This window comes from Falco cherrug, chromosome 19 (assembly GCF_023634085.1).
Source record: "Falco cherrug isolate bFalChe1 chromosome 19, bFalChe1.pri, whole genome shotgun sequence".
Lineage (NCBI taxonomy): Eukaryota > Metazoa > Chordata > Aves > Falconiformes > Falconidae > Falco > Falco cherrug.
In genome coordinates this window covers 4355314-4559582 of record NC_073715.1, presented here as the reverse complement: position 1 = coordinate 4559582, position 204269 = coordinate 4355314, and the positions used below count along the sequence as shown (strand labels likewise).

Genomic DNA, 204269 nt, shown 5'->3' with positions numbered 1-204269 from the left:
TCAGAAGGGGCAGGGGCGTACCCACCCCGAGCCCCCGACCCATCTCACGGGCTCAGCCCGGAGGGTTGGGGGTTGGGGGCAGCAGGACTGAGCTCCCAGCGTGCCGCCACGAGGACAGCACCACCTCCCAGCGCCCAGAGGGTCCCACCCTGCTCTCCCAGCTGCCCGGGGGACCCCCTCCCCTTCCCAGTCCCCCAGGCCGGGGTGGAAATACTGGGCACAGCCCCCCACCGCCCCGGCTGCGCCCCAGGACGTACCTGCCTGGCCAAGCCCCTGGGCAGCTCGCCGCGGGGGCTGGCTGCGGGGCTGCACGGCGGCTCGCAGCGAGGGGCTCGGTGGAGGAGGTAGCGAGGGGGGCTCGGTCATCGCAGGGCAGCCGGGGCAGCAGGTTAAACCAGGGCCCCCGCTTTCCCGCGGGCCTCTGGGGCACTCTCCTCCTCCTCCTCCTCCTCCGCGGGGTCCGACGGGGGCCTCGAGCGGCGGGAGCCCCCCCATGTCCCCCTGGCCGGGGCTGCTGTCCGGCGTGAGGACGGAGTCCTTGAGCAGGGACGACTGCGTCTGGCCTCAGCCAGGAGAGGAAGGCGGACTGGCTGAGGTCGTGCTGGCTCTGCCCCAGGGGCACCGGCTCCTCCAGGACCCCGTTGACCGGGGTGGGCCTGGGTCCGCAGTGCTGCAGCAGCTCCTCTTTGCTCTTTCGGGGCCGGCCACGGGAGCGTGAGGCCGTGCAGTTCGTCCGGCTGGGAATGGGCACATCCACCGCTCCTCCTTCACTGGGGGGACTGGGGGGGATGCCTTCTCCTCCGGGGGCTCCTGGGGTGCCGGCTCAGCCGCTGCAAGGGCAGGAGGAGGAGGTGAGATGCGGGGTCCTCCCCTGGCTGGGAGATGCGCCCCCCTGGAGCCCCTTCCCAGCTCACCCTCTGCGCCCTCCACGAAGATGCCGCCCAGGTGGGGCAGGACCCAGTACCGCCGCCGGTACCGGTCCTGGCCCAGAGAAGCCGCCCGCAGCGTCTGCGAGGAATGGAGCAGCTTCTTGCGGAAGAACATCTGCCTCTGTGGGGAGAGCGCGGGGCGGTGACGGGCTCTGCAGCCCCGCAGGTGGGGGGCGAGCCCCCAGCCCTCCACCGCCCGCTCACCTTGGCCAGCTTCTCAATCTGCCTCTCGAGCTCGGGGATGCTGGATGCGGATGTTTCGGCCTGGGAAAAAGGGACAGGACCTGTCGGGGAAGGGCTGGAGGGGAGCAGACCCCCAAGGGCAGCATCCCCACCTCCGTCCCCACAGCAAGCCGCCCACCCCGCAGCCACCCACCTCCTCCTCCCTGCGGGATTTCCGCCCGCGGGTCTCCTCCTCCTCCTCCATCTCCAGGCCCGTCTCCTCTGTCAGGCGGGAGGCTGCGTCGGCGACGTCCGTCCTCGAGGCCCGTGATCTCCGACTCCGGGACGGCCCGTCTTCTTTGGCCAGGGCCACCTTCAACCTGCCGGGGACACAGCAGGGGTGTCTGCTGCGGCCCCCACGCACACCCCCGCTCCCCAGGGGTCACAAGCAGGACATGGCACGTGGTGCTGCCCACCCACCCACCCACCCACCTGCGCAGCCGGCCCTCGATGATCCACTTGTTCTTCCTGTAGTTGGACATGTTCTCCAGGGTCTTGTCGATCTCACTGCAAGGAGACGGGGGGGTGGCCTGCGGGGAGAGGGGCCCACCCTGGGCACCGACATGCCCGCAGGCAGGAGGGGGCTGGGATCAGAGGACGCCTTTGCCCCCCACCCACGCTCACTTGATGATGAGAGCGCTGCTGTTCAGCTCGTTCACCAGGAAGGCCAGGATGGCGGCTTTCTTCTCCGGAGGCAGCGCCTGGAAGGGCTTGGTCCGCAGCCCGTCGCACAGGTCCTCCGCCCGCCCGTACGCCGTCAGGAAGCAGCGCAGGATCTCGGAGACGGTGTCGCGGTTCAGGCTGATCTCCGACACCTTTTCCCCCAGGATCTTCAGGGACTGGGCAGAGCAGAGGTGGGGGGTTCAGGGACTCCTGTTCCTGCCCCATGGGGGGCACAGTGCAGCGCAGGGCGGGGGACAAGCGCAGTGCAAGGAGGGTGCAGGCACAGCGCAAGTGGGGGGCGCAGGGGTGTCCCAGGGAGGTGGGGAGAGCCAGGCAGGGCTGCTGGCCGGGCACAGGGAGAGGGTGCAGCAAGAGCAGCACTTCCAGCCTGGGCCCCCTGTCCTGAGCCTGCAGCAGCTGAGGCCTCGCAGGCGCTGTCACTGATGGCCGGGGCAGGGGGGCAGGCAGTGGGGCCAGGGATGGGGCAGGGGGTATGGGGATGGGGTAGGGGCAGGGGGCAGGGGCAGGGGGGTGGGGTGGGGTGGGGGCAGGGGACGGGGCAGGGGGGCGGGGGATGGGGCGGCAGGGGGCGGGGACGGGGCTGGGGCAGGGCACGGGGCTGGGGCAGGGCACGGGGCAGGGGACGGGGACGGGGGCAGGGGACGGGGACGGGGCAGGGGACGGGGCAGGGGACGGGGCAGGGGACGGGGCAGGGGACGGGGCAGGGGACGGGGATGGGGACGGGGCAGGGGACGGGGATGGGGACGGGGCAGGGGACGGGGCAGGGGACGGGGCAGGGGACGGGGCAGGGGACGGGGCAGGGGACGGGGCAGGGGACGGGGATGGGGACGGGGATGGGGACGGGGGGGGCCGGCTCACCTGGCAGTACGGTGGCAGGCCGGGGTCGTAGAGCGCAGCCTGCAGCAGCCGCACCAGCAGGTCCTGCACCTCCCCCGCGCTGTCGCCCACCCCCAGCAGCCCCTCCTGCAGCGCGCACAGGCTGGGCACGTCCTTGGCCGGGTCGAAACCCAGGACCTTGCCGTAGCTCTGCAGGAACTCCACCACTGTCAGGCAGTTGGAGAAGGCGCGGCTGGGCAGGATGAGGCCCGGGATGCGGGAGAAGGCTGGCAGGGGCTGCAGGGGAAGGAGAGGGGGAGGTCAGGGCTGGCAGGGGCACCGGGCAGGCTCGGCCCAGCGGAGCCCCCTGCGCCCCAGCCCACCTGGTGATCCCCCAGGCACATGTCCTCCGTGGGCTTCTTCATCTCCTCCAGGATGAGCTGCTGCCGCCGCCGTTCCTCCAGGCGCCGCTGGGCCAGCAGCCCCTTGTCCGCCTTGCGAGCCCCTTTGCCCTTCTTCTCCTTGGGCCGCGCTTTGTCCTTGCCCTTCTCCGGTTTGCCCTTCTTCTCCTTGGCCTGGGGACAGCCCCCACGACATGTGGCCGGAGCGGCTCCATCTCCCCCCCCTTCCCAGCCCCCTCGTACCCGCAGACTCACCTTGGACTTCTTCTTGGCCTCCTTCGCTCTGGGGGCTTTGGCCTCCTGCTTCTGCTTGTTCTTGGCCTGGGAGGGACGAGAGCAGCTCAGGGACCCGGGGGCTGCCCGCACCGGGGAAGCCCCCACCCCAGACCTGGATGGGCCTCAGAGCCCCCGCATGGCTGCTCGTACCTTCCGCCTCATTTTCTTCTTGATTTTGCTCATTTTCAGCTTGTCCTCGTCGCTGAGCACCTCTACGGGAGCGGAGAGGGAGGGTGGCAATGGAACAGCCCCTGGGGGTCCCAGCGGAGCCAGGCTGCGAGGGCGGGGGGTGGGGAGGGGGGTACCTTGGGCTTCCAGCCTCTTCAGCAGCCGTGCGTCCGTCTTGCTCAGCAAGTCGACCATCTTGACCTTGGGGGGCCGGCCCCGACCGCGTTTCGCAGCCGGCGGCTCCTTGGGCTTGGCCTTCTCGGCATTGCGGGGCCGCCCGCGCTTGCCCGTGATGGCCTGGATGCGCGAGGGGATCTCCTCGGGGCTCAGCTGCACCCACTGCAGACCCTGCGGCACAAACCCGCGTCACGGCCCGCAGCGCAGCGCTGGGGCAGGGGACACAGGGCAGCTCAGCCGCCCCCAGACCCACCTCCGGCGTGTCCCGCTCCTCGTAGAAGTCTCCCACCGGCATGCGGGGGCTGAAGCTGAAGTGCTCGCGTCGGACGTCCTGCACCACGTTCCTGCTCAGATACTAGGAGGAGGAGGAGGAGGAGGAAGGCCGTGAGGCGGGGGGTCAGCGCTCCGGGCCCCATGGCTCCCAGCTCACACCAGCACCCACCTGCTGCAAGCGGTGGCTCTGGCACAGCTTGGGGGGTGCCATGGTGGGGACCAGGACCCTGGGCTGGCCCCCACCCCACTCTCCCCAGGGACCCTACCTTGATCACCTCCGGGAACTGCTTCATCCTCTTCCCACAGGGCCCGTAGTACCAGGTCTCACCCTGCCAGCGATGGTTCCCCTTCTTGATCCGCACCTCCCGCCTCCACCTGGGCACAAGGAGCTTCAGCCCGGAGCCGCGGGGGCCACGGGATGGGATGGAGGGGGGGGATGGCACCACGTACCCGTGCTGCAGGGGAAGAAGCGCACCTCCTCCTGCGTGGCGATGCGCCGGCGGGGGACATCACCTGCGGGAGAGGGGATGGGACGGTGGGCTCGGGCGCGCTGCTGGGAGGGGGGGGCACCCACAGGGGCTCCCGGCCTCACCTGCTGCCGAGGTGCTCAGTGGGGCGGTCTCCTCGCTCCCTCCTTCTGGTGCGGCCACCGAAGTAGTCTCCGGACAGCTGTCGGCGGTTTCTTCCTCCTCCTCCTCCTCCTCTGCAGAGGGGGCCGGGGACTCAGGCTCCAGCGGAGGGTTGAGCTCCAGGGACCCGAGTCCTCCAGCGCCCGCGTGGCCGCTGCTGTTCAGGTCGACGCTGCTGTCTGCGGAGCCAAGGTCAGGGACGTCACCACCGAGCACGGCCGCCTCCTGCTCCGCCCAGGGCGCCAGACAGCCCCCGCCTGTCCCCGGGGGGGACCTGGCTGTGCATCCCCTCCCCGAGCTGGCTGGGGGCACCCACAGGATGGACACCCCACACCCCCCCCACGGGGGTTCATGCCCAGCGAGGGGCAGGTGCCGCACCAGCACCCCGTCCATCCCCCGTGGGGGTCCCCACCGGCACCAGTCACCCGCACACACGGGACCCCCACCTCTGCCCGGACACAATGATGCTGCAGCAGCTGTGGAGGCAGAGCAAGGCCAGCAGGGTGCCCCCCCCCATCCCCCGCCCCAAACCGGTGTGGGGGGCACCGTCCCGTCCCGGTGTGGCACATACCGTGCAGGGCGGGCGGCGAGCCGGGCGCGGTGAGCAGCGGGGCAGGCGGGGGGCTGGCGGGCAGCAGGCTGAAGGGGCCGGCGGCGTGGAGGGGGGGGCTGGCGGTGCAGCGCAGGCCGGCCAGGTCGGGGGGGCTCCTCCAGGGGGGACTTGTCGCTCACCAGCTGCGAGTCGTCCATCGCGTAGAGGTCGCCGGTGCCGGGGTCTGGGGGAGGGGGGGGATAAGCAGCAGGATGGGGGCTGGGGGCACGCAGACCCACATCTCCGCTGCCGAGGGGTGGCCGAGCACGGGGGGCGGCAGGGCCCCCCGAAGTGAAAAGGTGCCGGCAGAGGAGGGGTTAAGGGGTTTCGGCGCCCCCAGCCACGCCCCCTCCTCTGGGAAGCCGAGGAGCCCAAAATGGCGTGGTGGTGGTGGTGGTGGTGGTGGCGGCGGCGATGTTCACCAGCGCGAGAAGTTCAGGCGCTGAGTAACAGCCTCGTCACGGAGCTGGGAAGGAAGGGAAGCAAGGGAGCGCGGAGGAGGCTGGCGCGGGAGGGACGCAGGCCCGCCCCTGCCTGCCAGGGCTGCCTGCCCGCCGAGGCCGCCGCCACCGCCCATCGCCACCACCGCCATCGCCATCACCATCGCCACCACCGCCCGCTGCCCCGGCGAGGAGCCGAGCAGCGCTCCCCCGGGTACCGGCAGCTGCCCCTCCTGCCCACCACAGCCCCCACGTGCCCCCCCCCCCTGCCCCCCAAGCCCAGCGGGGCAGCAGCCGCCCTACCTCTGGCCAGGGACTCGAAGGGCTCCAGGGGGTCTTCGCTGAGGATGTGGGCATCCTCCAGCCGCGGGGCGATGGGCGACGTGTCCCCCATGCTGGCGCCAGGGGCCAGGACAGGCCCCTCCTGCCCGAGCGGCACCGCACCAGGGGCAGACCCGTTGTAGCTGCAGATCTTCAAGTCTAAAGGGAACAACCAACCGAAAACAGACCCTGTGGCAGCGGGACGCGACGGTGACAAGAGCCCAGGGCCAAGCCACCCCCACCCGGGGCATCACCTGGCACGGGAGCCACTGCCCGCCGCACCCGGCCCCCCGATGGCACCCGGCCCCCCCCCCGGCACTCGTGCACACACCCGCGCAGGGTGAACACTGCTCTGCCGGCAGCAACGCCGCGGGCTGTGCCGTGCCCGGCCCAGTTTAACAAGATCCCAGCACCGACTCCAAGCCCTGACAGGCCAAACCCTGCCAGGACCTGGGGCAAGTGGGGCAAGTGGGGCAGAGAGGCTGGGACACCCCCCCCCCCCGGGGAGCGCAATGTGCAACTCCACTGTCCCAGCTCGGGACCCAGCACCCGCCTCACCGGGCCAACGGTGCCACAGCCCGGAGTTCTGCCCCCCCCGCACCGGCAGCACCGGGCTCCTACCTGGCTGCGCCTCCTCCAGCTCCATGCTGCCCACCAGCCCACCCCCGTTCTCTGCGATGGCAGCGGGGATCTCTTTGGCTGCGGCATCGACGTCTCCCTCGCCGGTGACCGGCTCCTCCGGGGGACCCGGCGGCAGCGAGAAGGGCTGGGTGCTCGGAGCCCAGCATGGGGACGGCTGGGTGGCCGTTGTGTAGAAGCCAGCCGGCCCGTTCTGTATCAGCTCGAAGCTCTGGTCATGGAAGGAGTCGTACAGCTCCTGCGAGTCGAAGTTCAGCCCCATGGGGCCGGGGGTGCCGTTGCCCCAGAACTCCTGCCCAGCCCCTCTCAGGTTAGTGCCGTGCCCCGGGGATGCCGGCCGGGACCCTCCGGTGACACCATTGAGCGGGAACTGTCCGAGGCCGGAGAGGGGGGGGCCGGGGGGGCTGCCGTCCTTGAGGCCACCGGCGGGTGGGTTACGGCGCGTAGTCCCAGAGGCAGTCGTAGGCGCGGAGGGGCTGTGTGCCAGCGGGCGGTGAGCTGGGGGTGAAGGTCCCTGAAGTACTGGGGTGAGATACAGTAGAGAAGCCATTGACATTCATGCCCCCGTTCAGACCTGCAAGGGAGCCAGAGGAGAGGCAGACGGGTCAGCGGCGCGGCGGGGGCACTTCACACCCGGCCCCGCCACCAACGGACAAGAGGGTTTGTAGGGCAGACGGACGACCCTGCGCCGGCAGCTGCTGAGCCCCCTGCCCGGCTGGTGCCCCCCCTGCCAGCATGGCTGCTGCCTGCACCTGCCGAGCCGGGGCGGTCGCATCCCCCACCCCCCCCCACCCTGAGAGCCCCTGGCACAGCTCCCCGCTCGGCGAAACCGGCTTTGCCACGGGGCCTCGCCGGCACTGGGCTGAGAGCCGCAGGATGCCGGGGATTAGCCGAGCGCTTGGCAGGGCTGTGCCGGATCAGCTGACCGGCCAAATCCACAGCGAGACCGCTCCGGCGTGGCCGTTTTCTAGGCCAAGGCGACGGTGGGCAAACGACAGACCCCCGGCCCCAGCCCTGCATGCGGGGGGCTGCCGCCGGCCACGGCCCCTCTATCTCCAGGAGCCCAGGCTGTGCCGGCCCCGCCGGGGCACTTACTTTTCCCTTGCGGGGGGAAGCCGAGCGGGGAGCCGTGGGCGAAGGGGCTGTCCCCTGAGGCAGGCGTGGGTTTCGGTCCTGAGGCAGCGGGTGCAGAGGAAAGGCCAGTGAGTTAAAATGGTTGTTTGTTTCCATTTCTGCAAAGGGGAGAAGAGGCACCAGGGTCAACCACTGATGGGGATGGGGGCTGCAAGCCCCCGGCCCTGCCACCCACTGCCAGTGCCCACCACAGGGACGGTGGGGATGCTCTGGCTCCCGTGCCAGGCTGCTCTGTGCCAGGCAGTGCCAGCAGGGAGCCCGGGGGAAGCGCGGGGGTCCCCAGCCCAGACAAGGGCGAGCCACCGACCTGGAGCTCAAGGGAAACGTGGCGGGGCCGGGGAGGGCGAGGAGCGACGGTGAAAGCCCCCCGGGACTGCAATGCCCCTCGCCGGGCCCCTAGCGCAGCCGCTGCCGCCTCTGCCATGAGCTGGCCCGGGCCCAGCAGGACGAGCTGCCACCTGCGCGCGCACAGCGCATCCCCGCGCTCCGCGTCCCCAGGGACGGCCATCGCAGAGCACCCCGCTCGCCCGCCCCGCCCGCGCTTCCTCCCGCATCCAGCTCAAGCGCTTGGCTCCCCGGCGAAGCCATGCCGAGGGGCTGGCACAGGGTGAGACCGCGGGAGCTCCGGCGGACCCCGGGGGCCATTTCCCAGCGAAGCACCGACACCACCCCCACCCCCCCCCCCCAGCAGCTCTGTGACCCCACGGGGCCCTGGCACAGCCCGGTGCTCCCTGGGGAACGCCACACTCCTGGCACAGGAACGCCTCTGCGGTGACAGCTAGTGCCCCCCCCGCAACTGCGACCCCCCCTCAGGCCAGAGGGGACCCCCGAGCCCTGTCCCTCCCCAGGCACAGCCCCAGGGATGCTCTGCGCAGCCGCCCGAGGCAGGATCCTCACAGCTGGGAACAAGCAGGAGCCGGAGCCCCAGCGCTGGCTCGGCACAGCCCGGGGATGGGCAGAGCTGCCGGTGACCTTCACCGCCCTGGAGCCCCCCCGCGCCCCCCCAAACCAGGGAACTGTGAGGAGGGCTCCTGGTGGGGGCCACCCCCGGGACAGGACCCTGCCTGGCCGCCCAAGGGGGTCCTGGCACATGGGGTAGGGGAGGAGACGGCGCGGGGGAGCCGAAGCCCAGGAGCTGAGGTGGGAACCCCGGTGCCGGTGGGGACCCCCAGGGACCCCCCACGGTGCTGCTGCAGCTGGTGCCCCCCCGATCCCACCGTGCAAGCCGAACCCACCATGGCCGAGGTGGCGCTGGCTCCACCGGCCTCTCCAGAAGGGCCAACGCTGCCGCTCCAGCAGCGGCTCATGGCACGGCTGGTGTCGAAACCCAGGCGGGGATTTCATCACACCCTCACCCAGCTCGGCCGGTGCCCCAGTGGGGGCTGGAGGGGCCGGGGCCACCGATTCTGCTCCCAGCTGCCGGGGCCACCGGTGATTCATCCGCCAGAGAAACCCGTATGGGCGGTGACGCGGGCTGCCACACACATGTCACTCCCGGAGGTCCTGGAGTGGCCCTGCAGCCACCCCCACCCCCCAGGGGCTGCCACAGCCCTCCGACCCCTGCCAGGAGCCCCCGGCCAGGGGTGGGGACACCAGCCATGGGGGGGCTGAAATAAGAAACCCCCTTTCTGGGCCCCCCAGCCAGCGATGCGCCGGACGGGAACGCTGCTGCCCGGCTTTTGGAGGTCAGAGGAGGCGGCAAAGGGATGTGCCAGAACCAGACAGGTGGCGGCCACAGGTCAGTGCCGCAGACTGGGATGGACTGGGAGTGTGCCAGGCACGGGGAGGGGGCCGGGAGCTGCGGGAGCGCAGCCAGGAGGGAAAGGAAAATCAAAGCTGGGAAGGTGGGAATTAAGCAGAGCGAGGGCAGGGGGCTGGGAGAGGGGAGATGAGCCGGGGGGCTGGGGGCTGCGCTCCAGCCGTGGCTGCCCCAGGATGGGGACCGGGGGCTGCGGCACCGCCACTCACCCTTGCTCTGGGGCCAAACGGGGCCCAGCCCCGGTGTGGGGTCACCCCGGGCCCCACGGGTGCCGGAGCCGCCCTCAGCATCGGCGGGCACACGGCCAGCGCTGGGTGCGGTGCGGGCAGAGGCCATCGCCTCCTGCCCAGGGCTGGGGCTCCTGCCCGCCGCGGCCCCGCTCCCCCCGCCGGCAGCACGTGATGGAGCGCGGAGCCGCAAACTGGGCCACGGCGCGTAACCGGAGCTGGCGGCGAGCGGGCGAGGTGAGGAGGACGAGGGCCGCCGGCAGAACGGGAGCCTTGAGGTGCTGGCACCGCCGGGGTCTGGCACCGCTGGGGTCTCACCGGCGGTGACGAGGCAGGTGCGTGGGGGCTGCTCCCACCGGAGCGGGCAGAGCCGACGTGGCAGCTCCCGTTTGCTGCGGCAGTAGAGCCCACCGGTGGCGGCACCCCCCGGCACCCCTCACCGTGCTCCCGGTGGCGGCGGTGGGTGCCAGGCAGGGACATGGGGCACTTGAGACAGGGACGAGCCCCCACAGCTGGGGGGGGTCGAGGGGCTCCAGGCCTGGGGGGGGGCTGTCAGTGCCGGTCAGCCGGTGCTGGCCCCGGCAGGGAGCTAGGCCCCCCCGGCCCGGGAGCACCGGGCGGCCCCGGGAGCGAGACGCGAATTAAAAAGGACGTTTTCAAAAACAACGAGACGCAACAACCGGCTGCCATTTCCCGGCTGCTTCCTGCGGGGGGGGGGGGGGTACGGACGGACACGGGGGGGGGGGGGGCACGGCCTCAGCCCCACCACCGGGAACCCCCCCCGGGCCCTGCGGCAAGGACAGGCCACCCCCTCCCCCCGCGCTCCCCCCCCCGCCCCCGCCGGGTCTCGCGTGGATGGGGGAGCGCCCCGCCCCCCCCCCGCCGCGGGGGGGTCCCGGGTCGGGAGGGGGCGGGGAACGAACGGGGCCGGGGAACGACACGACGCTGCAGGGGGGGGCTCCGTCCTGCGGGCGGGACGGGACCGGGAGGAACCGCACCGGGCACCGGGCCCGGGGCTCCCCGACAGGGCGGGGGGGCGGACGCCTCACCGCGGGGGGGGGGGGGGGGGGGGAGGGGGGGCGAAGGTTCGGCGGCGGCCGGTCAGGGGAGGGGGCACAGAACAACAACGCCTCACCGAGATGGGGAAACGGGAGCAGGTCCCGCCGAGGCCGCCCCCCCCCCCGCCCCAACACCCACCCCCCCCGCCCCGGACCGTTACCCCCGGTCCCGACCCCGCACCTGGCAGCGGCGGCGCGGGCCCGGCGGGCGGCCGGGGCCCCGGCTCAGGCGGCGCGGGGGCGGGAGGCGGCTCGGCATGGCGCGGCCCCTCCGCACGGACCGGGCCGGGCCGGGCCGGGCCGCAGCGCGCCGGGCCCGCGGAGCCCAGCAGCGGCGCAGGGCAGGAAGCGCCTCGCGCCGCCGGGCGGGTCCCAGCCCCCGCCCCCCGGCGCCGACGTCACCGCCGCCGCGATGGCGTCACCGGGAGCGGCGCCGCGCGTCATCGGGGGGTGGGCCCAGCGCCCACGTGGGAGGGGATCCCCGCCCCCGTAGGGGTCAGGGCGGGGGGAATCCCCACGCGAGGGCCGCTCCCCCCCCCCCCCCCATCCCCTCACCCCCCACCCCCAGCGGCGCGCGGCCCGTCACCCTCCCGGGTTCCCCGGGTCCCCCCGCCCCAGGTCCCCGGGGGACCGCCCTCCCCCCCGCCCGGTTTACCCGGGGCAACCCCCCCGCCCAGCGGCGGCGGCGGCGTCCTCACGGTTCCCACAGATCCCCCCTCCCCGGTTCCTCCGGGACCACCCCCTCGCCCCAGTGCCCCCCCCCCCCCCAAGTACTGCCCCCTCATCCCCGTCACCCTCACCCCCGGGACCACCCCCCCTCCCCGCTGCCCCCGGCATTCTCCCCCCGCAGCCCCGCCTCGCACCGGGACCGGGACCCCGGCATCGCCCGGCTCAGCGCGGCCGCAGGGACCCCCTCACCCCCCAGGATCCCCGGTGACGCCACGAGCAGGGTCCGGGGGCGCCTCCGGGGACGGCGGTGGGAGCAGGGGGTCCCGGAGGGCTGGGGGGGGGGGGGCTGTCCCGGTGCGGCCTCGGGGGACCAATCCCTACCCGGGGCGGGGGTCCCCTTCCCGGTGGCGAGGGGGTGCCGGCACGAAGCCGGGGCTGCCGGTACAACCGGCCGGGCTCAGCGGGGGTCCCGGTGCTCGAAGGGGAGGGGGGAGGGGGGGGGCTGTCCCCGTGCCCGGCCGCGTGGTGCGTACCTGGGGGCGGCGGGGCCGGCCCGGTGCCGGTGCCCGCTGGTGGAGCCGGGCGGCGGCGCAGGTGCTCCCGGCCCCGCGTGATGTCAGCGGCCGCCGCCGCCCCCTCCGCCACGCGGGACGCGCCGCCCATTTAAAGGGACCGCAGCCCTTCGTGGCATGGCGGGGGGGGGGGCGCAGGGAACGGCAAGGGGTACCCCCCACCACGGCCCCTCGGGCTGTAGCCCGTACGGGGACCCCCCCGCAGTACCCCCTCCCCCCCCCTCCGTGAGCCCTCGCTGTAGGGCCTGGCCCACCCCCACTGGGGTGGGGGGGGCTTTGGTGCCCCGGGGGGGAGGGCGCAGCCCCGCACCGAGGAGGGCCGGGCCGTGCGCGGCCCCCCGGGACCCCCCGGACAAAGCTGCAGCTGGCGGGGCGGGGGCGGCCCTTTGTGCTGCAAAACGGTGGAGCTGCAATCGGAGGGAGGGGGGGGGGTTACGACGGACACACACCAGCCCCTGCCCGTGGGAGGGGAGATCCCTCCCAGTTTCCGGGGACACCCTCGGCCGAGGGTCCCTTTGCTGTGCAGACCCCCCCCCCCAGTACAGCCCCTTGTCCCCCTCCTTTGGTGGAGGAGCCCCGCGGGGGGGCGGGGGGGGGCAGGGGAGAGCCCCCGGAACAGCCTGGCCTTGCCAGTCCCGTGGGCAGGGGGCTCATGGGACCCCCGGGGGCAGAGGAGAGCCCCCCCCGGAACAGCCTGGCCTTGCCAGTCCCATGGGCGGGGGGCTCCCAGGACCCCCAAGCCCCCAGGACCGGGAGCCGCAGCACACAAGGCACCGGGACGTTTTCACCGATGTTTTATTGGAAACGTTAAATACTGGGGGTCCGGCCCCAGGCAGAGCCGGTGGGGGGGCGCAGGGGGGCCAGGCTCAGGCGTGCTCTTCAGCCAGCTTCTCCGCCTTGGCCACCGCCTCCTCGATGGGCCCCACCATGTAGAAGGCCTGCTCTGGGAGGTGGTCGTACTCGCCTGGGGGGGAGACGCCTTGTCAGTGGGGGGAGCGGGGCGCCCAGCCCTGCCCAGCCCCTCTGGGCCCCCAGCTCCCCCCCGCCCAGGGGGCCACCTCACCTGCCAGGATCTGCTTGAAGCCCTTGATGGTCTCCTTCAGTGGCACCAGCTTGCCCATGTGGCCGGTGAAGACCTCGGCCACCTGGAAAGGCTGTGACAAGAAGCGCTGGATCTTGCGAGCCCGGGCCACCGTCAGCTTGTCCTCTTCGGAGAGCTCGTCCATGCCCAGGATGGCGATGATGTCCTGCAAAGACTTGTAGTCCTGCGCGGAGAGATGTGGGGTGAGCGGCCAGTGCCGGGCTTCAACCCCCTCCCAGCACCCCTGCGGGGGGCTGCCCTGGCCCCCTCACCTGCAGGATCTTCTGCACCCCCCGAGCCACGTCGTAGTGCTCAGGCCCCACGATGTTGGGGTCCATGATGCGGGAGGTGGAGTCCAGGGGGTCCACGGCCGGGTAGATGCCCAGCTCAGCGATGGCACGGGACAGCACCGTGGTGGCGTCCAAGTGGGCGAAGGTGGTGGCTGGGGCAGGGTCGGTCAAGTCGTCAGCCGGCACGTAGATGGCCTGGGGAGGCGGGAGGGGACGGTGGGCCCGAGGTGGGTGCCAGGCAGGAGGGGACGGTGGGCCCGAGGTGGGTGCCGCGGCTCACCCGGCGCGGCGGGGCCGGCCCTGCCCTCACCTGCACTGAAGTGATGGAGCCCTTGCGCGTGGTGGTGATCCTCTCCTGCATGGTACCCATGTCGGTGGCCAGCGTGGGCTGGTAGCCCACAGCGGAGGGGATTCTCCCCAGCAGGGCTGACACCTGGGAGGGAGCAGGGCCTGTGAGAGGCTGCCCGGGGCCTGGCCACCGCTGCGCTCAGCACCAGGAGCCAGCACGCCAGCAGCCCCGCACCGAGCACAGACCTCGGAGCCAGCCTGGGTGAAGCGGAAGATGTTGTCGATGAAGAGCAGCACGTCCTGACCCTCCTGGTCCCTGAAGTATTCGGCCACCGTCAAGCCTGTCAGAGCCACTCTGGCGCGGGCGCCCGGGGGCTCATTCATCTGTCCATACACCAGGGCGACCTGCGGGCAGGACCCAGGTGTCAGCACCGCACCGCTCTGCCACCCACGCCCCTGGTGCTGCCGGGACCCCACCCGGCCACTCGGGAGACCCAGCCCACCTTAGAAGTGGCATCTTTCAGGTTGATGACCCCAGACTCAATCATCTCATGGTACAAATCGTTGCCTTCACGGGTTCGCTCCCCCACGCCGGCAAACACCGAGTAACCGCCGTGGGCTTTTGCCACGTTGTTGATCAGCTCCATGATCAGCACAGTCTTGCCAACGCCAGCACCTCCAAACAAACCTGGGAGGGAAGAGGAGTTGTGCTCAACACCAAGCTGATCTGGCGGCTCCCAGTGTCTCCCTTCCCCCATTTCCTCCTCAGATCAATAAACGTGGCTTCAGCAAGCTCAGGAGAACGAAAGTCAAGTTGTTACTCATCAGTGAAGGAAATAACTGCTGCAGAGGGACTGGTCCTGAGCCTCAGTGGGGCTGGCAGGGTGCCCCCTCCCCAGACAACCCCCTTTTCCTCTAGGGGCAACGTACCGATCTTGCCGCCCTTGGCGTAGGGAGCCAGCAGGTCCACCACCTTGATCCCCGTCACCAGGATCTCCTGTTCAACACTCATCTCCACAAACTCGGGGGCTTCAGCGTGGATAGCAGCAAACCTGCAGCAGAACAGAAACGGAGCTGAGCAACTGAACCAAGACCCTCAGTCGGGGTGCTGGCAGGAGGCTGCGCAAGTGCAATCCCTGCTCATGACCCAGGAGAAAGGGAGCGTGGCAGGGACGCGCCACGTCCCTGTTCACACATGTGTCTCCTACTCCAGAACCCGTGCCCCCACCTCCAAGCCCCATGTGATGCTGGCTCCAGGTCCCTGGCATCACTCACTGTTTCGTCGTGATGGGGCCCCTCTCATCGATGGGTTCCCCAATGACGTTCATGATCCTGCCCAGGGTCTCGGGGCCAACGGGGATGCGGATGGGCGCGCCAGAGTCCAGCACCTTCTGTCCCCTCACCAGGCCTTCTGTCCCGTCCATTGCGATTGTGCGCACAGTGTTCTCCCCTGCCAAAGCCCAAGGACAGCATCAGAGCAGTGCCCTCAAGCTGACCCTGGGGACAGCTGCTGGTGGCTTCCCCAGTTCCTGCCAAAGGAACAGTTTGCTGGGAGGAGGACCAAGAGGAGCAGCAAAATCCAGGAAAAAAATAGCACAGAGCAAAATCGAGCCCAGGCCACGCTCACACTGCAGCCCTGCAGCCCAGAGCCCTCTGGCAGCCATTTTCCTCCTCCTCAGATTGAAATCCATGGCTTCAGCAAGCTCAGGAGAACGAAAGTCAAGACACATCATCACAGGAGGACCCCTCCCACCCTCTGCAGCCCTTCTGCGGCAGATGCTCACCCAGGTGCTGAGCCACCTCCAGCACCAACCGGGTCTCCCTGCCCTGCACCTCAAGGGCGTTGAGGATGGGGGGCAGCCCCTCATCGAACTGCACGTCCACCACTGCACCGATGACGGCCACGATGCGGCCGGTGGTCGAGCCGGCCTTGGCAGCAGCGGCGGGCTGGGCTGCATAGTCCCGTCCTGGGGGGAAGCAGAGTGACGAGTCAAGGTCAGCTGGGGAACGGGCAGCTCCCGGTTCCCGTGTGCGCTGGGGGTGCAGAGCTGGGGGTGCAGAGCTGGGGCTCCCCTGCATGCCCTGGCATGTGCCCAAGACCCCGGCACCCCGCCCCGTGCACCCAGGGCCCCCTGCAGCCCTCGATCTGCCCAGGACGCCCTGATTGCCTCTCGGTGCACCCAAGGCCCCTGCACCCTTCTCGGTGCACCCAGGACCCCCTGACTGGCCCTCTGTGCATCCCAGAGCCCCTGCTGCCCTCGATCTGCCCAAGCCCCCCTGAACACCCCTCGGTGCACCCGGGACGCCCTGAACACCCCTCGGTGCTCCCAGGACCGAGGTGCACCCCCCTGCATCCCCTCTGCGCACCCCAGACCCCTGCACCCTCCCCGGTGCAAGCAGGACCCCCGTACACCCCCGATGCGTCCATGGGACGCTGCCCCCCGTCCCCTCGCCCTGACGGCCCGGCCCACCGTGCCCCGGTAACGGGCCGGCGCAGGCCCCAAGGTGACCCCGCGGCCGCCCCGCACTCACGCGCCCCGGCGGCGGCGGCTGGGCCGGCCCCGCGGCTGAGGAGCAGCGGCAAGAGGTCGCGGCCCGGCCCGGCCCGGCGGCGCAGCAGCGGCCGAACGGCGGCGGCGGCGGCGGCCGAGCAACGACCCGCGAGCCCCAACATGGCGGCGCCGACTGAGCCCCGCGCCCCGCCCGCCCCACACGGCTCCCGAGGGGCGGGGCCGCCTCTGCGTCACGCCCTGCCGCACGAGCCGATTGGGCGCGGCCCGCATCCGCTCTCCCATTGGCCAAACCTACCTCGTTGCTTGCTTTCCGCCTCCTCGCCATTGGGTCCTAGCGCTATCCGTCAAGCAGCGCGATGAATTGATTGGCTAAGGTTGGCGGAAAGGGCGGGCACACGCGGAAGGGCACCGGAAGCACCGCGGCACGTGTCCCGCGCTTGTCCTTGGGGCGGTCGCCGTGACCGACGGCCCAGGCCCCGCCACCGGCCAAGCTCAGCCTCGAGGGGCCGCCCGCCCCCCACCGCGGGCCCAGCTCAGTCCCGAGGGGCCGTCCGTCCCCCCCAGCACCAGGCCAACCCGTTCCACCGCGCCCCAACCCCCCACCCCCACCGTAGGGGAGCCCACCCTAGGCACAGCAATGCACAGGCCCCAGGCAGAAGGAGAGCCAGGGAGTCTTCAACAGTTTATTAGAAAGAATGCAGACATTAAAAAAATCCCAGCTGCTCTGAACATAAATTGAGGTTTTTCAGCCCGGTTATGAGGCGCCCGCGCGCCCCCACGGTCTGTCACTCGCTTCCATGCCCACAGTGCAAATACGATTTGGTCTAAACGAACAGATTGACAAGCAACAACGTACAGCCACTCGCACCCCGGACTAGGAGATGTAAAGCTTTAGGGTCAAACGGTACCAGGGGACAGGCTCCAGCCACCTGCGCTGGGTGGGGAGCACGTGATGGGACTGAACACCAAAGGAGGAGAATTTTGTTTCCTTTTCAATACAAACTTTAGTGGAACAGACCTGAAGACACCACAGGGGTACTGCGCCTCGCCAGCCAAATTTTGTGAGCCAATGACAACACCCTTGTTTCAGCCAGTTTTGATCCCGGTACAAACATACAATTTCAGGCGGCAGAGAGGGGGGTGGGGGAAATTGCTCATTTACCACTTGGTGTAAATTCAGGATTCTCCCATTGTAATTACATCTGCTACGAGGCAAGGAGGCTCCGTAAACTTTATTGCAACTGTTCTCTATGGATTGCCTACACCTCAATTGGGTTTTTTTGGAAGTCTGGAAAACGGTTCACACATAACGTTATTGCCTCTCGTGGCTTAAGACCGCCCCGTGCCATAGTACACACCTACCATCGGTGAAGCCATTTAAAATGGACTGAAAATGGGTTAAAAGATGCAGGATCTCCCTTTAGGGCTATCAACTCAGGAATTCTTATCTCGATTATGAAATGTTGTAATGAACTTCTTTCCCCAAACCCTGAAGACGACAGTTTTCCTTACTCCAGATCCGGCATTTCTAGAAAGAAAAACAGAGCATTAGCAGGTTTGGGTTGGTTGGTGGTTTTTTTTGTTGTTTTAAAAAAAAAAAGAAGCTACCAGGAGCCCCCATTATCACAAGGGACACAAGCACAAAGATCCAGCCTCAATCACGAAGGGCACAGCACCTTCCAAGGCCTCTGACCCCACCCTTGGTTCTTCACAAGGAAGATCCACATGCAGCCACTGCTGCAAGCGCAGAAGTCACACAAGTAGAGCCAGTACCAGGCACTGATGCCCCCCCGCCCCAAGCATGTGCCTGCTGCTCTTAAGGCCAAAGCCTCCCCAGGACCACAGCTGGCTGGGAAGGTCAAACTCGTGTTTCCTGCTTGTGTGGAAAGGCTTTTGCTAGATTATATAGTGTCACACTGCTCAGGCAGGGCACTGGCATTAGCTCCCAGCTGGGATTCAGTGAGACTAAAAGGACAGAGAATCTCCTGGCTCTGCTCAAGGCTCTCGCTCAGCAAGGAGTGTTCAGCACGCACTTGCACCGTTGCACAGTGTGCAGAAAGAAACAAGAACACCGACTTACTTTCATCATCACTGTCTGGCGAGTCCTGGAAAGAAGAAGAAACATTAACTGGAGCAGACTGTGCGTGAAGGCACTCTTCCCTCTATCACCACTAACACAGCAATTGAGCTGCTGCTTCCAAAGCCCAGCAGCAAGCGTGCGCTCTGCCAGAGCGTATACCCCGAGGAACCCCACAGGTTCCACAGGACATGCTTCACTTGGCCTCACCGGCCAGGCCCACAGTAACCAGCGGTCACTGTGGAGGGGGCAGACACCAAGCTGTCCAGACACTGCAAGCACTGGCAGCACTGCCCTCACCACTGCTGCTGGAGGGAAGGAAGATGACTTTCACAAGTGCCATCATTCATCCAGACAAGGTCTGGTGCTATTTAAGCCTTTGACAGCACTGAATGAGTGCAAGTTTGACTTCAGCAAGCAGCATCGAATGCACAGGGTGCTGAACCAGCCCTGCACGTATTTACTGCAAACAAAGTACTTACATCATCTGCCCCATCTACTTCTGGCAAGTCTACGTCGTCATCTCCGCCCATGTTATTCATCATCTGTTCCAGAGACATAATAGCCACATTACAGGGGTGAAGCCAACCACACTCTACCTCAACTAGGGGAGCACTGTAAAAATCTAAAAATAACTTAAAATTGTCATAGTCAACAGCTGCCAGGCCTTTGGACAGATCAGCTGCACCTATGTAGGGATTACAAGGTGAGCATCTGAAAAAAATAATCTGAAGTTAATGGCTTGGCAAACCAACTGGTGCAGAAAGTCAGCACTGTTGTCTACCACAGGATGTATGTTCGCTTCCTATTTAATAGCCAACACAAATGGTCAACTTGGCTGTGGCATGGACAGCCCACAGCACTGGTTAAAGCTGGCAACAGCTGTGCCTCGGCAAACCGGCAGAGCCTGCACCGGGACCAGCAGCCAGGAATGCGCCAGGAGGAGGAATGTGACTCTTCCTACAGCGGTCTGTCCCTGCTTGCCAAGACACAGCCCAGAAGGGAACCCCAAACTTCCAGGGACCCATCTTCGCATACCTCAGAAAAGCGATCGAAGTTGGACATGTCTTCATCTGAATCATCTTCCCAATCTTTCCAGTTGTTGAAGTCCACACTGAGCCAGTTGAGCTGCACATCAACACAAGAAGTTATTTAAGGACAAGCGAGTAGCAAGCTGTTACTGACAGAAGGTTAATAAGAAGTGCCAATCTGATCAGAAGCAAAGTAAGTGACCCATTAACTGCTACATCATTTAAACATGACCCAAATATTAAACAAAACTAAAACCCAGGGGAGGCAGCAGGCAGTGCTGCCCTGGCCACCACGGAGCCCACACCCACCTTTGCCCTCTCTTTTGTTAACCTCGGCCATGCCTGACCAGATTCTCCTTTTCGTAAACAACACAAGATAGATCTGTCTGTTCTTTTATGCTTTGATTCCTGAAAAAGAGCAAATACACATCAGTACAATCATCACAAACTTCATCAGGAACTGCTTCTATTACTCCTTTTGTCTTAAGCTAGCAACTTATTCTCGGTCCTGAAAAACACCATCCAGAGATGCTTCCGTGGATCTGAGTTTAAGCACATTCTTACAGTCTAAGAAACGATGTGCCCACAATACCAGAAGCAGCCGGAAGAATGGATGGTATTTTTCAGGATACAGCACTAAGAACAAAACAAGATGAGAGTCAAGAGGATACTTACATTTGGATCAATATTATTAAAAAGGTCAATTTCGTTTAAATGTTTAAAGTTATCACTTCCTCCAAGACAACTGTTAAAAGGAAAAAAAAAGTTTGCATTTAGCACAAGACACCTTATAAAATAAATATAGCTCATTAACAGAATTCTATACTTTGTCAAGTTGTTCTGAAAAACCATCTGATCACCATCAGCACAGCCTTTATGTATCTCCCTGTACCTTTCAGCTTCGTCAAGGTCCAAATCACTTACCTGAACGTAAGTTTGGATTTTTCAAAATTTACATTAACATCTTTACTGTCTTCAACGCAAAATTCAATAAAGACATAGTCCCTCCGGTCGTACCACTTCGCAGAAGCGGGCTGCCTGTGAACAGACCATTTAAGAAAAGTTCAAATCAAGTTTTGTACCTTTCATCAAAATACCTGAAAAATATTTTCAAACTCACCCTTCCATGCTACCAGTAAACTTAACACTGGCTTTCCTTTTGTTTCTCCCCAAAAGGCAACTCGAGCAGTTTGATTTTTTTTTTATTACAGTTCAGGAAGTTCAACTAAAAGACTCCTTCCTGTTCTTAAAAGCTGCATTATTAGCTTATTATTAATAATCTTTAAAAGGCACTTAAGGCTGAAAAAAGCTTTAATAATAAAGAGATACAACACATTTAGTGCCTAATGCCCCTAAAAAGCTCATGCCAACATTCCTTGGAGAAGCCATCAGAGCCTGTGAGACTACAGTAAGCGCTACAGCACACCAAAATTATGACAAACTTTTCAAGATGAGCTACCACAGATTATGACACAATTTCAGTCACCTTTAACAGCTACACAGGCAGACTTCATGATGCTTTTTATTATCCAGAGTTAAAAGCCCAAAGCCATTGAAAATCCTACTTTTTTGGACATTGTTACTATTTAAAAAAAATGGATCCTTCCAACAACCTTGCTGTAAGACCCAGCTGAAGTCAGTACAGGTACCGGACTTGAAAAAAAAAAATCACTTTTTTTCTGTTCTGACTTCTTGCTACAACCTTCTATGTACAGACTTTTAACTCCTACGCTCTCAAGGATCTTCCTGGTTTTGCACAAGTATCACAGGCAGCAACAGCCTGTCCAGGGCACCAGAAAACGTGCCAGGGCTCCTGACCGACTGTTGCGTGTTTGCAATTCTACAGCCAGAACTCACCTGCAAAGCTCAAGTGCGGCCATACCCGATCGGCGGGTGAAAGTGACCCAGACCCAGCTCCCCACGCCTGGGACTCCCTCCCCCTGGTTTCAGTTATTCTCCTGGCAACTCAGGCCAAGCCCACAACCAAATGTCTGCATTCCAGGAAAAAGCAAACAGCCACCCAGTGGGAGCTGCTGTTGCTAAGGCACAGAAGACAACGACGGGTGCTTCTCACACTTCAGCTATCTTCCAGAGGTGCAAGACTGAAGCTGGGATTTCACAGCTAACGCCCCTACAGAGAAGACCTCAAAAGACCTACCTGTGAGTCCGACTGAAGTGAAATGTTCTGGTCACTTACCGTGATGGTTACTGTGACTACACAAAGCTAAACCACACAAGGACACAAAGAAAGCTGGTGTTCCGCCCTGTATGTGACTGAGCAGCTTCCCCTTCGCGCACCAAGGAGTGACACTGGGTCTCAGCATTGCACTCTTCGCATTACAGCACAGTAACCTGACAAACTATAATTACCTTTTCAGAATACGTATTAAGGTGACCATTGCCAAGCCTTCAGAACAGATTGTGACTCACCTGATCATCAATCAATTCAATTCTTGGTGTCAAACTGACATAACTAGCAAAATTACTTACCAAGTGCTGCACCACTCCCCAAAGCAGCCCCACTCCCCCACCCCAGGGCTGGCTCCTGTCCTGCTCTGTACACCTGCCTGCAGGATGAACTGAACCAGGACCCAGCCCAGAGCCACCAGCACCAGCTTTGAGCTCCATCAGTGCTACCCGTACAAGCACCAGTGCCAGCTCACTGAGAGGCTGGTACAGCAGCAGAAGCAGCCGTGACTGCCTCCTCCAGCACTAGCACCTGTTTTAAGTGCAGAAAGCATCTGATCAGAGGCCAGTAACAGAGCATTTAACTTCTGAGAGCACAAAACCTACCTTGTTTCTGAATGCAACCTTTAGTTTCTAGCAGGATACTGTCCCCCCGAGTGAAAACCTAATGCTTTCCCTTGTAGCAGCATTTTTGGGAAATGTTAAGGCATCTCCTTATTCAGGTAAAGCACAGCAATAGCAGAGTAGCAAATTTCTTACTACAGTATTTTTAATTCCTTACTGGACATAGTTTTCCTCTTCTAAAAGGGAATGAAAGACTCTGAGGAAAAAAGGGGATGAGAAACGACCTGCTCTGCTCCCTCTGTGCACGCCTCTGCATTTGGGAACTGAGCAGCAGCCATTTCTCACGCTGCTGGAAGACAAAAATCCCCTCTGCGTGGAACTGGTACATGCTCAAGCACACTGTTATCAGAACAGAAATCTCAGTGTCCCTGCCCACGATGATGCAGGGGCTCCTGCTGAATAGCTTTAACACTTCACAAACATTTTCAATGTCAATGGAGATATCTCCAGCCTCCCCAGGGAGCTGCAGGCATTCCTCAGTTTTGCAGCTTTGGTTTGGCCTTGACCTCGGTATCTTTGCCAAGATCAGGGGTCAGAGGCACCAAAAGCCTGTTCACAGCACTTCCAAAAGTCTCACCGAGCTGTCCTAGAGCTGAAGGAAACTCACATACGTCCAAGCTACAAAAGGGAATGAAAGATCAAAGAAAATGCACTAGAACATCATTCATGTTTCTAACACTAAACGCATGCCGCCTCCCCAGATATTTAGTACTTACCACTCTGAACGTGCCTACTGTAATTAAAGCTAGGATGGGGTTGCCTCTTATCCTTTTTATCTGTTTTTCTAATCTCTCATCCTCCCAAAGGGAGGATGGAAACCTTCCTTTGCCTGTCCGTGAAGCGCTTTAGTCAGGACTTACCATTCAAACCAGTAATGCAGGATACATTGGAACTACTAACCAAAGTTACAGATGAGACGGAAGTCGCAGCTCATTTGCGTTGCCTGCCTACACCAAGATTCCTAGGAGACAACCCTTGTGGAAGCCAAGGGTAAGGCGTGCACGTGCTCCGAGTGCTTCAGGGGGATGGTTCCCCTACGCCCACAGAAAGTCTTCTGTTTTCTTACAGGCACCAAGAAACACTGCCAGGACTTCTGAGCAGAGTCACTTGTTACACGGAAAGCCTCACGTCTCCTTCTTGCTCAAGCAAACTAATCCCAGGGGACCTCAGCCTTATGCCAACAGCGCCAACCTGAGTACAGGCTTTGGTTATGTATCATCCCCATGTCCTAATGGGATTTAGATTTCTCTGAAACAGAGAAGTTAATTTAAACATGCTTTTACCCATGCAGCAATAAACCACAGCAGACTTGGAGCAGCATACAGCCCAGGGAACCCATCACTAGGGTTCCACATTCAGCAAGGATTTCTTCTGTCAAATCTACACTTGCTGCCACCTGTGCATTTTGGTGACTTCCTAAACAGACACAGCTGCCATGCATCTCCATCCAACTGCCTCTTCTAGTCATCATATTCAGAAGACAATCATGACAACAGCACCACAGAACAGCTTCTAGAAGCTTCACAGCAGAAATTTCCTGCTACTGGGCAATGTGTGGGCTCAGCTTCACCCAAGCGACCTCCCTGCTTCGCCTGATCCACAGGGGCTCTGTGGTTGGCTGCCCACAATGCCAAGAGCCACCATTTGGCCACAGGCACCCTGGTCTCCAGCATAACCACAGGCGCAGAAGCTGCTCCTTGCACACCATACTCACGAGCTGAATCTTCAGTTCTTAAATGTTTGTAGCTCGGTGCGATTCAAGAAGTTTCCAAACCTGTCCTTGCGCTTCCTCGGCCACTCTGCAGACTGTGCCTACTGGAAGCCTGTCTTTGTCTCCTGGAAAGCATCCCAACAATACCTACAATTTGAGAACACTGGAAAAGCTGTCTGCTGAACAAGACTTTTACCCCCAGACAGCAGTAAGAAATCTGTTCTACAGAAGTAGTTTTGCTTTCATTTATATACTCTGGAAAGGCGCCTTTTTTTTAATTAAAAAATTAGTTTCAGACCATAGGCAATTGTAAGTGGGATGCAGTAGCATTTTAGTTTCAAGATTATGCATTCTACAGACATTAAACATGAAAAACTCCCAACTTTTTTAATGTGCTTCTCGCTTTCAGTCACACTAAGCTGAAGCAGCCGCACATTTCAGAGTTTCAGAAGAGCTGCACTGAAGTAAATGCCTCTCTGGGGACAAGGGGGCAAAAAGCAACAAGTGACATCGGCTTTTCCACCGAGTGGTAATGCTTTCCTCAGCACCTGTGGCAGACCAACCTTTCTGACAAAAAAAAGCCTCAGAAAAATACTACCCCCTCCAGTCACTGAAGCCAAATACGGGGAAATCCAGACTGTCAGTGGGCAACGCTGCCATCAGGTTCAGGGGCAGCGCACCCCTTCCTTAACCGCCTGGTTTTGCTCTCAGAACCCCCCCTCCGCAAAGTTTGGCTCCTCTTTCACTTGCACGGCTAGAGAACACTCACGTTGGCTGGAGCTCTGTCACGAGCAGCAGACGCTGGTTTTGGGTCACTGAAGCAGCTTCAGTAGAATTACAATGAAGCCAGCTAATTAGGACTCCCCAGCATGGCACGAGCATTGCCTCGGAGCCCGGGTTTCCACTCGGGATATACCGGAGGCCGCACGAGCCACTCTCGGAGAAGGAATCCAGCCGCTCGGCTCCGCTTCCCTCCCGAGCACCCGGGGCTCTGCCCGCTCCCCCGCAGCCGGGAAGCTTCCCGAGCAGGCTCCGGCACCTGCACATGCACCACGGAGGCATCTTTTCACTTTTTTTTTTTACGTGGAGAGCTAAGAGCTTACAGACAGACCAGCATGCCCGTAGGTAGCGGGCAGCACCGCGGATTTATTACTTACCGGGAAATGTTCTCAATTTTAGCTACTACCGCGTGCTGGAGGTCAGCGCTGAGCGACCCCTCCAGCCACGCTCAACACCCCCGTTCCGGGCGGCCCCTACACCGGCCGAGGGCCGGGCCCCGGCGAGCCCGCTCCGCCCCGGACCCATTCATTCCACACGCCCGGGCCCCGCAGCGCGGGGGCGGCAGATCCGTGCCCCGTTCGCTTTAACCGGGGGCAGACACGGGCCGGGCCGGAGCGCACAGCGACCGCCGGGCCCACCCCTACGGCGGGCGGACACCGGAGCGAGCCCCACGGAGGGGGGAACCCCCCGACCGCGTCGAGCTCCCCCGGGCCGCGGGGACACGCGGGCCGGCCAAGGTCACCACGCGTGCTGGCGGGACCCCACGCCCCACTCCCCTCCCGCCTCCCGGCGCGGGGCCGCGCCCCCCGGCGGCCCGGGCCCGCTGAGACCGGGCCGGCCTGGGCCGCCCCGCGCGCCCTCGCCTCTCCCCAGCCCTAGGCCTCACATGGCGAATGGCGGCGGCTCCGGCTGGCGCTCCTGGCGGGGGACGGGGAGAGGGGTGGCCAGGCTCCGGGTCCGGCTCTGAGTGGCGGCGGACGGCAGCGGCGAGCGGGCGGGCAGGCAGGCAGGGCCGTGACTCCGGCGGCGGCGGCGCTGCGGCGGACTCGGGGCTCGGCTCGGCGCGGCCTCGTTCCCACAATGCCCCGCGCACTCGGCCCTCGGCGGCGCCCAGCGCTGGTGACGCAGCAAAATACCCGCCGCGCCGCCTCCCGCCGCTGCCCTGCGCATGCGCGGCCCCCGCGCGCGGCCCCTGGCGCGCCCCGCCGCCCGCCCCGCCCCGCCCCGCCCGCGCGCCCGCTCCCTCCTCCCTTCTAGCAGCTTCTCGCCGCGCAGGCGCAGTGCGGCCCGGCGGCCCGGGGCGGGGCCCGCCGTTGCCGTGGCGACGGGGCAGCCCGCCCCCTGCCTTCCCCCGAGGGCTGCCGGGGACGGGGGTCTCCCTTCGGGCCCCCGCTATGGCTGGGGGTCTCTCTGCAGGTTCCCCACCGGTGTTGGGGGTCTCCCCACGGACCCCTGCCCACAGGGCCCTGCCAGGGCCGGGGATCTCTCCAGGGGTCCCCCCCCGTGGCTGAGGGTCTCACCATGGGCCCCTGCTAGGAACAGGGGTCTCTCTGCAGGGCTGGGAGTCTCCCCCTGGGTCCCCCATCATGGCCGGGGGTTCTCTACAGGCCCTTGCTAGGACCAGGGGTCTCTGTGGGTCCCCACCAGGGCCAGGGGTCTCTCCTCAGGGCATTTCCAGGCCCCGCCTCGCCACGGCTGGGGGTCTCCCTGCGGGCCCCTGCCAGGGCTGGCTGTCTCTCCACAGGGCCCTGCTGGCACCAGGGGTCTCTCCATGGGTCCCCACCAGAATTGGGGGTCTCTCCACAGGGCCCTGCTGTGGCTGGGGGTCTCTCCAGGGGTCCCTCACTGTGGCCAGGGGTCTCTCCATGGGCCCCTGCCAAGAGCAGGGGTCTCTCTGCAGGGCTGGAAGTCTCCCTGCCGGTCCCCCACCATGGCCAAGGGTCTCTCCATAGGCCCCTGCTGGGACCAGGGGTCTCTGCACGGTCAGGAGTCTCTCTGCAGGTCCCCCACGGTGGCTGAGGGTCTCCCCATGGGGCACTGCCAGGGGTGGGGGTCTCTCCGCAGGGCCGGGGGTCTCCCTGTGTGCTCCACCATGGCTGGGGGTCTTTCTGTGTGCCACCATGGCTGGGGGTCTCCCCACCATTGTAAAACACCAGAGCTCTCTTACATACCCATTTTCTTACTCCAGACAAAGAAATATTTATTACCTAACGAATAAAGAGGGAATAAATTTTGGTAATGTAGCTATTTTCAAGTGCCGTTGGCTAAATTTAGCTACCTACAGGTCTAATAAAGCATCTTAAGAAATACTTTTTTTTTTTTTTTTTTTTAGTTTTGAGAACTCACCTGTTCCTAGATTCTTTTCTGTAAGTATTTCTTTTGGATCCTAATACAGGCTTCACAATTCTTGAATTTTATTTCACCCAAGTCAGAACTTTGGGGCTGAAATTATTTAGATATTGTACTGAAGAATGACAAATGCACAGAACAGATTAAGTTGTGGCAGAATATTAGAATGTCGCAAAGCCTACCCTTTTCTTTCAGTTGACAACTTCATTAACAAAATGCATTCTCACTGCCTTTCTGTTACCATTATATTTAACAGGTCAACATCCCATGGGTTCAATGTTTTCCAAGACGGCAGGTCACCTAAGCTAGAGTTTTTCAGAAACAACACGTTGCTGCTCACCCTTTCGACACACCGTAACTCTACTTCCATTCCTAGCAGTAACGTCTTAGTCAAACCTGCTCCACAAATTCACTCTTACCTGACAGCCACCATGTTCTTAAAGCACTGAACCCGCAGTTCCTAAAGGCCATTAAAAGTTGTTCTCTTAACGTTTGAAGACCCAGGCTACAACAATGAAAACCTCTTATTTTTTCCTAAGTTGACCTACAACTTGGTTCTCTGGTTAGTTCATGGTAGCTGTTCCAAGTACTCAAGTGTATGAAGAAAACCCAAGGCACAGGATTTACAATTTTTCACGATTTAACAGGGCAGACATGAACAACCGGTGCCATCTCATTCCCCCCCATCGGACACTCCTGCTGGCACATCCTCAGTGATGGGCAGCCGTGGCCACTGCAGGTGCCGAGGTGGCCGTGCTGAGGTGGCCATCCTTGGGGAGGTGGCCACGCCGAGATGGCCGTGCTGAGGTGGCTGTGCCGAGGTGGCTGTGCAGAGGTGGCCGTGCCGAGGTGGCCGTGCTGAGGTGGCCGTGCTGATGTGGCCATGCTGAGGTGGCCGTGCTGAGGTGGCCATCCTTGGGGAGGTGGCCATGCCAAGGTGGCCATTGCTGAGGTGGCCGTGCCGAGGTGGCCGTGCCAAGGTGGCCATCCTTGCAGAGGTGGCTGTGCCGAGGTGGCCATGCTGAGGTGGCTGTGCTGAGGTGGCCATGCCAAGGTGGCCGTGCCGAGGTGGCCATGCTGAGGTGGCTGTGCTGAGGTGGCCGTGCCGAGGTGGCCGTGCTGAGGTGGCTGTGCTGAGGTGGCCGTGCTGAGGTGGCCGTGCTGAGGTGGCTGTGCTGAGGTGGCCATCCTTGGGGAGGTGGCATGCTACCTCCCAAAGCCAGAGAAGGAGAGAACGGCCGCCCCAAACAGGCCTTTCAATGCCAGGTCATCTGTCTTTGTGGCCCATCCCAAAGAATCCTTCCTGAAAGGGACAATGCAGAGCAGGGAATCGGGGAAGGTCACTGTCCAGACTGAAGGTAGAGGTGAGCGAAAGGCCTCAGGGTCCCGCAGCCCAGTCCTCGCACAGGGCCCATCACTGGCCTGTCCATGGCTGGACACTGCCCCTGGGCCCATTCCTGGCTGGATACTGTCCCCAGGCCTGTTCCTGGCTGGGTACCATCCCCGGGCCCATTCCTGGATGGATGCTGCCCCTGGGCCCATTCCTGGCTGGGCCCCATCCCTGGGCCTGTTCCCTGCTGGACACCATCCCTGGGCCCATTCCCGGTTGGGCCCCATACCCAGGCCTGTTCCTGGCTGGATGCTGCCCCGGGCCCGTTCCTGGCTGGGCCCCATCCCTGGGCCTGTTCCCACCTGGGCCCCATCCCCAGGCCCGTTCCCAGCTGGGCTCCGGCCCCAGGCCCATTCCTGGCTTGGCTCCATCCCCTGGCCTGTTGTCCCAGCTGGGCCCTGTCCCCAGGCCTGTTCCCTGCTCAGCCCTGTTCCCGGACCCGTTCCTGGCTGAGCCTCATCCCTGGGCCCAGACCTGGCTGGCCCCATCCCTGGGCCTGTTCCCAGCTGGGCCCTGTCCACACACCCATTTCCAGCTGAGCCCCCTCCCCACGCCCGTTCCTGGCCTGGCCCCATCGCTGAGCCTGTTCCCAGCTTGGCCCTGTCCCCAGCTGGTCACCATCCCCGGACCTGTTCCCTGCTCAGCCCTGTCTCCAGGCCCATTCCTGGGTGGGCCTCATCCCTGGGCCTGTTCCCAGCCCCATGGGCCATGGGGCCCTGGCTGCTCCCACCGAGCCTGTGCCCGGCAGAACCCTTCTCCAGCCCACCCTGGGGTCATTTTTACCCTCCCCAGCTGCCCCGAGCCGGCAGGTTTGGGCCCACACCCCTGTGCATGGCAGCACGTGCTGCCCGCTGGGCCTTCATCCTGCACTGCTGCAGGGCCTGCGCTGTGCCGCCATACCAGCGCCGAGCCCCCGGCACCGCTGCAGAGGGGGACGCTCGTGCTGGGCCTTTCCCAGAGCACATGTCTTACCAAAAAAAAAAAAAAAAAAAAGGCAGCTTCCCCTGGGAGATGCAGTGATTCACGCCAAAGGCATCCCAGCTCATCACGAGGAGCACAGACCAGGACCAGGCTCGGGAGCGAGCAGCAGCATTTGGGAACTGGGAACGCGAAATGCCCGCCTGCCAGCTGAGCAACTGGATAGTGAAACCCTGGGCCAAATCAAAAGCCAATTCCTGCTCCAGCGGGCAGTCAGGGAACAGCACAGGGAATCGAGCACGGTACTAATGAAAACTCAACTCCGCACCGAGCAGATGGGGCCTCTCCAGGCCTCGTTCCTGCCTGTGGCCTCCGAATTCAACCTCTCAGAGCTGGAAGCTGCTCTGAAATCCCATCGCTGCTCCCTGGGCCAGCAGCTTTCCAGTTTCTTAATTAAAACTGTCAAACACCGCTGCACAAGCCTCCCACTCAATCCCCCCCACCCGGGCTTGCCCATGGCCACCCTCCCTTGCAGCCCCTTGCGCTGCTGCCTCCCGGCAGGTGGGAGCTCTGCCCACCTGCATGGGTGGGCTGCAGGGTAACGGAGGGCTCCCAGCTGGCATCGCCATTATTTCCTCTTGGGCTTCTCGCTGGCTGCCTGTGCTGCCATGTCACTCATCAGCTTTAATGAGCTGTTCCGAAACCCAGCATTCATGGCACAGGGGAGAAAATTCTGCTAAACGGCAGCAAGATGCCCATTTTCGCAGCTCCAGCCTCTGCATTTCGTGAGACTCAGGGCCGTGGGAGGGTAGACGTCAGCTCACTCCCCTGCGAGTGGGGGGGGAAGATTCCCTCTGCCTGCAAGGAGCGGCTTTCTGGATGAGCAGAGGCTTCCCGAGCGCAGTGCCTTCCACTGCTCAGCCCTGCTGTGCCGCCCCATCCAGCAAAGCAGCAGGTTGCAACAGCGGACCCGAAGCTGGACGAGCCTCAGCCTCCCTTCGGCTCAGGCTGGAAGGTGTGCGATGCCCCAGTCCATCCCCACCCCACAGCTGCAGGGAAGTGAGAAGCTCATGGTCACCAAAGGAACGTCGGGGGGGGATGAAGGTGACACCCTGCAGCGGGCTCCTCGCCTCCCATCTGGGACCTCCCGCTGTCTATTGAAGGAGATGGCCTGGGCTGGACCCAGTGTCCCAGGCATGGTGGTGACACTGGGGCTCATGGCCAGCCGACCTCCAGGACAGGAAGGAAATGAGGGAACGGGCAGGTGTTCTTCCGCTGCAGCGGGACGGGACAGGGTATCGGTGCTGAGATCTTCCCGGGAGGAAGGCTCCACCCTGGGACCTTGGCTACCAGGGAGGGGAAGGTAGCAAAGCCAACATGGAGCAGAAAGTGTTTCACCAACAATAAGCCACAACTTTTATTAATTGATAGAAATAGTACAAATTTTAAATTTAGTTGCATTTTACTTTTCTCTGAAACACCAAAAAACGCTCCTCCCTCTGGCAGCTACATCGTCAACTCCTGCAGAGAGAGAAAGGCACGTTAGGAGCCAGCCTTGCCGGCAGCACGGAGCCCTACAGCCCGGCCCCTGACACGCAGAGGAATCCAGCACCACGGCTGCAGGCGGGAGGCACATCCCGTCCCTCAGCTCATGCCCTACGTGCGGCAGCAGCCGCATGGGAACTACGTGCTGCACATCTCCCCCCAGGGACATCCCACCGGGAATGGTTCTCCCTCCTCCCCGGGCGCCAGGCCCACCTGGCCAGGCACTCACCATTATAGCGTTTACAATATCGTTACTGTTGTTCTTCAGGGCACGGACTGCCTTTGCTCGGGACACGTTCGCCTGTGACATCACCAGCTCAATGTCTTTCACCTCGACGCCAGTTTCGTCAACCTAAAGGAGACAGAACAGGGTTCACGCCAGCCCGACCACGGTTTGTTCCGTGCCTGGCAGAGGGAAATGGGATTGTCTGGACTGGGGCAGCTCCTGCTCAGGCCACGCAGACAGAAGCTGGGAGGCAAGGCCGGGTACTGCCCAGGCCTGGGGACAGTCCCCTGGCAGTGCCTGGGACCAGATCCCCCCAGGGAAGGACCCTGTGCTCTCCTTTTCCCATCATGGTGAAGACACGGATGGAGGAAAGAAAACCATGGGTCTTAACACAAACTCTGGAGGCTTTGCAGCCGGCTCAGCCCCACGGTGAAGTGCCCAGCCCTGCAGAACCAGGCTGGGGAAGGCGTACCTCCTCTTCCTCGCTCTCCTCCTGCACGGTGGGAGTCTGTGTGTTTTCTTGGATGTTTGAAACAGTTTCTCCTTGCACTTTGAACTTTTCGGCAGCTGCCAGCTGGGCTTGCTGGGACAGGTCTTCGATCTGGAGGAGGAAAAGGTGTGAGTGAGGCTGGCCTCGTGCAAAGCAGGATGCCAGCATGCAGGCTCGGCGTGCCGCAGCTGTGCTCCCCACCCTGCAGCAGTGCCAGCACATCAAACAGCTCTGCCGAACAACGCAGCTGGGAAGCTGGCCCTCAACGCGCACCCCCGGTCTGCCCACATCCCTCTGGAGTGGCACAGAGCAGCTGCTGCAAACACGGATTAATGCAGCTGCCAGACACTCTGCAGTCAGCTCACCTTCGCTTCACCAAAGACTATGTAGGTGTCTGATGCTGGGCTCTTGTATACGTCTGGCTTTGTGATGACGAAGAGGATGTTCTTAGATTTCCGGATGGTGACTCTGGTTACTCCTGTCACCTGGCGAAGGCCCAGTTTAGACATTGCCTGAAAAACATGAGAGAAAAGTAAGCGAGGGAAAGAAGTTACTGAGACAGCCCAGCCTGTGTAAAGATGCATCCACTCATCTGCTCTCCAGAGACCCGGGTCCAACGATCGGTGTGCTCTTGCAAATGAAAATGTGCATTTTACTGCTGTGGAGGAGAAGCAATCCCAGGCTTTTAGCCTGACAATGCAGTGGGAGCCCGGGAGGGAACTCTCCCAGGACTGGCAGGATCTGTAGCACAGCCCTGAGCCCCTCCAGACACGGAATTTTGCCCACAGATGGGGTGTCCCCCTGCCCAGGGGCCTGATGAGGGCAGAAAGTCATACAAAGCTCTTGGCTCCCCAACGCCCAGCTGCTATTGTACGGGGCGGGAGGGGAGGAGCAGCAGGTGGGGCAAAGGCCCCAGCACTCGAGGATACCGTGCCAGACCCTGAGGCAAACCCCAGCCACCCACGGGCAGGCTGTTCACCATGTACAGGTTTGGTCCAGCCACCACCCCACCTCACCTTCCGTGCTTTCTTTTCGCTCCGGCTCTGTTTTGCTTTGCTGACAGGTTCTTCATCTATTTCAGCTGCTGCTGCAAGCTGCAAGGATAGAAAACAAGAGGAATCCGTGACAACCCCGAGGTGGTGATGGACAGCACCAGCAGGGATCCTGCTCTGCTGCTGCTGCTGGGTGCAGGGACGTGGCCAGCGTGTGCCGCCTGCCCTACCTGTGCCTGCTGCGTCGTGGCCTGTGTAGAGTCTTGCTCTTCGAGCTCTGGTACGGATTCATCACTGTCAGACTCTGTTCCAGACCCTACAGAAACAAACACACGTGTCTCTTTCCAGCTCAGGTAGGTCCAGGGGACACAGCAAGATCAAAGAACTGCACTGCTCCAGTGCAGCCCTTGTTGCTGGGGGTTCTGAGTGCTGACACCATTTCCAGCCCGCACGGTCAAGCAGGATCAGGTGGAAGGAGTGCTCTCTGCAACCCCAAACACCATCAGCAGCAGGGAGCACAAAAGCCTGTTCTGAGCATGCTCACCATGGTGGAAGGGCTGCCAGAGCACCGCAGATGCCTGGACGCTGCCTCCGGAATGCTGAGGCCCCAGGAGACAGCCCCAGCTGCTCCCCCCAGTTTGAGGCACCGTGGTGGCCGGCGTGGCAGCGCGGCTGGAGGAGGAGCACAGGGCAGCGCTCCTCAGGCCTGGCACTGACTGGGACTCCCTCGGTTTCCCTCTGTTCAGGCAGTGGTGAAGCTGGAGTTACAGGAGCTCAGACACACAGCATGGAACTGAGACTCGAATCCCCGAGTCCTTGGGGCTTCTGCACCTTTCCGTGACTTTGCTACACGAGGCGATTTGCAATTACCTCGAAAATCCCCACCAGGGAACAGCATCTTTGGACGCTCAGGTTGGCCTCTGTGCCAGGTCCTGAACGCTGCTGGAGCCGGGGAGGCTCAGAGGGCTGCCAGCTCCTGTGCCACTGCCGCAGTGCCACCATTAGCTTGTGAACCATCGTACAGCCGTGTCCGACCACGCAGGAGTGAACAAAGCACAGCCGGGTGTCTCCAGCCTTAGAGGAGGCCAGAGGGTGACCACGATGTCCTCTCATGCAGCTGTTACCTGAATTCAGTCCTGTTTCCTTCTCTGGAAAGGGCCTCTGTGCCCATGGCCGTGCAGAGCACGCAGGAGCCCCCGACAAAGCTCTCTGCAGACTGTCGGTGTGTGCCTGGGGGCCCCCAACAGTTCAGCCAGGCGAAGGACTTTCCCCAGTGTGTGGGGACAGGCCCATTTTGGCACTGGCAGTGCCCGTAGCTCCCCTTTGCTAGCAGACAGACACAGGGAACACCACGGTGGATGGCAGACAGCCCCCCCAGGGTACAGGCACGTGGCAGCTCTTCCCAGAGCCTCCGTGTGAAGCCAGCTCAGGCAACAATCGCAGCACCCATGCCTCAAGCCACACCGTGCTCCGTGCCTGAAAACACGCATTAGTGACACTGACTCGCTGGCACTGGACCATGCCGAGCCCTGACCTGCCCGATCCCGCGGCCACGGGGCATCTCCCTTCCCCATTCCCCGGCTCACCGGCTGCTCGGGCAGGTTCAGCCCGGTCTGGCACGGTTCAGGCCTGCCTCCACCGCGGCACCTCCACAGACTATTCGTCTAGAGCAACACGCCAAGCGCCCCATCTACGGGTTAGTATCTGGTGGGCAGCCAGTGACACTCCATGCACACGGCAAACCGAGGTGGCAAATACCCTTGTCATTCCTCAGGACAGGCTGCTTAGCCGGAGGAGCAGGGGCCTCAGCGGGGGCCACGGCTGCTCGGGGAGAGAAGTCCACCAGGATGGGCTGCACCGGCGGCTTGGCAGCGGGCAGCTCGGGGGGGATCAGAGGCGGCAGGTCATCGTCATCGACGGCAGAGCTGACAGGGGCTGGGGCCTTCGAGGGGGGCTTGGATGGGGGTGGGCGGGGGGATGGCTTGGTGACTTTCCCAGGAGGGGTCTGCTTCTTTGCAGGGGGAGCGCTCGGCGCAGAAGAGGCAGGCGAGGGAAGGTTACCTGCCGGGGCAGAGCCAGGAGGGCTGCCCTCTGGCTTCTGGGGAGCAGGGCCTGCACAACTGGCTGATGGCTTTGGGGGGGCACCAGGAAGCCCTGGGGCTGGGGCAGCCGTGCCTGGAGTGGGAGCTGGCATGCTGGGTGCCAGGGCTGCTGGGGGGGCAGCTGGAGCTGGTGGGGCTGCAGGAGATGATGGGGCTGCAGCAGGGCGCTTGGGAGGCGCTTTGGCTGCAGCTGGGGCTGGTGGAGCCGCTGGCACTGGAGCAGCAGGGGCAGAGGGAGCATGTGGAGCAGGGCCAGGGCTGCTCTTCAGAGGCTTTTTAGCTGCAGGGGGAGCAGCTGGAGATGCAGGAGCTGGTGTGGCAGGGGCCGAGGGAGCAGCAACAGGGCTCTTGGGAGCTGCTTTGGCTGCAGGAGGAGCAGCTGGAGCTGGTGGAGATGCAGGAGCTGGTGTGGCAGGGGCCGAGGGAGCAGCAACAGGGCTCTTGGGAGCCACACCAGAGCTCTTGGGAGGCTTTTTGGCTGCAGGGGGGGCACCTGGAGCTGGTGGAGAAGCAGAAGCTGGTGTGGCAGGGGCCGAGGGAGCAGCAACAGGGCCCTTGGGAGCCGCTTTGGCTGTGGAGGGCACAGCTGGAGCTGGTGGAGATGCAGGAGCTGAGGGAGCAGCAACAGGGCTCTTGGGAGCTGCTTTGGCTGCAGGAGGGGCAGCTGGAGCTGGGGGAGATGCAGGAGCTGGTGTGGCAGGGGCCGAGGGAGCAGCAACAGGGCTCTTGGGAGCTGCTTTGGCTGCAGGAGGGGCAGCTGGAGCTGGGGGAGATGCAGGAGCTGGTGTGGCAGGGGCCGAGGGAGCAGCAACTGGGCTCTTGGGAGCTGCTTTGGCTGCAGGAGGGGCAGCTGGAGCTGGGGGAGATGCAGGAGCTGGTGTGGCAGGGGCCGAGGGAGCAGCAACAGGGCTCTTGGGAGCTGCTTTGGCTGCAGGAGGGGCAGCTGGAGCTGGGGGAGATGCAGGAGCTGGTGTGGCAGGGGCCGAGGGAGCAGCAACAGGGCTCTTGGGAGCTGCTTTGGCTGCAGGAGGGGCAGCTGGAGCTGGGGGAGATGCAGGAGCTGGTGTGGCAGGGGCCGAGGGAGCAGCAACAGGGCTCTTGGGAGCTGCTTTGGCTGCAGGAGCAGCTGGAGCTGGTGGAGAAGCAGAAGCTGGTGTGGCAGGAGCTGAGGGAGCAGCAACTGGGCTCTTGGGAGCCGCTTTGGCTGCAGGAACAGCTGGTGGAGATGCAGGAGCTGAGGGAGCAGCAACAGGGCTCTTGGGAGCCACTTTGGCTGCAGGAGCAGCTGGTGGAGATGCAGGAGCTGGTGTGGCAGGGGCCGAAGGAGCAGCAACAGGGCTCTTGGGAGCTGCTTTGGCTGCAGGAGGAGCAGCTGGAGCTGGTGGAGATGCAGGAGCTGGTGTGGCAGGGGCCGAGGGAGCAGCAACAGGGCTCTTGGGAGCTGCTTTGGCTGTGGGAGGGGTGGCAGGAGCTGCTAGGGCTGCCACTGCTGGGGTGACAGGTGGGGAGCTGGCAGGGACAGAAGGAGCAGAAGGGGCAGTGACCGGGCTCAGAGAAGCCACTTTGACTGCAGGAAGAATGGATGGAGCTTCCACCACCGGTGTGACAGGCAGGGAGCTGGCAGAGGGGGCAGGTGCGGTGGGAGGTGACCTCGCTGCAGGAGGGGCAGCTGAAGTTGGCATAGCAGGGACAGAAGGTGTAGATGGGGAAGCAACCAGGCTCACGGGAGCCACTTTGGCTGCAGGAGGGGTGGATGGAGCTGCCACCACCGGTGTGACAGGCAGGGAGCTGGCAGAGGGGTCAGATGTGGCAGTGACAGGGCTCACAGGTGGCAATTTGGCCGCAGAAGGGGCAGCCGGAGCTGGTGGAGCTGGTGTGGCAGGGGCAGAAGGAGCTGACAGGGCAGTGACTGGGCTCATGGGAGCCACTCTGGTTGCAGGAGGGGTGGCCAGAGCTGCCATCGCTGGTGTGACAGGTGGGGAGCTGGAAGGGGCTGAGGGGGCAGCAGGCACAGGAGCTACCGGTGGGGAGACAGGACTCACTGGAGCTGCTTTAGCCAAAGCAGCCATGGCTGCTGCCACTGGTGGCCCTGGGGGAGATGGGGCAGCTCCCAGAGAGGGTTTTGACAGGGCAGGAGCGATGGGAACGGCCACAGCGGCAGGCGCTGCCTGAGGGTCCGGGCCCTCAGGAGGTGTCCTGGCCATGGAGGGAGGGACTGGCTCTCCCAGAGCTGCAGGGGCAGCAGCCGGGGCCACTGGGACAGGGTCCACAGGACAGGTCTGGGCAAGAGAAGGAGCAACTGGAACCAGTGGAGAGACTGGAGCACCAGGGGTCAGGCCCTGCGGGGCAATAGCATTACTCCCAGGAGACATCACAGCTGGCACAAGAGGGGCAGCAGGTGACAACGGGGCCAGGGCCACGGGGGCAGCCAGGAAGCCAGGAGGAGAGATGGCACTGGTCAGGGCTTGGCACTGGGGAGGAGCTGGGGGGGACAGGGGAGAGCTGGGGGCTGGGGCTCGGGGAGAGGCCGAGGCAGAAGCCAGCAGGGTGGAGGCAGGGCTGCCAGGAGACACTGGTACTGCTGGGGCAGCCAAGACAGGGCACGGAGGGGCTGCTGTGGGAAGAGGGGGAGAGCCCGGGCTCTGGGGACAAGCTGCAGCCTCGGGAGGCGCGGCAGGAGCAGGCAGGAAAGTGGGGGACGCTGGTGGGGGAGATGGTGTCAGGGGAAGGGAAGGGGGCAGGAGGAGAGCAGCCGGGGCTGCCCCGGGGGCCAGGGAAGCGGCGGGGGCTGCGGAGGCTGCTGTGGGGGCAGGCAGAGGGGCCTGGGCTGCAGCTCCCGTGGGGCTCATGGGGACGGCAGCTTTCACAGGAGAAGTGAGAGCTGTGGGGGGAGAGCCAGGGCTCATGGCAGGGGCGAGGGGGGCCACCGTCACTGCGGCAGGAGCAGCGGCCAGAGCAGGCAACACTGGGGCTGGGAGTCCCGGAGACACTGGGCTAACTGGGGCAGGCCCTGGAGATCCTGGGGCTGCAAAACCCATTGGGGACTGCGGAGCTGGAGGAGGGGAGGTGGTAACTGGGACCTGCAGAGCTGGGACAGGGAGCTGGGGGGGAAGAGAAAACACGGGGATCGCTGCTGCTGGGACCACAGGTGGGGAAACGGGGGCCGGGGGCCCAGCAGGGACAGGCAGAGTCGCGGCAGGGCTGGGCGGCTCCGCTGGGAGAGCCTGGCCAGCGGGGCCCGGAGATGGAGTCAGAGGTGGGGAATGAGCAGCATGAAGAACAGCTAAAGGAGAGAAACAGAGTGAACCCGTGAGAGCAGGGAGAGAGGGAGGGGAGGCCAGCAGAAGGCAGCGTGCCCAGCACAGCCGGCCCCGTCCTGGCCCTGGCCTACCCCAGCCTTCGTGCCTGGCCTCTAGGGCAGCAGAGGAACGTCTGCCCGACCCACCAACCCAGTGCAGACCGGGGCGTTCATCCACTTCTAGAAACCGGCACCAATTCTAGAGAGCGCCGTGCCAGCATAAGCCAGCTGATGGGCACAAGTGACAAATGAAAAAAACCCGCTGCTGGGATCAGCACTGCCACCCCAGGCTTCCCTCTTTAGAGGGAACCCTGGCACGGCACGGGGTGGCACCTGAAACGCCAGGAAGCCCCAGCAGGCCAGGGGCCAGGCTTTGCTGCCAGCTCTACCCTTGGCTCTTCCCTACCCAAAGGGGCTGCCACCACCTCCATGCAGCTCCGGAGGCCTGGCCAGAGCCCCAGCGCTGCTCCCGAGTCTGGGAAATGGCATCCCGGGCTGGCAGGAGCAGGGAGGGCAACAAGGACCCACCCGAGGATAGGAAGGAAAAGTCAAATTGAACACACTGGCATGCATAACTGCTCCAGGAGCGCACTGGCAGCAGGCAGCCCCCTCCCTCCAGCCCCAGTGGGACACAGGCAGCCCCTCCTGGCAGGCACACGCCCTTCAGGGACGAGGACACCAAGACACAGGGGAGCGGCGTGGCTCAACCGCACTGAGGGGACAGGACCCCGAGTCCTGACTCCCACGCAGTGACCTGCGCTCCCCTGTGCAAGCTGTTAGGGTTAATGTAACTGCAACCACCCAGAACAGCAAACTCTGGTTAATGTGGCACACGAGGTGTTAACGAGGAGGGTCCTGAGTACCTGGTGCTGTGACAGGAGCAGTAACAGGGGCTGCGGGAGGAAGGGCAGCTGGAGCTGAGGTGAGAACAACAGTTTGTTAAGACAAGTCCCACTGAGGGAGGGCACTTGCCATCCAGCTCCCCCAGCACGTGCCTGCCTCCAGCCAGCACTGGGAGCCCGGCGAGAGCCCGGCGTTCCCGAACGCCAGCTCAGGATCAGAGGGAACCGCTCAGGGGAAAGGGCTGTGAGAGCCAGGGAGAGCAGCGCTTGTCCGACCAGCGTAACCGGCACCACTGCCAGTCGGGAGAGCAGAACCGGCCCAGCCACACACCCGCCCCTCAGCAGCTCCAGCCCCGTGCACGGCACCAACCCCGAACACGAAGGCAGCGTGTCCCGGCAGGTCCGCTGGCAGGGACAGCGAGGGGAGCGCTGCCAGGCCAGCTGCCAAGGAGAAGCCACCGACAGCTGCGGAGCCCAAACCACAGTCAGGTTTGCAGAGACCTCAGCACATCGAGGGAACGACAGATCTCCTCCTGCTTCCGCACGGGGCACCGGCTCACCGCTGCAGCCGCATCCAGCTCTGCACAGGTCACCCGCTGACCTGCGACAGGGGTTCTGCCAGCGATTCCATTCCCCCACCTCTCCCATGCTGCAATTAGGGCTAATCACAGACTCAAGTCCTTGCCTCCCTACCGTGCAAAGCAGCAACATGTGCGTGGAACTCACAGCAGCCTCCTCTGTGGGCAACATCCCTTTCTCTGTCCAAGAACAGCGGCCTGGCCCTGAAAGATGATTCCAACGCCCCATTTCCCCCGCCTACCCTGAAATGTGGGATGGTGGGAGGAGGCGGGAACCTGCCTGGAGCTGAGCAGCTACTCAATGAGTGCCAGACATCAGTGCCTCGTGCCAACGGGTGCCAGGACACTTCCTGCTCCAGAGAACTTACTGGCGCCTCAAAAAGGAGAAACAAAACCTGCCAAGAGCTGAGCTGGTCCCAAGACCTTTACAGAACAGGCTACTCAGACAACACCCTTTTCTGGAAAGCTCATTTATCCCTGCCAGCTCCTCCTGTTCCTTTTCCAACTCCACCAACACCTCACCAGCACCGTTTGAGGACATTCCTGTGATAAGCACAATATTTCAATTCACCACTTCTGCACTGACAGCCCTGCCTCACAGGATTGTCAAGAAGCACATATAATTTTTAAGGGATGCTTCAAACAAGCAGGCTGCAGAGCCTTCCGCGGTCTGGCTGCCCACATCCCAAAGCCAAACCCCCTCTACTGCTGGATTAGAGACTGCTGCACCCAATCTCACAAGCTTTCCATGGAGCAGCCAACCTCCAAAGAATAAGACTAATGTCAAAGGAAACTGCTTGCGACTCCCACCCACGGGGTGATCTGCGCCAGCACCCCCAGCTCCTCTTGTGCTGCCGGATCTCAGAACAGCCGGCTGAGTAGAGGCAAGGCAGATGTGACAGCCGTCGCACCCACACCCCCCCTCCACCTGCAGACCTACCTAACGGTCCCCCCGCAGCTGCTCCAGCCTCTGCAGCTGCCCGTGTTGCTGCCCCAGGGCCGGAGAACAGGTCCTGCATTTCCTGCTCAGCACAAGCTGCCCACTGCTGGCTTCTACTGACCTCTGTCTCCTCCATGAAGCTGTCAGTCACTCAAGGGTAGCAGTGCTCAAGAGGAGAAAACATGCCAGTTGTTGCCTGAGACCATGAGAAAAGCCATTCCGGGAAGGGGGGACACGCTGCTAAGTGCCCCCACGCAAGAATCCCAGCTACGCCTGGAGAGAGACCAAAAGTACAGCAGCTCCCCAGGACCCGAAACCGCAGCTGTCACACTGACAGCTGTCATTCAGCCGCACTGGGCATGGGGGGCCGTCTCCTCCCAGGGGCCTTTCTGCCAGCACCTCCCGACCGGAGGGAAGGTCCCACTTCCCTCGTGTTCCCCAAATCCAAGGCGCCCTTTGGACAGACTCCATCCACCACCGTGCCCCACCTGGTTCCCCCAAGCTGGGTGACAACGCCTGGTCACATATTCCCGTGGCCTGGAGCAGACGCAGGAAACCTGGGCAGAGCATTTGCACCGCAGCACCTGGGACACCATCAAGGCAGCTGGGCAGCACAACAGGCAGCGCAGGCTGGGCACCACCTCCTGCCCCACGGTGGGCACAGGAGCCCGCGCTCCCCCGCCTGCGTGTTTCTGAGCTGCCCCAAATCCCTGGGCCGCCCCCCGCCACCAGCACAGCAACACTCCCCAGCCGCACTGTGATTCCAACATGGAGCCATGCATCACCTTCCCAGACCCGACCGGTTCCAGTGTGCAAAGGGATTATTAACGTTTGTAGGCATCTCTGAACGTCCCAGTCACCACGCGGCTGCACCTCAACCCAGCTCCGGCCGCCCTCCTCCCACTTGCACTGCTCCAACACCCAAATCCGTATGGGAACATACGAGCAAGGTACAGAGCGTGCCGATACAGCGCTCTCCCTGATAGTTTGGGACACGAGGGCCCACAAATAACGTGACTTTAGCAATACCGATGTGTTTTGGGGTAAGAAGCTACAGAAGGAACACCATTTCCTTCGGCCCACGGCACAACGATGCAGAAGCTGAGAAAGACCCTCAGGCCTTGGTGCAGCCCCCAGCACCCCTGGGGTAACACGGAGCAGAGCACCTGCTGCCACCAGGTCCTCGCCCCCCGAGGACCCCCAGCCCTGGCTCCGCCGCTCCCGTGTCACCCAAGAACCCACCGGGCAGGGGTGAAACACACCAGCGTCCGACCTTCCCCTTTAAAAGCGACTGGGGGCCCGGGGGCCCAGGGGCCGCAGGGCCGTTCCCCCCCCGTAGCACGTTTCGCCCCCTCCCCGAAGTCGCGACACCCCCCGCCCCCGCCTCACCTGTCTCAGCCTGCGGCTGCGGCAGCTCCTGCTCCGTGGCCGGGACGGTTTCTGTAGCTTCGCCAGGCATTTCTGGGGAGAGGGAGAACGCACCAGGCCCGGGCTCGCCGGGGCTCCGGACAGCCCCAGGGCGGCCGCCGGTCCCTGGCCCTTCCCACAGCCACCCGCCAGCCGCTGCCTGGGGCACTGAACGCCTCCCGGTACCGGCAGGTCAGGAGGGACGGCTCAGCTGCCCGCTCGGTCCCGGACACCCCGGGCCCAACGGGCCCCGAGCGCCGAACAGCACGGGCCGAGCCCGGTCCCACCCGGGGCTGCCAACGGTGCTTCCCCCGCCGGGCTGCGGAGCCGGTCTCCCCCGGGGGCCCGGCCCGCCACCCCGGCCGCCTCTCCCCTCTCCCCAGAGCGGGCGGCTCCTTCCCGGTGCGCGGCGCCGTCCCCGCCGGCCTTCCCGGCGCGACCACGGCCCCAGCGGCGGCTTCGGCCGGGCCCGCCGCCGCCCTCCCGCCCCCCTCCCGGCCCGGCCGCGGCCCGCGAGCAGCAGGCAGCCCCGGCAGCAGCCCCGACCCCGGGTGGCGGCGGATGGCGGCGGATAACAGCGGCGGGACTCACTGTGCGGGGAGCAGGGCCCAAGATGGCGGCGGAAAGAGACAGAGCGGCTGGAGGCACCACTTCCGGGAGGACGAGCACTTCCGGGGCAAGGGGCAGCGGCCCAGCAGCCCGCCCCGCCCGGAAGGCCGCGCTCCACCGTTCCGGGCCCTGGCCGGGCCGGGCCCTGGGGGTGTGGGACTGGAACCTCCCGGATGCTGACAGGGAACCCCCGGGTGCCAGCAAGGACCCCTGACTGTGGGGCAGGGACCCTGTGGGTGCCAGCAAGGACCCCCGGTTGTAGGGCAGGGACCCCCCGGGTGCCAGCCGAATCCCCCCCGCTGTGGGGCAGGGACCCCGGCCCCCTCCCACCTGGGCGCGTCCCGGGCGCAGGCACGCGGGTGACCACAGACATTTAATGGTCTTTGCGTAGAAAAGGTACAAAAGGTGGGAAGGGCCCGCGTGGGACTGGGGGGGAGGGGATCAGGGAGCTGGCGCCCCAGCTCCGAGGCACCAGGACCCCTGGCAGCTGGCGGTGGAGGTGATGACACAGGAATTGGTGATGGCAGTTGGTCCCATGGCAGCCTGGAGGCCTCAGAAATCTCCTTGTAGGTCTGCAGAGAGGAGAAATGGGAATTTTTACAGAAAAAGAGCAGTTTCTCAGAGCCATGGGGGTCCCCTTTGGGGTCCCCTTGAGGGTCCCCCTGCCAGCTGCATCCCTGCCTGGCACTTACCGCTCCTGCGGAGCAGCTCTCCTCTCCGGGCGTGCTCCATCTCCTCCACGAACTGCTCGAAGACCCGCACGTAGGGCGCCAGGCTCGTCTTCTTATAGTCTGGGAGGATTCAGGGGGTTGAGTGGGAACAAGAGTGGGCAGTGGGGACCCCCAGTGCCCCAGCCCCGGCCCCACTCACCCCGCACACGGCGCTTTGGCTCCGTTTCCTCACCATCCTGCTCCCCGTCTTGGCCAGCTGTGTCCAGCTCGTGGCACAGGGAACTGTGGGAGACGGTGGGATGTGTGTGGGGGGCTGCCGGTACAGCCGGGACCCCCTGTGACGCCTGCCCTGCTCACGTACCTGATGGTGGGGACAGCAAATGGGTCAAACTGGTCCAGCCTCTGCAGATCCAGCGGCACCGAAATACGACCTGCACGAGAGGGGAGTCACTGCTGGGGGTCCCGGCCCCGGGGGTCCCCAGGGGTCCCCGTCCCCACAGACCACCAGAGCCACCTGTTTTGGGGTGGACGCTGAAAGGGCTCTTCAGCAGGTGCCCGATGCTTTTGCTGACGTTGATGTCGAGGCGGGGAAAGCAGTACTGCAGCATGATCTCCCAGTCTGCATAGCACGGCGCGTTCTTCCCGGCCCCCGGCCCCCGCTGTGGGGATAGGTGGGTCAGGGGGCAGCGGGGCAGGTAGCAGCACCTGGCCCCCTGCCTGGGGCAGCTCCACAGCCACTTACCCGCGTCCGCTCCATCCTGCTCTTCAGCAGCTCCCAGCGCTGCACCGAGTCCCGCTTCTTGGGGAACTCGCCCTGCAGCAGCTCACGGTGCTGTGGCCGGTGGTCAAGGCTGATCACGGACACGGCCGACCCCGCTCCACCCGCAGGGACCCTCCCTCCAGACCCGGGATGGTAGGGCCGCTCTGGGAAGGATATCCTCCGGGACAAGTGCCAGCACCTTCTCCCAGCTCTCCGGGCTGCCCAGGATGTCCTGGCTCACCAGTGCGAACGCCTCGAAGTACTTCTCCACCACGCTGACCGACCGCCTGCGGAGCAGTGGGGAGAGGCTCAGCACCCCACGGCTGGGGGCTGTAGGGGCTGGGCAAGGGTGTCCCCACCAACCTGATGAAGGGGTGGATGGGCTCAGAGAGGTTCACCTTCTTCACGGTCTCTGCTCCGCCCTGGGGGGACAGCAGTGGTCAACCTTGGGGAGTGGGCAGGGGCTGCCTGGCCCTGCGCGCACCCACCTTCACCAGGCTCAGGTACTCCACGGTGGCCGCCCGCAGCGCCGGGGACCACTTCCGCACCGCGTCGTCGCACACCCAGCAGTGGACACCCCGCCGGCCCGAGTACACCCACAGACGATGCTTCATGCCCAGGTCCTCTGCGCAGGGAACAGCCAGGCTGCAGGAGCGCGCTGGGATGGGCTGCAGCGTCTGCCTAAGCCTGGCAGCGCTGCCAACCCGCCGGGCACCAGCGCATCCTCTGCTCCCCCCAGCCCCACGAGAGCGCTGCCCCGCTCCCTGCTTTGGGGTCCTGGTGTCTCTATGGGGCAAAGCATGGTCTGGGCGCATCCTCAGTGCATGAGGACGGGGCCACATAGGTCCCCGAGACCCTCACCCACAAGCGCGCGGTCAATGACGCGGATGGCGATGGTCATCAGGGTCCAGCACTTGGAGCAGATGTCAGCTGAGCTGGAGGCAGAGCGTGGTGGGTCAGAGGGCTGCCCCGTGCCCGTTCACACCCCCCCCCAACACCCACCAGCTATTCCAGCTTGTGCTGTGAACACCCCCAGGAACCTGCAGCATGTCCGCACGTCGTCGTAGTCCGTCATGTCGATGTCAAAGACCAGCTCCTTCTCCTGAGGCTGGAAGGCCCCCCCCAGGTGCACCGTGTTGTGCTGGTTGGGCTGTGGGACAGGATGAGCTCAGCGCTGGCTGGGGACCCCATGAGCTTGGGGCTGTGTCCCCCTGGGGCCAGCTGGCACCAGGGCTCCCGGTTGGGGTGCCAGAGCTCCTGCTGGGGGTCCCAGTCAGGGTGCCATGGCTACTGGTCAGGGTGCCGGATCTCCCAGTCGGGGTGCCAGGGCTACTGGACAGGGTGCCGGGGCTCCCAGTCAGGGTGCCATGGCTACTGGACAGGGTGCTGGGGCTCCCAGTCGGGGTGCCATGGCTACTGGACAGGGTGCCGGATCTCCCAGTCAGGGTGCCATGGCTACTGGACAGGGTGCCGGGGCTCCCAGTCGGGGTGCCAGGGCTACTGGTCCGGGCTCCCAGTCGGGGTGCCAGGGCTACTGGTCCAGGCTCCCAGTCGGGGTGCCAGGGCACTGGGGCTCCTGGTCAGGATGCCAGAGCGCCCGGTCAGGGCTCCTGGTGAGGGTGCCAGGGCTCCCAGTTGGAGTGCCAGGGCTACTGGTCAGGGTGCCGGGGCTAGAGGACAGGGTGCCGGGGCTACTGGTCAGGGCTCCCAGTTGGGATGCCATGGTGCTGGGGCTCCTGGTCATGGTGCTGGAGGCTTCTGGTCAGGGTGCCGTAGCTCCCAGTCGGGGCTCCTGGCGAGAGTGCCAGGGTTCCCAGTTGGGGTGCCAGGGCTCCTGGTCGGGGTGCCATGATGCTGAGGCTCCCAGTTGGGGTGCCAGAGCTCCCAGTTGGGGTGCTATGGCTACTGGTTGGGATGCCATGGCTACTGGTGGGGCTCCTGGTCAGGGTGCCAGGGCTCCCAGTTCGGGTGCCACGCTGCTGGGGCTCCCAGTTGGGGTGCCAGAGCTCCCAGTTGGGATGCCATGGCTACTGGTGGGGCTCCTGGTGAGGGTGCCGGGGCTCCCGGTCGCGGTGCCGGGGGGGCGCAGGACTCACCCGGTGGGAGTAGATGGCCCCGATATCGATCTTGTAGGGGTTGGTCCTCTGCAGCTCCCGCTCCAGCTCCTGGGGGCTGCCGAAGGACTGGAACCGCACGTAGACATCGTCCCGCAGCGTGAAGGAGAATTCCCGCAGCTGGAAGTAGTTCTTCACCACTGCGGGGGCGCGGGCGGGTTGGGGGGGGCCCTCACTGCCTCCCCCCCAGCTCCCCCCCGCCCTGCTCCCCCCGGTGCCCCAGAGCCCGGTCAGGGCACCCACCCGCCGGCACCCCCAGCGCCCCCGGGACCCCCGCGCTGCCCCCCGCCCCGCTCACCGCCGCCGTAGCCGAGCCAGCGGCCGTAGGCGCCGTACGGGAAGAGCCGCCGGTAGAAGACTGGGAGCAGCTCGGGCAGCGCCTCCGGCTCGAACGGCGCCATGGCGGGTGGCGGCGGGAAGCGGCGGGGGCGGGCACCGGGGGCGGGCACCGGGGGCCGCCGGGAGCTGTAGTCCGGCCCCGGGGCGGGGGCAGCGCGGGGCGCGCCAAGCACCGAGGGGTCCCGGGGGGCAGCGCGGGGGTGCGGGAACCCGCAGGCGCTGCCCCGCTCCCGGTTTAACGGGTCCTCGGCGGACGCACGGCTGCGACCGGACCCGACCCGGCTGCTGCCAGAGGGAAGCGCCAGGACCGGAGCAGACCCCCGAGCAGCCCCCGCAGCCCCGGGACCGGAGCCGACCCCCGGGACCCGAGCAGACCCCCGCGCACAGCCCGCAGCACCGGGACCCGAGCAGACCCCCGGGCAGCCCGAGGACCGGAGCAGACCCCCGCGCAGAGCCCGCAGCCCCGGGACCGGCCGCCCACCGGGCTTGAAGTGGCAGCACCGCGACGCCACCGAGCCCCGGGGGGGCGGGCGGCGGGGGAGGGGACTGGACCGGATCGGGAGGGGGACGGCCGCCCCCGCGCTCTCCCGCCGCCGTTGCACCGGGGCCCTTCCCCCGCTCCTGGCCGCGTTAATTAATCATTGACAGCCGCGCGGGCACGGCCAAGGTCCGGCCTGAGCCGCCCAGTCCCGCGTCCGCAGCACTCCCGGTTCGGCTCCCGCGTCCGCTGCCGGTTCGGCTCCGGCGTCCGCTGCCGGTTCGGCTCCGGCGTCCGCTGCCGGTTCGGCTCCGGCGTCCGCTGCCGGTTCGGCTCCCGCGTCCGCTCCCGGGTCGGCTCCCGCGTCCGCTCCCGGGTCGGCTCCCGGGTCCGCTCCCGGGTCGGCTCCGGCGTCCGCTGCCGGGTCGGCTCCCAGTCTCTTCCCGGTGCTGGTGCGCGAGGATGTGGCTGTACCTGGCAGCGGTGCTGGTGGGGCTGTTCCTGCTGCGGCGATGGCACCGGGAGCGGCAGATGGTGCCGGGGCTCTCCGAGAAGTACGTGCTGATCACGGGCTGCGACAGCGGCTTCGGGCACCTGCTGGCCCAGCAGCTGGACGCGCGTGGGCTGCGGGTGCTGGCCGCCTGCCTGACCGAGGCCGGGGCTGCGCGGCTGCGGGCGGCCACCTCGCCGCGCCTGCAGACCCTCCTGCTGGACGTCACCTCCAGCCAGAGCATCGCCACCGCCGCCGCCTGGGTCCGGGAGCGTGTGGGTGACCAAGGTAGGACGGGGCGGCCACCCCCATCGTCACCCCTGCCAGCCCTCCTGCTACCTCGCCGACCCGTGCCGGCACAGCCGGGGCTGGCACGGGACCGTGGGCAGGGCAGCAGCCTCGGCTCAACCCGTCCCCTCTCCCCAGGGCTCTGGGGGCTGGTGAACAATGCAGGCATCGCCATCCCCATCGCCCCGAATGAGTGGCTGACCAAGGACGACTTCGTCAGGGTGCTGGATGTCAACCTGGTTGGCCTCATCGAGGTGACGCTGAGCCTCCTGCCCCTGGTGCGGCGGGCGCGGGGCCGGGTGGTCAACGTGGCCAGCATCCTGGGCCGTATCTCCTGTTTCGGTGGGGGGTACTGCATCTCCAAGTTTGGTGTGGAGGCCTTCTCCGACAGTCTCCGGTAAGTCTGGCACGGCTGTCCCCTGCTCTGCTTTCCCAGTTTGCTTTTCCAGGCTCTGGCCAGCAGAGCCTACATCTCTCCAGCCCCTTCCTCTTGCGACCACGAGCGCAGGTGGAGTTTGTTTTAGGGGCTGTGGGGATGCTTAACACACAGAGGGGGGGGCAGAGCGCCCTGTGCCACCGCTGCGGGCCTTGGGTCCGTGGGAGCGATCCCCCGCTGGGAGGGACCCTTGCCTGCTGCTGGCGGCCTCTGCTCCACGTTCAGCCAAGTTCATGCAGAGGCAGCCCAGGGTACAGGAGTACAAAGGACCGGGCAGAGCTTTGATTTCATTCCCCCACCCAATGGCTTCCCAGTGGCAGGGAGGCTGTGGCCACACCAGCTGGCGCTGCCTGCCCCGGCGCTGAGCCTCCCCCATCGGCCATCGCCCCCATGCCGGATCCTGCGGGCAATGGCCCCGCGGTGCTGAGGTTTGCTTTGGCCCCATCCCATCCAGACTCAGCAGATGTTTGCTCACGCACCACCTTGGACACATGCTGGGGCTGGCAGGGGGTCTGCTGGGGTGGTCGGGCTCCCCCCGCCGGACCTCTGGCATGAGGCTGCCGTGCGTCCTGCGCCAGAGCCGGTGCCCACCACAGCCCATGCCGGCGGGTGGCAGATGCGCCCGGGTGCTGGTCCCACGTCCCATGGGGCGTGATCCCTTCCAGGCTTGAGATGCACAACTTCGGGGTGAAGGTCAGCATAATTGAGCCAGGCTACTTCAAGACGATGATCACCAACGTCGAGAACCTGGAGAAGAGTTTTATTTCTACCTGGGAGAAGCTCCCAGAGGAAATGAAAGCGAGTTATGGGGAGAATTACTTGAAGAAGTGTAAGTACCTCACCTAAAGGTGAAGCGATGCTGTTTCTCTCCTGACACAAGGCACATCCCTGGGGCCACGGGGTGTCCCACCGCCCTGTCGTGCCCCTGAGCCCTTCAGCTGCGCTTGGCTCAAGGGTCCGAGCCCGGCAGGCTGAGCAGCGCTTTCTGCCTCTGCAGTTTCAGTAGCGCTCAGGAACATACAGAAGAAATACAGCTCCAACCTGAGGCTGGTCACGGACTGCATGGAGCACGCGCTGACCAGCTGCCACCCTCGCACCCGCTACTCGGCAGGCTGGGACGCTAAGCTGCTCTACATCCCCCTCAGCTACCTGCCCTCCGCCCTCACCGACGTTGTCCTCACCTGGTCCTACCCCAGGCCTGCCCGGGATGCCTGAGGCAGGGATGCGGGGCAGGCAGCCGACAGGCAGCGGCAGCCGGGGCCGGCAGCGCAGGATGGGACCCAGCACCGCCGCAGCCGAGACTGTGCCGATAGTTTCCTGAATTTCGAACTCAGTGTACACCTCACAGCCCGCTGTCCTCTGCTAGCAGAGCCGTTTGCTTCTGAATAAAGACAATTCCTCCTCCCCACCTGGCTGGCTTCGTTTCAGCCTTGGCAGGGGCTGCGGCACCGGGGCTGTGTCCCTGCTCTTCTGACATCACCGGTGCTGCTGCTGGCTGTGCCATGCCACGCTGTGCTGTGCCGTGACATGCCATGGGAGCTCCCAGGGTCTCTGGCTGTTCCCCCAAGCGCCTGCTCCGTGCAGGGTCTAGCCCTCACTGGAGTGTGAGAGCTGCACTCACCCAAGCCAGTGCTCCAGAAGTTAACACACACGAATAAAAAGCAGCCCAGCACAATCCTGGGCAGGTTTCCCCCTGGGCAGGGCTGGCCAGCCTCTGGTCGAGTCCTGCTCCTCCTCCTCCTCCTCGTTGCCCCTCGGACATCCCGAGCAGCCCCTGCCTCTGTGCGCGGCTCTGCGGACCCGCAGCACCCGGTCAGCAACGGCTGCCCTGCTCCAGCAAACGGTGCCTGGGCATGGTGGGGCTGGGGACACCCCTTCTGTCCTGGGTCACCCCAGCAGCTTTGCCACCTCCTCACGCAGGGCCCATCCTGGGGTGAGGGGACAAAGCCACCACCCCCACCCAGACCGAAGCCAGGCGAGCACAGCGCAGCCAGCAAAGGGAGAACTCGGCAACCGGGTGCTGCCGTCGGTGTTTGGAGGTCAGCCAAGCCCGGCTCCGTGGGGCAGCTGGATCCACCCTGCCGGCACAAACAGCCATCAGAGGCCACACCAGAGCTCCAGGCTCGCGGATCTGTGCAACATGAAGCCATGGATTACAGCTGCGAGACGCAAAACTTTCTCCAGCTGCTGCTGCAATCCTGCCCACGCTCCAGCATGCACCAGAGCACCACTGGCACCCGGCTCTCCCACCAGCACTGCCCAACGCGCCAGCTGGGGCCGGGCATCCTCACCGGCCTCTATATATACAGCACAAACGCGGGCTGTGAGAAGGCTGTCCCTGAGCCAGTGCTGGTGCGCGAGGATGTGGCTGTACCTGGCAGCGGTGCTGGTGGGGCTGTTCCTGCTGCGGCGATGGCACCGGGAGCGGCAGATGGTGCCGGGGCTCTCCGAGAAGTACGTGCTGATCACGGGCTGCGACAGCGGCTTCGGGCACCTGCTGGCCCAGCAGCTGGACGCGCGTGGGCTGCGGGTGCTGGCCGCCTGCCTGACCGAGACTGGGGCTGCGCGGCTGCGGGCGGCCACCTCGCCGCGCCTGCAGACCCTCCTGCTGGACGTCACCTCCAGCCAGAGCATCGCCACCGCCGCCGCCTGGGTCCGGGAGCGTGTGGGTGACCAAGGTAGGACGGGGCGGCCACCCCCATCGTCACCCCTGCCAGCCCTCCTGCTACCTCGCCGACCCGTGCCGGCACAGCCGGGGCTGGCACAGGACCGTGGGCAGGGCAGCAGCCTCGGCTCAACCCGTCCCCTCTCCCCAGGGCTCTGGGGGCTGGTGAACAACGCAGGCATCAGCAACCCTACTGCCCCGAATGAGTGGCTGACCAAGGACGACTTCGTCAGGGTGCTGGATGTCAACCTGGTTGGCCTCATCGAGGTGACGCTGAGCCTCCTGCCCCTGGTGCGGCGGGCGCGGGGCCGGGTGGTCAACGTGGCCAGCATCCTGGGCCGTATCTCCTGTTTCGGTGGGGGGTACTGCATCTCCAAGTTTGGTGTGGAGGCCTTCTCCGACAGTCTCCGGTAAGTCTGGCACGGCTGTCCCCTGCTCTGCTTTCCCAGTTTGCTTTTCCAGGCTCTGGCCAGCAGAGCCTACATCTCTCCAGCCCCTTCCTCTTGCGACCACGAGCGCAGGTGGAGTTTGTTTTAGGGGCTGTGGGGATGCTTAACACACAGAGTGGGGGGCAGAGCGCCCTGTGCCACAGCTGCGGGCCTTGGGTCCCGTGGGAGCGATCCCCCGCTGGGAGGGACCCTTGCCTGCTGCTGGCGGCCTCTGCTCCACGTTCAGCCAAGTTCATGCAGAGGCAGCCCAGGGTACAGGAGTACAAAGGACCGGGCAGAGCTTTGATTTCATTCCCCCGCCCAATGGCTTCCCAGTGGCAGGGAGGCTGTGGCCACACCAGCTGGCGCTGCCCGCCCCGGCGCTGAGCCACCCCCATCGGCCATCGCCCCCATGCCGGATCCTGCGGGCAATGGCCCCGCGGTGCTGAGGTTTGCTTTGGCCCCATCCCATCCAGACTCAGCAGATGTTTGCTCACGCACCACCTTGGACACATGCTGGGGCTGGCAGGGGGTCTGCTGGGGTGGTCGGGCTCCCCCCGCCGGACCTCTGGCATGAGGCTGCCGTGCGTCCTGCGCCAGAGCCGGTGCCCACCACAGCCCATGCCGGCGGGTGGCAGATGCGCCCGGGTGCTGGTCCCACGTCCCATGGGGCGTGATCCCTTCCAGGCTTGAGATGCACAACTTCGGGGTGAAGGTCAGCATAATTGAGCCAGGCTACTTCAAGACGATGATCACCAACGTCGAGAACCTGGAGAAGAGTTTTATTTCTACCTGGGAGAAGCTCCCAGAGGAAATGAAAGCGAGTTATGGGGAGAATTACTTGAAGAAGTGTAAGTACCTCACCTAAAGGTGAAGCGATGCTGTTTCTCTCCTGACACAAGGCACATCCCTGGGGCCACGGGGTGTCCCACCGCCCTGTCGTGCCCCTGAGCCCTTCAGCTGCGCTTGGCTCAAGGGTCCGAGCCCGGCAGGCTGAGCAGCGCTTTCTGCCTCTGCAGTTTCAGTAGCGCTCAGGAACATACAGAAGAAATACAGCTCCAACCTGAGGCTGGTCACGGACTGCATGGAGCACGCGCTGACCAGCTGCCACCCTCGCACCCGCTACTCGGCAGGCTGGGACGCTAAGCTGCTCTACATCCCCCTCAGCTACCTGCCCTCCGCCCTCACCGACGTTGTCCTCACCTGGTCCTACCCCAGGCCTGCCCGGGATGCCTGAGGCAGGGATGCGGGGCAGGCAGCCGACAGGCAGCGGCAGCCGGGGCCGGCAGCGCAGGATGGGACCCAGCACCGCCGCAGCCGAGACTGTGCCGATAGTTTCCTGAATTTCGAACTCAGTGTACACCTCACAGCCCGCTGTCCTCTGCTAGCAGAGCCGTTTGCTTCTGAATAAAGACAATTCCTCCTCCCCACCTGGCTGGCTTCGTTTCAGCCTTGGCAGGGGCTGCGGCACCGGGGCTGTGTCCCTGCTCTTCTGACATCACCGGTGCTGCTGCTGGCTGTGCCATGCCACGCTGTGCTGTGCCGTGACATGCCATGGGAGCTCCCAGGGTCTCTGGCTGTTCCCCCAAGCGCCTGCTCCGTGCAGGGTCTAGCCCTCACTGGAGTGTGAGAGCTGCACTCACCCAAGCCAGTGCTCCAGAAGTTAACACACACGAATAAAAAGCAGCCCAGCACAATCCTGGGCAGGTTTCCCCCTGGGCAGGGCTGGCCAGCCTCTGGTCGAGTCCTGCTCCTCCTCCTCCTCCTCGTTGCCCCTCGGACATCCCGAGCAGCCCCTGCCTCTGTGCGCGGCTCTGCGGACCCGCAGCACCCGGTCAGCAACGGCTGCCCTGCTCCAGCAAACGGTGCCTGGGCATGGTGGGGCTGGGGACACCCCTTCTGTCCTGGGTCACCCCAGCAGCTTTGCCACCTCCTCACGCAGGGCCCATCCTGGGGTGAGGGGACAAAGCCACCACCCCCACCCAGACCGAAGCCAGGCGAGCACAGCGCAGCCAGCAAAGGGAGAACTCGGCAACCGGGTGCTGCCGTCGGTGTTTGGAGGTCAGCCAAGCCCGGCTCCGTGGGGCAGCTGGATCCACCCTGCCGGCACAAACAGCCATCAGAGGCCACACCAGAGCTCCAGGCTCGCGGATCTGTGCGACATGAAGCCATGGATTACAGCTGCGAGACGCAAAACTTTCTCCAGCTGCTGCTGCAATCCTGCCCACGCTCCGGCGTGCACCAGAGCACCACTGGCACCCGGCTCTCCCACCAGCACTGCCCAACGCGCCAGCTGGGGCCGGGCATCCTCACCGGCCTCTATATATACAGCACAAACGCGGGCTGTGAGAAGGCTGTCCCTGAGCCAGTGCTGGTGCGCGAGGATGTGGCTGTACCTGGCAGCGGTGCTGGTGGGGCTGTTCCTGCTGCGGCGATGGCACCGGGAGCGGCAGATGGTGCCGGGGCTCTCCGAGAAGTACGTGCTGATCACGGGCTGCGACAGCGGCTTCGGGCACCTGCTGGCCCAGCAGCTGGACGCGCGTGGGCTGCGGGTGCTGGCCGCCTGCCTGACCGAGGCCGGGGCTGCGCGGCTGCGGGCGGCCACCTCGCCGCGCCTGCAGACCCTCCTGCTGGACGTCACCTCCAGCCAGAGCATCGCCACCGCCGCCGCCTGGGTCCGGGAGCGTGTGGGTGACCAAGGTAGGACGGGGCGGCCACCCCCATCGTCACCCCTGCCAGCCCTCCTGCTACCTCACCGACCCGTGCCGGCACAGCCGGGGCTGGCACGGGACCGTGGGCAGGGCAGCAGCCTCGGCTCAACCCGTCCCCTCTCCCCAGGGCTCTGGGGGCTGGTGAACAACGCAGGCATCAGCAACCCTACTGCCCCGAATGAGTGGCTGACCAAGGACGACTTCGTCAGGGTGCTGGATGTCAACCTGGTTGGCCTCATCGAGGTGACGCTGAGCCTCCTGCCCCTGGTGCGGCGGGCGCGGGGCCGGGTGGTCAACGTGGCCAGCATCCTGGGCCGTATCTCCTGTTTCGGTGGGGGGTACTGCATCTCCAAGTTTGGTGTGGAGGCCTTCTCCGACAGTCTCCGGTATGATGGTGGTGGTGTTCGGTGGCCCCTGGTGTGCCCCTGTGCCGGGGCTTGTCCAGCGGCTGGGTGTGTGCTGGCAGGTGTAGGCGTGCCGGGTGCCTCTGCCCCACCTTCCCCATGTAAGGTTTTATGTTGCACCCAGTTACGTCCTTCCCCACCGAGCAAAGCAGCAGCGAGGCAAGATGGGGGCTTGTGAAACACCAACACTGTCACCCCCGGGTTGGGAAATGGTGGCACAGCCGGAGCAACAGCTCTGCAATCAGAGAGAAAGTTCTGGGAAACTCTTGAGCAAGGAGAGGGCTCTCCCACGCCCACCCAAGGGATGGCAGGGGGGGTCACAGTTCCCCCTCACCCTGCATAGCTCGGTGCCCCCAAAGCCCCTGCCCGGCTTGGGGTGGTGGCTCCCTCCGTGGGGCTGACGGTCCCTCCCCACCCAGGCGTGAGATGCGACCCTTCGGGGTGCAGGTCTCCATCATCGAACCCGGCGCCTTCCGGACAGAGATAGTCAACCCCACCACTCTGGTCAACGGCTTCAAGCACGTCTGGGGGCAGCTCCCGGCAGAAACCCAGGCAGCCTACGGCCACCATTACCTGGAGACCTGTGAGTACATCCCCGCGTGGTCCCAGCACTCCCCGGTAACCCCAGCACTGCCAGTGTGCCGGGCTGGGCTGACCCCCCCGCCTTGCCCACCCAGATGCCAGGAGGACCATCCTGCTGCACCGCCTGAGCAGCTCCTGCCTGTCCCCTGTCACCGATGCCATGGCACACGCGCTGCTCGCCCGCTTCCCCCGCAGCCGCTACACGGCGGGCTGGGACGCCCGGCTCGTCTTCCTGCCGCTCAGCTACTGCCCAGCCTGGCTCAGCGACACCATCATCAGCTTCTTCTTGCCCGTCCTGGCCGGGGGGACGGCTGGGCACCCCTGAGGGTGGCCACCAGACTGGGGATGCGGACACAGTGCACACGGGCACCTGCTCACCTCCAGCCCCTGTTAATGTGCTCAATAAAGCTGGTGCAAAGCAAGGGGCTGCCCGCGGTGAACCCCAGCCTTGGAGGTGTCTGAGAGCTGCCTGGCCGCGGCGCCGGGCCATCACCCTGCCGGGGCATGTGGTGCTGGTGGGTCCCCACTAGCCGGTGGCAGGACCCTGGGTGCTGGCTGTGCCCAGAGCAGCCGCACGGCCGGGGATGCCCAAGCTGCGGCACAGGATCGTATCCGCAGCCCTTTGAGGGGGTGGTGGCGGCACTGGGGGATCCAGCTTCTCCTTGCAGCTGGATTCAGGGGCCAGTCCACACCATGGGCATGGCTGATGGCAGCTGTGGGACCGTCGCAGGTGCCGGCGGTGCTCTGGCTCCCTATCGCTGGCTCATGCCGGAGGGATGCTGCTGCCCTGGGAGATGGTTAAAGATGTTTTCCCCTTCACACCTAGTGCTTTCTGCAGCACCAGCCTTGGCATCCTCCAGGCTCACTGCTCCCTCTCTGGGGAGAACTGAGAGAATTGCTCCTTGCAAAGATCCCCAAAGCTGTTGTGCTTCACTCCAGCTCTTCTGGGACCTCCCCATTCTGCCATATCCCAGCTTTTCCATGTGTTTGTCCAGGTCAGACTGCAGGGGCTTTGTCCCTCAGCTCCCCATCTCCTCCCTTGCACAGGTAAACCCAAGAGCTGGCTGGGAACGGCTCCATCCTCTCTTGCTGCTCTGGGGTCCTTCAGTGCCACCGTAGCCTCCCAGCTCCCCCATGGGTGACCTCGGGCTCAGCCCTGGCAGCCGGTGCTCCCTTCCCGGCACAACACCCGCAACCACGCGGCCCGTTGTCCCTGGTCTGCTCTGGTAGCAGGTGGTCAGGTCCGGCACGGAGGAAGCTGCCCCGGTAGGGACAAACTCGCAGCGTGGCTGGGGATGCAGCTCAGCTGCCAGAGGATGGGCTGGAAAAGGTGCCACCGTTACCCATAACACTGCCAGCACAGCACGGGGAGCCTGGCGTGTGGCCGGTGACTCACACATCCTTCATACTTCTAATTAAGGGCTGATTAGTGGTGACTAGCTGGGGGTTAGGTCCCTGAAGACTATGCACTTGCCTTCAGGACAAGAGCAGCTTTAGCAGCAGCCCCGCTCCCACCCACGCCGTGCTACTCCTGTGCGTGCGGGACTGAGCCCACGTGAGCCCAAGGCCCCCCCCCGGGCTGTGACCGAGGGCAGGGGGACAAGAAGCTGCAGCAGGATGGGAGGCAGCACGTAGGGCTCTTGTGCAAGCTGTGTTACAACTCGCTGAGCTGTTTCCCCAGCCAAGAAAGCTTTCCTAAACGCTTTGCTCGGCTTACTAAACCAGTAAGACGTCCCCAGCAGTCCCCACATGTCACGTTTCAGGCCCGCGTGTCCCCAAGGTGCCAGGCTTTCACGTGCACTGCGGCCTTGGCTGCAACTGCCCTGGGACCCTTGTGCCTGCATCCCTCCAGCAGCATCCCCGGCTGCCCAGGGAGGGAAGGGCAGGAGGATGGCAGATCCCTGGCGCTGCCACTGCCTGCAGCCCACCTTGCTCTGGGTCTGTGCTGCCCCCCACTCCCCAGGGGGCTGGCAGCGGCTGGGGGGGACCCGATGCCCGTATCGCACCCCACAGTGAAGTGCTGGCAGGTGGAGCAGGAACCGGCCAGGCTCAGCAGGGCCATTACCAGCCCCCCCTCTGCGCCTTCCTGCGCACCATCCGCCCGAGCCCTGATCCGCTGGGCTCCAAAGGACCCGCTCGGATTGAAGCGGTCACTTTCTGCAGAGGAAACGGCCTTTTCCCACTTATCTCCAGACAAAGGGGAGAACCAGACCCTTAGGGAGGCCGGGGGCTCCTGGGCACACATTTGGGTGCCAATAGCCTTGGGGGTCCCTGAGAATTGTGGCAGGGACGGGGAGATGGGCTGAGCTGCCTGTTCCGCTCCCCACAGCTTGGAAATACAACTGGCTCCCGGACCTCGCTGCCCCCGCCGGGATCAGCAGCCCCCCACTCACACCCCCACGGCACCCAGGTTGCTCTCGATCGGAGAGTTTGGCATGGAAATTTCCTGACCTGTTAAGCAGAAGCAGTACAGCATCCCTGCCTCCCAGGGAGGCAAAGCCCCTCCAGCACATCGGGCGGCAGAGCAGCCCCTCGCAGCCCCCCACGGCCCCCAGCCCCCGGCCGAGGTGAAACGTGCCCCGTGGTGCTCAGGGCGAGCACAAAGCCACCGAGTTCCTGTTTGCAACCCAGGGCCTTGGTCCTGCTGGGGCTGGGTACCTGCGCTCTGGGTCATCGGCGCCGGGCTTGTTGTTGTGAGACCCGACTTATCAGTGCCCTCGTGCTTCCCCGCTCCGGCCGTGCCTTCCTTCCGAGCCGATTGTTGATCACAAAGTCTTGTCTGCACTCGAAAAGGAGATTTCCTGCAATTGTTTTGCAGGACTTGCAGCTTGTTGCAAAATTTTCTGCCTATCAGCCCCCTCCCCAGTGCCAGGGCAAGGCTCAAGCCCCCTCCCTTCCCCTGTAAAACCGCCAGGCAATCATGGCTCGATGATTAATTGCTGCCGGGCCAGAAGTGTTTCTGTGGCGATAGCCATCTACCATCAGGTCCTAAGACAGCTGGGAGCGATGGGCCGTGCTGACCTGGCAGAGATGCTCCACTTTCAGCCCTTTTCCCCCAAAAACAAACCCTGAGCTCGCCCCGGTATCGCGTGAGCATCAGGGACAGTTGGCAGCACGTTCGCCTTCACCCATCCTAACGCCTTGGGACTCCATGGCCGCGGGAAGACCTGGCCCAGCTGGGTCCATCCCTGAGGATGTATTTTCCCCTCCTGCCCACAGTCAGAATGGGACCTGCGTGGGATCCAGCCACGGAGACCACGGGGCCACGGCAGCCAGGTCCAGCGGGGGTGACGGTGGAGGAGAGTGGCCCAGGGAGCCTCAGGGAGCCCTGCTCCATCCCCAGGCACCTGCAGCTTCCACATGAACACCTGCCCGGGGCCTCCCCGCGCTCATCCCCAGCCCTGCAGCAAAATCAAACGGGAGCTGAGCCCCGGGGCTGGAAATCAAGTCAAATGTCACCCACACTGGGCTGTCTCAGGATGTCGGACCACGACGGTCATTTCCTGCCGGGAAGCAGCCAACAAGCCCACCCTGAGCTCCGCGCCGCCGCGGCTTGGCTCTGCCAGAGGCACGTGAGCTGCCGAGCTGAGAGGATCGCCACGCTCCCCGAGCAGCCCTTCTGCGCAGCCCTTCAGCTCTGCCGCCGGTGAGCCACCGCCTCTCCCCCCCTGCCCGCACCCGTCTGCCCCCTCTCCCACCCGCCTCTCTCAGGACCCGCAGCCTGGTGAGGGTGGGAGGCTGAGCAGCCATGGGGACAGGGGTCTCCAGCCCCGGGGGGCTCGCTCTCCTCTCCTCCTTGGTTTCAGGAGCGGGTGGGTGGGTGCCGTTTGCCACAGGGCTGATGCTCTTCTGGGGGATCCCCGGCTCGCTGGGCACCGAGTGCCACGGAACGCCCCAGCGACATGGCACGCTCCTCCGGCTCTCCCAGGGGAACGGCTGGTCTTATGAGCTCTTCTAGCAGCACGAGGCTGGATGGGCTCCACGGTGTCTTCACCGTGCGGATGCAGCTGTGCTGGCATCAGAGCTCTTACCCTTGGGGCAATAAAAGGATGTTAAGGTCAACTGCATTTCCCCTAAGTTTATAATTTTGTCACCTACCTGGAAGTCCCGACGGCTCCCAGAAACGCAGCTGTGAGACCGGCAGAGCAAGGGCTGGGTTTATGAAGCGACTGCACAGCAAGGGCTCAGGTGGGGGACGAGGGCTTCCCTGCTAGTGCTGGGTCCAGCAGCCATGGTCACCGGCGCATTTAATGGTCCGGTGCCTGCCCATGCCCCGGCCACCTCGCAGCCATTTGCTGGGGGTCAGGGGTCCCACAGGCTCGGTGGCAGCAGGACCTGAGCTCCGGAGCACGAGCTTTGATGGGGGCAGCTCCCCCCTGAACGTTGCTGCACTCCTGGGTTGTCAGCTCCGTTCCTGCAGTGACCGACGTTGCTGCAGGCATCTCACTTGTCCTTCGTCCCTCCCCTCCGTTGGTCCCCAGCACTGCCTGGCCCTGGCCCTGGCTGGGGGACAGGGGACAGCCACCACCTGGGAGCACGTGTGGGTGCACGGGCGGCTGGTGTTTGTGGCTTGCATGTTGTCTGGGACGTCAGGTTATTACCTGATGGGGATACGGCACCTTTTGAGGGTTGATGTAAGAAGTCACCATAGAAGTAAAAACTGGATTAAAAAAATATGCATTGGGGTATTTTCAGAGCCTCCTGCGAGGGCTCAGTGCTTTCCCTTTCCTTGCAGCTACCAGGATGGCTGAGGTGACCACTGCCCTCATCGAGACGCACACTCTCCTGAACGAGTACAGGGACTACCACAACTGGACCGAGCTGTTCCACCTCCTGAACTACACCTACACCTTCTGCGAGTTCAGCCTGGATGAGAATGTCAAGAGGGTGGTCCTCTTCATTCTTTACCTGGTCATCTTTGTGGTGGGCTTGGTGGAGAACCTCCTTGTTATCTGGGTCAACTGGCAGACACGGGGCAACAAGAGCTTGGTCAACCTCTACATCATCAACATGGCCATTGCTGACCTCGGAGTGCTGCTCTCGCTGCCCATCTGGATGCTGGAGGTGATGCTGGATTACACCTGGCTCTGGGGCAGCTTCCTCTGCCGCTTCACGCACTACTTCTACTTTGCCAACATGTATGCCAGCATCTTCTTCCTCACCTGCCTGAGCGTGGATCGCTACGTGTCTCTGACCAGCTCCTCCCTCTTCTGGCGTAAGCACCAGCACCGCGCACGCCGCATCATCTGCGCCTGCAGCTGGGTCTTGGCAGCAGCGATCCCATTCCTGGAGGTTGCTCACATGCAGCTGGTCAATACCGGAGAGCCCATCTGCATCTTCATGGCCCCCTTCGAGACCTATGACGAGTGGGCGCTGGCAGTTAGCTTGGCCACCACCACCATTGGCTTCCTCATCCCCTTCCCCATCATCACTGTTTTCAACATCCTGACAGCCATGTTCATCAAGAGCGCCAAGCCAGAGAGCAAGAAGCACTGTCTGCTCATCTACGCCTATATCATCGTGTTCCTCATCAGCTGGCTGCCCTTCCACATCATGCTCACCCTGCTCACCCTCGACGGCAATCACATCATCCTCCACTGCACCTTTGCCCACTTCCTCTACTTCTTCTACGACATCATAGACTGCTTCACCCTGCTCCACTGCGTGATTAACCCAATCCTCTACAACTTCTTGAGCAAAAACTTCCGCAGCAAGCTCATCTCCGCCGTGGTCAAGTACATCCCCAAAGACCAAGGCAGCCAGAAGGGCGCAGGCAATTCCTCCTCCACCACACAGCACTCCATAGTCATCGCAAAGGACAACAACCCTCCCAACTAAGGGGGATCGGACTCTCCCACTCATCACTGGCGAGTGGTTGTGGGGCAGGGGCAGCTCCCTGCGCTCACTGAGGTCAGTGAGATTGTTTTTCCTGGTGATGAGCAGACACTTTGCTTTTAAACAAGACTTCTCGGCGGGCCACCTCCTGTGCTCTGAAGGCAGGGCTGGGTGCCAAACGTGAAACGAGGCGGTGTGGGGAGCTACAGGCACCTTGCCTCTGATGTCCTGCCGTAGCGGATCTATTTAGCTAAAGAAAGAATAAGAGAAAGAGATATTTCCTGTTTTCCAAGAGAAACGCTTGCAGTAATAAAGCGCGTTGCTTGGAGGTCTGAACACAAACCTGGCCCCTGGGACCCAACCCCCCTACCACCCCTGAGCTGTGGGGCTGGGGGCATGCAAATCTTTCCCTGGACAGGATTTTCTGCACCCCCTGACTGTCACACACAAGCCCCGTCGCTGCAGAGGTGCCCGGCAAATGCTGCCCCTCTGCTGCGATGCCACCCCGAGCAGGAGAGGGGAAATCCATCCCTTTGGAACACAAACCGCTCCTCCCCGTGCCTGGCAAACGGCTGGAAGCCTGATTTTAGTGAAATGAAGGCAACGTGAGCCCGAGAGGCATGACACACACCTGAGCTTTAGGGAGGGGAGGATCGATTCGAAATTAGCGACTCATTGAGAGCAATTTTGCAAACCCAGTGGTAAATGAGCGTTGGTGAAAACTGGGTTTGACTGGGCACGGCTGCTTCCAAACGTGACCGGTGGCAACAGAGGTGGGGTTCCCAGCTTGTGTTTTGCGGCGGGAGACCCATCCCATCAATCCCAGCCTCCTTTAGAGCATCTCCTGGTGGGTTTCTAAGGACACTGGTTGTGTTTCTAAACGTCGGCAGCCTCCGGCAGCCCTTCACGCCCACTCTCTTTCAATCAAAGTCATGCTGAAGCGTGCCCCGTGGGAACACGTAGGTGTGCAGAAACCCTCGGAGCCGGAGCACGGGCTGGACTTGTGGCGGTGTAAGAAACTGGAGCATCCGGAGAAAGTTCATCGTTGTCTGGATTCTGCTAAGTCATGTGCTGCAGGTCAAGCCTTCAGCGGGGGAAGGTGAAAGAGCGACAGTCACTGGGAGCCCATAAATCTACCAGTGGCCTTGAGCTGCTCAAGAAACACATTTTTGAAAAAGCAAAGCATAAGCAAATCTCGGGACAGGATGCTTGCAGCACCGAGCAGTGGGAGGGGAGCAGGATGTCCTGGGCTGCGGGAGAAGCCGGGGCTGACACGGACCCTCGGTTATCGTGGGACTGGCTGGGGACAGCGCTGCTATTTACAGGGGTCCTGTGAGGGGTAAATCACTAAATGCCTCAGGGCTCCTTGTGCACAGAGATGCTCCTCCTCCCTACCAGGGGATACCAGCCTTGGCAGAACAAGCTGAACCTGTCCCTTACACAGAAATACTTTGTGCCGCAGCTGGGGAGGAGGCCAGTCCCCTCGGACCTGTCCAGGGCAGCAACTCATGGCTCTTCTCAGTTGCTACTTACAGATTCACAACTCGTAGAGCTGCTCCGACTGTAAGCCCTCCAGGGCGAAGGCTGTGTCACCCTCCCGGGCACGCGTGCACAGTGAAGCCGCGCAGCCCCAACGCCGGCCGGTGAACGCAAAGGCGGCCTCGCACCGCACGACCCCCGATCCCCGATCTGCCCCAGGGCTTCCTCTTGCCCACACCCTGCCATTTGCTATGAAAAAATGGAAGATAATGCACTGCAACAAGACACTCGATGTGTGACATAACCAGGGCAACAACATATTAAATGTCAAGTTACTGAAACATGTAAAACTTGGTATTTGGCTTAATAAATTTTTTTTTTTTTCTAATGTATCTGCAACTTTGTTCATAGACCTCAGGGCCAGAGTGGCCTCAAATAAACCCTTACAGAGCCCCACGCAGCAACCTGGGTGTGAAACCCAGCAAGTCCTTTAGCTGGGGCTCTCAGCCCCCCTGTGAAGCCCTCGCCACCCAAGGGTGGCCTGGCCCAGCCATGGGCTCCTTTAGCAATTACTGGCCCCATACCGCTGGACCATCTACCCAGTGTGACTTTCCAGTGCCCGCTGCTGGTCGCCAGCTCAGCGACGGTGACCTGCCCCACCAGGTAAGCTCTGCCCAAGCTGCTCCAGCGGTGACCGAGACCAGTGGCCCCGGCTGATGGCCAACCCAGCAGGCAGGTCACCCCAACCCCAGAGGACACCTCGCTGCTGGAGAACAGGTAAAGCGGCTTTTGAAAACGCCAGCAGCGTTTGCCCGCTGATCTGGCTTGCCAGCCAACAGTGAAACACGGCGCTGGCAGCATGGAAAGGGCTTATCAAGGAACATAGACCCCGAGAATTTCCTAAACGGTTTCTAACAAGGGCTCTGCTCCCAACCTGCTGTGGGAACAGCCTGCAGAAATGCCCGAGACCGTTCTCCCTGCGCTGCTCCGGGTGCCGGAGGAGGCGGCGAGGAAGAGGCCCCGGCTGCCTGGACTCGTGCCACAAATCCTGCAGAGCGCAGCACAGGAGCAGGATACCAGGAATGGCTCACGTGCTTTTCCAGGCGCTCCTGAGGAGACAGAAATGCCAATCTGCACATTTAAAGAAACAAGTTCTTTTATAAAGAAGCAAGGTACAAGAGGTCAACATTTTCCATTTTATTATTCTAAATAAAAACCACACTTTGTGCTGAACAATGGAGTATAAAAGAACCCGATGTACAACGATTTTAGACATCTACTATTTGGGGGGAAAGTTTACAAAATATACAAAACTTTACAGCAAATAGATAGTAAACACTTAAATATCAGGAGGTCAGTACCTACTATTAACTTAACAGAAAGGTTAGACAGCAATTCAACTCATTTTTCTTTCTTCTGCTTAATTATTCTGATAAGAGACCTGGATCCTTTGAGAAAGGGGAGAATCAAACTGAACTTCGTGTTTTAGAAACTGGAATAAGACCACTCTCGAAGCACTGCCTTTTAGAGGGGGATTTTATGTCAGGGTTTCCCGTGAGGACCAACGACCCGGTCGCTCTCTGCAAACGCCACCGGCGCAGCTCCCAGCAAAGCATTTTCCCTCTGTGTTCCCCCCTGCACCCCGAGGGTCTCAAAGCACTTTGCAAACACGAGTTAAACCTCACGGCTGCCCCAGGCGAGGTAGGTAAGTGTAGTCCCCACAGGTCGGTCTGAGCTACGGCTCCTCGGGGCAACGCAGCCTGTGGGGGACCCGGGACGAGCCCGTCGCTCCGGCCGATCCCACCTTCCCCAGCCACACAGCTTTCTGGTGGAACACCGGAGCTCCCAGCCAGGCTGGCGGGACTCGGGGACAGCCATGCCACAAGGGCACAGGGACAACAGAGCCCTGGCACTGGCTGGGGGCTTGGAGAGGCCCAGGACCCTCCCAGGGGAGGGAGCTCAGGTCTCTGACCCCTCTTGGGAAAACCCCGAGGAGGAGGAGCAGGGAGTGCTGCAGGTCCAGAGCTGTCCCTGCACCCCCTCCACAGACAAGACTCGCTGCAGATCTCAGGATGTTTCAAGTGGGAATGATTCGCTATAACACAGGAAAGAATCCAAGACACAGAAACACCAGGACCCGAGTGCTCTCCCCATCCCACAACTAAAAACAACAGGCAGAAGGCGCAGTAGGCTTTTGCTTTCCCAGACCTGTGTCCAGAAGGGTGGGTTTGCTTTGCCCGTTAGTGTTTCAGTGTAAAAGCTTCTCTTTTTGGTTTATGTGCACAAAAGGCTTTTGCTTCACAGCTTAGCTAGGTACGGGGCTGCAGGCGCTGCGGTGGGCCAGCGCTCCAAGCCATCCAAAAGCTCATCGCAGCTTCTGGGACATTTTAGGAGGGTCTCGAGGCTTTAAGGACTTGGCTCTCCCAAGCCTCGCCTGCCCCCCTCGCATCCTTCATAGCAATCTCCGGAGCAGAGCCGGCCGCATCCGTCCCTGTCTACCAGCCCGTCTTGCCACCACCAGGACAATGGAAGAAACCTCATAACTCCAAGAGCTCCTGGAGGAGCCTCCAGTGAACCGTCGTCAAATCCCATGCTTTCCCTAGGGCGCCATGCATTCTCAAAATGATTTTTTTGTTTGGTTGTTAAACTCAACACTAAGCTAAGCATGGCTCCGCAGAGCAGCTAGAGAACACCGACCGCAGCCTGGCAGCTGACCGGTACCGCAAGACCAGAGTTGGGAAACGAGAGCTCCAGCAGCAGACACGGTACAGCCTGGCCAGCCCCAGCGTTGGCCATCACTTTGGTGCCTCCCTTCCTCCGAAAACAGGCTCCAGGCACCAAAATCAGGACAAGTCCAGTTTAACACCCCCCCAGGGCGATCTCAGCTGGCCCCAAACTTCTCTGGTATTGCAGGGACTGGGGAAAGGACACAAGCTCCCTGTGGCCCCTCGTTTCTCCTCAGCAAGGTCCATTCCTCCCACCCCACCTCCGTGCAGTGGGGTCGGACTCGGGTACTGCAGGTCCAGGGGGTGACTGAGGGTGACACAAGCTCAGGATGAAGGAGCTGCCTGGGAAGGGTCATTAGGTCGAGCCAGGGCTCAGCACTGACGGCGGGGACATGGCTCAACACCAGCTCTCGTCTCTTGCCCCGTCACAGCGGGGCCGGACCTGGAGCTGCCATGGTGGAAACGCAGCTTTAGAGGCAAACGGCAGGGATGGCCGGGCGGCTGGGGCTGAGGGGCAGGGGCTTGCAGCAGCTGCACACCTCTGCACCCTCCGGCTCCTCTCTCCCCAGGATTACCAGCTCCTCCTGCTCCCGACAGCGATGCGCCCAGCTGACACGGAGATGCGCTCTGCAAAGTCCAGGAGATGTCACAGCACCACTGCCCCCAGCACACACATTCCTGCTTCCCCAGTGCCGCCGCCCCCAGCCCCTCCGCAGACACGGTGGTGCTGAGCCACCCCCCACTCCTTATATTGCTACAGAGCTTGTCTCGCAGGACCACAAGGAGGACGGGGCTAAAGGGAAATTATCATTCGATGGGGAAGGCTGGTAACAGGAGTAAAGCGACCCGGCCAGGTCCAGGAACTGGTACAGGATGAGAAACAACGGAGGCTGCCATTTCCCTAGGATGCTAAGCACCATTATGCACTAGATGCTTTGCATCCCCCACACGCTTCGCAGGTACGAGCCAGCAAACTTCACCGCGCTCCTGGGAGGTAGGTAGGTACCACAAGTGTAACCACCCTCATTTTACAGATGAGGAAACTGAGGCAAAGAGGTGAAGTGACTTGCCCAAGGCCACAGCGGAGCGGGGGGAGCGACCCCCAGGAATTCCCAGCTCACCAACCATGCGCCCAGCCCATGCCGCTCCTCTGCCGTGGGTTGTCCCTTCGAGAGGAGGGGAAAGCGGGATGAGTTTACAGGGTTTGCAAATCACTAGTTTCTTTTTGTAACAGCATATCTTTACAGAAGCGCGGGAGCCAATTTACTATGACTGTGGCTTGACAGCCCTGAGCGCTTCCTGTTTGTGAGGTAGAATGAGTTACCTAAGGGCAGCCACAACTCAAGCTGCGGCATCGGAAATATTTGTTCCTCTCCACCTCTGCCCCACAGCAGGATAACATGGGAAAAAGCCAATCCCCACCCTTCCTGGTGTAAGCACTGCCAGCACAGGGCTGACCTCGCCAGCGCAGCTGGGAGAGCCCACCGCGCCGAGGAGCCCCCAGCCCGCACCCGACGCATGTCTGGGAGAGGCTGAGCTGAGGTTCACGGCAGCTGCTGCTGCCGCCGGCCCCCAGAGCTGCTCTGCTGCAGCCCCAGCCAGCACCTGCTGAACTTAACAGCACGATTTGACACAAGATGTACGAACTCACATCGCACCAACAGCATCCTGCAACGCACGTTTGCCACGAGACATGTCCGGGATGCAGCGATCCACGACGGGCAGCCACGGGAGGGGGCCACCCCCAGAGCAGAGAGGAGTCCTCAAAGGTACCTTCCTGGGGGTTAAGGCAACAGCTTCGTCATGTCTTGTCTGCTGGCATCCATGCAGCCGCAGCGATGCTGCGCTCTGGCATCCAGCGCTTCCAGCGCCTGGCAGCCCTGGGACACACCGCGCCGGCAGAGCACGATGTGCACGGCTGCTGTCGGCAGAGGAGAGCATTGGCACACTCTCAATGGCCAGATGCAGGCTGGCAGAAATTAGGCGTGACCATGCCACCACAAAGTATCTCCCAAGGACCAGTAGACCCCACCACACGAACCTGCTTCCCCTGCTCTCTCCAGTTCAGCAACTCCTCTGAGAGATCCCTCTGCTCATGCACCTGCCTCTTCCCTTCCACGCGGCCGCCCGGCTGCTCGGGCTCCTCAGAGAGGTGGTGTCACTCCTTCATCTCCTCCTTCAGAGATGGGGTCCGGGGGAACGAGTGAGCGGTGTGTCACAGGCACGGCAGAGGAACTGCCGGCCACGCTCCCGGCTCGGGCACGGCTCCTGCAGACCAGCGCTGCTGCCTGGGAACTGGGAACTGCCCTCGCCAGCGACAATCACCCTCCTACTTGTTTACCACCAGGTATCCCTCCTCACCTGCACACACACACTCAGGTGCTTGCTCATCTCCCCTGCAACGAAGCAACGACGTCAAGCTGATTCTGTGACATGGACTTTGCTTATCTCCTCGCAATAGCAGCAGAACCCCAGTGATGCCCAGAATGAGTCTTTTTTTCCTTTTTTCTTTTTTTTTTTTTTTTAATTCCTTTTTCCTTTTCTTCAAGTCCAGCACTATCCTGCTCTGGCTCTGTCCCTCTCTACTGAGGTCAGATATGAAAAATCTTAGCAGCATCAGTTTGTGGACAAGGTCAAACTGAGGGTTAGCCTAGTCAAGTGGGCTAAAAGGTTAAAAAAAATAATAATATAATCTAGATTCCAAACCTAGTGAGAAATGCTAAGAACACAGAACTCGATGGCCTCTAACAGGACCAGAGGTAAGTAAACACGACAGACTTCTTGGAAACAGTGATGTAGCTTACGTGCTGTTAATTTGTACAATGCCACCAATCTAAAATGCCCTAGCAAGGCCAAAAAAAAAAATATTTAAAAAAATAAAAAGGAGGGTTCCATTCATGATGCCTGACCATTAAATAACATAAATGACTTTTTTCTTTTTTTTTTTTTTCCACAGCTTCTGTTATTAGCATTTGCTCCTTTGCTGGCTCTGCCCTGCCTCGCCCCATCAGCTGTCCGTGTTTTTCTCCGCATCTTTGGAATGGATGATATACATGAAAGTCTGTTCGATGGTGAAGTCTGGGGGCAGGCTGCCTTTATGCACACCTATGTGCTTGCTCATAAGGTTGAGCGTGGAGCTGTAATGCCCGCACACAGTACAGCGGTACATGAGGGCTCCCGAGTGCGTCCGCAGGTGGCACTTGATGGTGGAGCGGCCGCGGAAGAACTTGTGGCACACCTTGCACTGGTAGGGCTTTTCTCCGGTGTGGATCCTCCGGTGATAGTTGAACTCACTGGTGTGGGCAAACCTCTTTCCGCAGACCTTGCAGCTGTACTTGCTGTTGCCTGGCTGGTTTTGCAGCGCCAGGTCTTCACTCAGGAACTCCTCCGGCAGCTTCCTCTTCTGCAGGCCCTGCTGCTGGAGACGGTCTCCAAAGCTGGGTCGGATGTCCAGGCTGCCCCCGCACTTGTGCTGGCTGACGTGGTAACGATACGCCGCTTCCAGCTTGAAGCTCTGGCCGCAGAAGTGGCATCGGAAAAGAGCCTCCTCCATGTTCTGGTGAACGGCCAAGTGCTTCTCCAGGAGGTGCCGATCCACAAAGCTGTTGGCACAAACGGAGCAGGAGAAGACCGAGATGCCCAGGTGAGACAGGGTGTGCCACATCAGGCTGCAGAGGCTGAGGTGCCTCTGGTCACACACGACACACGTCTGGCTTTTCAAGTTCACGTGGTCCAGGATATGGTTGCGGACGTTGTGGAAATCTTTGGCCAAAGGCTTCCCGCAGGCGGCGCACGCCAGCTCTGAGCCAGGCCCCCCCCCAAACATGGGGATCTTCCCCGGCAGCGGGTCACTGGGATGGACGATAACGTTGTTGTCGAAGACCCCTTCTCGTCGGTGGAGGGTCAGCTGCCACTGGGTGAAGAACTTGGTCTCGCACATGTCACAGGAGAAGAGAAAGATGCCGATGTGGGACAAAACATGGGTCACCCTGGAGTTCCGGTCCTGGAAGTGGGTTTCACAGACCTTGCAGTTCCCGGTGAGCAGATCGACATGGTCCCGCGCGTGCTGGCGGATCAGCTGGATGTTGGGCTCCAGGACCTTCTTGCACACCTGGCAGGGCATGGCCTTGCTGTCCCGGCTGTCGTTCTCAAAGGCCAGCTCTTCTTCGCTGTCGTCGCTCAGCTCAATAACTTCTTCTGAGGGGCCCAGCTCTTCACTGGCATCTTCGAAATGCAGCTCGTCCTCGCCCAAATCCTCCAGCTGAAGCTCATCCATCTGCCCGAAACCTTGCTCTTTGGAGTGGTCACTGTTGCTGGGACAGGAGTTGCTCCCCATGGAGACGTCCAGGGAAGGATCAGCGGTAAAGAAGCTGCCCTTGCCGTAGTCACCGTTGCTCTGGACCTTATACTGCTGGCAGGAGCTCGCAGTGGTTTGAACAATGATGTTCACACTGCCCAAGCTGGGCTGGGTCGCCATCCCTGCGGTGGGAGCGAACTGCCCTTGGTCTGATTCCTGCTCTGTCTTGGGAGGCTGCTGGGGATGCATCAGGGGAAGCATCTGACTGGCTTCGCTCACGGTATTCTTGTCGTCCTCTTTGTAGCTGCCTGACACCTCCCCATGCAAGACGTAACTCCGTTCGGGGCCAAAATGTTCCCCGCCGCTCCGGATTTCCCCCAATGAATGGCTCTGCTCCGAGGAGGTGCTGCTCAGAGGACCTGACCGGCCTTCGCTCATGGACAGGGAGGGTTGCTTCGTGATGGCTGAGCTCTCCAGGTCGGGGAAGGTCGAGTGGCAGGCCTTCAGCAGATCTTCCATGCCCAGCCGCTCTGCCACCTCATAAATGACGCCTACATTGATCAGGTCTGTGAAGAGCTCTGAGGTGTACACAAAGCTGAGGATCTTCTCGAAGTTGGCTGGCGTGATGAAATCCACTACGTAGGTCCTAGCAGCATCCAGCCCCGTGTTCAGAAAGAGGTTCTGGAAGTAGCCTGCGGCACAGGCCAGAACAGCCTTATGTGCAGCAAAGGAGCGGGTGCCCACCAAAATGGTGACGTCGCACATGGTCTCGGAGAGCCTGCACTTGTTGAGTTCCTTCAGCAGGTTGTTGGGGTGATTGGTGCTGTGCAACTTGATCCTCATGCCCATCTTAGCAGCTGCTTAAGAGTCCCTCTCCTGGTCAGCTTCTTCTTCACGCATTCATCAGCTGCTTGAGCAGGAGGTGCTTGGCATCCAGAAACTGGCAGGGCAAGCGGCTCTAGAGAGAGGAAAATGCAAAAAACGTTAATACCTTAACAGCCAAAGGACACCGTTCTAGTCATACTCAAGTTTTCCACCTTCCTGACGAGCAACAGAGAAGCAGCAGCACAGCTGCTTAGACAGAGCTTGACTAAAACCTCCCCGGGAACTTCAACGGCTGACTCTTCAGGAAGCGAAGGGAAGGACGTACAAAGCGGAAGGTGCGAGGTGACAAAATAAAAAGCCATTTACTCTGCCAGTGGCAGCCTTAAGATCCTGCTTCTATTTGGGCATGGGCAGAGGTCCCCCTGCCTTGCAGCCCCACTCAGCTCTGCAACAGCCCCAACTGGTGCCTGCGACATGGAGATCCTCCTCTCCCCCAGGGATAACGCTTCTCCTGGAGGGCTGGAATCCTGGATTCTCCCCCAGGTTCTCTGGGTCCCCTGGGATTTCTCTTCTGCGACACCGGCACTTGCAGCACCTTTCGGTACTCTTTGCTGGGCGGTTTGTGCCATGTTCCCTGGCACTTCCCACCCGAGCTCATCCTCACAGCTTGTCCCACTGCTTTTGTCCCCCTGTCCCACTCATGGGTGCTCGGCCAGCTCTTGGGCCACCCGGGGCAGACATACCCAGGGGGCTCTGTCCCCAACCCCCTGCCTGCTGCTCCCCGTGACATGGACCCCAGAAGCTGTCAGAACGCGGGAGTTTGTGGGAGAGGGAAGGAGACGGGGCTGCCTCGGGACCCAGCACCAGGGGAAGGTTAAAGGGGGCTGAGGGGGCTCGTCCTGCCCCCGGGATGCCCCAGGACTTAGGCAGGGATGGAGGCAGGGATGGAGGCAGGGTCGGAGGCAGGGATGGAGGCAGGGACGGAGGCAGGGATGGAGGCAGGGACCGAGGCAGGGTCGGAGGCAGGGATGGAGGCAGGGACGGAGGCAGGGTCGGAGGCAGGGACGGAGGCAGGGATGGAGGCAGGGACGGAGGCAGGGATGGAGGCAGGGATGGAGGCAGGGACGGAGGCAGGGATGGGGGCAGGGATGGAAGCAGGGACGGCCCCTGGAATACCACGCACAGCTAGGGAGGATGAGGATGGCTGGGGAAGGCTCTGGAGGGGGAAGTGCTCACCAGCCCAGAAAAAACCCTGGATGTGGGCAGCTCCTGCAGCCTGGGGGTCCCGGCCTGGGGACGGAGAAGGGAAGGGGGGGCCCGGGGGGCTGCGGGAAGCCGGGGGAAGCCCCGGGCGGGGAGAGGCTCCCCTCCCCGGGGGACAGGGAATCCCGAACCTGCCGCAGGGGAAAAGGGAGCAGTTGGGGAGGGGGGGGGGGGGGCAGAGACCCCCGGGGGCTGCAGGAGCACGGGGCTGGGGGGCCCACGGGAGCGGGCAACGAGAGGCCGACGGGGGCGGGGGGATGGGACCCCCGGGGGGGTGGGCAGGAAAGGCCCCGCGTGGGGAGCCCCGGGGGGGGGGGGGGGGAAGGGCGGCGAGAGGCCCCGTCGGGGGGGAGGGGGAGGCCCCCGGGGGGGGGGGGGGGCGGCGCGGGGCCGCCGGGGCTCCGAGCGGGGCTCCGGGGGGGGCAGCCGGGGGCCGGCGGGGCTGCGGGCCGGCAGCGCTCCTTACCCGCCCGGCGCCCCGCACCATCCCGGCTCGGCTCACACAAAGGCGCCGACCCGCCCTCCGTCCGCCCCGGCCGCCGCCGGAGCCGCCTTCCGCCCGCCGAGCGCGCCGCGGGGCCACAGCGCCCCCCGCGGCCCGGAGGGGAGCTGCGCGGGACGGGGCACGGGGACGGGCGGCGACGCGGGGAACGGGACACGGGCAGGGACACGGGGCACGGGCAGGGACACGGGGCACGGGACACGGGGGGACGGGGAACGGGACACGAGACACGGGGCACGGGGACGGGCGGGGACACGGGGGACGGGGAACGGGACACGGACAGGGACACGGGGAACGGGGAACGGTCGGGGGGACGGGGCACGGGACACGGCGCCGTGTGGCTGGGGCAGGGGCGGGTGGCTGTAGCCCGCGAGCACGCGGTCCCCCCGCCCCCACGGACCCCCCCACCCCCCCACCCCCGTGGGCTGTCCCGGGTGGGTCCGAGCGTGGCGCAGCCAAGACACAGAGACGGGTGGGGCGCGTGTCCCGCACAGGCGCGGGTGGGTGTATACAGGGGGGATACACACGGTGCGCACGGGCGGGTGTGCAAGGGCGGGTGTGCACGGGTGCGTGTGCACGGGTGGGTGTGCAAGGGCGGGCGTGCACGGGCTGGTGTGCAAGGGTGAGTGTGCACCGGCGGGCACGGCCGCGGGTGCAAGGACACGCGCGCGTGGGTCGGACCAGCTCCAAGCGCGGCTCCGGCCCCGGTGGATCCCACGACGGGTCGGTGGGTGCCGGCGCGCCCGGGCCGCCCCCCGCCCCCCCCCCAGCCGGTGCCTCGCCTCGGCGGCCCAGAGCGCGGCCCACGCCGGTGCCCCGTGGGTGGGGGCCGCGAGGCGCGTCCCGTCCAGCCCCGCGGCTCAGGCCGCCCGCAGCGGGGTCCCGCCGGCCGCGGGGGGGCCCGAGGAGCACCGGGGGGACGGGCCGCCGCTCCCCCGCCCCGCCGGCCGCCCGGGCTCTGCCGCCCGCTTCCCCATGAGCCCCACGAAGAAGTCGTGCATGTCCCCTGCGGAGAGACCCGCTGTCAGCGCCGCGGGGACCGGCACCGGCACCAGGACCTAGCACCGGCTCAGCACCGGCACCGGCACCGGGACCCAGCACAGGCACCGGCACCGGGACCGGCACCGGGACCCAGCACAGGCACAGGCAACAGGCACCGGTACCGGTACCGGCACCAGCACCCGGCACCGGCACTTACGCTTCTGCGGAGCCGTGGGGGGACCTGGAAGAGACCGAGGCCGGTGAGCGACGCCGGCGGGGCGGGGGCCGGGCCGGACGGCACCGGCTGGACCACCCCCACCTCCGGCCCCCCCCCAGCCCCCCCGCAGCCCCCCCCCCGGCGCTCACCGGCGTCCTCCTCCCGCAGCAGCTGCCACAGGGCGCGTAGGCGGCCCCGGGGCTGCCGCGGGCTCCCCAGGGCACCGGCTCCGGGACGGGCATCCCCTGCGGGAAGCGAAGCGGGTGAGCAGGGGCCGGGGGGGGGCCGGGGTCCGCCCGTCGCTCCCTCCCACCGACGGTCTTACCTGCGCGGACCCCGGCGGGGCGGGGGGGGGGCGGCGGGCGAGGGCGAGCGACAACGCCAGGACCAGCAGCGCTGCCAGCACCGGGCGGCTCCTCATCCTCGTGGGGAAGGGGGGGCGGGGGGCGGCGGTCAGCCGTGGGACGAGCCCGGGACCGGGCCAAGCGCTGGGGAGGGAAAGCAGCGACACGGGAGACGGGGGGGCTGAGGGTGGTGGGACCCCCACCCGTTATCTGCGGCCGGAGGGACCGCATCGCTTCCCCGGGGTGGTGGGGAGGGGGGTGGTGGTAAATCCGCTTCCCCCCCTCCCCGCGAGCTGTGGCTGGTAGCACCCTGCCAGCACCTTGGGGGGACACGTTACCAGGGCGCATGGCAGAGTCGCGGGGGGGACACGGCTCTGCTGCGGCCCCGGGGGTCCCGTGCCACCAGCCATGCCCGTGGTGCCACCAGCCATGCCCGCGGTGCTGGACACGCACACGCTGCAGGCACACAGGGATCGCAAACATGGGCTCAGGCTCAGCCAACACACGCGTGTCCCCTGGCACACGCACGCACTGCCACGCACATGCTGACAGCCACATCCCAGACCCAGACCTGCTTCCTGAGCCCCCCCGAAGCCCTCCCCAAATTCAAGCAGCATCTTCACCCCATCTCTCCCCCCGGCCCGTGCCCTCCCCAGCACCTCCACCAACTCCCCCCTCTCCCTTCTGCTTTCTCCCAGCTGAGCTGGGTGAGGATGGGGTGCAGCAGCCCCCCAGGAACCCCGGGAAGCCCCCAGGGCCGCGTGCCGCAGAGGCACAGACCTGCTGAGCCCTCAGGTGTCGGCTGGCGTGGGGCTGGGGGCAGTGTGACCCTCGCTGCCGGCAGCTGTGGAGCAGGAGATGTGGCGAGGTGAGGTGGGCAGCGGCGAGGCAAGGTGGGCAGCGGCGAGGCAAGGTGGGCAGCGGGCAGCAGGCTGTGCCAACGGCTCTCCCGGCACGGGTTCAGCCAGGAGGCAAAGTACCGGGGTGCTGGCTGCCGTGCGGTGTTAAATAAGGGGCTCTGCCCATGGCACAGCGTGGGTGGGTGAGAGGAGAGCCGCCAATGGGGGCTGGGGGGGAGTGGTACCCTCACCCTGCAGCTTCACGCCCACGCAGGCACCATGTCACCGACAGGCACCGCTTACACACGCAGAGTCACACCACGACACAAGCGTGCCCAAGCAGGCACACCAGCGTCCCACCGCACCCTGTGGTAGGGGGCCAGCCACACAGGCGCGGTGCCCATGCAGCCCCCAGCCCCTCCTCGCGCTGCAGGCGTGGGGGGACATGCACACCCCAGCACGACGCAGTCATTGGCACACGCGTGGTGGGAGCGGTTGTGTCTGTCGCTCCACAGTGGGGTTTTGGGAGGTCTCACGCCGCAGCGGGGGTCAGTCGAGCTCCACCACATGGACACGATACACATGCGTGCAGATGATCACATCTGCACGCGCATACAACTTGCCTGCGCACACACGTGTGCTCACACACATGCATACTCTGTGCCACGCACCCTGCCCATCTCCCAGGTCCCGTTCAGGGGGTCCCAGCCTGCCTGGTCCTGTGCTGCCCACAGGGAGCACTCCTGGCTCTGACAGGCTGTGGCAGCCCCACATCTGGCCCCACAGGGGGCTGCCTGTCCCCAGCCCCTCCTGTCACCCAGACAGGGCCAGCACCAGCCCCCCAGCACCAGCCCAACTCGGCCTCCAGGGAGCTGGGGTTGTCCTGCATCCTGACCCCCATCCCCAGCATCCCCACGGCCCCCGCGGCCCGGCCAGGGGGCTGGGGTGTGCAGAGGGGAAAGATGGGGAGGAAAAGTCGGGGCGGCAGCGGAGGGATTCATGGGGGGAACACAAGTGAGAGCCACCGAATTCAGCCTGAGCAACAGGTGGCTGCACCGGGGGCTGCGGCGGACCCCCGGGAAGGCGGCCTGGCAGCGGTGGCTCACGTGGCAGCACAGCCCGGGGCAGGGCAGCATCTGCAGTGCTGGGGACGTTAATTAATCGGAGCCTGGCCAGAGACGGCCTAATTAATTAATAACACCTACCTTTTGTGGTGCCAAGTGCGATGCAGCTGCGAAGAGCCGCGGTGCCCTGGGCTGCGGGCGGGCTTGTTTATGGCTTTCGCCCCTCGCCGCAGACAGGGCGGAAGGTCCCTGGGCTGGGATGTGACACAGCCGACGGCGGGAAGCGGGGGGAGCCCTCGCAGCTGGGGTACATCCCTGCCGTCAAGTGCCCCCGCACGCACACACGTGCCCGCCCCACGTGCAGTCGCTGCCCAAGCGCCCTGGCACGCGTGCCCACACATGCCCCCCGTGCACGACAAGCCACGTCGATGCTGCAGGCCCACCTGGGAGCTGGTGCTGATGCTGACGTGACGGGGAGATGTCAGCTCCTGAAGGTAACGCGGGTGACATGTGGGGACAGGATAAAAGAAAAACCTCTCCGAGAGCTTGATGAGCGATGAGGAGAGAAAAGGCAGCAAGCGGGGCGGGGAGGGGGGGCTGCCACAGGAGCTGCGTGGAGACCCTGGCTCCTGGGGGCTGCAGGACTGGTGGGACCTGGTGGTGGAGGTCCTGCAGGAGCTGGGCTGCAGCGGTGGCACTGGGGCTGAGCGGCGGCTCATCTCTGTCGTCCCCCCCCCCCATCCCTGGTCCCCAAATGCAGCCGCAGCGCCAGCCCAGGAACCACGGTGCCAGCGTGGCGAGGGGGTGCGCAGCAGGGAGCACCCTGCCCGGCGGGTCCTGCAGCAGGGTGGGGGACCCTGGGCAGGGGGAGATGGGGACGGCCAGCGCAGGCGGGCGGGCGCTGCCGACCTCACGTGCCAGCCACCTGCGGCCGCCCAGAAATTGCCTCTGCAGCAGAGCGAGCTGCTTTCCCACTTAATGGGAAAAGTGGCCGCAATTTGGGGCCTTTCCAATCACCGCCGAGCCGAGCCGAGCCAAGCCAGCCGCAATCAGGCAGCGGAAAAGGCAGGGGGTCCAGGGGGGGGTGGGTTGTCTGTACCCTCGGGGCTGGGCTCTGCCCCTGTCCTGCTCCATCCCCCTGGCACCGTGTCCCGGGGCTCCGGCACAACTGGGTGCCCCTCCCCCACCTGTAATGAGGGGCACCCACTGCAGCAGCGCCCAGGGACGGACACCAGAGCATCTGTTTAATGGTTTTGCAGCAATTCCTGGGTGGTGCAAGGACCCAGTGGGGCAGGGGGATGACACAAGGTGGGTGGGTGGGGGATGCTAGTGTGTGGGTGGGGGTCCTGGTCGGGGACAGGGGTCTCCTCAGTGGACCAGGACCACCATCTTGTTGCTGCCCCGCTTCTTGCAGACGGGGCCGTTGCTGTCCGCCTTGGCTGACTCCACCACGGTGATGGCCACGTCACCCTTCTGAAACCGGGTGGAGAACCTGGGGGGGGGTGGGCAGGATGGAGGGGTGGAGTGGGGACACGCCCAGCCCCACCCCACCTCCTGCCCAATGAGCTGCCTTCGTTACACCCACCTCTCAGGGGCTGCCTGCTGCAGCCAATCAGGGCCCTCTGGTTGGTGCCCCACCCCATGACCCCGCCCTGCCAGCCCCGCCCTTGGCAGCCCCGCCCTGCCCCGCCCATACTGGTCAGTGATGTGCAGGCCCAGGCCCTGGGCCGTGGTGTCCATCAGGGTCTGGTGCAGGCGGGTGATGAGCTCAATGAGGTGGTTGCTGATGAGCAAGAAGTCGCCCTTGGGCCCCCCCGTGGAGGTCTGCGGAGAGATGGGGTGGGGGGTCAGTCCCGCCACGGACCCCCTGACCCCCCCAGGGACCCCCCTGGTACCTCCTTGACGTGCAGGGCCAGGAGGCCGTCAGAGAAGCGGGGTGACAGAGACGCTGCGGATGTCGCTCAGGCTGAGCACGGTCTTGGGCTGGGCGGTCTTGGGGTCGGCCAGGACCAGGTGCTCGGTGGTGAGCAGCAGCAGGCGTGGGACCGTCTGTGGGGGGGGGTGTCAGCGCAGCCCCGCACGCCCTCCCACCGCGGTGGGGACGGGGAGGGGGCTCACCTTGCCGCTGGCTCTGTTCACCTTCCTCACGGTGTCGGCCATCACCAGCTTGTCCTTGGTCATGGCGTGAAGCTTCTGGTACTTGGGGTTCTGCGTCAGCCCCAGGTACTCGCCCTGGAAGGGCTGCTGCAGGCTGGGGGTGGGGGCTGTCAGCCTGTGCTGCCCTGTGCAGCCCCCCCAACCCCCCGCAGCCCCCAGCCCTGGCACCTTTTGGAGTAGAGCATCTTCTTGTCCTTGAAGAGCTCGCTGGCGCAGAGCTTGGCTTGCAGCAGGGCCCTGCGCTGCGGCGTCAGCTGCTCCCGGTACTTCTTGCACTGCCGAGGGACGGAGCAATTTGGTGTCACCGAAGACAACCACTGCGGAGGCACTCAAGGTCCCAACCGGAGCCCCCCCAGCCTTCCCATCCCCCACCTGCTCCCACCTTCCAGTGGTAGAAGATGCTCCGCAGCTCCTGGTTGGCGTTGGCCAAGAACTTGTATGGTGCGGGGGGCCAGGTCCGCTCCATCACCGACAGCGGCGGGAGGTTATTCCCCAGCCCAACCAGGAACTTCTGCACCTGGTGGCGGCAACGTGGTGGGGGGTCAGGGAGGTCCCCGGTCCAGCCCCAGGGGTGGGGGGTGGGGAGGTGCTGTGCCCCCTCTCCCCCCGGCCCCGCTCACCAGCCGCCGGTAGATGAAGTTGGCCAGGCGGGCACTGGCCTCGGAGCGGAAATATCGCCGGTACGCCCTGCGGACCTGCCGGAGACGGCCATCAGCGGCGGGGACACAGGGCCTCCTGCCACCAGCCCCCATGGGACACGGGTGTCCCTTCCCCTGTCCCCATTTGACCCCAGTGGAGAGGACAGCTGCTCCGGCCCAAGAGGGTGGGCAGGAGGCAGGGTGGGCAGACAGACAGACAGTCCTGGACACAGCGGTGTGGACAGCAGGACAGAGGCAGCGGGCAGGGCACGCAGCCCCGCGGCGGGGCTGGCCCCGTTACCTGGTACCCTCTCCAGTAAGCGGCGATGGTGGCAGCGGCTGCGTGACGGTGGCGCTGGCACTTCAGCTCCCGGAGGAGCCAGCGAGACTGCGGGAGGCGAAAGCCCAGGGAGCCCGAGGCAGGGGGAGACCCACACAGATACGGAGCGAGAGGGAGCAAGGCAGGAGAGAAGGATGGAAGAGGGGGAGGGGAGATGACTCTGGTCCCAACATGGGGCACATTGAGTCCCTGGCCCCTCCTTGCCCCACACCCCCCACCCCACTGCCCACGCTGCCTGTGCTGCCCATGCTGCCCGCGCTTGGAGACCTGCTGGCCGCAGCCAGTGGCCTCGGGGTGCCCAGCCCTCACCTTCCAGCCCCGTGTGTATGCCTGGATGATCAGTATCGATCGCTTCATCTGCTTGTACTTGTTCTTTTGCTGCAGTGGGGAGAGGTGGGGTAAGCCAGGGGGCTCAGGAGAGCCAGGGGACCCTGCCCAGGGGGTGAGGAGCGGGCAGGGGAAGCATGGCCAGGACCCCCATTCCTTACCCTGTGGCCCCGGAACCAGGCGGAGATGATGATCTGGCTCTTGCGCATCAGCTGGTACTGAGTCCGGCACCGCCAGCCCCGAAACGTCTTCTGGATGAGGGCGGCAAGCTGGGACACGCGCTCCTGGCGCCGCCTCTCCAGGTCGAAGAGCTGGGGACAGCCAGGGCGAGTGCTGAGGCACCGAGCGGGGACAGGAACCCCCAGCCAGGAGCCGCAGCATCACCCAGGAGCCCCCAGGACAGGCTTGGGGCCACCAGTGGGGCTCAGGGACCGGTAGGGCTTCCCCCCCGGCAGCACAACTGCCCCATTCCCAGACTCACGGTGTGCGGTGAGCGGATGAAGATCTTGGTGTGGCCATACGCCAGCTCCTCAGGGGGGAACGCCAGCTCCGCCAGCAGCACCTCAGCCCCCTCCCTGTGCAGGTGGGAGACGAGGCAGCTCAGAGCCCCGCGGCCCCCGGCCCGGGGGGGCCACCAGATGCACCCACAGCCTGGCTCGGCCTCGTACCTGTCGCTGCGGGCCCAGCGGGGCCAGGTCTGGGGGCTGAGCATCTTGTAGCGTTGCAGGAAGGGGCCGTAGAGCTGGCGGAAGGCATAGCCTGCCCGCCGCACCCGCACGTTCTCCATCAGCCCCAGGTACCGGATCTGTGCCAGCACCAGCTCCGGCGTGAAGAGCATGGCTGCTTTGGTCTCATTGGGCTTGATGCACCTGGGGAGGGCAGTGGTGGGCTGGGGGGGGTCCTGCTGGTGCTAGAGCCGGGGCTGGGGCTCCCTCCAGGGCCAATACCTGATGTAGTTGGGGTTCTTGGAGTAGAGATTCTTCATCAGCATCGCCACCGAGGACTTGAACTGGAAGCCTGCAGTGGGGGGCAGCTTGAGGGAGACTTTCTGGGGGTCTCCCTCGGGGAAGAGGGAGCGCAGCAGCTCATGCCGGGCAGCCCACATTGCCTGTGAGAGGTCGCGGAAGAGCAGGTCATTGTTCTTCTCGATGAAGCCCGTCACGTTGTAGGTCACCTGGGTGTGGGAGCAGGGTCAGCACTTGGTGGGGTGTGCAGTGGCTGCGCTCAGGGAGGGAGGAGGGAGCAGGCTGTGGTTCAGCATCTCCATGCCCATTCCCAGGCCAGTGCCTCATCTTCCAAGCAAAGGTGGGAAGAGGACCTGGGGATGCCGGCAGGGCCGGGGCTGAGGGCGCCCGTGGCTGCTGGCAGACCTTGCCGGCATAGTGGTGGATGCGGAAGCTCTGCGGTGGCAGGCTGGTGTCCATGATGTGCCGGGCGTTCTGGGTCTCCCTGCTTTCATAGTGCTTGTGGGTGGTGAAGAGCTGGTTCAGTTTGGTGAGGAAGGTGTCCTCGTTGACCACGCCGGGCCGCAGGCACTCCTCGTCCAGCATGGCCAGGATCCCGCACTTGCTCTGCGCCATGACGGACACCATCATCCCAAACCAGCCCCAGCCCCGAGCAGCGGCTCCATCAACCTGGGGCTGCTCTGGGCTCTGCTCAGCCCGAACTTGCGCTGGGGGGAGCCAGGACCCCACCCCAGGACCTTGGCACTGGGTGCAACTCACGTTCTCGATCAAGTTGCAGATGATGGTGTTGTCGAAAAACTCTACTGGGGTCCACTGGATGCCCTGGGAGCAGACGGGGGTCAGACACCCAGACTCCCTGACATGTGGCACATGGATTGCCCAGACCCTGCCCCATGGACACCCCCCAGCTGATGTGGTGCAGGAACCGGACGTCCGGCCATGGGGACGAGGATCCCGAATCCCTCCCTACCTTCCTGCTATTGAACCTACTCCCAGCAGGGAGCGGGGGGAGGGAGGGACGAGGGACGTGCTGCAGAGCCGTCTCCAGCACTTCCCCCTCCTTGGGGCCGTGCTCCAGCACAGGCAGAGGGGCCACATCCAGCCCGACTGGCACAGGCCGGGGGTACCTCTCGGACATATTCCTCCTGCTCCTCCTTCAGGGTCATCAGGATGAAGATCTGCTGCAGCTTCTCATTGCAGTAGTTGATGATGAACTGCTCGAAGCCGTTGTCCTGTAAGAGAAAGGTCCTGCATGGCAGGTCGTGCCCAAGCCCCCAGCCCTGCCCCATGTCCCACCCACTTCCCCCAGCCCCCCCCCAGCAGCAGGATTGCTCCAGGTGGGCCCTGCACTCACCTGGAAGATCTCGAAGCCGTAGATGTCCAGGACGCCCATCACCTTCCTCTGCTTGCCCGGCTTCACCTGGGGAGACAGCAGGGTGCTGAGCTGTGTCCTGGCCCCATGTGGGGTGGGGGTCCAGGGCCCTGTCCAAGATGGGGGGCCGGTGCCAGTCATCCTGGGCGCTTACCTGGATGCTGGTGTTGATGCGGTTTACCAGCCAGTCAAAGAGGCGACTGTAGATGTTCTTGGCCAGTGCATCCCGGCCGTAGTAGCCCTGGGGAGAGGGAAGAGGGGCTCGTGCCGGCGCCTCGGGGACATTGACCCCACATCAGGGGATGGTCTCGCTCACCTGGGGGACACTGAGGGTGGTGAGCACCATCTCATCCCGTGCCTTCACTGTGCGGGAGCACAGCGCCCGCTCCAGCACGCTGGGGTCCAGCCCGATCAGCTTGCAGATCTCCTGCAGCTCTGTGCGGGGAGGCAGCAGTGCCGGGACTGAGCCGGGGGGCTGAGGAGGGGACCCCCCAACCTGCCCCAGGCCTGTCCCCACCCCTGGCCCTACCCTGAGGCTCAGCGATGCTGCAAGCCTCCATCCCGCTGGCCTGGTAGCTGCTGCTCAGCTGCACGTTGCCCAGCTTGAGCACCACGGCCGTCACCTCCAGCAGCGCCGTCACCTCGGCAGGTGAGAAGCCGATGACCCTCATGGCATCCTGGGGACAGATGAAGGCAGCTCAGGGTGACAGGGTTGGCCTCAGGCTGTTTGGGGGGGGGGTAGAAGGGGGAGTCTCGCAGCATCCCAGCCACCAGTACCTGTACGGCGTGGAAGTTGGCTGCGTCGTCCATGCCGGGCAGGCTGGAGCTCTCCGGGTTCAGGTAGCCGTAGTGCCGGCAGTCCTGGCGGAGCTTCAGCTGCTCTGGCAGGGGCGAGGAGGTGGCTCAGCCATGGCCCCCCCCCAGCCCCCTCCAACCCCCTGTGCTGGGGAGCCTGGACCTACGGAGCAGCTGCACTGAGCCCCCAGCCAGGAGCTGGTAGAAGATGTGGAAGTTCCTCTCGCCCTTCACGTGCCGGACGATGCGGGATTTCTCCAGCAGGTCTGTGAGCAGGGGTCAGCATCACAGGGTGCACGAGGTGGGACCCCCTGCACGGGCGATCGGTACTCACAGTTGCTAATGACCCCTCCCAGGGGCTCCCCCTTGAAGTCGAACTCCACGTCCATGTACTTGCCCTGAGGGATGGGGCTGGGGTCAGGGCAGGGGGGCACAGTGAGGGGGCAGCAGCTCTGCGCCCCACGTCCACATCCCCGTCTCCTGCGGTGCCTCCAGTCCCATCAGGGTCTGCATGGCTCCGGCAGGGTCCGGCCCCACTCCCCACGGGATGTGGCTCCACCGCCCCAGTTCCCCGGTCACTCACGAATCGGGAGGAATTGTCATTGCGGACGGTCTTGGCGTTTCCAAAGGCTGTGGCGGGAGGACGGGTTACAGCGTGGTGCGGGGGCTGCGCCGAGCCCTGGGGTGGGTGTGGGACGTGGGGCGCGGGACACTTACCCTCCAGCACGGGGTTGGACTGCAGGAGCTGCTCCTTCACCTTGTCCACCTCCGCGCCTTTGCTGCACACAGCCGCCACGTAGGACATCACCAGCTTGCTGGCCTCTGCAAGCAAGGGGCCATGGGTGCCGGGGCCGTGGGTGCTGGGGCTGTGCCCACCCATCCCACGAGCCCCTCGCAGCCCTGCGAGCCCCCGGCGGCACCCCCGCCTCTTACCTGTCTTGCCAGCCCCACTCTCGCCAGTGATGAGGATGCACTGGTCCCTGTCCCGGTCCCGCAGCGAGCGGTAGGCATCATCAGCAATGGCGTAGCTGGGGGTGAGAAGGGGGCTGGAGCAGTCTGGGGGCTTCAGGAAACACCGAGAGCCCCCATTATGGCTGTAGGCTGCCCCGAGCAGAATCCCCCAGACCCTGAAGCTTCGGGGTCGCCCATGGCTGAGGCCCTGGGCAGGACCTGGGGGCACCGAGGGTCCCCACGGGGCTGCCGGGGTCCCCGTGCTCACATGTGGGGCTTCACAGCGAAGAAGTTGCAGTTGTGGTACTCCTGCACCTTCTCGGGGGTGTAGATGGGCAGGGGCCGGTACGGGTTCACCGAGATCACCACGTTCCCAATGTACGTCTGCGGGCGAGCAGGGCGGCGTGGGTGCGGGGCCGGGGCGACCCAGCCCAGATCCCGGTGCTCCCCACTCCGGAGCCCGTATACTGGTCCCCATGGACCCCATGTCCTGCTCTGCACCCCAGACCCTGTGCCCCCACTGGTCCCCACCCCAGACCTTGTGCCCCACCCCAGTCCCCCCCCAAGACCCCATGTCCTGCTCCCTCCCAACCGCATATCCTGCTCCTCCCCAGACCCCATGCTCTCCCATCCCCCCCCAGATCCTCTGTCATGCTTCCCCCCAGACCCCATGTCCTGCTCCCCTCAGACCCCATGCCCTCCTGATCCCATGTCCTGCTCCCCCCCAGACCCCATATCCTGCTCCCCCTAGACCCCATGCCCTCCCATCCCCCCCAGACCCCATGTCCTGCTCCCCCCAGATTCCATGTCCTCCTGTGTCCCCCCCCAGATCCCACGTCTGGGTCCCCCCAGACCCCATGCACTCTGACCCCCTGACCCCATGTCCTGCTCCCCCCCAACCCCATATCCTGCTCCCCCCAGCCCCCCTGCCCTCCCATCACTCCCCAGACCCCATGTCCTGCTCCCCCCCATACTCCCTGCCACTCCCACCCCCCCGACCGCATATCCTGCTCCCCCCAGCCCCCCTGCCCTCCCCCCCAGCCCCCTGCCCCAGTGCCCACGTAGATGTCGCTGCGGTGGAAGCGTTCCTGCAGCGTGTGGAGCAGTGACTCCTCGGTCAGTGGGTCCAGCAGCACCAGGTCCCCGACTGCCGCCGCGTCCAGCAGCGAGGTGGTGGCTTCCATGGCTGGGTGGCTCCGGGGCAGCTGGGGCAGAGCAGAGAGGGGGCTGCAGCCACTGACACACAGCCCCTTCCTCAAAACACCCCCCAGTCCTCAGCAGCCCCTGCCCCCCACCCTTAGAAGCTCAGAAGGGCCCCAGCATGGAGCAGGGTGCCCCAGCCCCCAGGGGCACAGACCCACTGAGGTGCGCAGCAAGGCTTGAAGCACCGGCTGAGCCTGGCACTGGGCAGGGCAGGATGCGGCCCTTGGCCAGCTGCTCCCTGAGCCTGCCGTGCCCAGCTCCCCCAGGCACCCTGCCTGGGTGCAGACCCCGGTGGCAGGGGACAAGGCAGCCGCACACCCGCAGCGGCACAGAGGGCTCCTTCCCGGGGCTCCCAGGACCCCGTGGTGGGGATGGGGGCTTGGGTGGGAGTGGGGCAGGATGCCGAGCTCCTGCCCACCGCTGCGAGGGAAGCGGGGGCCCGGCCAGGAAACGTGGACACCTGGATCCTGTTCTTGGGGCAGGGATGAATTCAGCCTCCGCTTCCTCCCTCCTTCCTGGCAGGGGGAAGCTGGAGTGGGGAACGGGCAGGCTGAGAGGGCTGGGGGAGCCCAGACCCCCCGACAGCCCTGCAGCACCCGAGGGCTCCCACGAGGGACCATGCTGCTTTCCCCCCCACGTTCGATCTGTCCTTCACCTGTCCTTTACGTTCCAGCCTTGTTCCCCGGGGTGACCTTCACCCTCGCTTTACAACCCCGGGCACAGGGCTGTAAACCCAGCCCCGCTTATCGGAGCCCGGGGAAAGTTCACGAGAGAGGAGGTGGGGAAGGATGGGGTGAACGGGGCGATGGAGATGGCTCCATCAGGAGCTGCAGCCACTGGAGAAGGTGGCAGAGCCTCCCTCTGCACAGGGCACTGGCCCCAAGACCCCCGTCCTGCTGGGTGCAGGACCCCAGGGTGAGCACCCATGAGTGGGAGCCAGAGCAAGAGCCCCCCCGCAGGGCTCCAGGGCAGCCCTGGGCTCACCCCAGTCTTCCCTGCGGTGCCAGGGTGCCCCCGGCCAGCCCCAGGGTGCAGGGGTGCTCAGGTGCTTCAGGCTGGGAGCAGAGGGGTCCGCAACTCACCTCCCAGTCGCACAGCAGCAGTTCCTGGAGTGGCTTCAACTGGGGCTGCCTGGGAGCCGGCGGTGCTCAGCCCAGCCCAGCACCCAGCACTGGCCCGGTGCAGCCCACGGGGGGGCGGGGGGCTGGAGGGCCCTCCCTCAGGGCACCGCGCCCATCGCGGACGGGGAAACTGAGGCACGAAGCAGCCAGCCAGCTGGGAAACAGCCTCAGGCTCCGGCAGCCCCCAGCCCGTGCCCAGCCCAGCCGCACCGCCGCCACCACCGCGCTCCCCTGCCCGGCCCAGCAGCTGGGAGCAGGAACAAGCGGAGAAATTCACTTGCAGCCGAGCAAACAACGCGAGCTTCCTCCCAGGGCTGCGGGAAAGCGGGGTGACGTGCAGGGCCCGGCGGAGCTGGGAGCGCCGAGGGAAGAAGACACCAGGGCCAGAGATCCATGGCCATGGTCCTGCCTTTGCTCCGGGGCTGCCGCAGGGAGCCCAGCACCCAGGGGCCCATTCTGTGCCCACCCCCCCCACCCCCCGGCTCCAGCAGCATCCCTGGCAGAGCAAGAGCTCCCACGGGCAGGTGAGAGAGCCGAGGATGGAGCCCTAGGGGCTGGACAAATGAGACTCATTACCTACAAAATACATCTTTATTAAAAAATATAATCAATCATTGAAACATGCAGAGGGGATGCAGTAACAGAGGCTGCTCACACCAGAGCAGGCAGGGAAGCACAGCAAGAGCAGGGCAGTAAACCTGGAACAGAAACAAACCAACGGCAAAAGCTCTGGCAGGGGCAGGGGCGAGGTGGGGGCTAGCCGCAGGGACCCCGGCCCCCGGGACAGCGAGGCTGCCCGAGGGCAGCTTTATTGCTTGGAAAGTTGCATAGATCGGGGCATCCCCTCCCCAGGACCTGTGAGGGGGGAGTGGGAACGCTGGCAGGGACCCCCCCCCCCTCCCCTGCCCGCACCAGCGCGGAAGGGAGCGCGGTGCATCCCCATGTAACAGCAGGGTAGAGGCAGAGTGTAGCAACTCCAAAGGGACTGGGAGGTGCCAGCAAAGCGGGGAGGAAGGAGCACATCCACACTCATCCTCAGCCCAGGGAGCGCCCGGCAGGCAGAAGCAGGGGAAGAGGGAGGCTGGGCACAGCCCCTGCCAGGACACAGCAGCCGGGGGGAGCGGGGCGAGCGCGCGGGGCACCGAACGGACTTCCAAGCTGCCTTCTCCCGAGCTCCATGACACACACACGGTAGGGCCAGCTGAGCCCCAGCCCCACCACGAGGGATGTGCTGGGGTTTTTGGTATCCAAGGCAAAGGCACAGTCCAACCAGCTGTGCCCTTTGGCATCTTTGGTAACAGCAGGAGGAAGAGCAGGTCGTCTGCTGCCTGCTCCCTCCCCACGGCAGCCTGGCAGCGGGCAGATGCTGAGCACGCAGGTCCAAAGTTCCTCTTGTGCATGTCACCCTTGCAGGCATCTGCATGCAAGACAGACCTTTCGCTCCGTCCCCACCTCGGCAGGCAGAGACGCTCCTGGCAGAACTGGGGTGCCCCGCAGCCCAGAGGCAGCAGGTGGGGAAGAGGGGCTCCCATCTGCTGGCCACAATAGCCGTGCTGAGGGACAAGGCAGGGTGCTTCCAGCAGCCAGATCAGCACCCAGGCCTGCAAAGGAGGTCCTTGCCCCTACAATTCGTGCACTGGGAGCTCACAAGCACCCACGCCAAAAGCCAAGGTGGCTCCAGTCCACCTTCAAGAGAGGACCAGCATCCCACATCTTGTCAGCAGCCCAGTCCTCACCTGCCCTGTGGTCCCCAGCCCAGCCCGACTCCCTGCATCTCCTCTGCACCACTCAGGGCTGTGCTGACAAAAGCTTTCGTGCCTTAGCCTGGCAGGAGCTGCCTGGGGAAGATGAGGGTGTCAACCCCCCTTGTCCTCCCACCAGGCTCTGCTGCAGCCAGCTCGGGGCGAGATCGGGGGTGCTGGCAGGCAGACGCACCAGCTCTCCCCAGAAAACGGGGCTTTGTACTCTGCAGGTGTCAGGGCAGCGGGGAAGCAGCAGCGGTTCTGCCCCTCGCCTCCCTGGGCCTGTGGCAGCTGACCTCAATCAGCATCCAGGTGGTTGTGGGTCAAGGAGTAACTGACATCGTTCCCATCAAAGGAGTTGTCATCATCCTCCTCAAAGAGCTGGTCCTCAAGGAACATGCTGCTCAGGCCGTACTCCTGCTCGTGGGCACAGACCTCGTTGGGGGTGATGTGACAGGCGCCCCCCACAAAGTCAGCAAACCTGGGAAGAAGCCACAAAGAAGCCGGTTGTGCACACACGTGCCCGGCAGCCTCCGGTGAGGCCCTGGCACACAGGGAGCTGGGGAGAAGCGTTTCAGCGCCAGGACTGGGTGTTCTCTGTCCTTCCCCCGTGGCACACCCTGCTTCCGCGCACCACGGAGCTTCTGTGCCTCCACTTCCCTAACTCTAAAGCCCGATGCGACAGCACAGAGCGACCCCCGGCTTTCAGAAGCGCAGAGATGCAGGCCGGCCACCCTGAGCGCGCTGCCAGGGGACATTACCTCTTGGGAGACTGGATGCGGGAGACTGCAGTCCAGGCGGAAAAATCTGGGCTCCTGCAGTAGCTTCGAAGCTCCTCGAGGGCCCTGCGTGTCTCCACCTCACCCTGCACCCGGTACTCCTCCTCCGTCAGCAGGCGAGGGGGGCTCGGCCCCAGCCTGGCACTCTGCAGTCTCCTGCCAGCGGAGCGGCACCAGTTACTGCCCACCCAGCTGGGGCAGGACCTTGGCGCAGGCCCAGCACCGCGGGCAGCTGGGTCAGAGCTGGCAGCAGGAGGAGCGAAGCACGTCCCTCCGGCCTCAGGAGCGAGGTTCCCAGCCACAAGGAGCAGCAGGGCACTCCCCTGCACCAACCCCAGGGAAAGAGGGACACCACTCCCCCCGGGTATATCCCCCCAGGCCCAAACCCCAGCAAAAATGCCCTGGTTCTGCACCACAGACTCCATCTAGCAGCTCATCCAGGCCCAACAACGGCTGGAAATCAGGAACAAGCCAGGGTGCTTGCAGTCCTCACCTGTAGGCAGCAAAGGCCCACTGCATGGGGTAGTCCAGGTTCTTGGTGCAGATGGCGATGATCACCAAGGCCAAGGCGATGGGATAGATCTGGATGCCCGTGTACATCAGCAACAGGCCCAGGAACTGCAGGGCCCAGGAGAGGAGGTTGATGCTGCGCTCGTTCTCCAGCGGGCCGTACCTGTAGCACACGCTGAAGCTCACGAAGCCCACGAGCAGCAGGTAGCCTGCAGGAGAGCAGACACAGACTAGTGGGCTCAGCCTGGCTGACAGGAGCTGGCTGAGCAGCATCTGCCACGCTGGAGCCCCCCTCTCTCAGGAGCACAAGGGCAGTGTCTGCAGCAATGAGGGGGGAAGAAAGCCTCAGCATTTTCCACCAGCACGTTGCAGCGCCAGTAGGAGACACACAGACTGGTGAACTGGTGAGTCTGAAGGGCTCACACCTACCTAGGAGGTACTGCCAGTAGGACTTGCAGATCTCCTGTAGGTTCTTGAAGATCAGCTGAAGAAGATACAGGGAAAAGGACCAGCCTCCTGCCAGCAGCAAGTAAATATGGCTTTTCTAGGAGAGGAGATGGGAAACTCAAAGAGAGGCAGCAGGCAGCCACGGCTACCTCCTGCATTTTGCTCCACGCAAAGCCAGACCCACAACCCGGTACCCCAGGGCCATGTAGCCCAGCACTCTCACCAGAATAACTGTACAGGTGTAGAAAGGGCTACGGCTGCAAGGTCTCTCGCTCCGAGACAGCCTGACACTCACCTTGGGCATGACCTTGGACATCACATAGACAAGGATAAGCAGCGAGGTCAGCAAGCCGAAACTAATCCCAGCCGAGTAGTAGAAGAGTTGGCTCCTGCAAAGATCACACGCGTTTACAAGGTGTTTTACAGCTCATGGATGCCTGTGCACAAACACACCTGCTGGGAGCAACCCCCTGAGAGCCCGCAGAGCCAACCAGGCACAGCCCACCCAACCCTCCTCGTCCCCAGCTCACAGGGGAAAGGAGGCGACTTACCTGCTCAGCACGTCCCCGCAGAAGAACAAGAACAGGCCCAGGAAGAAAACCAGGAATAGCTTAGGGTCAAAGCCTGGGAAGAGAGTGAGTCCAGGTTGAGATGAACACTGGCACGGGGCTCTCCAGGTTGAGCTCCAGCCTGCCACATAGTCACAAGGACAGGGAAGGGGCAGCATCCCAGGGAAACCTCCGACAAGTGACCTAAATTCCCCCCTTACATCCCACAGACAAAGACACGCTTCCCTTTGCAAGCCCATTTTCCTTCCCCAGGAAGGAGTTTGCGCGCAGACCACGAGCTCCCTCGGCCACATTCTTGCTGCCCCCCGACAGTGCTGGTGCAGCCAGAACCACCTCCCACCCCAGGAGCCCCCGCCACGGAGGAGACGTACGTCGAAAGAGGGTGACGCAGTACGTGGTGCCAGCCTCCAGCAGCTCGACTTTCAGGCAGGTTTTGTTGCTGTAGAGATCCACATCGATGCTAGTGTCATTCAGCTTCTCCTTCAGGAAGGAGAAAACAATGTTCCACATGTTGAATTGCTTCAGCTTCTCCTCGCTGTCCACCTGAGTGACTTGGATCATCCGGCTGCTGTTGATCCGGATCTGTGCAGGGGAGGGGAGCAAACGGGGGCATGGCCGCAGCCGCCGGAGGGGCTCAGCCCAGCCCCCAGGACCAGGACCCAGAGAAGACTGGGTCTCTGGGACAGGGACTGGAGAGGACCTGCCTTCTCCTCTCACCTGTGTCCTTGTCCATATGTCGTGCCATTGCGGGACACGCGTGTTGGTGTAGCAGAAGTGGTGAGGAGCTGCACGATGGTAAGCTTGGCCCTCGCGGAGCGGGATGACAGACTCCTCGGCATCTGCGCGACACAGAGCAAAGGGATTCCGTAACGCAGACGGAATGAGAGGCCCCTGCTCCCAGCTGCTTCACCCACCACAACACACGGGTCCACTTTCCCATCCCGGAGGCCCCCAGTTAAGCGTGCTCCAGACACAAGCCCTTCCTCTGCCTTGTTCTTTCCTGGATAACGCTGCTCCTGGCACTGTCGCGGCAGCACCAGCTCCCCCCCTGCTCCCTTTCCAGCGTCACCCCTCGTTCTAGAGCCGGCTCCATCTCAGGGAAACCTGCATTCCCGTACGGCTCCCGCATCCCACGGCGGGCCCGGCTGCTCCGGCAGGTCCGCCCGGCAACACGCTGGAAGCCCGGTCCCCAGCACCCTGCGCGCAGCACCGGGCCGCAGCTGCCCACGGCCACCGTGCTGTGCCGTGCCCCGGCGGTGCCGTGTGCTCCCCCTAGACCGGCGGGTGGGCACCGAGCCCCGAGCCGCGGCCCCTCGCCCGGGGATGCAGAGGAAACACCCGGCGGCTTCCCGGGAGGGGCTGGCCGGGGCGGGGGGCTGCGCTTGGACCGGAGATGCGTGGGGCGGGAGGGAGGGAGGGAGGGAAGGCCCTCGGCTGCACCGGGCAGCTCCCCCTGTGCGAGCCCCGGCTCCCCGACCCCCGGAGGGGCCACCGGAGCCCCCTCGGGCCGCTGCCCGGGCCCGGCTGGGTCAGTGCCGCCGCCAGCTGTCCCGCTCCCGGCCGGGGTCGGCCCTCTGCCGCCGCGGGAACGTCGCGGGAGGCAACGACCCCAGGCTGGAGCCCCTTGCTCCCGGTCCCGGTTCCAGCCCCAGCCCCCCCTCCCCTCGCACCGCCATGTGACACGTGACGCCCTCGCCCCGCCCGGTGCCGTCGCCCCGCCCGGTGCCGCCGCCCCGCCCGGTGCCGCCGCCGCTCCGCACACCTGCGCCGCTCCGCACACCTGCGCCGCGCAGCGGCAGCGGCAGGAGCAGCAGCACCAGCGCCGCCAAGAGCCGTTGCCGCCCCGGAGCCGGTTTCATCCCTCCCGCCGCGGCCGCACCAGCCACTTCCGTTTCCGCCCGCTCGGCAACGGCCGCTGAGGCGGCGGCGGAGCCGACGAGAACGGCGCGTGCGCGTGGCGTCATCGCCGAGCGACGGCCGAGCTGACCAATCGGAAGGACTGTCGCGGCCCCCGCCGTGTTGACTGACAGGGCCTGCAGCCTATCAACGTAGCGCGGGCAGGAACCAGCCATGGTTCCGCCTTTGGTTCTACGATGACCGACGGGCGCGCCATTCAAACCGGAGGGCCGCCCAGCCCGTGGCAACCTCGAGCCCAGCCTTAGTAACGGCCCTGATAGGCACGGCCCTCAGCCTATCAGAGAACAGGCCCGGCCCGCCACGCCCTCCTAAGTCCCCTCGGACTCCGCCTGATTGACAAGCGCCTCCTCCTATCAGGGAGCGGTCTCACGTTGTTTTTATGCAGGGGCCACGCGTGGGGGAGCGGCAGGTCCCGCCCCCGGCCCCGCTCCCCGCCGGCTGTGTGGCCGCGCCGGGTCGGGGCTCCGCGGGGCCGGGCCCGGGACAAGGGGCCCCGCCTGGGGCCAGGGGCAGCCCAGGGTGTCGCGTGGGGCCGGGGCGACCCCCGGCAGAGGGGGGATGGGGGGAATTCTGCATCCCACGGGCGAAGGCTCAGCTCGGTCGCGGGGGGGCACCGTGCCCGCCCTGCGTCCCCCCGTTTCTCCCCGGTACGGGCCGCGTCCCTTCCCCCAGCGTGGGGGAGCAGCGGGGAGGCGCGGGGCGCCGCCATCCCCGGGAAAGGGGGGGTGACCTCCCCCCCGGGCGGGTCCCTCCCCGTGGGGCGGCGGGCGCCAGGACGCCGGGTGCGCCGGCCGCCCGTGGGCGGGGAGCGGGCTCGGGCAGCCCCCCCCCCCGGCCGTGGGCGGCGGAGCCGGGAAGCGGCGGGGCCGTGGGCGGAGGATGTGCGTCAGCCGGGGGCAGCGCCGGGCCTGGGAACGGCCCCGCCGCGCTGGACGCCTGGTCGCGGGGGGGGTGGGGGGCGTGGGAGGGGCGGCCGGGCGGGGATCAAGTTGGGGGGAGCGGGACCCCCGCGTCGGGGACCGTGCTCGTGGGGGAGCCCCTGCTGTCCCCTGCCAGCGCCGGAGACGTGCCATGTCCCCCCCGCTCCATCCCCGCCATGTCCCCCCCCCAGCCCCGGGCAGGATCGCGCGGGGGCGGCTGCATCCACGCCAGGCGCCCGGTCTCACCAGCCGCAGTATAAATAGCGCTGAGCCCCGCAGGGCCGGCGGGGGGGCCGTGACCCTCCCGCGGGGGCGGGGTGCTGCGGGCGGGGGGCTTCGGCGTGGCCCCCCGACAGCACCTGAGAAACCTTGTCCCTCCGCTCCCCTTCTCGCTGCTCTGGGCCAAGGCCTGCGCCGTGGGGGTGGGGGTGTTCGTTCTGGAGCCCATCGATGGCAGCCGCTGCCCGCCGGTGACCGGCGGGGGGGAACGGAACTGAGGCCGCAGCGGGCTCTGGCACCCGGGGCCGAGGGGGAAATCCCGGGAGAGCGGCGGGGTAACGGAGCCGGGATGCTACGGGAGCCGGAGATGCTGCAAGCGCGGCCGGCTGGACCCCGGGGAGGGGGGGCGGGAGGGTCCCGCGTGCACGGCCCCGTGTGCCCCAGCCTGGGGTGCTGGGAGCCCCCGCGATGGCCGGGCACCTGCAGGGCCGGCGGCGGGACCCCCGGCCCCGCGTCCCCTCCTCCTCCGGGAGTGTGCTGCCTCCCCCCCCCCGGCGCCTCGCGTGTCCCCCCCGCCCCCTTTCCCGCTGCCCCCCCCCCCCCCCCCCGGCAGAAGCTGCCCGCGCTGCGGGACCCCCGGTGCCGCCGTAGCGGGGCGCCGGTCCCCGCTCCCCCCGCTGCCGCTGCGCCTCCCGGCCGGTGGGGGGGAGGGGGGGGGGGCCGGTGCCACCGCCCCCGCCCGCTGCCCCCCGCCCGCCGCGGCCGCCCGCGCTGCGCTCGGCGGGGGCGGCAGCCGCGGGATCCGCCCACGGGGCCTCCCACGCCGCGGCGCAGCCGGGGCCGCTGCTATTTCACGGTACCGCCCGTGTGGGCGGCCCGCAGAAGCGGCGCGGCGCGGCGGAGCGAGCGCGCCCGGCCCGGCCGTGGGACCCCCGAGCCCCGGGACCCCCCCACCCCCACCGGACCCAGCGCCCGGCGCTGTCCCCGGAGCCCCCGCCGCCCCCCCGGAGCGCACGGCGGCCGCGCACGGGGCGGGCGTAGCGGCCGGAGGCGGCTCCAGCCGGCGGTGAGCGGCCGGGAGGGGATGGGGGGGGAGTCGGGGAGACCGCGGCACCGGGATGGGTCCGGGGCACGGGTGGGGGGGGCACCGAGCAGGGCGGGGGGACCGGGGATGGATGGCCCCGGCGGAACCGGGACAGCGGCACATCGCCGGCTCCGCGCCGTCGGGGATGGGGAGGGGCTGGGGCAGCCCCGGACGCGTCCGGCCCCACTCGGGGGCCCTGGGGGGTCAGGGGGATGGGCACGGCACCGGGAGGGGGGGGGCATTCGAGTCTGTGCCGTGTCCGAGGGAGCTGTGGCTGTGGGGTCCATCCCACCCCGGGGAGCACGAGTGGGCCTGGGCGCCCCGTGGGGTTTGCACCCCGTGTCACCCTGGGGTGCTGCCCCCCCCCCTCCCCACCACCCCGTATCCCCGGGCCAGAGAGTGGGGAGGGGGCTTCTCCTGCGTGTCCGTCTGTCCCCCGTGTCGTGACCCATCCGTCCGTCCCGCAGGCTCGCCATGGCCCTGCCCCGCACGCTGGGTGAGCTGCAGCTGTACCGGGTGCTGCAGCGCGCCAACCTGCTGGGCTACTACGAGACCTTCATCCAGCAAGGGGGGGACGACGTGCAGCAGCTCTGCGAGGCGGGCGAGGAGGAGTTCCTGGAGATCATGGCGCTGGTGGGCATGGCCACCAAGCCCCTGCACGTCCGCCGCCTCCAGAAGGCCCTGCGCGAGTGGGCCTCCAACCCCGGGCTCTTCAGCCAGCCGGTCTCGGCCGTGCCCGTCAGCAGCATCCCCCTCTTCAAGCTCTCCGAGGCCGGTGGGCGCAAGGCACTCAGCAACGGGCACACCAGCCCCAGCGAGGCTGTGGGCAAGGGGGGCGGCAGCACCGGGACGCCCCCGGCACGGAGCCCCACGGAGCCGGGGGAGAAGCTGTCACCGTCGGCGGCCCCGCCGTGGCCGGGGAGGAGCACCCCTGAGTCGGAGGGAGGCGGGGATGAGGAGCCGGGGGGTCCCCCCTTTTCCCCGGGCGGGAGCGGTGGCGAGCAGCCGGTGGGCACGGAGGTGCTGGAGCCGGAGCTGGCGCGGACGGTGGCGGAGAGTGTGGAGCGGCTGCTGCAGAGCTGCCCCCGGGGCGGCGAGGCTGAGCTGCGGGCGCTGATGAAGCTCAACAAGAAGCTGGCCAAGGCCGTGGGGCACATCTTCCAGCTGGAGGATGGCGACCGGCACAAGGAGGAGGAGATCCGCCGGCACAGCGCAATCTACGGCCGTGGCGAGGCCCGGCGCCGCGAGGGCAAGCAGCTCACTCTGCACGAGGTGGGCGGCACGGTGGGGTCCACGCTGGAAGGTCCTGGGGGTGCGGCGGCTCTGGAGGTGGTGGGGGGTGTCAGGCTCTGATCTGGGGAGGAGGCTGCGGTGGGGGCTCCCGCATGGAGCGGGTGGGAGCCGGGTTCTGCTCCTGCCCAGGTGGCACCAGACCCAAGCATCACCTTTGCCGTGGGGTCGCGTGGGTGCTGCCGTCCCTGCTCACGCTTCATCTCTGCCCCCAGCTCATCATCAACGAGGCGGCCGCCCAGTTCTGCCTACGGGACAACTCGCTGCTGCTGCGGCGCGTCGAGCTCTTCTCGCTCTCGCGGCAGGTTGCACGGGAGAGCACCTACCTGTCCTCGCTCAAGGTCGCCAGGTGAGCCTGGACCAGGCAAACCCCCTCCTCACCGGGCAGGGGGGCCTGGCCGTCACCCCCTCTGCGCCCCTGGGTGCTGTACCACAACCCAGCGCTTCTGGACGGGGATGGGACCCCACGGGGCCAAGTTCTCCTTCCCGTCTTGTCAGGTGTTTTCTGCCTGACCTCGGGGTGTGGGAGGCAGAGGATGGCTGGGATGCCTGGCGCTAGGGGGAGGGGGATGCTGCTGGGTGGGGGCGCCCCATCCCTTGCCCCCTTCCCCAAAGCCCCTGCCCGCCGCGTGCCGTGGCCAGGCTGCCTTTTCCCTTCGCTCTCCAGCTGCTCCCCCCTTTTTGCCACCCCCGGCTTGATCTGCGCCAAAGCCCCGATCCGCGCTGTCCCATGGCACCGCCCTGCCCGGGCAGCCGCCCACGCTTGCCACCGTGGCTGGCACTGCCCGCAGCGTGGCGGGAGCCCGGGCGGCCCTGCCTCTCGTGGGGCCCCTGCACCGCCGCCCCCACACCTGACACAGCCCCTTCTCCCCCCGCCTCGCAGGGCACATCCCGAGGAGAGCGGAGCCACCGCGGCCAAGCGGCTCAAGCAGGAGGTGGGTGCCCACCCAGGGGTGCCAGGGGACACGCGCCCACACCCGCGTGCGTGGGGGTGCAGGCACGTGGGGTGCGCATGCACATGCAGGTGTGCACACCTGTGAGCGTGGGCGGGAGCTCGCCCACGCGTGGGTGGGACGGCGCGGCGTGCCCGGGGCTGCCCACGCTGCCTCTGGCAGGTGGCGAGGGGCTGCGGGGCGGTGGCCGTGGGGCTGGTGCTGCCTGTGCAGCCGCGGGCACCCTGGGGTGGGTGGCACAGAGCCCCCGGGCAGGATGGGACCCTTCTGTGGTGCCCTGTGCTTACCTGTGCACTCTTGGCAGGCGGGAGAGCAGAGCCGCCCTGAGCTGCTGCCGCTGCCGGTGGGGCCGGAGCCCCCCGGGGCTGGGTACCGAGCCAGCCTGGAGGAGGACGCGGGCAGCCTCTCTGGGGAGAGCCTCGATGGCCACTTGCAGGGTGAGTGGGGGTCCCTTCCCCTCCCCAGGGTGCCTGTGGGCTGGTGGTGGCCGCCCCCCCCCTTGGCACTGACTCTTGCCCTTCTGTCCCCAGCGGCGGGGGCCTGTCCCCGGCTGACACCGCCGCCCGGCATGGCCCCCGACGTGCCCCTCGGTCTCCCCCCCCACGGGCTCTGGAGTCGCCACATCCTCCAGCAGACGCTGATGGACGAGGGGCTGCGCCTGGCCCGGCTGGTCTCGCACGAGCGTGTGGGGCGGCTCAGCCCCTGTCTGCCAGGGAAGCCCCCGGGACCAGGTGAGCCCCCACCGGGCCGGGGTGGGGGTTTGCCGTGGGGTGGGGGTTTGCCGGGGGGCTGGGGGGCCGGGCTGTCTTCTCCCTACGGTAGCCCTGACGCCGTCTCCCCCCTCTCCCCGCAGAGTTCGAGGACGGGCTGGCGGAACGGGGTCCTCCAGCCCCGCCTGAGCCCCCCCGCGGCGCCATCAAGGTGGAGCAGGAGACCAGCCGGCAGTGAGGCCCCCGCAGCCCCCCGCCACCATTAACGAAGCAATAACGTGCTGGGGGACGGGTGCTGGTGGCGCGGCGGCAGCGCTCCGGGCGCAGGGAGCCGGCGAGGACTTGGCCACAGCCCCCCCAGGGCCCCCATCCCCTCCCGCACCGACGCTCTGGTTACCTCAGCCGCGGCGGGACGTGCCCCCCCCCGCAGCAGCAATACCCTTGTCCCTGCCAGGCTCTGGGCCCCCGCCGCCCCCCCCGGGGCTGGGAAGCCGTCGATGGACTCGAACCCACTGTACAGCCCCTCCTGCCCGCGCCGGGGCTGCCTGGCCCCCGCCGTCACCCCTCGTGCTAACCGTGTCAACCCCCCCCCGCCCCCCGCCCAGGCCACTTCGGGCAGGCGAGCCGTGTCCCCCGGCCCCGTCACTGCGTAGGGACAAGCGTTTCACCACCAGCACGTGAGCCGCATGCAGCACCGCGTGCTCCCGCGTCAGCGCTGCCGCCCACGCCGGGCACACGGTGCTGGCGCGCAACAGCCCCGCGCGCGCCCCCGCAGCACCCACGCTCCAGCCGCCAGCCCCCCTCCCCGCAGCACGCACGTGCCGGCGCACCGTGCACACGCGTTGCGACGCCCCCCCCCCCCCACCCCCAACGGCACCGCATCGCTCACGTTCAGCGTTACCCCTGTAAATACCCCCACCCCCACCCCCCCCGCAGCAACCACAGCTCAGTGCCAGCGCGCACCCCCCTGCCCCGCACGCCTCCCCGCAGCACACCTCCGCCCCCCCCCCCTCCCCCCCCTCCCCGATTACCTGCGTGCACTGCCATGCATGGTCCCTGTGCCATGGGGTGTCACACATGCAGTGGGGTGTCACACGTGTGCACCCCCTCCCAGCACGAAGCAGGCGGTGTTCGACGGGCACCGGGGTGGTGCTGCCACCCCCCTCCCCCCGTTTCTGCAAGCCGTGCCCAGCCCCGGGCCCCTCCCCCCCTCCCCTCTTAGGACTGTGTGGTGTCTTTTTAGAGCATTAGCAATTCTTCCTTTGTAACGTGTACAGTAGATTATTTATTTTGTTATTTTGGAATAAAACTTTATTTTATGGCTTATCTTCCTGCCCCCAGGCTCCCTTCTCCCTGCTATAGCCCCGCTCCAGGCTGGGTTGGGGGAGGGGGGTGGGGTGTCACAGCTCACAGACCCCCCCGGGTGTGCAAGGTGTCTGCCCCCCTTCCCAGGCCGCTGCAGGGGGTCTCGGTGCCCCCCGACACGCAGCGGGCTGGTACCTCTGCGCCGGTGTGTTTCCCGCAGCCGCCTGCCACCCCCGCAGCTGACTCATCGCGGCCCCCGCGGGGCTGAGCCTGGCGGCGTGGGTGGGGGGCACCCACGCAGGTCAGGGCTCCTGTGCCTGCCCCCCCTCACCCGGCACCTCCCAGGCCCGCGGACCCCAGCCTGGCGTGGGCGGCAGCGGCTCCGTACTCCGAAGTGCAGCATATACACAAGGGGGGGGACAGGGTGTTACCCAAAGTGCTGCCCCCCCCCGCTGGAAAATCCCCCCCTCCCCTGCCAGAGTTCCCACCCTGGCACAAGTGATATTGAGTCCAGGAACCCAAACAAGGCTGGGGAGGGGGTGTCACAGCCCAACATCCCCCCCAGCAGCCCTCTCACACGTGCCCTGGCCGGATACTGTCGTCCCACCGAGACTCCCCCAGACCCCAGCAAGAGGCGTTGGGGCTGGGGTACCCGCCGCGTGGCAGGGGGGGTGGGAAGGGGGGGCACAGTGCAGGGCCCTCCAGGGACATCTCCTGCAGGAGGAACTGGTCCAAGTCCGAGCTGGGCGGCAGGTCCATGCTGGGTGGCATCCTGGGGGGAGAGGTGACAGGGTGACTTGGGGCAGCTCGCCCTGGCCCCCTGCGGACCCCCCCACGCTTACCACCTTGGGGAGCTCTGCAGTGGCTGGTCAACCATCGGCGGGAATGGGCCCAGCTCGGGCATCTCCTCGTCCTGGGGCTCCGGTGAGGGGCCCCCCGACAGCAACTGTGAGGCCTCCCCCGTTATGTACTGGTTGGGCATGAAGGGCCTGGGGGGCAAAAACCGGAGGGGGGGCTGATGCAGGCCATGGGATACCCCCCCACGCCCAGGCGTGTGTGCCGGCCCCAAGGCATAGCGGGGGGGAAGTGCTTGGTTTGGGGGGGACGGGATGGGGGGTCTTGCAGGGAGCACTGGTCAGCTGGGGAAGGTCACCCCAGGTGTGCCTGTCCCGGGGCTGCGCCGCGGTGGGGAGAAGTGGGGGGGCAGATGGGGCTGCCCCCTCTCTGGCCGCGTGCTGGGTCTTACAAGGGGTTCCTGAAGGCAAGGTCCTGGCAGCGGGGCAGCGCGGGGTCCACAACCAGGGGCGGCGAGAGCATGGGTGATGTGCTATGGGGAGGAACAGCGGGAGCACTGAGGGGTGGGGGGAAACGGCACCTGGCCCCTGCCCGAGGGCGGGGGGGGGGGGGGGCTCACCCTGCCCCCCACCCAGCACCAGCACCGTTCCTACCTGGGGAAGGAGGACCTGAGGCTGTCTGAGGCCATGATGTTGATGTTGCTCTCAGCTGTGGGGTAGCCCGTGGGGATGGGCTGGGGGCAGAAGGGAGCAGGGGGGCTGCAGGCGCAGACACAGAGGGGTTGGCATCTGAGGGGCTTCCCTGCCACAGCCCCCTGCACCCCAGCACGTGCGAGGAGGGCAGGTCTGCCTCCGCCCGGGCATCGCCGGGCACTCACCAGATGGGGCTGAGCACCGACTGCAGGCTCTCTGGGGGCAGCTCGGGCTGCAGCACGGGCAGGCTGAACATCTGAGCCTGGGGGGCGTCGGGGGGGGCCCCGGCAGCGCTCTGGGGCTGCTGGTCCCTGCAAAAGTGCATCATCCCCATCATCCCAGGCAGGGCTTGCACGCCACAAGGTCCAGCCTCTGAAGAGGTGCACGTGCGAGCCAGCGCTCGCTCGCAGGCGTGCTCCGCCGCAGCTCGGGACACCCACGGCAGGTTCCTCGCTCCCAAATGCCCCCCTGTTTCGCCCGGCCAGAACGCCCCGGCCCAGCAGCGATGCTCGGGCCGGCTGGTGAGGTCCTTGCACGCACACCCACCTTTCGCTTTCCACCGTCATCTTGATGGCGGTGGAGACGTAGCCCCGGCCATCCTTGCCTGTCTGCTCTTCTGCTCAGAGAGGAGAAGCATCCATGAACCCCCACCCCAGCACAGGGCCGTGCCACGTCAACCCCCTCTGCCAGCACTGGCTGCCCCTGCAAGCTCTGGGGCCAGAGGGGACCTGGGGGAGACCCCAACCCCCTCCGCCCTCCCAAGCCCTTCGGCTTCTCCCCACAGCACTGCTGGGGAGGCAGAGGCGAAGCCCAGGGCCCATCTCTGCCCCGCCCCCACTCACTGTTGTAGTGACTCCCAAATGCCTGGTCCTTGGGGGTGTTGGGGTAGAGGTTGCGGAGCTGCCCCAGGTCCCGGATTCGGTCACCGAGGGACCGGATGGACAGGTCCTTGGCGGAGAAGGGCTGGATGTTCTCCACCTGGCTGGAGCCTGCGGGGAGATGCAGCACGGGGCTCCACTGCCTGGTCCCCGTAACGCCCAACATCTCCAGGTCACAATGACACCCCCCTTTCGCGGTGCTGAGCGCAGCCCCTGTCTCCCCATCTCACCATCCTTGCCCCGGATGACGTGAGCGATAGTGACGCCCCCGATCTCCGAGTCACTGAAGCGGAGCAGGAAGGTCCCGTCAGGCTCAGTGCTCAGGAGCTTGCAGACGTACTGCTTGCTGATGAAGCCGATGATGAGCCTAGAGGGACGGGCAGATGGGGGAGTGGGCCAGGGCCAGGGGGGAGGGGAGGGACCGGGATTCCCCAGCTCTGGCCCCGGGGCAGACGTGAAGCCCCGCTCTGCCCCTGGGCACCCACCTGTCTGACCAGTAGCTTTTGAGGCATCTCTTGGTGAGGTCAAGGACTCCATCAAACCACTGCCAGAAGGTGAATCCTCGACCAGGCAGGATCTCCTGGGGCAGAGAGGGTGTGAGGCTCCCCAGGGCCACGCCAGCGCCTGCCCACCCTGGCCAGCCCTCCCAGTAACCTTGTTGAACTGGGCCCAGGAGACGCTGCGGCTCTGGAAGTCCTCGAGGCTGGCGCTGTGGTCGTTGAAGATCTTCTGGGCCAGGAAGAAATAGTGCTCCTTGAGAAGCCCCTTGGTGGTCTGCACCTCTGCCATGAACTTCAGGTTCAGTGTATCACACATCTTCTCCCAGGGCACCCGCTCGGCCACCATGAAGGGCACCCGGTCCTGCAGCAGGGTGGGATGGCATCAGGCCCCGCCGCCCCAGCCCAGCCCACCGCATCCCACCCATGTGCTGTGGCTCCTGCTTCAGCCCACCAGACCCAAGCCCAGCGTCCCGGCCGCTCCTTCCCCCACCCCCTGCCCTTCCCTTGGGCTCGCGGCACTCACAATCTCGGAGAAGGCGTTATCCCACAGCACGGTCGCTTTGGCATTATTGTCCTGGTTCCCGTGGACGATGACCACGATGGGCAGAGACAGGACCTGGGGCAGAGCGCAGCCCCCTCAGCCCTGAGGGCACGCCAAGGGAAGCGGGGCTGGCTGCCCTGGGACCCTCCCAGCCCAGCACGGGGCTCCGCTCCCAGCTGTCCAGGACAGCTCGTCCCATGGGGGACAGCTCAGCACCATCCAGACCCATCCTGCAGGAGAGGGGCAGGCACCTGGAGGTGGATGGAGAGGTTGCTGGGGGTCAGGGTCACGGTGGTGCTGAACAGCATGGCACACTTCTCCTCCGTCACTGACTCAGAGCCCTTCCGCTCGCAGCGCTTGATCTTCTTCAGCAGCTGGGGAGGGAGAGCGGAGCGTCACCCCTGGGCAAGCACCGGCCTTGGGGCCCCCCAGCCCACCCCCCACCAGTGGCTCTGTCACGGGGCCTCCCAGCCCCCCAGCCGAGCCGCCAGCCCATCCCGCAGCCCCTGCACGGCCCCTCGCTGGTGGCACTCACCACGTTCTTGAAGTTAGCACAGCAGGTCCCACTGGTGGGGTTGGTCTCCAGCGCCACCACGTTATGCATGATGTCTCCCGTGCTCTCGCTGGGCAGAGGAGGGGGTCAGGGGGGGAGTGGCAGCACGGCAGCCCCCCCGCCCCCACGCTGGCCGTCTGGCTGCTCACCTGAGGGCATTGCTGTAGGCGCTGAGCGCCTGCTCCCGTGCCTGCTTCTCCGTCACCATGTCAGCCCGCACCATGTAGGGCTTGGACGATGCCTTCAGCAGCTGGGGGCCCAGCAGGAACCGGACGCTCGCCTGGAACTTGGTCTGGGTCTTCAGCACCTGCGGGGGCTGCTTCTCCACCAGGAAGGAGCTGGGGGACAAGGGGAGACAATGGTGCCCAGCACAGCACCCCCGCCAGCTCTGCCACCAGCCCCTGCAGACCCACCTCACCCCTCTGCCCCCCCCAGCCTGTTACCTCTTGACCAGGCTGGATAACACCTCACTGAAGCGCTCCAGAATCCGGGGCAGCAGCTCAGCCCCCAGCTCCGTGCTCGCCGCCATCACCTGCTGGTGCAGCTGGAAGTAAACCTCGACCAGGTTCTCGCACCTGCCGAGGGGATGACGGAGAAAGGGGCACCCTCAGCCAAGGCAGAGCTGGACCACCCCCACCCCCACCCAGAGCCCCTCAGGCCAGTGGGCTCCCCATTCCCGGGGGAGCAGAGCAGAGGGAGCAGGAAGGTTGCTCTGGGTTCCCCAGCCCTGCCCCGCACCACCTCACCTCTTCTGCAGTGGAGATAAGTTCTCCTCGAAGAGCGCCCCATTCCCAGCCAGCTGCTGCTGCCTCTTCCAGATCTGGATCCTCTTCAGCACCTGCTGCTTGGCTGCCTCCAGCTCTTTCACGGCCTCCAGGATCAGGGTGGGCAGCTCCTGGGGGGCAGCACCGGCCACGGGGCTCTGCATCGCACCGCCGCCCCCCCCCAAGACCCACAGCCCTACAACCATCCCCGCAGGGCACCAAGACCCCCAGAGCCCTGCGCTGCCCTCCCTGCCCCAGAGCTGGTCTGCACCTTCCCTGGCAGGCAGGGCTGCTGGGCTCCCCCCGGGTGCCCCGGACCCCCACTCACACTCTCGGGAGGTTTCGCTTCCATCTTCAGCTGCAGCGAGGCTGTGGGGGAAGGATGGGGCTGGTGTCTGCACTGCGCCGCCCAGCACCCCGGGGAGGGTGGCATGCCGCCTTTGCTGCGCGCCACGGCAGCCCCACGCCGAGCAGGGACCCATCCTGCCCCAACCCCTCACCTGCAGCACCATCCCGCAGCGCCTGGATCTCGCGGACGCGGTGCTGCAGCCGCTGTAGCCCCAGGCTGAACTTCAGCTCCTCCTGGCGCCGGTGGAAGCTGAGGGGCAGGTGACGGTCCTGGGGCAGAGCAAAGGGGGTGAGCAAGGTCCTGAGCCGGCCCCGTGCCTCGGGGTGCTCCAGGAGGGGGACGGGGACCTCGGGGTGCCCCAGGAGGGGGACGGGGACCACGCACCCTCTTGAGCACAGCGGCCTTCTCGCCCTCCAGGATCGCCTTCAGGACGGCCACCAGCCGCAGTGGGTCCCGCCGGTAGGTGTTCTGCAGGGGGCCAAGCCCAGGGCGTCAGGGGGACAGGACGCACACCCAGCCCCAGCCCCCTCCCCACCCCGTTCACACGTTTCGAGCCCCCTTCCCACAGTGAACCACGCTAAGGCAGACTCCGAAGTTTCATGACCCAAAACACAGGACAGACCACAACTTGCTGCTGTTCTGACGGAGCTAATTTCCAGCTTTAAAACCACTTTAAACTGTGCATTAAAAAAATATATGAGTCAACTTCCAATTAAAAAAAAAAAACAACAAAACATCGAACCAAAGCAATTTCTCTGTTTCTGCAAGCATCTCCCTGAGACTCACCAGCCTGACACCTGGTGAAGGTTCTCCCAGCTGCCCTGGCCCGGGTGGGTCGATGCTTTCCACCGAAAACAGAGAGGAATTTCCCTGCTGGCTCCGGCTCCCTGCGCCCTGCGCCAGCTCCTCCAGCCTTTGTGCATTTCCCAAATTAGCTGCTTCCCAAAACAGCAGCAGAGCGCACGGGTGAAGTGCCGGACTGACTGCCGGACTGCCAACGTGCTCGACAGCTTCCCGTGCCGGCCGGGAGGCAGCTCTGTGCCCGACCCCCCCAGCCCCCCCACACCTGCCCCCCATCCTGATGCAGCACCAGCGGTGCTGGGCTGGCACGGGGGCTCTGCCAGGGCAAACCCTGCCAGACCCCGGGGGTTGGGGGGACAAAATCCGGGGGTTTGGCTTCCCACCAGCCGGTTTCCCACCCCACTCACCCCGGCTGCTTCCCTGGCCCTGCGTTCACCCATCTGGTGGGCGAGCACCCAGCCCCCACCCCCACGCGGCAGCACCCACGGCCAGCGCGTCCCCTCCTCTCTGCGGGGCCAGGTCGGGACTGGCAGCGAGCTTGGGAGAAAGGAGGGTTTGCTGGTTTTCTCTTGTGGGATGAGGGACGGTCCGAGGAGGGAACATGGGAGGGTGGCTCTTCTTGAGCATTTAAAATAATAATAAAAAAAAAATAAACACCCTAAGCTGAAACATCTGTGTGTTTTCCTACAATTGCAAAAAGCAAAGCAACAATCTGGTTTTGGACAATTACCCTGTTCCCCAGAAGCTATGACTAAAGCTGACCCCTTCCCAAGTGGTGAATATTAAAAATGTCTGTTACCAAAAAAGCAGGGCTTTCAACCAGAACGGGGCTCTGGGAGCGAGCACCACTCAGCCCTTACGCAGGAGAGAGAGTACAGGGGTTAAATCTGCAATCACAGAAGGTGGAAGAGAGACAGAAAGCAATTCAAACAGACCTTGATAAACAGAAACGGCCCAGAAAAAGAACCCCGGCGTACACACGCACACCCGGCAGGAGGAAACGCAGCAGAACACACGGCACAGAGGAAGGAAAAAAAATCAAACGCTCAAGCAGAAAATGGGGAACATCTGGTGAGGCAGCCAGCCGGGTGCTGGCAGCTGGGGGGAGCGGGGCTGGGGGGGCTTCCCCGTGGGGACAGGGGCCGGCACAGCGCCTGGGAGGATGTGGCCGTGGGGGGCAGCCCCCCGGGGAGCTGCGGAACCGTGGTGGCGAGGGCAAACCGGACAGCCCAGCGGGCAGGGTGGTGTGGGGAGCCGAGGGGAACCGCAGCTGCGGCCGTGACAGCCCCAGTGCCGCGGCGAGCTGGGGGTCAGCCCCTGGATGCAAACAAACCCCCTTCTGCCCCCCTGAAGTGCCCCAAAACCCCCAGTCGCTGAGACCGCACAAGCTCGTTGCGCACAGATGGCGCCGGCCTTGAAGCAGACGCCGAGGGGGAGCAGCCCCCGGCCCCTTCGAGCAGCGCTTGAACCAGCAAACGTGAAATACCACAAAATAACCCCATCTTCCTGGGCAGCCAGCCACGACCCCAGCGCCACACAGCCCCGAGGGTCCCGTGCCCGACCCCCACGCACCTCAACGCCGCTGACTTGCTGGAGGATCTGGCACTGCTGCCTGTCGCTGCTGGCAGTGCTGCGGAGCTTCTCCAGCATGGCCGAGAGCATCCCGCCGGCCACGCTGGTGCAGAAGGCGTCTGAGCCATTGAGGAACTCCCTGGAGAGAGGAAAGCGGTTTGGTGGACGGGCAGGAATCCTCCACCCTCCCCTGTGCGACCCCGACCCCCATGCTCGCTCCGGGGAGGAAGGGGACACCCGCCTTCCTGGTGCGTAACCCGGTGCTGCTGGATTTTTAGGGGAAATTTGCTGCATGGACGGGGTGAACTGCGCACTGAGCAGGGCAGGGCAGTTCCCTGGAGAGGACACGACCTCCCGAAACCTCCCCCACATGTTCACCCAGCTGCTGCACGTCTGCCCACCCGCCCCCACTGTGCCTCATCCCTGCAGCGTGACGCCCACCGAGCGACGTGCTGTGGGTCCCGGAGCCACACACCACGGACCAGCCCCCCTCGCCCACTGCTGCACCACAGCCTTCTGCACCGCTCCTCTGGCCGGAGAGCATCGGCACCGCGCACGGCGGCATGGCCGTGGCCCCACAAGGCAGGAGGATGGGCCGGGGGGGCCTTTCCCGCAACGACCGCACAAAGGAGAAGCTCCCCAGAAAGCCTGGCCGAGCCCGGCACGGGGCCAAGCAGTGGTGGCCGTTACGGGGGCTGGGACCAGGCTGCACCCACGGCTGCTGCCACCCCCAACACAGAGCGACACAGCGCAGACGCCGCGGGCACTGGCGACCCCGAGCAGCCCCACCTGGACGGCTGCACTCTCTGCCCATGGGTCCAGGAACTCCACTGGTGTCCAGTCTGGGGTCCTGAGACCCTTCCTGGGCTACGCTGCAAACACGCCTGCCTCCACCCCTGTCCTGCCCTGCAGCCCCGACCCCCGGACAGGACCCTCAGACCAACACCGTGGTCCTGCCACTGGCCCCGACACCCCCTGCAGACCCCAACCCCCTCACCCACCTCGCCTGGGCCCATGGATGGGGCCCGTCACCAGCACCCACCTCCACCAGTGCGTGCAGACCTGATGGGTGAGGCACTGCCCAGGCTGGGGACCCCCCCCAGCTCAGCTCACCGACGCTGACCCGGGGCGCGTGGGGGGCCGTGCCGGGGCAGGACAGAGCCCGCAGGCACCGGGGGACTCACCAGGGCTGGTTCTCCAGCCAGTCGGCCAGGAGACAGCGCAGGCTGCGGGGAAACTCTGTGAAGAGGCCGCTGAAGTCCTCCGGCGGCATCTGGGAGACGATGCTCCAGAGGGACATCTTGGGAAGAGTCACCTGCGGAGAAACAGGAGAGGGAAGGTGAGCGGGGTGACTCGGGCGCCGTGGGTGGCTGCTACACCCAGCCACTGCCCATCCCTCGTCCCTCTGCTGTCTGAACCTGCCGCTCAGCCGGGTCTGGGCTGCTGGGGTGGAAGAGGAGGAGGAGGAAGCCCCAACCCAGGATCAGCCTCTTGGGCAATCCTGGGCAGGCAGGCAGCCCACTCGCGCCTCAGTTTCCCACATTTCCAGAGAATCCTGCGGTCCCGCCACAGGTGATGCCCAAGGACGGGCGCTGCCAGTCCTGCAGCAGGAGACGGGAGAGCCGCCAGGAGCAGGAACAGCACAAGACCCCAGCGCTCGGCGAGGCTGCTCTGCTGGGGTGGTCTCACCGGAGTGGCCTGGCTGCTCCTCAACGCCCCCCCAGCTGCCCTCCCCCCCGAGGAAGGCACCTTCCCCAGGCCCCAGACGCCCCCCAGGAGCGGGAGCTCTGAGCTGGTGGAAGGCACGAGGACTGGAACGAGGCGCTAGGTAGAAACCCCCCAGGGAAGGCCTGGGCTGGGGGGTCACGTCCCAGCCTGGACCACGGGTGTTGTTCCCCCCCGCGCCCTGAGCCGAGCATCACAACCCTGACGGTCCCTCCCCCTGCCCAGCACCGGCCCCCCAGCACCACTGGCAGCCTGCCCCATCCTGCCCACGCTGTGCCTCTTCCCGACAGCTCCCTCCCTCCCCGCATGCTCACACCCCCCGGCCCCGCACCTCTGGGCCCCCCCGGGGGTCCGGCAGGCGACGGGGGCCACCGCACCCCCGGCCCCAACGCACCTGGCTGCCGCTTCCCCCAGACCCGGCCGGGGCAGGGGCCAGATCCTGCGGCAGGGCACGAGGCACCGGCAGCTCACCGCCCAGCCGCGGCGCCTCCGGGACCCCCGCCCCCCCACCCGCCCAGGGTTGGCTCCTCGTCCCCCAAAGCCAAGAGCGAGCGGGAGCCACGTCACGCGCCCTGGCGAGCAGCACGTTCCCCACGGCCTGGCCACGCTGCCCGAGCCCAGAGCCGAGGCGCAGGGCGGAGGTGGAGCTGCCGGAGACTTTGAGAAACATGCGAGGGGAAGGAAGCCAACATCACTAGGGCAACATGGCGGGGTGTGCAAAACAACCGCGACGCAGGCCCGCGCCCGGCCCCCAGCCCCGCGAGGGACCCTGGGGACAGGGGTGCGCCCCGGGCCGGTGGTGCGGAGCATCCCTCCCGCGGGGCCTGGGCACATGGGGGGATCAGCCGCGCCAGGTGGTCCCGCAAAGCCCCACGAGGGCGGAAGAACCGCAGCGGATGGAGACCCAACCCCGGGGCACCCGTCCCACCCCCGGGCACCCCTCCCACCCCCCAGCGCGGCGCTTCGGGGGTGGCCAGAGCAACCAGCCCCCCATGCACAAAGCCCCCCGGGGGGGTCAACATGGGAAACACGCTCAGCGCTGCCCGCGCCCCTCAGGGCCCCGGTGATGGTCGGTGGCGGCAGGCAGAGGAGTGGGGCAGGAGGGAGCAGCAGCGTCCCGCTCTGTGACCCCAGAGCCACCACCCCTGTCGTGTCCCCCCCCAAAAAAACCCTGTATTTCTGCCCAGCCCCGGGTGGCAGCTGCTGGCGGGTGGGGGGCAGCCCAAAAGCCGGAGCTGTCCCCAGCCCCCCGCTGGCCCAGGGGACACCAGCTCAGGGGACACCAGCTCGGGGGAGTCCGGGGGGGACCGGCCCATCCCCCGCTGGCACCAGTCAGGGCAGCGCCCTCAGCCCGGCCGTGCCCTGCCCCCCTCCCGTCCCCATCGCCACCTTTGCCGGCTCTGCTCCTCCTGCGCCCGCCCCAGCTCCCGTCACGTCCCCCCAGTTCCCGTCACTGCACCGGGCTTCCTGGAGAGGAAACCCAGGATCGGGCCCCGGGGGTCTGCTCCGCCGGGACCCCACCGGCGCTGGGCAGCGGCAGGGACCGATGTCCCGCTGGGGGGACAGGCAGCCGCCGGCCCCACAGCCCGCGGCGCACCCACGCGTGCCCCACCGCAGATGCCCCCGCGTGTTCCGTGGCCCCAGGACGGGGGTCCCGCTCCGGGGGGCACCACCTGGGGAGACCCCGCGGCTGCCAGGTGCCCCCGGCCCGGCGCTGGGGCAGGATCGGGCACCGGGCGGGGGGGGGGGGAAGCAGCCACCTCGGGTGGCCCCAAGCCCCCCCCCCCCCCCCCCCGCCACCTTGCCGAGCCCCCCCGGAGCAATGCCTTTCACTTCCTCCTCCTCCACAGGGGCTGCTGCACCTCGGGGGTCCCCCGGGCTGGCAGGTGGGGCGGGGGGAGCCCAGGTGCGGGGGGGGGCTGGGTGACCCCCACACCCCCAGCGCGGGTTTCTGCTTACTCACCGCCCCGCCCCGCGCGCCCGTTACTCATTAACCACCGGCACTTCCCGGCACGGACCGCAGCCCCCCCCTCCCCCACGCCTGGGGGTCCGGGGCTGCCCAGGGACCCCCCTCCAGGCTGGCGCCCCCCGGCCCCGGGCGATTTCCCATCCCTGCGCCCGAGGCTGAGCTGGGGCTGCAGCACGGGGGTCCGCGCGTCCCTCCGCGCCCCCCGCCCCCCCCGGTGCAGGGGTTTCCCGGGGGTTTCCCAGGACGCTCGGAGGGTCCCAGCGCCCCCCGCCCAGGACACCCGGGCTCGGCGCTCGCTTTGCCCCGCGGGGTCGCAGCCGGGGGGACCCCTCGCTGCCTCTCGGCGACCCCGTTTCCTCAGCATGGGGGGGGGGGGGCGCCCAGGCCAGGGACCCCCGATCCAGGCAGCGGGACGCGGGGTCCGGGCTGCCCACCCTCGGCACCGGGAGGAGGAGCGGGACCGTCCCCGCCCCGGGGGATCCAGGCTGGATGCGGCCCAGGCGCCACCACGGGCCCGTCCGCGGGGTCGGGGGACTCAGGACCCCCCCCCAGCCCCGCCAGGGGCTCCTGCTCTGCCCCACGCACCCGCCACCGCGGCACTGCGGGGCCCCGCGCCGAGCGCCCCCCTGCCCGGCCAAGGGGAGACCCCCGCAGCCCCCCTGCCCACAGCCCGCCCCCCCCCCCCCCCCGCCCCCCAGCGAGGACACGGCCCCGCTCCGCTGCCCGGGAAGACCCCCGTGCCCCCGCGGGGGCCGTGCCGCGCTGCGCAGCCCCCTGCCCCGGCCGCAGGAACGTGCTGGCTGGGCAGCGCCCCCCGCCCCGAGCAGCCCCTGCCAGCCCCAGGGACAGCGGGGCTGGGCGGAGGGTACCGGGGAAGCCCCCTGGCCCACCGGCACGGCCGCAGCACCGGGCCCCCTCCTGCCCCGGGCGGGATAAGGATGGCCCGCACCGAGCCAGCGAAGCTCCCCCCCCGCCCGCAGCAGCCCGGGCCGCCCCACTGCCACCGCGCTCCCCCCGCCCTCAGGGATCGGGCCCCCGCGCCCCCTCCCCGCGCAGGGCAGGGAGCCGCGCGCCCGCCCGGGCCCTCCCGCGGCCGGGACCCCCCCCCGGCCCCGCCGGTACCTGCGGGAGGCGCCGCTGCGGGGCGGCCGGGCCGGGCCGCGCGGTCCCTCAGTCCATGGCGGCGGCTCCGCTCGGGCGGGAAGTGCCGGCGCCAGGAAGGGGGAGGGGACGCGGGGGCGCGGGGGGGCTCCGGGACCGGCACCGGGACCCCAGAGCTGCTCCGCAGCCACCCTGGGCCTGCCCCACATCAGCCCATCGATCCCCTTGCCCCACATCAGCCCATCTATCCACCGCCCCACGCCCGCCCCACATCAGCCCCATCTATCCTATGCCCCACGCCCGCCCCACATCAGCCCCAATCTATCCCAAACCTGCCCCACATCAGCCCCATCTATCCCACACCTGCCCCACATCAGCCCCATGTATCCCCTGCCCCACGCCTGCCCCACATCAGCCCCATCTATCCCACGCCTGCCCCACGTCAGCCCCAATCTATCCACTGCCCCGTGCCTGCCCCACGTCAGGCCCATCTATCTAGTGCCCCACATCAGCCCCCGTCCATCACCTGCCCCACACCAGCCCCCATTACCTACTGCCCCACACCTGCCCTGTATTGCCCCCCCCGCCCCACATCTGACACCCACCCACGGTCCCGCTCCTGCCCCACATCAGAGCCCCCAGCCCCCTGGCCGGGCTCCCCTGCCCCCCCACCTGTTCCAGGGCAGCCGAGGGGGTGAGCGCTCCAGGTCGTGCCCACCCCGTGCCCGGGGGCCTTTGCTGGGGACGCCCCCCTCCGCGGAGCCGGGCCGTGGTCCCCCCCTGCCCCCCACGGCTTGACTGCGTCCCCGGGCTGGGTCTGCCCCACAGCTGCCCCCGGGCTCTGCCCCCCTCCCTGCCTGTGTCTGCTGCTGCCGGGACATGGGGGGGGTCCCGGGAGGGTGCACGGGGCTTAAGGGGTGCGCGCTGCGCGGGGGGGATGTTGTGTATGGGGGGGTCACGTTGCACGCGGGGGGTCGCTGCACGGGGGGGTCCCCGCGAGGGGCCGGACCAGCCCGTCCCCCGCCCCGGGGGCTCCTGAAGGCCGCCCCACCACCCCCCACCGGCGCGGAGGGGCCGCCCCGCGCAGCGCCACCCGGGGCCGCCAGGGGGCGCTGCCGCACCGCCGGTGCCGGGTCCCCCCGTTCCCCCCATCGCCCCTCGCGCCGCTGCGCCCGTGGCCCCGTTACGGGCATCACGCGGGGGCGCGGCCCCCCCGCCCGGGGGTGCCCCCCCCTCGCTTGCCCCTTCCTGCAGCGCCGGGGTCCCCTGGGAGGCCGGCCCCCGCCGTGGCGCGGGAGAGCCCTGGTTCGGGGCTGAGCAGCATCCCCGGAGGAGCTGGGGAGCCTGGGAAGGGGCTTCCCGGCCCTGCCCAGCCCCCCGGGTCCTTGTGAACCCCCCCGGGCCCCCTCCGGCTGCGGGGCCTGGGACCCCTGGGGGCTTGGCCCCTGTGCTGCTTCTGGCCCCCCCCCCCATGCCCTGCCAGCACTGCTGCCTCACTGGGTGGGGGGAGGTGTGTGACGTCATTGTTTTAACAGGTGACATCACTCGGGGGGGACATACAGGCTGAGGGGTGCCTGCACTGCTCTCCATCTCCCCCTGCCTCGGCACTGGGGTCCCCCGGCAGGCTGGACCCCCGCTGTGGGGCGGCCCTGATGCCGATCACCATCCCCGGGGGGCTGGGGAGGGTCGTCCTGGCCTTGCCCAGCCCCCCCCGCCGTCCCCATGGCCCCATCCCGGGCATCCCTCCTCCCGTTGCTCTGGCTGGGACTGAGACCGGACAAGGTCTGGCACCGGTTTTTTCGCCCCGGGGGGGGGCGCTTCACAGCAGGACCCTCAGTACCAGGAGGGGCAGCTGCTGTGAGCATTCCCCCGCCCCCCCAGCCGCTCACATCTGCAGCGAGACCCCCTGCAAGGCCCCTGCGGGGGGGTGAGGGGTAGCAATGGCCTTCATTCTGCCAGCTTTGGGGGGGCTACGGGGCTGCCCTGTCCTGGGGGGCAGCAGCACCCATGGGGAGGGGGCTGTGTGGAGCTACGTGGGCGCAGGCCGGGGGCCACACGCAGGGGGAACCCTGGTGAGCACCCGCCGTCCCGGCCATGCCGGCTGCACGGGGCTTGTGCAACCTCTGGGGCGGGGGCACAGAGCCACCCTTTGGACCCCCCCGTACCCCCCCCCAGCACCCCTGCCTCCGGCCCTTCTGCAGGGCTGGCTTCCCACGAACATCTGGACCTTCTTCTCCAACATCTGGTGCAGTAGAAGCCGGAACCAACCCCCCCCCCCCCCGCCCCTGGGCTGGTCCCCCCTCCCCCCCGCCCCCCATGCTCTGACAGCGCTGCTGCCTCACCAGAGTGGGGGCAGGTGTGTGACATCACTGTTTAAACAGGTGACATCACCCGAGGGGTGGGGGTGGTAATGGACAGGCAGCTGCCCGGTGAGGGGGTGCCTGCGCTGCCCCCAACTCCCCCCGCCTCAGCACCCTGCCCAGCGCCCTGCTGGCAGCGCCGTGGCAGGATGCGGTGGCAGCCAAATGACAAGTGACGTCACGGCCCCGGCTCTGATGTCAGGGCTCTGAGCTCATTCCCACTGCTGTGGTGGCCGGGACGGGACCAGGGGGGCTCGGTGGGGGGGAGGCAGGAGGGAACCAGCCCCACGGGGACCCACAGCTGGCGAAGGGACAGGGTGGGCTGGCAGTGGGCTCGGCCTGGGGAGGGGTCCAGGCTGCCAGCCCCCCTGCCCGGGCAGCAGCCCCCCCGCAGCTCTGGCCGTGCCTGGGCCCTGCAGCCAGCTGGATCCCCAGGGCCTTTTGGAATGTTGCAATTATTGGCAGCGTGGCCCCAGCCCCCACCAGCCAAACCCACGCATTTTGGTGATGGAGCCTCGTCACCAACCCTCTGCGGCAGGATGCGACCCTGTCGGTGGAGGGACGGGTGTTCTAGTGAGACGCCAGAACCCAGGTTGTTTTTTGGGGATGAAGCCACCGGCCCTTGGCGTGGCTGTCGCAGCCCCGTGGTGGCCTGGCCCGGTGTGGGTGACCAGCTCTGCCGCGCTCGGGAGCTGGAGGTGGGCGAGCGACCCCCAGCCCTGCGGCCTGGCCAGTGGTGGGACCCCACTGGCATGGGGGTCTGCTGCCCCGTCCCCGAGCCCTGTGCCCACCCGCGGGGATGTGGTGAGGGTCCTGCTGGGCCCCTTCGTCTGCAAAAGACCCCCCAGGTGCTGCCCGGGGGTCACACCTGCTCCCCGTGGGGTCCCTGGGTGCTGAGAGGGGCTGCCGGGTTGGCCGCGCCGCCCGTGGATGCCAGCTGCTGCCCGGCTCTGCCGTCTGTCCTGGGAGCTGGTCACCCTCCATCCCATGTGTGGAGGGGGGTGGGCCTCCCCTGCGGCCCCCAGCTTGGGGGGCATCGGCAGGGGCTGGGCACCACGGCGCTGCAGGCAGACCCTGCTGCTGCCATCCCCAGGCCTGCTCTGCCCTTGCCAACACTGTGCCCACACTGTGCCCACACCGTGCCCATGCCGTGCCCATACCCATGCCTTATCCATGCCATGCCTACATCCATCCCATCTCCATGCCATACCCATACCATGCCATACCCATGCCTTACCCACACCATACCCATGCCTTACCCACACCATACCCATGCTTTACCCACACCATACCCATGCCTTACCCACACCATACCCATGCCTTACCCACACCATACCCATGCCTTACCCACACCATACCCATGCCTTACCCACACCATACCCATGCCTTACCCACACCATACCCATGCCTTACCCACACCATACCCATGCCTTACCCACACCATACCCATGCTTTACCCACACCCTACCCATGCTTTACCCACACCCTACCCATGCCTTACCCACACCATACCCATGCCTTACCCACACCCTACCCATGCCTTACCCACACCATACCCATGCCTTACTCACACCATACCCATGCCTTACCCACACCATACCCATGCTTTACCCACACCATACCCATGCCTTACTCACACCCTACCCATGCCTTACCCACACCATACCCATGCTTTACTCACACTATACCCATGCCTTACCCACACCATACCCATGCTTTACTCACACCCTACCCATGCCTTACCCACACCATACCCATGCCTTACCCACACCATACCCATGCCTTACCCACACCATACCCATGCCTTACCCACACCCTACCCATGCCTTACCCACACCCTACCCATGCCTTACCCACACCCTACCCATGCTTTACTCACACTCTACCCATGCCTTACCCACACCATACCTATATCCACACCGTACCCCCGCCTTACCCGTGCCATGCGCATACCATGCCTAAACCCATGCCATGCCCGAGCCATACGCACATCATGCCCATACCATACCCCCGCCATACATATACAACGCCTATATTCATACCACCTGGTGCCCACCCGCACTGACACCGTGCCCATGCCATACCCGCGCTGTGCCCACACCGCACCGTACCCGTACCCATGGGCACTCACGTCATACCTGTACCCATGTCATACCTGTGCTCCCACCATGCCCACACCGACACCACGCCCACACCATCCCCATCCCCCCACCCCCCCCCCATCCCCATCCCCCCCCCATGCCCATCCCCCCCCATCCCCATCCCCATCCCCATCCCCCCCCATGCCCACGCCATACCCGCCCCCGGGCCCGGCCGGGGGGCACAGCCCCGGCACCACACGCGCATGCGCGCTGCGGTGCCGCCGCGTAGGACCCCCCCCCCCCCCCCCCCAACGCGCCCCCCCCCCCCACGCGCGGCGGCGGCAGCGGCGGCAGCTCGAGCCCGGTGACGTCAGGCGGGCGGCGGCGCGCGCTCCATCCATCCCTCCGCGGCGGCGGCGGCGCGCGCAGCCCCCCCCCCCCCCCCCCCCATTCCCGGCCCGCCCCCGCCCCGCCGCCCCCGGCGCCGCCGCCGCCGCCGCTGCCGCCCAGCCCGGAGGGGCCGCCCGCCCCGCCCCGCCCCGCCCGCGCCCCTTCCCCCTCCCCCTCCCTCCGCGGATGTCGGTGCGCGGGCCCGGGACGCGCCGCCCCGCGGGCAGCACGGCGTGAGGAGCCGCCGCCGCGCCGCCGACCGCCGGCATGGGGCCGCTGCTGGCCCTGGCCGGGTGCCTGCTGGCCCTGCTGGCCGCGCCCGCCGCCCGCGCCCTCGAGGGTGAGTCCGGGGCCGCGGGGGCCGGTGCCCCCCGGGGGAGCGGCGGCAGGGCTGGGGGGGGGGGGGGAAGCGCTGCAGCTGCGCGGCCCCGCGGCCGGTGTCGGGGGCGCGGGGCCGGGGGCGGCCGGGGCTCGGCTGGGCGGCAGCGCCGGGTCGGGCCGGGGAGGGGGGGCGGGAGGCGCCGCTCGGTCCCCCCGTGCCCCCCACCCCCGCGCCGCCGTGACAAAGCAGAGCGGGCGCAGCCCGGCCCCGCCGCGCCACGGGGGACACTGGGGGGGGGGGGATACGCACACCGCGGGGGGTCACACTGTGGGGGGGGACACGACACACCGCGGGGGGGGCACCGGGAGCGGGCTTGGGCGGCGCGTCCTTCCCCGCGCGGCAGGGATGCGGCCCCGGCCCCCCGCCCCACCTCGCTCCCCCCGGGCTGCTCTCCCCGTTTTCTGCCTCCGTGCCAGCCCCGGTGCCTGCACCCGCCATCCCGTTTTCCTCTGGAATCCAAAGTTTCTCCCACAGCCGAGCAGGAAAGTTGGAAACCGGCGCCGCAGCGGGGGCCGGGGGTCCCCCCACTGCCAGGGCCACCCGTGACAGCCCGGCCTCACCCCATGCTCCCGCTCTTGCATAACCGGGGCCACTGCTCCGGCGCAGCCCGGCCGCCCAGTTTGGCCATGGCCGGACTGGTGCCACTGGGAAAATGTTTACCCAGCTCTGGGGCCGGCTGGCTGTCCCACCGCCCAGCCGCCGCGTTTGTCCAAGCTGCGCACGTCGCCTTCCCTGCCCGTACTGATCTATTCAGTAAAGACTGGAGCGAGCCCGGCGGCTCCGTGGCCGGGCTGCTCGGTGTGCGAGGGGCTGCTCGGTGTGCGAGGGGCTGCTCGGTGTGCGAGGGGCTGCTCTTGGCAGCGCAGGAGCTGGCAGCCCAGCGCGCTGGGAGCCGGCGGTGAAGTTCCTCGCGACGCCCGGACACGCGGGGTGCGAGGCTGGTGCTCCCTTTAAAAGCGGAGGGACGGGGGCTCCGCGTTGGCTCTCCTCTTACGGATTCCCTCTGTCCAGCTGGGAATGGCCTGGCAAAGGCGAGTGGCTGGAGCAATGGATGGGCGAGGGTTGGTGGTGGGTTTTTTTTTGGGGGGGCGAAGTTTTTTCTGTCCCTTTCCTTGCCCACCTTGGAGCAAACTAGGCGAAGCCGCTGGCATTTGGTGTCGTGGCAGTGGCAGCGCCTGACCCATCGCCAGGTCGGAGGGATGGAAGAGGAGGAGGAGGAGGTTTGGGCAAATGCCAGATCCCTGCCCCAGATCAGTGTCTGGGGCTGCAGGAGGCTGGAGCCTGTGGTTTCCATCCCTCCAGCCCCTCCTCGCCTCGCTGGAGGTCTGGGTGCTCAATTAGCGTCCCCTGGAGTGAGGTGGCAGGAGGCCATGGCACCCCACAGCCACCCCTCAGCTGACACCCATGTCAGCTTGTCATTAGTCAGTCGTACAGTCGTTAGTACAGGCTTGATTGACCCGCTGGCACCCGCTCGGCCGGTCAGGGGTGCAGGTGATGGTGGAGGGCTGAGCCCACCGGGGTCACCTGCTCCTGGGACCCCACATCCTGGAGGCATCGTCCTCGCTCCGTGGTGGCTTGGAGCAGCCGGTGGATCCAGAAGTTCGTGGGGGCGGGAGGGACAGGCATCACTCGTTGCATAAGCCGCGTTGCCTTTGGAAACAAGGCTGCAGAATGATGATGTGCTGGAGGGAAGTTCCTCCATCCTCTTCTCTACCCCAGGAGCTGGAGCAGGGCAAAAGCCAGCGCAGAGGAGACACCCCCACCTTCCAGCAGCGTGTCCCCCGCCTGGGGGGCCGCCCTTGGGCGTGAGGTTGGGGATGAGGTGCCATTCCGCCCTGTGGAGCCTTGGGTGGTGCAGCAGGGCGAGGGGGGCCTTGGAGAGCTGGGGAAGGAGCTCTGTGAGTCTGAGGGTGGGAGGATGCAGGGGGGGCTCTCAACGCCCCCCGCACTGGCAGGTCTGCGGCTGGGCTGACGGGGAAGCAGGAGGTGGCACCTTGGTGGCACCTGAGCTGGTGCCTTGGCCCTGGCTGGGCTCTGCTTTCCCTGACTGCCGGTCTGCAGGGGGGCCGGCTCGGTGCAGCGGGGCCCTGGGGGAACCGTGGCGGAGCTGGTGCTGCCCAGCTGCCACCGACAGCGGAGTGCAGGGTCCCCGTCCTTGTCCAGAGACCCACCGACCCACACCCACTGCCTCGGTTTGCACCCCAAGCCACTGCCTTGGTCTGCAGCTCTGGAAGCTGTTCGCTTGTTCCTGGCTTTGGCTGCAGGAGAAGGAGGCAAAGTCCAGCTGGTGGGGTGGAGGGTGGCGGAGGACGTGGGACAAAGGGCACCGGTGTGCGGCTCCTGTCTGCCGGAGCTCCGCGGCTCACCAGGGCGGCGTGGAGCTTCCCTGGGTCGCGCTGCCGGAGCTGGGCAGCCCTCGGGAGGGGAGCGAGGGCAGGCAGGGATCGCCCCATTTCTGTTTTGGAAATACCTGTGGTTAAGGGTGGCGGTGGTGGTTCGGCGCAGCGCTTCCCTCTCACCGCCTTGGTGGTCTGGTGCATCTCGTGCGTGCGAGGGGAGCGCGTGTGCCTGCGTGTGCACGTGTGTGCGCTGCTTCCCTGGGCATGCGTGGACGTGCCTAGAGCGGTGATGGGTTCAGCGGAGGTGAAGAGAGGAGTGTTTGGGGGCTGCTGGGAGGAGAAGGCAGGAGCTGTCGGAGGGGCTGCCACTGGGTGGTGGCTGCTCTGTGCAATGGTGAGGGCTCTGGTGTCCTGTGTGTCTGGCATCCCCGCATGTCCCGGGAGCCCCGTGGGGCGCTGCCCCCACACGGGAGGTGCTGTGCCGTGGGATGCCAGTGCTCCCGGGTGCTGCCGCAGTGTCCGGAGGAGAGGGCTGGGCTCCAGCCCCTGTCCCACCTGCTCCCTGCCCCGTGATGTGCGCTGACGTACAGACGATGGGGCAGCATCCCTGGCAAAGCGTGGCGGCGCTGCCTGTTTTGGGGTGACACTGAGGCACTGCCTTCTCACTGCTTCCCAGGCTGTTTCGAGGCATTGTGGGTGGTGTGGAGGTGGGAACAGCTGTGCCATCCCCCTCATCTTTGGTGTCTCAGCCCCACCGCTCGCCCCTCATCTTCTCTCCGTGCTGGTTCCATGTGTTCCACAGGAGCCGGGAAGGAGCGGGGGCTGCTCAAGCCCTCCAGCTGGTGATGCTTTTCCTCCGGTGTCAAGTACCAGTCAGGCAGATGGGAGCAAAACCACCCTGGTCCTCAAAGGTGCTGGCCCCCAGAGACCCCCCCGGAGCTGACTCTGTTTTGGCAATCACTGGTTCCTCTTTGCCAGCAGCCGGTACTCGATCCGGTGCGGCTGGCTCCCGGCGGGGCAGGGCTGGTTGCCTGCCCGGTACACTAGCCAGCACGGGCTGCACTCTGCTGTGCAGGGCATTCCCGTTTCCTTGCAGAAACAGCAGGATCAGAATGGAAAAGCAGAGACAGGGACAAGCTGCATAAAACAGCTGCTGGGTGGGATCCCCAGAAGTGCAGCATCGAGTCCACTGTGGGGTGGCAGGAGAGTTGGCCCCAAACCCCCCCCCCCCGGTGTCTGGGACGAGGGTGTTTGGGAAGGGACCACAGGCAGGTTGAGCTCAGCCCCCCTCCATCCCCCTCTGGAGGGTGTGGGGGGGACTCGAAAACGTCCTGGTTAGCCCACAGTCACCATGGCAAGCACCAGGAGATGAGACTGGGGAGGGTGGTTGAGTACCGGGCAGAGTGAGGGCATGGAGCCCTTTGCGCAGAACGCAGGAGCGTTGTTACCATTCATCGAGGTGGCTTTGGGGGCCGGGTGGGGACGTCGGGCACGCGGGGGTCCCACACATGTGCGCCGTGGGCTGCTGGTGCCACAGCTCATCCCTGCGTGGCGGCAGCATGAGCAGCCGGTGGTGGAGGGGAGGCAGCTGCTCTCGCCGTCAGGTGGGTCCTGCTGCCACAGCCTTGCCACCATCTCGCAGGCACTGGGGGGGGGCTTCGTGGGGAGTGGGGCCCCCGCTCGAGGTGCTTTCTGCCGGGGGTGGGTGCCCGCGGCTGGGGGGTTTTGCTGCCCGGCATGGCCCCGATGCCCCAGGGGGCAGGAGGAGCTGAGCCCACATCTGTGACCACCCACGGCCCTTGGGGGTTTTGGCTTTGCCTTTGGGGTGACTTCCCGAGCCCTGTGGTGCCCTTCCAGCAGGGACGTGGTGCCGGGAGCACGTGCCGCCGCGAGTGCCCTTTGCCCTGGGCCGGGGGTGCACGGGGGGGGGGCGGGGGGGCAGCCTGGGGCAGGGCTGGGCCTGGGAGCTGTGGAGCACCCAGGATGGGACGTGGAGCACCCAGGATGGGACGGGCTGGCCGCCATCCTGCCGAGTCAGCGTGATTAGCCCATGGTGACCAGCGGGTGAGACCGCGGCTTTGTGGCGGTGCGGGAGGTTCCTTTTCCCGGCACTGAAATTATTTCACTTCCCAGATCTGTGTCAAGCAACTTATTTGGGTCAGGTAAAACCCTTGCTCTCTGCCCCTGAGACCCCCCGGCTGACCCACAGCCCGGCTCGGGGGCTGTGCCTCTCCGACAGCCGCCTGCCTGCTTGCGGTGCCTTGGCCGAGCACGGAGTCGTCCTGCTCCTTCTGCTCCCAGCTCATCCCCATGAGCCACAGGGCTCAGCCGAAATGCCCGGGATGAATCCAGCAGCCCGCAGGCTGGGAAATGGGCTCCCCGGAGATGGTGCTGGCTCCCGGTCAGGGCAGCTGACTCAGCCGGTGACCAGTGGATGTGTCAGCCCGTTGCCTTCCTGTGCTCCCTGCTTTGCCAGGTAGACAGGACTCGCCTTCTTGCTCGGACTGAATTCTAGCTCTGTCACCTCCCAGGGCGCACGTCTTTGCCGTGTTCCCGTGGGTGTCCCGCGTGGGATGCTTGGCCCTGCACCGGGGGCTGTGGGCAGGGTCCCTCCGGCAGCCTGTGCCCCTGTGCCGTGGGTGTGCTGCTCCCCAGGATCCTGCTGCATCCTCCGAGCCAAGCAGCCGCTCCTACCTGGGGAGGGGGAGCATTTATGGGCACCGCTTGCCCCACAGCCGGGCAGAGGAGCCGGCGGAGGCCACCGAGCCCTGTTTTACACTGGGGGAGCAGCTGGTGCCGTTGGTGCTGCACTGAGTGCTGTGTGCTGGGGGGTTGGTCCTAGCTCGGGGGGTGTGGAGCATGCCTGCTGCACCCTGCTTGGGTCCCTGGGGTGGCTGGCGGTCCCTGGGGTGACCAGTGGTCCCTGGGCTGCAGGTGGCACGTGCCGGGGCCTCGCCGGGTGCTTGGGGTTTTTTTTGCATCCGGCACCGTCTTCCGCTGGCTCTCCCAAAGAGCGCGTCAGCTCCGGCTGCGCTGCAGCTTGTTGTCGAGGGGATGCGTTTTCCTCTCCTTCAGATTCCGCCAGCCGGTGCAGGACTGACTCAAGCTATTTACAGACCAGGTTTTGCTGTTGACTTAACTTTTCAGTCACTTCCATTTAATGTACCTTGGCAGGCTGACCTGCCAGTGGCAAGCAGCAGCGAATATTTCCAGCGTTTTCTAATTCGTCTCAAACTTCTTGTTTTCTTCACTTGGTGCCTCTTATTTTAAGAAGGAAAACTGGGTGGGCCGTGAGCACTGTTTCGCTGGATGTTTTTCTGTTGTGCGAGCTCGCTTTCCCCAACGCAGTCCAGCCATTTCTAGGGCTAAATATAGACTCACAATGTCCTTCCTTAGCCAGGGGAACGGAGCAGGCTGGAGCTGCGATCATGCAGATGCTTTGCAGGATCAGAGACAGTCCCAGCACTGCTTGAAGCAAAGGGCTTGTGGGGTTGGCGACCCAAATGTTGGATAATGACCTTGCTGGCAGCTCGGAGCTTCTCCGGTGGGAGCGTGCTCACCGTGCCGCTGAGGGGAGGGATGAGAAGAGCAGCCTCGGCTCCAGGGAGTGTCAGCCTGCGGGGAAGGTGAGAGCAGGTCTGTAATGTCCAAAACACGTGGACTGAGGCATCGGTGGGAATTGCGGATGTCTGGGAGGGCGTCTAATTGAGTTGGAAGTTGCATCTTTAATTGAGTGGACTAATTAGCCTCTTGCGAGATGCTGCTTCTCCAATTGAGACCGTAGCAAGGATGGGCAGGTGCTGACGGTCGCATCTGGCGTGTGAGGCGGTGACAGGCAGGTGAAGGGTGAGGTGAATTGCGAGCGAGCGGTTCGCTTGGTAAATAACGGGGGGCTGCTGGTGGTGGGAGGCGAGGGCAGTAATCGCTGCTTTTAGACTTACTGCTGGACGTGGGGCTCTGGTGTCCATCACTTGGCCGCCAAATTCAGGAGGAGGGTTTCGGCTGGGGGATGGGGGTCACAAAGGCTTTCTGAGCCATCACGCCGCTGCCCCCCGCCCCGGCCTTGCTGGGGGTGGCTGGGTTTTGTTTGCTGTGGGCTGCCAGGCAAATTGTTATTTTAATCTGCCAAGAGCTTTGAAACGCATCAATCTAGTCCATTTACTTAATATGGTGCAGCTCTTTGTTTGCAGGCGCTGCTGCAGCCGTCTGAGCGCAGGGACCGAGCGCTCACTGGGTCCCGGATTCACACAGCGGTTCATTGTAGCCGATGAACAGTCAAGTGTCTCCGCTGCTTGTGCTGCTGGTGAGATGGGCTGCGCCAGGCTGCCCGCACCTCGTGCCGCTGCGTTAGGCTCCTTGGGGCCAAGTCCCCTCCCGGTGTCCCCTCTCTCTGCTTTCCTGCACCCTGGGGGGCAGAGCCCCTCCGTGCCGCAGCGGCATGGCACCCTGCAGACGTGCCGGGTGTTTTTTCTGTTCATGCTGTGCTCGGGATGTGACTGTCGTGGCCTAAAGGACTGCGTGGGGCCGCAAGCGCTCCTGCTGTGCGTGTGATGCTGCGGTGCTGAGGAGCAGCAGGTCCCCTGCCCACGCTGCCCCTCTCTGCTCTGCAGGCACCCATCTGGCTTGCTGACGGTGGGGCTGCCGGCACGTGCCCGCTCGGAGCAGCCCTGTCTGGGGACAAGTGTGTTGCCCGTCCCCAGCTGCCGGCACCGATGCCCCTTGGCCGTACCCAGTTGGTTGGCAGCTGGGAGAGTGGCTCCAGCTGGTGCACGATGCTCCAAAGGTGGCTCTGACCCGGTGGGCAGCAGCATCCCAAAGCATGGCGCTTGCAGCAGCCCCGTCATCCCTTGGGCGCACGTGCTGGCTTGGTGCCGGACCCCGTCCCTCCAGTCGGCCGGTGCGCGGCTGGGGGCTGGGAGAAGGCTGCGAAGGGTTTCCTCCCGGCGCTCGGCGCCGCCGGGTGTCGTGGTGCCTTTTTATTGTTTGGAAAAGGAAGCACTTGGGTTTAATACTTCCCGCGACGATCGCCTTCCAGCAGGCCAGGCGGATGCTGTGGGGCACCAGGGGCAGATGCCGCGTGGAGAGCGGTGCTGTGCCTGCGCCTTTGCCCCTGAGCCGGGACCTGTGCTTCCTGGGTTATTTCCAAAGAGGGAAATTTCCTTCCCCTGTCCTCCAAGCAGCAGCTGAATTGTCTGTGAGCCCCTGGCCTCATCCGCGCTGCGGGACACGGCCCCTGCCTGCTGCTTGGGGGCTGCTCCTGGGGCCGTGAGCCGGCTCAGCATCCCTGGGCTGGTGCCCGTGCCGTGGCCCTGCTTCCTGCCGCAGCCCCCGGCTGCTGCCGGCCCTTCCAGATGGGTTCGCTCAGCGTCTCCTCTCACGGCCTGGAGGCCTGGAGCGTGCTTTCCCCACCGAAGGGCGGATTTGGAGCCTAGCACTGTGCTTTACTCACCAGCTTGGTCATCTCCTCTGCAGCTGCTCTGATGCCATCGCCCCTCAAAACGTGCCCAGCCCAGCCCCGCGCCTTTTTGGCTGCGTAAAATCTTAAAGTTTCTTTTTCTGCAACTTGCAGAAGGTAAAACCAGGCAGACCAGAATCCCAGACCCACTGGAACCACTGGAGCATCCAGGCTGCCGCAGGCGAGTGGTTCTTTGCTGGCATAGCCGAGCCACGCTGGTGGAGATGCTGAGTGGCGGGGTGGCGTCTGGGATGCAGCACTGGAGCAGACATAACTGTACTGGGTTCCTCTTTAATCGTTCATGCTGGTTATAAACAGATGGGATGCTTTGCCATGCTGAGGATTTTTTACCCCTTTACATCTTAAAATACAACTGAGCAGGAGTCGGGGAGCAGAGCGCTGCTGAGCAAACCTGCCCCGGTCCCTTGGCCCTGCGTGCGGGGACATGGCTGGGTGGTTCTGCAGTTTGTACAGCGGATCTGGGCAGCAGCAGCAGCGACAAGCCCGGGCGTTGCATGATGGCCCCGTGCATGGCTTTAGGGTTCACTCTGTTGTTGTTGGATCCCCCCTCCCACCGCTCTGGTTCGGAGCTCGGCGTTTGGGTGGTGGCTGTGGCTGGTGGGCACTGCTGGGCTCTGAGGAGCTCTTGGCACCGGGCTTGGCTGCCTGCCTGCTGCCAGTATCTGGGGCTGGAGCTGTGGCAGGAGGGACGGTGCTGGGCTGGCGTGGTACCTGGTGGAGTAGAGCGGGGACGAGCTCCAGCGTGGGCCCCTCGAGCCGCAGGGCTGTGCAGCGCTGTCTGAGGATGCTGAGATGCCGCGGGCTGCAGCTCTGCAAAGCCACTTCGAAGCCGCTGCAGGACGTGATTTACGGGGGCGCGCTGCTGAGGAGACCCCACACCTCTGCCTGCCCCACGCTGGCACCTTGCCGGCAAGCACATGCGTGCCACAGGAGCTGCCACATGGCCGGTGCCTGGAAAATGCCAGTGCAGGTGTGACGTCCGTCGGGGGAAGGATCTTCCCCACCGGGCTGGGAGGCAGCGGTTTGCTGGGGCTGTGTCCTTGCGGGCCGGTCCCGTTTGCTTTTGGGGACCGGGACGGGAGCGGGTGACAGCCAAAAGCCCGGTGTGGGCAGGGAGCTCTGGCAGAGCAGGGCAGGGCCGCGGTGCTGCTGTGGCTTGTTTTCTCCTGGGGAGACCTTGAAATAGCAGGAGATGGTGCTGTGCAACGGGTGGCACCGTGGCTCCGTGACCTTGTCCTCCCCAGAGCCGGGAGATGCTCCCCACGATGCGCGGTCCCCAGAGGACCTCAGGAGGGGACCCGGTGGCTGGAGATAGGGTCTTCAGGTCCTTGTCCTCCTGGAGCTCCCTGTGTCTCCTGTGGGCAGGACGAGGGGGCGGCTTCTCCCTGCCTGGGCCGGGGTGGGACCCCCCGTGTGCACCCTGGTGGGGACCCACAGGGGTGGTCACCCCAAGGTGGCTGAGCTGGGGCTGGCCAGGTCGTCCCTGGTGTGCAGGCTGCGTTCACACGGGCAGGTGGACCAGAATCCAGAGCAGCTCCCCACGCGGATGCGCTGCTCGGGAATAAAAGTCCCTTTATGCCAGAATAATTAGTGTACTCAGAGCATGCTAATTATTCTGGGATAAAAGTGACTTTTATTCCGGCAGAGTGTCCTCTCAAAGGGCCCTTTCTGCCCGCTCCCAGGGCACAATAGCTGCTCTGCTCCGTTTCCCCATCTCAGACAAAGTCCTTATTTGCGAAGCCAGCGAAATTGAGTTGACTAATGAATTAAGGCCAATGGTTTTGGCCTGGCTCCAGAGCTTTGAAAGCCTCGGCGAGCTGATGCCCATCCCGGGCAGGAGGAAGCGCAGCACCATCCTGCCCCAGCCAAGCCCCCGTGAGCTGCCTTCAGCCCCGGGCTCTGCTGCGGAGCTCCGGCAGCGTCCTGCCCCCTGATTCAGCTGTCCAGATGAAATGCCTATTAATCTATAATGTGCAATTGCTTTATTGCACAATGCAGGCAGGTCTCTGGAGGAAGCGTTATCAGCTTTAGCCACAAGCCATAAATAACTGCCTCCAGTGCAGAACACTATATTCTGTTTGGGTTCCCAACTGCTGAGGGTATAAACATCCCACTTCTTATTGCTAGAATAAATAAAGGGAATAAAACCTTCTGAGCAGGTAGAGGATGGGGGGGGCGGCTCTGCAGTAGCCCCCTTGGCTGGCAGGGTCTCCTGCCTGCAGCAGCTGCCCCCTCCCCATCCCTTGCTGGGGAAGAAGATGGGTAGGGGGGAGCGGGGCATCCCCCCCCCCCCCCGGGTAGGGATGGCCGCTGGCCAGGGACGGCTGCAGCCCATCCAACTGCACCAAGAGGACTTGAGCCTCTTTCTCTTGGCTGCAAATGCTTTTTTCTTTTTCTTTTCTTTTTTTTTTTTTTCATTTAAATTGCAGATAAGCTGCAAAACGAGAAAGAAATCAAAAAAGCGTGGTTCTTCTTTGAAACACCCTCCACTGCATGGCTGCAGCCTGCCCCTTCTGCCCCTCCCCACCACATTTTGTATGATCAAGATTTTTTTTTTCTTTTCTTATTTTTTCTTTTTCTTTCCCCCGTTCTGAAAATGCTGTGGGTTTGTTTCATCTGGTTCCATCTCCTGCCATTTTTCAGCTCATTCTTCTGCAGACCTCTCCGTGGGGCTGGAGGCAGGAGGGGGACGAGGGGGTTGCACTCCAGCGCAGATCCCTCAGCTTCTGAATTTGGTTTAAAATGCAAATCTTACCCCCCCCTCCTTTTTTTTTTTTTTTTTTTTTAATGCAATTCATCTGAAGGTGGCGGAGCTGCCGGAGCCCGGGAAGCAGGAGGGGAAGGGGCTGGGCGGGTGGGGGGAATGCATTCCTCCCAGCGCGTCCAGATTTCCTGATGCGTGTTCGCATTTAAATCATCTCCTGGATCTGTTTGAAGTCAGGTGACCGCGGTGCTGTCGGGGATGAAAGCAGCCCTTGGGAGCCACAAGATGATTTTAGTCCCCTTCCCCCTCCCCGCTGAGGATGGATGCTCTTGGGCAGCCTCCATCTTCTGTCCTCCCTTAGGGGCACGGTCTCTGTCGTCCTTCTTTCCTTCTTCTCCTGGTCTTCCCTCCCCTCTTGTCCTTTGTCTGAGTTTGGGTGGCAGCGATGGCAGGTCCTGCGGCTGGTGGAGATCCCGTCCCCATGGAGATCCCATCCCAGTGCACACGGTGGAGGCGTTGGGGGCAGATCTGGGGTGCTGGGGCTTCTCCCTTGCGCCCTGGGGTTGTGTCACCTCCCCCTGCGCTGGCCACAGGGATTCATGCCTGGAGGGAGCTGGGGTTGTCCCCGGAGCAGAGGGGGACATCGGGGGTCCCGGGCTCACCCTCCCTAACTCACCCTGGGGTACCCAGTGCGGGGACCTGGTTGCTCCCGGTCTTTGCTCCTGTGCTTGTGGGGCAGGATGGGTGCCCATTCTGTCGGGAGAGCCTGGGTGGGTGATGGGGGGGTGCGCGGAGCCTGCCCCGCGTGGGAAGGGGCCGTGGGGGCGCATGGCCAGCCCCTGGGGACGGCTGGGTCAAGGGCCAGGCTGTCCCCAGCGGGATGACAGCTCCTCGCTTAGATGCTCACTTGGGTGGCCTTGAGGGGGGATCTGGCAGCTGGGGGGCAGCGGCTGGAGCCCATCCTGCTTGTACCCCCCCCGGCAGTGGGCCCTGCTGGCCCCCACTGGGCCGGGGATGGGGGCAGACGGGGTGGGGGCTGCCGCTTGGTTCTGGAGAGCATCCCTGGGTTGAGCTGGGGGAGAGCAAAAGCTGGGGCTGAAGAACCGGGGAAGGTGCCGGCACGCTGCGGCGTGCGCCGCGTCAGCGCCCAGAGCTGCAGGTGATGGTTCCATCGCTTTGGCTGGGTTTGGGGTGGTGTTTTCAATTTGCCACCTCGGGGTCCCTAAAAATCAGGTGAGTCGCAGCAAAACCTGCACGGGAGCCCTTCCGCTCGCCTCGGCCGGAGCACGCTTGGTCACGGAGCCTTCCCTAGGGATGGCTGCCATGCAAGCGTCGCTGGCCAAGCCGCAGCGGGCTTTTCTTCTCAAAATTGTCTTTTTTAATGTATTTTGGTTTCTTAAAGAAGGTTAACGCCTCGTGATTTAGTTGCAATAGGCAGACTTGAAAGGAAAAGCCGGGGGGGGGGGTTGGAGGGGGTGAAAATATGTATTTTAAAGTCAATATTTACTTAACGATTGCAGGGCCCCCTCCCCCAGCCCAGCCACGCATACCTGCGGCTTCGCTGGCAGGACTGGCCGGGAGCACACAGCGACGTCAGTCATGGAAGCGGCTGGGATGGAGCAGTGGGTCTGGTTTGAATCTTCCCGTTGGAGGGGGCCGGGTGGAAGAATTGCAAAAATGCATTTGAACTGTTTAGGGATCTTGTATTTAAACGCAAAGCAAACAAATAGGCCTGCCTTTCCCCTGCTCCTTGGAAAAAAATGGGCCCACAAACTTAAGGTTTTGGGTTTTTTAAATGTCTCTATTACCCTGTCCAGCTCTTCGGAGCCGAAGGACCTGGCAAATTTGCATTCCTTGTCAGCTTGCAAATTTGGCACAAACTCCTGCGCCGCGCTGTGCCCCTGTGGTGGTTTGGGGTTTTGGCATCAGCGGCGTGGCTCCCGTACCAAACCCCAGCCCGCAGGAGCCGGGCGGCGCGGGCGAGGGGCACGCGACCCTCCCTGCTTCATCCCTTCCTGGTGCCTGGAGAGTCCTGAGAGCAGAGAAAACAGGAACAAACCGTGGGGTTTCGGAAATTCAGCGGCAAAGGATGGATGACGTGGGGGAGAAAAATGAAGTATGAGGTGACTCCTGCTTTTTGTTCATTGGGCGACTTGGAGGTTCTTCCCACTTGGTGCCGTGGGACCACATGCCAGGGCTTTGGGGGGTCCTGGGGGGGGGGGCACTGGCTCGGCTGTTACTGGGGAGAGTGGCCCTGGGGTTGTGGTGAGCTGCGGCCAAGTGATGTCTTGAGGGCCGAGTTGACAGGGACGGATGGTGAAGAGGAGGGACGGTGGGACGAAGCTGTGATGTTCGGCTGGCTGATGGGGACAGGCTCTCCCCGCAGAAAGGCAGTCGGCCAAAAGTGGCCAAAATTGGGCGAAATGGTAACTGGGAGCAGAGCAGATCGTAGCAGTAGTTCCCCTGCGCCTTGGCGTGCGTTGAGCCTTCGAGGCACGCACCGGCACAGCCGTTGTGCCCACGTGCTTGCGGTGGCGGTGAGCCCCACGGGGCCGCTGCTCGGCTGATGCCACCTTTGCTCGCTGGGGCTTCGCTGTGCCCCGCTCCGGGGTCCCATGGCTCCCTCCAGAACAACCTGGCAGATTTTTGTGTCGTTGAGGCGAAGCGCGCCTGTGCGGCGTTGGGAGCATCTGGCCGGCTGTGCCATCCACGTTGCCGCGCCCGGCGGGGGCACGCAGGGTGCCTGGCTGGGGTACCACAGACCACCAGCTCCGTGCTGCCCCTCGGACCCAGCTGCTGCATCCATCCTGGTGGGCGCAGGGCGAGCTGCTGGGGCTGAGCCCGCGTGCTGGGCGGGTTTGCGGCTCCCTGGTGCGGGAGGTGTAAGTGGGGTTTGCAAGCGTGGAGGGGAGCGGGGACGGAGACCTGGAAGGAATGCGGAGTGGGTTTATTTTTCTCCTTCTCACGCTTTCTTCTACGCCCCCCGCCCCCCCCCCCCCCCCCCGAACATCTGTTTTGCAAATCATGCTCATTCCAGTCCGTATTTATGGCCAGCGCTGTTTCCTTTGCAAAGTAGCGGCTGGCCACCCCCTCCCGAGGCGAGGAGGAGGAGTTGGGCTGAAGAGGAAAGCACAGCTTGCTCAGGGAAGGAGTTCTTTAATATTTTTGTGGTTTGCTTCCAGCCTATCTAGGTTTTTGTGCCGTACTCGTCTGTGCACTGAAGGTAATTTGGCGGCTGCTCAAGGTGAAGACCTCCTGCTCGCCAGCCTCCCAAAATAGTCCCTTTAAAAGGAAGTGTTGATTTCTTGCTTTAGGCAAAAATGAAATGTGTTTTGTTGTGTTTCTTTAACAGCCCTTTTTCCCCAGCCCACTGCACTCCTAACACAGAGCCTCGGGCTGCTGGCATCCATGGGGTGCTGGGGGGCACAGCAAGGCTCTCCTTGGGGTGCTGGGGGGCACAGCCAGGCTCTCCTTGGGGGGGATGGTGGGGGGCACAGCCAGGCTCTTGGTCCCCATCCCGCCTGGGAAGCCCCCAGCTGCTGCTCTGGGGCATCTGCTCCCACCCCGTGCAGGAGAAGAAGGATCCCTGTTCTTGCACCCAAATAGCCATTTTTGGGGCCGTTTTTTCAGTAGAGTTCCCCCCCCCAGTCCCCTTTGCGTTACTTCTGAGCAGGGATCTCTCCACTCGCTGCCAAAGAGGGACGTGTTTTCCGCGGCCGGCGCTCGCAGCTGTCCTGGCCATGCTCTGAGCCGGCCATTGTGCGCAGCATGAAGGCGCCTTTATTCTCCAAGCCGGAGCTGGAGCTCCGCTCTCCGCTGCCATTGCTGCTTCTGCTGGTGCGGCCGCTTGGCTTTTGGAAAGAAATTTGGCTCCCGGTGAAGGATGCATTAATAGATACCTTCTTTAATTGTCCACCTGGCACTGAGGCATCTCGACACTTACTCTGGGGCCATTGAACTCGCTGGGAACACACTGTGCGAGGACAGAAAGTGCGTGGGGTTGCTGAGAGCCGGCGGCCGAGGGGGAAGCGATCTCCTTCTCTCCCCTGCACGGAGCCGCAGTGGCGGCCGCGTGTGGGAAAACGGGGCCTCGTGCTGCCGAAGCCATCCCGATGTTTGGGGGTGGTGGAGGGGGCACAGCCAGGGATGGGAGATGGGATCGGGGGTGGCTTCGTGGTGGCTTGACATGCCCTGTGGTGCGAGGGGTCCAGGACTGCTCCCCAGGGTCCGCCTGCACCGTGGGAGGGACGGAGCTGGAGCATCGCCACCTGTGAGCAGGGTGTCCTCGTGGCACGTGTGCAGCCTGGTGAAGCGTGTGCGAGCCACGTTTCGGTGCTTGGAAGAAATCCCGCATGTCCCGCTGCTGCGGGGGGGAGCTGGCGGTGGGGGAACATGCTCTGCTCTGGTCCAGGCGCAGCTGGGGATGGGGCTGCTCTGCAAGGGGTACGTGCTGCTATTAGAGGTGACTCCTTCAGGCAAGGGACAACCTTCCACGCTGCTGGTTGAGCATCTCGGCTCCAGGATCGGCGTCTCCAGTGCAAAACGAGATCCTGTCCTGGCTCTGGTTTCTCCTCCTGTGTAGACGCAGCCCTGCGGGGCTGTGAGCAGCTGGGATGGGGCAGGAGGCTGGGAACCACTTTAGGGGGGGTTCGCCCTAATCCTGTGGGTCACCTGCTCCCCTCGGGGGCAGGTGAGAGGCCGGGAGCTGTGCTCAGCGCTGGGGGAGGCGGTGGCTGCTGTTGGCCCGCTGGGTTCCTGGGCGCTGGCTGCGGTCGGCTGGGCGGTTGCGGCAGCCGTAGGTCACTTTGTGGCTGCTGGAGACCTGGGAGGATGAGGGAGAGCAGGGAATCCGAGGGAGAGCAGGGAATCCAAGGGAGTGTCGGTTCTTTGCTGTGGTTTTCTTAATGAATCTTGCATTCGGTACGCTTGTGGCTGGGAGACGGAGGTGGAAGATGAGCTCCTCCGGGAAGAGGGGGCGGTGGCGGAGCCGGCTGCGGAGCTGAGCCGGTTGCAGGAGGGGGCTGTCCCCGAGCCCCCAGCCCTGCGCGGCCACATCCCGCTGAAGGAGGGGGACAGGCTTGGTCTCCAAGTCATCTCCCACCTAAAGAAGGTGTGTGTGGGGGGTCGAGGGGCGGCATCGGCTCATAACCAGGGATGTTTCATCCATTTTGATACGTCCAGTCTCCATCTTGATTGCACTGAGCTCCCTGTTGTGGTGTCGAGCCTTTCCCTGGAAGCAACAGCTCCGACACTACTGGTGCTGGTGCTTTGAAGACTGAAGCGATGCAAGGTTTGCAGGAGGTGGTACTGTTCAGTCAAACCAAATGACATCAAACAAAGCCCTTTTGCAGGTCTGAAGAATAATTAGCATCGTTACACGGTGGGGAGAGTTTCCTCCCACCCTTTAGGGACTGGGACTGGGGACCGTGCTGTCTGCGTCCCCTTCCCTCGCAGCATCCCTGCTGCAAAACGGGAGCTGCCGGGACCTGGCTGCAGCGTGTCCGTGGCAGGGCAGGAGCTGGAGAGAAACCGCGGCACCATCCCCGCCTGGTGTGCGCCGCCGGGTGAGCCGGGTCATGAAACGCATGAAACGAGCTGCAGCGGTGGCAGCGGCTCCCGCCCGTGGTGCTGCTTGCTGCGGCTGCGGAAGACCAGGGATGACACAAGATAAATGTTGAGGGAATTGCGCCTGTGTGGCTGCTTTTTGCGTTTAACAAACAGCCACGGTGGCGTTCCGGTAGGCTTTCGCGATTCCCTGCCTTCCCCAGGGCTTGGGCTCGCGGTGTAGAGCAGAAGCTGCAGTCGCTGTGGACGCGTTCACCACAGCGGCTCGCCGGGAGGAAAGTGAGATGCTGAGCGAATGGTGAGCAGATGCCCGAGCCAGCCGGGGCCTCGCCGGGGAGCCGCTGGTGCGGTGCATTGGGCTCGAAGCTGGCGCGGCTTCATGGTGCTTCGCCCCTTCCCCACTGCAGCTCCTGCCTGGGCCTGTGCTGCTGGCAGTGCCGCGGGGCTGCTGGCCCTGGGTGCATCGCGGGCGCAGTGACGGATGCGGTGACCAGTGGTGGATGCGTTTCCCCGCGCTTGGCGCTGCCCCCGCTGCTGCACGTTGGCCGCAGGAGACCCCGGTGTGGGGCCGGCCGCTGACAGCCGGGGGTCTCTGCCTCACCGCAGCCCTGATGCTTTGGCAAAGGGGGAGTCACATAGCCTGGGCTTGGGGGTGCAGTGACCCCCCCTCCCCACATTGCAGCCTGTGCTGGGGGCACAGTGACCCCCCATTGCACCCTCCCTCTCCAAGGTGCCAGGCTTGGCAGGGCGAGCACCCCAGTCCGGAGCTGCGGGGGGCACCGGGGCTCATCCCAGCTCCGCTCCTGTCCCGTCCTCGTAGTTTTGTGCTCTGCGCTTTTGGTTTTCCTGCTGTTTTTTGTTACGATTTTGTTTTATTTCTGCGTGTCCCAGGGTGGGAGTGCTGGGGTTGCTGCCACCCCCCTCCCCCGCGGGAGCATCCTGGCTGCACACGTGTGTTTCCTGGGCACAGGATGGATGGAAAACCCGTCTTGCTGCTCCTGGCGCTGCTGTCTTTGTGATTTAAAAATGTTACTTTTTAATTTGTTCTCATTTGGGTTTTCTTATTTTTTCCCCTGTCTTTTTTACTGTCTAGCATAGAAAATAAACTGCCTTTGGCTCCCAGGAGCTAATTCATCCAAGTTAAATGATCTTTAAAATCTGTTAGCGCATCATGGATCTCAGTTCCTGTTTTCTCGCAGTGTAATTAATGCTTCAGTTTAAATTTTCTCCTTTCCTTAGGGGCAAGGTTGATGGATCTGATGCCAGGCTAAAACTTTTGCTGAGCCATTAGAAAGAAATCAAACTAAAAGCAATCTAGTCCTTAATTTAAAATTATATATTTTTTTAAATAACTTGTCTTTGGGAAGAAACTGATCTTGTTTATTATCATTATTTCTTTTCTCATCCAGCACCGAAGACATGTAGCCCTAAACAGTTTGCATGCAAAGATCAGATTACGTGCATATCTAAGGGCTGGCGCTGTGACGGGGAAAAGGATTGTCCGGATGGCTCGGATGAATCACCCGATATATGTATGTATGCCTTTCCTTCCTAATAATGTTCTTTTGGTTTTATTTCATCCATTCTCTCATTGCATGGTCGTTCCAGGGTCCCGAACAGGCGGCATCGCACAACTGCTCTACCTCAGCTCCTGTTTCTCCCATAGCACCAGGAGCCCACAGCACCGCGGGGGGTGGGTACCACTCGGGGCAGGAGCCCAAGCCGTCCATCTGTCCGTCCTCCCTTTATCTCCCCAGCCGCTGCTCCAGGGGCCTCTGCCTCTGGGGCCATGATCCATCATAACAAAACAGCCTCCTGGGAACGGTGTATCACTGATTTTATTTTTGTTTTGGGTTTGTTTGTTTGTTTGTTTTGTTTCCATCCAAATTGGCTTACACGAGGAAGGCAGAGTCCTGGAGGCGAGCATGCAGCGAGCTGGGGCGCTGGGCAGGGGCTGCGTGGGGTCGGCAGCATCCCTCCCTCGGGTGGCTCTGACTCTGGTGCCTGGTGTTTAACAGGCGCTTGGGCTGAGGCTGGGCAGAAGGGAAGGAGCAGATCTCTGGGAGTCCTGGGGAACAGCTGGAAAAGCGACGCCACTTTCCCCAGATGTGTTTGGTGTAGGATGCTGTGTTGGTTTTACGCTTTTTGTGCTGGGCTGTTGGGAGCCATGCTACTGCAGCAGTGCCGGCATCCCCAGCGCTGGGGATGCTCCTGCCTCACATGGACAGTTGGGTCCCTCCGGAAGCAAATGGGGAACTGGGCTGGGTTAGATGGGGCACAAGGGCTGGAGATGGAGCAGGTGGGTGGGTGTCTGCGCGGGGGAGTGAGCCAGAGCCAAGCTGGGTACGGTGGGTGTGCTGGTCCCGCCGCACCACGCAGTGCCGGGGGCTCTGCTCCGGCTGGGCTGGAGCAAGAAACCACCTGGTTTTGTCCCGGTTTCTCCTCCATCTGACGAGGGAGGCTGTGCTGCCCTTGTTGCCTTGCAGGAGCAGCCTCATTAGGTTGTTTTACCGTGTCAGGAAAGCAGCTTCAGGATGCCGGGCTGGCAGGGCAACCGCACCAGCTTCATCCCTGCTGCTGCTCACCAGTGCCCAGCAAAATCCTCTCATCCTCTGGCCCAGGGATCCTTCCCAGAGTCCTGCTCCACGCTGTACTTGGCGTAAAGGTCTCCTCCAAAGCAGTTTCTGGTTCGGCACCGGGGTTATTTATTTCTTAAGGCAAAATGATGCAACCGTCCCCTCCTTGGGAGGGATGAGGGGGCTGGGATGGGCTGTCTGGCTCCAGTCAATCAGCAGCCCTGGAAAATTACTGCGGGAGGACTCAGAGGCCCTTCCCTGGCTGGAAGAAATCCGTCCTGATTGACGTATTCACTTGCCGTGCATGTCTGCGCTCGCTTTGCCGCCCCCCATCCCTAGGACAGGTGAACAGAAAATGGGCCCCTTGGATGCTTTTCCCTCTTCCCCTTCTTCCTCTTTCTTCACTGCGAAGGCACCGCTGGTGGGGGCTGGTAAAGTCTCCCCTCAGGATGGGGAAGGCAGCGCCGCACCTGCCTGCTCCGGCTGCTGCTGGCCCTCCGTGAGCCACTCCATTGGTGCCCTCCGCAGTGGGGTGAGCATCGCGATCCCTGCTCCAGCACCCCACGGGCCGGTGAGGTGCCTGGTGCTGGGAGCAGTGTCCGGCCGCTCTGCAGATGCACCTCATGCCCATCGGTGCAGCAGTTGTGGTCTCGAGGGGTGGAGGCAGGAGGATGCTCTCTGGTTTGCTCAGAGTCCCCCGAGGGCTCGGGCACCCACAGCTCCCACAGGAGGAGGGAGGCTCATTCCTTGGGGAGTGCGGGACCCCCGCTCACCGTGCACCCCTCGCTAGATGCTTCCAGGACAGGCGAGTGAGAGCCTCTTGTAAGGCACAGACTGAAGCCCAGCAGCCTGTTCTCTCTGCTCACCCTGCCAGCACCTGTGGGACAGAGCCCACAGGTTCCATCACCACCGCAGACCCTATGCTTTGGAAACACCTTCCTCCTGGGGAGTGGTTCCTTCAGCGCTGAGGTTTGGGGACCTGGAGGGGCTTGACCTTTCTGAGGGACTCCACTCACTTGCCCCAAGTTGCAGTTTTGAAGCCCCAAGACCTCGTTAGCCCAGGGAGCGCCAGGAGGACACCTGTGCCCTCAGGTCAGGGGCAGCATCGCTGCTGGTTCCTCTGTGCCGGTGGCTGGGCAGCGCTCGGCACGGTGCTGGTGCCCACCTGGGCTGGTGCTCAACTGCACCCACCTTTCCCATGGGCAGGGGGTAGGAGGGGAGGTTCCTGCCTGCTCCTGCCTGCTCCTGCCTGCTCCTGCCTGCTCCTGCCTGCTCCTGCCCAGGCTTGCACAAGCGGAGTCCAACCTGTCAGCACGTGCGTCACGGAGCCCCATATCTCCGGGATTGCCAGGCAAGCTTTTCTCACGCCACTCCGGCACCGGGGCTTCCAGCAGGCTCTCATCCTTCTTATCTTTTTGGCAGGGAGAGAATGACTTTTATTACTATTATTTAATCTCTTTCTAAGCTCAGGCTGCAAACGTGGCTCTTGCACGCTGCTTGGCGCACCCTTTCACGCCCTGGCAGCGCAGCAGGGTTATTTACATTGCACTAATGTACTCATGTCAGAGTCTCTTGAAACGCCGTCTATTATGTGTGAGGTTTTCCTCCCTGGGGAATCCTTTTAAGTATTTGCTGGCTTTGCTCACGTGTTAGCGGAGCATAGGAAGAGTTCCCTTCCTGATCTCGGTGCTGTGCTTGTGGCTGTGCGAGCGGCTCATACCCGGTTCTTGCCCAGTCGGTCGGGTTTTCAGTCCATGGAGCTTTCCTGGGGGAAAAAAACTTGGACAAGAGCCTCCCTCCTGTTGAAAATCAAAGGAGGTGAGGGGCTCTGAGAAATGAATTTGCTGCGGCTGAGCTACAGCCGTCATCTGGCCGCTGCATCCCGGCTGGCCTCATGCCTGGAGCTCTCCCGGCTCAGCTGGGTGCCCTGGCCAGGCTGGGGCTGTGCCTGCGAGCGGGACGGCCGAGCTGCCGGCGTGCGTTTCTCTGGCCGCGCAGCAGCGGCACCATTTGCTTCACCACAGACGTGTCTGCGGGTCCGTGGCCTTTGGTCGCTTGGCTGTTTGCGAGGATTCAGCATCGAACGGCCCATCGGTCCAAGGATTCAGGTCTCAAATCCCTTGTCTCACTGGGCTGGCCTGGGGCTGGACCTGTCGGTGGTGTGCCTCTGCTTGGGTCTGGACGTGCCTCGTGAGCCTGTTGTCTGCAGAGCCTTTGCTCTCCTCTTTGTGCGGCGCTGGCACCGGGCGCAGCAGGGAAGCAGCAGCAGGACCTTCCCTGCCTGAGCTCTGCCGATGCTCGGCTGCATCCCGGCGGGGCGAGTGGGACCATCCCGCTCCCAGCGCCTCCTGCCTGTTCCTCCTGTTCCCCCAAATCTCTGCCTGTTTGGGCTGTTGCCAAATCAACTACAGGCTGCATTTACAGGAGGAAGAATTGCTGCTGTTCTTTTTTTTTTTTTTTTCTTTCCATGTGGTTTTTAGAGGTTAAAAATTCCTGTCTAATTCAGCTCCTTGGGGTGTACCACAAGCTTGTCACATGTAATAAATTGGCTCATTTATTAGTGCGCCAACACAGTCAAAAGCAAACAAAGTGGTTTGTAGATTAATCCTGCCCTGTTTGTGATAAGTAGTTTGATCCAGGCTCTTTGCGGGGGAATAATGGACACGGCAGATCAGTTTTGACTGATGAACTGTGCACTTTATTTCAGTGCCTTCATTCTTTTGGCCCGTATATTGATACTACTTAATTAACCCTTAATTTGCAATTACTTGGTGCCTGGACCTGTTGTTCAGCCCCCCGTGAAAAATAAAAGCTGTGAGGTGGCACCTGCTAAGAAATTCTCCTGGGAATTGCCTGCCGGATGCCCTGGATTGGGGCAGGGAAGGAGGAGAAACCCATCGTGGCTGTGACGAAGCCCAGGAGCCCTGAGCTCCGTGTCTGCATCCTGGAGGAGCCTGTCGCCCCAGTGCCAAGCCAGTTGGCTAACTGGAAACATACTGGAATGTGCTTGATGCACAGCCCGTGTGCAGGGGAGCGATCTGGCGTCTGGAGCCCGTTAGGTTTCCGTTCCCCAGGCGCTTCTTATGCAAGAAGGGGCAGGCGTGTGCCAGCGGCCCCGAGTTAGTCACTTTGTGCAAAAGTGGCAATCGAAAGGGGAAACGGTGGCAGGCTGGGGAACGCTCCTGCAGCGCGCGGTGGTTGTGTGCTCAGCGGGGGCTTTCATGCACTGCCCCTGCTGTGGGAACCTCCTGCCCGTCTCTGCGGCAGCAGCGGCGTGCTGGGCTGCGGGGCGGCTTCTTGGAAGGTTTCATGCTGGACTTTAGTCCTGCGGAGGTTTTGGTGCGTTTGGTAAGGGCAGAGGAGGAACCCAGCCTGCTCCGTCGGCTCCTGGAGTAGCTACTTGCTGTTCCGTAGAGGGTTGGGTGTGCAGAAGCGCCTGCCCGGGATGAGCTGAGGGCTCTTGTGCAGGGCCAGAAGAACCCTGCGGTCTCAGCCAGTGGGTCCCACCTGTCCCTCATCCACATTCCCCTCCGTCCTTGCCCGGTGGAGTGAGATGGGCTGTTCCGCCCGCGCTCTCCTGGCTGCAGGCAGCACAGGCAGTGCAGGCAGCGCAAGCCCTGCCTGTCCTTGGGGCAGTGCCCCTGCAGCTGCCTCTGCAGAAGGGGCTCAGGCTACACTGGAGCAGGAGAGGAGCCACCCCCGGCTCTAACCTGGGTCTCCCGTTGGTGTGGCCAGCTCTGTGCTGCAGGCTGGGTGCCGGGGCGGCACTGGGTCATGGGGGGCGAGTCTGGGGGAGAAGCACCAGTGGAGCCCTGCAACAGGGTTGAGCTGTTGGGCTGGAGGCAGGAGCCAGGGCTGCCTGCGCCTGCCTGGGATGTTCGCGGTCCCGATGTTCTTCCCTGGGCTTTGTGGTGCCCCGCGGGAGCAGCACCTGCCGGCAGCCTGAGGACCGAGGTTAAAAGCAGGTCTGGTGTAGCTGGGCAGAGCGCGCCGGGAGGACACGGAGCCCTTGCTGGCCGGGGCAGGAGCGATGCTGGATGAGGCTGTGCTGGCACGCGGAGTGCTGGGCTGGACCCTGCAAGCTGCGCGTGATGCAACGCTCCCTCTCCAAGGAGAGTTTCAGCTTATTTAGGACAAGCTCCACCGGTGGAGTCTTAGATGAAGGTGACTGCTGGTCTCAATAAGCTGTCTAAAACGGGACCGTGCCTGGACAAAGCGCTCGGCGTATGATGTGCTGCCGGTGCCCTTCTCTGTGATCACCTGGCGCTTTGCCTGCCGTGAAGGAGGGGGTGGTCCGTGGGGAGCTTGGGGAGCTATTTCTGCCACCGTCTCAGTGATGTGCTGCCTGCCCTGCCAAAGCGAGGGCCAGGCACAACCGGCCCCTGCCTCCCCGTAAAACGGGATTTCAGTACTTCGCTTGCGTGCCGCCGTTGACTCAGCAAGGCGTGGTGTTGGCTCCGGCGAGAGCTGGCAAAACGCGTATTCAGCCCTAAAGCAGAACTTGGGTTTGGGGCCAGGGAGGAGAGGGAGAGACTGTGGAGGGGACTCAGGCTTTGCAGGGCTTCTGGTCCGCGTGCCGTGCCGGTGGGCTGCTGGCCCCGAGCCGGCACTGTGCCGTGGGTCACCCATCGGTGCGGCACCCCCAGGCAGCTGCCAAACTGTTAGAGCCAAGATGGTGGTGGAGCTTCTAACGGGGTTTCAGGTTGTTAATCGATTTACGGTGTGTTTTGTTGTTTGTCTCAGTGCCATGCTTCTTTTCAGAGAAGCTTAAAAATAAAGCCTTGCTTCCTTTGTAATTTTTCTAGTTTAATAACGGAGATTAAGTCTCCCTGGGTCGCGTAGCCCTGGCTCTTACTGGCCCCCCTCAAGCCGGCCTTACAGTGGCCCCCGAGCGGGGAGCGGGCTGGTACCTGAGCAGGGGGGTGCTTGGCACGGGGGGAGCCGGGGGGCTGGCTGTGCTCGGGGGGCTCAGCCTGACCCTGTGTGCTCCCTCCCCCCAGCAGCCAGGGGTGCCCAGACCCGTGTGTCCAGGCAGCCCGCAGTGGATGTCACCCATGGGAGCTTGAAATGGGGACTCTGGGGCTGCGGAGGTCTGGGGTCACCTTCCTCCTGGGATCCCGGCCCGTCAACCCGGCTGTTCCCGAGGGTGGGCACATGTCTCCTGACGGCGGTTGGTGGGGCAGGCCAAAGGTCCCTGTTCCCCCCCACCCCGGGTCTCCTCGCTTTTTGCACGATGCTCCTGCTCAGGCTGCTGCGGGGGCGATGGAAGAGGCAAAGTTCACACCAGATGGGTCGTGCCTGTCCTCCCCACGGAGCGGTGCGGGCAGCGGTCCCACCTGCTCTGAAAGGGGAATCCAGTGGCTGTTAATGAGCTTCCCCCAGTGAGGGCTGGGGGTGCGGGAGTGGGCAGAGCCCCCTGGTTTGAGCCTTTTCTGGTGACCTTTTCTGGCCTTGAGCTGCCGTGGCAGCCAAGGGGATTTGGGACTGGCCTTGCTGGGTGGGAGCTGCTTTTGCTCTGGGGCACGTGCCAGGCAGGGGAATCCAAACCAAGGAGGATCTAATGTATGTCTGGGCAGAGGGAATCAAAGGGTGTTCACACGTTTGCCACCGGCGTGGTGCTTGCCTGCTGCAGAAACGTTCCTATGAACATCCCGGGGAACGTTCCTGAACCCCTGCATCTGCCCTAGGAGCTTTTACCCAAAATCTTGCTGTGCAAGGCCACGTCCAGCAGGTGATGGTCCCTGCTGGAGAGCCACGGCACAGTGACGTGGGGGGCTGAGAGTTCCCTCAAGTTTTGGGTGTTTCCTCTGGGCGATGGGGTTACAGAGCCCTCATACTCTCCCTTTGGTGACACTTCTGCCTTCTGCTGTCTTGCAGGTCCTCAGAGCAAGGTGTCTCGATGCCAGCCCAACGAGCACAACTGCCTGGGCACGGAGCTGTGCATTCACATGAGCAAACTGTGCAACGGGCTCCACGACTGCTTCGACGGCTCCGATGAGGGGCCGCACTGTCGGGGTAGGTGTCTGGGGGGTGGTGGTCAGAGAGGGGCTGCGGGCAGGCGGGCTGCCCCACGAGATACCGCCCTTACCTTTCCCTGCCCCCACGGGAAGTCGTGAGAGCCCTGTTTGTCCCTGGTTTCTGGTTGTACGGTGTGAGCCGTGTGTTGGTTTTGTTCAATGGCTTCACACCCGTGCCACCACCGCGCTCGAGCTCCCCTCTCGGTGCCACCACCGCGCTCGAGCTCCCCTCTCGGTGCCACCACCGCGCTCGTGCTCCCCTCTCGGTGCCACCACCGCGCTCGTGCTCCCCTCTCGGGGCTGGGCACAGCCGGTAGCAGACCCTGAGATCAGCCAGAGCCGCTTGCAAGCGAAATGCCCGTCATTCCTGAGCCTGCAGGCCATTAAATAGCTGCATTGTCTCCTGGGCTTAAAAGCTCGGAGGGCTGGGGTTCTGCATCAGATAGGAGAGACCAGTATGGTTTTTTCCTAATTTCCAAGAGCTTTGTTCCCCCTCCTGGCCTGTCCCTGGTTGCTAATCCTGCTGGAAAACTCTCCCTAAACCAGTGGGCTGGCTTGCTGGGGCGCAGATTAGTCGCTCAGAAACGCGTGTCCTGGGCTGACCCCCGGGGCTCGGCAGCTCTGGGTGAGCAGCAGCCAATTCTTCTCCCCAGCCCTTCCCCCGCCTGGGGCTGCTGCCCTGCCCAGCCTGAACCAGGTGCGGACACCCTGCCCCAAGGGCTCCCTCCGGGGCTGGGATGGGGCTCCCGGGGAGCCCAGGGCGGCTTCTGCAGCTGTGCCTGAGCTGACAATTAATATTTTGCTAATAGTTCTCATTACTGAAGCGGGGTCTGATTTTTCACAGCTGGGCAGCACGTGACCCGCGCGCACGAGGCGAGAGCTGGCCCCGTGTCGGGACAGTTGCTGCTCGCAGGTTTGGGCACGCGGGGGATGTCAGCCCCGGTGTCAGATGCTGGGGTCCTCCCTGCCCGCCGGCTGGCTGCCCCGGGGTGCCATTTCCCCACAGCTGGTCGCCAGCCCCTGCCTGCCGCTGCCCCGGGCTTGGGGAGGTGACTTGTCCCCCCGCTCCGTGGTCCGGCTGCTGGACCACCTTGCCGCCCTGCCCCGCTCCGCTCGCTGCTCCTCCCGCCCGGGGCCGCTCGCTCCCTCTGTGTGGGCAGGTTTGTCCCTCATGTCGAGGTGCCAGGGAGCCACCGCAGCCGACATCTGCCAAAACTCCCCCCATCGTCCTCCTCCTGCAGACCCGGCATTCTCAGGGGGGGTTTCTTTTTTGGGGATGCATGTGGTGCTTTAGCTGAGAGATAAGAATCTGAAATGAATATCTGGGTCTGCCAAAGCTGATAAACAACTCAGCTGGGCCCTGCCTGGCTTATTAAATATGGTTCCATGTGCGAGGAGCAGGATTTGCGCCGTGCCTGGGTGCTGCTCCCCCGTCAGCCCCAGCTGCAGAGGGGCACATGGAAAGTGCTGGAAGGTTTTGGTTTGGAGAGGCTGGTGGCCGCGCAGCTGCCGTTGCCCCTCTGCCGGCAGATTTGCTGGGACCCAGTTCGATGCCCTCCGAGCACCCAAATGACTGGGTTGGGCAGGGTGAGGAGGGGATGGGAGAAAATAAAACCCAACATAAACCAACCCCCCACCAAAGGGCTGACAGCGTGTCCTTCAGCAGGCTGAGGAGGCCAGTTGCTAAATGGCCTCGGTGAAGTTGGGGGCTGCTGCTGTGTACCAGCAGAGCGAGGCGGGCAGCCCTGGCCTCCCCCCGCGCAGGTGGGGGCTTTATTGGTGCTTTTTACGACCGCAAATGGAGATGAAGGTGCAGGAGGTGCTGAGCCAGGAGACCACATCTCTGGTCCCAGCTTCGCCCTGGGCTAGCCAACCCTGACCTTGACCTTGACCCTGACCCTGGGGCTGGGGCTGTGCCCCCTCTGCGGGGGGATGGGCGGCTGCGAGCATGGGGCTCTCCTGTGTGCTTGGCAGCTGGCTGCCTGCCCGAGTGCTCCTCCGCTGCCTGCACCACAGCATCTCTGGCGCAGAGTGGTCCCCGGGCAAGTAACACGGAGAGAACGTGGCCGAGAAGCTCACCCTGAAGTCTGTCTGGGATCCGTGTCCATTACGGCCCCCCCTTCCTCCTCTGAGGGTCTCCATCCTTCCCTCCCCACCACGGAGCAGGGGACAGCGTGGAGACCCCCAGCAAAGCCTGCTGGGGTGCCTGGGGGTCCCCGTCACCCAGTGCTGGGGCTCAGGCATCCACCCTGTTCTTCACCCGAGCGTCCCTGCTCACACGTCAGTGATGGCCTTTCTCCTTGGTCTTCCCTGTCCCTTCAGAACAATTAGCAAACTGCACGGCCCTGGCCTGCCAGCACCACTGCGTGCCGACGCTGAGCGGACCAGCCTGCTACTGCAACAACTCCTTCCAGCTGGCCCAGGACAGGAGGAGCTGCAAAGGTCGGTACCGGTACGGAGCGCAGCGGGCAGAGCCGTCGTGGTGCCCTGCAGCCAGAGGGACCTGGGGGCTCGGCAGACCCTGACCTTCAGGGGGGAACACGGGGGGCTGAGGGGATGGGATGGGGCTCTGCCTCCCTGCTGCTGGCGTGGATGCAGCTCCTGAAAGCCCGAGCAAGGAATATCGGGCGGGAGTAAAGGGCTTTGCCTTTGTGCGCGGAGTCGGGGGCCATTGCCGGGCTTGTACGTGCTCCCAGTGCCTGTGCCCCAGCGAGGATGCTGGAAAATGGGAGAGGGTCGGTGAGCAGCGATCAGATCGGTGCCATGCCTGGGAACAAGTCTGGAAGTGAGAGATTGCGGCGGCTCCGGCTCTTTCATTTATCTGAGCAGAGGTGAAAGGCGCCTTTATCAGCTCCTGCACGCACCTCTGGGGGCAAGAGCTCCCCAGCGGAGACTGCTCTCTCATCTGGCAGAAGAAAGAGCAGCGTGCAAGGCAGGGGTTTGGGAGCGAAAGATTAGAGAAATTCAGACTGGAAATTTAGGCGCAGATTTTGCAGAGAGCGGGGGAGGGCAGTGGATAATTAGGCCTTGAAAAGGCTCAGCTGGGAGGCAGGGATTGTCCCTTTGCTGCCTCGCTGCTGATGCTGGAGCAGAACGCGGGGGGCTACCCGCAGGTGTTGTGGGGTGACGCTGGCCAGATATTCCTCTGGGGGCTGGGGATAGTCTCCTCCCCTGCAGCTCTGCCTTGGAACGAAGGCTCCCCCCTTTTCTCCCTCTTAAGGCAGCGAAGGAGAGATGCTGGCTGGTCCAAACCCTGGGGTTTGCCTTCTTTTCCAGACTTTGATGAATGCACCATCTACGGGACCTGCAGCCAGACGTGCACCAACACGGAGGGCTCCTACACGTGCAGCTGCGTAGAGGGATACCTCCTGCAGCCTGATAACAGATCCTGCAAAGCCAAGAATGGTGAGATCCTTGGCAGGACGAGCATATGGCTTCTGGGCAGCTCTGCAAACCGTGGCCTCCTGCCCTATGTGTAGCCTTGCCCCTGGGTCTTCCCATCAGGGTGCTCTCCCCTGGGGACTGTCTTACCTCCTTGCCCATGCTGGGCTGCACGTCACGGTCTTGTTCTCGCTGGAGCAGGAGGGCTGGGCCGCAGGCTGACACAGCATCGCCGCCACGAGCGTTGGGTGCTGTGCCATGACCACCCTTCTCCCCTCCTTCCCCCGCCAGAGCCTGTGGACCGCCCTCCCGTGCTGCTCATCGCCAACTCCCAGAACATCCTGGCCACCTACCTGAGCGGAGCCCCTGTGCCCAACATCACCCCCACCAGTGCCAAGCAGACCACAGCCATGGACTTCAACTACATTGAAGACACGGTGTGCTGGGTTCACGTGGGCGACAGCCCCGCACAGACCATCCTCAAGTGTGCCAAGATTCCCAACCTGAAGGGCTTCGTGGAAGAGCGCTCCATCAACATCTCCCTTAGCCTACACCGTGAGTGCATACTCCCCTTCGGACCTTGCCCTCACTTAAATGGTTCCTCCTCCTGGTTCTTGCTCCCCCCAGTCCCCATTTTCCCTGCGACAGCCTGAGCATCCCCAGCCAGCGGTGGGTGAAGCAGGGGTGTATTTTGGCAGGAGGTGGCTTTCCACGGGGCCAGGCACCAAGGCTTCAGCGCAAACATAGCTTTTGGCTTTCCTTTTCCTTCCCTCCTATTATTTCCTGCCAGTTTCATGATTTCTTTGCACATGAGGAAAAACAATCCAGCGAGGAGCGGAGAGGGTACCTGCGTAGCGTGTTGGGGGACAGCAGTTCTTGTTGCTTCCTCGTGGTTTTCGCCCGCTGCTCCTCTGGCCAAGCCAAACGTTGGTCCCCACCCCAAGCAGTGACTGAGAACAAAACCCCCCGACCAAAAAGTGCCTCCTGTGGGGCGGCTGCCTGAGTCACCGGCGTGAGTGGCAGATGTTGGTTTTATTCTGCTTGTGTCTTCCCAGCCGTAATGAGTGTGGTTACAGCTCTGCCTCCTGTACGGGCTTGCTGGTCCCAGTTCAGCAGTCAGAACAGGGAGGAGAGTTACTTGCTGGGATTTCGGTGCTCTTTGACTCGAGCCCGTGCCCATGCCTGCTCTCCTGAGAGCCTCTGCCCGGTGAGGGGTCCCGGCAGAAGCCGTGGGCTTCCAGGCACCTTTCTTGGGTGCTGCTGCAGGTGCAGGGCGGTGGGGTTGGTGAGATCCCCCTGAGAGGGGAGGTGGGGGGGTGCCGTAGCCGTACAGCCAGGATGTGGGAAACCTCTCCCAGTGTTGTCGCTGATCTGCAACCTTGAAACCAGAGACCCAGTCAGTCGGGGTGGGACTGGGGGCACCTGGGATTTGCAGTGCGTTTCCGTCAGGTTTTGCAACCTTCTGCTTCCCTGGCATCATCCTCCTGCTGCCTTTCGCCACCTGAAGTTGGGGGTGCTCCCAGGAGAGACTCTGCGGTGCCTGATGCCAGAGGGATCCCCTCCTTTCCCGGCGACGCGGGTGTTATGGGATGAGCAACAGCTAACCTAGCGAATTAGATGAACATGTATGAACTGATCTTTGCAAATGAGCAAAGGTCTCGGGTGGATTGTGGCGCCGAGGGCGTTTCTCTGCCGAGGGCGATGTCACGGTGCCCAGCTGCCGAGGGGGACCCGGCTGAAGCACGGGGTGCAAGCGGGGGACCCGCAGGCCCCTGCCGCCCCTCGGGCTGCGCTGGCGCTGGGGCTCGGCAGGCTCTGGCCACTGTGCCCTGCCGAGGGTGTGTGCAGCGTGGTTAATTTGAGCTTGCAATGTGTATTTTTAGGGCAGTGTGTATTTTTAGGGAGAGGCCTCACCCTTTGCTCTTGCAGGCGATAGCCTGAAATTAGGCAGGACGGGGCTCGGCTCTGCTCTCCCCTCCCCCCCGCGATGGTTTAAGGGGGTCCCTGCTTCTATGTGCTCCTTCTGGCTCCTCTCCTGAGGCTTCCTTGGGCTGAGTTTGGCCTCCCGGTGGCTCACCGGGGGGCAGACCCCAGCATCGTGTAAAAAGCTCAGGCTGCGCACTTGTCACCAGCGCAGGTTTAATGTGATTTCCACCGCCGAGGCTGTGGGTCACATGTGGCGCGTGAGCCGAGAGCTGCAGGACGGCCCGGGGGGCTGTGGAACCGCTGGGTCTGGGGGAGGCTTCAGGCTGTTCCCGAGGTCAGCCCGGCCGCCTTTCCGCAGGGGGTCCCCACACTGTGGGGGTCCCCAGCTCTCCGGGTGCCCTCGGCCAGCTGCGGCTGCAGCAGCGGCAGGGCTCGGCGACCCGGCTCTGGCGCGGCGGTGGCTGTGGCAGGAGCAACCGTGGTGATGGGGAATCCGAGCAGGGTCAGGACCTGCAGCACTGACCGCGGCCCCGCGGCGGTACCCGGATGAGGTTGTCAGCCTGGCCGGCTTTTGGGGTGGTGCCTTGGGCTGCTCCAGTTCCAGGAAGTTAATCTGAGACAGGACCTTTTAATTGTGTTCAGGACAGGAAAGGAACCCGTAATAAAGAGCATGTTCGAGTTCAGACAAGAAAAAGGTGCCTTGCCTTGCTCAGCCTCCTGATGGGTTGCGATAGCTCCGAGTGGGAAGAAGGGAATCCAGCTGACCTGGGTGGGAAAGCACCTGCCCTTGCCCCGGGATGAGGGAGCAGCCGCATCCCCAGGGAGGGGGGGACCGGCGGCTCCTGCGTGCTCCCCGCTGCTGCTGGGTGCTGGCTGCTTGCAAGGGAGCTGCGGTGGGGTCCCACCTCCATCGGCGGGGTCCCTCCTCCTGTGTGGAGCACGAAACAGCCTTGGGTGTGGGCTGCGGAGCACAAGCGCATGCTCGGCTCTGATTTTCAGCTCCAGAGGTGGGCTGGTGGTGTGGATGTGCCATCAGCCTCCTGGCCTGCGGACTGCGCCCTGGTGGGTACGTGCTGCCTGGACAGCTGCGCGTCGCCTGCAAGCGCTGCATTAGTAATAACAATGCAGTGCACCTCGGAAGGAGCGAGAACATGGCTCCTGCATCTCTCCCAGCAGATCTTCCTCCTGGCCAGGGAGGGTGTGATGAAGGACCTCCATTAACCCCCTCCGTTAACCGGCTCTGAGCTGCCGCTTCTGCCCTCCCTTGGGTTAGATGGTGGAGACTTGCGGTAGGGCACATCTCAGCAGCGCTGCAGGTGCTGTTCGGGGCAGGCTGGGGGGCAGAGGGGGTGGGAGCAGGGCTGCCCCAAGCTGCTCGTTGGCTGTGTGGCGCCGGTTGCTTTTTATTCCCGTTTGCCCAGGGAATGGTCCTTACCCAGCTTTGCTGCACGCTCCCGGCAGGCTGTGTGCGCCATATTTGACAGGCGGCTGCCGGTGCGGGCTGCGTGCCTTCCCCTGGTCACCGTGGGTTGGTGACACGCGGGGAAATGTCCTCGCAGGGTTTGTCCGTGAGCACAAACGAGTTGGAGACATGAGTTTCCTCCCGCCCGGGATCTGGTGCTGGGGGTTGTGATGACGAGATAATGTCACTCCCTCGCTTCTCTCTGTCAGGACACTGGAGAGACCTGTGAATCCAATTAGTGGTTTCCCTCTTTATTTGCTTCTTTATGGCATTATCTGCTAACAGCAGGAGTCAGGCTTCCCTGGTGCCTGCTGCTAATGGGGCTTGAGTTGGCATCTGATGGGGGAAGACTGATGCTGAAGAGCTGGAAATTAGCAGCCCCCAGCTGTCAGGGGTAGGTCTGGGCTGGTGAGATGTCACAGCCCAGCTCTGATAGCAGCTCTGCTTCCCTGCCTTTCTGTCCCCACTCCCTTCCTGCAGAGAGATTAGTGTCACTTGTGTTGTGGGAGATGTGTTAAATGAATGCTATTAACAGGGCTTGGCAAGACCCACGGTACCCTGAAGCTTTGCTTTTCCCCTGGTCCTTGCACTACTAAACCCTTTTCTCTACCCTCAGCCTTGAGTACCGATGCACTTTTTTGATGGTGCCTGTCCCTTGGTTCCCAAACAACGTGCTGCCCATGGACATTTTTCACAGGCAGTGATTTTCTCCGTTGATCTGAGCTGGCCGGTCCCCCACCCCCAGGTCTTTTTCCAGGGACACACTAAAAAGCAGAGGCTGGTGAAGTCTTCCATCTATTTCTGTTATAAAAATCCACCTCATGTTGGAATTGAATTATTTCTCTCTGCCATCAGTCGGAGCCAGCTGCGGTGGCTGGGAAGCCCTGGGCACCTCTCTGGCACAGAGGTGACGGGGGGACGCGTGGGGCACGGTGCCGGTGGCCGTGGCAGCTCCTGGCTAGTGCTGGGGACGGGGGACTCGGAGGTGGCACCTTCCCACCCAGCCCCTGGAGCTCGGCTTCCCTTGGGACGGCTCCCTGGCTGCTGAGCGTCTGCTGGAGCGCCCACCGGGCTCAGCCCCGTCAGGAGGACAGGACACGAGCATGCGTGCGGCGGTGCCGGGGGGGGCTCGTCCTTCCTGCCAACACTGAATTGCAACAAGGGGAACTTGTCCTTCCTCCCTTCCCGCTCTCCCTCTCCTCTGCTCCGTGTGAAAATCCAGCGCTGTTTCTGACCGGGGAGGATCCTGGCAGGCATCGCACATCCGCTCGTGCTCAAGGACAGACAGGCGTGTGCCTGCGTGGGGGGAGAGCCGTGCTCCGGAGTGCGCCCAGGCTTGGCTCCCCCGGCGCCTGCTCCGGAGCAGCTGAGCATCGCTCAGGCGGGTTCCCCGGGAGCCCCCCAGCCCCTGTCAGCCCAGACCCCTCCAGCCCCAGCCTTGCCACCCGCGAGGGGCTGGGGACAGCTGGTGCCCAGGGCAGGTTTTGCTCTGAAGTGACAGCGCTCACGTGCAGGCGTGAAGGAGGGGGGAGCCCTGCCGGTGCCTGGCAGGGGGCTGCTGCCGGTCCCTGCGGACCCACCTTGCTCAGCCGCTAATCCCTGACCTCCGGGGATTTCTGATCCCGTGGGTTTTCTCAACCAGATTCCAACCGCCACGTGTTTCCCCGAGACAATGTCCTCATTTGTTTGGAGTTGGGCTTCCAAAGAATTCCAAAGCAAAACAACACACCAAAAAAAATAATAATTTTTTTTTTTTTTTTTTTTAAATCTGCTTCCAGGGCCTTGTGCTGCTCAGCCTTCCCGGCTGGGCAGCTCATGGCTTGGCACTGCCCGGCCAAAGGGGCGGGGGTGGGGGTACGGTGCAGGTCCTGCCAGGATGCAGCCGCTCCCTGTGCCGGGTCCTGGCTGGGGTGGCAGTTGTCTTGATTATACCTGTCCTGCCGCCATCTCTGCTAAGATGGTGTGTGCAAAAAGCTTGCTGCATCCCAGGGCCCACCCGGAGACCTCCGTCCCCCAGCTCTGCTGGCCACCCAGCTCGACCTGCTGCCCGTGCCCCCTCGTCCCGGGGCTGCTGCTGGGGGGGCGCGTGGCCGGCTGCAGCTCCTTGGGCGAGCCCCTGCACCCTGCCTCCCACCCCAGGGCTGGGACAGGGAAGGGCGAGGGAAGAAACGGTCAGATCTGTGTGACCTTCAAGAGGATTTGTGCCCCTCTCCTCCCCCAGGTGACACGCAGGGTGGTGACACTCCCCCGCAGCGTGCACAGGGGGCTCGGGGGGTGAGGGCGGCTCCGTGTGCAGCCCTGCCAGGAGCCCTCCTTAAGAGGACACCGTTAATTGGCAGCAGGTTGACCCCTCGCCAGCTGCTTCTCGGCCTCCCCGGCATTTGTGCAAGCGCTGCGGTGGCAGCTCCGGTGCCGTGTCACCCGGTGATACTCGGCTTTCAGGAAAGGGCAGGAGCTCTTTGCTTTTACTATGGAAAAATACCGGAGAACATGTGTCAGGAGACCGAGCCCTGGGTTTCTCGGTGGGTCTCCTGCCCTGTTCCCCTTCTCTTTCTCTTTCTTTTTCCCCCTTTTTCAGCCGACTCGTGACTTTTTGCACAGTCAGAACCAGCAGCTCCACTGTGCCAGGGTTTGTTTTGCTGAATGCGTTTATTGTGCTGGAAGGTCACTGGTGCCAGTACTGCTAATTCCTGGCCCCAGCAGCCCAGGTGCCCGGAGCGCTGGTGTTCTCCTGGCACAGGGCGATGGCTGCAGGTTTGGCGATGTCCCCCTGGCAGTGCCGGAGCCAGGGCTGCTGGTGTGGGGACTGTGGCCGGCTCCCAGGCGGAGCGGGCAGGAATGTCAGCTGCGCGGCGGGACGTGTGCAGGGCTGCTGGGAAAGGGCTGTGGAGGTTCCTTGATTTATTATTTCTTGTTTTAAGGTTTGTTGTTTTCTTTTTCTTTTATAAAACAAGCCCCCAGGAAGGGGTTTGAAGTATCAGGACATTTGATCCCGAGTGCATTATAAACCCTAAACGATAGCAATCTGGCCATTATTAAAATACCTTGCTGGGCAGCATCTATCTAAACAAGCATGTCTAGGAGGTTGTTTTCATTGACTCCATTTCAGCCCTGTTACTCGTAATGACCTGTCCTGCTGCCAATAAGCAGAGGAGCTGTAGGGTTTGGGACAAATGGATTTCAGGGAGACGTTGCTCTGCAGAGGAATCCAAGTACATTTCTTTCCCCACTTTGCATGGAAAGCTATTTTTCTTCCTTGCTGCCTCACCCTAGCCAAGAAAGAGGCTCCAATGTGAACTTACTTGGCAAGAAAGCAGGATGATTGGTAATTTCATCTGCTGATTCCTTTCTTTTTTTTTTTTTGGCTTTTTTTTTTTTTTAACTGTTTACGACTGTTCTTGTAGCAGTGACGCATGAGAGCAAGGGATGGGTGCAGCGCGTCTGGGGCCAGTGTGCTCACACCAGCTCATCAGCCCTTTGTGTTGGAGGAGACTACGGCTGTGATGATTTTAATCGGGCTGTTAATGAAGTGCCTGCTGGTCTTTGTTCAGCCTGGAGGCAGATCTGCTGCAGACGCTGGGGAAAATGCTCAGGACCATTCTGGCTCTGCCCAGCCCCTCTGGCTTTAGTTCCCCCTTGGTGTTTCCCCACATGTAGGACAGGGATAAAGCCCCTAAGGGGGACTGAGACCCCCCTGGAGCGGAGTGAGCCAGCCTGGGATGGTTTTGCTGAGTGGTCCAAGGGCGGCAGCATCCCCGTGCCGGGAGGGGATGTGCCGGGAGGGGATGGCTCTGCGGTGCTTGGGCTTGGCCAGACCTGCTGCCCGAGCTGCCATCTCCCTTCCTTGTGGCCACCCCAACCCCCCAGGCTGCGATGGCGAGTGGGGAAGGGTCTTCTCTGCTTCTCCCTTCCCAGGACGGAGAAGCCCTGTGCACTCCCCCCATCCGCGGCAGGAGCTGGTCCCCTCTGTCTCCCTCTGGCCAGCCCCGAGGCATCGAGCGTGGGGGGAGCCTGGAGCGTGGGGCAAGCTGCTTCCCGTCTTGCTGGGGACAAAAGGGTGAAGTTAACGTCCTGAGTAACTGGGATCCTCCTGTGCGCAGGGCTGGGTTTGATTTCGGATGGACAGGAGCGTGTTTATCCCTGCACGTATCTGTCCGTCTCTCCCGCGCCGCCTCCTGTGCTTGTGCCGGGTTCACTTCGCTGCGGCTGAGCCCTGCTAGGATCCTTTCTGCCCCGACCGGCCCCATTTTCACTTTCTTGTCCCCTCGCCCCTCAAAATCATCCCAACAACTGTTCTCTGGGTTCCTGTTGAGCCTGTGTCTCTCTCCTCTCACCCAGAAGGAAGCCAAGCGCCCTGTCCCTCTGTCGGCCTCTGCTGAATATTTTTGCCCGTGGAATGGTCTCATTAAGGCAGAGTAATTAGCGGTCCCTTGGCTGCCCTCCACGCAGCTGAGATGGAGCTCGTTCCATCTCTGTTCCTGCTCTTCCCACCTCCGGTGCTGCAGCTGGGCTTGCGTGGGGTTGCTGTGGGGCTGAGCCTGGCCGTGGGGAGGGGGCGCGTTTGGGACCGCGGGGGGAGGCACAAGCTGTCTGGCAGGAGGGTGACAAAATGCTGCCCAGTGCGTCCCCCCTCCCCGGGGGGCTGGGGGCCGAGCCAGTCTGGGCTGTGCCCGGGGCCGGAGCGGTGCCGGTGGTCCCTGAGCGTTTCCCTTAGATCGTGGCTGTGCTGCGGGGGGCAGGGGGTGAGGGGTGGGCCCCTGGGGGTCCGGGCAGCCCAGGGCTCCCTGAGGAAGGGCGATGCTCTGGCATCTTTTCCATTAACTGCCAGTCGCTCTGCCTGTCCCCAGGGATGGCCAGGCTGGGGCTTCCCTCCCACAGCAGCCCAGCGGCCGGGGGGGGCTGCGCAGCCCCGGGGGGGTGGTTTTACCTCCCAGGGAGTCCCTGGCTTGTGCGGACGTGGGTGTGCGTGTGTGTGTGGAGGCCACAAGGATCCTTCCCAGCACCGAGTCAGGCGTCCTGGACGTGGGCCACCGGCTTCCGCCCAGTGGTTCCCTCCTCTGAGCTGAGCGGCTTGACAGAGGGGGGTTTTAAATTTATTTTATTTTTTAACCTGGTTTTCTAAGGAAACAAGGCTGACGTGATGGTGGTGGCTGTGCCTGCCGCTGTCTGTCCTGTCCACAGCCCCCTGCTCACCATCTCGGAGCCAGCAGCGAGGCTGGAGGTGGTGGCTCCTGGCACAAGGAGGGGTCTGTCCTGGGAGCGGGGCAGGGGGGGCTGCGGCGGACCCTGGAGGGGCACAGGGTGCCTCTCTGTCCCACGGCTGCCACCCTTCAGGGCTGGAGTTTGTCTTCCTGCCTGTCCTGTTAACATACTTCTAATTAAGGAAAATTGTCCCCAGGAGCAGTGTTTATCCATGGAGCATGTTGCCATTACAGAGACGGTCTTGTTCTCCGGGGGAGAGGATGTCTGCGGAGGGAAGAGACAGAAATTCCTCCAGATTATGGTATTATGTAAATGTATCAAACGGATCATTCCCTATAAAAAGGAAAGTAGGAAACCAATGTATTTGAGAAGCCCTGGGGACTGCATTCCTGACGAGCCTCTGTTCCTCTTCTGGAGGCGTTTTAGAACCGAAACATTCGGCAACTTTTCCAAGTGTTTTTTTCCGCAGGAGCCGCGTGTCGTTGGCTCTCCTGGTGCTGCAGGACATGCAGTGTGGCTGCCCACCTGGGCTTCTGGCTGGGTGGCAAGTCGGGCACGGCCCCCCTCGCCCCCCAGGCTCTGACTCGCAGGGGTTTTGCAGGGAGCAGGAGGATGCGGCGCTGACTGCCTCGGGAGGTGGCTCTCCGGGTGGCTTCTCTGCATCCAATGTGATGCCGACAAGCAATTTCGGTGCTTGGGCCGTGGGCTGCAGAGTTGCCCGTGTGTGTTTCTCTGAAGCCCATCACTGCGGCCCAAATGTCTGCTGGCTGGGGTTTGTTTCAGTTTGATCTGCTGTAGCTGCAGCAAAATATGTGGGCTGTTCTTAGTAGGTGCACGTGGACATAAATATACTTTATTGAGAAACAACACGCAAGTGTCAGCAGCAGAGCTCAGTCCAGCTCTTTTATCTCTTCCATGTGCTGGGGCAAGGGTGAAGATGCACCTCAGCAGAACAGGGGGTAGGGACCCCTGGTGAGGGAGCTCTGCGCCTGCTGTTGGAGGTGGGGATGTTTTCAGCTGCTTCAAAGGGGGCAGTCCTGCAAGGAGCATTCCCGGGACCTCTCCTGACCAGTCCTGCTCCGGACACCCCACAGGGAGCGTTCCCTTTAGGAGCAGTTGAGAGGTGGGGTTTCTTCCAGACTGCTGCAGTGTAGAGGGCTTCTTTCCAGGCTCTTTGCACCTTCACCACTACAGGTGGTTTCTCTTCTTCCACGCGTAACTGTGGAGGAGTCAGGGTGAGCTGCTGAGCTGCACACATCTTCATTGCAGCTGTTTCAGAACTGTGTCGAAATCCGTGTTTTAGTCTGAGAGAAGATTGCGCGTTTCCTTCCTCCTTGTGTCAGGCCACAATTGATGTATTCGCAGACTGCACAACAACTGATTCATGCAGAGGAAAGTTATGTGCTGGGTCAGCAAAGCTCGTTCCCCAAAAATCCCACAGCCTTGCGGTGCTTGACTGGTCGTGGGGTAAATCAGACGCTCCACGGCTCGGGTTAAGGGAGGGAGAACCTCTGGCCGGTGGACACCCGTTGAGTTGATGACCCACTTGCGTCAAGGAGCAATTTGCACGGGACAAGATGCTCCCGGCCCCATTGAGCGCAGGATGCGATTGGAACTGGGGAGGGGGAAGGTTATTGCTGACAGTGCCTGGGAAAGGCTTGTGAGAGTTGACGGGGCTAAGAACTTCTTGAGTGGAGGCTAGATGCTTCTGCTGCCCCTTGGGGCAGTTGCTTTCCCCGGGTGTGCCCTGGTAGCGCCGTGACAGGTCTCAGCCCTGTGTCGGGGGAGTCTGGGCTGGAAGGGACACATTGGAACCTTCTCCAGCCAGCTGGCGCCAGCAGTGGCTCCTCATGGCCCCGGAGGTTCTTCAGCCTCTGCCGCTGGAGCCCATGAGGAGGAGAAGGGAAACCCCAAGCACAGTGCTACATAGATGATTTTGTGGCAGGGACTTCAGCAAGAGCTTGGTTCTCGGTTTGCTCTGTTCGTGTTGAGCGTGAAACCAGGAAACATCTGTGCGGGGTGGGTTTCGGAGTTTGCTGAAGTTGCCAGCCTGCCTTTGTTGAGCAACATGTCACTTGCACGCTGATGAACTTCTTGGTGCTCCCTCTCCCCTCTGTCCTCCCTTCGCCTGCTCTCTCCCCACGCGGGTGGCAGTGGCCGCAGCCCATGCAGCCAGCGCTCTTTGTGGGCAGTGCCTCTGAGAGGGCCGGCTGGCACGGACCACGGCTCGCCAGCCTGCCGGGGTCGGTTGGCTTCTTCCAGGAAGAGCCTTTCAAGTTGACATTCCCTGTCCTCTGGCCCCACAAGCTCGTGTTCAAACACTAGCAAACAAATAAATCTTGGGAAATGAGCGCTGCATGTTGCAATTGCTTGCAACGCCCAGCCATGGTTGAGCAAGGAGGAAGGCTTGGGATGGGAATCGGTGGGAAGGGTGCGCTCGCCAGCCGGCCCCCCTCCCCCGCTGGGAGCTGTGGGCAGGAGGGGGGTGGTCGCTGCCCCCCGGCTTCTTCCTTCCGTGCGAGTAGTTCACAGGACCCGTGTGTGCCTGGGGATGGGCTGGACCCTGCTGTGTCCTTATGTGTGTCTTGTTGGTCATGGGTGGCCATGGCCCACCTTCCCCAGGCTGGGGGGCCGCCTGCGCCCGGCGGGGGAGAGGCTGCGTCCCTCACTCCTCACCTCTCCCAAAGTCAAATGGTGAGCGGGGGGAGAGCTCTCTGCGAGCTTGTGCGAGGGGTTAAAAATAGACATTTGCTAAATTAGCTTCCACTGAAAGTTCAAGAGGAAATCCAGGTTTAGCTGGGGCTACAAGAAAGAGCTGAAAATAATAATAATAATAATCATCATAATAAAAACTGATTCCTGTGAAGGAGGGGGGGAGGATGGCGAGCAGGGAGAGAAGGAGCAAGCTGAAAAACAAAAGCCTTTGAGGAGGGTAATGCTTTCCAGCTGCAAAAATACAGCCTGGGAGAAGAGCAAGTGCTTGCGTCACCCCCAGCTCCCCGGCCCAGCACTGCCCCGCTTGGAGCTGGGGCCTGGCCAGGAGACACCCGGAGGATGGGGACCCTCCGACAGGGAGAGGTGACGGTCACGGAGCCGGCGTGAGGCAAGCTGCGGGCCCCAGGAGGCGAGCGCTGGGAACCTGTAGCTTGTTTTGGCAGTTTTCCCTTTTGATTCCTATGTAGCCCTCAAGTGCCATGTTGGGGAGCATCCTCCCCATCAGAGCTGCTGGCCGCAGCTTTGGCTCAGCGGGATGTGGCCAGTGAGGTGGCAGCGGCCCCGTGACGCTGGGGGTTTTGGTGGAGAGTGACGGGAAAGGAGGACCAAGGTGTGGGCGAGTGCCAGTGATGGGCGATGGCTGGGACCCTTCGGGAGGGAGGCAGCGAGGAAAAGCCGAAGCCCATGGCCGGGGGTCTGCACCCCAGTGCGGGGTCGAGGGCCTCCACGCCGTCCCGCTGGGTGCTCCCCGTCCGCCCCTGCTTGGATCGTTCCTCTGGTCCTGTGACTCTGACTCAGCCACGCAGGCGCCAGCCAAGACCTGCTTTTTTGGGGAATTCTTGCACATCTCTGTGCTGAAGCATTTCTCGCCCAGGCAGGGCTGCGCGCATGTGCGTGGCTCTGCCGCCCCCTCCCCTTGTCGGGGGGGGGGGGGGGGCGGGAATTGGGGCCGGGGGGTGCAGCAGGGAGGGAGGATGGGCACTGGTCCAGGCACCGTGACTCAGGCAGCCCCATCTCGGAGGCAGAGCATGGCCCTCGCCTGCCCCCCGCCACCCCCATGCACCTTTTTAGGTGCTTTCTGCTCAGCACAAAAACCTTTCTCCAGCAGGCACCCTTGGGGGGCACGGGGGTCTGGGTAGGACCAGGAGCCCCGACTTTGCCCTGGCCCCACCGCCAGCTCTGGCACGTTGGGCAGCACAGCGGGACCCCTGCGCGGGCCTTCAGCATCAGCCAGTTTGGTGCTAATTCCTTGGCTCTGGCAATTTCCACTTGTTTTTAGGAGATGCATCGCCCTGGGTGGTGGCTGCAGGCGCCGCGGCATCGCCCTTCTGGAGGGGGGGGCCGCTGGTCACCAGCTGGCCATCACCGCCGGCAGGACATCCCTGTCGCTGGGGCCACGTGTGAGCGAGCTGGCCTGGGTGACCGGGGGACGCTTGGGCTTCGGGTCTGTGCTCGGACAGGGCACCCCCAAGCCACCGAGTGCTCATCATGGGGTCCCATCAAAACCCAGGCAGCGCTTCGTGGTGCTGCAGCAGGGAAGAGCTTGATACCATCAGGCCGAATCCTGCGAGCAGGGGGAGCGCGGGGCGTGCAAAATGTCCTGGCTTGATTCATGTTTTCCCTCCCTCTGCGCTCCTGAGTTTCTGCGCTGGTTAATAATTCAGTGGTGTCTGGCCCTGCTCCGCCAGGGCTGTCTGGGTCCCGGTGTCCTCAGGGTGGTCGGGCTGCGGGGCTGCTGCTGCTCCCGTCCCTGCTCTCCTGCTCTGCCTTGCCCATGCTGGCCATGACGCTGGGCCGTGGTGCCGGCACTGCAGTGCTGCCGTGTCGGTGTGGGGGTGGTGCGGGGTCCCGGGGGCACTCGCCAAAAGGACAGACCTCCAGAGCACTTGGCATCTCCCCGAACCCGTGGGTGCTGCAGCCCCTCACCCCGGCCTTTGGCCTGGGGCTGGCAGGCGAGGGGCAGCTGGGCAGTGCTGTGTGCTGACCTGGTTGCAAGGAAAGAATTCGGGTGCATTGGGTTTATCCGATTTAACGGGCTTTCACTGGTTTAATTAAATACTTCAACGCTGCGTGCCGGATGCTGTCTCTCACCTGCTCCAGGGCTCGGGGTGGCCCTGCAGCTCTGCATTAGCGCTGCCCGGGCTGCCTTGCCCTAGCTGGGCTCTGCTGCAGCCCTCGGCTGCTGCGGTCCCTCCTGGTGCTGCCATGATGGGGGCTTTGTGGACCTTTGCCATCCTGACGCTGCAGTTTGAGCCCCTTCCATGCTGCTGGGCTCCCCAGGTGCTGGCTTTGCCACCTCCAGTGCCCACCTCGCAGAGCCGTCCCTCTGCTTGGGCTGGTGTTCCCATGGGATGCTTTCCCGGCTGTGCGTGATGTCTCCAGCACCACCCTCCTGCAGCTGGGCTGCCTGGGAGGTGGCGGGTCCCCTCTCCCTCGGGAGGAGAGGATGGGGTGCAGCGTCGATGGGTGCTGGGTGACCAGGGCCAGGTCCCCGGTGCGGTGCAGGTGGCAGCTCCTTCGTGGCTCACGTGGCCTTCCTCACTCCCCAGCTACGTTTGTGCTTGAGATGCCCGGTGGGCTGGGACGTGGCCGGAGAACCCATGCACAGGCACACAAAGGGCTGTGGCTCCCTCCCTCCCTGCCTAACCTCTCCTACCTCCCTCTCCCACGGCCTAGATGTGGAGCAAATGGCTATTGACTGGCTCACGGGCAACTTCTACTTCGTGGATGACATCGATGACAGGATCTTTGTCTGCAATAAGAATGGAGTCACCTGTGTCACGCTGCTGGACCTGGAGCTGTACAACCCCAAGGGCATAGCGCTGGACCCAGCCATGGGGTAAGAGTCCTGCCTGGGGGTGGGAGGGCTCAGCATCGCTGCCTGGACCTGCGACACCGGCGTGGGGAGGTGGAACAAGCCAGGAGGGTCCAGGTCGGGTGCTGCGGCAGGGATGCTGCTGGAGAAGCGACTCGCCTGCCCGCAAAGGGCCCCCTCAGCGATGAGTGAATCACAGCATTTTCTCTCCCTCAGCGGAGGCTGGGGCCATGTGCTGCAGGGCAGTCGTGGCAGCAGCATTTTAAGCAGCCCGCTGGTACAGGCCCCTTTTGGAGGCGATGAAGGTTTGGTCCTCGGGCATGAGTCAGGGCAGCCCGAGCCTCTGCTCACCTGCACGGCGCTGGGGTGGGAGCAGAGCCGGACCGGTGCAGCGCTGGGGAGCATCAGCGTCTGAACCTGGGTCTTCTAACAAACTGTTCTTGGTGACAGCTGGCAAGCATGTGGCCGTGGGTCTGGTGGGGTCTCCTGTGCCTGCGTGCCCATGTCCAGGAGCCGCTCTGCAGGGGCCCATCCTGCTCCGCCTGCCCTGGGCAGCAGCTTTGCTGGCGCTCGGTCCTGTGGGACAGGCCTGGCCAGGCTCAGGACAAGCTGCTGCTTCCAGCTTGTGGCTGCACGGTTGCAGCTTTGCACTGGATTTTGGGAACTGAAACAGTCAGATACTTGCACGGATTGAGCAGGTCCCCTTGTGCCTATTTTTACGGGGTGCTGCAGTCAGATGGGCGACTCTCAGACCCTCATCAGGCCTTTTGCAAAATCCTGCGCATGGGGAAGCTGGGATGGTGACTCATCGGAACAGCTCGGAGTGTGTGTGGGTGGCAGCTGCTGGATCCTGGGCATGGGGAGCCGGTGTGGCTGAGGCTGCAGCGGGCAGAGCAGAGCGGCGTGGCAGATCCCACTGGGCACGTTCTGCAAGCGCGGTCCGGCCACAGGGCACGCGTGCAAGGAAGGTCCTGCTGCCTGGTGGGGCAGTCAGTCAGCGTGTGAGCACAGTCTACCTAACCCGACGGTGCACTCCGTCCAAGGGTGCTCACCTGAGCGTGCTGTAGAGTCCCAGTGAAACCAGTAAAAGGGACGTCTCCCCCCTCACCTGCTGCTTTTCAGATGGGTGCTTTTTTCCTTGCCCGAATGAAGAGAGCTGATGTTACTGAGCAGAAGATCTGAAATATTTCTTATATAAAAATAAATACTGCATAGCAGCCTGGAGGGGGACTCCGGCCTCCAAAAGGGAAGGTGCAGATAGGCCCCATGGGCGACTGAGTTAAGTTCTCTTGGGCACCGCAGCAGAGACCCAGCACAGCCCAGGTGCTCGGGGCAGCGGTGCTGAGCCCCAGCTCTGGGCTGTGCCTTGTGGGATGTGCTGTGCCAGGAGCTGCTGCCGCAGGCAGGACAGCTGTCAGGCACATGGCACGCGGGCAGGTGCGTCAGGTTGTGTCTTAACATGTCAGCTGGTGGAGGGCCCTGGACCTCTTCCTGGTGACACCAGCAAATCTGGGTTCAAGCTTTTGTCAGCCTGATTCATGCCAGGGTTGCTGCGGCTCCTCTGAGCTCCCGTTGTGGCCGTGCCGGGCAGCAGGTGCAGGCAGGTGCTGCCAGCTCTTGGCACAGCTGGGCCGTGCAGGCAAGCAAGGCTGCGGTGGACCCCAGCCACCCCCGTGCCCGCAGGGGCAAGCCCGTGTCTGCAGGCGTGAGCACGCACCCTCTGCCCACCTGCGTCCTCCCTCTCTCCGGGCTGGATGTGACCTCCAGGCTCTGAGCTCCTGCATTTGCCCTTCTCACGCAGCAAAGTGTTCTTCACCGACTACGGGCAGATCCCCAAGGTGGAGCGCTGCGACATGGATGGGCAGAACCGCACCAAGCTGGTGGACAGCAAGATCGTCTTCCCCCATGGCATCACCTTGGACTTGGTGAACCGGCTGGTGTACTGGGCTGATGCCTACCTGGACTATATTGAGGTGGTGGACTACGAAGGCAAGAACAGACATACCATCATCCAGGGCATCCTGGTGAGTGGGTCCAGAGGGAGGTCAGGGTCGGGGGGGCCTTAACGGCAGTGTGCTCGAGGCATGTCTGAGCTTGGTCTGCTGGGGGGCACTGGTCCGCGGGCTTGGCTTTGCCAGTCCAGCAAAGGAAAGGTGCGAGCTGCTGAGCACCAGCCGGTCCTGCAGCACCAAGCCCGATCTCGTGCCCTAAATGAAGTGGGGGTGGGATGAGGGGCCGGGAGCGGGGGCTTCGCACGCCTCGGAACCAAGGGTTTCGTGTGTCTCCTCCTAAATTCCTTGTGGACGCCTGCATGGTGCCTTCCAGATTGAACACCTCTACGGGCTAACCGTCTTCGAGAACTACCTCTATGCCACCAACTCTGACAACGCCAACGCTCAGCAGAAAACCAGCGTCATCCGGGTCAACCGCTTCAACAGCACCGAGTACCAGGTGGTGACGCGGGTGGACAAGGGAGGAGCGCTGCACATCTACCACCAACGGCGCCAGCCCACAGGTGGGACCCCGGCCTGGGAAAAGCAGCTTCTTGCATCCCAACGGCTGGGTGGGGGTGGGGACAGGCTGCACCTTCTGAATTCCCTCCCCTAATGGGGCCAGACGCCCAGCACAGCACGTGCCCTGGAGCCTCCTGCAGCCCCGAGGAGCCGTGCTCAACCCGATTGCCCCTGGTTCACCCCCTCCCCGTGAGCTCCGTGCCCCTGGCAGGGGGGCAGTAGCAGAGCTGGTGGCGTTGCCGGAGCCAGCCCAGGGGTGCCGAGTGCTGGGCAGGCCAAAATGTGCCGGCCCAGGGACAGGGACAGATGAGCAGCTGCCCAGCTGTGGTCCGCAGGGACTCCTGCAGCTGCTGCCCTGCTGGCAGTGCTCCTTGGCTGGGGGCTTGGGTGGGATTCCTGCTCCCCCAGCAGTGGGGAGCTGGCCTCTCCGGGCTGCTGAGCACCCTGGGGTGCCCCGGCCCCTGCTCTCACTCCGTCTCCTCCTGGAAGAGCTGTGGCAGCTGTCCCCGTGAGCCGGGCAGCTGCGCCACGTGGCTGATCGATCACGTCTCGCCAGCAAGTGCAAGGACGTTGGAGCAGATGTGGCATCTTGAAATATTAATGGATCCCTCTTGCGGTGCCCACGCGCTCTCAGTCCCTGCTGCCTGTGTGTTCCCCCTTCAGCTGGGGCTGCGTGCTCCCGGGCACCAAGGGATTTCAAAGGAGTTGAAAGGCTTCAGAGCTGAGCGGTCCCCTCCCCACGTCTGTCCCTGTCTGCCTGCTCCACCCCCAGCACCTTCCTGCAGTTAATCAATTTACTCGTTTAAAATCCTCTTAGTGTCTGCAGCCTGCTTGGCATTTTCCAGAATGTAAAATTAATGAGGAGTTTTCTAAGGGGTGCGATTAAGGGGGCTCATCCTGCCGGCGCTGTCAGCGCAGTGGCCGGGCAGTCCCGCTCTCACCGTGGCTTGGGAGGGGTGGGCTGCCAGGACAGAGGCAGCGTGGCCCAGTGACCGTGGCGGTGGGCTGGTTTCTGCTCCACAGTGATCCTTCGTTCCGTGCAGGTCCTTTCCCATCTCTGTGTTGTCCGTCCCGTGCAGTGCTCAGCCCCTGGCCGACTGGCTGAGATCCCGGGGGAAGGGCCCCCCCTAAACCCCGGAGAGCCGTGGCCAGGCCGGCAGCACCCATGAGACCGTCTCCGCATCCCTGTGGTTGCAGTTAGTGCCCTGCCTGTGCTGCCTGGTGGACATGGAGCTGTGGCCGGGCAGGACATCCCCGTGCTGCCCTGGGTGCCTGCGGCCGCTGGAGCTCCTGCTCTCTGTTGCAGTGAGGAGCCATGCCTGCGAGTCAGACCAGTTCGGCAAGCCGGGAGGCTGCTCGGATATCTGCCTCCTCGGGAACAGCCACAAGACCCGAACCTGCCGGTGCCGCTCCGGGTTCAGCCTGGGCAGCGATGGGAAGTCCTGCAAAAGTGAGTCCTGCCCCCCCACCCCGGAGAGATGTGGGAGGGGGCGTTCTGGATCAGAGGGACCGGGGTGAGCAGCGGCACTTGTGCCGGCCGGGGGGGCACACACGGGCAGGGGGGAGCAGAGCGGTTCAGTTCCTTCCCTCCTGGGTGCAGACCCCCTGTTCCTCCCCGGCCGAAGCTGCGGGCTGCCCACTGGGCTCTGCGTCCCCGCGGACCTGTGGGGTGCGGGGACAGGTTGCTGCCTCCTCCTGGCCTCTGGGTCGTAGCTGTGCCCCCACGAAAGCCCCAGTGACACGTGTGTTGGGCTGCCCACCCCCAGCGCTGCCCTGTGCTGGTGGTGATGGCTCTTGCCGTCTCCCTGCAGAGCCCGAGCACGAGCTGTTCCTGGTGTACGGGAAGGGGCGTCCGGGCATCATCCGCGGCATGGACATGGGGGCCAAGGTGCCAGATGAGCACATGATCCCCATCGAGAACCTCATGAACCCCCGAGCACTGGACTTCCACGCTGAGACTGGCTTCATCTACTTTGCTGACACCACCAGCTACCTCATCGGGCGCCAGAAGATCGATGGCACGGAGCGAGAGACCATCCTGAAGGACGGTGCGTGGCCGAGAGGCCCAGCCTGGTCCCTCCCCAGTGCCCCCAGTTAGCCCCCAGGAGCCAGCAGCAAGGGCCATCAGTGCTTCTGTCCTCTCCCCTGCAGCTTTGACCCTTAAAACTCAGGTTTTAAGCTGCTGTTTGGGTTTATCTGTAGACCGCTATTGAGATGGGCACAGAGCTCGTGCCCCAGCGGAGGTGGGAGATGGACCCCTGTCCCCCTCCTGCCCGAGCTGGCCCACCCCGATCTGTCAGGTGGGAGGAGGAAGGAAGGATGGGGAATCCTCAGTCAGGGTCCCTGGGGCTCAGTGCCGCGGCCAGTGCATCCCCACGCTGCCAGCGAGGATGTTTGTGCTGCCTCAGGCTGAACCAGCCAAGGATGCTCCAGAATTTGGCTTTTTCCAGCCCAGACTCCCTGTGGCTGCCTGCGCAGGGGCTGGGGGGGTCCGTCATCCCTGTCGGTTTGAGTGGGGATCGGGTGGTGCTGAATGTGCTGTGGATCGTATGGGGCTGTCGCTTCCACTTCTCATCTTCCCGCTGCCGCGCAGCCCTGGTGACGAGCTCCCGCTCCTGCTTTTCCCCAAAGGCATCCACAACGTGGAAGGGATCGCTGTGGACTGGATGGGGAACAACCTATACTGGACAGATGACGGCCCCAAAAAGACCATCAGCGTGGCTCGGCTGGAGAAGGCCGCCCAGACGCGAAAGACGCTGATCGAGGGGAAGATGACCCACCCGCGTGCGATCGTGGTGGACCCCCTGAACGGGTGCGGGGGCTGAGCGCGGGGGGCTGGCTTGTGGGAGGGCATGGTTGGGTCTCCAGCTCTGTGTGGTGGTTGCTGCATCACTGAGCGTTCGTGGTGGATCACGGGCTGTGACAGCGGGGCCAGGCAGCGGCTCCAGCTGCAGTGACGCACCAGCTCTGTGCGGCCGTTTCAGCCTGGGTTCGGTGGCCGGGGTGGCCGTCAGGCTGCTGCCTTGGGCTGGGACCACGGTGCAGGGCAGCAGGACCGGCCGCTGCTTTGTGTCCACCGCTCTGCGGGCAGCTGGAGAGCTCACGCCTGGGCTGGTGGAGGCTCCGAGCCCACCTTGTCTGTGTCTGTAACAGCTTCTCCTCTGTGGCAGGTGGATGTACTGGACGGACTGGGAGGAGGATCCCAAGGACAGCAAGAGGGGCAAGATCGAGAGAGCCTGGATGGACGGTTCCAACCGCAATGTCTTCATCACCTCCAAGACTGTCCTGTGGCCCAACGGGTTGAGCCTGGACATCCCGGCCAAGATCCTTTACTGGGTGGATGCTTTCTATGACCGCATTGAGATGGTCTATCTCAACGGCACCGAGCGGAAGGCAAGTGGAGGCCCCGCGGGCTCTCGGGCACTGATCACCCCACAGCCTCAGCTGGCTGTGTCCACTGCGGGTCTGCTCGGTGGGTGGCTGGCCACGTTCAGCCATGCTCCCCTGCCGCCTGTCCCCTCCTCTCCCCTTCCAATGTCCCTCGCCACGTCCCACCACGCGGGGTTTCCCTGGGCGCCAGTCCCAGCTAACGACGAGCCTCTCCTCCTCCCCGTGCCCACAGATCGTGTACGAGGGGCCTGAGCTGAATCACGCCTTCGGGCTGTGCCACTACAGCAACTTTCTCTTCTGGACCGAGTACCGCAGCGGCAGCATCTACCGCCTGGACCAGGCCTCCAAGGTGGTGAGCCTGCTGCGGAACGAGCGCCCGCCCATCTTCGAGATCCGGATGTACGACGCGCAGCAGCAGCAAGGTGCTGGGGCTGCCCCCGCAGGGGGACCTGCCATGCCTGAGGGGACGGGGGGCTGGATGAGGGATGGGACAGGGGGCTGGGGGCTGAGGAAGCGCCCTGCCTAAGCAGCCCCCCCCGCCTCTTTTTGCTTTGTTTTGGCCGTATCCCTGCCCATCTCTCCATCCCCATGCACCCTGCCTTTCTCTTGTTAAACCCTGCTGTCACTCACCCCTGCCCTTCCTCCAAACTTTCCTCCCTTTCTTTCCCTCCCTCCCTGCCTGCCAGGCTTTATGTCTCCTGAGGGGTCCCCACTGCCTTCTGTAGCCTGATGAACTGGGGTCTCCAGCTGGGTTCCAGCTGTGGAGCCCGCTGAGGGAGCCCAGGGAGCTGGGGGAAGCCAGCAGCCCCCCCGTGGGTCACCTGTGTTCCCTGAGTGCTGAAGCCCCCTCCTCACCCCTGCCCTGCCTCCGCAGTGGGCTCCAACAAGTGCCGTGTAAACAACGGCGGCTGCAGCAGCTTGTGCCTGGCCACCCCCCGGGGCCGTCAGTGCGCCTGTGCCGAGGACCAGATCCTGGGAACGGACTCCGTCACCTGCCAGGGTAGGCTGCCTTGGGTGAGCCCCCAGTGGGACCCCCCTTTTCCCAAGGGATGGGTGGGGACACGGCGTCTGCGGCCCCACACTGGCACAGTAGCAGTGATGCCTCACATGGTGGGGGGCTGCTCTGAGGAGGTGGGTGCTCCCTGCGCCTGTGGGACCCTGCAGTCAGGTGATGTTACTGGCTTTGGTTCCTCCTCTTGCGTGGTGGCAGCAGGACAGCTGCTGGCCCGAGGAAGCGGGTCGGAATCCCTGGTGGGCATCGCTGTGTGTCTGCAGCCGTGGCTGATGCTGCCCACGCAGCCAGGGCAGGTTCACGCTGCTGCCAGGTGGGGAGAACCCCATTTGTGTGGGGACCTGGCCGGTACCGTGCTTCGCCAGTTAAATGAGAGAGGTGAAGCTCTGCCAGCACAGCCTGTGCCTGCAGGCTGAGCCAGGGTCTTTCCCCTCGATCGTGGGCTGCACCTTCTTTTTTTGGGCTCAGGACCTGGTGCACGTGGGCACAAGTGTCTCTGTACGCTCTCAGGGCTGCTGGGCAGCCGCGTAGACATCCTGCCAGCCTGGGGACACAGGACCGTCCTCACCACTGCCCTGTGCTTGGTCACTTGGTTAAAATCATCCCCTCCCTTTGCTTTTCCCTTGCCAGCCAACCCGTCCTACATCCCCCCTCCGCAGTGCCAGCCCGGGGAGTTCGCCTGCAAGAACAACCGCTGCATCCAGGAGCGCTGGAAATGCGACGGGGACAACGACTGCCTGGACAACAGTGACGAAGCCCCTGAGCTCTGCCGTGCGTAGCTGCCTCCTGCGTGGTGGGATGGGGGTTTACGTGTTCCTGGGGCAGGATCTGGGCTTCCCTGAGATGTGGGGCCAGTGGCTGGGCAGCTGGGAGCCCTGTGTGCCCTCCCCAGCTCTAGGAGGGGAGCAGGCTCAAGCAGCTGAGGAGGGAAACAGGGATTAGGATCCTGGGTCCCCAGTTTGTCCGAGGCTCCCTGCCCTTTTCTGTCTCAGGTTTTCTCTCCACCAGTCGTTGAGGAAGAATGGGGGTGGGATGGAGAGGGGCAGGTCCTGAGCATGTGTCTCCCCTCCAGACCAGCACACCTGCCCCTCAGACCGTTTCAAGTGCAAGAACAACCGCTGCATCCCCAACCGCTGGCTCTGCGATGGGGACAACGACTGCGGGAACAATGAGGACGAGTCCAACTCCACCTGCTCGGGTGAGGAGCCTGCCTTGTCCCTGCGGGAACAGAGGGAGAGCTCGCCCTGCTGTGCTTAGCTGCAGCCTTCACTCTTCCCTGTGCGCTGCGGGGCTGAGGCCAAGGTTTCGGGGCCTCGCGCATCCCTGCTGCCCACCTTGCAGCCAGCTCTGCACCTGTGCCTCCCAGTAGCCCCGGGGGTTTGTTCCCTGCCTTCCCCCCAGCAAAGCGAGGCACTGCCCGCTACTAATGCTCTGTCTGTCTCTCCTGGGTCAGCTCGGACCTGCTCCCCCAACCAGTTCTCCTGTGCCAGTGGGCGCTGCATCCCCATCTCCTGGACGTGTGACCTGGACGATGACTGCGGGGACCGCTCCGACGAGTCTGCCTCGTGCGGTGAGCTGGGGCGGGGAGCGCTGAGAGCACGGGGCTCCGTGGGGAGCACCGCTTCTCACCACACCGTGGGGCAGGGGCACCAGTGGGGCCAGCCGTGAGGACTGGGGCACAGGGTGTCTCCCCTACACTGATTGTGCCTCTGCCTCCTCCGCAGCCTACCCAACCTGCTTCCCCTTGACACAGTTCACCTGCGACAACGGGCGCTGCATCAACATCAACTGGCGGTGTGACAACGGTAAGGACCACGGCCCCGCAGCTGCCAAGCGGGGTGCAGCCGGGGACAGCGAGATCAGATGCAGGGGTGCCAGCCTGGCAGGGGCCTCTGTTCCTGCAAGTGCCACTTCTCCACCTTGTGCTACACAGCAGAGCCCAGGCCCTGGAGAGGGGAGGCACTAGCTGAAGCTGCAAGCGCATCCTGCAACACCAAGACCCACATTTTTCTTGGCTGCCCTTGGAGGGAGCGTGTTGCGGGAGCAGCCTGGCAGGGATCATTTCAGCAGACCTTGGCATTGTTTGCAAAGTGACCAAAGCTTTGCCCCAGGTCTTGAGACAGAGTGACCTGTGCTGCTGGTGGAGCCCAGCCAGGTCCCATAGCCCCAGGAGAGGTCTCCCAGCGAGCTTACATCTGGCCTCTGATGTCTTTCCAGGGCCAGGCCTGGGAGAGAGAGTTTGCCCTGGGGCTGCTTTCCTTCCCCACAGGTTTATTTCAGTCTTCCCAGCAGCTCTGCATCGGTGGGTTTAATTAGTGGCTTCAGAGCAGGCGAGACTCTCAGAGCTGCAGAGTGCACGTGCCGGTGCAGGGGTTGGTGGGGGGCTGCGGGTGCAGGTCTGTCCCTGGGGTCGTCCTGAGCAAATGGTCTTTTCCTCCCAGGGCAGCCCCATCTCTGAGCCGTCCTCACCAAGGGACGGTCTCTTTTCCCAGGGATCCACCAGCACAGGCAGCCAGGCGCTTGCAAAAGCCCCGGCCTTGGCGTGGGGCACCTCTGCGGAGCCGGGAGCCTCTCCAGGCAGGGCAGGGGCTGCAGCGAGGAGGGGCTCCCACCCGGCTGCCTCGGGCTCCCCCAGCACCCTCCGCTGCTTCTGGTCTTGCCTCCCAGGCCGCTCGGTGTGCCTGCGCAGCCTCTCTGTGTCCCTCTCCATGTCAGTGTTCACGTCCTGGCGTCAGCGTGTTTTTGTGCCACCCTCTGTGCGTGTGCAGTGTTGTGTTGTTTTGTTTGTCATTGTGCCCACTCTCCTGTCTGGTTGGTTCTGTGTTTCAGAAAAAGATTGTGGGGATGGCTCTGACGAAAAGAACTGTCCAAAGCCTACCGGTTAGTGCATAGATCAACATGCACCAGACCCCAAACCTGGCCCCACGCAACCCCCAAACCTGCCCCCTCCAGAGCGCTGCAAGCTCCGTGGGCTGCTTCTCCAGACACTGGCAATGCCCCCCATGCTCTGCAGCAATGCCACGCTCTCTGGCAGTGCCCCCCGTGCACTCTGGCAATGCCCCCTGCGCCCCAGCAGCGGGAGGGATGTGCCAGGGAGCGAAGCAGCCGTCCCTCTTGGCTCACCGAGCGGAGTTGCTCGGGAAGTTGGTAGGAGCCCACAGAGATCAGGGTCTGCAGCTGCAGCAGCCGGGCTGCTGGTGAAGTTACATGGCAGCCATCAGTGCCATCACCCCTGAGCCCATCAGTGCCATCATCCCTGTGCCCGTCATGAGCTCCCCTACGCAGGGGGAGACAGAGGCACCGGGAGGCAAAGGCCCCTTCCCAAGCTCAGGTGGGGCATCCGCAGCAGAGCAGAGCCCTGTGGTGGTTCCAGCCGGTGCCCTGCGCCGGCAGGCGGAGGGGCTGCATTGCCAGTGTCCTGGTACCGTCAGACTAAAGCTCCCCCTGCCCATCAGTGGGCAATGGGGTTTCCTCCAGGCAAGCTGACACCCCCCAATTGGCCGTACCAGCCCACCTCCCCAAGGATGCGCCCCATAAAGGAGTGCACCGCCCCCCCAACTCCGCTCCCGCTGCAGAGTGGAGCGGCCCCCTTGGCGCTGGGTGCCCTCCCAGCCTCCCCAGGTACATGGCTGATCTATGCAGTTTCTGTGTTTCATTTTCTTTGTGCGGCTGCTGGTGCTGTGGCTGCGCCTGGCAAGTGTGTTGGGGGGGCGAGAGGGGCAGGGGCTCTCTGTTCAGCCTGGCCGCTCTGGCGGGGGTCCTGCGGCCAGCACCGAGGGGCTGCCTGTCACCCCGCGTCCTGTCTGCCAGTGTGGTCCATCCAGTCCCCGTTGTTCCCCGCTTCCCCCAGCTGCCTCCTCTGGCTGGGGGTCTCTGCCTTCCTTCCTCCTGCCGTGCCGCTGCCAGCTCTCCCACCGGCTGGCTGGGCACTCTCTGAGCCCCCTCCCGCTCCCCTTCCCTCCCCAGACAACGACTGTGGGGACAACAGTGACGAGGCGGGCTGCAGCCACTCCTGCTCCAGCAACCAGTTCAAGTGCAACAGCGGGCGCTGCATCCCTGTGCACTGGACATGCGACGGGGACAATGACTGCGGGGACTACAGCGACGAGACTCACGCCAACTGCACCAACCAGGGTGAGCCCCAGGCTGCTGCGGGGCCAGGCTGCCCCTGTGCTGCTGCCCAGCGTCCTCCCCTGCCAGGACCCGGGTCCTGCCCCAGGAGGGAGGGAGGGGGTGGCAGATGGACCCTCCTGGGCATCAGCTCTGCTGCCATCCTGCCTGGAGACCTGAAAGCACCCCCAAGCAGAGCCCCCTCCACCACCACCACCACCTTTCCAGGCAGGGAATTGTGCAGCCCCCTCTGCGCACCCTGAGTCTCCAAATACCCCTCTCCTGCATCTCTGGGTGCCCCCAGCCCTTTCCCTGGCAGGCTGAGTCCCCAGTCCACCTCCCACCCCCTGACCCCCCCAGTTCCCAGCTCCTCAGGGCAAAGGCAGTGAGTGGGTGCTTGTGCCCCCCCCCCCCAGCCACGCGCCCACCCGGGGGCTGCCACACGGATGAGTTCCAGTGCCGGCTGGATGGACTCTGCATCCCCATGCGCTGGCGCTGCGACGGCGACACGGACTGCATGGACTCCAGTGACGAGAAGAACTGCGAGGGCGTCACCCATGTCTGCGACCCCAACGTCAAGTTTGGCTGCAAGGACTCAGGTGAGAGCAGGGAAGTGGGGAACTGCTCCCCCTGCCCCCTCTGACCTGGAGAAGGGGCTGGGACCCACCTCGGCTCGGTGGGGATGGGGACAGCGGTGGAGGTACACCAGCTCTGGGGCAGTCAGGACCCCAAGCGCCCGAAATAAACATCTCCTGTGTGTCTAATCTGCCCCCTCCTCACTCCCCCCTCGGCAGCCCGCTGCATCAGCAAGGCCTGGGTCTGCGACGGCGACAGTGACTGCGAGGATAACTCGGATGAGGAGAACTGCGAGTCCCTGGTGTGCAAACCTCCCTCCCACACCTGCGCCAACAACACCTCCATCTGCCTCCCCCCCGAGAAGCTCTGTGACGGCTCTGATGACTGTGGGGACGGCTCTGATGAGGGCGAGCTCTGCGGTGAGTGCGGAGCTGGGTGCCAGGACGGCGGGTCTCCCCCGGCCAGGAGCGGGACGAGGACCTGACGAGCGCATCCTCTCTCCACAGACCAGTGCTCCCTGAACAACGGCGGCTGCAGCCATAACTGCACCGTGGCCCCTGGCGAGGGCATTATCTGCTCCTGTCCCCTGGGGATGGAGCTGGGCTCCGACAACAAGACGTGCCAGATCCAAAGCTACTGTGCCAAGCACCTCAAGTGCAGCCAGAAGTGCGAGCAGGACAAGTACAACGTCAAGTGCTCCTGCTACGAGGGCTGGATGCTGGAGCCTGACGGCGAGAGCTGCCGCAGCCTGGGTATGTGCAGGTGGGCTGCAGGGGGCTGGCAGCGTCACCCCAGCTGCCTGTGATGCGGGTTGTCCTCCCCCCACTCTCAAAGGCGGCAGCGGCAGAGCTGATGACTGTGCCAGGTCCTGGGGGGGTCTGCCTGCTGGTGGACCCCTCGCTGTCCCCACCTGGCACAAGCAGCCTTTTATGGTGCAGCGGTGTGGGTGGTCCCATAGCTGCTGACCCCAGGAGCCGGTGGCACTGACCCCCTGCCTTGCCCGTGCCCGCCTTCTGACCCTGCCCTGCTTTCCCCAGACCCCTTCAAGCCATTCATCATATTCTCCAACCGCCACGAGATCCGCCGCATTGACCTGCACCGGGGTGACTACAGCGTCCTGGTCCCCGGGCTGCGCAACACCATCGCCTTGGACTTCCACCTCAACCAGAGCTCACTGTACTGGACCGATGTGGTGGAGGACAAAATCTACAGGGGAAAGCTGCTTGAGAATGGGGGTGCGTAGCCCCGGGGCTGTGGCGCAAGCTGGCGGGGGCCAGACGGGTGGGGAAGCAGGGTTGTGGTTTGGGGATAGACGCCGGCAATGATGCCTTGGTGATGCCAAGCGATGGTGCAGCCGCTGGAGTCCACAGCCCCTGTAGCGATCTCATTCTGCTCTCCGAAATCGCTCATTATGAAGGAGTTAATTAGCATTCCCAGCACTCTCCTAATGGTAATTGCAGCCCAGCAGCTGGCAGCACAAAGCTGGGCCCCCTCCCCATCGGTGCTGCAGAGCCACGGGAGGGGGCCCCCACAGTGAGAGCCCGGCGCTGGGTGCTGGGACCAATGGACGTGGGATCCCTTTGGGATTCAGGCTTCGTTTGGGGAAGAAGTGTCCCCCCGCCATTGACTCCAGTCACGCTGGGTGGGAGCTGTTCAGGACTGGGACGCAATGGTGGCAGGTGGGCCAGGGAAGGACCACCAGCCTGAGCCCTCCTGGTGCTGTGACCCACAGCTCTGACCAGTTTCGAGGTGGTGATACAGTACGGGCTGGCCACCCCCGAGGGGCTGGCCGTGGACTGGATCGCTGGCAACATCTACTGGGTGGAGAGCAACCTGGACCAGATCGAGGTGGCCAAGCTGGACGGCACCATGCGAACCACGCTGCTGGCTGGGGACATCGAGCATCCCCGTGCCATTGCCCTGGACCCCCGCTATGGGTAAGGCAGGAGGGTACATGGGTCACCAGGTCGCGGTGGCACCCTCGGGATCTTGCAGGGGGGCCAGGCAACGAACTCCTGTCTGGGCAGACACCACACTGCTGATTCAGGAGGCAAAGCCTCCTGTCCCCGTGCTGACCGTCCCCACTTGCTGTCCCTCACAGGATCCTCTTCTGGACGGACTGGGATGCCAGCCTGCCCCGCATCGAGGCCGCCTCCATGAGCGGCGCAGGCCGGCGCACCATCCACAAAGAGACGGGCTCGGGGGGCTGGCCCAACGGGCTCACCGTCGACTACCTGGAGAAGCGCATCCTCTGGATTGATGCCAGGTAGGACCAGGACACCCATCTCTGGACACCCATCTTGCCCCGTGTTTCCCTGGACCCCTGCCCTCCCCATCCCTCCCAGGTCTGGCTCCTTCCCCCGGCTCCTGGGCGGTTTTGCCGTTTGACTGCTGGGCTGGGCGCAGAGCCTTGCTCTGTGGAGGCTGTGTGCACCTGCAACATGTTCCAGCCTTTGCGCTGTGTTTACTGCTCTGTGGGCGCTGTCATCCCTGGTGTAAATCAGCAGCCGCCCCTCCGCAGCATTAAGCAGAGCAGAGGTGCTGGCTGCTTACACCCTGTGGGTTAAAGACCCCTGGTACCCCTGGCCCAGCCCTGAGCCGCTCTCACCCCTCGTCCCTGCTGCGCGCAGGTCGGACGCCATCTACTCAGCCCTGTATGATGGGACGGGACACATCGAGGTGCTGCGGGGACACGAGTACCTGTCACATCCCTTCGCTGTCACCCTGTATGGGGGCGAGGTCTACTGGACCGACTGGCGCACCAACACGCTGGCCAAGGCCAACAAGTGGACAGGGCACAATGTGACAGTGGTGCAGAGGACCAACACGCAGCCGTTCGACCTGCAGGTGTATCACCCGTCCCGGCAGCCCCTGGGTGAGGCCTGGGGAAGCGAAGTTGGTGGGATGAGACGGGGGGAGCACAGTGGGGAGATGGTGCCGGCACTTAGCGTGTACCTACACCCACTTGGAGCATCGTGTGGGAGCCGCTCCCACCGCCGTGGCTGCCCCTTCCCACCCCCTGCTGAGCCAGAGGCTCCGCGGTGGCCCTGGCCACCCAGCAAAGAGGTGTCCTGGGGTGACGAGGTTGATGGGTCGGAGCTCTTCAAGGGGCGGGCAAGGTCTGGGAGGTCCGCAGCTCTCTGGGGCTTCTGGTGTCCCCTGCGACAGGGACGTTGCTGAGTCTTGTCACTTTTGCAGCTCCTAATCCCTGTGAAGCCAATGGGGGCAAAGGGCCATGTTCCCACCTCTGCCTCATCAACTACAACCGCACGTTGTCCTGTGCCTGCCCCCACCTCATGAAGCTGGACAAGGACAACACGACCTGCTATGGTAGGGGTCTGCCCAGGTCATCCCACCCTGGGGGGGGGGGCGGGGCAGGATGCGCAGGTGCTTCGGAGCCGGCTCTGCAGACCAGGCAGAGGTCCCACAGCTGCCCCTCTTGTCTTTCTCCCCAGAATTTAAGAAGTTCCTGCTGTACGCGCGGCAGATGGAGATCCGGGGCGTGGACATTGACAACCCCTACTACAACTACATCATCTCCTTCACGGTGCCCGACATTGACAATGTCACGGTGGTGGACTATGACGCCCTGGAGCAGCGCATTTACTGGTCTGATGTCCGCACCCAGACCATCAAGAGAGCCTTCATCAATGGCACTGGTGTGGAGACCGTCGTCTCTGCAGGTGGGTGTGGAGGAGCATCGCCCCACACGGCTGTTCCCATCAGGTCCCGGAGTGGGTCAAGAGCAGTTCCAAAGAACGTTTATCAGTATGGTGATAAGCACTTTATATATAAAAATAAATGTGTGTATATATATATATAAAAATATATATATAACTAGAGGCTTTCCTTCCTCTTCCTCTGAGCATCATCCCAGCCCCATTCTCTCAACTAATGAGTCTCCCTTCTCCGTTCCCTTCCAGACCTGCCCAACGCTCACGGCCTCTCTGTGGATTGGGTTTCCAGAAACCTCTTCTGGACCAGCTACGACGCCAACAAGAAGCAGATCAACGTGGCGCGGCTGGACGGCTCCTTCAAGAACGCCGTGATCCAAGGGCTGGACAAGCCTCACTGCCTGGTGGTTCACCCCCTCCACGGGTAAGTCTGTGGCGGCACGCGGTGCCAGCGGGGCTGGGGTCAGGCCGGGAGCGTCGAGGGAGGAGAAGGTGCACGTGCAGGCACACGTGCCTGCGTGCGTGATGGTGATGGAGCACGCGTGCGGTGGAGGAGAGAACAGGTTGCTCTCCCAATGTGTCAGCGCGCGTAGGAGGTGTGTGAGAGGCGATGGGGCCTCAGCTCGGGAGGTGTGTGTCTGCTGGCGCGTGCAGAGCAGCAAGCTGTGTTTCCGCACACGCACGCGTGCATGTGAAGGAGAGCAGGCTGCAGATGAGCGTGCATCTCTGAGCGCGGGCCAGCCCAGGTGTGCACAGGGCTTTGCTGGGCAGGGCTGCACGAGTGCTTGCAAACACCAGACCCCCTCGCGGGTGCCAGCAGTGGATGCGAGGAGGCCGGCGGGCTGCCTGGGCAGCGCAGCAAGAGGGGCCAGCATAGGGCTGGCCGCAGGCTGGGGCTGGGGGGGCTGGCGGAGCCCAGGGGGGCTGGGGGGTAGCCTGCAGGCCACCTCCGTGGGGCCGTTGGAGCCACCGTGCTCAGCGTCCCCTTACTGGTGCAGGAAGCTGTACTGGACAGATGGGGACAACATCAGTGTGGCCAACATGGACGGCAGCAACCGCACTCTCCTCTTCACCGGCCAGAAAGGGCCTGTTGGTACGGACACCCCCCCCGCGCCCCCAGTACCACCCGGCCTTGCTGGCCCTCAGAGCCTCAGGCCCCCACTGGCAGCCCTGCCTCCCTGGGGGGCTGGTGGGTGGCTTGTGCTGGGTCACCCTGACCTCGTGTGCCTGTCACCCCGTCTGCCGGTCCCATCCCACCTCCCAGGTGGTGACGGTCCCCGCGTGCTCCTCAGTGACGGTCCCTTGCTTTCCAGGCTTGGCCATCGACTACCCAGAGAGCAAGCTGTACTGGATCAGCTCCGGCAACGGCACCATCAACAGATGCAACCTGGACGGCAGCAACCTGGAGGTGATCGAGTCCGTGAAGAGTCAGCTGAGCAAGGCGACCGCCCTGGCCATCATGGGTGAGAGCTGGCAGGGTGATGGGGGCTTCATGAAGCCCTTTCCCTTTCTCCCGGCCCTGCCCAAACACAGACTGCTCCTTGCCACCCCCAGCAGCTGTGGAGGGGGTGCTTCTCCACCAAAGGCTGAGCTCGGACTCCTTTTTCCAGGCCATCGCGTGTAGATCTGTGTGGAGCCACCGCTCTTTGCTGCTGGGGCGGGAGGGGAGGGGGAAAGCTGCTGCATGTTCCTGCCTTCTCCTCCCAGGCAACAAGCTGTGGTGGGCTGACCAGGCCTCCGAGAGGATGGGCACCTGCAACAAGAAGGACGGGTCGGAGGTGACAGTGCTACGCAACAGCACCACGCTGGTGATGCACATGAAGGTGTACGATGAGAGCATCCAGCAAGGTGAGTGCGTGGCCCAGGGCCACAGACCCTGCAGGACCAAACGGTGGCTCCTCCGCTCCGCCACAGTGCCAGTGGGGCCAGCGGCTGGCCCATGGTGGCCGGTTGGCCGGCTGACCCCATCCTTTCTTGCTGGCCCAAGCCTGGCCCTCGCCCTCACACCAGGCTCCTGCCAGCTGGTGCAGAGCGTGGCATCTTGTGTGGCTGCCCTGAGCGGCGCTGGCCCCGCTGCCGCCGCCTCTCCCCAGGCAGCCGCATCCCCAGTGGCTCTGCCCTGGCCCCCAGCTGCCCCACGGCTCTGCCCTGGCCCCGGCTGCCCCTCACTCCCTCTTCTCTCTGCAGCAACCGGGACCAACCCCTGCAGCCTGAACAACGGCGACTGCTCACAGCTCTGTCTCCCCACCTCCGAGACCTCCCGGTCCTGCATGTGCACCGCGGGCTACAGCCTGAAGAGCGGGCAGCAGTCCTGCGAAGGTGAGTGTGCCTGTCCTGGTCCCCTCACCCCTGTTACCCCTCAGCCTTCCCCAGCCGTGTGTGCTGCATGCTGCAGCTCTGCCTGCATTGCGTGGTGCTGCGCGGCTGAGCAAGGCGTGCGTGCCGGCATGGTGCTGGTAGCTGCTCGCTCTGGCTGCGTGCAGGCTCCTCCCGACTGCCCTGCACCCAGCAGTGCTGCGGAGGGATGCTGAGGGTCAGAGGGATGCTGGGGGGCTCAGAAGACGCTGTGAGCTTGGGCCGCAGCGAGACCCTCACATGGGCTGTCCCTGTGAGGGGCTGGCAGCAATGAGTGCGGGGGCAACGTGCGGACACCGAGCCCTGGGTTTAGCGGGAGGAGGTGAACAGGACTGCACGGTGGGAGCCCTCAAAGAAGAGGTGAAACCCTTGGTGTCGGCAGGAGAACCGGGTCGCTGACACCGCAATCACCGGGAACGGGGCTGGGCAGCATTTGCCCTGCAGATCCCTAGTCCTGGTTTGCCACCATCTCCCTTGGGAGGGAAGAGCCCCCCCCTGCTCCCCGGTCACTGCCAGGGCCTCTGAAAGGCTGTTTGTGTGCAAAATGTTCTTGGTGTTTTTGGAGGGGGCTGGCAGAGCTGCTGCACCATCTGGGTCAGGGCAGGGACTGAATAACAAGCGCTGCCCTGACCCAGATGCAGCGCAGAGGCTTTGCCAGCACTCGGGAGTGGAGGTGGCTCTGGGAAGGGGCCTTGCTCGTGCCTCCCCTGCGCTGCTGTGGGTCAGGGCCCCTTGAGCAGCTCAGATGTTGGATCTGGGGCTCGCAGCCTCCAGGGAGGTCTGGGCAGGGCCAGCCGGAGCACAGCCCCTCCGCAGAGCAGAGCCAGGAAGGGCTTTGCGGCTGTTGGTGGGTTCCTGCCCCAGCCATCAAAAACATCATCCCTGACTATGTCCGTGCTGGGTTTGGAGCGGGTTCTTCCCTGCCCTCTTTCCACAAGGTTCGCCATTCCTTCCCCTACGCGGTGTGGCAGTGAAAGCCATCCCGTCCTGCTCACGGAGAAGTTTGCTCCTTATGTTCAGCCCAGTTAGTCCTGCCTTGCATGGGGACCCAAGTGAAGCAGGGGCATCCCTCCCTCCGTGAGAAACCACGGTGCTGCATAGCCTTTGCAGCGTACCAGGCACGTGCTGCCCACGCAAGCATGTCACCCCCTGACCACAAGCACCGTGGGCAATATCAGGCACTCAGTGTCCGGCAGGACTGCCTCCCCTGCCACCTCCCCAGCTGCCTGCGGAGCTGCCGCTTGCGCTGCCAGCCCACGTCTCACATGCGTCAGCCTCGGAGTCAGCCTCGGGGTGGGCGTAGGAGCTGCCTGTGCAGGGATGCTTCAGGCAGCCGCAGAGCCTGCCGGCAGGTCCAGCCGGCTCAGTTCAGCCCTGCCCTGCCTGCTCCTCTGCTGTCCTGGACCATCTGTCTAGGCCAGAGACTTGTGGTGCTGCTGTCACGGCAGGGTCAAGCCCTCCCACCAGCCCCGCCAGGCTTGTACTCCTCCACGGAGCTGCTGTTGCAGTTTTCCGTGAGTTGTGGTTCTCTGTTGAAGGGACAGTGTGTGGTTTGTGTGACGCATCTGACTGTCCCCACATCTGTGTCGCAGGTGTCGGCTCCTTCCTCCTGTATTCGGTCCATGAGGGGATCCGTGGCATTCCCCTGGACCCCAACGACAAGTCAGATGCTCTCGTGCCCGTATCGGGGACCTCCCTGGCCGTGGGGATCGACTTCCATGCAGGTGATGTGGGGGCTGGGAGCAGGACAGCAGGGCCAGAGAGGTCACAGAGGGGGAATGCGAGGGGGACCATCACTGGACCCTCCTGGCACTGCTCTGCTGTAGAGCATCTCCCCTTGGCAGCTCCGGGCGAGGGAGGGTTTCGGGTCCCCACGCCAGGGCCCTGGAGGGCGGCTCAGCCCGGGTCTGTGCCACCCTTGGGGTGACTTGGAGGTGGTCGCTGACACCTGCTCTCCTGCCTGGCCCCTCTCAGAGAACGACACGATTTACTGGGTGGACATGGGTCTGAGCACCATTAGCCGAGCCAAGCGGGACCAGACGTGGCGGGAGGATGTCGTCACCAATGGCATTGGCCGCGTGGAGGGCATCGCCGTGGACTGGATTGCTGGTGAGACGGGGCTCCGGAGCAGGGAGGAGCGGGTGGGTAGCAGGAGAGCGGGGCTCGCGTGGGTGTTCACCATCCCCTCTCTGCAGGAAACATCTACTGGACGGACCAAGGTTTTGACGTCATCGAGGTGGCCAGGCTGAACGGGTCCTTCCGCTACGTGGTCATCTCGCAGGGGCTGGACAAGCCACGGGCCATCACGGTCCATCCGGAGAAGGGGTGAGACACCGCACAAAGCTGCCCGGGGACGGGGTGGGCACACAGCAGAGACCCCTGGCACCCTCCCAGCAGAACCATGCAGTTTGCACGCAGTGGAGAAGAACTTGTAGGTCTCCTGGCACACCAAGGGACCAGCCCCTGGTGTCCAAAGCAGTTGGGTTTAACACGGTTTCACTGATGGGCTGAGCTTCCTGGGAGCTCCCTGTGACTTTGTGAGTGCCAACACCTCAGGACATCCAAGTGGAGTGCCCCCAGACCGGCTCCAGCTTTGGATGGAGCCACAGGGAGAGAAGAGTGGTTTGGGTCCAGGAGGGATGGACACCTTATGTCCCTGGCACACAGGCTGGTTTCTGGGCTGCATCCATCTGCAGCGGAGCACTCCTTTCCCCAGCTGCAGCACAGTCTGCAAGCACGCAGCGGCCGGGAGGCTGGCAGGTCACCGGGGGACTGGACTGGGGCCCCAGTGTAAAGGGATGAGGGAGCGAGGGTTTTTTTCTCTGCTCCGATGGCCAAAATGCCCAAGGATGCTGCTTCTGGCCAGCCCTGTGGTCACGTCCCCGCTGTCCCCTGCAGGTACCTGTTCTGGACGGAGTGGGGGCAGTACCCCCGCATCGAACGGTCGCGCCTGGACGGGACCGAGCGGATGGTGCTGGTGAACGTCAGCATCAGTTGGCCCAATGGGATCTCCGTCGACTATGAGGTACAGCCACCAGCTGGGGGATGGTGCCGCGCTGGGGCCTGGCAGGGAACGTGCCGGTCCCAAGGGTCCCTGCAGCCGTGACCCTCCCGGTGGGGCCGCCAGGGACACGGCTCGCTCCCTAGAGCCCCCCTCTGTGCAGGGAGGGTTGTCCAGGGTGGTCATCCTGTGAACCCTGGGACCTTCTGCCGGACATGGTGGGAGGTGCAGGGGGTGCCTTGGTGCCAGCCCGGCGTGTTGCTCCCTGGCTGACTGGGATGCTTTCTCATCCCCTCAGGATGGGAAGCTTTACTGGTGCGATGCCCGGACAGACAAGATTGAACGGATCGACCTGGAGACGGGTGAAAACCGAGAGGTTGTCCTGTCCAGCAACAACATGGACATGTTCTCAGTGTCAGTCTTTGAGGAGTACATTTACTGGAGTGATAGGTACAGTGCCCGAGGGGTCCGGCGCTGCTGGGGTGCCCCGGACATCGGTGGTGTGGGAGGGTGGGGCGAGCTGGTGGGTGCTGTGGGGAAGGTGGTGGAGGTGGGTCCTGCCGCAGGGTGCTGCTGGGGTGGGCCCCCCGTCAGTTCCTGAGTGTCTCTGTCCTTTCTTAGGACTCACGCGAATGGCTCCATCAAAAGAGGCAACAAGGACAACGCCACAGAGTCAGTGTCCCTGCGGACGGGGATCGGCGTGCAGCTCAAGGACATCAAAGTCTTCAACCGGGCCAGGCAGAAGGGTGCGCGCAGGAGCGGGGTGTCAGCCCCTCGTGCCGTGCTGCCGAGCACCCACAGCCACCGCGCTGGGCTCCTGCAGCAGGCAGGGGCAGGAGGGGGATGGAAACAACTGGGCCACTGTGTCCTCGTCAAAGAACCGTGCCGTGCCCTGGGCTGAGCCCGTTTCTTTTCCAGCTTCCTCTGGGAGTGGGGAGGGGTGAAAAGCAGCCGAGCGGGAGCATCCTTCCGCACAGAGCCCAGTCCCTCCAGCAATCCCCCCTTTCCTCCTCAGGCACCAACATCTGCGCCCAGAGCAACGGGGGCTGCCAGCAGCTCTGCCTGTTCCGGGGCAACGGGCAGAGGACGTGCGCCTGCGCCCACGGCATGCTGTCTGAGGACGGGGTGAGCTGCCGGGACTACGATGGCTACCTGCTGTATTCAGAGCGCACCATCCTCAAGAGCATCCACCTGTCCGACGAGAACAACCTCAATGCACCCATCAAGCCCTTCGAGGATGCGGAGCACATGAAGAATGTCATTGCCCTGGCCTTTGACTACCGCTACGGCTCCAAGGGCAGCAACCGCATATTCTACAGCGACATCCACTTTGGCAACATCCAGCAGATCAATGACGACGGCACGGGGCGCAAGACCATTGTGGAGAGTGAGTGTCGCAGGGTTTCCCCCCTGTGCTTCTGCCCTCAGACCCCTCTTCTCTGTTCTCCACCACCACCTCTCCCTGACCACCCTCCTTCCTCACCCAAGGGCTTTTATTCCTTTTCTCGATCAACATTTTTGGGTGTTTTCGAGAGGCATTTTGAGTGGCAGCTGTTAAGGGTTCAGCTGTGAGCTTTCTGTTGGAGCCTCTGCAAGAGGCAGCAGCCTGTGGTAGAGGACGCAAGTGTCAGGAGCAGGCTGCAGAGCTCGTCCTGGCAAGGAGAGCGTATCACGAGGCTCAGGCGTGCACATGGGTATGCATTGCTCTAGAAACAAGGCACTGCAGCAAACTTGGGATCTGCTCTCTGTTTGCATTTGACTTCCAAGACAGACCCGTTGAGCCTGAGCAAACCTTGCTGCTCCGCGCCCCGTCTGCACCTCCAGCCCTCGGTTTGCACTCGTCGGGTTTATTGGCTCCTGCAGCAGCTGAGAAGTCTGTTGCTCTGCGTCACTGGGGAGCACCTCCAGCAAGGGTTATAGATGTGCTCGCTAATGAGTGTATTTACATTTGGCACTTGGGGTAGCTGTTATCACTGAGATCAGGACAGCAGGGCCCATCTCTCATAGCCGGTTCATTAAACCTTTTGCTGATCGTTAACGAGGGAGGAAGGACGGGTGTACAGTTTGAGTTCCTGGCCTGGGAGCTGGAGGGAAGGTCTCCTGGTCAGCCACAAGTCTTCATCTTGTCACTTTGTGCCTCTGGGCTTCAGCTCTCCCCTGGCAGAGGGAGACCCTTCCCCTCCCAGCGCCGCTGCTGTGGGGGTGGGGATACCCGGAGCGAGGTCCAGCCAGCACAGGGGAGGTGATGAGCATGAGCTTGAAAGCCAAGTTCCAGTTCTTGTTTCATCGTAGGTGAACATCACTCAGCCTTACTGCAGGGAAGTGTCATTACCTGGTGGGTGGCAGAGGTCTGCCCAGGAGGCCCCTAAAGTCTCCTGGGGTCTCAGCTCACCTGTCAGCCCCCGCATCAGCTGGGCTCTGCTGAGCCCCCTTAGGTGCTGCTGCGTTGGCGCAGTGTTGGCAAGTGGCTGGGGCCCCTGAGGGATTTTTTGGGGGGTGTAATTAAAAACAATAACTTCAGGCTGCCCAAGAAGCTGTGTCCAAGTGTCACGGTCTGCGCAGGGCATGTGGAGTGAGCCGGGCAGCCTTGCAGGAGCACAGGCTGGATGTGACCCTTGTCTGTCCTCCACTCCTGCAGACGTGGGCTCGGTGGAGGGGCTGGCGTACCACCGCGGCTGGGACACGCTGTACTGGACAAGCTACACCACCTCCACCATCACCCGCCACACCGTGGACCAGAGCCGCCTGGGGGCTTTCGAGAGGGAGACCGTGATCACCATGTCGGGGGATGATCACCCCCGGGCCTTCGTGCTGGATGAGTGCCAGAAGTGAGTGGCCATCACTGGTCCAGCCAGCCTGCCTGGGGGTCCACATGGTTCCAGGGCCAGCATCCAGGCAGACACCTCTCCACTGGGGAGGAAGCACTGGTTCCCAGCACAGAGTACTGGACCCCAGGGAGGAAAGACGCAGTGCCCTCCCTCCCCACACATCCTTCAGTATCCCAAAGCAAAGACAGAAGCCCTGTCCCCTTCTCTGGCCGGCTGGTGTCATGGGGTACCGTGTTTCCCAGCTGGCTGCAGTGGCCTCATTCATCCCCCTCCCACCCCTTTTTATACTGGGACAATGTCCCATCCATCCCAAAGTCCCTGGAAGCCCCACAGCAGCAGAAGGGGGGCTGAGCAGAGAGCTGGGGCTGCAAAAGCATCGCATGTCTCTCCCCTTCCAGCCTGATGTTCTGGACCAACTGGAATGAGCAGCACCCCAGCATCATGCGTGCCACCCTCTCTGGTGCCAATGTCCTCATCATCATTGACCAGGACATACGGACACCCAATGGGCTGGCCATTGACCACAAGGCTGAGAAGATCTACTTCTCTGATGCCACGCTGGACAAAATCGAACGCTGTGAATACGATGGCTCCCACCGCCACGTGAGTCGAGACCTGGCTCCAGCAGCGGGGGTGGGGAGCGGCGAGTGTCGAAATGAGGGGGTGGCGCGTTGTCAGAGGAAAGCAGAGCTGTTCTGGGGCGTGGGGGGGGGTGAGCATTTGGGGTGGTGCTGGGGCTGCATCCCACAGCCAGGTTCTCCCATGCTTGCGGTTTGCCAATGTCCGGCAGGTGATCCTGAAATCGGAGCCCGTGCACCCCTTTGGCCTGGCTGTGTACGGTGATTACATCTTCTGGACGGACTGGGTACGCAGGGCTGTGCAACGAGCCAACAAGTACGTGGGCACCGACATGAAGCTGCTGCGTGTTGACATCCCCCAGCAGCCCATGGGCATCATTGCCGTGGCCAACGACACGGACAGCTGTAAGGATGCTCCCCATCACCCGCAGCCTCAGCACCACAGGCCCCTGCTCCCCTGCCTCTGCCAGACCCCTGCCCCCCGTCTCGGGCAGCTCAGCCCCCTGCCCAACAGCGCTGCTCTTCCCCAGGGGAAGGGGGAACCCACCCCACCATCCTTCCTGGCTGTCGTTGCCCCTTAGGGACCCTTGCGCCAAGGCCTGTCCCCAGACCCTGTGCAGGCTGGAGAGAGAGGGTATGCCCCATTTACACTCTTCCCAGGGCATCTCCTTGGAGACTGGATGCTCCCAACCCCAGGCATCCCCCTCGCCCCATCTGGAGCCCCTGGGGGGAACCCCTGCTTTTCCTCTCCCCAGCAGGGGGGTCAAGGGGAAGGCACGGCTGAGGCTGTTCCCAGCGTGACTGCTCTCCGTCTCTCCTAGGCGAGCTGTCCCCGTGCAGGGTGAACAACGGCGGCTGTCAGGATCTCTGCCTGCTCACGCCCAAAGGACACGTCAACTGCTCCTGCCGTGGCGAGCGCGTCTTGCAGGAGGATTTCACCTGCAAAGGTGGAGGGGAGGTGGAAGCGGGAGCTGATGGGGATGGGAAGGGGAGGAGAGGCCGGTCTCAGCCTGGCAGAGCTGACGTTCCCCGTGCCCTCCCCAGCCCTGAATTCCACCTGCAACGTGCACGACGAGTTTGAGTGTGGGAATGGCGACTGCATTGACTTCAGCCGGACCTGCGATGGCGTGGTCCACTGCAAGGACAAGTCGGATGAGAAGCAGTCCTACTGCAGTAAGGTTCCTCCTCTTGCTGCTTTGCTCAAACACACACACGCACCCCCCAGCACGCACAGGCACCCTGCTCGAGCCGTCTGCTCTGTTCGGCAAAGGGAGCCACGACTCCTGGGTGTCTTCTTGTGTCCCTTGGGTGTTCGCAGGCAGGCTTTAAGGACTCCCCACCTTTTCCAGTTTTGGGGGGCAGGCTGGAGAGTGGGACACCTTGAGCTGATGCAGTGAGGGCTGCAGCACCCTCCCTCTAACAGCAACCCTCGCTCCTCTGCTGCGAGGGGTTTCTGCTGGGCAAAGACCAAGCTTAACCCTGCGATGCTGCCAGCACAGCACGAGGGAGCCTCCTTCCTAGTCCTGCCTCTGTAGTTTCTTCCCTTGCTGAAGGGTCCCTGGTCCCTGAGGAGCTGAGACACACGGGGGTGCCAGCCCTCCCCTCGCGCTCACCTCTTCCTCCTCCTCCTCCTCCCTCGCAGGCAGCCGCAAGTGCAAGAAGGGTTACCTGCACTGCATGAACGGGCGCTGCATCGCCAGCCGCTACTGGTGCAATGGCGTGGATGACTGCGGGGACAATTCGGACGAAGTGCCGTGTAACAGTAAGCAGGCTGTCTGGCTCCCAGCCAGCCCTTGCCAGGGCTCCATCAGCTGTCTGGGACAGGGACAGAGGCTTCAGGAAGGAGTTACCTTCAGCTTGACAGGATCAGAGCAGAGCTGGGGCTTAACAGGGAGTCAAGGTCTAAATCCTACTTGTGCTGCTTACGCCACAGACTGCTTTGTAAAGCACGCTCCCTGACAGCTGGGAAGGACTCCCGAGCAGAGCCGTGCAGCACCCAGGGCCTCCCGAGAGCCGTGGTTTGACACCCAGGAGCAACGCAAGGCGATAGCGAGGCAGTGTTGCTGTTCCTCACTGCTCCCATGCTCCTGAGAAAAGGGCACCCAAGGGCAGCATCAGCCTGTCTGCGTGGTTCAGAACCAGCGGGGGAGGTCAGGAGCCTCCCAGAGCCCATCCAGGCCGGCCAGCGGCAGGCCAGCTCGGGAGATGAGCTCAGGCTGCCGGGCAGAGTCCGTGAGCCGGAGGAGGGTCCCGGGCTCCCCTCAGCCAGGAGGGGACAAGAGCTGGGGGTACAGGATCGGGTGGTCCACAGCGGTGCCGGGCAGCGGGTCTACGTTCATGCATGCAATTCCACAGCACGACTGGGGGCTGTGGGGTGGCTGTACACACTGGGTCCCCCAGCTGAGCCTGACCCGCTGCGGGGGCTTCCCCCTTGCAGAAACCAGCTGCGCTGCTACTGAGTTTCGCTGCCGAGATGGGAGCTGCATTGGGAATTCGAGCCGCTGTAACCAGTTCATCGATTGCGAGGATGCTTCAGATGAAATGAACTGCAGTGAGTGCCCCAGCTGCTGTCCCGTGTTCCCTGCTGCCTCCCCAGCTCTGCCCCGCTGTAGCTCTGGAGATGCTCCTGCCCTCTGTGTCTGGTGGGCAGGGGCCTGGGCCCCCCCTGCACCTTGTTTCAGTCTTTGGGACTTCTGCTGAACTGGGGAGGGAGAAGGGCCCTGGCTGCCATCCTGCCGGCAGGGGCCAGCCCAGGTTAGCCCACTGGCTGGAAGCAGCCCCAGCCCATCACTGCAGCCCCCCGCGCTGGGCTTGGCACCTCCTGTTTAACGTGGTCCCACACGCAAGGCAGGGTCAGCTCACTGCTGCCTGGGGGGGGGGGCGGGGAAGGGCTGTCAGCAGTGGGATGAGGGCTTGTGCTGCACGATGGGAGCTGGACCGAAGGGCTCTACTGATGGCAAGCAGCACCCGTCACCCGGGGCTTCTGGTGTGGTTCCTTGCAGCCGCCACGGACTGCAGCAGCTATTTCAAGCTGGGGGTGAAGGGCACCACGTTTCAGAAGTGCGAACACACCTCGCTGTGCTACGCTCCGAGCTGGGTGTGTGATGGAGCAAACGACTGTGGAGACTACTCAGATGAGCGCAACTGCCCGGGTGAGAGTGGGGAGAGGAAAGCGGGGTGGGCCGGGGAGAGCAGGGACATCACACCGACCCTCTGGCCGGGTGCTCCCCTTGGGGGTCTGTGTGCGCGGCGGACGCTTTGTTTGCACAGTGGGACCGTCATCCTTCGCCTGCGCAGCTCCTGCACGGAGGGTGCTGCAGGGCGCTGGTTGATGTGCGATCACAGGGGGCTTTGGGGGAGGAATCGGAGCTTCGGAGTGGGGCAGCTGTGGGTTGGGAGGAGGCAGGACATGTCCCTGCCACCACCCTTACGATTCCTTCACAAAGCAGGCGGGAGGAAACCCAAGTGTCCGGCCAATTACTTTGCCTGCCCGAGCGGGAGGTGCATCCCCATGACTTGGACCTGCGACAAGGAGGACGACTGCGAGAATGGAGAAGACGAGACTCACTGCAGTGAGCGGCAGGGTGGGGAGAGCAAGGGACTTGGGGGCAATAGCGTGGGGTGACAAGCACAGGCGTGCTGGAGGGAAGGCAGGACTCTCTCCTCTCTCTGACATCTCTTTGCCGAGGACCAGACTCCAGATTTCCCCCCCCCCCGTGGCCCTATTCCATGAGCTTGGGCTTTTAACTGTGTCCAATGCACATGTCCTTGTGCATTTTTTTGCTCAGCACATGCACGAGTGTCCGTGGTCATTTTGAAGGTGGCCAGTTGCGGCTCACTTGAGTTAGTTTTTAGTTCCAACCTCCTTCAACAAACCCCAAATGGTGCTCAGGAACTGGGGAATCTCCCCAGCCCTCCAGAAGGGTGAATCCCCCACCAGTCCTGCAGCTGCAGTGCCCATCAGCACGGCGTGTGGGCACTGCCAGGTCTGGCCGCGCAGTAGCCCCAGCACCACCCTGGGCTCCAGCCCTGGAGGCCAGCTGGCCCAGCCTGGCTGTGCTCTGCTGCCATGTCCTTCCCCCCCCTCGCCCTAGCTCTGACCCCTCCTCTCCTCCTCTCCCAGACAAGTTCTGCTACCCCGTGCAGTTTGAGTGCAACAACCACCGCTGCATCTCCAAGCTGTGGGTGTGTGATGGGGCAGACGACTGCGGGGATGGCTCTGATGAGGACAGCCGCTGCCGTGAGTCTGCTCCAGCCCCTCTGACCTCTCCCAGTCCCCGCCTGCGGTGCTGCTCCATCTCTGTGTACTCCTGCCTCTGCCCATCTCTTCTCCCACCCTTGCTCTCCTGTGCTGTGGTCCTCGCTGCTCTCCTGCATTCTGTATCTCGGGGCCCCTGAGGTGTGGGGGCACGTAGCCCAGGAGTGCCGGTTTTCCAGCCGTGGGGGTGACCGGCCTTCCTGCTTCTCCCTTCCCCAGGGCTGACCACCTGCAGCACGGGATCCTTCCAGTGCCCAGGCACCTACGTGTGCGTGCCGGAGCGCTGGCTCTGTGATGGAGACAAGGACTGTGCGGACGGAGCTGATGAGACCCTCGCTGCTGGCTGCTGTGAGTCCCCAGGGGGCTGGCTGTGGTGGGGGGCCAGGGCAGGAGAAGAGCAGTGCAGCAGGCAGAGCTGCCAGGGGGGCTAGCCCCACTCCCCGGGGTCCCTGTCGGTAGCAGGTGGGATGCCTTGTCCTGGCCGCTTCCCTGCCAGGCTTGCAGGAGGAGGCTGCAGTGCTGTGGTCACAGCAGACCTGGACACGGGGACATTTGGGTGCCTTTCTGTGACTGTGAGGAGAGGAGGAGCATCGTCCCACAGAGCAGTAGCCAAAGGCACCACGTTGCCTGGGTGCTGGTCACAGCCACGGGACAAGGGCACAGACCTGGGCTCAGGCTGGGAGTGAAGGAGTGGGAGTCCCTGCCCCCCGGCTGGGCTGCGCCTCAGCTCTTGTCCCCAGCACCCCAAGACAAAGGGCTTGGGGAGTAGGCAGGGGAGCACGTGGCCTGGCGAGGGGCTGACAGTGATGCCTCGTTGCAGTGTACAACAACACGTGCGACGAGCGGGAGTTCATGTGCAGAAACCGCCAGTGCATTCCCAAGCACTTTGTCTGTGACCACGATGATGACTGCGGCGACGGCTCAGATGAGTCCCCGGAGTGTGGTAGGTGTCTGCAGGGCCAGCGAGGACAGCAGGGGCTTTATCTCCTGTAGCACAGGCCCTGGCAGCCACGCTGGGTCCTCTGGGCTTTGAGACAAGACCTTGGAAGGGTCTCCGTCGTTCAGGGGTGGTCTGGCCTGAGAGCAGGGGGAGGGGGAGCCAGGAGAGGGGGGGTAGGAGGGTTCGGTGCTGGAGAGCCACAGGAGAGCTCTCCCCGCAGCCCTGCTGCAGGGCATCTGCCCTGGCACAGAGCGGTTTTGGAGAGATCCAAACCCACCCGTGTGTGCCACCTCCTTGGCCCCTGCAGCGCAGCCCCATCCCGAGGCGCACTGCAGAGGGGTCTGGGCACCCGTGCCATGGCTCCGTGCAGCCCAGCCGCCGCGGTGCCGCCGTTCTGTGGGCTGCACCGCCTGAGCCTGCTGCCCTCCCGCAGAGTACCCCACCTGTGGCCCCCACGAGTTCCGCTGCGCCAACGGCCGCTGCCTCAGCAACAGGCAGTGGGAGTGCGACGGCGAGTTTGACTGCCATGACCACTCGGATGAGGCACCCAAGAACCCACGCTGCACCAGCCCAGGTACCGGCGGAGGCCGCGGCCGGGAGCAGGGCTGCCCGGCTGCCTCACACTGATCACTGCCGCCTCCTCTCCGCCCTGCTGCAGAGAACAAGTGCAACGACTCCTTCTTCCTCTGCAAGAATGGGAAGTGCATCCCGGAGGCACTGCTTTGCGACAACAACAATGACTGCGCCGACGGCTCGGATGAACTCAACTGCTTCATCAACGAGTGTCTCAACAAGAAGCTGAGCGGCTGTTCCCAGGAGTGTGAAGACCTCAAGATTGGATACAAGGTAGGGGCCCACGGGCTTGGAGGATTGGCCGGAGGGATGCTCTCGCGCTCCCTTCCTCCTCCACAGACACTCTTCTGTCCTGCACCAGCTGGGCAGGGGGTGCACACACAGGCATTTTTGGCCATGCTTGTGTGTGCTGCTCTTGTGTCTGCAAGGTGGCTGTGCCTGAGCCCGCTTGTGCCATGGTGATGCCTGTCACGTCCCAGCGTGCGGGCCCTGGATATGTCTAACAGCTCCGGGTTGCCTCCTGCAGTGTAGATGCCATCCCGGGTTCCGGCTGAAGGACGACGGGAAGACGTGCATTGACATCGACGAGTGCTCCACCACCTACCCCTGCAGCCAGAAGTGCATCAACACTCTGGGGAGCTACAAGTGCCTGTGCATAGACGGCTACAAGCTCAAACCTGACAACCCCACCAGCTGTAAAGCTGTCACAGGTGAGAGCCAGGAGCGGACTCGGGGTCAGGGATGCTCTTCTGGCGACCCTGTGATGCCGCTGGCATTGGAGTCGGTCACAGTGCTCCGCAAGGCGAAGTAGCTGCACCCAACTCATGAAGGAGAGCTGGGAAGCAGTGGGGCAGGGAGGGCGGCAGGTCCTCAGGGGATCTGCCCACGTCCCAGCGGTGCTTCCCTGACATGTCTCGTGGTTGCCCTGTGCAGATGAAGAGCCCTTCCTCATCTTTGCCAACCGGTACTACCTGAGGAAGCTCAACCTGGATGGCTCCAACTACATGCTGCTCAAGCAGGTGCGGGGGGAGCTGGGAGCAGGAGGGGGCACGGGCCCCCCATGGCCAGGGGTTTGGGGTGGGAGAGGGGCCCTGCAGGGCACGAGACCTGCCGGCCTCGGGGTTTGGGCTCTTGGCTTCCCAGGCAGGTGGTCGATCATGTATAAACAACAGCTTCCACTATGAGCATACAGGAGGTCACGTGTAAACAGTAGCTCTTGGGTAGCAGATCTTATAAGGCTGGGGCTGCACGACAGCTGTCTGTAGGTGCTTGTAACTCCTCTGCTGCAGGGACTGGGAGCTGAGGCTGGGGCCTCACTGGTATTTGTAAAGCCCCCACGACCCAGTGCTGGGAGGCAAGGCTCATGCAACACTTCTGCCTCTCTCCCAGGGGCTGAACAATGCCGTGGCTCTGGATTTCGACTATCGGGAGCAGATGATCTACTGGACAGATGTCACCACACAGGGCAGCATGATCCGCCGCATGCACATCAACGGGAGCAACGTTCAGGTGGGGGCTGAGGCAGCCCCTTGGGCACCCTCGGTCCTCACCCACCTCCTGCCCGGCTGCCTGAAGAGGCCCAGACCCCCCCAGACACGGGGGAAGTGGGCACAAGCCCTGCTGTAGGGTCATCGCTGGGCTCGGGGCATCAGCCCAGTTGCTGCAGGGATGTGTTGCAGCAGCATCCTCATCAGAGGCTGGCTCCAGGCTGCCCCAAAGCAGTGGGCAGGGAGGGCTGAGGGGAGAGAGGAGTGAGGAAAGGGCGCTGGGCAGGAGTGGGGGCAGTGTGCTGGGGAAGGGGGGATGTTGTCATCCCTGAGGGACCAGGGCAGGACCTGGCTCTCCCTGTCCAGCCCCACCGTCTCTTTTCTCCCAACAGGTTCTCCACCGCACTGGCCTCAGCAACCCCGATGGGCTGGCTGTGGACTGGGTGGGAGGCAACCTCTACTGGTGCGACAAAGGTCGGGACACCATCGAGGTGTCAAAGCTCAACGGCGCCTACCGCACCGTGCTGGTGAACTCGGGCTTGCGTGAGCCCCGGGCGCTGGTGGTGGATGTGCAGAATGGGTGAGAGCCTGGGGGACCTGGACCCTTCCCTGTGCAGGGAGAGGGCTGCTGCCTTGCCATAGTCCTGGGGGCTGGGAGATGGGATGGGACCTTCCCTCGTTGCCACCGGGACACCTGGCTGCTTCTCCCTGCCCTGCACCCACAGCCCCAGGCACCTCAATTTAGCTGCATGACGGGCAGAGTGCGGCTGCTGCTGTGGCTTGGGCTGAAGTCAGCCTCCCTCTACTCTTCTTTCACCCCCAGTTACCTATACTGGACAGACTGGGGGGACCACTCCCTCATCGGGAAGATTGGCATGGATGGTACCAACCGCAGTGTCATCGTCGACACCAAGATAACTTGGCCCAACGGCCTCACCCTCGACTACATCAACAGCCGGATCTATTGGGCTGATGCGCGGGAGGACTACATCGAGTTTGCCAGCCTGGATGGCTCCAACCGGCACACGGGTGAGAGCGCGCCGGGGCCCCTGGGGTGCCAGCAGGCCTTTGTGGGGTGCGGGCTTTGGATTGGTCTCAGGAGCAGGAGCCAGGGCTGCTGGAGACGGTCCCCAGCTCTGGCAGCTCCTCTGTGCCTCTGAGCGGGGGACAAGGTGTGTTCCCTGGCTGAGCTGTCCCTGCAGAAAGGCTGCGCTGAGGGAGGGGTGGCGTGGGGCAGCCCCTTGCTGAGCCGCCCGCTCTCCCTCGCAGTACTGAGCCAGGACATCCCGCACATCTTTGCGCTCACCCTCTTTGAGGATTTCATTTACTGGACTGACTGGGAGACCAAGTCCATCAACCGGGCCCACAAGACTACGGGAGCCAACAAGACCCTGCTGATCAGCACGCTGCACCGCCCCATGGACATCCACATCTACCACCCCTACCGCCAGCCCGATGGTGAGCCGTGGGGCAGGGGCTGCGGGGCTGGGGTGGTCCTGGCAGCGCAGAGCAGCCCTGGGCAGGAGGCTGGGGCTGGGGGCGATGTGCAAAGGTTGGGCAGGGCGTGCAGAAGGGCGGTGTGTGGCGAGGAGGGTGTCGCAGCTGGGGGTTCACATGCCGCCCTGAGGGTCCCCTGTCTTGGTGTGACTGACGGTTGTCTCCCTGCTCTCCCCAGTTCCCAACCATCCCTGTAAGACCAACAACGCCGGCTGCAGCAACCTCTGCCTCCTCTCGCCAGGCGGGGGGCACAAGTGTGCTTGTCCCACCAACTTCTACTTGGGCAGCGATGGCAAAACCTGCGTCTCCAACTGCACGGCCAGCCAGGTAACAGCCTGCCCGCCCCTGCCTGCCCCTGCCCGCCCCTGCCTGCATGGACATGCACCCTGTGGCAACCGTGTGCCTGTGCTGGTGCGCATCCCTCCTGCCGTGGTTTCACCAGGTCCCAGCGCCTCGGGCAGCGCAGCTGGTGCTGGGGAGCTCACGGAAGGCGCGGGCAGCACCTCCCTCCTGTGGCACTTCCCAGCACGTACAGACTGCAGTGGTTTGGGGGTGCCCTGGGGAGCCAGAGACCCTCTGGCTCTGGAGCGATCTTCTGCCTGCTCCTCTCCATCCCTCCAGCTCCAGAGGCTGTGGAGGGTGGGCTCAGGGTTAAGGCCTTGCTCCGGGTCAGGGCAGAGTGTCCTGGGGGCGCCTGGGAAGGGACAGCACAGAGATCGGTGCCCTCGGCAGCGTTCCCTGGGGACAAAGCCCTCTGGGGTCCTCCCTCCCCATTCCCAGCCACCCTCACAAGCTTGTCTCTCTCCCCATTGCAGTTTGTCTGCAAGAACGACAAGTGCATCCCTTTCTGGTGGAAATGCGACACCGAGGACGACTGCGGGGACCGTTCAGATGAGCCGGAGGACTGCCGTGAGTGCCGAGCGGGGCTGACCACAGCCCACGGTGTCCCAGCACCCCGGCCCCCCCTGCCCGGCTCTTGCCAGCCCTACGGCATCTCTGTGCTGTCAGCCTGGTGCTGGTCCCCCAAAGCCCTGCTGCTGCTCCCCACTCAGCTCTGGTGGGAACAGGGGTTACCCCACTAAAGGGCTTGGAGAACGGCGGGGTAGACACTATCCCTGCGTGGGGTATTGCCCCCCTGCTGCTCTCGGAGCCGGAGCTGCCCCTTCGCTGCACCAGAGCCCAGGGTTGGGTGCTGGTTGCTCAGTCCCTGCTGAGGACCCCCGAGGGGAAAGTGGGAGGTTAAAGATTGCTCTGAAAATGTTCCCCAGAGCAAACCTTTCACCCTGTCTTACCCACCCCACAGCTGAGTTCAAATGCAGGCCAGGGCAGTTCCAGTGCTCCACTGGGATCTGCACCAACCCAGCCTTCATCTGTGATGGTGACAACGACTGCCAGGACAACTCAGATGAAGCCAACTGTGGTAGGTTCTCCACATCCCCTCGCAGCCCTCAAACCCCAGCAGGGCTGCAGCATCCCGGCAGAGCAGAGATGCAGCGTGTCAGCTTTTGACCGTGCTGCCTCCCTCCCCAGATATCCACGTCTGTCTGCCCAGCCAGTTCAAATGCACCAACACCAACCGCTGCATCCCCGGCATTTTCCGCTGCAATGGTCAGGACAACTGCGGTGACGGCGAGGATGAGAAGGACTGCCGTAAGTGGGGACCTGTTAAGCGTGTTAAGGATGGGGAGCATGTACGATTAGGGGTGAGGAGTTCAGTGCTGCATCAGATCTGTGTATTTGGGTATCGGCTTCTCTGCCGGCTGGCTTCTGGGTGGTCCTGCTCCTGGGCATGGGGCTTTCTCCTTACCTCTGCTCTGCACAGAGCCGCTATCCACTGTCACACTTCTGTTTCCTAGTGGAAACAAAATCCTTAAATCCCTCAGAGTGGCAAGTTCAGTATTTGCTGTGGATTTGCACTGAGCCCGCTGCACACCTGAGGGATTTTGTGCCTCCTGCCCTGTGTCCCTGCAGCTGGTCAAGTCCTCTGGGGACACCACCGGGCTCCGCTCCCCTCCCTTCTCATGCACGTGGTCACCAAGCATGGCCAGATACTTGTGATGCCCAGAGTGGCTGCGTGCCTCTGTGCTCTGTGGGATGGTGGCTGGCAGACCCCTGCCTGCCCTGCTGCCTCTCCTGACTCTGCTTCTCCCTCCTGCAGCGGAGGTGACTTGTGCCCCCAACCAGTTCCAGTGCGCGATCACCAAGCGCTGCATCCCCCGCGTCTGGGTGTGCGACCGGGACAACGACTGTGTGGATGGCTCAGATGAACCTGCCAACTGCAGTAAGACACCTGCGTGGGGTGGGGGGTGTGGGTCTGGCCCCACCAAAACCTGGAGCTCGCCCACAGCCGGTCACGTCTGTGTGTCTCTGCCTGTGGGATGGCAGGTCCCTGCTCAGTCCCTGCGGGTGCTGCGGGCAGTGGGTGGTGGGGTGGTGGCTCTGCCTGGGTCTGTCCCGCTGAGATACTCCTCTCTCTGACCTCTCCCCGGAGAACTGCTTGAAGGGAGAATCTTGCCTGCCCTGCTCCAAGCAGGGGTGCTGCAGTGAGTTCCAGGCTGCTGGCACAGGGTGTTCGTCAGCCCTGCAGAGGAAGAAATGTGCCTGGCCGTGCTCCCGCATTGTAACCCCCCCTCCCCATGTCCACGTCACCCTGTTTCTCCCCGCCAGCACAAATGACGTGTGGTGTGGACGAGTTCCGGTGCAAGGACTCGGGCCGGTGCATCCCAGCACGCTGGAAGTGTGACGGGGAGGACGACTGCGGGGACGGGTCTGATGAGCCCAAGGAGGAATGCGGTGAGTGGGAGCTGGGGCTGGGGAGACGAGTCCAGAGAGCATCTCGTGCCCCTTCCCCAAGGGTCGGGCTGCCCTGGCACTCTGTCCCCTCCCCCTCCCCGGTGTGCCTGGGGCTGGGTGAAGTTTCAGCTGCTCCTTTTTGCAAACCACGGGGGCCAGGGCCAGGCTGGGTCGGAGGGCGGCTGGCGGAGAGCAGCACTGCCCGCTCTGCTAGCTGGTGTGGCCATCCCTCCCCTTGTGGGGGCAATGCTGATGCCTGTCCCTGTCTCATCCCACCCAGACGAACGCACCTGTGAGCCCTACCAGTTCCGCTGCAAGAACAACCGCTGCGTGCCAGGTCGCTGGCAGTGCGACTATGACAATGACTGCGGGGACAACTCGGATGAGGAGAGCTGCAGTATGTGCCGCCTTCAAGCCTTTGCTATCCTGGGCGCTGGCTGTGCACTGGGGAGGGGAGCGGTTCAGGTCCCACAGCCCCTCTGTCTGCCGGTGCCCCCAGCTACGGGGGGAGCATCAGGCTGACTGGGGCTGGTGGTGGGGAGCAGCCTTCTCCCCCGGGACCTGGGTCTGGCTAGGCTGGTCCCACAGCCAGGCTCGGCTGCGGGCTGTTCTCAGGAGGAGCCCCAAGTGGGATAGAGGAAAGGCAGGAGGTGAAACCCAGTGCCCTCCCCGGCTGGCAGCCACAGGTCCTGCGTGGCCGTGCTCACCCGTGGGGCTTGCAGGAGCCTGGTCCCACGAACGGTGAAGCAGCTTTGCTTTAGAGCATCGCCCCACGCTTTGGCCCCAGCCTGGCAGGCAGCACCCTGTGAAATGGTTTGGCCTGGGAAGGCACTGGGGACACACTGAGCCTTTGCGGGGAGAGCTGTGAAACCACCTGAACCCAGGTCACAAACCTGGACCTGGACCAGTGTGCGGGAAGGCGGCTGGTCGCCAGAAGCCATGGCAGACGGTCAAATTGCTGCCCCTTAATGAGTTACTGCTTGTTAGCGGAGCTGTGCCAGCGCCCGCCCCACTGAGCAGCGGAGGACCGTGACGGTCTGTGTGGACGAGGCAGTTCTTGGGGCTGTGCTGTGGGCAGGAGCCTGGTCCTGCCCCTCCAGAGGGGCTCAAGCTGCCCACGGGATGGCACCGGGGTCTGCTGCCAGCTGCAGGGTCCCGGGCAGAGCCAGATGCTCATCCCACCATGCAGTGCCTGCCCTGGGTCCCTCTGTCTCCCTGCAGCTCTCTAGGGTGCAACTTCTTTTTCTTTTCTGTTGATTTCATGTCGTGTTTTTGAGTTTGTGCCATTTCACTTCATCTTATGTTTTTCTCCATTTTCATACTGTCGTTATGGGGCGCTCAGAGGTAGGTTCCTGCCAAAATCTTTTAATTCTGTGTGCAGTCTCACTAAAATCAATGGAGACAATAAATTCTAGGTGAGGGCAGAGGGGTCAGGACTGGACAACCCAGGCAGATTTACTGAGCATCAGCACCAGCGTCTCCCTCCACTGGAGCTGCAGCTGGGGAGGGTCCAACCCTGCTGCCTCCACTACCGGGGCCATGCATGGCTCACACTTGGCTCCAAAGTCTGTCCCCACCTTGACCCTTCCTGCTCCAGCTGGACGCCCCCTGTGCAGCCCCCCCTTCCCCTACAGTTCTGCCGCCTGCCCTGGGGCAGTGGGGAGGGGAAGGGTCCAAAGAGCTGTCCTGGGTGGGAGGGTGTGCCGTGTGCCCTCCTCCTGCAGATGGATTTGGTACCAGGTGCATTGAGCTCTGTGGGGGAGTCTGTCCCCGTGCCCTGCAAGGGGGGCTGGGGGGGCTGGCTCTGCCAGACTGGCCAGGGTGCCGCTGCCTCTCCTGCCTGCAGCTGCTGGTGGGGCAGCGACAGGGGCAACAGGGACCTGTGGGGCTGGTGCTGCCTTCGGTGGAGAATAACATGCAGGACACACGCAGCCGGAAAGCTGCCAGAAGCGAGTCTGTATGGCCATAGTACCGCCCCCCCCCAAAAAAAAAAAAAAAAATTTCCCTGCAGGGAGCTGGGAGCCCTGGAGTGGGATGGGGAGTGGGATGGGAAGGGGGCTGGGAGGTGGTATCAGCCATGCCCCTCTCTGGCAGTTCCCCTGGCTCTGCTTGCACCCCACCCTGTCCCCAGTGCCACCGGACGTGTGTCTGTGCCAGCCTGTGCCCCCCCCCGCGCTGTTGGCCAGGGAGACCTTCTGCCCTCGCAGCCCTGCCAGCAGCCCACGCTCAGGGGGATGCTCTGTGTTCTCTGCCCCCAGCACCCCGGCCCTGCTCGGAGAGCGAGTTCTCCTGCGCCAACGGCCGCTGCATTGCCGGCAGGTGGAAGTGCGATGGGGACCATGACTGTGCGGATGGCTCTGATGAGGTATGGCACCGAGGGCAGGGGCTCCCTGCCAGCACGTGTGGGAGTGAGGACACGTGCCACCCGGTCTATGTGCCAGTGGTGCCCTGCCACCAAGCAGGGGCTGAGAGCCTGGTTCTGGCTGAAGTCGTGGGACAGGAGGCTACCACAGCCGGGGCTGTCCCTGCTGACTGCTGTCCTTCACCCTTCCCCTGCAGAAAGACTGCACGCCGCGCTGCGAGTTCGACCAGTTCCAGTGCAAGAACGGGCACTGCATCCCCATGCGCTGGCGCTGCGATGCTGATGCAGACTGCATGGACGGCACTGACGAGGAGAGCTGTGGCACTGGGGGTAATGGCAGCGCTCGTGGCTCCCTCAGGGCTGGTCATCTTCCCATCCCATGCCCTCGCGTGTCCCATGTCCCTGCCATGGGTGGGAGTGCTCCACGGGGTGTGTGTCAGCACCGCTCTGCCCAGCCCCAGGGCATGCACAGACACGTATCCGAGCCCTGGAGAGCTCCCAGCCACACTGGAAATTGGAGTTGCAGCCCCAGACTAGCGTTTTGGCAGCCCAGCAGCAGTGGCTGACATGTCTCCTCCTGCCCTGTGCTGTCGCAGTTCGCACATGCCCCTTGGATGAGTTCCAGTGCAACAACACACTGTGCAAGCCCCTGGCCTGGAAGTGCGATGGGGAGGACGACTGTGGGGATAACTCGGATGAAAACCCCGAGGAGTGCTGTGAGTGACACCGTGTTGCCTCTCCCCACTCCTGGCAAAGCCCCTGCCCGGCATGCATCGCCCGCGGGGGCGGCAGCCTGCCCTGAGCACCCGCTGGGGAGGGGTGACGGTCCCAGTGCTTGGGCACCGCTGCAGGTACCAGGGGGGCGGTGGGTACCTCTGGCAGCTCCACACATCCCCTCGAGATGCGTCCCCTCGGGGGCAGCTGGTGGGGCCGAGGGGGCACAGGTGGCGCCGGCGGAGAGCGGAGTTGCAGAGGTGCTGAGCCAGGCTGGGGGCTGGCAGTGGGTAGCGGGGGCTGAGGGCAGGGGGCTGGGTGAGAAGAGGGCTGACCCCCTGCAGCTGGGCCAGCAACCGGGCGATTGTCTCTGCTTCAGTCTCTTTGCTTCAGTCTCCGGAGCCCGCTCGCCCTCGTGGGACCGGCCTCCCCAGAGAGCAGGCAGAGGCTGAGCAGCAGCTCGTGACAAGTGTGACAGCCTGGCTATGGCGTCTCCTTTCACCGTCACCGTTTGTTTCTGTTTGCCGGTGCAGTGAAATTCCAGTGTCCCCCCAACAGACCGTTCCGCTGCAAGAACGACCGGGTATGTCTGTGGATCGGTCGACAGTGTGACGGCATTGACAACTGTGGAGACAACACAGATGAGAAGGACTGCGGTGAGTGGGGCTGCCCGTGGGCGCTGCTCTGCGCCTGGCATGGACGGGGCCACGGGTCGCTGCTGCCCCTGGGCTGGTCCCCGCAGAGCCCTGGATTTAGCCCACATGTTGGGCTTGGCTTTGCCCGCTCCTTCCCGAAACCGGGAGGCGGGTGCAGGCATCCTGGGTCCCTGCCTGGTCCCTGCCTGTGCCATTCGCACCCTGAGGCTCCCCCAGGGCTGGGTGCCCCGGGATGCAGCGTTGTCACAGCCGCTGCCTGTGCTCCCACAGAGTCACCCACAGCCAAGCCCAAGAGCTGCAGCCAGGACAAGAATGAGTTCCTGTGCGAAAACAAGAAGTGCATCAGTGCCAACCTCCGCTGCAACTTCTTCGATGACTGTGGAGATGGCTCCGATGAGGAATCCTGCTCCCATGGTGAGTAGGGAGCTGGGAATGTTGGGGGGGGGTTGGGGTGTCACTGAGGGTGGGCACTGGGGATGCTGTGAAGGCACGGGGGCTGACGGCACGTCCCACCACAGATCACAAGTCATACGACTGCATGACCAACACCACCATGTGTGGGGACGAGGCCCAGTGCATTCAGTCACAGTCCACCTCGTACTGTACTTGCCGCAGAGGCTTCCAGAAGGTGCCAGACAAGAATTCCTGCCAAGGTACTTCCCACCACTGCTGGAGCGGGCTCGGGGTTGGGCCATCAGGTTTACGGTTGTTTTTTGCCAGTAAGATGTGTCTTCACACCTGTGGAGTGGCTGCAGCACCAGAAATGGTGTCCCTGGGGCACAAACATGGGGAGTGGAGAGGGCTGGGGTCTCTGAGCCCTGGCTAGCGAGGGGCTGGCCCCAGCCATGTGCACAAGGGCACCTTCCTGGTCTGCCCCCCAACTCCTGTCTCCCACTGCCCAGATGTCAACGAGTGCCTGCGCTTTGGGACATGCTCCCAGCTCTGCAACAACACCAAGGGCTCCCATGTCTGCAGCTGTGCCAAGAACTTCATGAAGACGGACAACATGTGCAAGGCAGAAGGTCAGGAGGGAACGGGGCCCTGCACAGACCCTGCGTGTGCCCGTGGCGCCCTGCAGGACCCAGCCACTCTTCCTTCCCTGCTGCTTCTCCTCCCCTTGCACCTCTGCCCACCCTTCCTTCTGGCACTGCTGGGGCCATCACCTGTCCTTGCCTGGCAGAGCGAGCCCCAGGGGGTGCCAAGCTCGCAGCAACCCCATCCCATGCCCCACTGTGGAGCTGCGCTGACCCCCCCAGCCCAGCCCAGCCCGCACCAACAGCTCCTCCTCCGCAGGCTCCGAGCACCAGATCCTCTACATCGCAGACGACAACAAGATCCGGAGCATGTACCCCTTCAACCCCAACTCGGCCTACGAACCAGCCTTCCAGGGCGACGAGAACGTGCGCATCGATGCTATGGACATCTACGTCAAGGGCAACAAGATCTACTGGACCAACTGGCACACGGGCAGGATCTCATACCGGGAGCTGCCTGCCTCTTCCACTGCCTCCACCGCCTCCAACCGCAACCGGCGCCAGATTGACGGCGGCGTTACCCACCTGAATGTGAGCTCTGTCGGGGGCACGGTGGGAGGCACCGAGGCCGGGCTGACGGTGTCCTCTGCCCTCACCTCTCCCCGCTTTCTGCCCTTCTCAGATCTCGGGGCTGAAGATGCCGCGGGGAATTGCCATCGACTGGGTAGCTGGGAACATCTACTGGACAGACTCGGGGCGGGATGTCATTGAGGTGGCGCAGATGAAAGGCGAGAATCGCAAGACGCTGATCTCGGGCATGATCGATGAGCCCCACGCCATCGTAGTCGACCCACTTAGGGGGTGAGAGACTTGAGCCCTTTCTCCCTTCCCTCTGCCCAGCCCTCAGCCCGGCTTCTCTTACCAACAAGCCCACCTGTGGTGGAAGCTCCCTGTGCCCCAGCATCACTCCGTGTCGGCTCAAGTTGCTGTGCCTTGGGGTCAGCTGGCCCATTGGGGTCCCATCAGTGGCTCTAGGACACCGTGGGGAGAACGTGGGAGGGTTTCTTTGCCAACAGAGAGTCGGACTGTCCTGTTCTTCCCCTCCTTGCTTCCCTGCTGGGAATGACCTGCCTGCGTCCTTCACAGGACAATGTACTGGTCAGACTGGGGCAACCACCCCAAGATCGAGACGGCCGCTATGGACGGGACACTGCGGGAGACCCTGGTGCAGGACAACATCCAGTGGCCAACAGGTGAACAAAGATGGGTGCCAGGAGGGGCACGAGGGGTGGTGAAAGCCTTGACAGGAGGGATGTACAACCTGGCTTGTGTTGGGGAGGCTCAGCCTGGGAGCTCTGAGCTCCATGGCAGGAGTGTAGGAGTGGCAGGGGGGGCTGCTCTGCTGGTCACTTGGTCAGGAAGGGCTCAGGGTGGGCTGGGGACCCGTACCTCACCGGGGGGGGTGTGCCCCTCAGGCCTGGCTGTGGACTACCACAATGAGCGGCTGTACTGGGCTGACGCCAAGCTCTCCGTCATCGGCAGCATCCGGCTCAACGGTACTGACCCTGTCGTGGCCATCGACAACAAGAAGGGTAAGCAGCGTCTGAGACCCACCAGAGCAGCAGGGAGGAGAAGGACACGTCTAGGGGGATGTCCCTGGGGTGCAGTCCTGGCACAGCCCGGCTCCCCGGCGCCCCTGGCCTGGGTCCCACTGCAGGGCAAACGACAGCACGGAGCCAGGGATGCTCAGCAGATGGCAGCGGGTGTGGGCGTCCCTCATTAGGGGCTCCACAGCAGGACCAGAGCCTGCTGGCACTGCTGTCCCCCCAGCACTGTCCCCCTTGTACAGGGTGGGAGGCCCTCACCTCAAATCCATCCAGAATCCTGAATCAGCCCTGCCCAAGGCTGCGAGCAGGCAGCCGTGCCGCCTCTGCCTGCACATGTCCCCACTTCACTTCCCCAGGGCTGAGCCATCCTTTCAGCATTGACATCTTTGAGGATTACATCTACGGTGTCACCTACATCAACAACCGCATCTTCAAGATCCACAAGTTTGGGCACAAAGCTGTCACCAACCTGACGTCTGGCCTCAACCATGCCACCGACGTGGTGCTCTACCACCAGTACAAGCAACCGGAGGGTGGGTGCCAGGCCCAGGACCCCCGCCCGGCTCCCAGGGTGGGAGGGAGGTGCCTGGGGCCTGATCTCTGATGCGGGGTGTCAGAGGGCAAGGGGAGCACTGGCAGAGCTTGGGGCAGGAGGGGACTTGGCCACCCAGCTTCCCTGACCAAAGTGGGGGGGGGGGCATCAGGATGGGCAGAGCGGGCTGGGGGCGGGGAGGGGAGTGGGTGGGGGGAGGCCAGCTGCAATGGTGAGCTGTCAGCTGGTGACCCTGGGGCAGGGGGGGACAGGCACAGGGTCTGGGCAGCTGTGGGTTGTGGGGGATGTCCTGAAGCTCTTGGGGAGTAGTTTGACAAGAGGGCTGTGGGTCTCTCTGCTACCCTCACCCCACGTTGTCCCCTCCCTCTTGGCAGTGACCAACCCTTGTGACCGCAAGAAGTGCGAGTGGCTCTGCCTGCTCAGCCCCAGTGGCCCCGTCTGCACCTGCCCCAATGGCAAGCGCCTGGACAACGGCACCTGCGTGGTCATTCCCTCACCCACCGTCTCCCCTGTCGGTAGGTGGTCCAGGGGAGGAGGGCGAAGGGGAGGGTCCTGCCTGGCACAGTCTTGCTCACCTCCATCCGTCCCTCCCTCCCAGTGCCCACCACCGACACCTGCGACCTGGTCTGCCTGAACGGTGGCAGCTGCTTCCTCAACGCCCGCAAGCAGGCCAAGTGCCGCTGCCAGCCGCGCTACAACGGGGAGAAGTGCCAGATCGACCAGTGCTGGGACTACTGCCAGAACGGGGGCACCTGCGCCGCCTCCCCATCGGGTGAGGCTGCTGAGGGCGAGCCTGGGGGTCGGGGCTGGTCCTGGGCAGATGGAGAGCGCGCTGACGGCTCTTGTCCTCAGGCATGCCAACCTGCCGCTGCCCCACCGGCTTCACGGGGCCCCGGTGCAATCAGCAAGTGTGCACCGACTACTGCCTGAACAACGGCAGCTGCACCGTCAACCAGGGCAACCAGCCCAACTGCCGCTGCCTGCCCACCTTCATCGGGGACCGCTGCCAGTACCGTGAGTGCTGGCTGCCTGCGCGAGGGCAGCTGGGGACAGCGCCTGGGAGGTCAGACTGCCGGGTCCCCCTCTTCTGGGGATGCTCTCCGGCGACACGGCGTTGGGGTGGTGCTCTGTGTGGGGGACCAGGGTCACGGGCAGCCCCCCAGAGGGGCCGGTGTGGGGCTGCCCACCCTGACCCCGCTGTCCCCTGCAGGGCAGTGCTTCGACTACTGTGAGAACGAGGGCATCTGCCAGATGACGGCCAGCGGCGCTAAGCAGTGCCGCTGCCCGCCACAGTTTGAGGGCACCCAGTGCCAGGACAACAAATGCTCCCGGTGCCAGGAGGGCAAGTGCAGCATCAACAAGCAGAGCGGAGAAGTCTCCTGCATGTAGGTGTCAGGGACATCGAACTCAAGGGAGGAAGAGGGGATGGTGGGCACAAGGACCCAAGAAAAACTCATGTGCCTGTGGCCCGATCACTGGGGATCAGCCACAGCTGAGAGATGCTGGCTTAGTAATTCTGAGCAGCTAAGAAATCTTGGCAACTTTGGGGCCCCGGGAGGAGGTGTCCCTCTCCCAAGCCCATCCTGACGTCCCACCAGCCATTGGTATGGCACAGCCACGAATGGTGCCAGAGGGGTGAGCTAACAGCCTTCAGCGAGCAGAGTCCTGGGTGCTGGGGTGGGGCACAGGATAGGTTGGGGGTATGCATGTGCCTGATCCTCTCTGCCCCGCAGCTGTCCAGACGGCAAGATAGCGCCCAGCTGCCTGACCTGCGACAATTACTGCCTGCATGGCGGTACCTGCTCCATCAGCGACAAGACGCAGCTGCCCGAGTGCCTGTAAGCAGAGCTGGGGGCTGGGGGGTGACGGGGGGGCTAAAGGCAGGCTACTTGCCCCCCCAAGCAGAGGAGGGAGCATGTGACTGACAGACCTCAATCTGTTTGCCCCAACCCCTAGGTCTGTACCCCACCTTTCCCTCCCCCTCCCCGCATGCTTTCCTGCCCCCGCTAACCCCGCTGCTCTCCCTGCGCTCGCAGGTGCCCAGCCGGGATGACAGGGACGCGCTGCGAGGACTTCATCGTCAGCCAGCAGCAGAGCAACCGTATGTGTGGGGCAGTCCCGCAGGGCCCGACTCCAAACCAGGGGGGGTGGGAGCCCGTCTTTGCCTGGTGAAGCCAGGGTTGCCCAGTGCCCCTGTGCAACTCCTGAACCCCGTTCTTTGCTGGGGGGGGGCAGGTCCTATCCCGTGGGGCAGGACTAGCCCGGCTGCTGGACCTGCTGCTGCCCGGGGCTTGGGCCCCCTGCCCACACTCTGACTGTACCTGTGCCTCTCCTCCCGCAGGAACAGCCTCCATTGTCATCCCCATCCTGCTGCTGCTCATCCTCCTCACCGTGGTGGCTTTTGTCTGGTACAAGTGGAGGATTAAAGGGTGAGTACAGGCTGTTGGGGGCTGGGAGGGAGCGTTATGCAGCCAGGATGGAAACCCTCCTTGCAGGAGTTGAAAGCCTTGATTGTGCAGGATAAACGAGCAGGACTGCTGGTGGGGTGGGGGCTCCATTCGCTGCAACCTGTGTTGTTGGCACTGACCCTCCGTCTCACCCCCTACCCAGTGCCAAGGGCTTCCAGCACCAGCGGATGACAAATGGTGCCATGAATGTGGAGATCGGGAACCCCACCTACAAAATGTACGAGGGGGAGCCCGACGACGACGTGGGAGAGCTGCTGGACGCAGACTTCGCCCTGGACCCCGACAAGGTGAGGAGTGGGGCTGTGTGGCACGGCGGGGCTGTTGGCTGTGCAGGGTCCAGCCCAATGCAGGGGGTGCTGCGCGGGGGGGGGGGGGGGGCACGTTGCTGCAGCAGTGTTGGGGCTCCCTGGGACTGCTGTCTGTGCAGGGGGAGCTGGGGGGCTCCAAGGTAAAGGCTTCACGGTTGGAAGCTGTGGGGAGGGACGGTGGTGCTGTGCTGTGAGGTCACGGCTGGTGCGGGCTCTCACCGAGGCACCCCCGGGCGAGGGACACCTCTGGGCACCGCTCTTCTGGGGAGGGAGGTATCCGTGCCCCCTCCCACCTGTTCCCCCCTCTCTGCAGCCCACCAACTTCACCAACCCCGTCTATGCCACGCTGTACATGGGCGCCCACAACAGCCGCAACTCGCTGGCTAGCACGGACGAGAAGCGGGAGCTGCTGTCGCGGGGGGCGGACGACGACCTGGCGGACCCCCTGGCATAGGGGCAGGACAGGGGCGAAGGGCCACCGGGCCGCGGTGCCCGAGCCTGGCACAGACACCCATGGCAGGAGGCGGGCGGGGCCGGGGGAGCCAAGAGCCACTGTATAAATGTACAAATGAAGGATTATTACTTTTCTATGTGAGCAGTATTATTACCTGTATATTCCCCGGTACCAGGCCTCGGCGCCTCTCATTGCCAGATCCGGCTTTGGTTTATTTTAAATCTCTTTACATCGGGGCACCCCCCCCTCCCTCCCCTCCCACCCGCCAGACAAGCCAGCGTTTCGGAGCAGGGACGGCGCCGCGGTCGCTGTGCCGGGATGGACTCGCTGGGGCTGCTGCAGCTGGGGCTGACGGGAGACATGGGGTCACCGCAATGCGGGGCGCAGGCAGCAGCGGCACCGGCTGGAGGGTGGCAGAGCGGGGGGCTCGTGCTCCCCAGATCTTGGCTCTGTCCCCTCCGCCCCTGCAGCTCCCCTCGCCGGGGGACCTGTTTCCTACACACACACCCCAAGTCTGCTGCTCCCCAGGTCCCCCTGTTCTGCAGCTTGGCCTCTGCAAGCCTCCTTGGCCCCCTCCCCCCTTTTCCATCCCTCCCTCCTCACCTTTTCCTCCACCGCTCCCTCCCTGCCATTCTCGGCTCTGCCCAACTGTTAGACGGGACTGGGACGGTGCCCCCACCGCTGCCCCCAGCCCCATTGCAGTACGGATGGGGCCTGGCCCCACGGCCCCTCGCTCCAGCTTGTCACCTGCACCTCGCCCGCTCTCCAACATGCACATTTTTTAACAGGAAAAAAAAAACCCCAAAAAAACAACAAAAACATGGAAATGACCTAGCTTTTATAGTAGAAATAAATAAACGCATGTGGGGGGAGGGCGGGGGGCGACCCCATCCTTTTATTGGGGGGAAATGTTTTAATAATTTTTGCTGGATTACTTTACAACTAAACAAAACAGATATTGTTATAAATAAAATTTTTAAAAACTGAAGCGCAGGCTGCTGGTTGGGGGGGAGGTGAGGCCGGGGAGGCAGGCACCGGTACCAGCCGGGCCCCAAGGTCACTGGGTGTCATGGCCCTGATGCCCTCCCAGCCCAGTGGTGCCAGTGCTGGCCCAGGGAGTGGTGTCACAGACGGGTGGTGTAAGGCAGGAGGATCCCTCCACTGCATTGCCCTCGGGGTGTGCAGGGGGGAAATGGGGTTTTCCATGCGGGTTCCTGGGCAGGGAACAGGGATGAATGGGGGAGCTGTGCCCGTGTGCGTTGCGTAGCCTGGGCACCCTCAGGTGCAACGCATGTGCTGGTGCGTGTGTGGCTCAGGGTGATGCATGTGTGCACACACGTGTGGCTCAGGGTGATGCATGTGTGCACACACGTGTGCACCGGCTCCCCACTGCTGCCGTCCCCAGGCCCTGCAGGGCACCCTCAGCTGCTGTGGCCTCGGCACTGGCTCCTGTAGGGAGCAGAAACACCCCATGGCACCGGGCACTGGGCACCGGACCCCCAGACATTGAGCACTGGGCACCCAGCCCCAGGCATTCAGTACTGGGCACTGGACACCGGGCATTGAACACTGGGCACCGGGCACTGAGCACTGGGCACCCAGCCCCAGGCATTCAGCACTGGGCATCGGGCATTGAACACTGGGCACCGGG

At 64.0% G+C, this 204269-nt stretch overlaps 16 protein-coding genes and 2 non-coding genes across 35 annotated transcripts; 6 read left to right on the top strand and 12 right to left on the bottom strand.

Annotated features, from left to right (window-relative positions):
- Nucleotides 1-263: 263 nt before the first annotated feature.
- Nucleotides 264-7797, bottom strand: BAZ2A (bromodomain adjacent to zinc finger domain 2A). Its single transcript, XM_055696603.1, is given in 28 exon segments — nucleotides 264-467; nucleotides 469-564; nucleotides 566-759; nucleotides 762-830; nucleotides 915-1050; nucleotides 1134-1193; nucleotides 1306-1386; nucleotides 1388-1435; nucleotides 1438-1471; nucleotides 1584-1658; nucleotides 1776-1990; nucleotides 2694-2948; nucleotides 3035-3226; nucleotides 3308-3373; nucleotides 3479-3540; nucleotides 3634-3844; nucleotides 3927-4028; nucleotides 4213-4321; nucleotides 4397-4410; nucleotides 4413-4459; nucleotides 4539-4754; nucleotides 5147-5274; nucleotides 5276-5351; nucleotides 5911-6087; nucleotides 6550-7006; nucleotides 7008-7141; nucleotides 7663-7776; nucleotides 7779-7797. Coding segments are annotated over 28 exon segments (3465 nt in total). The 3' UTR covers nucleotides 264-389.
- Nucleotides 7798-12763: 4966 nt separating this feature from the next.
- ATP5F1B (ATP synthase F1 subunit beta) lies at nucleotides 12764-16345 on the bottom strand. The gene is made up of 10 exons (XM_055696734.1): nucleotides 16178-16345; nucleotides 15430-15612; nucleotides 14921-15095; nucleotides 14576-14697; nucleotides 14149-14333; nucleotides 13892-14050; nucleotides 13668-13790; nucleotides 13340-13552; nucleotides 13050-13251; nucleotides 12764-12950 (listed from the first exon to the last, which is right to left on the bottom strand). The coding sequence occupies exons 1-10, from the start codon at nucleotides 16317-16319 to the stop codon at nucleotides 12853-12855; spliced, it is 1602 nt and encodes a 533-aa protein (XP_055552709.1). The 5' UTR covers nucleotides 16320-16345; the 3' UTR covers nucleotides 12764-12852.
- LOC114014952 (small nucleolar RNA SNORD59) lies at nucleotides 14406-14479 on the bottom strand. The gene has a single exon (XR_003558670.1). It is a non-coding gene; the product is annotated as a small nucleolar RNA SNORD59 (small nucleolar RNA).
- LOC114014953 (small nucleolar RNA SNORD59) lies at nucleotides 15316-15387 on the bottom strand. Its single transcript, XR_003558671.1, has one exon. It is a non-coding gene; the product is annotated as a small nucleolar RNA SNORD59 (small nucleolar RNA).
- Nucleotides 16346-16827: 482 nt separating the features above from the next.
- Nucleotides 16828-25753, bottom strand: PTGES3 (prostaglandin E synthase 3). Its single transcript, XM_055696833.1, has 8 exons — nucleotides 25455-25753; nucleotides 20191-20304; nucleotides 19942-20011; nucleotides 19576-19674; nucleotides 19274-19363; nucleotides 18718-18780; nucleotides 18239-18263; nucleotides 16828-17686 (listed from the first exon to the last, which is right to left on the bottom strand). Exons 1-8 carry the CDS (start codon nucleotides 25736-25738, stop codon nucleotides 17667-17669), a joined length of 765 nt encoding a protein of 254 aa, XP_055552808.1. The 5' UTR covers nucleotides 25739-25753; the 3' UTR covers nucleotides 16828-17666.
- A 4864-nt stretch (nucleotides 25754-30617) lies between these two features.
- On the bottom strand, nucleotides 30618-42383 carry NACA (nascent polypeptide associated complex subunit alpha). The gene is made up of 8 exons (XM_055696798.1): nucleotides 42237-42383; nucleotides 41628-41699; nucleotides 32709-32794; nucleotides 32503-32580; nucleotides 31852-31998; nucleotides 31469-31597; nucleotides 31000-31122; nucleotides 30618-30746 (listed from the first exon to the last, which is right to left on the bottom strand). Exons 2-8 carry the CDS (start codon nucleotides 41695-41697, stop codon nucleotides 30732-30734), a joined length of 648 nt encoding a protein of 215 aa, XP_055552773.1. The 5' UTR covers nucleotides 41698-41699; nucleotides 42237-42383; the 3' UTR covers nucleotides 30618-30731.
- A 247-nt stretch (nucleotides 42384-42630) lies between these two features.
- On the bottom strand, nucleotides 42631-46243 carry PRIM1 (DNA primase subunit 1). The gene is made up of 13 exons (XM_055696872.1): nucleotides 46098-46243; nucleotides 45782-45939; nucleotides 44726-44835; nucleotides 44547-44620; nucleotides 44174-44310; nucleotides 44049-44107; nucleotides 43863-43972; nucleotides 43668-43759; nucleotides 43440-43584; nucleotides 43287-43356; nucleotides 43125-43207; nucleotides 42947-43045; nucleotides 42631-42826 (listed from the first exon to the last, which is right to left on the bottom strand). Exons 1-13 carry the CDS (start codon nucleotides 46198-46200, stop codon nucleotides 42807-42809), a joined length of 1260 nt encoding a protein of 419 aa, XP_055552847.1. The 5' UTR covers nucleotides 46201-46243; the 3' UTR covers nucleotides 42631-42806.
- Nucleotides 46244-46817: 574 nt separating this feature from the next.
- LOC129734226 (retinol dehydrogenase 16-like) lies at nucleotides 46818-49238 on the top strand. Its single transcript, XM_055696808.1, has 4 exons — nucleotides 46818-47394; nucleotides 47533-47791; nucleotides 48496-48659; nucleotides 48828-49238. The coding sequence occupies exons 1-4, from the start codon at nucleotides 47079-47081 to the stop codon at nucleotides 49043-49045; spliced, it is 957 nt and encodes a 318-aa protein (XP_055552783.1). The 5' UTR covers nucleotides 46818-47078; the 3' UTR covers nucleotides 49046-49238.
- Nucleotides 49239-50163: 925 nt separating this feature from the next.
- Nucleotides 50164-52353, top strand: LOC102055292 (retinol dehydrogenase 16-like). The gene is made up of 4 exons (XM_055696809.1): nucleotides 50164-50508; nucleotides 50647-50905; nucleotides 51611-51774; nucleotides 51943-52353. The coding sequence occupies exons 1-4, from the start codon at nucleotides 50193-50195 to the stop codon at nucleotides 52158-52160; spliced, it is 957 nt and encodes a 318-aa protein (XP_055552784.1). The 5' UTR covers nucleotides 50164-50192; the 3' UTR covers nucleotides 52161-52353.
- A 139-nt stretch (nucleotides 52354-52492) lies between these two features.
- Nucleotides 52493-55003, top strand: LOC106630920 (retinol dehydrogenase 16). The gene is made up of 4 exons (XM_055696875.1): nucleotides 52493-53623; nucleotides 53762-54020; nucleotides 54458-54621; nucleotides 54716-55003. Exons 1-4 carry the CDS (start codon nucleotides 53086-53088, stop codon nucleotides 54943-54945), a joined length of 1191 nt encoding a protein of 396 aa, XP_055552850.1. The 5' UTR covers nucleotides 52493-53085; the 3' UTR covers nucleotides 54946-55003.
- A 2550-nt stretch (nucleotides 55004-57553) lies between these two features.
- GPR182 (G protein-coupled receptor 182) lies at nucleotides 57554-62037 on the top strand. Its single transcript, XM_027800417.2, has 2 exons — nucleotides 57554-58266; nucleotides 59356-62037. The coding sequence occupies exon 2, from the start codon at nucleotides 59364-59366 to the stop codon at nucleotides 60456-60458; it is 1095 nt and encodes a 364-aa protein (XP_027656218.1). The 5' UTR covers nucleotides 57554-58266; nucleotides 59356-59363; the 3' UTR covers nucleotides 60459-62037.
- A 1079-nt stretch (nucleotides 62038-63116) lies between these two features.
- ZBTB39 (zinc finger and BTB domain containing 39) lies at nucleotides 63117-71617 on the bottom strand. The gene is made up of 2 exons (XM_055696669.1): nucleotides 71512-71617; nucleotides 63117-69915 (listed from the first exon to the last, which is right to left on the bottom strand). Exon 2 carries the CDS (start codon nucleotides 69804-69806, stop codon nucleotides 67668-67670), a length of 2139 nt encoding a protein of 712 aa, XP_055552644.1. The 5' UTR covers nucleotides 69807-69915; nucleotides 71512-71617; the 3' UTR covers nucleotides 63117-67667.
- Nucleotides 71618-72056: 439 nt separating this feature from the next.
- TAC3 (tachykinin precursor 3) lies at nucleotides 72057-73166 on the bottom strand. The gene is given in 5 exon segments (XM_055696877.1): nucleotides 72057-72553; nucleotides 72746-72769; nucleotides 72895-72933; nucleotides 72936-72990; nucleotides 73059-73166. Coding segments are annotated over 5 exon segments (372 nt in total). The 3' UTR covers nucleotides 72057-72407.
- A 2870-nt stretch (nucleotides 73167-76036) lies between these two features.
- Nucleotides 76037-83735, bottom strand: MYO1A (myosin IA). Its single transcript, XM_055696865.1, is given in 28 exon segments — nucleotides 76037-76484; nucleotides 76689-76816; nucleotides 76888-76926; nucleotides 76928-77041; nucleotides 77111-77243; nucleotides 77318-77424; nucleotides 77532-77666; nucleotides 77770-77844; nucleotides 78089-78505; nucleotides 78616-78765; nucleotides 78936-79029; nucleotides 79123-79323; nucleotides 79402-79628; nucleotides 79825-80025; nucleotides 80179-80241; nucleotides 80547-80651; nucleotides 80774-80839; nucleotides 80946-81032; nucleotides 81108-81226; nucleotides 81321-81468; nucleotides 81569-81672; nucleotides 81754-81852; nucleotides 81921-81984; nucleotides 82170-82216; nucleotides 82304-82408; nucleotides 82520-82614; nucleotides 82806-82921; nucleotides 83599-83735. Coding segments are annotated over 28 exon segments (3486 nt in total). The 5' UTR covers nucleotides 83722-83735; the 3' UTR covers nucleotides 76037-76360.
- Nucleotides 83736-85433: 1698 nt separating this feature from the next.
- On the bottom strand, nucleotides 85434-91067 carry NEMP1 (nuclear envelope integral membrane protein 1). 4 transcript variants are annotated; one of them, XM_055696746.1, is made up of 10 exons: nucleotides 90671-91067; nucleotides 89626-89747; nucleotides 89280-89388; nucleotides 88891-88963; nucleotides 88635-88728; nucleotides 88322-88436; nucleotides 87876-88101; nucleotides 87365-87538; nucleotides 86900-87084; nucleotides 85434-86278 (listed from the first exon to the last, which is right to left on the bottom strand). In XM_055696746.1, the coding sequence occupies exons 1-9, from the start codon at nucleotides 90978-90980 to the stop codon at nucleotides 86901-86903; spliced, it is 1407 nt and encodes a 468-aa protein (XP_055552721.1). In that variant the 5' UTR covers nucleotides 90981-91067; the 3' UTR covers nucleotides 85434-86278; nucleotide 86900. The 4 variants fall into 4 exon arrangements, with proteins under 4 accessions (XP_055552721.1, XP_055552718.1, XP_055552720.1 ...); XM_055696743.1 differs by having other exon boundaries at nucleotides 89280-89490; nucleotides 90671-90997; XM_055696745.1 differs by having other exon boundaries at nucleotides 89280-89490; nucleotides 90689-90997.
- Nucleotides 91068-91207: 140 nt separating this feature from the next.
- NAB2 (NGFI-A binding protein 2) lies at nucleotides 91208-96927 on the top strand. Of its 2 annotated transcripts, none has more exons than XM_055696747.1 (7): nucleotides 91208-91472; nucleotides 93516-94320; nucleotides 94554-94687; nucleotides 95222-95273; nucleotides 95596-95728; nucleotides 95822-96022; nucleotides 96145-96927. In XM_055696747.1, exons 1-7 carry the CDS (start codon nucleotides 91384-91386, stop codon nucleotides 96237-96239), a joined length of 1509 nt encoding a protein of 502 aa, XP_055552722.1. In that variant the 5' UTR covers nucleotides 91208-91383; the 3' UTR covers nucleotides 96240-96927. The 2 variants fall into 2 exon arrangements, with proteins under 2 accessions (XP_055552722.1, XP_055552723.1); XM_055696748.1 differs by lacking the exon at nucleotides 91208-91472 and adding an exon at nucleotides 92637-93030 and having other exon boundaries at nucleotides 96145-96923.
- Nucleotides 96928-97261: 334 nt separating this feature from the next.
- On the bottom strand, nucleotides 97262-109725 carry STAT6 (signal transducer and activator of transcription 6). 9 transcript variants are annotated; one of them, XM_055696631.1, is made up of 22 exons: nucleotides 106871-107198; nucleotides 105936-106066; nucleotides 104752-104890; nucleotides 102763-102846; nucleotides 102530-102647; nucleotides 102301-102398; nucleotides 102012-102160; nucleotides 101709-101840; nucleotides 101415-101603; nucleotides 101248-101335; nucleotides 100964-101086; nucleotides 100695-100787; nucleotides 100326-100532; nucleotides 100157-100251; nucleotides 99902-100038; nucleotides 99636-99782; nucleotides 99340-99409; nucleotides 98979-99104; nucleotides 98755-98859; nucleotides 98553-98633; nucleotides 98152-98295; nucleotides 97262-98078 (listed from the first exon to the last, which is right to left on the bottom strand). In XM_055696631.1, the coding sequence occupies exons 1-22, from the start codon at nucleotides 107144-107146 to the stop codon at nucleotides 97880-97882; spliced, it is 2931 nt and encodes a 976-aa protein (XP_055552606.1). In that variant the 5' UTR covers nucleotides 107147-107198; the 3' UTR covers nucleotides 97262-97879. The 9 variants fall into 9 exon arrangements, 7 of the variants coding, with proteins under 7 accessions (XP_055552606.1, XP_055552604.1, XP_055552609.1 ...); XM_055696629.1 differs by having other exon boundaries at nucleotides 98149-98295; nucleotides 106871-107197; XM_055696632.1 differs by having other exon boundaries at nucleotides 97263-98078; nucleotides 98149-98295; nucleotides 102358-102398; nucleotides 106871-107195.
- Nucleotides 109726-114544: 4819 nt separating this feature from the next.
- LRP1 (LDL receptor related protein 1) lies at nucleotides 114545-203606 on the top strand. Of its 6 annotated transcripts, none has more exons than XM_055696544.1 (90): nucleotides 114555-114717; nucleotides 132253-132375; nucleotides 139297-139434; nucleotides 141759-141878; nucleotides 142713-142841; nucleotides 143109-143372; nucleotides 156799-156961; nucleotides 158739-158961; nucleotides 159263-159452; nucleotides 160757-160900; nucleotides 161262-161498; nucleotides 162082-162262; nucleotides 162621-162843; nucleotides 163073-163262; nucleotides 163715-163840; nucleotides 164483-164623; nucleotides 164925-165050; nucleotides 165306-165422; nucleotides 165577-165657; nucleotides 166682-166732; nucleotides 167819-167986; nucleotides 168379-168561; nucleotides 168757-168957; nucleotides 169045-169290; nucleotides 169576-169773; nucleotides 170271-170475; nucleotides 170640-170804; nucleotides 171169-171413; nucleotides 171737-171868; nucleotides 171994-172221; nucleotides 172462-172636; nucleotides 173211-173305; nucleotides 173526-173675; nucleotides 173920-174060; nucleotides 174400-174531; nucleotides 176160-176291; nucleotides 176542-176676; nucleotides 176763-176892; nucleotides 177466-177592; nucleotides 177867-178018; nucleotides 178190-178314; nucleotides 178584-178955; nucleotides 180207-180396; nucleotides 180795-180999; nucleotides 181187-181379; nucleotides 181796-181921; nucleotides 182019-182147; nucleotides 182617-182736; nucleotides 183412-183525; nucleotides 183977-184126; nucleotides 184424-184546; nucleotides 185098-185214; nucleotides 185452-185580; nucleotides 186053-186175; nucleotides 186606-186746; nucleotides 186831-187018; nucleotides 187272-187455; nucleotides 187679-187764; nucleotides 188135-188254; nucleotides 188625-188812; nucleotides 189056-189261; nucleotides 189502-189690; nucleotides 189908-190056; nucleotides 190545-190638; nucleotides 191033-191149; nucleotides 191260-191379; nucleotides 191888-192010; nucleotides 192397-192522; nucleotides 192803-192919; nucleotides 194781-194887; nucleotides 195082-195214; nucleotides 195481-195600; nucleotides 196132-196254; nucleotides 196525-196668; nucleotides 196773-196907; nucleotides 197157-197276; nucleotides 197548-197819; nucleotides 197911-198089; nucleotides 198375-198481; nucleotides 198704-198820; nucleotides 199192-199368; nucleotides 199763-199903; nucleotides 199987-200160; nucleotides 200241-200402; nucleotides 200599-200773; nucleotides 201122-201226; nucleotides 201425-201489; nucleotides 201730-201817; nucleotides 201999-202143; nucleotides 202478-203606. In XM_055696544.1, exons 1-90 carry the CDS (start codon nucleotides 114645-114647, stop codon nucleotides 202616-202618), a joined length of 13674 nt encoding a protein of 4557 aa, XP_055552519.1. In that variant the 5' UTR covers nucleotides 114555-114644; the 3' UTR covers nucleotides 202619-203606. The 6 variants fall into 6 exon arrangements, 5 of the variants coding, with proteins under 5 accessions (XP_055552519.1, XP_055552518.1, XP_055552523.1 ...); XM_055696543.1 differs by having other exon boundaries at nucleotides 184424-184558; XM_055696548.1 differs by lacking the exon at nucleotides 132253-132375 and having other exon boundaries at nucleotides 184424-184558.
- Nucleotides 203607-204269: the final 663 nt, after the last annotated feature.

What these genes read in the sequence shown, in the direction of transcription:
- ATP5F1B (XM_055696734.1), bottom strand. Translation starts at nt 16,319, where the DNA reads ATGTTGGGGCTCGCGGGTCGTTGCTCGGCCGCCGCCGCCGCCGCCGTT. An exon ending in GGAGGTGGCTCAGCACCTGG is followed by an intron (nt 15,096 to 15,429) that starts GTGAGCATCTGC and finishes GGGCTTTGGCAG; the next exon opens with GGGAGAACACTGTGCGCACA. An exon ending in CGCCAAGGGCGGCAAGATCG is followed by an intron (nt 14,334 to 14,575) that starts GTACGTTGCCCC and finishes CTTCCCTCCCAG; the next exon opens with GTTTGTTTGGAGGTGCTGGC.
- NEMP1 (XM_055696744.1), bottom strand. Translation starts at nt 90,980, where the DNA reads ATGGCTGGTTCCTGCCCGCGCTACGTTGATAGGCTGCAGGCCCTGTCA. An exon ending in ACATATGGACAAGGACACAG is followed by an intron (nt 89,491 to 89,625) that starts GTGAGAGGAGAA and finishes TCCCCTGCACAG; the next exon opens with ATCCGGATCAACAGCAGCCG. An exon ending in TGTCCAAGGTCATGCCCAAG is followed by an intron (nt 88,437 to 88,634) that starts GTGAGTGTCAGG and finishes CTCCTCTCCTAG; the next exon opens with AAAAGCCATATTTACTTGCT.
- LOC102055292 (XM_055696809.1), top strand. Translation starts at nt 50,193, where the DNA reads ATGTGGCTGTACCTGGCAGCGGTGCTGGTGGGGCTGTTCCTGCTGCGG. An exon ending in GCCTTCTCCGACAGTCTCCG is followed by an intron (nt 50,906 to 51,610) that starts GTAAGTCTGGCA and finishes GATCCCTTCCAG; the next exon opens with GCTTGAGATGCACAACTTCG. An exon ending in GGAGAATTACTTGAAGAAGT is followed by an intron (nt 51,775 to 51,942) that starts GTAAGTACCTCA and finishes CTGCCTCTGCAG; the next exon opens with TTTCAGTAGCGCTCAGGAAC.
- PRIM1 (XM_055696872.1), bottom strand. Translation starts at nt 46,200, where the DNA reads ATGGCGCCGTTCGAGCCGGAGGCGCTGCCCGAGCTGCTCCCAGTCTTC. An exon ending in CATTGACCGCGCGCTTGTGG is followed by an intron (nt 44,311 to 44,546) that starts GTGAGGGTCTCG and finishes TTCCCTGCGCAG; the next exon opens with AGGACCTGGGCATGAAGCAT. An exon ending in TTTGCTGTCCCCACCATCAG is followed by an intron (nt 43,208 to 43,286) that starts GTACGTGAGCAG and finishes CGTCTCCCACAG; the next exon opens with TTCCCTGTGCCACGAGCTGG.
- STAT6 (XM_055696629.1), bottom strand. Translation starts at nt 107,146, where the DNA reads ATGTTTCTCAAAGTCTCCGGCAGCTCCACCTCCGCCCTGCGCCTCGGC. An exon ending in GCCTACAGCAATGCCCTCAG is followed by an intron (nt 101,336 to 101,414) that starts GTGAGCAGCCAG and finishes TCCTCTGCCCAG; the next exon opens with CGAGAGCACGGGAGACATCA. An exon ending in CTCAGGTCCTCCTTCCCCAG is followed by an intron (nt 98,634 to 98,754) that starts GTAGGAACGGTG and finishes TCCTCCCCATAG; the next exon opens with CACATCACCCATGCTCTCGC.
- GPR182 (XM_027800417.2), top strand. Translation starts at nt 59,364, where the DNA reads ATGGCTGAGGTGACCACTGCCCTCATCGAGACGCACACTCTCCTGAAC.
- LRP1 (XM_055696543.1), top strand. Translation starts at nt 114,645, where the DNA reads ATGGGGCCGCTGCTGGCCCTGGCCGGGTGCCTGCTGGCCCTGCTGGCC. An exon ending in CGCCAACTGCACCAACCAGG is followed by an intron (nt 167,987 to 168,378) that starts GTGAGCCCCAGG and finishes CCCCCCCCCCAG; the next exon opens with CCACGCGCCCACCCGGGGGC. An exon ending in AGATGAGTCCCCGGAGTGTG is followed by an intron (nt 186,176 to 186,605) that starts GTAGGTGTCTGC and finishes GCCCTCCCGCAG; the next exon opens with AGTACCCCACCTGTGGCCCC.
- ZBTB39 (XM_055696669.1), bottom strand. Translation starts at nt 69,806, where the DNA reads ATGGGCATGAGGATCAAGTTGCACAGCACCAATCACCCCAACAACCTG.
- NAB2 (XM_055696747.1), top strand. Translation starts at nt 91,384, where the DNA reads ATGGGGGGAATTCTGCATCCCACGGGCGAAGGCTCAGCTCGGTCGCGG. An exon ending in CCAAGCGGCTCAAGCAGGAG is followed by an intron (nt 95,274 to 95,595) that starts GTGGGTGCCCAC and finishes CACTCTTGGCAG; the next exon opens with GCGGGAGAGCAGAGCCGCCC. An exon ending in AGGGAAGCCCCCGGGACCAG is followed by an intron (nt 96,023 to 96,144) that starts GTGAGCCCCCAC and finishes CTCTCCCCGCAG; the next exon opens with AGTTCGAGGACGGGCTGGCG.
- NACA (XM_055696798.1), bottom strand. Translation starts at nt 41,697, where the DNA reads ATGCCTGGCGAAGCTACAGAAACCGTCCCGGCCACGGAGCAGGAGCTG. An exon ending in CCACGACGCAGCAGGCACAG is followed by an intron (nt 32,581 to 32,708) that starts GTAGGGCAGGCG and finishes CTATCCTTGCAG; the next exon opens with CTTGCAGCAGCAGCTGAAAT. An exon ending in TAGTCTTTGGTGAAGCGAAG is followed by an intron (nt 31,598 to 31,851) that starts GTGAGCTGACTG and finishes TTCCTCCTCCAG; the next exon opens with ATCGAAGACCTGTCCCAGCA.
- LOC129734226 (XM_055696808.1), top strand. Translation starts at nt 47,079, where the DNA reads ATGTGGCTGTACCTGGCAGCGGTGCTGGTGGGGCTGTTCCTGCTGCGG. An exon ending in GCCTTCTCCGACAGTCTCCG is followed by an intron (nt 47,792 to 48,495) that starts GTAAGTCTGGCA and finishes GATCCCTTCCAG; the next exon opens with GCTTGAGATGCACAACTTCG. An exon ending in GGAGAATTACTTGAAGAAGT is followed by an intron (nt 48,660 to 48,827) that starts GTAAGTACCTCA and finishes CTGCCTCTGCAG; the next exon opens with TTTCAGTAGCGCTCAGGAAC.
- PTGES3 (XM_055696833.1), bottom strand. Translation starts at nt 25,738, where the DNA reads ATGCGCAGGGCAGCGGCGGGAGGCGGCGCGGCGGGTATTTTGCTGCGT. An exon ending in TTAATAATATTGATCCAAAT is followed by an intron (nt 19,675 to 19,941) that starts GTAAGTATCCTC and finishes GCTCTTTTTCAG; the next exon opens with GAATCAAAGCATAAAAGAAC. An exon ending in AAGTAGATGGGGCAGATGAT is followed by an intron (nt 18,264 to 18,717) that starts GTAAGTACTTTG and finishes TCTTCTTTCCAG; the next exon opens with GACTCGCCAGACAGTGATGA.
- LOC106630920 (XM_055696875.1), top strand. Translation starts at nt 53,086, where the DNA reads ATGAAGCCATGGATTACAGCTGCGAGACGCAAAACTTTCTCCAGCTGC. An exon ending in GGAGCGTGTGGGTGACCAAG is followed by an intron (nt 53,624 to 53,761) that starts GTAGGACGGGGC and finishes CCCTCTCCCCAG; the next exon opens with GGCTCTGGGGGCTGGTGAAC. An exon ending in CCACCATTACCTGGAGACCT is followed by an intron (nt 54,622 to 54,715) that starts GTGAGTACATCC and finishes TTGCCCACCCAG; the next exon opens with ATGCCAGGAGGACCATCCTG.